This window comes from Carassius auratus, chromosome 38 (assembly GCF_003368295.1).
Source record: "Carassius auratus strain Wakin chromosome 38, ASM336829v1, whole genome shotgun sequence".
Lineage (NCBI taxonomy): Eukaryota > Metazoa > Chordata > Actinopteri > Cypriniformes > Cyprinidae > Carassius > Carassius auratus.
The window spans coordinates 21264088-21503001 of record NC_039280.1 but is presented as its reverse complement, the minus strand read 5'-3'; the positions used below and the strand labels follow the sequence as shown (position 1 = coordinate 21503001).

At 39.1% G+C, this 238914-nt stretch overlaps 5 protein-coding genes across 8 annotated transcripts; 1 reads left to right on the top strand and 4 right to left on the bottom strand.

Annotated features, from left to right (window-relative positions):
* Positions 1-1667: 1667 nt before the first annotated feature.
* hmgcll1 (3-hydroxymethyl-3-methylglutaryl-CoA lyase like 1) lies at positions 1668-21169 on the top strand. Of its 3 annotated transcripts, XM_026224736.1 has the most exons (9): positions 1671-1988; positions 3160-3237; positions 3746-3853; positions 4026-4121; positions 4423-4571; positions 6701-6764; positions 7072-7260; positions 18724-18849; positions 19866-21169. In XM_026224736.1, the coding sequence occupies exons 1-9, from the start codon at positions 1893-1895 to the stop codon at positions 19983-19985; spliced, it is 1026 nt and encodes a 341-aa protein (XP_026080521.1). In that variant the 5' UTR covers positions 1671-1892; the 3' UTR covers positions 19986-21169. The 3 variants fall into 3 exon arrangements, with proteins under 3 accessions (XP_026080522.1, XP_026080521.1, XP_026080523.1); XM_026224737.1 differs by lacking the exons at positions 4423-4571; positions 6701-6764 and having other exon boundaries at positions 1668-1988; XM_026224738.1 differs by lacking the exons at positions 1671-1988; positions 3160-3237 and having other exon boundaries at positions 3780-3860.
* Positions 21170-22361: 1192 nt separating this feature from the next.
* On the bottom strand, positions 22362-30383 carry LOC113057561 (GDNF family receptor alpha-like). Its single transcript, XM_026224981.1, has 10 exons — positions 30318-30383; positions 30136-30238; positions 29313-29450; positions 28066-28218; positions 26877-26933; positions 26447-26774; positions 23854-24101; positions 23551-23745; positions 23396-23480; positions 22362-23064 (listed from the first exon to the last, which is right to left on the bottom strand). The coding sequence occupies exons 1-10, from the start codon at positions 30381-30383 to the stop codon at positions 22983-22985; spliced, it is 1455 nt and encodes a 484-aa protein (XP_026080766.1). The 3' UTR covers positions 22362-22982.
* Positions 30384-32235: 1852 nt separating this feature from the next.
* On the bottom strand, positions 32236-135076 carry hcrtr2 (hypocretin (orexin) receptor 2). Its single transcript, XM_026224735.1, has 7 exons — positions 134614-135076; positions 117972-118150; positions 111360-111603; positions 70137-70252; positions 69650-69870; positions 35017-35138; positions 32236-34032 (listed from the first exon to the last, which is right to left on the bottom strand). The coding sequence occupies exons 1-7, from the start codon at positions 134861-134863 to the stop codon at positions 33863-33865; spliced, it is 1302 nt and encodes a 433-aa protein (XP_026080520.1). The 5' UTR covers positions 134864-135076; the 3' UTR covers positions 32236-33862.
* Positions 135077-140079: 5003 nt separating this feature from the next.
* On the bottom strand, positions 140080-157860 carry fam83b (family with sequence similarity 83 member B). The gene is made up of 5 exons (XM_026224734.1): positions 157212-157860; positions 153775-154268; positions 149116-149280; positions 143599-143723; positions 140080-143162 (listed from the first exon to the last, which is right to left on the bottom strand). Exons 2-5 carry the CDS (start codon positions 154219-154221, stop codon positions 141107-141109), a joined length of 2793 nt encoding a protein of 930 aa, XP_026080519.1. The 5' UTR covers positions 154222-154268; positions 157212-157860; the 3' UTR covers positions 140080-141106.
* Positions 157861-184845: 26985 nt separating this feature from the next.
* On the bottom strand, positions 184846-238630 carry mlip (muscular LMNA-interacting protein). Of its 2 annotated transcripts, XM_026224732.1 has the most exons (11): positions 238492-238630; positions 229589-229705; positions 223885-224016; positions 221383-223110; positions 220678-220749; positions 220110-220190; positions 219687-219821; positions 219147-219197; positions 218137-218178; positions 207162-207281; positions 184846-185623 (listed from the first exon to the last, which is right to left on the bottom strand). In XM_026224732.1, the coding sequence occupies exons 1-11, from the start codon at positions 238579-238581 to the stop codon at positions 185426-185428; spliced, it is 2766 nt and encodes a 921-aa protein (XP_026080517.1). In that variant the 5' UTR covers positions 238582-238630; the 3' UTR covers positions 184846-185425. The 2 variants fall into 2 exon arrangements, with proteins under 2 accessions (XP_026080517.1, XP_026080518.1); XM_026224733.1 differs by lacking the exon at positions 221383-223110.
* Positions 238631-238914: the final 284 nt, after the last annotated feature.

Here is a 238914-nt window from a genome sequence, read left to right as displayed (position 1 = left end):
CTGGGTGTGTGTTCACAGTGTGTGTATGCGTGTGTGTGTGTGTGTGTGTGTGTGTGTGTTCTCTGCTGTGTGTGTGCACTTTGGATGGGTTAAATGCAGAGCACGAATTCTGAGTATGGGTCACTGTATGTCACTTTCACTTCACTTCACTTCACTTTCTCTACATCCCTCATCTTGCGTTTTGTTAATAGCGAGAACTGAACCTTAAAATAAGTGTGGCCCACTTTTAAAATTTGAAGTGCACATTTAATACAAGCTTATGGATTGCTTATTAATACAATAATCACCAGCTAGATGTTGCTTATTATTGCTCTTGTTGAGAATAAAACATTACCCTGCAAACCATGGTCAATCTGTTCTTTAAACTTAACTTTGAACAATGACTTATTATAGTGAAAATATAATTTTATTTTATTTTCACAAGTGCATTTTGTTGGAACCCCGAGCATGCCGTCGAGTAATTCACCATTTCTTTATTTTTATGTATTTCTTTATTTCATTTATTTTCTTGGTAACACTTTCTATGAAGCCCCTATTTATAATACATTATGAGGGTATACATAAGGCATTAAAATGAATGCATAATGCATTATAAAAACCTTATAATATGTTGTATCTTTTATCTTTTTATAATATGTTGTATCCACTTTTACAATTAAGTTGTTTGATATGATCAGTTGATTATTTTGATGGTACCCTCTAGACAGCTGTTGATAAGTAACTCTGGAACTACATGTCAACTAGCAGTCATTAGAGTATTAGTATGTCTGCTACTGTAAATATATGCTAACGCTTTATTTTGATGGTCAACCAACAGATAAACTATCAGTGTCTATACAAGTACATCAACTTAATCTACCATACTAGATTCAACCATTCTTGAGCATACTAATACTCTAATGAGAGTTAGTTGGCATGTAGTTGCAAAGTTGCTTATAGTCAACTGATTAAGGGGACCATCAAAATAAGATTCAACCATATAAAACACTGCATAGTTTTCAGTTGGAGTATTAAGCTCACAATTAACATTAGCTCCACAGGAAATATTTAAATAACACTCAACATCTTACCACTCACAAGCTGTAGTAAGATACTGTGCAAATCTTAAATGAATAATATCAAGATATGATATAGTCTATTTATACTGTAAATGAAGTAGATTTAATATAGTTCATTGTTGGACTTCATAGAAAGTGTTACAATTTTTTTAATACTTCAAATCACCTTATGATTTATCATCTCATGCCATGTGAGAAATGCTGATACCTTATAAATTCAGCCCCTAATACCACCCCCACCCCCACCCCCTGCCCCCCATGAGAGAGAGGTCAGACCCTCTCACGGCACACCAGCATCTTATTGAGGAAGAGCTTCCTTAAACCTCTCTATTGTAAGCACCTGGGCCAGGAAGAATGGCTCTTTCACAAGCAAATTGCGGCCCGGCTTTACAGAGAGATTTTATAACAGAGCACAGTTGACATTGGCAAGAGTGGCACGGCTGGCCATTGAAAAGCATGAGCTGCCTCAGTCACAGGAGATCAATCACGGCAGCGTATTTCCCCAAAGCTGTAGATTTCCGCTGGGGAGGGGAGCCAAGGGCTGTAAAATAAGCAGCTTGTGGTTAGTCTCATTGTAGAGCCGAGAATCCCAGCGGGTCCCGTACTTCACATGGAGCTGTCAGTCTAAAGCTAACAAAACATGTCTAATGTCTTCAGCCTGCGTCCCCCCCCACCCCCCTCACAGGCAGGGATGCTGCTGCCATGGTAACAGCTGAGTCATCCCGCACCCTTCGAAGCGATGCTCTCCTTTCTCTGCTCGGAAGCGCAGATGCACTCTGATCACCACAGGTGCCATCTGGGAACAGCACCGGGCTGGCAGATCGTGCTAGCTGGATGGGTAACGTTTCTACTGCGGTCAAGCACTGCCTGAACTATGAGACTTTCTTGCGGGATTATCCATGGTTTCCACGGCTCCTGTGGGAAGAGAAGGTGGGGGTCTGTTTTTGCATGTGCAAGATTTATACATGGCTCTAGGAAATACAGCAACACAAGAGAAAAGCATTTGTGTAGAGGAATAGCTCACCTTGTAATGAAAGTTTTAATAAATGACCCTCATGTTACCCTCAACCAGTTATTTCTTTTATTCTATGAGACACAGATTTGATGGCATTATATGCAATATATGTGACTGAAAAAAAAAAAAAACAACAACGTGATTTACTCTCCACCTCCACCATAGCTCGCAAATTTTGTTTTACATTTGAATTTATTTTTTGTTGAATGTTTGTTCTTTTTCTTGGTTCTGTGTGTTACTTGCTTTTTAGCCAAAGTGAACAATACAGGCTTAAACTGGAAAAACTGTTTGTTGATTAGACCAATATAGAAATGCACTTTTAATACAGTAAACGACATTTGTTGTTTCACTTCTCATCTTTGGCTTAACCTCTTGAAAATTCCACTCAAAGATATGGGCCAGACATTTTAAAAAATACAGAGACATCAGAAGTGTTTTGGCCTGATTTATTTCATTGATAAGAAAATAATGCTTTAATGGATATTTCAAGTGGGGCCTGTATTTCTGGTTTAAGCAGTGATTTAGAAGAGCGAGTTTGATTTATGAGTGAATTTAATAGGCTGTCTTAAACTGCAGGTCTGGGGTGATAACGGGACAAACCACATCGGTTCTCCTCCACCTACATAGCACACAGTCAGAAATTTCTTAAAAAGAAGTTTGTTATCATTCCTTTCACAAATCCATTTCCTCCCTCAATGACAGCACAATTAAATCAAACTTAGCTCTAAAGAAACTAGTCTGAGCAGTTCCTCACAGCGAGGGTTTCCGTATCAAGATGCTGGGGTTTTATAGCCATCCAAATCTTATATAAACACAGCATTGGCCCTTGGTAATACAACTCCCAAATTCAGTGCTTTAGCTTTGGTTATACCATTGGAAGAGAGGAAATGCTTGTTTCCAAAGCACATTATGTCATAAATGGCCTGGCAAGGATCTAAAGACTAGAGTCAAAACATGAAGTTGTACGCACCATTTGACAGGAAGCACCGGACAGAGGATGTGTCTTAATCCACCTTTCAGATTTTCCGTACAGCTCTGTGAAATTGTTATATGGCCCTTCCTTCCTCATTGTTTTTCAATTTACAGTGCTCTGAACTGCCTAAGCTTCCACGTTGTGTCCAAATTGTTGAGGTCGGACCAAGAGATGGACTGCAGAATGAAAAGGTAGAGATTTCACAATTCTTAAGCTTGAAGTATTGTGGCTTGAAGTGGTTAAGCATGCTTATGAATAGCACTCTGCTTTTAGATTTAAGGAGAAAAATCACAATCATAACAAACTCAAAGACATTAAGGTATGGTTTAGTGTAGTTTTTTTTTCAAATGCAATAGAGTGTTAAACTTTTAGCATCACTCAACAGTCATTTCTTTTGTAATCGGCTGTGATGTGTAGTCAACACCAACTGAGAACATTCAGCATCTGTTACATATAAAACTGAACAATGTTTTAGCGCCACTCACTGAAACATGTATTTTGCAAAAAAGTCGCCACAGGCATATTTTTTCAACCAGCCTTTTAGCAAATACTGTCCTTTTGTATATATTCAAATGAAAACTATTCATTTGGTGATGGTAAATAAATTATTCATCTCAATAGCACAGACTCACAGAATGTACACGCTCTCTGGATGTGTTCATAGAAACCTAGGGCTTTTGCGTCATTGTGTTTCTGCAGGAAATAGTGCCGACAGAGGTCAAAATCCAGCTGATAGACATGCTGTCTCAGACCGGATTGCCCGTCATCGAAGCCACTAGCTTTGTGTCTTCAAAGTGGGTAGCACAGGTAAAAGGTGCGATTGTTATCCTCGAGAGCATGTTGGCTGATATCCTGTGGCTTTTCTGTCAACACAAAACCACTGCGTTTGGTATTCACATCCAAAAACTGCATTTGCGCAAAACCCATTGGGATAAAGCTTGAGTATGAACACTTGTTGGTTTGTTTTCTGGTTTTTCAGATGGCAGACCACACTGCAGTGTTGAGAGGGATTAAAAGGTCTCCTGACATTAGATACCCTGTTCTGACTCCCAATATTCAGGGCTTCCAGGCAGCTGTAAGTAAATATTTGCATCATTTACATTTATTTACTAGTGACATTTGCAATTTACCTTCAACGCCAGGTCAATTATGTTTTTCTTGCATAATAAACCACTTTATTTATGCATGCGCTCTGCCTACGCATTCACTGCCCCCTTGCTTTACATAAGAGCGCAACCTTTTACATCTTGTACCATTTATTTGTAAATGTTTAGCCCATTTCTGCTAATTGCTTTCCCTGCTAATCATGCGAGTTGTGCTCACAAGCCAACATCTACTGTATAAGCACAGACTTGATTAAATGTTTCCGGTTAAAGGTTGCAGCAGGAGCTACTGAAGTGGCAGTGTTTGGTTCCGCTTCAGAGACCTTCAGCAGGAAGAACATCAACTGCTCAATAGAGGAGAGTTTGCAGAGGTTTGAGCAGGTCCTCTCTGCAGCTAAACGCGAAGGCATACCAGTGCGCGGGTGTGTTCCAGCTTTCTTCTATGTATTTTCTTTGAGATTTAGGCCAGTGCTCATTTTGTGCACAAGTATTGAAAGGAAATCAAGTCAGCATCAGGTAATGATGCTGAGTCAGTTTGTTTAAACATAGGGGTGATGAGATGCGTAGTGGATAAAGGACCGGTAGCTGTATGGTTCATTACAGCCTTGCTTGGGATGAACCATAAGAGGCCTAATAAAGAATTGGCTAATTTGGGGGCAATATCTGTGCCAAAATGTGTCAGTCAGAGCATTATAATTGGTAGCTGAAAGCATAATCAAAGTGTCAAGAATGTATTAAATTAAAGTGCAAGGGACGTGTCACACTGCATGGTAGACTTTCCATTTTTGCAGAAATAAAGTTCTCTCCAGATTTCTGCTCAGAAGCTGCCATCTTTGTACCACAGTCCCCTGTGCTGAGTCACTGCTTAACTAGGACAGGAGCAAACATTTATGTTTATACAAGCAAACTCTGGGATCCATCTTTGCTGTGACATTGAGCAGGAAGAATATCAACTTGGAAATGATTGCAGCCTGACGGGAAGCTATGGCTATGTGCCATAGACCCAGTATTCATATCAAGTAATAGGCCAGTGTTCATTATGTGCACTTTCATACTTCAACACTAGTTTTGAGCGAGAATCTAACCAGCAATCTGTCAATGATACAGAAACCTGCTGATTGTGCTGCACACTATAGTTACTCAAAGAGATGTATGGTTTGTTAGTTTGTAAGGATAAGACAATATCTGGCCGAGATACAACAATTAGAACATCTAGAATCTGAGAATGCAAAAAAATCGAAATATTGAGAAAATGGCCTTCATAGTTGTCCAAATGATGTTCTTAGCAATGCATATCAAAACTAAGGTTTTGATACATTTATTGTAGGGAAATTACAAAATGTCTTCATGGAACATAATCTTCACTTAATATCCTAAGATTTCCGGCATAAAAGAAAAAGCAATAACTTGAACCATACAAATATACCTGTGCTACTTATGACTGCTTTTGTCCAGGATCACATATTATTTTCAAAACTGGCAGAGCTTTTAGCTGAATTCTGCAAGTGTGGAATTAGTGTGTCCATAGTTAATCAAAGGGGCATATTGGATCAAGGTCTGAAGTAGATAGGTTTGACCCTTGCTGATGTTTTTAAATGTTCTGCAGTGCTGATTGTTATGAATTCTCTGCAGAATGAGCAAAATTCGTATTGGTAGCAGAATGCTTATTAGAATAGGCTGAAAAACAAAAATAATTAAGAAACAAAAATCAAGGTTTACCTCTGAGCTGGCAACATGACAATACATCTGAGATTGACATTTGATCCAGATGAGCTTGGACTTCAAGACTATAGTTTTCAGAAGCTATTCGTTATATACTGTAAACAAGCTCCAAGACTGATCTTTGGTTTAACCGAAAGGTCAGTGGTTTCTTTTATTGTACTAACACTTTTTTGGACTGTTATCCTTTGAGGTTTTGAGATAGGGCACCAGAGCAGCATAAAATTATTCCAGAATTAATGAGTAAATAAGTCAAGTTCCAGATGTGCATGCATTGTAGTGCTTTGTATCAGTTACAAGTACAAGTCCAGATGTGTCCAGAGTTTTTAGGCTTTGTTCTTTACAGAATAAGAAACAAAAAACGATGGAGAGCAGTCACTTCACTCTGACGAACTCATTTTGGCAAATGTGATTCAAGAAGAGACTCCACGGAAATTCTGGTAGCACACAGCGGTATCGTCTGACCACCACAAGCCCAAGAGAAACATTTTCAACTTTTCACTTGTTTGTTCACTGTTTCTAGCAGAACATGTTTCCTTCACATATGGAAAGCACATATAGCTCGCTAGCACCGTTTCTCATTCCCACTGTCAACACTATTGGTACTATTTGTCACAACCGTTTGACACCGACCATATGTTTTGCCGGCTGCTGAACATTTTGTTTCATTCTGTGATGGATGTAATCCGTTGTAAGAGTGGTTCTGGACTGTTCTGCTTGTGGTTGCAGTAAAACGTGCAGTAGCACTTGGCGTTATTTCACCTATGTTGCATGACTGTTGGTATTATAAGCTCAAAGCTATATATCCTCCAGCTCTTTCACTTAATTTCAGGTATGTTTCCTGTGCTCTTGGCTGTCCATATGAGGGACAAGTAAAACCATCACAAGTCACAAAGGTATTGTAATATAGTTGTTCATTCCGAATAGCATTGTTCAGTGTATAACAGCCCAAAGAAAGATTAAATGGGCCTTCCAGTATGTGATAAATCTCAGAGTGTTGAGCGCTCTGCATATTTTTTCTTCCCACAATTTTCGTAGTCCCACAAGGCCCTTATTACGATGTTTGCTGAAAAACCCGCATGACGCTGTAACACGCCAGTGCTTTGCTAACGCTCAGAATAAGCTCTCTGTGTGCACTCCTTCATCTTGTTTATATTTCCAGGGGGGATAGTGTTTTCATGGCTTTCCTCTGTTCCGGCCCAGGTGGCAAAGCGGTTGTTTGAGCTGGGCTGTTATGAGGTATCCCTGGGGGACACCATTGGCGTAGGCACCGCGGGCTCCATGGCTGAGATGCTGAGCGATGTGTTGACTGAGGTGCCCGTCAACGCACTGGCGGTGCACTGCCACGACACTTACGGTCAGGCTCTGCCCAACATACTCATTGCTCTGCAGGTGAGCAACATTACGGTGGTCACAATCAACAGGTACATGCATGAGGGTTTGGGAGAAGGGGAGAATGTTTGAGAACTTATGTTATAAATCATGCATAAAAATGACATGGCACATGCATAATACTGAGCTAATAACAACGGTTTCCAAAGTGAGTCATCCAAAACTTCAGACATGCACTTTGGATGAATTTAATCCTCTTTAATGGCTACATCTGCAATGTCCTGGAATGTTACAGAAAGCACTATAATCATTCTAGTAACTTGAATATGTTCCCACTTCATAAAAAGTAAAAGATCTTTAAAAACATGCAAAATATACAAAAACGTATCTGTACTAAACCAGTGTTTTAGAATTAATGATAAAAGTTCTAAAATGTACCTGACCTAAATATTTACCAAAACATTGATGCTACATAACAATAAACAGTGCAATAAGAGCAAGCACCAGAAGAACAATTACAGAAGAACAATAAAAAATGTAAGTGAACATTTTTTGTTAATCATGCATCACATTATTAGTAATATGCCAGAGACAATAGTAAAATCGCACAATTTGTATTCTTCTACTGTCAGTTTTCTTTTTCAGGTCAACTATTGTCATGGTGAAGAGACGCTTGAAGAAAATATACAATTAATCATATCAAGTCACATTCATTTTATACTACTTTATAAAGATTGGTTCAAAGCAGCTTTACAATATTAAACAGGAAAGGAACAGAATCAGTGATGCAGAATTCATAAAAGAGGAAAATACAATATTCTGTCTAAAACCTCTAAAACTATTTTGCAAAAATGAGTGTGTAAACTCTATGAATGAAATGAGCACAACATGACTGCAAATCAAATAGTCACGTCTCTCAGAAATGAGGGCTTACCAAGAGAAATATTAACTAAATACTGAATCATACACATTTCATACTATTTGATATGTCTGTTTTAATGTTTAACTGTCACTCACATTTTTGAACAGACTTTATCGTGCACAATCCAAACTTGCATTTTTATAATTCATGAATGAAAACATTTTGTAACATGATATTGATGTACCATTTCATGGTAATGCTATGTCTGATTTTAAAATGGGTTTTAAATGATGAATTTTGAGATTTTAAGTTTTCAGTTGATATATAATTTCTGATCATTTCTAAAATGTGTGAAGAAGTTTTTTTTTTTAACAAAGGTCAGAACTCCATTTATAATGTAAACTTTTGAAGGTGCACTCTTGTCATAAATTAATCTATTACTTTTGCTACATAATAGGAACGTCTTAGACAGTGGCGGCTCCAGACAATTTTGATTGGGGGGGCAATGGGGGGTCCTGGTCTTTTCAAGGGGGGTCTCATGAAAACCAACAAAAAATACAGTGGACATGGCTAATAACTGCATATTTCTGCTACTAAACAACAAAAACACCTTTGCAATGTAAACAAATGACAGGCTACATTTGTTATTCATATCCTTCACACTGCACTTTCATGTCAGGTATATTATGCATTTTTATTGACATTGATATTTTTACATTTATTTCCAGATAGATATTATTGTGTTTACAGGCTAAAGTGCTCTTGCTGTTGTAAACACTGTTTCTATTGTAGAAAAAATATTTGCATCACATTTAAAATATAATTATATTTTAATTCATTTCTGAATTGTTTTTATTTTTATAATGATAATTCAGAGAATGAGAAAATCTGAATAAGCCTTACCAGTGTTGTGATAATTATTTTTAAGTGTTAAAAATAAATAAGTACTTTAATATAATAAAAGTTTATTCAAATAACATAAAAAAGACCAGACCCCTCGATGCCTGTGAAACTTTTCTCCCTCAAACAGCACGCTAGTGTTACTTTTACACTACAGGCTACACACAGCAATATAAACAACATATCTGCATGTTCTCACATCACATCGTTCTTGTAAAATAATAATAAGTAAATAAACACCAAAATCACTTCGCTGAGAATGAAACACCACTTACCAGCTGCCACGATGTTGAAAATATCCTCTAGCAATTAAAAAATGCGCGTGCAGCATGAGGAATCTTCCTGGTTGGATGAGGTTGTTGTCAGGTGAATGGTCATCATGTTGGTCATTTTATTTACGGCTAAATTATTATTAATAAATTGTACTAATATTATGATTGGGCGTGGGCAGGCATTCACAAAAGTTTATGTTATTACAAAAAAAAAAAAAAAATTGAGGAAATTTTGCTTTGACAAAAGGGCACTTAAGGGGCAAAGGAGCAGGTGCTCAAGTGAACCGGTTCTTTCGGACAATTCGATCAAATAAACCAGCTGAAAAAAAATGGTTCACCGGTTCTTTTGCGCTCGATGTAATGCCGTCATTGGCGATGATTGCCCTTCATTCAAGCCTTTGGTTTACCCGCGCTTATAACATTAGCACAGAATCAGTTCAGAATCAATCACCAAAAGAATCAGTTCGGTTCAGATGCGCTCTGTGTCAGTCTGCTTCACGCTGAATCACGCATGCGCAGTTATCATCAGCTCATCGGTTCTCGAATCGGACGCGTCCGACAGAAACGGTTCTCGGTTCAGTGTATGAATAAATGTCGAAATAATTATTATTTATTATTGTTCTGCGTAGTTTGAAGAGAAACATTTTTGGATCTTTATCCCGAATATATATATTTTTTTAATCAGGAAGAGGCTGGGGGGTCAAATGGGGGGTCAAGGCATTTTTTGGCAGGGTCTTGAGACCCCCCAAGACCCCCCCTGGCGCCGCCGGTGGTCTTAGACCTTTCCAACGATATATAGTTTGTCAAGATAAGATTAGATTTAATTGTAATATAGTAAAGTAAATGTAGGCGTCCCGTATACGGGACGGGATGACAGTTAATTAAAACCTGAACAATATGCAACACAATACGTTTCTCTTATCCTCTGGAATCATCTTGAGATCACCACCTTACGTCACATAAACACACAGGCCTCCAGGGAAGGCAACGGAAACTACTGAAACACCCTCCAAAACCCCCTGGAATATCAGCAATTTAACTTTTATTTTTTGTACTTTCACCTAAAAAGTACAGAACAACAGATACCACCCAAAATACGCTTACACAAAACTGTCAGGCGTATTTGAATTTGACGACAAAACACTTTTATGAAACAATGCCTGCCTGTGGTTTAATTTTCACGAACCCTAAACCACAGAGCACGTCGGCAATTCAGGAATAACACTGGCATGGCTTTATCATCTCTCCAGGGCCCTTTGTGAGCTCTTTCTCAGGTTGTCTTCTCTCGCAGAACGCCGCTGCTCTTTGGGGGCTGGGCGGGTCCGCAGATGTGAAGGGCTGGACACAAAGGCTTACCTATTAGATGTCTGTTTCATATGACAGTGGCTTGGTTCTTGACAAAGCAGATGAGATGGAGGCTGGAGCGGGGCCCTCGGGGGCTCCAACTCATCTGTCGCTAGGGCCGTTGAACTCTGTGACAATGCTGCGCTTAAAGGGCAAGGGGGAAATTATCCTTTCATCACTCGCTACTAAACAGAGGGAGACTGGGGAAAAGGAAAACCCCGCGCTCTAGTATATTCCATTCTCGGCTCCCAGCCCTTTTTAGCCCTGTCTGTCTGTTTATCCTTCTCTTTCCAGCTGTAACAGTGTAACTCTAACTGCGGTCGGTGCGCCACAGAAATGGCCATGAATTTCTCAGATTTTTTTCCCCCTGTGAATTGTGTGACATGACAGGGGGTCCTTTTTCAAAAGACAGAAAATGAACAAAGCTACCTCGCTAAATGAAAAGCAAAGCAAAGTTCACATACCTGAAGTACGACGAAACCAACACTTTATAAACTTCAGCATATTCAACTCTATGTGTGATTGTTTGTTTGTTTATTTGTAACTCTTTTTTTTTCAGGCACACTTTATTTTAGGGTCCAATTCTCACTATTAACTAACCATTAACTATGACTTTTGCCTCAATTAACTCCTTATTTGCTGCTTATTAATAGTTTATAAGGTAGTTGTTAAGTTTAAGGTATTGGTATGATTATGAATGTTATGCATTATATGTACTTTATAAGCACTAATAAACAGCCAATATGTTAATAATAGACATGCTGATAAGCAACTAGTTATTAGTGTGAATTGGACCCTAGACTAAAGTGTTACCGAAGAATGAGGAGAATTAATTAACTAATTATACAAACAAATATAAATGGGCAATATCTTTATTAAAATATTGATACATAATGATATACTATAGAGGACAAAGGTAGCGTTGAAGTAGAATTAATTAATATACACTAAATACAATTTAAAAACTGGGAGTAAAACGTGTATTTCTGCACCACTGGTAGAATTGCAATATATTTAAATGTCTTATTATTTATCATTGCCATATTTATTTAGTGTTGCCATTGGCCAGACAAACTGATATATTTGTCATAACTCATATCATTTATTGCAGAGACCCTGACCCATACAATTGCTGCAATATCAGGGTCTCTGCATGTTGAGAAGTATCTTAACATTAATAATAATAATAATAATAATAATAATAATAATAATAATAATAATAATAATAATAATAATAATAATAATAATAATAATAATAATAATGTTTGTAGAAGTAGCTTGTATATCATTGTGATAACATATATTATTGTACAAATTAAGGGTAGTCAACAACTAGAAAGAATACCCAAGAACTGCAAGATAATTTTGTTTATGACTAGACATAATCTTTTTCTGGGAATCTGCAACCTTTCTTTACTGGTCTTTATGGCCTTATTTGCCAAACCTTTATGTTTTTTTTTATGTTTTTTTATTTTTTTGAAAATAATTACAATTGTGTAGGCCACAGCAACCATTTGTATCATCAAAATGTAAAAAAAAATTTACAACAAAAGAGAGGAGACAGAAACAGCTTCAGATTCCAGACGGTGAATCAGCATTGGACTGATATATCACAGACACCCTAGAGCACCGAAAATAATAACTGTCCGTCATTTGTCCTCCTCCACTGACCCTCTAGCAAAACTTGGTGGAAATGAAAGATTTTATCATAGCTTTTCATTAGGGTTCGCCAGTCGTCTCTGCCACCAGCTGAGCCAGAAATGAATTCAGCTAACCCTGTCAGTTCAGAGTCACCTCAGCTTTTGTTCAGGATAAACACATTACAGGCTCTTTGTGTGGCTTTTCTCAGGGACTTGTTGAGGGGGGAAAATGAACTCCCTCAGATAGTACAGCTCAAATAGGTTTGGTCTGGTTATATGTTGGGTTTCAAGAAAAACCTTGATATGAACTGCGAAGTCCTCGTGTTGTGGATAGATCTCTGTGAGCCCAGACTGCTCGGGATAGGCAGATTTGTGCCGTTCTCGCTCCTGTCTGACAGCTTCACTGATGCTGAAAGCCAGGAACTACTGTTCCTTCCTGACACAGTGTGCCATGATATATAAATTCCTATCGTAAATCAAGTCCAAACCTTGGGAATCTGAAATTTATGAAGAAAGAGGTGGTCCTAAAGTGAAATGAATCATTAGGCACTGGAACATACCATCCGTGAAAATGATTAGAGTTCAGTCATTATCGTATTTTCTGAGATTTGATGTTAACGATGCACAGTTGTTTTGCTGGTTGATATGCCACTCATCTTGGCCTTGTTTCAAGCATCTTGGAAATGTTGCCACAGTTCTTCTGTTGCTTCTGTCTCTGAATTGATGATGGTGAAATCTGATCTCTGTGTGGGCCGGACCTGCTGTTCCAGGACTCCATGTTCAAACTAAAATCTCCCTGAATTATTGCAATATTTACAAAAGTTTGTAAATCCCAAGCTGATAATCCTTCTAGCACACTAAAGCACAATACGTAAGTAATCATCGTATGTGTGTGTTTTTGTTCTGAGATTTTGTCCTGATAAAAAGACCCCTGTGTTTCCTCTTTTTCATCTTGGACAAAAACATTTCGCATCAAATACTTTTTTTATATCAAAAAATGTCTCAGTTGTCTATTTCATGAGGAACATCAGAGACAAAGTTGATATTTTAATGAAAAAATAACAACAGGGAACTCAATGCGATTTCCCTCTAGTTCGACTTGATGTATAATGAAATTCAGTGCTGTTCACTGTTTACATGGGTTTTATGTGGCTCAGTGTGATTAGGAGATCTTTGTAATAGACTTTGATGAGTGATTAGCACGGCTCCCATTACTGCCAAAACATGCATGAAAACACGGGGGAGGTTTGACGAACTCTTCGCAAGCTTTGACTCCTGGGGAGACATACATATATCTGAACTGGTAGGGTGCCTGTTCTCTCAGGAAGTGGCTGACCCGAGCGTGAAGCAGTGACCTGTGTTTATGCAGTCATGATCTGAAGAAGTGTGGAAGGTCAGCACAAAGACTTCTCAGTGGTCCTGTGGTTGTGGCTGGGAAACAAACGTATCGTAAAAATACTTACCCCCCTCCTTTGCTCGCAATATGAAAGAGATCATGACACTTAATCACTGACGGATGCTTCAGCCCTCTTCCAAGTTAGAATGATTAATCCGATGTCCTCCAAAAATATCTGAACAAGGGATCTTCTGTTGTCATGTTGTAGACAGGAGTAAATGAAGCATAGTGCCACAGATTGGAAAACTCACCAGTTCTTCATACAGTAATTCAGGGAACAACATCTAGTAGTAAGGTCAAAAATTAACACTCGCAGAATGCATGAACTGTAAAAAAAAAATATATAGTTACTCAACAACTGGCTTCTTGCAGTTTGTGACCCTGGGCTATAAAACCAGTCAAGTCACTGGGGTATATTTGCAGCAATAGCCAAAAATACATTGTAGGGTCAAAATTATTTAATTTTCTTTTATGACAAAAAAAATATTAGAATGTTAAAGATCATGTTCCAGGAAGGTATTTTGTATATTTCTTACTGTGAATGTATGGAAATTAGATTTTTTATTAGAAATATGCATTGCTAAATCCGAACTTCATTTGGATTTTCAAAAAGTTTAAAATATTGTCCATCCTTACAAATCAATGCTTATTTATTCAGCTTTCAGGTGATGTTTAAATTTCAATGTAAAAAAAAAAAAAAAAAAAAAAAAAAATTACGCTTATGACTGGTTTTGTGGTCCAGGGTCACATTTAAAAAATAATTAAAGTAGAAAGATACTTGAAAATTTTAATAAATGCAGCTGCTAATTTAACTCCTTGATGAAGAAGACGAAGAAGAAGAAGAAGAAGAAGAGGAAGAAGAAGAAGTAGAAGAAGAAGAAGAAAAAAGATCATCTGTTGCAACTTTTGCTCTAACTTTAACATTGTTGAAAAAATGTATATTAGAAAATTCCATCAGTACTATGAATCCAAAAGGGATTTTTTAAAATGTAAAACAACAACAAAAAAAATAATTCACATTTAAAAATAAGTATTTGGAAGTATTTGAGGATTTTGAAGAAATTAGAAAACTAATTCACAATGTAAACAAACTCTCCTTAATGCTTGGAGAGTTTGTTCCCCATAGAGAGAGGTCTGTGAAGAGGTCGTTTGCTAGAATTTGAAGTGTTGGTTCTTTCCCCCGAGGCCTGAGGGCAGGTCAGCTCTCCCTTGTACAAGGTCATGTCAGGCCAAACATGCGCTGGGCAGTTAGGGACCACATTTCTATGGACAATTCAAAACAAAATAAGGAAAATGTTAGGTTTAGGAAACCTTTGCAACATTATTACAGCAATAATAATAATAATAATAATAATAATAATAATAATAATAAATATTTTCTTTTTTTTTCTGTAAAGCTGCTTTGAAGCAATTTGCATAGTGAAAAGCCCTACAATATATAAAGAAAAATAACTTAACTACACTCTGAATACAGACAGCTTCAGAAAGTAGAGTTTTAAAGACATAGTATGTTATTTGAATTTGTCTCCTGAATGTATATGCATGTTCAAACCCCACGGACTGAACGCGGCTCACCTACATTATGTGCATACATGCAAGTTTACCCTCATGCGCTAGCATGTCAAACAAAGGAACTATGGTCATGCACACCAATGCCAGGACATCCGTTTGCTAGAGGTGTTTACATGAGTCACATATATATTTAGGTGGTACTCTCTTTATCTTGGCATTGAGACCGTGATCCCGAACCATAGAGGGCATTCATGCTGTAGGGCCCTATGAAATATAATTTCCATCTTTACTTTAAAATAAGTCATTTATTTTCTATTTTGTCTTTCAACATATCACTCAGAAATCTGTTACCAAGGAAAAGCTGCGTTTTGCTTTTGTAGAGACAGCTTTATGTATTTATTGCGTGGAAGCTCTGTTCCCAAATCGGAAAGCTGTCAAAAAGCTGGGTTACCCAAAAACATAATCTCTTGTGGAAATGTCAAAGTTAACTCCGTTTCACAGAAAACAGACCGTTCTGCATTTTGCCTTCAGACGTCAGCTGAGGCAGTCATTGTTCATGTCAAAGTCTAGCTTCCTCCAGAATTCCTCATGTCTTTAGCTGACGAGGAGCTTTCCGCCCACGCCTGCAACTACGCCACAGCCGTAGGCAGGTCTTTGCAGGGCTCCAACACAAAGGCTCTCGGCCCACAACGTGATCTGTGATTTTAACACCACATCTGGTTTTCAAGCCAAGCTAAACTAATTGAGCGGCTTCAATTTGGAGTTCCTGAACACTGTTTGCTGAACATCATGTCCTTGCACAGTATTCAGAGTCAGCGAATCTGGAGCGAGTCCCTGTTCACTTCGGCTTCAGGCCCTCTGCCTTCTCACAGCGGGTGGACGCAGAAAGAGCTGGCGACGTAACAAATTACCACTCTGTGTTTATGCAACAAAGCGTCTGCCCTGCAGAATATCTTGCCCTGATGCAAAAAATCAAAAGCCCATGTCTGGAAATCTGAAGTACAGTGCAAAGCGGCATGGGTCCCTATCCTCTCGCCAACAAAAACAACAATTACAAGCGACTCAGACGGCCCAGCTATGAAATAGGGCCTTGTTCCTGAGAAAAGCTAGCAATTAGGGAGCATTGTTCAGCAAAGGAAAGCAGCTTTTATTATTTTTTTCGTTAGTTTGCCATGCCCCAAAGGTCTGCATGTCCAGAATGCAACTTCTTATTGATATTCACTGATGCTATATCGAGGTCAAAAGCAGGATAGCTGCGTTAATTTCACCTCTCTGTTGGATTCCATCCCCATTTCCCCCCTTCTGACATCTGGCTTTGCCTGGGAAGCTGGAAAACGTCTTTAATATTCTCATGACAGTCAAGACGACATATGGAAAACATTGTAATACCTTAATCTGCAATGCTTCTAAAGGGAGAGACAGAGAGCGAGCGAGAGAGAGAGAGGCCGGCAGATAGATGCTTGGCTTTCTAATTTGTAGCTTTCAGAAGTACTTCTGCGTAGCTAGACGGCATACGAGACCAGAGACTCATCAATATACATCATTCGCTTATTTTACACACTTGCCAATAGCTAGTAAGTTATAACTCCAGCAGGGAATATGCTGTATACTGATTTAAAGTGGTAATTCAGCTCGAAATTTAAATTATGTCATTTAAGCACTCAAGATGTTTCAAACCCATTTGTTTTTTCTTACTTCTAACAAAAAGGGTGAATATTTGAAGAATGCCCTAGCCATGTCCTAGAATATCCATATGACTTCTGCAGTACAGTATATTCTAAATCCTCTGAAGCCATACGGTAGCTTTTCTTTGGGGGGTGGTTATTTATTTTTGTTAATTTCTCTTTGACAGCATTGTTATTTAGTATCTAAAAGTAAATTGTGAGATAAAACCACATTTACTGAAGTCATTTAGCTATTTTATCATGATTTTGTTTGACGGGACTCATACCCGAGCGCTCCACATTAAAAGTGCAATGCTGTACCAGGTGAGCTAACGAGCAATTTTACTATATCACAAAAGCCAGATATATGGAGCTGGTTATCTGATGCATGTGTCAGAAAATATTAGTTAACAAATCATGCACTATGGTGAAAGTGTATCATAGCATTGTGCAAAAAAAAACAGTAACAAAACAACTGATGATCACTATATTAATTAATAACCATAATTTGTTTAAAAAGTAACAAACGTTATTAGTGTATTTTTACCACATTGGTCGAGGCATGTTTTTGCAAAGAGCCAGTGTTGTTATTTCCACATTCACTTTATTCCAAATAATTGACAAATTTTACCATTGCAATGTGTCCGTTATCGTTGGAATATCACAACACTTTTTTTCTTGACTAGAAAAGTGACTTCAGGCTTCTGTCATTTCAGACTTGTTAGATCACAGCAACATTTAAAAGTTGTTAGTTTTTCATTGCCTTAGTCCTATAATGTAACAAAACACTGTGCTCAAATACACTACTACTACTACTACTACTACTACTAATAATAATAATAAATAAAAATAAAAACATCAACACTATAAGAGTAAATAGACAGTGGAGTCCGTGTCACAGTTCAAAGTGAACCCCAATGAGATCTGACTTTCCACTTCCCCGAATGCGATTCCACTTATAGGTCCTGAGTTTGGTTCATTCAAGGAGAACTTCTCTATGTATTATAACTCATCTTTCATGAACTCAGGGAATCATATCAGCAGCTTGACAGAGTTTGTTTAAGTCCATTCGAGTTCGGTAACAGGCCTACGTCTAATCCTTTGCTAAGCAACATCTTCTGGGTGTTTGGTTAAGCGCTCCAACAAAAGCGCAGACGTGCAAGACTGGCCCAAAACGCATCATTAATTCTCATATGGAGGCCAGACACTTGTGGTCCACGGTAAAAAAAGGCCCTTTTTCCACACCCTGTTGAAAATCTACAATTACTCTGATTATGAACATTGTGCAATCCAACCTGCCGCTGTGTGAGTTCAGAGAGACAGTAGGCGCATTTACAGGTGATTATTATTTCATATGTGTGAGCTGTATTTATTCAGGACCACTGAAGACTGAGACATTGTACTCAAGGTTAAACCATAGTGCCTCTGTGTGATTAACATTGAATTATTGTGTCGCCTTGGGTTCAAATGGTTCTCCTGTTTGCCAAAACCAAATATCTTTCACATTAGGAAATCTTGATTTGGAAAAGGGAGTGCTGTCCCACTAGAGGTCATTTACGATTGTTATTTCCCATTTTGTGTTATCCCTTGCTCACATTAAACCTTGAAAGAGCAAATTTAATACATTAAAATAAATCTCCTGATTTACCCTCATGTTTTCCTTAATATGTGATTAATACCCAGAGCAGAATTGCTGTAGCATCATATCCGGCTTTAAATAATGCCTGGTTAAATGGGACTTCCAAGAAAAATGAAGTCTAACAGAAGGTACAGATGCTCCATAGCGTACCAGATGTTCCGTCTGTGCCAGTCTCCCGGAAAAAGAGTAACATGTGAATACCTTGAGATAATGGACGCCATTGTTCTGAGTGTTTAACACCCCCTAGGTGTCGTAGGTTGGTTCTAACCGACCTTTTTCATTTGTTTTTGGCAGATGGGGGTTTCTGTGGTCGACTCTTCGGTTGCAGGCCTCGGAGGATGCCCGTATGCCAAGGGAGCGTCTGGCAATGTTTCTACTGAGGATGTTTTATATATGCTACATGGTCTTGGAATCGAAACCGTAAGTCTCAGTTTTCCAGATTAATCACCAAGAATCTTACATTAATAAGCATTGACACTTATGGGCACTTAAGTTACTCCAAAAATGTCTGAATGTCATTAGATGCAGAAAATCAAAGCAAATAGTGTCTGCAGTTACTTGCTGCACAAAGTTTTCTCAGAACTTTTTTTTTTTAAAATGTCACACAGTTAAAAAATGTTCTGGTAATTTTATTTCAGGACATTAACCATTAATTTGATTAATGTTTCCATGCATTTTAAAACACAATGCAGTGCAAAAATGTAAATACAGACAAAATACCTTTAAAAAAATAAATGCGAAAAAATCTCATATTAATGCAGTACATTGTTCCCTATTTTCACAGATCTGTTTTAGAGTGCAGATCCAATCACATGAGAATTCAGCATGCTAATAACATTTCTACAATCTGAATAATACATTCCGTTTTCATTTTTGGACATTTCAATTCTGGCCATCTCTTTGTGTAACATTTTAGAAAAAAACTGTTTAAAAACTAAATGCCACTTGTTATTTTGTTTCATAATTCGACATGCACACATTTTTATGTTTGACTTTTGCATCCAAATACTTTCTGAGGCCACTGTATATGTTTATATACACACTTTGACTACACTTCCAGTTTTTCCATTACTCAGTTTTTCCCAGTGTCTCAAGAACAATTGAATAAAATGTGGAAAACAGTTTTGTCATAGTATATACAGTATACAACATTTACATAGCTGTGTGAGAGGGTGTCTGAAGGGTATTATTTGGGTAAAAATGTGGATACCAGTCCTGATATACCTGATATTCTGGTGGCAGCATGTTTACAGTAATTATGTTCTACAATTTCTTACACTTTTTTTTTTTTTGTTTGTTTAATCCACACCCTTTAACTGCCTCCTCTTTTTAATCCTCACAGATAACATCATAGGCTTCCAGTTTCTTTTGCTACTGCGCCCCCTGGTGTCTGTGGTGATTGGTAACTGTTGGTGGTGTTTGTGTTTGTGATGCAGGGGGTGGACCTGTTGAAAGTGATGGAAGCGGGAGAATTCATCTGCCAAGCCTTAAATCGAACAACTAACTCCAAGGTCAGCCAAGCTACCAAAAACATCCAGCCTTTTCATTCTAAGTGAAAATAAGTAGCTACAATGTGGTCCAAAAGCCTATATCCCGATGTATGCACTGTAAACCTGCTTTCATACTTCTGGCCTCTGCTAAATGCTTTTACTTTGATTGACATTTAAAGAGCTGCTGATGCAGTATTTAAGTTAATAATGTCTACAACATACTGTATCGTGCCTATAACAGAAAACATGGACATTTTACGCCAAAGAAATGAGCCCATGCCTTTTGTAGTTTCTGTCAAACAGAAAACACTAAAAATAGATAGCCAAGAAAATATGACTTGACATGAGGCTGATGACCCCAATCTGTGAGAGTCATTTTTTGTAATTTTATTTTTCTCCTCATGCATTCATATCCTGCTTAAAATAGTTACAATCAGACTGCAGAGATTGCCGTGGCAGACTTCACAGCAGGTTCAGAGCACTACAGAGAAAGCTTATTATCTTTCATATCATAAACTGTCATTTCAATAGTATTAACAATAAATCTACAAAACTCAAGTATTCAGTACAAATGTTTGATAAAATGAATAACTGAAATAAAGAATCCTTTCGCCAAGTAACGTAGCCTGTTTGAATGCATGCTGCTCTAAGTTACATTAATATATTCAGTGCATATATGTATACACTTTATTTTAATGTCAATTGACTATTAACAGGAACTTTTGCCTCAATAAAGTCTTAAATTGCTGCTTATTGATAACAATAACAAACAGCCAGTATATGTATGCTATATTGAGAATTGGTCCTTGAAATAAGGTTCTAAAACAGTTTTATAAAAAATATATATTTGTAGTGGTCAAATAATTTTAGCATTAACAATGTTGGATGTATAATCTAAGAAAATGATCCTTGTTGCTGTACCTTATTGTCTTTGCACTAAATCGCTTATTTCTGTCTCTGTACTAGCATCACATATCTTTACCAATACCTTTTACTGCTTTTCAACCTGCCTTCATATAGTTGTCTATATACTGGACATGTTTGGATGCTATCATTTCTGGTTAATAAAGGTTTTACGGTTGTATGTAGTAAGATCAATAAAAAAACACTTTTTGGATATTTGTGATTTTTTTTTTTAAAGCATTCATGCTTCCAGCTACGTTTGGCACGAATAGCTCCAGTGTTCGTCTTTATATTTATTTTGATCTAGTTTGAATACAGGTGGGATGTGAACACATTTCCCTTTATCTCTCATGGTCTGGTCTTATTTACCCTCCTCTCCTTGCCTTGTTTATCAAGTGCTCTAATTATTTTGGATGAGTGTAAAAGCAGCACTCTGTTTGCTTGTATTACCTGTATTTGTGAAGGTAATAGATATTCAGACCTTTTCACTCTCAGGTGTATATAAGCAAAAGAAAACAGTTGGACGCAGATGTTTATTACAGCACACTGCCATGACTTGATCCCCAGGTGATTTAACAAGTGAAGGCAAGGCCAAACCTATTATAGAAAACGCAGTATTACATTGACATAGCAAAATGATGTGTAAATTTCATTTCTTTTCTGCTTTATTCCATTGTTCTCCTTGTCTTTTTGTGTTTTACACCTGTCCTCTTTTTCTATCTCAATTTCTTCCCCTCTGTGGCTGTGTATTTCAAGCATTTACAAAGCCAAGGCTACAGTACATTCACAAGTTTGTGTGCCCATATAATCTTAGCATCAGTGGTAAACCGATTTGGCTTGACGTCTGCAATGGAGACCTCAGAGAGATCTATTCCATTCAAGCAAGTAAGTACAAAAAAAAAACAAAAAAACAATGACACTCAGTTTCTGTATTCTGTGTTATACCACATTATTCTCTTAAAAGGTATAACCATGAATAGATACTGTAAGATTACCTTTAAAGATGCATTATAACTATATGAAAAATAGTTATTTAATTTATTTAATAAATATTTAATTCATTAGAAAATGTATAATAATGCAGTGTATATATAGGGCTTGATTTAAACGTTAGGTTAGAATATCCTAATGAAATATATACAGTTAGTTGTTGTAATAAAATAATAATATGAAAACTTCAGTTTGATGTAAACATGAAAATGTTCGTTTTTTCAACACTTTTAAACCCTGTGTGATAAAAGTTTACCACCAGGGGTAAGGTAACTTCTCTGGTGAAATGTCTGGTTAATGTCTGTGGTGAAGTTCCTAATGATGATTTAGTGTGGTCCTGACACTGTGGTTCGGGAAACAGGTCATTAGACATAAAAACATCTGGATTGAGGTGTTGAGCGTCAGTGGGGATGGGGACTGATGAACCATGATGAATATCAGATGTGCTGAAGACAAGAGCATGTCCTCTTATCAGAGGCTTTCCTCGTGCTGGCTGTTCATCTTCCATGACGTATTAAAGATAAATGAGAGAACTGGTATCAGACAGGCTGAATGTTGCTCGATAACAGTTTATTTTTAGTTTATGCCCTGAAACAGAAGCAGATTAGCACATTACATGAGAGTAATCTATTAAAAGCTTTTATTTTGTTAATTTTTTTTCCCATTTACACTGAGGCCTGAAACTCCATCTTTACAACAATGGCTGCCTATATGTCATATGATCGATTAAATTACTTAAATGAATTCTTCATATTTTGACACCTACCAAGTAATAAAGTGTATGAAAATAATACCAAATGACAGCAATTATGAAATAATAATGATAATGATAATAAAACATTTTTTCATCCAGTATAAATAATATATCAGAGCAAAAACAATCCCTTCTTGCAAACCTTCACTGTGGCTTGATAAAAAGCAAATGAATATTTATTATATATATTTAAAATATTAAATATGTTATAAGGATTTTTAAAATTCACAGTGAAAGATATACCTACATTGTGCAAAGCATCATGAATATCACTGCCATTTAACCCCTCCTCAAGTACGCCCCATTTAGGAATGGAGACATAAATGACATACCCGAAAGATCAAGTATAAGTGTGATGTTTGAAAGTGAAACAATAATAGTCTGAGGATGTCTGCGATCATTGTGTTTTTAACAGGTTAAATAATAACAGACGACAACATCAGGGACTTTGACTGATGGGCCTCAAAAGTTGGTTTACCCGCAGCTTGGTGTATTCTCCTAAAAGAAACGGCATTCAGTCATTATCAAAACATTTGTCATACTTTATTTTAAGGTCATACAAACCATTAACTACGACTTTTGTCTCAATAAACTCCTAAAGTGCTGTGTATTGATAGTTAGTAAGGTAGTTGTTACGTTTAGGTACCGTATTTGGTAGGATGATAGATTTAGCAAATGGTCATGCAGAATATGTGCTTTGTAAGCACTAATAAACAGCCACATACAGGTATGTTAATAATAGGCAAGCAACGAATTAATCATGAGAATTGGTCCCTATACTAAAGTGTCGTCACATAATTTGGTATGCATTACAATAATGACAACTTACCAAAGTCTGTGCAAAACTAGACTGATCACAAACAATACCACCAGCATTAATGCAGAGATGTATATCAGTATGTAAAACAGCTGATCTGGTGTAAACAAAGACAATACGTTAGTAATACATCAGCAATAATGTAATGAAAATGTGCATCAACTCACCACTTAACCACTGCTGCTTAACGCTCGATTCATTGGTTGGTCGTTGCCCATTGCTTGAATCATCAAATTGTCCATGTTGGACAATTTCACTACTTAACCACTGCTGTTCAGTGCTTGTTTTACTGTTTGGTTGTTTCCCAGTGTTGAATTCATGGCATTCTTCATGTCGGACATTTTCTTTGGTCCCTGCGAGCGCTATGATTTGAAAGGAAATCAGAATACATCAATCAGAATGAGACTATGCCAGCAGTACTTGCAAATGCATAGTAGATAAATTAGCCAACAACCTCAGAAAGTACTTACTGAAAAGGGACTTGTCCTGGAAAATTAGTTTTAGCTCATTGCATTTATATTGATTATGATGATGTAAACCATCACATGTGCATGGATGATGAAGAACAGAGCCCATTGTTTCCACAAATGCCACCCTGCATTGGAGGTCATGCCCAAGAAAGGAGTCGGGGTCCAGACGACTTAGCCATTCACTGGTCGTTTCATGTGCAGATTCCATTCCCCCAAAACATTTGGAGAGGTAACTGCTAAACTTCTGCCTGTGGATGGTAAAAAAAAAAAAAAAAAAAAAAAAAAAATATATATATATATATATATATATATATATATATATATATATATTATTTTTTAAACGTTTTATTTATTTTTTTATCAGCAGCTGTCTATATACATCCTGTGTGCCAGTATTCCCACAATGCCTCTTAACCTGTTCACTACTTAACTACTAACTTAACTACTAACATGTTACCTACTTAACTAAATATTTTCCAGTCAACTGGGAACACCATGATGGTCAAACAGCTTCATCATCTGGGGAACATCACATCCATACACTCTCACACACTCTCAACCTTTGAGTATTTTGCTAATTTGGCTTTTTTGCTTTAGTAATTTATCTGATTTGTGGCATATCTGTGTGCATTTGTATAAACTCATTCATACATTCTGAACAGTTGACTACTTTTTTGGTAGACTACTTAGTTCAATTTACTAGTGTAGTGCTTATCACAATAGTTACTGTTCTAACGCAGCAGTGAAAGTCAGATACATAGTGACATATTAATATATTCATAATACAGTCATATGAATTCCTTATTCTGTATTAATGCCTTATTTTGTTTTATTTGATCCCTAAACTTACCTAAACAATTACCTTACTGACTATTAATTAACAGCAAATTAAGAATTGATTAAGACATATGTTGTAGTTAATAGTTGAAAATAGGGCTGGTGAAATGCTCATTTTCACTCAATCTCCTGTTAATCTTGAGTACCTATAGAGTAGTACTGCATCCTTCATATCTCCAAAAAGTTTTTAGTTTTATTACATTTATAAGAGAAAAATAGTCTGTGCCGATTTTATTTGGAAAAACACGAGCTGCTGGAGGCGTGACATGTGGGCGGAGCTAAAGAATCACGAGCGTGAGTAGGCTTTTGTATTGAGAGCGTTTGGAAGTTGTGACATTACCCTGAGAAAAAAAAAAAAAAAAACATCATCCAAAACAAACCATGGCTAACAGTCAGTTTCAGCCGTTTATTTATGATCCAGAATCAGATCCCGAGGCTGAAACTGAACGAGAGCAGCAGCAGCAACGACTACAGTGGCTCAACAATGATTTTATGTTATGGACATTTTAAGACTCATAATAAAATATGTTCGCAATGGATACAGGCCTATTTATGAAGTTGACTTTATGTGGTATCAGAACTAATATGGTGGTAATTAGCCTAGGCTACAGTATTTCAAAATGTAATTAAAGCGAATTGGCAATCACTTTTGATAATGAAAATCTGGCAAACAATTTGGATCTAGATGGCTAAGATCCATAAATGGGTAAGCATGGTGGTGTCCAGTAAGTGACCAACTATGGCAGCGATCCAACGTGTCCTTAATTGAATCAAAGACGGAGCCGAACGCGGAGCCGTTTAGTCCATGTCAATTTTTTAATTAGGCAAAACTTAAACCCTTTTGACATTTTTTTTTTGCTACAGAGATCTTCATCGAGGTCGTGGGAGAGGGCTACGGCCTAATCAAGACCTCTGTGTGGAGGTGCGTCCACACTGTCACCAACGCCCTTCTGCACCATGCCGGGGATTATATCCTGGTGGATGGCACACTCATCCCTATCGCCAATTCATCAGTGATTGATCAGGCGTACATATTGTGAAAGGGATACGCGGCCATAAACTTGCAGGTTATAGTGGACCATAGGGGTGTGGTCTCTGACCAGGTGGCAAAGTCCAGCAAAACTTCAAGGGCCTCTGACGTGAAGCTTGATGCCCTTTTTTACGTTGCTTCCCCACCGTATTCTGTATCTAACTCTCTCTCTCTCTCTCTCTCTCTCTCTCTGTGTGTTCATTGTAGATAGGTTGCTTTTTATTGAAAACATTAACCAATGGCAATCAATACCGCATTAAACAAAAGTAAATGCAGTTGCATGCCAATCAATTCTGATTCTAAAGGACCTAACCATTAATATAAAAGTGTATTACATAATTTTTAGAAGTCGTCAAACCCATGTCAAGAAGCGCAGATTAGTGAGGGATACCTGTTCATCTAACCATCACAACATATTTTGTGAACATATTACTGACCATTTGATAATTGAATTTATAGTCTATATTTTACTGATAACTTAAACTGTTAAAATAAATGTTCCTGTAATAATTTGGTGAATGTTTCATTTGCATAGAACATGTTGTCGATGCCAACTAATTCAGCACCTTCACTCGGGACAGTGCTCTTTTAACGTCGGACGTAAGAGTGAGCGTTATCGGGGAACCTGGCCCTGGTCTATAACTGATTGAAAGAAATTACGATCTATAAACATTTTCTGTTGTAAAACATTTTGTCAATGCTTTGCCTTCAGTTTTGAGGGCTAACCTGCACAATTTATCTTCAGAGCAGCTGTCCAGTGCCTCCAGGCAGGTCCAGGGTGTCTGCGACTGGTCACTCGCACAGGATCCAGAGTGTAGAGAGGCTTTCATCTGTTTGCATTCTTGGTCTCCTCTATCACAGTCACAGAACACCAGTTTTTCAGCCACATTGTGAGGAAGAGCCAAGTAGAACTGCCTCAATGCATCTCTGCACTGACTTGGGTTGCATTGGTAGGCATTGCATTCCTGGACAAATGGCACCATTAGGCTGTTACAGGATTTCTCCCCAAGACAAGTCACGATTTCTTCAAGACAGGATTGGTTGGTGTGGTCTACTGGTTGAGGGAATGAGAGTGTGCAATGAGGGAAAAACAGCATGCATGCAGTTATGAATTTCCAAAAGGCTTTGGTGCAAAATGTACATTCCAAGGACTTACCATGTTCTTTGTGATCACTGGCTTGCCGTTCTGCCTTAAGTTGCTTGTTTTTTGGAGCTGAAAAACAATAAAGTGATAGTTATAATATTACATATAATATATAATATTTACATTGCCTTGCGTCTTTGCAAATGTGTATTTAAATCCTAATCTACTGATAATCTTTCCTTTCGTCAAAACTAAAAACTCAGGTGGGGGCAAAAATCTGGATTGTCTCAAAGTCTTGAAAAACATGCAGTCTTGCCCATGACATGCAATCAGTTACTACAGACACAAAATCACTTTAGTAAACACAAGAACCCCCCCCCCCCCCCCCAAAAAAAAGAAAAAAATAGTATACTTAAAGTGGAAGACTATATAATCGAAATTGAATAGCATAACTGCTCAATGTGGACAAAAAGGCATTAAGGAATTATACAAATCAACAAGGAACCAAGGTCCTGTTATCTGCTCAAAATTTTTATGTTAAACTTTGAAACATAAATAACAAATATTTTTTATGAAATCTGCAAGGTTTCTGTCACCCAAATGGCATCCTAAAATGAATATGAATCCAAATAAATCGGCCGGTTTAATCCAAGTATTATGAAGAGATATGATCACTTTATGTGATGAAAAGACTCAACATAGGCTTTCAATTCAATTTCAGGAAAGATCGACAGACACATAGATAAAGCACATCACATCTGGTAAACATGGAAGTTCAAAAACGGTTGTGTGATGCAAAAGAACCAAAGAGGTTTATTCAAGCGTATAGTGCACAAACATCCATGTCTGCCATATGTGATGCCCTGTATGTATGTGTATTAATATGTGAATAAAAGTCTAAATTAAATCTGCCAATCATATAAAGTGATTTTTTTTTTTCTTTTTTTGGATCCTCTGTGTTTTGGTCAAATGCCCTTTCAGTGGAGAGACAGAAACTTCTTTGGTTTCAGTAAAAGGTTCAGTCGAAGATTATCTGAAGTCTTATAGGTTTGGAACATCATTAGAGTGAGTAAATTATGTCAGAATTTTCCTTTTTTGGGGTGGGGGGGAGGGCTAACTATCCCTTTTATTTTTATTTACAAACAAACTGAGGGCCGAATTAAAATTTATAACTGACAGCATGCCATAGATGTAGAACCTAACTTTTTTTTTCTTCATATTTGCATTATTGATACTGCAGTAATAAATGTGTGTGGCATACCCCAGTGATGCTGGCACTGAGAGTACAGCTGCTGAAGACTGCTGCATGGATCCGGTCCAGAACACACACACTGTCCCAATGCAGGTGAGCGGCTGAACATCGTCTGAAGAGTGGCATTACAGACCTTTGTATCAGTCATGTGGCATCCTCCATCTTTTCTCAGAGATGAAAAGAGACAGCAGCAAAGCAGCTTTTACTAGAGGCACTTTCAACGTCATCACTTTGATATGAGCTTACCATCGGCCTTTAATGAGTGAGCTCTATTCATCTGCATGTCATTGTGTGCATGAATTTTTAATAGCTGAGGTTAATGGCTATTGTATGTGATTGTTTTTAAAGCATTTAATCCTTTAATTGGTCCTTAAATTGATCCATAAGGTGCCTAGAATTGTCCTTGAGTTTTAAAGTGTACTAAGGTTTTTCAAAACGTTATTATGGTCACTTGTTAAAATATATCAACATGACAGCCAATATCATATGTGAATATGGACTGATGATCCCATATATTGTTTTCTTGTTTGCTTCCCTGAGGCCAGAGTGTGCTTCTATCTCTCTTTCTCTCTCTCTCCCTCTATCTTTCTTGCAGTCAGGCACTACCAACAAACAACTTCAATGTCCCCTCAAGCAAGACCTTTCTTCTTCCCTGAATGGCCATACGGCCTCAGTTTGAGTCGTGCTGTTTGCTCAAGGCTATTGCACTTAAATACAATTACTGTCAACACAGTGATGAGACATTTCACAAGGCAGTGGAGACAGGTATTGCTGACAGCGTTTTCTTTGTTAAACATCTTTGTCAAAATGAACAGTATAATAACCGGACTCAGCTGAAATGGCAGCATGGTGGATTTAAAGTGGGAAAAGTCATGCACAGTTGAGCTGTTTTGTGTGTTTGTCTGTGTATATAGAGATAATTTGCTATAAATTATTCATTATTCTTATATTACATGCCACGTGGCACCCAAAACCTTTAAACCAGTTTGCAAACCACCCTCACTCACACTCTTTTGTGACAAATTGAAAATTTGTCTTCACCTTGAAAGGTTTAAATTTTTAATGCCTTGACAGAGTCAACTCATCTGGATCAAGAGGGCAAACGTTCACTTTTACAGTTTTTTTTGTGAGAGCAGTTATTAACCCAACACGACCAGGCAGCCTTGGTCCTGATCCCGTTAAGCAAAAAATAATCAGTTGCATTATTGATGGCATCCGATTTGCTTCATAGAAGATTAAATATAAGAATTCTGTACCTTTAAAATTGCAGATATTTCGGAGAACAGCCTGTTCGCTTCTGCAGAAGTGTGGAGAAACACAAGCATCCATGTGCGAAATGCACTCTGTAGTTCTTGATGTGTCAACGTAAACTAGCTGGTACAGCAAATGAAATGCTGGAAGGGAAAGTAACATTCATAATGGGCTCATCCTGACATCGGCTTAATGCAATAAGAAATGACATTCTACCTGTTCAGCATGGATGCACATAATATTTAATACATAGTTTCACACATTTCAAAGACACTAGGGTCCAAAATTGTTAGTTTCTAATTTAATCTACATTTTCCCCATTACAAGTTATAAGAATAAGTGTGAAAACTTTGAATTTTCAGAAAGTCCTGTACTGTACGTGATGTTTCCCATTTTTGCTTTATTGACAGCAGCATTTAAGTAGGTAGGATAAAACCTCATGATCCAAATCAAGCATTGTGATTATAAGACTGTTTTAAAGAGCATCTTTAGCTTTGGTGGAAGAAAGGGAATCTGACCTTTGTACAAAGGAATTACAGTCATACAGTCATTTTACATCATAGTCTCAACATATAATTCCTCAGATTCAAAAACTTTCAGAAGTACATTGTATTGCACGTTATTGCAGTTACACCTTAATAAGAACAGATCAATTTGATTTCATTTTATTTTAGACCACTTCACTCCAAGAACAGTAGAAACACTTGACAAATGTTCAGGCACAAATGAAAAATCTATTTCAATAACTCCATGAGAAGAACCTCCAGGATCAATAAAGCATTGAACTGCTAAAAGCTGACTAATCCTTCAAATAGATCCTCTACTCACCAATGAGAAATGCTGCTCTCATGGCCTTCAAGTGGTATGACGGTGTTGGTGGAGTATCAGTGTTAAGCACCTGTGTGAGTGAACAGCTCCGCTTCAGCGCGCTCTATTCACCCCAGCGTGACGTCACGGTGCTGATCAATTATCCCTCTCAGGTGCGTCACTCCACTGTCAATGTCACTCACCTGCACGGCTCTCTCCTGCACCATATAATTGGGGCCAGTTCTTGGGTCAGTTGATATGCCAGCCATCTGTAGCTGTGTCGTTGATGTAGGTTAATATTAAAGAAATGTGGAATTGTTTTATGATATATAAAATAAATCATTAACTATTGCTGTAGTTAAAAATAAACAGATATCACTAACCTTAGTTACAAGCATAATGCAGGTCAAAAGTCCTGACTGTTGGCCTGCCTAGTAAGATATTTAAAATACATTTAGACTAAGTGCAGTTCAAAATATATATTTAGTGACATATTGCTTGAGACTTAACTGATGTATAAATGATAATCATACTTTACATGGAGTACTACTTGTGCACAATGCACATTATTACTAAGGCTAAAATGTATTTTAATTAGGGCTGGTAAGCGATTAAAATGTTGAATCGATTAATTACATGATGTGGTGATTAATTAATCTAATGATTAATGATTAAGCAGACAACCCTTTGTGCTTTTACTTTGATGTCTTACGCCGGTCGGTCTGTGCAGTGCCACTTCAAAGCCAACGCGACTGTGGCCAATGGCAAATACTTCACCAAATTCGTTCAAAACGTGGATTAAGAAATTAAATGCCGCTGTGGGTTGCTCGGAGATGAACAGTTCTGCTTTGTCTTTATATTTTGGTTGGCAAAATTGAGCAAAACAGACAAAATAACACAATATTAACTTCTTAATGAACTGATGTGCTATAAGATGAGTATCCTTTTTGCACTCCTGTGATATTGCACTTAGTCTAGTGTGATATGTCTATGAGATGTAAATGAGAGACAAAATTTCAAACAGGGGCATTTTGCCCCATATCTTGCATTTTAGGGATATTCTCCATCACGCAGTAAGTTGTTGCCCTGCCTCATTATTCATCAGTCGACTGTATGAAATGGCAGATGATCTACATAGGTCTGGGGCGTGACAAGTCTGTTAAATGCGTTAATAAATTGAACGTGTTATTTTTCTCCATAACTCATTAATCTAATTAACAAGTTTAATTACCCGCCCTAGTTTTAATGCTAATATTGATTAGGATTGGATGATCTTTGAATAATATCAGCCTTAAAATGCAATACATTTTAAGTGTACCTTGCAATGGTTCAACATTAGCACAATTAAATATACTTCAGAATATTTTTATTTAGACCTTATTCCACACAATTAAAGTGCATTAAGCAAAAAATCACAAAATGATCAAAATCAGTCGTTCCAATTTAGTAATACTAAATTTTCATTAAGTGCATTACTTAGCACAAAATAAATCTTTTTCAGCATTTATTTTCTCACTTGACTAGGGTATGTAGTTTAAAATAGTGTTGAATAATAGCTGCACTGCAAATAGCAAAGCTAAAGCAGGATAATGTTGAAACTTACTACAGTGTTTAATTTTTCCTGATATTTCTGCTTCTTATCTCAGCAAATTTACAACCAGAAATAAGAATCAAAAAGTAGATTTGTGTTGAAATTCAGAACAACACCACTCTTGCTCTTGTGATATTGTTTAATTTCAATCTTAACATAACCCATTTATTTTTGCATTTTCAGATTTAAGACATTTGTTTAATAAACTAACTTAGACTGTACTTTATGTAAAAAAAAATAAAAATCAAAAAATCTTCTTTTATTAACTACTTTCACAGTTTTACACATTCATTTAGCGGACACTTATTCAAAGTGACTTATTAATAAGAAAAGTTATTTGACATGCAATAATAATATGTCTGCTGAATAGCTTTTTAGCGCAGATGACAGGACCTTGGTTCCTTGTATGATTTATTATTTTTTTTTGATAGAAGTTAGCAGCTGCTAAAAAAAAGTGCTTCTGAAAAAAAAAGTATATAGTGAAAAAAATGTATAATAATAAGTTACAAAGTAGATTTATATCACTCAATTATTTATAAAAATGGCATGAAAATAAATGAAAATCCTGAAAAGAACAACTCAGAACATTGTATATTTCCACGCTGGTTTAAAATATTTTATGCATATTAGTGCTGGCAAAACATTCAGTTACTTGTGTTGATATTGTTTATTTATATTTAGATTGCACCTACATAGACAAAAGTAATTCACTTTCTTTTCTGTGTTAAAACTGTTTAAAAGTCAGCATGTATGAAAATAATTTACATATTTGCAAACTAAAGCTATTTTTTTTAAGGGAAATTGGAATCCATATACACAAACATAATTTCAAACACATCGACACATTCAGTGTATTTATGTATAAATGTCATAAGTAGCAGCACACGTTTTGAATAAATTACACAAGACCTCAAAGCAAGCACCTGAGAGATAACAAAATCCTAAGTCGTTCAATGCCCTGCTGTTCACCTGTCTGTGCTTGTGATGTGTACCACACTTGAACAAAGATTCATTATTGTGCCATTGTTCTGTTTTATGGCTCTGTAATCATCTGACGGATAATAGTCACGACAGCAAGCGCTCCAGGCTTCCTGACTCAACAAGCAAACACTCAGAGCAAATAATTACTGCTGGACTGTGCAAAATGTCAAAACAACTCCATTAGAAATAAATGCAAACACCACACAACACAGATGCTTTACACTGGAAATAAAACAGACATTTATCTGCAAGCATATATAGAAATTTACACTAAGTGAACAATCAAAATTCTATCCTGAAGTTTTTTTTGTTTGTTTGTTTGTTTTTTATCTATTTTTTTATGTTCTTGAGATCTTGAGACCTGACTGAGACTAAACTAGAGTGAACTGTACCTGAAAAGATGTATTCTTATAGTAGAGAAACATTCCAAATTGTTTAAACATGGAACTACACACACACACACACACACACACACACAGTATCCTTTTTGTTTATAAGTACTTGAAACTGTTGATGCATGCCTTGTGTAAAGTGTAGCCTGTTCTCTGAAGTCTTCAACACTAGGGGCTTAATAATAATAATAATAAAATACTGTTTGATTTTTAAGCAGGCTTCTTAAATGGATCAGTTGCTGGCCCATCAAACAAAGATTACCATCCAAAATTCAGATGACTGGTGAGCCAGTATTACTGAGATCAGCTTGTTAGGATGGACAAACAAACAAAGCAATGTTTCAGCGGTGCTGCAGTCTTTAAACTTCTCAGATAACTCACAGATTACTTACTTATAGTTGTCTCTACATAAAACGTGAAAGGAGAAAGTGTTGAATCCTGAGTTGAATAATGCAGCATTACATCAACAATATGTTTCAGACCCAATATCATATGTGTTATCAGTTATCATCTCTGTGGATTAAGCAGTACATCACCTATACATCTTGGCTCAGAAGGGGAAAAAAATAAATAAATAAAAATCTACTGAAGGTTCATGTGCTCTTGCATTAGACACAATGTAGTTTTCCAAAAGTGTGGATAATTCACAGAGGCTAATAGGTTTGTTCAGTCCTTCCATCTGTAAGTCTGGCATATGGCATGTCTGTGTTTTTCTAGTCAGCGGTGGTGACTTGTGAAGTGGCAGTCCGCAGGATTAAACCAGCAAACCCTCCTCATGATGGAGCTACACAGCCTGGTCAGATATCCTGGAGATGTTGTCAAAGTTGTTTACTTGGGTAGACAGGGACTTGCGGCTATCTGTGCTGGTTCTCGCTCTGACTCTCTCCTGGTGTGTCTCATCTGTTCCGGAACAATGACAGATGAACGCTGCTTTGAACTCCTCTCGAAATTTACCTGCATGGAAATATATTTAGGATTTGATTTAAAATGTCAAATTAACCTTAAGCCTTTCAGAATCCATTTAAATCCATTTCTTCACAGATAAGTGAGCGCAGGCTGTGGATTAAACTGTGTCAAATGGCATTCCCAAATGAACATCAGTTAGAACACCCACACTTGTGTACACAGTGTTAACTAATGCTACTTAATTAACATTATTTTTTTTACATTCACAACTGTGATCACTGACAGGTTCATGTGGCCTGTGGGCATGCCTATATAAGCCAGAACAAAAAAAACAGAACGATAAAGGAAGGAAATAGCAACCTGGAAATGCCTCTAGTCATGTCAGTACATCATCTAATTTTTATTTATTTATTTATTTATTTTTATTTTATGCACTGAACACTGTACTTTTAGGAGTAGAACAGTTTATCATTGGGGCAATATGACAAAAATTATTAATTTGATTAGAAAAAAAGCAAAACAAAAACATCAGCAACTCTTTTCAGACCTTTCAAATTCAAACCTACTTGGTGGGATTAATTCATCTTCAGTAGGCACACTAAATCTGTTTTAAATGATGTCTAAAGCGTCCTTGACCAGGTAATGAAATACTCAGTATTATCAAACCTGTGCACAAAGAGAATACTGCAGTGCTAATGAAGAAATAATTAGCGTGCTGGTTTGGAATGAAAAGGTGTAGGATGTAACTGGAGGGAAAAGGCATTTCAAAGCTTTGAAGTTCTCTGTGTGTTTGCAGGCTGGGTAAGGAATGAAAGATGCGATGCCTTAGTGTGACCAGCAGATGGAGGAAATGACATATAGCGCAGTTGTTCTCAACTCTGGTCATCCATATGTATTTCTTATTTGACACACCCAGATCAATTCACACATTTCTCTGCTAACATGATGATGATTTCCCTCTGGTGTGTGAAGAAGAAAGAATTGGAATTTTGGTGGAACCTATGATGTTGCGGAAAGGTGTCAAATACTCACCACTGAGGAAATTGTAGATAATTGGATTAGCGGCACTGTTGGCGTATATAAGCCAGTGTGAGAAGGTGAACCAGGCATAGACACTCTCTCTGTTGTCCGTGTTCTTAAAAGCGCCAAATACTCTACAGACGGGTGGACAAAAACATAAAAAACACCATCAAAACAAGGCAGTGCAAATAGAGCATTTATTATAGATCTAAGGCTTTCAAATGCATTTGTCCCCTCCTCTGAAGACCTAAAAAGGAGCCGATTTTTATAGGCATGTTATTACAGCCTTCAGTTCATTCAAATACATACCTTCTGCAAACCATCTTAAAGAAGTGTGTCTGGGTATTTCAAAAGCTTTACTAGACCAGAATTCATTGTAGATATAGATACTTGGTTTGAACAGAATTCAGAGTACAAAGGGCTGCACAATTAACAGATGTTATCTGAGCAGCCTTAGAGAACATTTTGCCTCACATCACTAAGAACAATGTATTAAATCACTATAAGAACTACCACTTTTACACTAGTTTTTACATTTCTGTCAACTTTCATTCCATTACATTTCCATTAATAATTGCTCATGTGTAAACAAGTGTTAAACTTGTATTATTTCATTTTCCATTCAAGTCAAGGCTGGGTTGTACGATGAAGTGCAATCTGATATTACAGAGTTTATCACGAAAAATCGTACGCTATGATTTTGTCTATTCAAATGCATTTATAATCAACAAAATTCAAGGCATTCGAAATTGTAAACTGTAAAAAATGTATTTTATGTACATAATTCATATATATTCATGTACATATATATAATTTCATATAATTAATATACTGTATATCACACAGAGAGTGCTGTTTTTTTCTCCAAATGTCAGCAAGATAACAAATGCAATATTGATTTTATACAACTTTAAAGTTAGCATTAAGTGTTTTTTGCATCTCTGAACAACACAAGGGATGGTTGAGATAATTTTTTTAATTTTAAATTTTATTTTTATTCCTGAATGAATCAGCCATTTGAATGAATCGATTGAATCTCAATGACTCACTCATTAACAGTTACTTACTGATAAAACAGTATCTAAAACCTGATGATTACATTATTTTAAATGAGACTACCCCCAAGATTACTTTTATAAACATGAGCCGCATTCAAAAGATAAAGGGGGAGGTGTTGCTACATTTTATAAAATATTTATCATATATCATATATTATATATATATATATATATATATATATATATATATATATATATATATATATATATATATATATATCATTTATATATATATCATTTATATATATATATATATATATATATATATATATCATTTATATATATATCATTTATATATATATATATATATATATATATATATATATATATATATATATATATATATATATATATATATATATATAATTTATATATATATATATATATATATATATATATATATATATATATATATATATATATATATATATATCTATATATATATATATATATATATCAAATGGCCAAAAAGGCACCATATATAATTTATTAAATAATTTGCTGATTTTATATCCGAGTTAGAGCTGGCTACAGTTTTAAAGTTAAATAAAGTTTTAATTCTTGGTGATTTTAATACCCATGTTGTGAATGAAAAAGATGCATTGGGATCAGCATTCATAGAAATTTTGAACTCTGTTGAGGTTAGGCAACACGTCTCGGGTGCTACTCATTGTCAAAATCATACTCTAGATTTAATACTGCCACATGGAATTGTTGATGGTTGATGGTGTTGAAATTATGCAGCCAATCGATGACATCACAGATCATTATCTAGTCTTGTGTAAACTTCATTTAGCTAAAACTGTAAAGTAAATATTTCCTGATTTATCTCAATTCTTTGTTATATCCAAAACCTCAGAACAGCTTAATGATGTAACAGTAACTATGGACTCTCTATTTTTCTAGCATTTTAGATATGGTTGCTCCTTTATCCCTTAAGGAAGATTAAGGAAAACAGTCTGACACCGTGGTATAAAGTACACTATCCTACAGAAACACATAAAAAACTGCTAGATCTGATTATTTTTCATCTCGTTTAGAAGAAAACAAACATAACCCCAGGTATTTATTCAATACAGTGGCTAAATTAACAAAAAATAAAGCAACAACAGGTGTTGACATTTCCCGACAGCACAGCAGTAATGACTTTATGAACTACTTTACTTATAAGACCGATACTATTAGAGATAAAATTGTAACCATGCAGCCGTCAGCTACAGTATCGCATCAGACTATGCACTATAGATCCCCTGAGGAACAGTTCCACTCATGCTCTACTTTAGGAGAGGAAGAATTGTATAAACTTTGTAAATCATCTAAACCAACAACATGTATATTAGACCCTATTACATCTAAGCTCCTAAAAGAGGTGCTTCCAGAAGTCATAGATCATCTTCTGACTATTATGAATTAATTATTGTCATTAGGATATGTCCCCAAAATGTCCCCCGAATAACTAGTTAATTACAAACAGATCTTAAATCTTCCTTTTTTGTCCAAAATACTAGAAAGGGTAGTATCCTCACAATTATATTCCTTCTTAGAGAAAAATGGTATCTGTTTCCTGAGGATTTCCAGTCAGGATTTAAACTATATCATAGTACTGAGACTGCTCTCCTTAGAGTTACAAATTATCTGCTCTTATCATATAATCATGGTTGTATCTCTCTTTTAGTGCTACTGGATCTGCATTCATAAATGCTGCATTCAACACTAATGACCACAACATTCTCTTGAATAGACTAGAAAACTTTGCTGGCATTAATGGAAATGCATTAGCAAGGGTCAAATCATACTTATCTGACCGCCATCATTTCATTGCAGTGAATGAAGAGGTATCATATTGATCACAAGCACAGTATGGGGTACCTCAAGGCTCAGTACTAGGACAGTTACTTTTCACACTTTACATGTTAACCTTGGGAGATATCATCAGGAAGCACAGTGTTAGCTTTCACTGTTATGCTGATAACACTTAGCTCTATATTTCCTCGAGGCCCCGAAAACCATACCAATCTGAAAAATTAACAGAATGCATAGTCAATATAAAAACCTTGATAAGGAGTAATTCTTACTGCTAAATTCTGAAAAAAAAACAGAGGTGTTAATCATAGGACCTAAAAACTCTACAAGTAATAAATTAGAATGCAGGATGGCTGCTCTGTCAATTCTTTGTAATCAGTTAGGAACCTAGGTGTGTTATTTGATAGCAATCTTTCCTTTGAAAGCCACATTTCTAGCATTTGTAAAACAGCATTTTTCCATCTCAAAAATATATCTAAATTATGACCTATGCTCTCAATGTAAAAAAATAGAGAAACCACCACTGTTCAAATCCATCTGACTTTCCTGCAACCTGGAATTTAACTGCTGGTTTTGTCTGGTCAGAGGAGAACTGGCCCTCGACTGAGCCTGGTTTCTCCCAACGTTTTTTTCTCTATTCGGTCAAAGATGGAGTTTTGGTTCCCTTTCAGTCAAGTTGCGCAATTGACTCAAATTCAAGCTTTCACTTTGGAGCCGAGCACATCTCCTGCTGGTTTCACCGGAGTGTGTACAAAGCAAGTCACCTGGTGTTGGTGTGATGGCCTGATTCAGCGGTTTGTCAAGAGTTTCCTGCCTTCTGCTCCCATGTTCCCCTGACACTTCACCACTACTGAAAGAGCTTCAAAAATAGTTTGGTTTGTGTTTGCGTCTTTTTAAAGATGTCATTCCGCCCGTGTGTTTCTGGATGTGGTCGATATATAGCTCCTGTGACGGCCACAATTGCTGTGTCATGTGTCTGGGCTTTCAGCATGCTGAGACTGCGTTCATGGATGACTCATGTTCTCATTGCAGGGACATGACCATTTCGGAGTTAAGATCGAGACTTGATTACCTTAAAAGGTATAGAGTCCCCTCTGCCGCACCCCGTTCTAGCTCCTCTACTCTTAAGAGGGCTATTTGCTGGACCTTCTCAGACTCCTGACATCTCATTCGGGGCTCGAGCCTCGGGAGATGAAGATTCAGCTGCGTTGCCTCCCTCTGGAGTGCCTGCGTTGCCCGAGTCTGATCCTGAGCTGACGGCCGTGCTTTCCTGGACATCTGAGAACATCGGGCTTGAGTGGAATTCTCCACACTGTCCCGAGCACTCGAGGGTGGACTATTTGTTCCTGGGGGCTGCTCGTACTGATGGCCAGCCCCAACACCCCCCCCCCCCATTGACCAGTTCTTGGAATGCACATTTGTCCACCCAAAACCATTCTGGTGCTTCCTCCACCTTTACTGGTCACAATGGCAGAACAGCAAAGGGGTATGCTGGGATTCCCCCAGTGGAGCATTCTGTTGGGATGCAATTTTGTCCACAGAGCACCTCCACATGGCCTGGTGGTCCCAAGGTCTATAAGTTTCTCATCCATGCTTGTGGCCAAGTCTTACAGATCTGCAGGTCAGGCCGCTTTTGCCCTTCACACCATCTGGTCTACCAGGCCAAGGTGCTCAAAGAGGTCCACGGGGCAGTGCTGACCCAGAGGTTTTGCAGGGGGCGCGCATTGCTACCAACCTTCGTGCAACGAAGGTTACTGTGCACACCTTGGGTTAGGTCATGTCTACTTTGGTGGTCCAGGAGCACCACCTATGACTAAACCAGGCAGACATGAGGGAGTCTGATCAGACTCAGCTCCTTAACTCCGCGGTCTTCTAGGCTGGCCTCTTCTGTGACCAGCTGGAGAATTTTACCCAGAAGTTCTCTGCAACCAAGAAGCATATCCTGACCTGGTGGCCCGCTGCTGCCTCCACACTGCTGCCGGCACAGCCACCTCAGCTTGTTCGTTGCTGAGGGCACCTCCCAGTGGTGTCCTCTACTCCCGCTCGGCCACAGCAGCAGCCTTCACCCTGGCCGCAGAGAGGAGATGACCGCAGAAGGTTGGTGCAGCCTGTCTCTTCCCCTAAACCTGCCAAGCATCAGGCCAAGTGGTGTCCCTGAGATGGGCGACCTGGATTTGGGGATGTCAGCTCATCAGGAGATGGTAGCAGGACCACTCCTTCCCCCAGAGGAGAGCAAGGGGAGAATCCTTTTTTTTTCTCATTTTCTTTTTGCCCAAACGTTAATTGAAAGAGCTGTTTCCTCTACCTCTGGGTCCCAAGAGACCACCAGACGATGTGCTTCCTCACCGCTTTAATTCCCCTCTTCTCTTGCCATTTCTCGAGAATGCATTGCCTTCTTATTCCCTCTTTGCCACTCGGAATCAGATGAGTGCTCACACTCAGTCCCCACTAAGGGAGCCTATGCCTCCCATGCCGGGGCTGTCTATTCTGCCTCGTTGCCCCACTGTGGGTATGCCTGTAGTTCTCTTGACTCTGCTGGATCGGTTTCTGGGAGCCTGGCTAGAGCTCTCGGCCTGTACCTCTGGCTCATCCTACGTGATTCAGTTCGCAGTTTCAGGGTGCTCGGGCGACAATAGTGAGCAAGGATGCTCCTGTCATGTGTGCAGAGGATGCAACCCTGCTGGCAAAGGGTGATAGAGCCAATTCATCCAGCCGAGATGAAGTTCCGCTTTTACAGCCCCTACTTCATAGTACCCAAGAAAACAGGTAGGTTATGGCCAATCCTGGACTTGCATGCCTTGAACCAAGCTCTTCAAAGTTTTCCGTTCAAGATGCTAAAGTCCAAGCACATTTTCAAATGCATTCGTCCGTTGGATTGGTTTTCATCAATCAACCTGAAGGATGCCTACTTTCATGTCTCCATTCTTCCTCGACACAGACCTTTTCTTTGGTTTGCTTTCGAGGGGCAGGCATATCAGTACAAGGTTTTCCCATTCGAGTTGGCCCTGTCTCCCCGCGTCTTTACAAAAGTCGCAGAGGGTGCCCTGGCTCCTCTTAGGGAACAAGGTGTCATTATCCTCAACTACCTCGATGACTGGCTGATTCTAGTTCACTCCTGAGCCTTCACAAGCACAGGTATCCTGTGGTCAGACATCTTGCCCGTCTGGATCTTCGGGTCAATTGGGAAAAGAGCAAACTCTGCCCTGTGAAGAGGATCTCTTTTCTTAGTATGGAAATAGACTCGTTCACCATGTTCGCGCAGCTTACGAACGAGAACATGCAGTCACTGCTGAATTGGTCATTCAAGGGTCAAATATTTTAGGGTCATTCAAAAGAGCAGTTCCACTGAAACTGTTTCAGAGGCTCCTGGGGCATATGGCATCCACAGTGGCAGTCATACAGCTCGGGTTGCTTTATATGAGACTGTTCAGCACTGGCTTCACGACCGAGTCTTGAGATAGGCATGGCAACAGGGCACGCTCCGAGTGACCATCACCATGCCTCGGAACCTTCACCCCATGGTTGGACTTCTCATTTCTTTGGGCTGACGTTCCCCTAGAACCAGTGTCCAGACATGTTGTTGTGTCAACAGATCTCTCTGCCACGGGCTGGGGTGCCATGTGTAACGGGCATGCTGCATCAGGTTCCTGGACATGACCCAGACTTCAGTGGCATGTCAATTGCCTCGAGTTGCTAGCAGTAAGACTTGCTCTGCACCGCTTCAGGGCCCTGCTGAAGCACAAGCACATTCTGGTCCGTATAGACAACACTGTGACCTCTTGGGGCATCGCAGTTGTTCTGTCGGCAATGCAGAGGGCTCCCTTCTAGCCCTTGCTCTCAGTAGAGCTAAAGTTTTATCATTGAAAACTGTGCTCCTGATGGCTTTGGCTTTGGTTAAGAGGGTCAGGGACCCGCAGGCATTTTCAGTTGACGAAGCGTGGCTGGAATTCGGGCCGGCCATCTCTCACATTATCTGGAGACCCCGGCCTGTATACATGCCCAAAGTTCAGACAACTCCCTTTAGAGATCATGTGGTGAATTTTCAAGCACTGCCTCTGGAGGAGGCAGACCCAGCCCTGGCGCTACTCGGTCCAGTACATGCGCTCCGCACTTACTCTTTATTTGTTACGGAGGCCAGCAGATAGGGAAAGGTTGTCTCCAATCAGAGGTTATCCCACTGGATAGTGGATGCTATTTTCCTGGCTTATCAGGCTCAAGACCTGCCATGCCCCCTAGGGGTGAGAGCTCACTCAACTAGGAGTGTAGCCTCCTCCTGGGTGCTGGCACATGGCGCCTCACTAACAGACATCTGTAGAGCTGCGGGTTGGGCAACACCTAACACATTTGCAAGATTTTATAATCTTAGTGTAGAGCCTGTGTCCTTTGGACTGGATGCCCTGGGTTCCTCTAGCACTGTTGATGTCCAACACTTGCGTGCATGCACCTTCAGTCAGCCCTGTGTTGGACTAGGTGCCTCCAAGCGTTGTGATTCCCCTTTTTCTGGGCAATCCCATGTTTGTATTTCCACAGTAAGTCTCTTGGTAGCCTGGAATTGAACTGCTGGTTTCGTCTGGTCAGTGGAGATGAAATAAATGCACAGACACTATTTAAACTGAACAGAGATGACATCACTGAATTCAATGATGAACTACCTTTAACTGTCACTTTGAATTATTGACACACTGTTTTCCTAATGAATGTTGTTCAGTTGCTTTGACGCAATTTATTTTGTTTAAAGCGCTATATAAATAAAGGTGACTTGACTCCTGTAAAAGGCAGCTTTAAATCTTTTAAGAAATAATGAAAATAAAACAAATTGCTTTTCTCTTTAACAAATCACAAATTCTCTTAACATTGAACTCATATAAACAAAGACATAATCTCTTCATTAGTGGTGGGTGATACTGCAAAATTTGGTATCGATCCATTACCAAAATACATATAGGGTCAGTATTGCCGATATCGATACCAATATTATACTTTTTACTTAAAAAGGGGAGAGCAGTAGGTCTATGTCATTATTTCTGAGGTGAACGAATGATAAATTATTTAGGCAATACTTAATATTAATGTATTGAAGTCCACAACATTATTAGTTATTAGGCACTGTAGAATGAATTCTTTACAGCCTTTAAAAAAAAAAAAAAAAAAAAAAAAAAAAAAAAGAGTAATAATTTCTCCTTTTTTTCTAGTTTTAAAAGCAAATGAAATAAAGTGCACACAATTATGGTAACACTTTATAAAACTGCATGCGATTAATCATTAGTTAAGCATTAGGAAACAGTTAATTCATCATTTATAAAGCATTAATAGACATTTATAAGCAGTTTATAAATACAGATATAAATGCTTTATACCTGATTTAAAAGCATATCTATAATGTATTTAATAATTGTTTTTTCATACTTTATTAATGATCAATTTATAATTTCTAAATTAAGTATAGCATTATTTACACAACAGTTATTAAGGAGTTGTCAGTGGTTCAAAAGATCACTTAGAAATTGTAAGTAAATGATTAATAAACTATTTAAATGTGCATTCATACATCTTTTTATTCAGACATATAGTAATAGTTACTTATAGCGTTAATAAATGGTTTATTAACATGTATTTCTACTGTAATTCAGGGTTAATTCAGGTAGTTCTAAAACATATGTAGTTGTTAGTTAACTATTTTTGTGAGCTCATCTAAAGTGAGGACTATTTATGCCTTGTAAAGCTTTTACAAATGAGATTTAAAGGCTGTTAATATTTCTATGTTCTGTATCACTGTGTTGTGTTTGTTTCTGTTTTTTTGTTTAGAAGATAACTGAGCCTTTAAATATCCTTTATAAATGCTTTACAAGGCATAAATAGTCCTCACTTTAGATGAGCTCACATAAATAGTTAACTGACCACTACTAAATGCTTTATAACTACCTGAATTTACTACATTTCTTGTGATCTTATGAATCACTGGCAACTCCTAAATAACTGGTTTGTAAATAATGCTATACTTCGAGAAATTATAAATTGATCATGAATAAAGTATGAAATTACACATTATAGATATGCTTTTAAATCAAGAATAAAGCATATATCTGTATTTATGAACTGATTATTACTGTCTATTAATGCTTTATAAATTATGAATTATCTGTTTACTAATGCTTAATTAATGATTAATAGTGTGCAGTTATTATAAAGTGTTACCACAATTATTACTGAAGAACAAACAAAGAACAAATATGCCTGTGCAATTACATTCCCTGAGCCCCCCTTCTGGACTTCAGTGTGCTATCAGCTTCGCTCACTCTGTTCGCTGATCCTCGGCACATTGTGTTAGTGAGTCACGTGACGACACAACAATGAATCACAGCAGAGCAGCAGGAGGGGGAGGAGTAGCAAAGTGGGCCAGGTTGTGAAAGCACTGCAGCGTTTGCTCAGGATTGTAGAGGTAGAAGACACGAGCAAAGTGTAATGAACGTAGATGAGAGATATTTAAATTAAAATATCGATTAAGTTACAATTGTATCAATCCAATACTAATACCAGTGTTGGCATTGATTTAGATCTATCAGCCCACCCCTACTCTTCATAGATTATTGAAGTCAAATGTTTTCCATTCATCCAAGACCATTGACATAAATAACCTAACTGAATATCACAAAAACACCAAATAAGTGCTCCTTGGCTGATCTCACCATAGACCTCAAGATGTCCAGTCAAACCTTCTCTGTGCTTTTCTTCCAAACACAATGAACAACATCAATGTGATGACGAAAGTTACAGTATTTGCAGCCTCCAGTACCATACAGTATGTCAATCACTTGTTGTTTGACATTCTATATCTTTTTTTGGTATCTTTCAGCTTCATTCATTCTTTCTTCTAACTCTGAAATTCTCCTCTGATGTTCTTCTGAATTATCTCCACCGATATTTGCACCAAGTTATTCTGTACATCTGCAAGCTTTGGCTCAGATTTACTTTTCTTTGGACTGGCGTGCATGGCTCTGAATCCGGGACCGGAATTAATGTTAGCTCTGGACTACTGCATCGAGCATAGGAATGCGTCTCCATGACTTCCTTTTTCTTTTTTTTCGGCATTCTGCATGGTCAGCAGAATGATCTCTTCCTAAATCAAATTTTCCTTTGTCTGTTTTGGCCCTTGTCTGTTTTCTGCCATTAGATCATATAGCTGAAGGGGAAGAGATCTTTGAACTATATAGCTTTCAGATGTCAGTATAAACTTTGATTATTTCTAAAGGTTAAAGGTTACTAAATTAGCCATTTGTTGCTCCATTGTTCAATGCCTTACTCAATACATCTTTCAAAAGTCTATAAAGTTGCTCAGTGGGTGTGAAAAATGAATACCAAATCAAAAAACTCTCTGCATCTGACACCATCTTGGCTCGCCCCCTGTGACGAGCCATTCTCATGACACTGGAGCCACATTTAGCCGTGGTACTTGCTAACTAACACATTATTAGAAAAGGCAATTTGCAAAGATTCATAAAAACACTACACAAAAAAAAAAAACCTTTTCTTACTTTTTCTGTAGATGAAGCTGGATCACTACATAGTTCCTCTTCAGGAACTCGAGCTGCGTCGAGAACAAATGGGGAATGCGTCCAGCAAGAAGTCTCTGAATAACGTGTATAATCAGTCCAATGGAAGTGCTCTGTGTGTCAAAGTCAAAGTCACCTTTATATATATAGCGCTTTAAACAAAATACATTGCGTCAAAGCAACCGAACAACATTCATTAGGAAAACAATGTGTCAATAATGCAAAATGATAGTTAAAGGCAGTTCATCATTGAATTCAGTGATGTCATCTGTGTTCAGTTAAATAGTGTCTGTGCATTTATTTGCAATCAAGTCAACAATATCGCTGTAGATGATATTAGTGACCCCAACTAAGCAAGCCAGAGGCGACAGCGGCAAGGAACCGAAACTCCATCGGTGACAGAATGGAGAAAAAACCTTGGGAGAAACCAGGCTCAGTTTGGGGGGCCAGTTCTCCTCTGACCAGACAAAACCAATAGTTCAATTCCAGGCTGCAGCAAAGTCAGATTGTGCAGAATAATCATCTGTTTCCTGTGGTCTTGTCCTGGTGCTCCTCTGAGACAAGGTCTTTACAGGGGATTTGTATATGGGGCTTTAGTTGTCCTGGTCTCCGCTGTCTTTGACACAATGTATTTTGGTTTAAAGCGCTATGTAAATAAAGGTGACTTGACTTGACTTGACATACTTAACCTTAGACGATTTTTGAAATTATAGGGTGGTTGTGTACGCACACTGTCATGACACATTCAGATCAAACTAAAGTTAAAGGGTTAGTTCACCTGTTCCTCATGTACATAATATGTACTTATTATAGTAATTACAATAACTATGTAATAACTAGGTACTAACCCTAAACCTACCCCTAAACCTAACCCTAACAGATGCAGTTATCTTGTGTTACCAGAACTTTCTTAGATAAATACACTGTAAGTACACTATAAGTACATGTTAGTACATGTACTGTAAAATAAAGTGCAACCAAAATTATGCCTGTAATGACTCCCCCTAAAGTTATTTTAGATTTAGTCCAAGAGCTTTCTGTCTCTCCATTGAAACTGTGTGTATGTTATACTGTCCATGTCCAGAAAGGTAATAAAAACATCATCAAAGTAGTCCATGTGACATCAGAGGGTCAGTTAGAATTTGTTGAAGCATTGAAAATACATTTTGGTACAAAAAAAAAATAAAATTATTCAGCATTGTCTTCTCTTCCTGGTCAATTGTGAGCGCATTCACTGCAGTGACGCTGCTGACATATGACACTGCTGACATGTTATCTTTGTTATTGGGCGCACCAGAAAACACGTAAGCAGCATCGTACACTAAGTAGACATCGAAAACATCGGGTACCATGGCGGCGGGGGTGGTATAAAGTGCATTTGCAGATTTTGACCGCTGAGTATCGCTTTAACCACAAGTTATCAAACAAGCGCATCAAAGCACATTTTCGCAAATAGAGGTCAGTTTTTTCTCACTGATGTGTTACATTTGACTGCTTCAGTCAAGGAAAATGAAAGAAAAACACTATAGTTTAAATATTTAATATATTTAGTATTCACAGATGAAAGTTTGGTATTTATGAAGTTACGTGCATTTCTTAGAACGAGAAAGAGATAGAGTCTGTGCTTATATTTTCTAAGCTACATGGTATTAAACCATATTTTAGATTGGACACATTTAAAAGGTGTGCAGTATTATTTATATTATATTGATTATAAGTTGTATTATTCAAAAGAAATTGTGGTTTACTTTGCATCCGAGCATTAAAAGTGGTAGCCTGTTTTAGGGGGGTAGGCTACACGGATTAATATGCAAAATTTCAATATTTTAATATATGCCAACATATATTATGCCTATATTTTAATTTATATTTTAAATATAAATATATTTTTTCCTTTAATAAAACAACATGCATTTTTGTTATTCGTTACCTGTCCTTTATTTTGACATAACCTATTGGGAAAAAGACATTTGTCTGTAAACTGATTAAGACATTGTTGCATGTTTAAATGTGAAGCACTGTATAATTTCATTCCCATTATTTAGGCCTAATTTGCCTAAAACAAGAAACGAGTAAAATTAAACTGGCACGATTAAATATTTGAAACTCTAAAGTTCTCTCATTATAATCAACAACATTCACAGGATGTAAAAAAAAAAGCTTTAGTAATTGACAACTAAAGTAATTTTAAAGGGAACCTTCTTTACTTGCTTTTAAAGTAGGGTAATATCATATGGCCTAAAAAAAATAAAAAAATCACATTTTTTTTTACTTTAGAAAAAAAAAAATCTGATTTAAGATTTAAACCGATTTTTAAATCAACATTCAAATGACGAAGAAATTTTACAACAGTTTTAATATAGTTCTTTATCAGTGTCATGGATGGAGGACCTGTTAATATTTTTTCTAGTTTATATTTCCATCTCGTCATGCTGCTGGTTTAGATATTTATTTATTTTTTCTTATAGAACTTATTTGTAAATAGAGCAGTCACTGTCTGTGTCTACACCGGACGCCAGATTTGTCATCTGAGCCCCACAGCGAAAAGTGTGTCTAAACTTGATGACATCACACTATAATGTCAAATCATCTGAACGCAGTGTCAGAACATTTCATCATAAACAGAACGAGCATCAGTTCACTGATGGGGATCGTGTCCAGTGTATCCATCACTGTGTTCTATTGTCTTTTGCTGGATCGTTCCACTCGTGTCCAGTGTAGACCTGGCATGCGTTTTTGTTGTTTTATTTTACAGCCCTGCTTGTTTTAATGTTTTTATTAAATATCTGTATTGACTGCATGGTCATATTATCGAATTATTTACTGCCATGCAACCTACAAAAGTAACGCTTGGTGAGTCGATGAACGAGCATTGCATCAGGTTGATTTTTGGCGGATGTGCTGTGCTTGTGTTCGCGCGGTCGTTTTCGTCAGGTGAAACATCTCTCTCACTCACAGCAGAATCTATGAGCAGCAACAACTTCCCCTCCACGCGCACTGATGCCAGAAACACGCTCCGCCTTCACTCCGTGAATAAAGTATTTCAGTATGTTTGAAATGTTATGTTCATAACATAGCATATAAAATAATAATAATTAAAAAAAAAATAACAGAAGAGTTTCAAAGTGGCTTAAGCTATGTGTAAACTTTTTCCCTATATCACATGCCAAACTAATAACATTGTAAGCATTACATCTTTAATTGCTGCTTTCTGCTGTGAAAATTTTGTTTGTGATGAAAATAACATCTTTGTCAGTTATTTTATCTAAACAGATCGATTAACTTCTTCAAGATTTCAAAATCAGATAGCATGCTGATATTGTAGCACTGTAAGATTACATTTGTCTGAATGCATTATTGCGAAAGCGATTGAGTGTGAATCTGTTTAAATCATGCTTTAACCCAAAAATAATCAGTAAAAGAAACAGACAAACTCTTAACATCCCGCTTGACTCTTGCAGTCAACCTTCTGAAAAAGCTAAATATGTTGGCTGTTGGCATGAATTTTACTCGTGATAAGAAGCTCATATTCAAGTGTTTGTGCAAAAATTATTAATGTGCATTAATCACAGGGAGGCGCTGTCTCATCACTTGAATTTTTCATGATAACGGATGTATAATTTTTAAATTAATATAATATCGTGCAGTCTCACATAGGTACATTAAAAATATATCTACAGAAAGCTTGAAATGTTTTTAAACGAAAAGGTATAGTGTAATGTGTGAATGTTGCATTTCTCTCGTCGGAGAGAGCCAGCACTGTGAATATAACCAAAACAAAAGTCCTATATTAACCGGTTCAGCAAGTGAAAGCCTCATAAGACATTGTCCATATGAAAGAGCAATTCACACCTTTATCTCGAACCCCACAAGCCATGAATACCTATCCAAAACCCAACCCCCTCCAGCTGAACAGAATAGGGCTTGGGCGTCGTGACGTCATTACTTGGCGTGGCCGCCACGTTGAATGCTTCCTTTACTGCCACTCGGACTACTGCGCAGTGTTTAGACATACTCCCTCTCATCCGTGTGTCTTAATTTGATGAATTAAAAATCTATTTTGATCATTTTCAACCGTTGCTGTATTGTGGGGTGTAATAGCGCAACACATAATAGCCATGGGGAAAATAAAATGAGAATGGATTAACTTTACACCACTTTCCTGCTTGGAGGCGCGACTACGGAGACCATAACATCTGAATATTAATTTATATAGCTTGAGTCAACATTAAAAATAAGGGAAATTTCTCGAGTTACTCATCCAAAATACGGAAAATTTCAACATTCATCTTTTTGTTGCTATCCCTCTGCTGACAGCAAAAAGTCGTACTATAAAACTGCTGCATTAACTAACGTTAAGCGATTTGTGAAGCTAGGTCTCACGTGACTTTAGTTACAGATTGGCGTGAAATCGTGCTCTCACAACAACAACGCTATCTTAAAAAGCCCAACATCATGCTAAGGTTGCTTTCAAGTAATCAAAACGATGCTTGAAAACAGCTGTTTTGCTGGAAGGACAAGCAGTAGCAACAGGACAACAACACTGAGACTTGACAGGTCTGATGGAGGGGCTAACGGGATATTTTACAGGAAAATACTAAAACGGGAAGAGAGCGGGAAAACAGCTCAAATACGTGAGAAGCCCGGAAAAACGTGAGGGTGGACAGCTACTAACTACACTTTTGAAACACATTGTTAAAAGTCCATGTGTGAATGGTTGTTAGCACTAACGGTTACTAAACTAGCAACTAGGTAACGTTAGAGCGCAGCTTACCGGATTACTGTATACTGTTTTGCCGCTGTTCCGTTTCTATGATTTGCAGCTCCTGAACCCATCCATTTGTGAACTGTACATGAGACTTGACTTGTAGCTTCGGAACTATTCTGAAGTGTAGGCGCTCACAAAACAAACAAGGTAGCCGAAGATATCTGTAATGCAAACGTGCGGCAAAAAGTCTCCGTCCGTACTCCACTATTTGTTGGGAATTTCATATGGATCCAAACCGTTAATAGAGCCGATTTTGTCCACATACCGGTCCCTGGCATCCCTATTTAGCGTATCCTTATAAATCCCACAACCTTTTCGCGATTTTGACATCTTTTTTTCTTTCTACCAACTCTGCTCTTCTCGTTCAACTGGCTGTATGTTTACATTCGCGAAGCTGGCAACATGGCCGCCACGTCCCAGAATGCAACTTGGCGTCCAAGCCCTATTCGGTCTGTGTTTTGGCTCTGAGGAACGGTGTGTTACTGGGCTGAAACATGCCTGCACTCAACAGCACTACTCTTTATATTCATAATTTTCTCGCAGCCCATATTATTATTTTCACAAGACCATAATGATAATAACAAATCATCAATTAATAATTAATCATTATTTTATGAAAATCATTGTTATTTGTGATCATGTTTGCGGGAGGCTTTAAGACCAAGCGGAGTCCTCAGTTTTCGCCTCACAGCGCGCGGGTCTTCGAGGCTTCACTGTCTGCGGTTTGACTTTACTGAATCAGATTGAGGTGAACTTATTGATCATGAGCCCAACATTTAGCAAGGCAGGAAAATTCTAATGGAAGGAAGACGTATATCATTGAGCTAATGCTGTTAAAGAGAGAGAGAGAGAAGTCTAGGACTATTCTTAAACTTGGAGCTCATTATATTGAAGTACAAATCCAAACTCCAGAAATGTTATTTTTACATTTATCTGCCGATTTAATCCAAAGCGACTTAAAATTGCTATATATGTTAGAGGTTGCACACCTCTGGAGCAAGTAGGGGTTAAGTGTCTTGCTCAGGGACACATTGGTGTCTCACAGTGGATTTGAACCCAGGTCTTTCACACCAATGGCATGTGTCTTATCCACTGCGCCAACACCACCCCTATGTTATGCATTTTATGAATAATGAAATGTTATGAAAATTATGTATTTTATTTATTCACATGCTGTATGGTTGAAATAATATTTGAATTCACAACTTTAAGTTCCGTTGTTCAAAAAAAATGCTTTATTGGCTAATGTTTCATAAACCTTCAGTTGTTTTGCTCTAAAATCCATGCCATTATTAATTTCACAGTATTTTTACGACACTATAGGCCTTATATTTATTTACTGTTTAATAAAAATAGCATGCATATGATCCGTTGTGTTAAGGTCTTCTTTTAATTTTTGTTTAGTACACTGTAGTCTAAGACTATCCTACATTTTAAAAATTAACAAATTGTAAAAAAAAATATATGTTTTTTTTTAAATGTTACAATGTTATATCATAATGTTATTGTTGTTTTACTTCCTTCTTTTATCTCATTTTACAATTACATTCATTTCGCAATCCATCCCTTTGCGCCACCTGGCGGTAGTTTCGCGTATGATTTTAACACGCGACTGAATTACAGTTACCACCGCGGCAAGCCCCAGATAGGCTGGCCACCTACTGTACGTCAACAGTCAATAATTTTTGTTTTTTTTTGGACCAAAATGTTATTTCTATGCTTCAACAAATTCTGACTGACCCTCCGATGTCACATGGACTACTTTGATGATGTTTTTATTAACTTCTGGACATGGCCAGTATATCATACATGCATTTTCAATGGAGGGACAAGAAGCTCTCTGACTAAATTTCAAATATCTTAAACTGTGTTCCGAAGATGAATGGAGGTCTTACGGGTTTGGAACGACATGAGGGTCATTAATGACAAAATTGTAAGTTTTGGGTGAACTAATCATTTAATTTTGTATCTGATTATGTGCAATTCTTATGCAGTTTTTATACTGATTCGACACTGGATGGATATCCTGCCAGGGATTTCTGTGCCCAAAACACCAGAGTTGGCAGGTGGAGCAGAAAAATCCCCCAAAAGCTTCAGGGAGGATATAAGACATGATGTTCTAGTCTCTCCATCTCTCATCGGAGATGGCATGGCCATGACACCCTACAGCCATGACTGTCAGGCTTGTTTGTTTTGGGCCATCCTCTTGGTAATGATGTTTCCTAAATCAGGCTGATTGCTTGGATGGTTGTGTGTGATTCCTTTCTGAAGACAAAGAAGCAATGACAGATGGCCATGACACCCTACAGCCATGAAATGTAAGGCTTGTTTGTTTTTGGACATCCTCATGGTAATGCTGGTTCTTAAATCGGACTGATGCTTGTGTGTGACTCCTTTCTGAAGACAAAGAAGCTGGGGATTAAGTAGATATTCCACGAAGAGGAATGCCACTGGTTACTTACAGCTATTAACCAGCAGTGATGTGCACAGTGATATTCTGGGTTTCTAACCAAATGGAGCATGTGCAGTACACAAGCTTCCATCTGTGAGGCAGCTGTGGTATAATGGTTAGCGCATCGGACTTGTAATCCGAAGGTTGCAGGTATGAGTCTCAGTGCTGGCAGGGGTTGTAGGTGGGGGGAGTGAATGAACAGTGCTCTTTCACCTTCGATATCCATGGCTGAAGTGCTCTTGAGCAAGGCACTCAACCCCCAAATGCTCCCTGGGCACTGTAGCAAATAATGGTGTGTGTTCCCTACTCACTGCTGTGTGTGTGCACTTGGATGGGTTAAATGCAGAGCAGCAATTCTGAGTATGGTTTACCATACTTGGAAAATTTCACTTTTCATTGCAATGAGTTTGGTTTGTAGCCCAACCTGGAGTCCGCTGACTCTTAAAGGGGCACTCCACCCCAAATTTAAAATTGTGTCATTAAATCACTTACTCCCAGAAATAACGATTTTATTCAACAATTCTTTGTCAACAGTCTCCTCTGTGTGCCTCCATATCACCATATACTGCGTATGCTCAGAGGTACAGAGAGGAGACTGTCGACAAAGGAAATGTTGAATAAAGTCATTATTTTTGTTTTCTTCACTTACAAAAAATATTCTTGTCACTTCATGATATTACAGTTGAACCACTGATGGCAGATGGACTATTCCGAATACGTTTTTCATACTTTTCTGGTCCTTGACAGTGTTATTTACTTGGCAGTCTATGGGGCAGTCTCAAGCCTCCCAGTTTTCATCCAAAATATCTTAAATTGTGCTCAGAAGATGAACGAAGCTTTTACAGGCTTGGAACGATTTGAGGGTAAGTAATTCATGATAACATTTCAGTTTTGGGGTGAAGTGACCCTTAATGTCAAGCTAAGTTAATCTTCTTTCCTTTCTGATTTGTTTGTCAGACAAAATGGCATATACAGCATTATGATTGGTCAGATCGCTTGTCAATCAAATTCCCTTCATAGGGTCAATTGTAGAACCATGTGCAACTCAGCATGTTAGTAAGGTAAGGTAAGGTAAGGTAATGTGTTCATTTTGAGTTACACTCTAAAGGGAACTTATTGAGGACTTCTGGTTTTGCCATGTAGTGGAGAGACATGTAGTGTAGGAGCTCCAACTTAAAATTCACAATTATTTTTCATAACACTATTTTGGGGGCTGGTTCGTTTTCTTTACGCTACTTTTGTTCTTGGTTTCTTGTTCCTAATGAGTAAGGGTACACGAGCTGGCGGTAAAAACAACCATCATAGCAAAGTGCCTCATCCTGGGCAAGAAAGCGACAAGATATCGGACGACGCTACAAACCCGCTAACAACTGACATGCTGGTGAGCGAACTTGACAAACTGAGGAGAAACATGACTGGCGAACTCACCGCGCTTCTGAATTCGTCGCTTGAGTCTATTCACTCGTCCATTGCTTCTATTGGGTCTACCTTGGCGACTCAGGTGACTACCATCACTGATATGGAAACTAGTTTATCCGATCACAGCGACAGGATTACTCATTTCGAGCAGGAGGTCTCTACACTTCAGTCGAAGTTGGTGTTGGCAACGGAGGAGAACGTCGCCTTAAGATCTAACGTGGAAGATCTCGTCTTGCGGTCCAAACGGCAGAATATTCGGGTGGTTGGTCTTCCAGAGGATATCGAGGGAAAGGATGTCAGGCAGTTTATGACAGATTTATTCACCGAGGTTGTCGGTGATGCCCTTCCAGCCCCTCCAGAGCTTGAAAGAGCCCATCGCAGCCTGACAACCAAACCCTGCCAAGGTCAAAATTCCTGTCCGATTATAGTGAGGTTTCAATGTTACATTGAGAAGGAGGCCCTGCTCAAATGGGCGAAATCCTCCAAAGAAATTACATTTAAGGGTCACAGGATCAAATTCTATGAGGACTTCTGTGCTTCAGTGGCTAATAGGAGAGCTTCGTTCAATAATGTCAAGGGCCTGTTGTACAAAGGCGGTGTTCGTTTTGGCATGCTTTACCCAGCCAGACTGAATAAACGCTTTATGCTCTGAACACTTAATTTACAGATGTTCAACATTTAATTTTATTATTGTTATTTTTATATTATATTTTTATTTTTATTTTTATTTTTATTTTTATTTTGTATGTATGTATGTGTATGTATGTATGTATGTGTGTATATATATATATATATATATATATATATATATATATATATATATATGTGTGTGTGTGTGTGTGTGTGTGTGTGTGCGTGTGTATGTGTATGTATGTGAGTATGTACTGTATATATGTACATCTTTTTTTTTCTTTTTTTTGTGTAGTTTAAAAACTATATTCTATTATTTTTTTTATTATTTTTTTGTTTTTTGTGCTTGTAAATCATAGTCTTTTATTATTCACTCAGACTATTTTAGTGTTCAGGTTTTTGCTCGACTCACCTCTTTCTTACCATTCTTATAGTAAATTGCTTCAACTTGTATTCTCGTTGTGCACATTTGCTGATCTGCATCCCATCTATTCTTTATCGGGAGAGCTTTGGCGAAGTTTGTCGGAGTCAATTCCACTACTTAATCGGTTGCGATAATGTTTTTTCTGGCGACTCGCCATGTCTAAGTGGATGAGTATCAGAAGGGTTTTTCTTTTGTTGATTTTGAATATATTTGTGTTTTTGTTCTCTATGTTCTGGGAATGTTCTGGTGTTGTGTTTGATGGAGGATTATTTTGTCTTATTTGGCTTTTAATTTTGTTTTTCACACATGTTAACAGTCTTGATGCTAAAATAGCATTGTTTTTTTATTTTCCCCCCAATTTAGTTCATTATGTTCTCCTTTGCAGTTCTATGAATAAGCCCCCTGTTGACTCAAAGGGTGAAGGGGTTGGGCACAATAGTAGATTCATTACTTGGAATGTACGTGGGTTAGGCAGCCAAATTAAATGTTCCAGAGTTCCCTTTCGAGGGAACTTCGAACTGCGTCCTCTAGGGGGCGCTTTGGGGAACACCTCGTCGTGACCCGTGTCTGAAGCATACAATGAAAAAACACCAACTTGTTGGCCGTCGACAGCCTCCGACGTCACTACCGGCGCGACTATAAATCAGCACCGGGAGAGCACGTCATTATCTTCTTCATCTTCAACTGACTGTTTTGTTTGAAGCGTGCATCTGAAAGAACCGGTAAGGGCGATCTTTCTCTGTTTATCATGGCGACAACTAGCAAGCGTTTAGACGATGTGTGCATCCGTGTCGGCGTTATTTGACACCCGATGACACACGCGATATTTGCGTCATTTGTTTGGGTGAAGAGCACGCACGCGATGTCTTTGAGGAGGCAATCTGCGTGCACTATGAGCGTTTTTTCAATGGAAAAAGCTCCGCTCTCGTTCGTCTCTCTTCTAAAAAAAAAAGGCAAGCCATCTGCTTCCCGCGGTTCAGGATCTGTCCACGCTGAGGCAGGAAAGAAAATGAGCTCGTGAGAATACATATGGATCTGTCTGAATGGTTTAAAGAGGGACTTTCCCTTTCGAGATCGTAAAAAAAAAAAAAAAGGGGCGGCGGACGAGAGAGAGCCTTGGGAGGATGATGTTATATCTTTAACACTTTCTCATACTGAGGTTAGTGCTCTGCTGGGTTTTTACCCAGGAAAAGCAGGAGATATTTGAGGATGGTGAAGAAGCTGAGGCTGAGCCTTCTCAATTCTCCTGCCCTGCGTATGTAGAGCTGTTGGAGGTTATTGAGCGAAAATTACCTTTTGACCATAACCCTCCAGCTCAGGTGAGCCTTTCATTTGTGCATGATCTCCATACAGAGATTAAAAAGAAATGAAAGATGCCGTTTTCTTTTTGCATCCATCGGTTTCGGCATTAAAGTAATCTGCCGACATCGAGGTGATGCGTGAAAGCGGCTAGGAGGGAATGCCCCTGTAGAAAGAGCTAAAAATTTTATAAATAATTTATAAATTTTTATATGTGAAAAATGTTTTCTTTCTGCAGGGGAAACCTCCTCTCTTATTCTCCCTCCTTGCCATCTAAGCCCCTTCAGAAAATCATCTCGCTTAAATGGCAAGGCATACGCAGTAGCAGGTCAGGCTGAGGCTTTATTACACACAATGCTGGTGCTTCAAGCATATCAGACTGATCTGCTAAGAGACCTGGATAGAGGCTGGGGCCTTTTTCCGATCTGGTAGCTGAGCTGCGCCACACCATGGATCTCTCTCCATGCTACCAAGCAGGCCGCCTCCGCCATGGGGCTATGGCGGCCATGGTGGCAGCGGAGAGACATCTGTGGATGAACAGACATCGGGAGGAAAGAAAATGCTTTCTGCCCGATGCTCAGGTTTCGCCTTCTGAACTTTTCGGTATTTCCGTTGAGGCGGCGATTTGAAAAGTTCAGGGAGACGAAGGCACGCTCTGCTGCTTTCAGATCCTTCGTCCCACGAAGGTCCAGGTCTGAGCCCAAACAACATAGGGGTCCTGGCCTGTCTCGATCTGAGGATCAAAGATGGGCACAGAAGGCTAGTGTCGCAACTCGCGCTCCTCCCCCACCTGCGGGCAGGGGTTAGAGGAATCGTGGGTCACGAGGAGGTAAGCAGAACCTAAGAGGTATGATCTAGACGAGGCAGCGTTCTCGTCCAAATCAGAATGATACCGAGGTATCTACTAAAAGAAAAGACAAACGCGTATATGCGTTAATCGACTTCGAAAGGTTAACTTCTGCTTTTATACTCCCCTTCCTAATTCCCCTGTAACCACCAGCTCTCCACCTGATCGAGGTTAGGTGGAAACCTCTCGCATAACAGTCTCCTATGCTGGACCTATAATATTTTTTTTTTATGGTTCTATGTCCATAGCAACCAACCTGAAACTGATGGTCCAGGTTAAAAGGAGGTACCCCTTGAGCGGGGCTCCGGCGTAGGAGGGTGAGTGAGTACATGTAACCCTCTCTGTATATACTTATGTGTATTTAATTGCTGGTGGTTACGTGTCTACTAATAAACTCTGTCTGAGTTTCCTTTGCAGTGCTCTGTTACAGTGTTTACTAAACATTCGTCAGCAGCAGCCATTCGGCTTCATGTTCCGGTATTAGGCGGCTGAGATCACAGGTTTCTGAGGGAGCCTCCTTGATCATCAGGCCTGGCACAGCACTGCAGGGAATTTCATGGATGTCTGGCCAGGTCACCCCGAGGGGTCTCCTGGCCGCTTAGGGGTGCTGTCGTATCTACCGGGAAGTGTAGGTGGCAGTTACAGAAGTCTTCTTGTATATGCTGCCTCAGGTGATGCTCCCCTCACCCGAGGTTTGTAAAATTGAGCTTGCCTCTCCCGTGAGATTCAGCTCCTCTACGATGCTTAGGAACCTTAAAGTACACACGCTAAGCTTTGTGTACTTTCTCAAAACCACATGGTGGTCAGTGTGTATGTGAACACACTTTCTAAAAATCCACAAGTGGTAAGTTTGCATGCAAGACTCTGCAAACTTTCTGAAATCTTGTACGATGAGGGGTAACGCTTCGTTCCCTTTCTTGAGATGATTAGACCTTGGTTCCTTGGGCTCCATTCAGCCAGTGTGTATTTGTTTATACACCTCAAGCATCGCTTTTCTCAACATGAGGGGCTATTGATTCTCGTGGTAATTTAGCAGCGCTCCCCTTTTTCCAAAAAATGGGTCACCTATGAGTGCGCTACTCTGAGCTCGGAGTTCTCCTCTCGTACGAGACGGAGTTCTCTGTTTTTTTCCCAGAGCGCTCCAGTATTGTTTCCATAGATCGAGTTGATGACTCTCAATAATACTGTTTTAAGATGCAACATTCCATCTATGAGCTGCTCTATCAGAGTGCCACGAGAGCCCCTCCTTAGAACAGTATTTGAAAATCCATGCTATGGTAAGTGTGCACGTGTAGTCTTTGCACATTTTCTGAAATCCACACTGTGGTAAGTTTGCACGCTAGTATTCTGCGTTCTTTCTAAAATCCTATATGGTGAGGGCTTCGCGCGGTTGCTTCGTGCCCTTTCTTGAGTTGGTAAAAGCCCCGTTCATCTTGGGCGCCACTCCACCTATGTATCCTCGGATACCTATCTAAACAGGGTGTTGCTACTAGAGAACTGTTGAGACAGCTCTTTCAGCAAGCTTATGCGTAAGCTAGAGGTAGCCCCTGTGTGACAGGCAGGACTTGGTACAAATGCTAGGTTCTTAGCCGTATCCCTTTAAAGGAATCTTTCCTGATTCCAAGCCTTCAGCTCTACCCAGGGCCGAGGCCCTAACAATTAAGTTGGGTATGTAGCTTAGGCCTTTTGGCCATAAGGGGTACTGTCACAGACAGCCGTCTAAACGTCCCAGGGGCAACTCCCATAGTAATGGTAGAGTTGGTACTTAGTGCTCGCCATGATTCTGGCCTGCATTCCCCTCAGCATGGCGGCGTGGGTATACTGTTCCCCAAAGCGCCCCCTAGAGGACGCAGTTCGAAGTTCCCTCGAAAGGGAACGGTCTCAGGTTACGTATGTAACCATAGTTCCCTGAGTAGGGAACGAGACACTGCGTCCTCTAGCTCTCTGCCATGCTTCGGACGCAAGCTTCAGACGAAGAAGATAATGACGTGCTCTCCCGGTGCTGATTTATAGTCGCGCCGGTAGTGACGTCGGAGGCTGTCGACGGCCAACAAGTTGGTGTTTTTTCATTGTATGCTTCAGACACGGGTCACGACGAGGTGTTCCCCAAAGCGCCCCCTAGAGGACGCAGTGTCTCGTTCCCTACTCAGGGAACTATGGTTACATACGTAACCTGAGACCGTTTTTTCACATCTAAAAACACTGTCCTCTGATATTATATTTCTCCAGGAGACGCATTTGCGTACAGGTGATCACATCAGATTGTGTAAACAATGGATTGGTCAAGTGTATCACTCTAGTTTTAATAGCAAATCCAGAGGTACGGCAATTTTGATACATAAAAGAGTTATGTTTCTAGCAAAGCAAGTAATCTCAGATCCTGAAGGAGGCTTTGTAATTGTCAGTGGTGTTCTTTTCCATACCGCTGTAGTTTTAGTAAATGATTATGCCCCCAATTGGGACAACCCTGCTTTTATGCGCTCGCTTTTCTCAAAAATCCAAAATCTTGATACCCATCACCTTATTTTTGGAGGGGACCTTAATTGTGTTATCGATAATAATTTGGATAAATCTGTGTCTGAACATCATCTTCCACTTTGTCCAGGCCTTTAATTTCACTTACAAACCAAGTAGGCTGTGTAGACCCCTGCCGCTTTTTACATCCTTCTGATAAAGTATTTTTGTTTTTCTCTAGTGTACACCAGGTTTACTCACGGATCGATTACTTCTTTCTTGAAAAAGCCCTACTTTCTTCAGTTATTTCTTCAGATTACTCAGCCATCGTTATTTCCAATAATGCCCCACATATGTTACATATTTCCTTTTTACCTGCTGTTAAGAGCCGACTTCTTGCCAGAACTGATTACTGTGAATTTTTATCCAAAAATATTGACTTTTTCATTGAGACTAACAAAACTGAATCAGTCTCTGCTTCTCTTTTATGGGAGACATTTAAAGCATTTATTTGTGGCAGAAAGAAAGTAGCACAGGCAAGTGACTGCCTGCTAAGCATTTCTGCTTGTTGCACCTCCGACGGTGCCATTGCGGGTAGCTGCAGGGTCATCAGCCGGGAGCCACCCTTCATTGATGTTTCGCTCCATTAATCCCGGAACATCTCATGGTGGTGGAGCAACGACAGGGATGTCTCCCTGCCGCCCCCTGCAGCTAGCCCTTGGAACCATGCTTTCCCCACGCCTGGTCCTTCCTTCTTAACCAAAGCCAAAAGCTTCCCTGCTCTGCCTCCTTGGTCAGGTCTTTCAGAGCCTTTCTTAGTTTAGGGCCGGTAACTCCCATTCTTTTCAGGAAGCGCTGGGTAGATGCTCCCACGAAACCCCTGCAGCCGACTTCCACCGGATAGCTGACAGCTGACCACCCTCCCTCTCTGCATTCGGCTATGAGGTCGAGGTACCGATCTTTTTTCCTCTTTTTCTTTTTCTTACTGCCCGGGCTGTGCCAGACCAGAGAATGATGTCAGGACGAAGGTTGGTTGTGGTGATCTCAGTTGGAAACCTGAGCTGCCGGTCGAGGTCCACTCTCAGATTCCACTCGCAACTGCCTGCCAAGACTGATCTCTGTGGCTGCGTCATTTTAGGGGCCCCTCCTCCCTCTCTGACGAAGTGGATCATCCGTCTTGATGTTGGTGGTAGGTGCTCCCTGGCTAATTCCACCCTGCGTACCTCCAGGATCTCCGCTGGCTTCCGCAGGACTTGGTCATGGCACCACCTATACCTACCCTGGGTCAATGCTGTTTTACAGCTTGACAGGATGTGCTGGAGGCTCGGGTTTGGGGTATTGCAAAGTTTGCAGCTCTCCTCTGAGCCATACCACAGATAGAGGTTGTTGGGGCTTGGGAGGGTGTCGTAGGTGGACCCTATGAAGAAACTCAGCCTTGCTTGGGTGTTCTTCCACATGTCGGCCCAACCTATGGTCCTACTTATTACTTCTTCCCAGGTCGTCCAGCGTCCTTGCTGGCGTTGGCTTAAAGCTTTGATCTGACAACTCTCCTCCTCTATCCTGACCACCTCAGAAATCACTAGGTCTTTCTTCTCCTTCCTTGAGGCTTTGGACCACATCTTCGGAGTAGTCCCCCAACCAAGGCCAGTTCTCCCTGATTGTGTCCTGCCAACAATTTCTTGGTGTTTCAGCCTGCTGATTGCCTGGTCGACTGCTAATTCTGCCCTCCACTTGCGACCTGTTCGTACTGAGGCTTTGGTGTTCTGCACAGATGGGTCAGATGAGTCCCTTAGCTCTAAGACAAGCCTCTACTTCTCCTGTCTGTAGCCCAATAGAATCAACCTCAGTGGCAGTTGGAGTGCATTCCTCCCAAATAGGCCAACACTGGAGAGGCTTTGGGGTAAGCCCAGCCACTTCCTGATGTAATTGTTGGCTTTTGAGTCCATCTTCTTCACAGTGCAGGTAGTTATCTCGCACATCTTGAGAGGCCACATTAGCCGCCTATATAAGGTGAATTGGTAGCACCAGATCTTAAATTTGCCCGGAAGATGGCTCTTGTCAATCCGCATCAGACCTTCTGTGAGTTGTAACATTACTGTATTAGCCATGTGCTTGTCTGAAAACTCTGCTGTATAAAGTTTCCCAAGACTCCGGATGGGTTGTTCTGCTAGTATTGGGATCTTCTCACTATTCACTGTGACAGAGATGTGATCATTTCTGACTCCTTTGCGTATGGAGAGACTCCGGGACTTAGCAGGTTTTATCCTCATCCTGGCCCAACTAAGGAGTTCTTCAAACCTCCTCATTACCCGGTTGATACAGGCTGCTGTTTGAAGGAGGATGGTTACATCATCCATGTAACTCTGCAGAGCTGGCAGTCGTTAACCCGATGGTCCTTTCATCCCTCGAACCATCTGTCTCCCACCGATGAGAATGATTTCAAAGGCTGTTGTGAAGAGGATGGGAGAGACTGAGTAACCCATTGCGATGCCTTTCTCTAGGTGGTGCCATCCTGACGTTGCTTCCTGTGTTGATAACAAAACGTGAAGCTGCTGAAGTAATTGGAGATGGTGTTCCAAATGCTGGGTGGTATGTGGAAGAATTTCAGGGCAAAGGTGATTAACTGATGGGGAAAGGAACCATTTGCATTCTCCAGATCCAACTAAACTACGTGCAAATCTTGATTTTCCCGCTTGGCTGTCTGAATCTGCTCCCAGATCATAGTTGAATGTTCTACGCAACCGGGGAACCCTGGGACGCCTGCCTTTTGGCAACTGGTATCAATGTAGCAGTTGCTCAGGAGGTAATTGGTTAAGCACTTGGCCACCACAGAAAAAAATATTTTCTCCTCCACGTTTAGCAGTGCAATGCCTCTAAACTGATTGATGTTGCAGGAATTTTGTTCTTTTGGAATGAAGGTTGTCACTGCACGGCTCCATTCTGAGGGGATGTTCTGGGCCTTCCATGCTACTCTCATCAGGTTCCAGAGTAGCTTCAGCACCATGGGGCAGCTCTTATAAACCCTGTAGGGCACGCCATTGAGACCTGGTGCAGAGGCAGACCTTGCCCTGTCTACCACTAGCTTAATTTCAGCCCATTTGGGTGGTGTCATGTCAAATTCAATCTGGTCCCAGAGCACTTTCAGACCCTCCTTTTTTGTTCTCATCTGCTTTCTGCCAGGACTTCCTAAGCAGCCTCCTCTCCTTCACAAGCTTGTGAATCTCTCGCTCACGCCTTCCCACCTCCCTAGGGATGTTCTTCCTCTGGGTTAACTCCCCAAACCTCTCTTTGCCCTCCCCATAAACAATACTGCCAAAGAGGTTAAGCTTGGTGATTGTGCTGCCTCATAGCGAATTCTCAAGTATGATGTGCAGATCTTGGTCAAAGCTTTCCCAGGCAGTTTTTCTATGGATTTTGGCCATTTGACTTTGGTTGGCCTCTCCCCTGCCTGTCTTGTGGGGTTGCTACTGGGTATCTCTGCATGACGCTCCCACTCTGGGCTTTGGGCCTGCTGCTGGTGTGGCTGCTCCACCTCCCTGTGACTATCCGCAACAGTGAAATCAGTAACGCTGTGGTGCTCAACCCGGCTCTGACTTCTCCTGGTCTGACCTGCTTGCGCAGTGCAAGTTTGCCTTTGGTCCATCCCTCCGAATAACTTATTTTAGTGCTCACTTAGCTAAGGTTAGAAAATCTCATCAGCAAGAGCTTATCCGTTCAATCCTAGAGGTGGATAGCCAGTATTCCAACGATCCCAAACCCAATCTTAAGTTTAAACGTTTGAAGTTGCAAACTGAGTTTGATTTGCTTTCAACAAATAAAGCAGAATATTTACTTAAAAGAACTTAAGCCACTTATTATGAACATGGGGACAGAGCAGGCTGTCTTCTTGCTTCCCAGCTTAAACATCAGTCTGTATCCCGCTTTATTACACAGATTTATGATAAACATAGTGTAACAAGGCTCCAGGGCCTGATGGCTTCCCCTTAGATTTTTATAAGAAATTTTCAGTGCAGTTAGCCCCCTTATTGTTTGATATGTACAAGGAGTCGTTTGAGTACGGTTTTCTCCCTGCCTGTGACGGTTGGGTTTGGGAAAAACACAAGGAGAGGGTAGGATCCAAATGCAAGTATATTTATTGTAACAAAAGGTTAAATACAAAATAAACAGTCATGAGAGACAAACAAAAACCAAAACAAAAGAGGAAACCGGATGAAACGGGAACTCGGAGGAAGCGAGAAGGTAAGGGGAAGTCTCGGGAGACGAGAACAATTCACACATAGGGTAAGGACTCCATACAGACAACAGAGAAGGACAGCTATATATAGGGAGACTAATGACAAAGGATTGTCAGCACCTGTGCGATTTAATTGGAGTGCAATTACTGTGAAGACAAGACCAGACCAGCGGAATTAAAGTGCCTATGGTGAAGTGCCTAAGGAGAAGTGAGCTCACTAGGGAACACCCAGAAAAACAGAGACTGACAGCGTGACATTACCCCCTCCCCTACGGAGCAGCTCCCAGATGCTCCACCTGAAACCCAGGAAAACCCAACAGAAAAAAGAGGTAGGAGGGAGGTGAAGCGGCGGCGGACTAGGGGGAGTGACGGAAGGTCAGAATACAGGGACAGGAGAACCAGAAGCATGGACAGACAGAGACAAACAACCAGGTAGAATGGAAAGACAAAAGACAGGACAACCAGGTAAAATGGAAAAAACAGAGACGGAACAACCAGATGGAATGGAAAGGCAGAGGCAGGAAAGTGTAACACAAAACAAGGAGTCCAGGAGGCTGGTGGACCGGCGGAGGATGAAGGGGAGGGACGGAGGGCCAGGTCCAAAGAAGGAGATAAGAATAACAAATGAAAACAAAAACATGGGTACATGCAGGACATTAGGTGATGCCCACCCGGGGGGAACAGAGGGCCATAACACCCATGTGGTCAAGGCGGAAACCTCCCCAGGGCGGAGCGGAAGACCACCACGTCCTCGTAGTCAAGGCCAGAGTCCCCCAGGGTGGAGCGGAAGACCACCATGTCCTCGCAGTCGAGGTCGGAGTCCCCCAGGGTGGAGCGGAAGACCACCACGTCTTTGTGGTCGGCCCAATAGGAGGACGAAGATCACCAGTGACCAGCCTTGTCTCTGGAGGGTTCACGGGAACCTGACTCGACTCTGGATGGTCAACAAAACTAGCCCTGACTCTGGAAAGTCGACGGTGACTAACCCTGACTCTGGAGGGTCCATGAACACCTGACTCGACTTTGGAGGGTCAACCGGAAACTGATTCAACTCAGGAAAGTCAACGGGCACCTGACTTGACTCGGGAAGATCAATAGGAATCTGACTTGTTTCATGATGAACAACTGAAACATGGCTCGACTCTGGATGGTCAGCAGGAACTAGCACTGACTCTGGAGGGTCAACGGTAACTAACCCTGACATTGGAAGGTCGATGGTGACTAACCCTGACTCTGGAGGGTCCATGAACACCTGACTCGACTCCGAAGGGTCAACAGGAAACTGACTCAACTCTGAACAGTCAATGGGCACCTGACTAGACTTTGGACTGCCTGTGGAAACGTGAGACGACTCTGCTTCGGCCACCGCCTCTGGAACGGCCTCGGGCACCGACTCGGCCTCCGGAACAGCAGTGGGCACCGCCTCGGCCTCCGGAACAGCAGCGGGCACCGCCTCGGCCTCCGGAACGGCCTCGGGCACCGCCTCAGGAACAGCATCGGGCACCGCCTTGGCCTCCGGAACAGCATCGGGCACCGCCTCGGCCTCCGGAACAGCATATGGCACCGCTTTGGCCTCGGGAACGGCCTCTGGCACCACCTCAGGAACAGCAGCGGGCACCGCCTCAGGAACAGCAGCGGACACCACCTCGGCATCCGGAACAGCAGCGGGCACCGCCTTGGGAACGGCCTCGGGCACCGCCTCAGGAACGGCCTTGGGCACCGCCTCAGGAACGGAACGGCCTCGGGCACCGCCTCAGGAACGGAACGGCCTCGGGCACCGCCTCGGCCTCGGGAACGGCCTCTGGCACCGCCTCAGGAACAGCAGCGGGCACCGCCTTGGCCTCCGGAACAGCAGCGGGCACCGCCTCGGCCTCCGGAACAGCAGCGGGCACCGCCTCGGGAACGGCCTCAGGCACCGCCTCAGGAACAGCCTCGGGCACCTCCTCGGCCTCCGGAACGGCCTCGGGCACCGCCTCAGGAACAGCATCGGGCCTCGGGCACCGCCTCCGGAACAGCATCGGGCACCGCCTCGGCCTCCGGAACAGCATAGGGCACCGCCTCGGCCTCGGGAACGGCCTCTGGCACCGCCTCAGGAACAGCAGCGGGCACCGCCTCGGGAACGGAACGGCCTCGGGCACCGCCTCGGCCTCGGGAACGGCCTCTGGCACCGCCTCAGGAACAGCAGCGGGCACCGGCTCAGGAACAGCAGCGGGCACCGCCTCGGCCTCCGGAACAGCAGCGGGCACCGCCTCGGCCTCCGGAACAGCATCGAGCACCACCTCGGGAACGGCCTCGGGCACCGCCTTGGCCTATGGAACGGCCTCCTGGACGTCAGCTGCCCGGTCGGGAACGTCCTCCTGGACGGCAGCAGACCGCTCCGGAACGTTCTCCAGGTCTTGAGGAATGGTAGACGGCTGTCTCCTCCTTCTCCGGCCTCTATGATGGAGAGTCGGTGGCACCTTGACTGGCGACTCAGGCGTTGAGTCGGCCATCTTGTGCTATGGTGCTGGGCTGGTGGCCATCTTGTGCTGTGGCTCTAAGCTGACGACCATCTTGTGCTGTGGTGCTAGGCTGGCGGCCATCTTGGGCTGTGGAGCTAGACTGGCGGCCATCTTGGGCTGTGGCGCTGGGCTGGCGGCCATCTTGGGCTGTGGCGCTGGGCTGGCGGCCATCTTGTGCTGTGGCGCTGGGCTGGCGGCCATCTTGTGCTGTGGCGCTGGGCTGGCGGCCATCTTGTGCTGTGGCGCTGGGCTGGCGGCCATCTTGTGCTGTGGTGCTGGGTTGGCGGCCATGCCACGCAGCGGCGCTGGGTTGGTGGCCATTTTGTGCCGCTGCACAGGACTGGCTGCCTTCTGGTACCACGGTGCTGGCTCGGCTGACCTGCGTCTCCCTTCTCCTCTCGGGACATCCTGGGGAAAATGGCAGCCCCCAACCGAATCCCGGTTCGACGGGAGCCCACAGTGGCGATCGCTGCCGGACCTCCTCTCGACCGCTTGCTCCGGAGCGACCTCCCCTGGTCCCCCGGAACACCACTAGGCGAGAGACCTCAAAACCATTTTTCTCCCGCTTGCTGGCTGGGGAGGAAATGGTAGTAAACATACTGCTGGATCCAATTTTGATGGAGTCCTTCTGTGACGGTTGGGTTTGGGAAAAACACAAGGAGAGGGTAGGATCCAAATGCAAGTATATTTATTGTAACAAAAGGTTAAATACAAAATAAACAGTCATGAGAGACAAACAAAAACCAAAACAAAAGAGGAAACCAGATGAAACGGGAACTCAGAGGAAGCGAGAAGGTAAGGGGAAGTCTCGGGAGACGAGAACAATTCACACATAGGGTAAGGACTCCATACAGACAACAGAGAAGGACAGCTATATATAGGGAGACTAATGACAAAGGATTGGCAGCACCTGTGCGATTTAATTGGAGTGCAATTACTGTGAAGACAAGAACAGACTAGCGGAATTAAAGTGCCTATGGTGAAGTGCCTAAGGAGAAGTGAGCTCACTAGGGAACACCCAGAAAAACAGAGACTGACAGCGTGACACTGCCTCATTGAATCAAGAAACTATCTCCCTTCTATTAAAAAAAATAAAATAAAGACCCAACTTTATGCAGTAGCTATAGACCTATCAGTTTATTGAATGCCGACGTAAAAATTCTAGCAAAGGTGCTGGCAAAGCGCATAGATCCGTGTCTTCCTGATATTATATCTGAGGATCAGACGGGGTTTATTAGGGGACGTCAGATGTCATCTAATATCCGGCGTTTGCTAAACATTCTTTTTAGTCCATCTTTTTCTACTGAGTCTGAAATTATAATTTCCCTTGATGCTGAAAAAGCATTTGATCGTGTCAAATGGAATTATTTGTTCACTGTATTAAAAAAAAAAAAATTTGGCTTTGGGAATAATATAATTTCATGGATCCGCCTCTTATACACTGCTCCCTCTGCAAGTGTTAAAACTAATGCTGATAGTTCATCATTCTTTCCCCTCTTCCACGGGACACGGCAGGGTTGCCCTCTCTCTCCTCTGCTCTTTGCCTTAGCCATTGAACCTCTTTCTATCGCCTTAAAAACATCTCTGTCTATATATGGGATTCATAGGGGTGGCACGGAACATCGGGTTTCTCTATATGCTGATGACTTGCTGTTGTATGTTCAAGACCCAGTTGGCTGTGTGAACGAGATTATGCACTTGCTTGACACCTTTGGCTCTTTTTCAGGCTACTAATTAAACCTTACAAAAAGTGAATGTTTCCCCTTAAATTATATGGCTAAGAAAATTTCTACAAAATTTTTTAGAAAAAAATATCGAAACCCTATAGGGGAGAAATGAAAGGGTAGGGCACCCTTTCATTTCTCCCCTATAGGGTTTCGATATTTAGGCGTAAACATTTCATACCCTTTCAGTTCTCGGTTTAATAATAACTTCACAAATTTGGTTGATCAAATTTAGCTTGATTTAAAACGATGGGACAGCCTGCCCTTTCTCTAGTAGGAAGAGTGGAGACCATTAAAATGAATGTTTTGCCACGACTTTTATTTCTCTTTCAGTCTCTCCCTCTTTTTCTACCTAAATCTTTTTTTAAATGCTTAGATAAAATTCTCTCTTCATTCATTTGGGCAGGTAAGAATCCTAAGGTTAATAGATCTATCCTTCAACGAAACTAATGTTACGGAGGTCTAGCCCTGCCTAATTTAATTTTTTATTACTGGTCCGCTAATATCTGAACCAGATGCTCCTTCTCTCCTGCTGATCACACTCATACGTTCTTTGGCTGCCCAAACTTGACCTCTTTTTGGGCCTCTTTTTTTGACTTCATGTCTAGGGCTCTGCATGTTTCTTTATCTCCATGTCCCATAGTTGCCATCTTCGGCGTTTCTCACTTGTCTTCTATCACAAGGCAGAAAGCAGAGGTTATTGCCTTTGCCTCTGATAGCTAGAAGGTGAATCTTGTTGCATTGGAAGTGTCCAACCCCTCCTTCAAATACCTCTTGGCTAAAGGATCTGATGTCATTCCTTTCACTTTAAAAAATGAAATATTTTACTCAGGGCTCAACTGATACATTTTATAAAATTTGGAACCCTATTCTAAATCTTTATGAAGCTATGTCCTCTCTAGATTCTGACAAATTTTATAAATCATGGGTATGTAAACATTGAACCGATTTTTGATCTAGTATATGTGTGCACTGTTTTGGATGCATATCTGTTTGTATATGTGTGTATTTCTTTATCTTTTTTTATTATGTGCATCTTTAGGATAACTGTATACAAAGACATTTTCTAATCCTCCTGGGGGTTGTGAGGGGTGGCTACATTGTAATATGTAAAAAGGAAAAAGTGCAGACATTGTTTTCTCTTTTATGACTGTTTGTTTTTTATTTTGTCTGTATAATAAAAAAAAACGTGGGAACTTCAAGGGAACTTTCAAGGGAACTTATGTGGATTACAGTTGAGAATATACACAAAACAATCCTAATGAATTGGCATTAGAATGGCATCATAATCCAAAACATGAATGGTCTTAAAAATAGGCTTTGTTGTCTTTATGTAGAATTTCCACCTTTTCTTTACTTTTATTACCCAGCCATGTTTCGGACAGACATTTTGAGGTTTAAACATTTGGACAAAGGAGGTGTAAGCAAAATTGGTACATTATAAACACATGCACTACTTCAGCCAAGTATCATAGTGCTTACCTCTTCATGATGTTGAGAACACTTATGGGCAGATAACAGAGTGCAAACACAAACAGCACCACCATCAGCATGCGTGCTGTCTTCCGTCGAGCTTTAACCTGTTTGATCTCCGCTGAGACGGTGCTGCTTTTCACCTTCACTGATTCTCCCGAGCCTACAGCATGGGCGGAACACTGCAGCGGCTTCCATTTCCTTTGAAGCACTGATGATGTTCCTGGAATCTGTTCAGGGATAAAGCACTGTGTGTTATGGTGCAATTATTCTGAGCCATTAATCTATGTCTATATAGTCACATTTTCAGCTATGTATAAAAAAATAAAAATAAAGACTTTGTGCAGCTGGTAACAAAATCTACCAAATCCATAACATATTCAAGTTAAATTCCACCTCAGATACAATGCTGTATTAGCATGCACATATATTTTCATTCATGAATGCAGTTAAAATGCTGTTAACATTAAGTGTTAAGTCAAAAACACTGACATACCTGTTGACACCAGAGTTTGTGACAGATCTGAATGTATGCCAGGACCATCAAACACAAAGGAGCAAAATAAGTGACAATAAAGAAGCAGGTGTGGTACACTTTAGGGTAGATTTCATCTGCAGAAAAAAAAGAATCAAACAACAACAACATTGTAAAAACAATGTATAATAATGTAAAAAATGTAAAATATAAATATGCTGCACTGACCATTCAGCAACCATTATTTCAACTATTATCTAATCACTCAGTGGAGACTTAGACTTTCTTGAACATTCAAACTGAATGTAACAGTCTTTGGGTCTCATTTATAAACATTGCGTATGATCTAGCCTGAATAAGATAGCAGTGCTGTTGTTAGCTGCAGGCTCATCCACTTGAGGTGCTGCTGTGGTGGTGCTGTTGTTAGGTGCGGGATCGTCCGCCTGAGGCAACATCCCTGCAACATCTTTTCATCCCAACATCCTTTTTTTCCACCCTAACTTCAGCTGTTTACAGGATTATGGCCTTGTGTTTCTAATTATCTTTAACAAATCTGACATCCACCATATCATAATGTTGTTACTTCTGCTCAAATAGCATTATTAAACCGCAGCTAACACCACCACCAGCACTGCGGTACCTCAGGTGGATAACCAACACAGCTAACAACAGCACCACCACTACAGTGCCTCAGCGTTCTAGCCATCAGTTAACAACAGCACCACCACGGCAGTGCCTCAGGTGAAAGATCATACAGCTTCAACAGCACTGCCAGTAGTGCCTCAGGTGAAATGATCATTCAGCTACAACAGCACCGCCAGGAGTACCTCAGGTGAAATGATCATTCAGCTACAACAGCACCGCCACCACCAGCGCCTCAGGTGAAACGATCATACAGCTACAACAGCACTGCCAACAGCGTCTCAGGTGAAACGATCATTCAGCTACAACAGCACCGCCAGTAGTGCCTCAGGTGAAATGATCATACAGCTACAACAGCACCGCCAGCAGCGCCTCGGGTGAAATGATCATTCAGCTACAACAGCACCGCCACCAGCGCCTCAGGTGAAACGATCATACAGCTACAACAGCACTGCCAACATCTCTGCTATCTTATTCAGGCTAGATCAGTCAGAGTGAACGCGCAGTCCTAAGTGAATGTCTAAGACTGCTGACTGTTTCAATAGCAACTGGGAAGCTTCTAAGGGCAGCTGCAGTGGCACGTTGACTTACTGTTTGGCTCTTTCAAGTCAAGTCAAGTCAAGTCACCTTTATTTATATAGCGCTTTAAACAAAATACATTGCGTCAAAGCAACTGAACAACATTCATTAGGAAAACAGTGTGTCAATAATGCAAAATGATAGTTAAAGGCAGTTCATCATTGAATTCAGTGATGTAACTCTGTTCAGTTAAATAGTGTCTGTGCATTTATTTGCCAGTTCTCCTCTGACCAGACGAAACCAGTAGTTTAATTCCAGGCTGCAGCAAAGTCAGATTGTGCAGAAGAATCATCTGTTTCCTGTGGTCTTGTCCTGGTGGTCCTCTGAGACAAGGTCTTTACAGGGGATCTGTATCTGGGGCTCTAGTTGTCCTGGTCTCCGCTGTCTTTCAGGGCAGTAGAGGTCCTTTCTAGGTGCTGATCCACCATCTGGTCTGGATACGTACTGGATCCGGGTGACTGCAGTGACCCTCTGATCTGGATACAGACTGGATCTGGTGGCTACGGTGACCTCGGAATAAGAGAGAAACAGACAAATATTAGCATAGATGCCATTCTTCTAATGATGTAGCAAGTATATAGGGTGTTACCTAATTAATGCAGCCTAAAAATACTTTAACGGATTTGGATATTAAAAGCATATTAGTATGTTATGTGTAAACCAGGTTAAAGAAGTGGGTCTTTAATCTAGATTTAAACAGCAAGAGTGTGTCTGCCTCCCGTACAATGTTAGGTACATTATTCCAGAGTTTAGGCGCCAAATAGGAAAAGGATCTGCTGGCCGCAGTTGATTTTGACATTCTAGGTATTGTCAAGAACGTAGCGGATGTAGAGGATTATAATGTAAAAGGAGCTCATTCAAATACTGAGGTGCTAAACCTTTCAAGGCTTTATAAGTAATAAGCAAAATTTTAAAATCTATACGACGTTTGATAGGGAACCAGTGCAGTGTTGACAGGACCGGGCGAATATGGTTCTAGTAAGAACTCTTGCTGCTGCATTTTGGACTAGCTGTAGTTTGTTTACTAAGTGTGCAGAACAACCACTCAATAAAGCATTACTATAATCTAACCTTGAGGTCATAAATGCATGGATTAGCATTTCTGTATTTGACATTGAGAGCATAGGTCGTAATTTAGATATATTTTTGAGATGGAAAAATGCAGCTTTACAAATGCTAGAAACGTGGCTTTCTAAGGAAAGATTACGATCAAATAGCACACCTAGGTTCCTAACTGATGACGAAGAATTGACAGAGCAGCCATCAAGTCTTAGACAGTGTACTAGGTTATTACATGCAGAGTTTTTAGGTCCTATAATTAACACCTCTGTTTTTTTTTTTTTTCAGAATGTAGCAGTAAGAAATTACTCATCATCCAGTTGTTTAAACCGACTATGCATTCCATTAGTTTGTCAAATTGGTGTGTTTCACCAGGCCACAAAGAAATATTGAGCTGAGTATCATTAGCATAAAATTGAAAGCTAACACCATGTTTCCTGATGATATCTCCCAAGGGTAACATATAAAGCGTGAAGAGTAGCGGCCCTAGTACTGAGCCTTGACGTACTCCATACTGCACTTGTGATCGATAGGATACATCTTCATTCACTACTACGAACTGATGGCGGTCATATAAGTACTATTTAAACCATGCTAATGCACTTCCATTAATGCCAACAAAGTGTTCAAGTCTATGCAAAAAAAAATGTTGTGGTCAATTGTGTCAAATGCAGCACTAAGATCCAATAAAACTAATAGAGAGATACACCAACGATCAGATGATAAAAGCAGATAATTTGTAACTCTAAGTAAAGCAGTCTCAGTACTATGATACGGTCTAAATCCTGACCGGAAATCCACCTTTTCTAGTATCTTGGACAGAAAAGGGAGATTCGAGATTGTTCTATAATTAACTAGTTCTCTGGGGTCAAGTTGTGGTTTTTTGATACAGAGGCTTAATAACAGCTAGTTTGAAGGTTTTGGGTACATATCCTAAGGACAATGAGGAATTAATAATAGTCAGAAGAGGATCTATGACTTCTGAAAGCACCTCTTTTAGGAGCTTAGATGGTATAGGGTCTAACATACATGTTGTTGGTTTAGATGATTTAACAAGTTTATACAATTCTTCCTCTCCTATAGTATAGACTGAGTGTAACTGTTCCTCAGGGGGTCTATAGTGCACTGTAGCTGATGGCTGAATGGTTGCAATTTTATCTCTAATAGTATCAATTTTAGAAGTAAAGTAATTCATAAAGTCATTACTACTGTGGTGTTGGGAAATGTCAACACTTGTTGAGGCTTTATTTTTCATTAATTTAGCCACTGTATTGAATAAATACCTGGGGTTATGCTTGTTTTCTTCTAATAGAGAAGAAAAGTAATAGAATCTAGCAGTTTATAATGCTTTTCTGTAGGATAGGTTACTTTCCTGCCAAGCAATATGAAATACCTCTAGTTTTGTTTTCCTCCAGCTGCGCTCCATTTTTTTGGGCTGCTCTCTTTAGGGTTTGAGTATGCTCATTATACCATGGTGTCAAACTGCTTTCCTTAACCTTCCTTAGGCGTAAAGGAGCAACTGTATTTAAAGTGCTAGAAAAGAGAGAGTCCATAGTTTCTGTTACATCATCAAGTTGTTCTGAGGTTTTGGATATGCTAAGGAATTTGGATAAATCAGGAAGATAACTTAAAAAGCAGGCTTTTGTGGTAGAAGTGATGGTTCTACCATACTTGTAACAAGAAGTAGAATTTACAATTTTGGCTATATGAAGTTTACACAAAACTATATAATGATCTGAGATATCATCACTTGGCTGCATAATTTCCACACTATCAACATCAATTCCATGTGACCAGAGATGTATAAAGTACTAGAGACCAATACTTGAGTAAAAGTACAAGTGCTCTATCAAAAAAGTGACTTGAGTAGAAGTTGAAGTGCTCTTTAAGCACCACACTTAAGTAGAAGTACTAAAGTATTCAACATTTTTTGTACTTAAGTATTGCAAGTAGTCTATTTTAAAATGTACTACTCAAGTACTGAAAGTAAAAGTAGAAGTATTGTGTTATGTAGCTATTAAAGAAAGTAGTCAAAAGTCTGAACATATTGTTTTTACTATTTCAAATGATTAACCTAAAGGACAATCACAATTCCTTTGACTGTAACTTCTTGTAAACAAAAAACGGTTACTAGGGTTAGTTAGCCCAATTTGCAAAATGATGTCATTAATAACTTACCCTCATGTTGTTTCAAACCCGTAAGACATTAGAGGGTCATTTATAATTTTTTGAAGCATCGAAAATACATTTTGGTCCAAAAATAGCAAAAACTACGACTTTATTCAGCATTGTCTTCTCTTCCGTGTCTGTTGTAAGACAGTTAAAAACAAAGCAGTTTGTGATATCTGGTTCGCGAACGAATCATTCGATGTAACCGGGTCTTTTTGAAACAGTCCACCAAATCGAATTGAATCGTTTTAAACAGTTCGCGTCTCCAATACGCATTAATCCACAGATGAATTAAGCTGTTAACTTGTTTAATGTGTCTGACACTCCCTCTGAGTTAAAACAAACCAATATCCCGGAGTAATTCATTGACTCAAACAGTACACTGACTGAACTACTGTGAAGAGAGAACTGAAGATGAACACCGAGCCGAGCCAGATAATGACTCGTTCACGAGTCAAGAACCGTTTCTGTCAGACGCGTCTGATTCGTGAACCGATGAGCTGATGATACTGCGCATGTGTGATTTAGCGTGAAGCAAACCGACACACAGAGCATCTGAACCGAACTGATTCTTTTGGTCATTGATTCTGAACTGATTCTGTGTTAATGTTATGAGCCCAGGTGCAGTAAACGCCAATGACGCCATTGCATCGAGCGCAAAAGAATCGGTGAACTGTTTTCTTCAACTGGTTTATTGAATCAAACTGTCAGAAAGAACTAACGTTACTGGTCATCCGAGAACCGATGCAACCGGTTCTTGACTCGTGAACGAGTCATTATCTGGCTCGGCTCGGTGTTCATTTCTCTCTTCACAGCAGTTCAGTCAGCATGCGCAGTCTTCTTAATCGCTTGTTTCGCTCAATGATGTGCCAGCTTCATCAAATCTGCCATCTACAGTTCTGGCAGTGGTTTGTAATGGAATGATTCGTAACTTTATTATAATTGTAACGAGTAACGATGCAGCACATAAAAAAAAAATAGGAGTAAAAGTATTAAACTCAGCGAAAATATGTACCGAAGTAAAAGTGGAAGTAGGAGAAAAAAATAATACTCCAGTAAAGTACAGATACCGCCTTTTAGTACTTAAGTACAGTAGTGAAGTAGTTCTACTTCGTTACTATACATCTCTGCATGTGACAGTATTAAATCTAGAGTATGATTTTGACAATGAGTAAGTCCTGAAACGTGTTGTCTAACCCCAATAGAGTTCAGAATGTCTATAAATCCTGATCCCAATGCATCTTTTTCATTATCAACATGGATATTAAAATCACCAACTATTAAAACTTTATCTACAGCCAGAACTAACTCAGATCTAAAATCACCAAACTCTTTAATAAAGTCTGTATGGTGCCCTGGTGGCCTGTATACAGTAGCCAGTACAAACATAACAGGGGATTTATCATTAACATTTGTTTCTCTGGATAATGTTATAATTAAGCACCATTACTTCAAACGAGTTATACTTGAAGCCTGCCCACTGAGAAATCCTGAAAACATTATAAATTGAAGCAACACTTCCACCTATGCCTTTTAGACGCAGCTCATGTTTATAACAGTAATCTTGGGGGGTGGACTCATTTAAAATAATCTAATCATCATGTTTTAGCCAGGTTTCTGTCAAACAGAGCACATCTATATTATGATCAGTGATCATATTATTTACAAAAAGTGTTTTCGTAGAAAGGGATCTGATATTCAATAAGCCAAGCTTTATAATTTTTTTATCCATATTTCATCTGTCTTTTATTTGTTGAACCTCAATTAAATTGTTCATCTTAACTTGGTTTGGATGTTTTTTGTATTTCCTAGTTCGGGGAACAGACAGTCTCTATAGTGTGATATCTAGTTGAAAGAGTCTCTATGTGCTGAGAATTAACTGACCTCTGTGACGTGAGACAGCTAGCAGACGGTCGGTTTAGCCAGTTTGTCTGCTTCCTGACCTGGGCCCCAGTTAGTCAAGTATAAACACTAAGACTATTTGCCATATTTCTAGAGAGAATAGTGGCGCCACCCCAGGAGGGATGAAGACCATCTCTTTTCAACAGGTCAGGTCTGCCCCAAAAGCTCGTCCAATTGTCCATGAAACCTATGTTATTCTGTGGGCACCACTTAGAAATCCAGCCAATGAGTGATGACAATCTGCTATGCATCTCGTCACCACGGTAAGCAGGGAGGGGACCAGAGCATATTACAGTGTCTGACATCATGCTTGCAAGTTCATCCTTCATTCAGAAGGTGGGGCTTCCTGCGATTAAGGGACCTATTGAGCATTGCATGCTCTATAGTGTTTGCTCACACAGGCCAGCCGGTCTCCTTCAACCTCCAATTCTATTTCCAAACCTCTTTACGTTCTCCCCCTCCCTCTCTGCATCTTGCAACACACCCCACTCACAAACATCCTTTCATCCCAACATCCCTTCTTCCACCCTTCCTTCAGCCTATTCTACCCTCTCTTTACCTCTCAATCGCACTCTCTCCCTACCTTCCTCTACCTCCTCCCCCTCCTATATTCTCTCATCCTCAAACACCCCCCCACACAAAGACATCCTTTCATCCCAACATCCATTTTTTCACCCTTCCTCTCTCCCTACCTCCTCCCCCTCCTATATTCTCTCATCCTCAAACACCCCCCCCCCCACTCAAAGACATCCTTTCATCCCAACATCCATTTTTTCACCCTTCCTCTCTCCCTACCTCCTCCCCCTCCTATATTCTCTCATCCTCAAACACCCCCCCACTCAAAGACATCCTTTCATCCCATCATCCCTTCTTCCACCCTTCCTCTCTCCCTACCTTCCCTACCTCCTCCCCTTCCTATATTCTCTCATCCTCAAACACCCCCTCCCACTCAAAGACATCCTTTCATCCCATCATCCTTTCTTCCACCCTTCCTTCAGCCACTGTCGGGGCTGCCTCTCGTCTACAGGCGCCTTCACACCTGCCCATTCTGTGATGGAGCCATGCGAGAAACTCCTACTCTCATAACCCTACAACACTAGCAGAATGACTTGCAAAGCACCTCCGCACTCCTATCAAGAACCTGACATAGTCGACAGGCCACTAGCAGAAGAGGCTGAATTAAATGAACTTATCTTCTCTCCATGACACTCTCATTCCAATCATTAACCATATCACAACCACATAATACTCATTCGCTCGACACTGTTGGTGTCGCTGTTGGACAGTGTTTTCTCTACTTCCTGTTGGCCTTCTGTAGCTAATCATAGCTCTGTGTAGCTGTTTTTATTTTGTATTTTTTTCTCTATAATCTTTCTTACTATCACTGTCTGTTTGTTTGTTTTTTATATTGTAAAATATAACTTAATTCACACCATATTTCTGATATTATCGATCAATCTTATCAGATTAACTTTGATCGTTCACTCTTCCGTGACTGCAGTACACCTGCAAAGCGTTAGCACTCGTTAGCTTGTCATTAGCGTTTTCTTTTCTCCTCTCCTCTCCTCTCTCATGCTGCAGTTTTCCACAAGTTTATCAAACAACCGCAGTAAGAATATTTCATCAAGCACGGTGAGTAATGGCTTCTCCTACAATTGTTATTTGCACCTCTTGCCACATGTACAGTTTATCTATCTCTGTCGCTGATGAGGGATTCACATGTGATAAATGCAGGGAAATAGTTAGGCTGACAGAGAAGATTTCAGAATTAGAGACACGCATCCAAACTTTAATTGAGGACAGTAAGAATGTTAGGGCTCTAGATATGGCTTTGGATGCGTCTAGCTCAGGGACTCCTGTACATTGTCCGGTTCCAGCAGAGCCCCTGCAGCAGGGCAACTGGGTGACGGTGAGGCAGCGTAGTTGTGGGTCAAAACACCGCTCTTCTGTTCCGATCAAAACATTAAACAGGTTCTCCCCACTCAGTGATGCACCCACTGAGAAACCTGATGAAAGTGCTCTAGTTATTGGTGATTCTATTGTACGGAACGTGAATATAGAGACACCAGCCACCATAGTCAAATGTTTACCGGGAGCCAGAGCGCCTGACATCTTGGCAAATTTAAAAGTGCTGGCTAATGCTAAGCGTAAATACAGTAAGATTGTTATTCATGCCGGCGCTAATGATGTTCGACTTCGCCAGTCGGAGATCACTAAAAATAACTTTAAAGAGGTGTGTGAACTTGCAAGCACGATGTCAGACACTGTAATGTGCTCTGGTCCCCTCCCTGCTTACCGTGGTGACGAGATGCATAGCAGATTGTCATCACTCAATGGCTGAATGTCTAAGTGGTGCCCCCAGAATAACATTGGTTTCATAGACAATTGGACGAGCTTTTGGGGCAGACCTGACCTGTTTAAAAGAGATGGTCTTCATCCCTCCTGGGGTGGTGCTGCTCTTCTGTCTAGAAATATGGCACATAGTCTTAGTGTTTATACTTGACTAACTGGGGCCCAGGTCAGGAAGCAGACAGACTGGCTAAACCGACCGTCTGCTAGCTGCCTCCCGTCACAGAGGTCAGTTAATTCTCAGCACATAGAGACTCTTTCACCTAGATATCACACTATAGAGACTGTGTCTGTTCCACAAACTAGAAAATACAAAAAACGTCCAAACCAAGTTAAGGTTAACAATTTAATTGAGGTTCAACAAATAAAAAACAAATGCAATATGGATAAACAAATGGTAAAGATTGGCTTGTTGAATATCAGATCCATTTCTACGAAAACACTTTTTGTAAATAATATGATAACTGATCATAATATAGATGTGCTCTGTTTGACAGAAACTTGGCTAAAACCTGATGATTACATTATTTTAAATGAGTCCACCCCCCAAGATTATTGTTATAAACACGAGCCGCGTCTAAAAGGCAAAGGGGGAGGAGTTGCTTCAATTTATAACAACGTTTTCAGGATTTCTCAGAGGGCAGGCTTCAAGTATAACTCGTTTGAAGTAATGGTGCTTCATATAACATTATCCAGAGAAACCAATGTTAATGATAAATCCCCTGTTATGTTTGTACTGGCTACTGAATACAGGCCACTAGGGCACCATACAGACTTTATTAAAGAGTTTGGTGATTTTACATCCGAGTTAGTTCTGGCTGCAGATAAAGTCTTAATAGTTGGTGATTTTAATATCCATGTCGATAATGAAAAAGATGCATTGGGATCAGCATTTATAGACATTCTGAACTCTATTGGTGTTAGACAACATGTTTCAGGACCTACTCATTGTCGAAATCATACTCTAGATTTAATACTGTCACATGGAATTGATGTTGATAGTGTTGAAATTATTCAGCCAAGTGATGAAATCTCAGATCATTATTTAGTTCTGTGTAAACTTCATATAGCCAAAATTGTAAATTCTACTTCTTGTTACAAGTATCGAAGAACCATCACTTCTACCACAAAAGACTGCTTTTTAAGTTATCTTCCTGATGTATCCGAATTCCTTAGCATATCCAAAACCTCAGAACAACTTGATGATGTAACAGAAACTATGGACTCTCTCTTTTCTAGCACTTTAAATACAGTTGCTCCTTTACGCTTAAGGAAGGTTAAGGAAAACAGTTTGACACCATGGTATAATGAGCATACTCGCACCCTAAAGAGAGCAGCCTGAAAAATGGAGCGCAGCTGGAGGAAAACAAAACTAGAGGTATTTCGTATTGCTTGGCGGGAAAGTAGCATATCCTATAGAAAAGCATTAAAAACTGCTAGATCTGATTACTTTTCTTCTCTTTTAGAAGAAAACAAACATAACCCCAGGTATTTATTCAATACAGTGGCTAAATTAACGAAAAATAAAGCCTCAACAAGTGTTGACATTTCCCAACACCACAACAGTAATGACTTCATGAACTACTTTACTTCTAAAATCGATACTATTAGAGATAAAATTCATTTTACAAATTAATTTTTTTAAATTACATTCAGCCGTCAGCTACCGTATCATATCAGACAGTGCACTATAGACCCCCTGAGGAACAGTTCCACTCATTCTGTACTATAGGAGAGGAAGAATTGTATAAACTTGTTAAATCATCTAAACCAACAACATGTATGTTAGACCCTATACCATCTAAGCTCCTAAAAGAGGTGCTTCCAGAAGTCATAGGTCCTCTTCTGACTATTATTAATTCCTCATTGTCATTAGGATATGTGCCCAAAACCTTCAAACTGGCTGTTATTAAGCCTCTCATAAAAAAGCCACAACTTGACCCCAGAGAACTTGTTAATTATAGACCAATCTCGAATCTCCCTTTTCTGTCCAAGATACTAGAAAAGGTGGTATCCTCACAATTATATTCCTTCTTAGAGAATAATGGTATATGTGAGGATTTCCAGTCAGGATTTAGACCGTATCATAGTACTGAGACTGCTCTCCTTAGAGTTACAAATGATCTGCTTTTATCATCTGATCGTGGGTGTATCTCTCTATTAGTTTTATTGGATCTTAGTGCTGCGTTTGACACAATTGACCACAACATTCTTTTGCATAGACTTGAACACTTTGTTGGCATCAGTGGAAGTGCATTAGCATGGTTTAAATCGTACTTATATGACCGCCATCAGTTCGTAGCAGTGAATGAAGATGTATCATATCGATCACAAGTGCAGTATGGAGTACCTCAAGGCTCAGTACTAGGGCCGCTACTCTTCACGCTTTATATGTTACCCTTGGGAGATATCATCAGGAAACATGGTGTTAGTTTTCACTGTTATGCTGATGATACGCAGCTCTATATTTCCTCGCAGCCTGGTGACACACACCAATTTGAAAAACTAATGGAATGCATAGTCGATATAAAAAATTGGATGACGAGTAATTTCTTACTGCTAAATTCAGAAAAAACAGAGGTGTTAATCATAGGGCCTAAAAACTCTGCTTATAATAAACTAGAACACTGTCTAAGACTTGATGGTTGCTCTGTCAATTCTTCGTCATCAGTTAGGAACCTAGGTGTGCTACTTGATGGCAATCTTTCCTTAGAAAGCCACGTTTCTAGCATTTGTAAAACTGCATTTTTCCATCTCAAAAATATATCTAAATTACGGCCTATGCTCTCAATGTCAAATGCAGAAATGTTAATCCATGCATTTATGACTTCAAGGTTAGATTATTGTAATGCTTTATTGGGTGGTTGTTCTGCACGCTTGGTAAACAAACTACAGCTAGTCCAAAATGCAGCAGCAAGAGTTCTTACTAGAACCAGGAAGTATGACCATGTTAGCCCGGTCCTGTCCACACTGCACTGGCTCCCTATCAAACATCGTATAGATTTTAAAATATTCCTTATTACTTATAAAGCCCTGAATGGTTTAGCACCTCAGTATTTGAATGAGCTCCTTTTACATTATACTCCTCTACGTCCGTTACGTTCTCAAAACTCAGGCAATTTGATAATACCTAGAATATCAAAATCAACTGCGGGCGGCAGATCCTTTTCCTATTTGGCGCCTAAACTCTGGAATAACCTACCTAACATTGTTCGGGAGGCAGACACACTATTGCAGTTTAAATCTAGATTAAAGACCCATCTCTTTAACCAGGCATACACATAACATACTAATATGCTTTTAATATCCAAATCCGTTAAAGGATTTTTAGGCTGCATTAATTAGGTAAACCGGAACCGGAAACACTTCACATAACACCGTACTTTCTACATCATTAGAAGAATGGCATCTACGCTAATATTTGTCTGTTTCTCTCTTGTTCCGAGGTCACCGTGGCCATGAGATCCAGTCTGTGTCCAGATCAGAGGGTCACTGCAGTCACCCGGATCCAGTACGTATCCAGACCAGATGGTGGATCAGCACCTAGAAAGGACCTCTACTGCCCTGAAAGACAGCAGAGACCAGGACAACTAGAGCCCCAGATACAGATCCCCTGTAAAGTCCTTGTCTCAGAGGAGCACCAGGACAAGACCACAGGAAACGGATGATTCTTCTGCACAATCTGACTTTGCTGCAGCCTGGAATTGAACTACTGGTTTTCGTCTGGTCAGAGGAGAACTGACCCCCCAACTGAGCCTGGTTTCTCCCAAGGTTTTTTTCTCCATTCTGTCACCGATGGAGTTTCGGTTCCTTGCCGCTGTCGCCTCTGGCTTGCTTAGTTGGGGTCACTTCATCTACAGCGATATCATTGACTTGATTGCAAATAAAAACAGACACTATTTCAAATGAACAGAGATGACATAACTGAATTCAATGATGAACTGCCTTTAACTCTCATTTTGCATTATTGAGACACTGTTTTCCAAATGAATGTTGTTCAGTGCTTTGACGCAATGTATTTTGTTTAAAGCACTATATAAATAAAGGTGATTGATTGATTAGCAAGCCATGGTGCTGGCCGACCAAAGCCGATACCACTAAATGCCAAGCCTTGCCTATACATCATGAATCCGGTGAGGCTTCTGGGATGGTGCCATTAATTCATTATGTCTCATTTGTTTGCAGAAGCAGCCTAGGATGTTGGTCTCTCTCCCGAAGCTACAAAGGATTCTTACTAGCAACCACAGTCTCCTTACATTCTTCACCTCCTCGAAGACTTCATAATGAGGATATCCAAACTAATCTACATCTCTCATCCGGCTGCATCCAACTGTATATGGATGCAACACCCTAAATAGACTTAATATGGTGGCTGCCGGGTCGATTCTGAACAGTCTCCAGAATTCAGTTCCTACAATCCACAGTCAAGAGCAGTCGCCACAGCATTATGAAATGTTTTCCATAGTCATAAAAGCCATCCTTGGGGGTTTGAATAGTCAGAATCTGCTCATCCGCTCAGACGATGCAGTAGAAATTGAAACCATAATCAAGGGGTGATTATGTTTGGCATTATACAATTCATGCGTAGGCCCACTTAATCTACTCCACAACATTTCCTCCTCCGAGCAACTCCTTTACCATGACTCCTTAATCTCGTAAACCAACTCTTTGTCTCCTTTCCCATTTCAGAAGTTAGACTTGGCTCCAGAATTAAAATGTGTCTCTCGTCATTCATACCACAGACCAAACACCAAATAGGCTTATTTGGTTAACCATTTAACACCTGAACTAATCAGCCTCTGCATCCTCTCTGTATGAGCAGGCATTCCGAGCTCACACTTAATTCAGCTCTTCCCAACTTTGGGGGTCCTCATTGTATGGCCTAAATATATGCTAGAGATGGTACCCCCACCCTGAGTCTCTCTGAGCCCTCAATTAAAGATGCCCTGATCAGCCTGACCATCATCCCATTCCCTCGACCCCTTCATCCTCTTTCTACTCTTCCCCAGTTTCATAGCTTGTTTGTGCCATGGTCCTAGCTTGTGAATTGGTTTTTATGTATATGAATAACGTTAATGCAAGAAAAAGTACTGTATATGCTCTAGACCAAAGGCTTTCAAGCTTAAAGTTTACTCCACCCCAAACGTCCGTTCATCTTCGGAATACAAATTAAGATATTTTTGATGCATTCTGAGAGCTCTCTGACCCTCTATATACAGCAATGTACATCCTGGAACAATACAAGCCAACGTCGCCGAACTATTGGTGACATAAACATGCCATGGGGTCAGCTCATGTCTGCAGCATCTGAGTCCGAAGTTGCCCTTACATACCAAGCTGATGCTCGGCACCCAATGGCCAAGTAGCCAATAAGAATGATCAGATGGCCCAACTGACTAATGAGCTCTGACACCAATTCAACATGTTGAATCAGCCGAAAAAAAGCCGACGAGGACAAACTTCAGCTGACGATGCAGAACAACCCATATAGCAAATGGACTTGGCCCATATGTGGCCTCAATCTGGCACTGCTGGCCTCCTGTCGGCAATGTCATGTACTCTTTCAGCAAGAGCTCGGCCATGTGTGGCAATGATGGCATGGCATAGATCACGGCAAACAATTTGATGGCCGATTGTTAGTGGGAGGAGTGTGGCCCAGATCAGCCTAGTGATGCAGTATGTGGCCTAAATCAGGCTATGATCTGGCAGCATATTATGTGACCCATGATAAACAAGATAACTAAAGAAAGGGAGATAGGCAGAGAGAGAGAGAGAGAGAGAGAGAGATAATTTAACCATTACCATGTGATATTTATTTGGTTTACCATGAGACACATAATTTTTATTAGTATGCTGTCATGCACAAGCATTAAATAAAATGATCATGATAGTATTTTATTTTTATTGTTCTGAGGAACAGATCCAAATTCAAACCGCATTCATCAGCGATATGTATCTCCTTCCTCTGTAACTATAGTAACAATTTTTTAAAAATTGCCGTTAAGAAGTTTTACAAGTTTAACAGCGGCGTTATCGAATGCTCATTGGCTCTCGGTGGTTTCGTCATAGATTGTGACATGCCGTGTTTTGAATAAGAAACGGAGTGGATCGGGATAATATTTTTAGTGTTGAACAACTTAAATTATGCCTTGCTCCTCACATTACTATTATATTCTGCCAGAGAGGATTGCAACTGAAATGCATCTTCATTTTGGATTACTGTGGTACTGCTCTTTGACACATCTGCAGTATTCTTATAATTAAGTTACATATTGAGCATCGTGTTAGTTCAGTCAGGCCACGTTAGTCACGCTTGCATCAGCCGACAGTCAGCTGTCCCTAACGTGTATCAATACAGTCTTGACACCTATCACATGCGGTCTATTTAAATTCAGTTAATTGCAAACGCATCGCTGCTTGCAATTAACTGATCGCATTGCTGCTTGCAAAACTGTTGCAGTTTGTTTCAGAACATCTGAAATCCGCATCTAAGATAAGTGAATGCTCTTTTAATCCATATCGCTGTGTATGTTGCCCGATGGTTAACATGATTTTGCATCAGTTGCAGGAATGGATATTATGCATATTTGCAGCAGCATTTATACACCTGGAGCAATAAGCAGCTAGAGTGTGCAATCGCTTTGAGGAAACGCTGAAAAGGCCATGAGAACAGGGTTAAATGAGACAAGCATTCTTGTGTAAGCGTTTCAATGGGGGTTTTCTGTATTTAGCGGCGAAATCTCAATTTACTGGTGTTTATTTCTAAAGTTGATGTCACTTTGGCGTTTCAGATGCAGCAGCTTCAAAAGCACGCAGACAGCACACATATGTTGGCCCGATCCACAAAATTCCATCGACAAGATATCACTCAGGGAGCGTTTGCTAAGGGAAGATGTCGCCACGACGTCAGCCTCTAATCGGAAATGCTCTCTGAACGATTCTGGGGCGATGCATCCTGACCGCTCTGCGTGGACGCAGTTCACTGGCATTTTGCTCATCGTTACGGACCACCTGCGGCAACTGCCACTGGTTTATAATAAAATAATACACACCACTCTCAAGAACAGATGCAAATTTATACATTAACAAATACATTAATACATTTACCAGATGCTTTGATCAAAAGTGGATAATTTGGGATTATTTGTAGTCTTTTGAAAATTAACCATGATTTTACTACAGCTTTTGCAGTAAAACCATAGTAAAAACAAAATCAACCATAGTTTTACTGCAATCACCATGGTTTAACTATGACTGTTGCAGTAAAACCATAGTAACTAAAAAAATAACCATTACTACAGAACTTGCATGGTTAAATGCTGTATGAGTATAGCACTTTTTTTACAATACTTATTTCAAAGAAGGTTTGCAGAAAATGCTTGTTTAAGAAGCCAGAGGTGAAAGACTCACTGGGGAAGACCATCTACTAGTTCATAATAAAAAGTAAGGTGTTCAGTGCTGTCAGCATCACAGGCTAACTTTATGCCAAAAACTTTTTAAAAAGAGTTACATAAACACAAAATAAAACCAGGCAAACAACAATTAAGCAATTAAAACATTTTAAATTGCATGATAAAAATTCAAAAATATTTTCTGATAAAATCCTACTAAACAAGTCTCTAGTCATTAACATTACTTTCAACATTTTTAAAGGGTAAGTTAAAAAATTTTCAATCCATTTTGTATTGTTTTATTGGTAACATTTGTAAAAGAACAATGGGTCTCATTCACTAAATATGGCACAGATTTTTGCGTGAAATGTGCGTACGGACGTTTTCACGAATAAATCATGATTCATCAAAAACTTTCGTACTAAAATTTATTCTAAATGTACGAAAAGATTCAAGAACAACTTATACCACACGTACGCAATAATCATGTACAAACGGGGGCCTTATAAGCATGTGTTAAGAACCCTATATGATTAGATGTTATTGATAAATTATAATTACAGTTCCAATTATATATATATATATATATATATATATATATATATATATATAATATTAGAGGTCCAAACAATAATCACCTGATCTGAACTTAGCTATCGGCGCGTGAGCACATCAAGTAAACAACATACGATGTTGTCATCAAACTGCACTTTCCACATGTACAGCTTAAAAAAAAAAAAAAAAAAAAAAGACGACATAAAGTGGAACTTAGTCATTTTCCAAAACCGCTAAGCAAATATATACAGTTTCAGTACATACCACATAGCATACCGCCTTTGCTGATGCTGCTCTTGGTAAATTTCAGCTTCTGGATCTGTGACACAGCTTCCAAACGCTCTCAACGCGAAAGCCTACTGGCGCTCGTGATTCTTAAGCTCCGCCCACACGTCACGCCTCTAGGCGCTCGTGTTTTTCCGGGTAAAATCGGTACAGACCATCTTTCTCTTATAAATATAATAAAAATAAAGACTTTTTGGAGTTATGAAGGGTGCAGTACTACTCTATAGGTACTCAAGATTAACAGGATATTGAGTGAAACGAGCATTTCACCCCCCCTTTAATGTGTCTCATCTTGTGTTTAGAGGCATGGCACACTTGTGTACTGCTTGAAGACATTGCGGCGCGTGCTCTTAGGAGAGAGCGCGTCTTTAGAGAGCGCACAGATATGTTCGTTGAGAGTGACGAATGGCTGTTCAGTCGCTTTAGGTTGCCCAGAGAAGTCCTCATTGATTTATGCAACTCACTGGAACCACACCTAAGCCACATCACCAACCACTCTCACCACCTTATCTCCAAGCCTGTGTTATAACCCATGCTTCCTTTTTACCTGTGCCCGTTATGCCAGTGGATACACTTTTAAATAACAAATAATTTTTCCTGGCTTCCACCTCCGACAGCAAAACCTCACGTTCATTATCGTTAAAGTTATTTTTCTTTGTCTTTTGTTTCGGTGCCATAATGGTCTTTCTTTGTACAAGTGCCTCGTTGTGGAAAGCCCTTATATGGAGCTGGTTTGGGCGTGAATTATGCTAATTACTGACCTCGTGCACGGGGGCGCTCATTTAGAAGACTCCAAATTCACTAACAGAAGAACAAGTTTAAGAACAAGCTCATGTGCGTTCGCACGTGTTGTGAATTAGGCGGAAAGTTCTCGTGAGAAGTTCAAATGTGCGTATAAATAAGAAAATTGTACACAAAAATTTGTGAATGAGACCCAATGTTTATTCTTTCTCCAAGATACCATTTATTTGCCAGCAAAACAGCATGTTTTCATTTAGATGCTGCTTTGTGTCATTTTGTCAAACTCATCATTTCAGTTTGCATCATTCTGCAGAGTGCTGCTTACAAATAAAATGGGGACATGTAGGTACACATAACTCAGAGAGAGTAAATATTGTTCAATTACAGATATAAGAGATGTTGCAATAAAGCAGGTTGAAAATCATAAAATTTACTCTTATAGGCAAAATAAGGATAATATTTGTGTTGCGTGTTCAATGTTTTGTGTGTTCATGTATAGTTGTCGTCGTCTGTAGTCTTTTCAATGGAGGGACTGAGAGCTCTCGGACTAAATCTTAAATATCTTAAACTGTGTTCCGAAGATAAACAGAGGTCTCACGGGTTTGGAATGACATGAGGGTGAGTTATTAATTACATAATTTTGATTTTTGGGTGAACTATCCCTGTGGGGTGAAGGCCTCAGCCTGATGACTCTCTACAATGAGTGGAGACCTGACTACACTCATTACTAAAGACAGTTATTGAGGCTCAAAAAAGAAGAGGAGCCTACCTACCAATAGTACGGTCCAAGCAAAGCTATGGAGAGTGGAGGCTTAAGCAGAATGACTTTACATGAGAGGAAACATACACACACAATCCTAGTTTGAGCTCTTAAGAGTGGAGGTCTCAACATAACTACTCTCTAAAACGAGAGGAGACCCGACTACTAAACGCCACACACAATAGAGCCTACATACTAATAGTTCTGTCTAAGCAGAGCTATAGGAAGCACTGAGAGAATGAGGAGGCTCAGATGAAGCTCAAACAAGAGCCTAGAAAAAAAAGTGTACCTTTTTTTTAAAAATACCAATTCAAAAGCCTCATTATACACCGTTCCTATTCAGTAAAAACTAGGACAAAAAGGAATTCTGGAAGAAAGGGCATTCCTCAACAGATTCATTCCATGCCCCGCCTACAATCCCTGTGATCGGCCTGGTTAACTGCATCGGCAGCCACAAGACCCGAAACACGGGTGAGAGGCATTAAATTCTCAAAGAGAATAATGCATTCTCAATGCAATCACATACCGCAGCGTGGCTATCTCTCATTCGAGAGCTGTACACACTCTGTTCAAACACTTAATTCCTTCAAGAATCAGGCAAAACAGAAAAACGCAGCGAATGCATCGCATTAAGCTTGTTCCACTCCCTCAACAGGCGAACGCGCTCGTGCAAACTCAATGTTAGATCAAAAAAAAAAAAAAAAAATTAAATCAATGTCCAGAAACATGGCAAGGAGTTCTTTATAATAATACATGTGAATATTCAGAATTTGTGCTCGCACAGCATTGAACACACACACACCATGACCACACACCCAGAGCAGTGGGCAGCCATTTATGCAGTGGCACCCAGGGAGCAGTTGGGGGTTCGGTGCCTTGCTTATGGACACCTCAGTCGTGGTATTGAGGGTGAAGAGAGTGCTGTACATTCACTCCCCTCACCTACAATTCCTGCCGGCCCAACCTTGGGATTACGAGTCTGACTCTCTAACCATTAGGCCATGACTCTCTAATCATTAGGCCATATGCTGTTCTGTGTCAGCCGCACCACATGGATACATTTTCTATGTTTATTTACACTTTGATTGGGACAAACAACTACTAACAATTAAAAACAACAGAACTAACAATTATTGCTAAATGTGTGACTGAATCATATAATAACTTAATAATATTGATAGTTCATCGTCTAGCTGACTACGTCTTGTATTATTATTTTTTCTAAAATCCTGTCAAATGTGCACAAACTACTAGCTACTACTAAATATTGTAGAAACATAATTTTCTGTAAAGTTGCTTTGTAACGATTTATTTTGTAAAAAGCGCTATACAAATAAACTTGAATTGAATTGAAAACTTGAACAAAAACAACATATCTGTGTAGTCCCCTGCTGATTTTGTAAGTTTGGCCACATACAAAGAATGTGATGGCTCGTAAAAGAGGAGGAAGCAAATGCAGGCAATCAGAAGAAGTTTATTGATAACTGAGTCCAGAACGTAGGCAATGGTGAAAGAAGGTCTACGGTGGCGTGAGAAGTGCTGGATGGTGAAGTCGGTGGTGAATGTGAAGACAGTCAATGGATGAAACCAGGAACAGACCGGAACACTCACACGAAGACGACAACACGAACACAATCCAGAACACGAACACGGGAGACGGTAATCCAACTTGGGAAGCTGTGACATGAATGAGGATCTGACAACAGACAGAGAGATGGGTGAGTATTTGTAGCTGAGTGGAGATGAGGATCAGCTGGAGCGAGACAATCAACACAAAGGTGACAACAATCAACCAAACGAGCACATGGAGACTACGAGAGTACAAATACAAACGCAAAACATGACACGGAGAAAACAATGGATTTCCTACCGTGACAGTACCCCCTCCCCTAGGACGTCACCTGACGTTCCCAGCCTGCTTTACCTGTAGATTGTAATCATCAATAAGGCGGTGATCCAGTATGTCCCGAGCAGGAACCCACCTTCTCTCCTCCGGACCGTAACCTTCCCAATCCACCAAGTACTGAAATCCGCGTCCCCTCCGTCTAGAGTCCAGAATACGATTGACCAAATATGTGGTTTCCCCATTAACGATACGAGGCGGGGGGGGGACCGGGGCAGGCGGGTTAAGACGGGAAAAAAATCACCGGTTTAATTTTGGACACATGGAACACGGGATGAACCCTCCTGTACGCCGGGGAAGGCTAAGACGCACTGTTACCGGATTAATGATTTTGGTAACAGAAAACGGGCCAATAAATTTGGGAGCAAGCTTATTCGAAACGGAACGCATAGGAATATTCTGGGTTGAAAGCCACACTCTTTGACCGACGACGTAACGGGGAGGCTTCGACCGGTGGCGATCAGCCTTAGCCTTGGTGCGCGACCTAGCCTGGAGCAGAGCTCTGCGAGCTCTGGTCCAGGTGTGGTGACACCTCTGGACTAGTGCGTGTGCGGAGGGGACCGAAACCTCGGATTCCGTACTGACAAAATTAGGTGGTTGGTACCCTAAACTACACTTAAATGGAGACATGCCCGTAGATGACACTGGCAAAGAATTGTGTGCGTACTCCACAATAGAGAGTTGCTGACACCAGGACGAAGGATTATTGGAAGCCAAACATCGCAAAACCCTTTCGACATCCTGATTGGCTCGCTCGGTTTGACCATTGCTCTGGCATGGAACCCGGAAGAAAGACTAACAGTCGCTCCTAACAATTTACAGAATTCTCGCCAAAATTTGGACACAAATTGGGGACCCCTGTCAGAAACCACGTCTGTCGGAAGGCCATGTATACGGAAGACGTGGTCAATGACAGCTACCGCTGTTTCCTTGGCTGATGGTAATTTGGGCAAGGGAATAAAATGAGTCGCCTTCGAGAACCGGTCCACTACGGTTAAAATCACCATATTGCCCTTAGAGGGCGGGAGGGCGGTAATGAAATCTAGCGAAATGTGGGACCAGGGTCTCGAAGGGACAGACAGCGGTAAGAGTAACCCATCTGGAGGTCGATTGGAAGTCTTACCAATAGCGCAAACTGAACAAGCCAAGACAAAGTCGTGGACGTCACGAGCCATACCAGGCCACCAAAATCGTTGCTTGACTAGAAACCTAGTTCTACTAACCCCTGGGTGACAAGCAACACTGGAACAATGACCCCACTGGAGAACGTCTGACCGTAACCCCTCCGGTACAAACAATCAGTTCGGTGGGCAACGAGCCGGAGGCGTTACCCCTTCTAAGGCAGTCAACACCTTCGATTCGACCTCCCATCTGAGCGCGGAGATAATGATGGTCCCCGGTAAAATGGGCTCGGGAGTAGCAGTAAGATCGTAACGCTCAAAAAGACGGGATAAAGCATCGGGTTTGATGTTTTTGGAACCCGGCCGGTAAGAAAGTGTAAAATCGAAATGACCAAAAAACAATGCCCACCGAGCCTGCCTGGAGTTAAGTCTTTTGGCGGTTCTAATGTATTCGAGATTCTTATGGTCCGTCCATACAATGAAAGGTACACCCGACCCTTCAAGCCAGTGACGCCATTCTTCCAGTGCAAGTTTGACTGCCAACAACTCTCGATTGCCAATGTCATAATTAACTTCCGCAGGAGATAAACGGTGAGAATAATACGCGCAAGGATGCACTTTTCCGTCTGAGGATGCGCGCTGGGACAACACTGCTCCTACCCCCACCTCTGACGCGTCGACCTCCACTATGAATTGACGTGAGCGATCAGGGGTGACGAGAATGGGAGCTGAAACAAAGCAGCTTTTCAGTTTGGCAAACGCCTGAACGTCAAACTAGGGGAGGTCAAGGCGGTCAGAGGAGCGGCTAGTTGGCTGAAATTGCGAATGAAACAGCGGTAAAAATTGACGAACCCCAGAAATCTCTGCAGGGCCTTGCGAGACTCTGGGGATGGCCAATTTACCACAGCCTTAACCTTCTCAGGATCCATGCGAACACCCTCAGTCGAAATGATGTGTCCTAGAAAAGAAACAGACTGCGCATGAAAAACGCATTTCTCCGCCTTGACAAACAATCCATTCTCTAGCAACCGCAGAAGCACTCGTCGTACGTGTTGCACATGTTCCTGGAGAGACGAAGAAAAAATCAATATGTCATCCAGGTAAACATATATGAACAGATCGACCATGTCTCGCAACACGTCATTAACGAGTGCTTGGAAGACTGCCGGTGAGTTTGTTAGCCCGAAAGGCATCACGCAGTACTCAAAATGGCCTCTAGGGGTGTTAAAGGCAGTCTTCCACTCATCCCCCTCCCTGATGCGGACCAAATGATAAGCATTACGTAAGTCCAATTTAGTGAAAACGGACGCTCCCTGCAACCTCTCAAAAGCTGAAGACATAAGCGGCAAAGGATAGGTATTCTTTACCGTTATGTTGTTCAGCCCTCGGTAGTCAATGCAAGGTCGCAAGGATCCGTCCTTCTGTCCCACAAAAAAGAACCCCGCCCCCGCTGGAGAAGAAGGGCGGATGAACCCCGTTGCTAGAGAACTGGATATATATTTCTCCATGGCCGCCGTCTCTGGAATATACAAAGAATATAACTTGCCCTTAGGCGGAGAAGTACCTGGCAATAACTCTATCGCACAGTCATAGGGACGATGAGGAGGAAGAGAATCAGCACGAGACTTACTGAACACCTCCTTCAGGTCGTGGTACTCCGCGGGCACGTTAGCCAAATCCACTGCTTCCCCCTGAAACACAGACTCAGAAACATTAACACCAGCAGACAAAAGACAAGACAAATGACACTCCTCGCTCCAGCTAACCACAGATCCGAGGCGCCAATCGATCCTGGGGTTGTGTTTCTGGAGCCAGGTGTGACCGAGAACAATGGGAGATTGAGGTGAGTCCGTGATGAAAAATGAAATCTCCTCCGTATGGTTGCCGGATGTGATGAGAGAAACAGTTAAAGTGGTCTGTGTGATGACTGGCAGTCTGTGTCCGTTGAGTGCAAAAGGTGCAATGGGGTGTTTGAGGGAGGTGAGAGGAATGTTGAGCTTCCTAGCAAACTTAAAGTCCATGAAACTACCCTCGGCCCCAGAATCCAACAAAGCGTGATGATCGAGTGCGTGGGTGGACCACCGTAGACTCACCGGAAGGAGTGTCGATGTAGATGAGGTCTTCCTGGCAGAGATCCCACCCGATAGTAGCCTCCGTTTTACTATCGGGCTTGGTCTTTTACCGGACAGCGCTGGATGTGATGTTCTTGGCTGCCGCAGTATAAACACAGTCCCAGTGTGAGACGGCGCCTCTTCGTTCCACTTACACTCCGCCGCCAGGGTGTGGAACTCAATAGAATAGTCGGATACGGACCTGTCTTCCTGACGTAGGTCCGTGAGAAGTTTAGCCGCCTCCCTCCCGGCAACGGAGCAGTCGAAAACCCGTCTCATCTCCTCCGAAAGGGCGTGGAACGAGGCACAGCAGCTGTCTTGGTTCTCCCACACCGCCGTGCCCCAGAGGGCAGCCCTCCCCGTCAGTAGTGACAAGACGAATGCCACCTTCATTTCCTCGGTGTTAAACGTGCGGGGCTGCAGGGCGAAGTGCAGAGAACAATGAGACAGAAATGATCGACAAAACTTTGGCTCACCCGCATATTTCTCAGGGATGGGGAGGCGTGGTTCGGACTGGGAAATCCCCCCGGAGACGATCGGCGGTGTGGGTGGCGTGGGAGGTGCAGCGGGTGGCGGTTGTTGTTGTTGTTGTTGTTGAGCCTGGAGAGCGAGCTCGGACACCTTCGTCACCATTGCTTGGAAAGCTCGACTCATCTCATCTATCGCCTTGTCTTGGCGATCCATACGACCAACGGCTGCAGAAACTCCTCCAGATGAGATGGGGAGCGATCGCCTGCTGCTTCCATGATGTTCAGATCCTACTGTGATGGCTCGTAAAAGAGGAGGAAGCAAAGGCAGGCAATCAGAAGAAGTTTATTGATAACTGAGTCCAGAATGTAGGCAATGGTGAAAGAAGGTCTACGGTGGCGTGAGAAGTGCTGGATGGTGAAGTCGGTGGTGAATGTGAAGACGGTCAATGGATGAAACCAGGAACAGACCGGAACACTCACACGAACACGGGAGACGGTAATCCAACTTGGGAAGCTGTGACATGAATGAGGATCTGACAACAGACAGAGAGATGGGTGAGTATTTGTAGCTGAGTGGAGATGAGGATCAGCTGGAGCGAGACAATCAACACACAGGTGACAACAATCAACCAAACGAGCACATGGAGACTACGAGAGTACAAATACAAACGCAAAACATGACACGGAGAAAACAATGGATTTCCTACCGTGACAAAGAAATGAATGGTCTATAATTTTTATGGTACGTTTATTTTAATGGATAGAGACCAACAAACAATCAAGAAATTGTTTCTCCTACCAACCAGCAGGAATCCTACTCCCACAGTCCCCATCAACGTTTAATAGTAAAGACTTCATGAATTTCTTCACTGATAAAATAGATAACATCAGAAATACAATAATAAATGTAGATTCTACAGCGTCTAATACTTCTATTTTATCCATCGCACCCAAAGATAAACTGCAGTGCTTTACACCTATAGGACAGGAAGAGCTAAATAAACTTATCACTGCATCTAAACCAACAACTTGTTTATTAGATCCTGTACCCAATAAATTACTGAAAGAGTTGGTACCTGTAGCCGAAAAAACCGCTTCTCAATATTATTAACTCTTTAGGTCACATCCCAAAACCATTCAAGCTGGTGGTTATTAAGCCTCTTATGAAACCACAACTAGATCCTAGTGAACTGTCAAATTATAGGCCTATTTCAAAACTTCCATTTGTGTCTAATATTTTAGAAAAAGTTGTGTCTGCTCAATTGTGCCCCTTCCTGCAAAAAAAAAAAAAAAAAAAAAAAAAAAAAAAAAAAAAAATATATATATATATATATATATATATATATATATATATATATATATATATATATATATATATATATATATATATATCTTGTGTTGAGACGTGCTGCGTTTGGTCTCGTACTCTATCGCATGCGTTGTCAGTGTTGTGCGCTTGCTCAGACCTTTGTTGTGATAAACAGTAAAGTACGTTCAGCTGAATTCAATTTCCGTTTTGTCGGGTTTAAAAAAAAGATTAGTATACCGCGGCAGCGGTACTGGTCTGCTCATCCCTAATGATTGGAAATTTAATCCTTTACCATCTTTGGGTATCAACAGCTCCTTTGAATCTCATTCAGTTACTGTTACCTACCCTTTTAAAATACATTTTTTAGTTGTCTATCGACCCCCAGGACCACTGGGTAACTTTTTGGATGAATTAGATGTGTTGGTCTCAAACTTTTCTGAGGATGGTACTTCCCTAGTTATGCTTGGAGATTTCAACATTCATCTAGATAAACCTATGTTTGCCGATTTCCACACTCTTCTTGCCTCTTTTGATCTGAACCGAGTGTCAACTACTGCTACCTACAAATCAGGCAACCAACTGGACCTTATTTATACACGAAACTGCTCTACTGATCATGTTGTGGTTACTCCACTGCACACGTTGGATCACTTCCTCCTCATTCTTAACCTCAACATGATCCCTGACACATCACTTACCCCTCCACATGTCATCTTTCGACGTAACCTACTCACACTTTCACCCTCCCGGCTATCTGCAATGGTTTCAACTGTTTGCCCCTTATCTTCCAGGCCAGCCCGTAACACCCCTTCTGTCCCTTGGTTATCTGATGTTCTACGCGAACACCGTTCTAAGCTTAGAGCTTCTGAAAGGGTGTGGCGCAAGTCCAAAAATACTACTGATCTTATTGTGTATCAGTCACTCCTATTTTCTTTCTCTGCTAATGTCTCCTCTGCTAAAAGGACATACTACCATAACAAAATTAACAATTCATCTAACTCTCGCATGCTTTTTAAAACATTTTCCTCACTTCTTTGTCCTCCTCCTCCTCCTCCTGCTTCATCTCTAATAGCTGACGACTTTGCAACGTTTTTCATTAATAAAATTAAACACATTAGTGCACAATTTTCCACACCACAATCAGTCAAGCTCATATCACCAGCAAACTTACACTCATTTACATCCTTCTCTTCACTCTCTGAGGCAGAAGTGTCAAAACTCATCATTTCTAATCACCCTACAACTTGCCCACTTGATCCACTACTTGCCTGCTTGATCCTATTCCATCTCATCTCCTTCAAGCCATTTCTCCTGAAGTTGTACCTGCACTCACTCACATCATCAACACTTCCCTCCACACTGGTGTTTTCCCCTCATCATTTAGACAGGCACGTATAACTCAACTACTTAAGAAACCCAACCTCAACCCATCTCTTTTAGAGAACTACAGACCAGTTTCCCTTCTTCCTTTTATTGCAAAAACACTTGAACGAGCTGTGTTCAAACAAGTCTCTACATTTCTCACACACAACAATCTCCTTGACAGCAACCAATCTGGCTTCAGAAGTGGACATTCAACTGAGACGGCCTTGCTCTCAGTTGTTGAAGCTCTAAGACTGGCAAGAGCAGAATCCAAATCTTCAGTACTTATATTGCTTGATCTGTCCGCTGCTTTTGACACGGTTAACCACCAGATCCTCCTATCAACGCTACTGGCGAAAGGCATCTCAGGAACAACACTTCAATGGTTTGAGTCTTACCTATCAGATAGGTCCTTCAAAGTATCTTGGAGAGGTGAGGTGTCCAAGTCTCAACATCTAACTACTGGGGTGCCTCAGGGCTCAGTTCTTGGACCACTTCTCTTCTCTGTCTACATGGCATCATTAGGTTCTGTCATTCAAAAACATGGCTTTTCATACCACTGCTATGCTGATGACACTCAACTCTACCTCTCATTCCATCCTGATGATCCGACGGTAGGTATTCGCATCTCAGCTTGTCTAACTGACATTTCTTCCTGGATGATGAACCATCACCTTCAACTCAACCTTGCCAAGACAGAACTGCTTGTGATTCCAGCAAACCCATCTTTCCATCACAATTTCACCATCAAGTTAGGCACATCAACCATAACTCCTTCAAAAACAGCTAGAAGCCTTGGAGTTATGATTGATGATCAGCTGACTTTCTCAGACCACATTGATAAAACTGTCCGATCCTGCAGATTTGCTTTATTCAACATCAAAAAGATCAAGCCCTTTCTTTCGGAACATGCTGCACAACTCCTTCCAGCCAATTCTATCAAACCTTTACAATTAATTCAGAACGCGGCAGCAAGATTAATTTTTAATGAGCCAAAAAGAATACACGTCACACCTCTGTTTATCAATTTGCACTGGCTTCCAATAGCTGCTCGCTTAAATTTCAAGGCATTGATGTTTGCCTACAAAACTACCACTGGCTCTTCACCCATTTACCTAAATTCGTTACTTCAGACTTATGTGCCCTCTAGAAGCTTGCGTTCTGCAAGTGAACGTCGCTTAATTGTGCCATCCCAAAGAAGCACAAAGTCACTTTTACGGACTTTTAAATTAAATGTTCCCTTCTGGTGGAATGAACTCCCCAACACAATCCGAGCAGCTGAGTCCTTAGCCATCTTTATTTGATCCTCTAACTTTAACACTCAATATTCTAATTCTATTCTTTAAAAAAATCTAACTACCTTTCTAATCTTTTTGTATTCTATTTTCTTTTCATTTATTATGCAATTGTATATGTATGTGTGTGTGTGTGTGTGTGTGTGTGTGTATGTGTAAAGACCTCTAACTAGCTTGCTCTATTCTTTTATTTTTTTATTCTATCTGTTTTCTTTTTATTTATTATATTAGTTTCAAACCCATCCTACGTGTACTGTGTTAACCTAACTGAGACTTGTTATAGCACTTATATATCATTGCTCTTTTTTTGTTTTTGATTGCTTCTACTGTCTTCATCTGTAAGTCGCTTTGGATAAAAGCGTATGCTAAATGAATACATATAAATGTAAATGTAAATATCTGTATGAAGAATTTCAGTCAGGTTTCAGGTCCCACCATAACACAGAAACTGTACTTGTTAAAATTACAAATGACTTGCTTCAGATCAAGGCTGCATCTCATTGTTAGTTTTAATTGATCTTAGTGCTGCGTTCAACACCATAGATTATGACAAACTCATAGATCAATTACAAAACTATACAGGTATTCAAGGGCAGGCTCTAAGATGGTTTAGATCCTACCTGTCTGATCGCTACCATTTTTGTTTATTTTAATGGGGAGTCATCTCATTTATCACCAATAATTTTATCCTATTAAATTCGAATAAGACAGTACAGAGAATCTAGTAGACAACAATTTGCAACTAGACGGATGTACTGTTACTTCCTCTACAGTCAAAAATCTGGGTGTTATATTAGATAGAAGCTTATATTTTGAAAACTATATTTTCCAAGTTATAAAAACTGCATTCTTCCATCTTAGAAACACTGCCAAGCTACGAAACATGTTACCTGTTTCTGATGCAGAAAAGCTAGTTCATGCATTCATGACCTCTAGATTGGACTATTGTAATGCACTGCTAGGTGGTTGTCCTGCATCTTCAATAAACAAGCTACAGGTAGTCTAAAATGCAGTGGCTAGAGTCCTTACCAGGTCAAGAAAATATGATCATATTACCCCAATTTTACAGTCTCTGCACTGGCTACCTATTAAGTTCTGTATGAGTTAAAAATTATTATTACTTACCTATGAGGCCCTAAATGGTTTGGCTCCTGCGTACCTAACTAGCCTTCTACCACGTTACAACCCATTACGCACCCTAAGGTCACAAAACTCTGGACTTTTGGAGGTTCCTAGGATAGCAAAGTCCACTAAAGAAGGTAGAGCTTTTTCGCATTTGGCTCCCAAACTCTGGAATAGCCTTACTGGAATGTTTGGGGTTCAGACACACTCTCTCTGTTTAAATCTAGATTACATCTCTTTTGCCAAGCATTCGAATAATGCATCTCATAAATTGTGACTGCAGTTGTATCTGATCAAATGCGCATTCTTATTGTTTAGCTTTGGTTAAACTTATTAATTTTACTTGGTTGGAACAGCAGCTACGCTAATTATGTCTCTTATTTGTGCTTCTATTTTGCCACAGGATTTACACAAGCTCCAGTCTGGATCCAGAACACCTAAGAAGAGATGATGCCAACCCCCGAGAGGACCTCAGATGATGCCAACCCTGAAACAACATACAGAACTAACAAATATTGCTACAAGTGTGATTGCATCATATAATAATTGCTGTTAATAGTGTTCATCATCTGGTTGACTACGTCTTGTATTATTTTTTTTCTGAAAATTCCTGTCATATGCACATAAACTGAGAGTCACCACTTATAAGCTACTACTAAATATTGTAGAAACATAATTTTCTGTAAAGTTGCTTTGCAATGATTTGTATCGTAGAAAGCGCTATACAAATAAACTTGAATTGAATTGAAATGAAATGAATTGAATGTGGAACACAGATTAATCGTGTCACTTTAAGAAGTTACTCCTCATCTCATTAGGTGTATAAGACACCGGTCCACACAGTCTGTATCTTCCATTCTAACCTCCCCCACCACCATGGGCAAAATCAAAGAGCTGTCAAAGTATGATTTTAGATCTGCACAAGGCTGGAATGGGCTACAAGACCATCATCAAGAAGCTTGGTGAGAAGGTGACACCTGTTGGTAAGATTATTCAGAAATGGAGGTACATAAATAACCATAAATGGGCCTCGGTCTGGAGCTCCGTGCAAGATCTTATTAATAATAATAATAATTATAATAATAAGTTTTATTTATATAGTTCCTTTCCAGAGCTGAAGGACACTTTACAATAAACAAACAACAATAAAGGCAATTAACAAAGAGAGCAGACAGAACAACAGTAGGCAATTGATAGTCCCTCATGAAGTAAGGATGATCATGAGAAATGTGAGGGATCAGCCCCAAACTATACGGGAGGAACTTTTTAATGATCTTACTGTAAGTTAGTTGGGACCACACAGTCACCAGGCAAAACATTAAAAACGCACTACGCCATAAATGGACTGAAACCTACAGCGACCGCAAGGTCCTTCTGCTGAAGAAGGCACATGTAAATGTCCATTTAATGTTTGCATAAATAAAGGAGCCGCTACTTCAAAACCATATTTAAAATAGCCATTCAGATGTGTGTTTTAGCTATGGTGTTCATCACAGAGCCAAATACTTAAATATTACACTTAATAGGCTATTTATTTCCCTTTTTTTATCTGGACTACAACATGCCCTAGAAATTACTTGAAAGTGTTTTGATTCTTTATTGTTCATTCACTCTTTACATTAGGGCTTCATTAGCTAACATAAACTGGCAATGAAAAGTTCTTCTAAACCAATTTAATTTTAGGTATTCCAATATTTAATAACACATTGTTAAAATTGAAAGTTGCAACTGTGTTATTTAATGAGCTAACAGGGACTAAGACTTGTATTTTTGAACAAAGATTAATAACTTCTATAGCAAATGTAGCTATTGCTCTTTGTGAATAAAATATTAGCCACTTTTAAATCTAGACTCAAAACTCTTCTGTTTAGATTTGCATTTATTGAATGAGCACTATGTGATGTCTGAACTGATTACACTATATTGTATGTATTGTACTGTATTTTATGTAAAATCATTTTCTATTTTTAAACTGTCTCAAATTCATTTTAAGTAATTTTTTTTACCATTTTCAAAGTTCTCAAGTTACTTGTTTTATTTTTGTGATCATTTTTCTTCATGATTTTTTTTTTTTTTTTTTTTTTTTTTTTTTTTTACTTTCTTTTATGTGAAGCACTTTGAATTACCATTGTGTACAAAATGTGCAATATAAATAAACTTGTCATGCCTTGCCTTGCCTTGAATGCATTAACTAAGGTTAACTAATGAGATCTTGTTGTAAAGTGATACCTATTGGCCTTTATAGTTCTTTAGCACTTTATGTTATAAGAAAAAAAGTTATTCAACCTGTTATACTGTGTAATGACCCTTTTTTTATATAAATTTCAATACCGTGATAATACTGTATACCGTGATAAAAGCATTATTAATTAAATTGCAACAGTAAAATTTGATACCGGCATATCCCTATTGAACAGGTGTACCCAATAAAGTGGTCAGTGAGTGTATAAAGGCCCAGGTTTTTAATATTTACAACAAGAACCTTTAGCAAATTTCCTTAAATGCATTGAGATCGAAATCTGCTCTGAGCTCATTTGTTCAAACACCTGTAGCTAAATCCTATAGCTTGTGATTTATAATGGCAGCAGGACATAACAAAGGGCCAAAATTGCACCAGATGTCAAACTGTCAGCTTCACAACAGATTTGATTCGTTACAGCCTACAGAGAACAGTTCCAAAATAGTGACAGAGCATAGAAATCTTTGGAGATTCAGAGAACTGAGAAGACTCTCTTAAGAGATTTTGTAATGTAAGCAGCTCACCAGAGAATGGAAATGTCAACTTCTGAGATCCACTTTTGATTTCACTTTAATCTTATATTTATAGTGCTAAGGTATATACAATGGGGTGACATTAAATTTGGCATCTTTGATCTGGCAAAAATGCTTAGTTCAAAATGGTTTATGCAAAGATTTTAGCTAATAATCTAATTAATATGAAAATGTTTTGTTTAAATATTATGAACTTTAATATGATGTTGCTAAAAAGAAAATTATTTTGTGTATTTGGTGCAATTAAGGTAAAAAAACAACAACAATATTATTTGCCACAAAATGTACATTATTGTTTCTCTCCCATGCAGCACCTTTATGAAATGCATTAATTTTTACAAAGCGCATCGTTCTGAAAAATTAGGTTTACACTGATTGACAGTGCATTATGATTGACCGAATACCTCAAGTGTGTGACGGAAATGTTACACCCCTTTCCATACCGGATGCCATTCCCGGGAGTACCGTGACAAAAGGAGGCATTTGTTGCATCCAGTGGAGACATAATTATGGATTATAATGACTTACCAACTGTCTTAATACCTATACTTTCTTTTTACGCGTAAAAGTTGCATCGCACAACATAAACATAAAACCATGTCTGCATTTGTGATCGGAGAAATGACAAACAAGCGCTACTCTACACTGCTCAAAACCCACATTTGAATCATCAGTGGCAAATTCTTTAAATATGAAAACGTACTTACAGACTGTGAGTCAGAATAGCCGTCATTGTATTCAACTCTCCAAGGATCAGGAAATAAGGTCAAAGTATTTTCGCTTTTGCAACGAAACAAACAAGTCTCCACGACATGGCAGTGGCAGCAACAGTAAAATTATGCCTTCTTTCTTTGCATGAACATTTGGGAGGTGTTAAGCAAATCTTCCCACACAGTTATGCAGACATTTCGGGGGATGTTTAAACAAGGAATTTTAGGAGGGCGTGGAGGAGTCTTTACTTTTATAAAGAAAATCTCTCTGGGTTTGAGACTTTAGTCTTTGCAACTTTAGGGACCTTATCTCTTCACAAACAGCTTATAACACTACAAAGAGAAAGGACAACTTGAAATTGTATCATAAGATTCCTTTAAGATAAAGTTAAAAATAAAAGTATGGAAGGATTTTCTGGACTATTTTCAAATGGAATTGCAAATTGTATTTTCATTTGCCTTTTTTAAAATGTGGAAGCATAAATTGTGACATAATCAAAATGCAACTGAACAATTTTCACTTTCGCGAACGCACAGTGAGTGCCAAATTTCAAATGAAAAAGCAAAGTACATTTGCAAATGCATTTCTCATGTCTTACAAGCTATGAGCCTGTCATATTAAATAGCAACATTGATTAACACATTTACTTTTTCACTCTATCTGCACTGTGCATGTAAACTACCAGAACTCAAATGGAATTGTAATTACTTTTGTATTTGAATTTCCGACATCTACACAGAAACCTGTCAATCAAGTGACAAGGGTGGGGCCATTTTATTGGGCGTGTTTGCATTGGGAAGTGACGTCACTCACAGTCGATGGTAATAATCAATTATTAATAGACGATTTTGCGTAATGTTTTGAAAAATGGAAGTAATCTGAGAAAATGGTGGAGAAAATTTTGACACTCACGCAGCAAGTTGACGACAGTTCATACGGTACAGATTTCCTTTTACTTAGAAGTCATTTGGTTTTGGACAGGTTAAATGAGTATGTGGCCTTGACGAACAGCATCATCAATAATGATGTCTTCGCTCAAAATAGGGCTTTATATATCTGCAAAATAAAACAATGTTTTTCAAACAAAAAAAAAATGTTTTGCAAAAAAAAAAAAATGTTTTGCAAATAAAAATACAGTATTGAGAAAAAAAATGCTTTTTTGCAAGTAAACAAAATAATTTCAAAAGAAAAGTTTACTACTGAGAGAAAAAATTAAGTTTAGCAAAGTAAAACTTCAGCAGCATTGACTTTGCAACACATTTCCCTTTGCGCCGCTCCTTTAAATCCACGTTTCAGTAATCCGTGTCTCTGCGGCGCAAGCTTTCCTTTGCGCTTCATTTTTCTTTAAGCCTCGCTTTGTGTCCCTGATTTGACGTGGGGGAGGGGTCAAGAGGTTGAAGTGTGTACAAGGGACGAAGGTGCGTCCTTCTCGTTACGTCATCAGCGCGAGCCCCAGACCGAGTGGATCGATCGAAATGGCGGAGCAGAGACATGCGGGTGATGGTACAATTGTTCCGGGTAATTTCGGTGGGAACGCAGCATTAGATTGGGGATGACATCATTACTGCTGATGCTGTTCATCAAGGCCACAAACTCATTTAACCGGTCAAAAACCAACTGGCTTCAAAATACACATATAGCCAGGGGTGAGTGGGCTAAACATTACATAAATATATTAAAGGATTTACAAATGGAAACTGTCTTATGGGGCGGTCACACTGCACTTTTCTCTCCACTGACTTCCATTCATACACATGCGAATGCGTCAGACCGGAAATGCAAGCTCATGTGAAAAAATTAGCATTTTGCTGCGTTCCAAAGTTCCAACGCTTTTTTGCACCTGCGAATTTGCATCATGTGAAGATGTGGGACCAGTAGAAGACCTATACATCACTGCGTGACCTCTCTGTACAGAAATTAAAAAATGAAGGAAGTGCTACATAACTTTAGCTTTAACTTTTATATAATGCATATTTAAAAGATTATAAATGGTGCATGGTTTGCAGTGTCAGTGGAAACAGCCACAGATGGTACATTTGAATGAGGAGGTTTTATAATTTTTTATAGCTTAGGGTGTACATATTTATATAGAGAGAGAGAGACACAGTACAAAATAATAAGACACTTTCGACACCGTCGCAAAAGACACAGTACAAGCACATATTAATCCATGTTGTTATAATTGAGGAGAGACCGTTAATCTTACTCCCGCCCATATTAACAGCGGCGTCCGAAATAATTTAGCACTCTAGTCTGACCACCCCTTTAATTGCTTTCTTATTATGTGAATAAAAAATCGTCTTCAAATAAATTCACATTTCTTTTATAAAAACCAAAAATAAAGGATTGGTTTTACGGTCCTTACACTTGTGGATATGAAATTTCACAAAAATGTAAATTACATTTATAGTGTACTTTAATATTATTTGTAATGAACCAGAACTCGATATAGGATCCATAATGCAGGCTTTATTATAAAGGCTTGTAGTCGTACAGGCAGTGGTTAGGCAATATCAACAGCGTGGGCAGAGCAGAGAATCAGTAATCCAGTAACAAGCAAGGGGTCGGTAGGCAGGCAGCAGAGGTACGTAGAGATAACAGGCAGAATCGGTAACAAGAAATCAAACACGGGTAATAATGCTCAGAAATGACAGACACAGTGTCTGAACTGTGATGGAAGTCCAGCTTAAATACCCTTTCTGATGACGATCACCTGTGCAGGTGATCAGAGTCCAAGGACGGGGCTTGTGGGAATGCTGGCATGAGGAGGCACACGACGTCGGGTCTAACACGGGGCTGAGGGGCCGGTTTACCAGGATGTAGATGGTGAAACTCAATGACAATGTTGGGATCTAGGATATCCTCCGAGTTCACCCACGAGCATTCTTCTGGACCGTACCCCTCCCAGTCGACCAGATACTGTAGGATTCTACCCTGACGACTGGAATCGAGCAATTCCTGGACCTGGTACGCCTCCTCGCCCTCTATGATGATGGGTTGAGGGGCCTGTGCACGGGACCTCCCCTCTCCCTCGTCTCTGGTACCAGCAGCAGGCTTGAGCAGGGATACATGAAAGGTAGGAGAGATACGGTATGTGTTAGGCAGTGCTAAGCGGAATGAAACTGGAGTTATTTGTCTGGTGATTTGGAATGGACCCACGTACCTTGGACTCAACTTGCGGCATGGGGGCCGGAGACGGAGATCCCTTGTGGAAAGCTATACCCACTGGCCTGGCTGATAATTGTGACCTGGGCGCCTTCTGTGGTCCGCCTGCTCCTTCTGCCTCCTTACGGCGTGTTGCAGGTGAACATGAGCCTGATTCCATACCTCTTCACTGCAGGTCATCCAATCGTTTACCGCCAGTACATCGGTTGGATCTCCTGACCATGGAAACACCGGTGGTTGGAATCCCAGCACACATTTAAAGGGGGTTAGACCCGTAGATGGTTTAATGAGGGAGTTTTGTGCGTATTCTGCCCAAAGTAGATATTGTGCCCAGTCGTCCTGATTCTGGTTACAATAGGCTCTGAGGAAGCAGTTTAACTCTTGGTTGAGCCTTTCCACCTGTCCATTTGCTTGAGGGTGATACCCAGAGGTAAGGCTAACATTAATGTTTAGGGCTTTGAAGAAGGCTGACGGTCCTCGATCTGACACAATATCCTCGGGCAGACCGTATAGTCTGAATACCCAGTTGCACAATTGTTCTGCAGTCTGAAGAGCGGTAGGCAGTTTGGGTAAAGGGATAAATCTGCAAGCCTTGGAGAACCGGTCTATGATGGTGAGTATGGTGGTGTGACCCTGTGAACTGGGAAGATCCGTAACAAAGTCGATGGCAATGTGTGACCAGGGTCGTTGAGGAATGGGTAATGGTTGTAGGAGGCCAGCGGGAGATTGTTTGGATGCCTTGTTGGTGTTACAATTATTGCATTGTTTGATGTAATTTGTTGTGTCCTTGTGAAGTGTTTCCCACCAGAAGCGGTTCTCCAACTGGTCGATGGTGGCAGTGATACCTGGGTGACCGGATGATGGATGACAGTGGACCTGATTGATAACCTGGTTACGAAGATCCTCAGGAACGAAGGTTTTGTCGGCTGGACAGGCTACTGGGTTTTCATTTTGCTCCCTGTGTTGTTGGAGTAGAGTCATGATATCCCATTGAATGGGAGCAACCACCACCTGGAATGGTAGGATGGGTTCTGTGACAGATGAAATATTCCACTCCTCGAAAGCCGCCTTCATGGCCAGAAGTTCTCGATCCCCTACACTGTAGTTGCGTTCTGCCGAATTGAGTTTTCTGGAATAGAAGGCACAGGGATGAAGTTTAGTGGCAGGATCTGGGCGTTGTGACAGAATGGCACCAATGCCTGTGTTGGATGCGTCTACCTCGACTATGAAGGGCAATGTGGGGTCAGGGTGAGGATGGGCGCGTTACTAAACCGTTCTTTCAGGGTTTGGAATGCATTGTGAGTGGACTCTGACCGTTGTAGTCGATGAGTCCCCTTCTTGACTAGTGAAGTAAGCGGAGCAACCAAAGTACTGAAGTTTCTAATGAACCTTCTATAGAAGTTTGCGAATCCCAGAAATCATTAGAGTTCCTTAAGGGTTGTGGGTTCAGGCCAGTTGAGCATGGCGTTAACCTTCTTCTCGTCCATGGCTACCCCTTCGGGACTGATTATGTATCCTAGGAAGGTGGTGGATGTTGTGTGGAACTCGCACTTTTCAGCCTTGGCGTATAGCTGGTATTGGATGAGGCATTGGAGAACTGCTCGAACGTGTTGTACATGTTCAGGAAGGGTGTTAGAGTAAATCAGGATGTCATCGATGTACACAATCAAAGATATGTTCAACATGTCTCTGAAAACCTTGCTAATGAATGATTGAAACACAGATGGACTGTTGGCTAGTCCGAACGGCATCACAAGATACTCATTGTTTCCAGTGGTTGTGCAGAAGGCGGTCCTCCATTCGTCTCCCTCCCGGATGTGGATGAGGTTGTAGGCGCACCTCAGGTCCAGTTTGGTGTAGTATTGAGCGGTACGAAGTTGTTCGAGGGCTGAAGGAACCAACGGGAGTTGATATCTGAATTTTACTGTCATTTCATTTAGTCCACGATAATCGATGCAGGGATGGAGACCTCCATCCTTTTTCTTTACGAAGAAGAACCCGGATGAAGCAGGGGATGTGGACGGTCTGATGAACCCCTTTCTGAAGCTCCTCCTTGATGTAATCCTTCATAGCGTCGGACTCAGGTTGAGACAATGGGAAGATGCGACCCTTTGGAGAGAATGCCCTGGTAGAAGATCAATTGCACAGTCATACTTGCGGTGAGGTGGTAAGGTGTTGGCCTGTTTCTTACTGAAGGCCTCCGGAAGGTCTGTGTATTCCCCTGGCAGATCGGGAATGCATTCTTGAGCGGAGGTAAGGGACACGGAACAGACAGGGAAGGTTTGACAAAGGAAAGACAGTTCTGTTGACAGAAATTGCTCCATTTCACCACTTGACCCTCTCTCCATGAGATTTGGGGGTTATGTAGACATAGCCAAGGTAATCCAAGAATCACTGGTGTGTGAGATGTGGGGAGGACGTAGAATTGGATCCTCTCCTTGTGCAACAAACCAGCCGCCATTACAACCTTGTGGGTGAGATGAGTGATGGACCCAGAGCCGAGTGGTCGACCATCTATTGTTTCCACTGAGAGAGAGATAGAGCATGGGATAAGTTGAACATTATACCTCTTAGCGAATTCTTCAGGGATAAAGTTACCAGCAGCCCCGGAATCAAGTAAGGCAGAGGTGACAACTTGTCTGTCATTAATCCAAAACTCAACAGGAATGTTTACACTGAGTATCTCACATGGTAGTGAGGGGAGTACTCACCTAGTGCTGAGAGAAGGTTGACGTACGAGTAGGACAGTTATGGCGTTGATGGCCGGGTAGTCCACAATACATGCACAATCTATTGGAAATGTGTCTCCTCCGTAGATAGGTGGTAAATGTTAACCTGCGTGGTTTCAGTAGCTTCCTGAGCAGGCAAGTACACTGGGTGCACAGTGTGATGGGAATTGGATCGCCGGGCACGTTGCAGGTTGTCAATGGATATGGTCAGCTCAATGAAGTGGTTGAGGCCCTCGTCTCGACAGACTAGTCCCGTTTGGAGCTCATAATTTAGTCCTTTGCGGTAGAGTACCTTTAATGTGTCGCTCACCCAGTTAGTTTGTGCCGCCAGAGTGCAAAATCTTAGAGCATAATCCGCCGCCGTCATCCTGCCTTGTGACAACTCCAGTAAGCAATCTCCATCTCCCTTTCCCTCCTTAGGATGATCGAATATGGCCCGGAATTGCTGCAGGAAATCCTGAAAGGAGGTAAATGTGGATCCATCGGACCCCCACTGCCGTAATCCATTCGAGTGCTTTCTCGGTCAACAGAGAACAAACAAAGGCGATTCTCCCAGTATCCATAGTGTACAGTGAGGGTTGTTGTTCCACAAACATAGAGCATTGCAATAGAAATCCCTTACACTTGTTGGCGTCACCGTTGTATTTATCTGGGAAAGCATGACGGGGGTTGGCCTGAGATGGCGTTCCTGTCGCGTGGGCAATGTCGGATGCCTCCGGCGTTGGTGGGATCGCGGGAGCAGTGTGGAGATTCTGAACGGCCTTGACGAGCTCCTCCGTGATCGTGGTTAGACGATTCAGCTGGAACTGATTGGCCGCGATCTGACTGGCTTGGGCCGCCATGGCGGTATGAAGACCTTCAGAAGCCACTGGATCTCGTTGTGGCGAAGTCTTCTGTAATGAACCAGAACTCGATATAGGATCCATAATGCAGGCTTTATTATAAAGGCTCGTAGTCGTACAGGCAGTGGTCAGAACCAGCAATATCAACAGCGTGGGCAGAGCAGAGAATCAGTAATCCAGTAACAAGCAAGGGGTCGGTAGGCAGGCAGCAGAGGTACGTAGAGATAACAGGCAGAATCGGTAACAAGAAATCAGACAAGTATTTTATATTAAGTATTTCATATAGGGGAAGTTCGAGAGAACCTTAACTCTTTTATCACAATCCCATTGAAATATTCCTATTTAGTATAGCGTTGTCAAATAATTAATCATGATTAATAGCATCAAAAATAAAAAAACGGGAACACTTCACATAACACCCGATGTACTTGCTACATCATTAGAAGAATGGCATCTACGCTAATATTAGTCTGTTTCTCTCTTATTCCGAGGTCACCATAGCCACCAAGATCCAGTCTGCATCCAGATCAGAGGGTCATTGCAGTCACCCGGATCCAGTATGTATCCACACCAGATGGTGGATCAGCACTTAGAAAGGACCTCTACTACCCTGAAAGACAGCAGAGACCAGGAAAACTAGAGCCCCAGATACAGATCCCCTGTAAATACCTTGTCTCAGAATACCACCAGGACAAGACCACAGGAAACAGATGATTCTTCTGCACAATCTGACTTTGCTGCAGCCTGGAATTGAACTGCTGGTTTTGTCTGGTCAGAGGAGAACTGGCCCCCCAACTGAGCCAGGGTTTTTTCTCCATTCTGTCACCAATGGAGTTTCGGTTCCTTGCCGCTATCGCCTCTGGCTTGCTTAGTTGGGGTCACTTTATCTACAGCAATATTGTTGACTTGATTGCAAATCGATGTACAGACACTATTTAAACTGAACAGAAATGACATCACTGAATTAAATGATGAATTAACTGTCACTTTGCATTACTGACACACGGTTTTCCTAATGAATGTTGTTCAGTTGCTTTGATGCAATGTATTTTGTTTAAAGCACTATATAAATAAAGGTGACTTGACTTGACTATATTATATATGTACGTGTACTGTGTGTATTTATTATGTATATGTAAATACACACACATACAATATATATTTTGAAAATAAGGTAATTTAAAGTTATTTTCTCGTCCAGCAATTGGCAACCACTTGGTAGATTACAGATTGACCCAAAAATCATCTCAAGGGCCCTCACATCCTCTTTATCCGGACTGCTCTCATTGTGGAATAACTGACTCATTGGGGGTCATTGTGAGAACTCAACGGGGGGACGACCCACGTTTCTCATCAGGGAGCCGCACTTTGCCTTTGATGTCTTTTCATCTGTCATGGTTTCTTTTTGCTCAGCAAGGCAACGATTAATGCAGACAGATTTAATCTATTTAGAGGAATATGTTGCACAGCACTAAAAATGCAAAATCCATATGAGATTTTGATTCATTTTCACTCTAGCAACATGCAGTTTAAGATGGAATGGCAACTGGCTGAAAAAGGTGGAGAAAATTTTCCTTTGGGCTCCATTGATTTGGAGTGCTGCTTCTGACAAATTTCACAGTTTATAAAACTGAATGAAGAATTTACTGAAAAAATATGCACCGTATGAGACATTCATTATTCACAGCAGTTTGTTGACATGAAGTACATTTTGACCAATACACACAAAGATGCATTTGAACAGCTTTGAATGTTTTTTTTTTCACTGTTAGCTATTATATGAAAGTAGAATTTTCACAAGATAAAACACTGTCAATGTTTAATTTGCTTTACTTACTGCAAATAAAGATATACACCGTGTCTCGATAGGAAAGGTTTTAGTATTAAAAGGATCTCTTACCTGCCCACTGCTCATCACACACGGTGAACAGGCTGGTTTTGTTGGTGAGCTCTGGAAGCAGACTGCTGCATTCCATGACAATGGCTTGTGGAATCATGATGACGCAGGAAACCAGCCAGATCAGAATTATACTCTTGCGGGCTCTTTTGGCAGTACTCTTAAACTTCAGGGGGTGGCAGATAGCATACCAGCGATCTTGGGCAATGCAGCTCAGTGTCAGAACCGATACAGACACAGAGATTGTCTGGAAGACAACAGAGAGGGGATGGAATCACAGAAACCACAGTATGGAACAAGATCATGTCCAAACAAAGAACATACACATTTTCAAAATAATGCATTAGGTTTCAGAAAAACTAGAGCTTCCAAATTTTTCCATTTTCTGAATGTTCCTAACTGGACGAACAAATATTGCTAAAATTCTTTAAATGCATGTCATCCCAAATACACATAAAAGAGTCATTCCTGCCATAGAATGCAATGTCATTTTTAAGTTCATATGTTAATATCTAATATACTAGATGATCTACTAGATATACTAGATTTAATCAAAGTATCATGGTTAAAGGGTTAGTTCATCCAAAAATGAAAATTATGTCATTAATAACTCACCCTTATGCTGTTCCAAACATGTAAGACCTCCTTTTATCTTCGGAACACAGTTTAAGATATTTTAGATTTAGTCCGAGAGCTCTCAGTCCCTCCATTGAAACTGTGTCCAGAAAGGTATGAAAAACATCATCAAAGTAGTCCATGTGACATCAGAGGGTCTGTTGGAATTTTTTGAGGAAATCGAAAATACATTTTGGTCCGAGTTATCTGGTTCGGCTCGGTGTTCATCTTCACAGCAGTTCAGTCAGTGTACTGTTTGAGTGCATGCATTACTCCGGGATATTGGTTTGTTTGAACTCAGAGGGAGTGTCAGCCACATTAAAAAAAGTTAATATCTTAAGTCATTTGTGGATTAATGTGTATTAGAGATGCGAACCGTTTAAAGTGATTCAGTTCGATTTGGTGAACTGAATGAATCATTCGCGAACCGGATATCCAGCTGCTTTGATTTGAACTCTCTCTCACAACAGACACGGAAGAGAAGACAATGCTGAATAAAGTCGTCGGTTTTGCTATTTTTGGACCAAAATGTATTTTCGATGCTTCAAAATATTCTAACGGACCCTCTAATGTCACACGGACTACTTTGATGATGTTTTTCTTACCTTTCTGGAAATGGACAGTATACCGTACACACAGTTTCAATGGAGGGACTAAATCTAAAATATCTTAAACTGTGTTCCGAAGATAAAAGGAGGCCTTATATGTTTGGAACAGCATAAGGGTGAGTTATTAATGACATAATTTTCATTTTTGGGCGAACTAACCCTTTAAGTTAAATTATTTTTTAAGTGAACTTTGAGACTTTTTTCACATCAGCATTAAATTTATTTCATGAAAAACCAATCATTTAAATATTTAAATTATGTCTTCCTTCCTTTCTTTAATTGAAATGTTTCAAATTAAATAGGAATGAGGGTTATATACTTAACCGAGACATTCTCTTTTAGTCGGTTACTCTTTCCCTTTCAGTTCGACAGCCTTCGCTCCAACCCTTGCTGGAAAAAGGACAGCACCACATTGACAGGTGTCTTCGGGCATCTTCTTGGTGAGAAGAACACCACTAAACAGGTTCCACTTCAAAATGTCTCATAGATGGCATTCTCACTGAAGTGATTGTGTCTACTACCTCTTGGGGTCACCTAGAACCTCTGCCTCCCACTCCAGGGACCAAACGTGAAGTTTCCAGAGGTCTGGATGCATCAGTAGATCCTTCCTCAGAGGAACCTACCAAGGATGGGCTGTCACAAGGAGCATCAGTTCCAGGAACCAGGTTTGGGTGGGCCAACAGGGTGCCACTAAAAGGACCTTGTCTTCCACAGATCTTCCACAGTGTTTGTGCTAGAAAGCTCACTGGGGGAAACACATAATTGCACAATCCCTGCAGCCAGCTGTGTCCTAGTGCCCACATGCCGAGCGTTTTCCTCAATCAGGGAGTAAAACAATTGACAATGAGAGGTCTCTGGAGAGGCAAACAGGTCTACCTGAGTGGCTCCAAAATGTCTCCAAATCAGCTGGACCATCTGGGGATGGAGTCTCCATTATCCCAGGAGCACAGCTCGTGACAGCTCATCGGCTGTTATGCAGACCAGGAATGTGAATGGCACGAAGCAATCTAAGATGCTTCTGACTCCAGAGGAGGAGGTGGCAGGCTTGATGCAATATGCAACGGGGTTGCAGATAACCTTGTCAGTTGCTGTATGCAACGTTTGCAGTGTTGTCCATGCGGACCAGCACGTGCTTGCCTTATAGACATCACTTGAGATGGTTCAGGGACAGATGTACTGCCAGCAACTCTAGGCAACTAATATGCCAGTGCAGTTGGGGGCCCAGTCAAACCCCCGACACTGCCCAACGAACATTTGGTGGTTGGAAGAGGATGCGTGAGTGAGTAGGACCTTTGATAATGCTCTCGAAACCACCCACTGCTACCTGCTGGCAAGAGAAAATGAGTGTGGTCCGGTGTTGGTTGGTCTGTGACTCTCCATGCCCTCTTGAGACCCAGAGACAGAAAAAAAAAACTCATGTCGACCAGACACAATCAGAGGTGACGCTCCTGGAATACAAGTGTGGTCATCGCATGACCCAGAGAACTTCGTTGCTCAGGGTGCAAGATCAGTTGCAGTTCAGAGCTATTTTAGTATTTCCGGGTGATGTGATGCGGTGTAGGTCTCCACTGGAGAACTAGATTGAGGCAGATGCAACAGAGCTCCACCCCTTTGAGGAAACAGAGATTGGCCCATGACTCTGAGATGATCATCTTCTCGCAATGAGTATATAACTCATCCACAAACGCCACTTCATCATGCTAAATGTTAGGTACATGAGGCAGCGATAGTGACCATCACCCAGTGCCAGGTTATCACCGCATCCAGTAATGTCCAGTTGATACTTTGTCTATAGCATTGTCTTTACAAAGACTTAGAGTTGAGTTTGCCATGCAACGTCATCTTTAAAGAGACGCACCCGTGAATGCTCTTTTAGGGGAAAATAGATTTAAGTATGCTGGAGCACACAAACAGGAGGCAGTGCAGCCTGATGTGTGCAACCCACTCGACACAGGAAAACTACCACCTCTGAATTGCCATACCACCAACACGAAGAGCTTTCAAAGAGCACGTTAAACTTATTCAGTCTTCTTCTCTCAGCAGAGTAGTCAGGAACAGAACGATAGCCCTGGCTCCAAAGCAAAAATCTGAATATGCACTGCACCTTCTGCCTACTTATACTCTCACTATGATCAGCGGCAGCTGGATGCAATAATCACATGCCAATGTGCGTTGGCTCATTTAGGCTGCATTTACACTTGGCATTAACATCAATCTATCAAGCGCAAGGTTGGAGGTTCGATTCCCCGGGAACACATGATATGTAAAAGTTGATAGCCTGAATGCACTGTAAGTCGCTTTGGATAAAAGTGTCTGCTAAATGCATACATTTAATTTAATTTAATTTTTTATTTAACATGCGCTCACCATGATCCGATCAAGCAGATCAGATCATCAGTCAATCAGAACACGGTATGTTTACACGTGGCAACATCAACTGATTTTTCTATCTGAATACCTGAATAAAGCTATCATTCCTGCACAATATTTAAATAAGTCTGCAGAGAATAGCATGGTGCAAAGTCAACCTGAAGTGGCAGGCTGTCTTTTGAAAAGCGGGACATTTTACAAATCAAAGATAAGTGTAGGAGTCTCATTAGTGCTACACACGGTATTCTATTGTCTTTTTTCTGACAGTTTGCTAGAGAGGGGGTGGCATTTTGCGTGATTTTGACCTGAGAATGCAGACACGATGGCTGGATTGCTTTTACATTACACTGAGATCCAATCACAGTGCATCCTTGACTACCTCTGGACCAGGACACATTGATCGGATAACACACTAAGTGAGATCTCAATTCATTGTTCTTCTGACATGATGTCGAGAGTGACGGACTGAAAGGGAACGTTTTCTAAGAAAATTTAGATTGTAAATAATTTATGGTGTTTTCTTATGTATTCCCCAATATCATTTTCCATTCTACTTTTTAATATTCCATTCATTTTCTTGATGATTTTTGGTAACAAATGCATGCATGCATTAACAATGGATTTGATGAGTTCTGTAAAGGTATGTGAACTTACTAAAATTAGTAATATTTGCTCAAATATTACTAGCTCACTGCACTATATATATATATATATATATATATATATATATATATATATATATATATATATATATATATATATATATATATATATATATATATATATATATATTCAGCTGAACTCAAACTGAATGTGCTGCAGGAGAGATGTAGTTCTCAGCATATGTTTCATTAGCCTGAATAGAGTAAATGTTAAAATTAAGTGTTATTTAATGTGTTTTTTGCACAATGGATAGGGAGAAATGCAAAAGCTTAAAACTACTGTATACTGCATGTTGCTTAACTGTGTACATCTAAGTGTAGTTTTATGTTTAAGTATCAGGGTTAAGATGTATAGAACCCTGCACATAAAACAATGTATCATACATGGCCACAATTTAACTGAAACGGAGGGAAAAAATAATAAGTGGTGGTAACATATTCTTAATTTGTTGCCACAATATTAATTTTTTCCACATGTCATGTGTGGGTCTGTGCAAAAGTACTGCAGAGTAGACATGACCCAGTGAATGTTGCTGCAGTTTTTGCCCCCAAAAATTAGGTGATTGTTTTTAATTTATTATTATTTCCTAAAATAACATCTGACCAGCCTAATCTGTGAATCAAAAAAAAATTACAAAAGATTATTGGTCTAAAACAGGGGTGCTGTTTTAACTTTTTTTGCCAGCCAAAACCTTTAGAAATTAAATATTTTCTTGAACTATTTCCTTTGTAATAGTTTAATAGTTTAATAGTTTAATAGTTACGCTTTTAATCATTCAAAAACACATTTGCATGTTCATGCTTCTCTGATGTTGGTAAATGGTCACATAACATGCAATTAGTATTAGTGTTTTATTTTGACTTTGTAGTTGGACTTTAAAGTGAACTTGCTTCTTATTTGTGATAGTGTCTCAGTCCACAGTCAGAAATTTATATTTTACTTTTACTTATTTCTTTTTTTTATTATTCTTTTTGTTTATACATGTCTATGCCTTTTTTTTTTTAGGGATTAATTTCTTTACCTTCAAACATTCAAACCCTTGAGCATTTTATTTTGGTGAAATACTGGTGTAAATTTCTGTCCACAAAATGTTTGTGGAGTTGCTGCATTTACTGAGAACCAAGCTGCTCTGAGACACTAAATACAGTGGATCATATCATGATTATCATGCAGCCCCATTTATTTAAAAAAAGCGCTATACAAATAAATAAACTTGAATTTATTTTTATTTTAAATTCAATGTTATTAATTATTAGTTTTTCATAAACTCACAACCCCCCTGGATTTTCTTCATGACCCCCCTTTAGGAAACACTGCTCTAAAACATCAATAGCAGCAACCAAACGCATAAATGGAAATCCTTAAAATGGCCTTGAAAATGTTGAAATGAAGACCAACATCATGCATGCATGTTCTGTGCTGTAGCTGAAGCAGTCCAGATTGGACTCCTTTGATTTACAGATAAATATATATTTTCAGTTGTGCTATAAGATATAATGTAAATGTGGATTGTTGAAATTCCATTTCTAAAAGAAGAGTACCCTATTTTAAAAGAATAGGACATCAGATGACATGATTATTGCTTGATTTTCATTGCATGTCTTCTGTACAAATTGTTCAATTTCTAGCAGATATGCTTTTGAAGTGGTCCTTACAGCGATTCCATGAACACTTTGACATAGCATCTTTCTTTGAGAAACAAAAGGCACAAATGTGATTAGAAACAAGTGATTTTATTCAGGCATATATCAACACTTATAGCAGCTGCTGTGATGGGACACAGCTGCTTCTTCTATCTTGATAACTTCAAAACTCTCATTAATATTCAGACATCCAACTGGGGTAAATTACCATGCCTATCAGGGATATAGAAGAAACAATGGAACTTGTAGCATTCAAACTGTGAAGGATATGACAACTGGAATATCAAAGTCCATCCAACAGGTACTTCATAGAAAATCTGTTCTAAAAAGTGACTAGAGGAGCATGTTTTCATCTCCAAGAACTCCTCCAGTTCCATTTACTGATGTTGACAAGCGTGTCTTTTATAGCAGTACATCTCTAGCTCCAATAAATAAATAAATTACTTTCAGATAGCTTAAGCTGTTGATGTGATTTATTGACAGGGAAGCAAAGCAATCACTTAAAAAATGCAGAAACAGCCTTTAGCAGTAGAATCTTCTGGTATGTCGACTGATGTGTTAGAAGTAATAGATGTTCAAGATCAAAGGTTTCATAATTCACACATGTACAGATCTCAAAACACTTGAAACTTCATTTTAAAAGGGCTTCCCTATAAAATAAAATAAAATAAAATAAAATATAGTGCCAAAAGTACATGCGTTGTGAGCTTCCTCACCTGTAAGTAAGGTAATATCTTGCACAGGGTCTGTCCGAAGAACCAGGTTTCTGTAATGTCCACCACAAGACTTGCAGGAAGACATGTGATTGTGACCAGAATGTCTGCGAAGGACAGGTTCACGATGAAGTAGTTAGTCACTGTGCGCATGTGATGGTTTTTCCAAACTGCAAAACAGACTGAAAAGAAAGGTACCTTTAGGAACATTTTGTGGCTGTTAAAACTGCAGCCAAAGTAACCTTTAAATAACCAACATCTAAGTTTCTTTCTTTCTTTTTTTCTTTTTTTTTTTAAAGAATGTCTTTTATTATTATTATTTTATTTTTTTCTAGAACAAAACTACTGAGGTCCTCAATTATGGTGTGAATTTAAATATACACTGAACAAAATTATTAACGCAACACTTTTGTTTTTGCCCCCATTTTTCAACCAAGGCAAGGCAAGGCAAGTTTATTTATATAGCACATTTAGTACACAATGGTAATTAAAAGTGCTTTACATAAAAATAATAATGAAGAATAATAACAAATAATAACAAGAATAAAACAAGCAATTTTAAAACTTTTAAAATTATTAAAAAGTTTACTTATTTTAAATGAATTAAAAAAAAACTGTTAGAAAATTATTTTACAAAATAAAATAAACAGTGAAAATATAGTGCAATCAGTTTGGACATTGCACAGTGCTCATTCAATAAATGCACAGCTAAAAAGATGAGATTTAAGTCTAGATTTAAATGTGACTAGTGTTTTAGCACATCTGATCTCTTCTGGAAGCTGATTTCAACTGTGGGCAGCATAGTAACTCAAGGCGGACTCCCCTTGTTTTGTGTGAACCCTTGGTATTTCTAACTGACTCGATCCTAATGATCTGAGTGGTCTTTAAGGCTTATATTCAGTGAGCATATCTGAAATATATTTCGGTCCTAGTTCATTTAGTGACTTGTATACGAGTAAAAGTACTTTAAAATCAATCCTAAATGTAACTGGAAGCCAGTGTGCTTCAGTGTGCAGATATGCTCAGATTTTCTGGTTCTAGTCAGAATCCTGGCAGCAGCGTTCTGGATGAGCTGCAGCTGTCTAATGGTCTTTTTGGGAAGGCCAGTGAGGAGCCCATTACAATAGTCCACCCTGCTGGTGATAAAGGCATGAACAAGTTTCTCCAAGTCTTGGCTGGAAACAAACATCTAATTCTTGCAATGTTTTTTAAATGATAGTATGCTGATTTAGTTACTGCTCTGACATGACTACTGAAACTAAGGTCTGTCTCCAGAATCACACCAAGATTCCTGACTTGATTTTTAGTTGTTTGACCCCTAGAGTCAAGGTATGCATTCACCTTGAACACTTCATCTTTGTTTCCAAATGCAATGACTTCAGTTTTTTTCCTTATTTAACTGAAGATAGTTCTGGCACATCCAACTATTAATTTCATCAATGCATTGGCAGAGGGAGTCAATGGGGCTGTAGTCATTTGGAGATAAGGCTAGGTAAATCAGGGTATCATCAGCATAGCTGTGATAGGCAATTTGGTTCTTTCTCATTATTTGACTTAGTGGGAGTATATACAGGCTAAACAACAGCCGTGCAAGAATTGTCCCTTGTGGGACTCCGCATGTCATGGACGTCTCAACAGTGGCAAAAAGAGTACGAGTGTTATTTAAGTTACTGTTTATAAGGTTTGATAAGAAATTCTGTCTAGCTGTGTAGACTTGTGTAGACTTGTGTAGGCTAGTTTCACATTAAAAGCATGAAGTCTGTCTTTATAGATGCTATAGTGAATTTCAAGTTTTGTCTTCCGCCACATCCGCTCGGCCAGTGTTGTGGGTAAGGAGTTACAAAGTAACGGATTACAGTAATAATTTGTTACTACACTACTTTACTAGACTATAGGAACGCGCTTTCCTGCGTTACACAAATGCGGTGTTTGCCTGTGTGTAAAGTTCTGGGCTGGGTTTCCCGATAATGATTGATCTTAGCGCTTAAGCAGGATATGCTTTAAAGCGCGAGAAATAGAGGTTTCCAAAATAACAGCTGTAAACAAAGCAGCGCTGAGCTCACAAACGCTACTTTATCAGGCATATAACATGCAAGTGTTCCTTCAGAAATACAGTGATATAAAAACACCTGTTTCCTCGTTTTGATATTTAAACATATAAATGTAAGGAATTATTATTATTATTAAATGTGCAAAATCGTTTAGTTTTAAAATCGTGGCGAGTCTACACAAATAAATAAATGTATGGGAACCACTTCCCACATCACAACCACCTGAGCCCAACTTCAGTCTACTCATCACCTTAACTAGAAGGCACCGCAGCCAGACCGATATACACAACACAGTCATTGAAACGCAAATTTAGCTGTAGCCAAGTGACGTCGTGCGACCCACCTTGTTCCATTCTGTGACCCACAAGTGGGTCACGACCCACAGTTTGAAAACCCCTGGTCTATAAGATGACATTTCAGCATTTGAAAAGCAGAGAGCGACTCCTACGTAGCACTTGAAGCACAGCTGTGCGATTGCTTTACGTGCAATGTTGGGAAACGCACGTCAGACAACAACGAACGATCGTAAAATTGCTCGTAAAACACTCTTAACATTTCTTCCATGTTTTATTGTTAATAGTAAATCCCCTTTGTTTACCAAAATATAAAGTTTGCTTAATTTTCAATATTTAAAAGAAAATCTAAATTAATGTTTTATGCCTTCATTTGATAACCAGAACAATGTAAATACACAACAGAATTTCTGAGGGGAAAAAACATTTCATAAGGCTATTTTAAGAAAAATTGAATAAATGAAGTTGTTTATGCATTTAAAATAATTAAGCAAGCTAAAAAAAAAATCAAACATATGGTGAAGAAAAAATAAAACATTAGGGCCCTAAACATGTAATTTTTTAAAAACTTTTAATAAATTACTGTGAAAATGTATAAGTGTTATGATTTAAATTAATTAGACATGCTTTTTGATTGATACAATTCAATTTAACCATTAAAAAGGAGTTGAGAAAAAAAAATAAAACAGAACAAAATGGAATCCAGAAAAATTAAAACAGAATTTGGAAAAAATTCCCTAAAAAATTTAAAAAACTAAATTAAATTAATAAGTAGTGAAGTTACTTTTCAAATGCAGTAACTAGTAAAGTAATCTCATTATAATTTACAGAAGTTACTAGTAACTAATTACATTTTTTGAGTAGCTACCTCAACACTGCACTTTTCTGCATTGTCTTTTCATAGTCTGGACTGCTGTTGATCTTCTCCAAACTGATTTCTGTCTGTTTGTTTTCTTACTGACTATCATTGGAGCAATATCATCAATAACATTCTTAACTTTTGAGTTAAAGGAATCAAGGAGAATATTAACAGAGTCTGCAGAAATGCTTGGTGTTAAAGATATAGCCTCCATAAATAGTACACTTGTGTTCTTGTTTATGCATCTCCTTCTGACAGAGACCGATCTAGATTCAGCTGTAGCAGAGATCAAAATATCAAAGAAAATACAGAAGTGATCAGATAGTGCTACAACCTTAATAACAATGGATGAAATGTTTAGACCCATTCTGATGATTAAGTCTAGAGTGTATTCACCTTTATGTGTGGGTCCTTACATACAGTACGCTGAGTCAAGTCAAGAGTGTTTAGAACCATTTCATTTCTTTTGTAGTTTTGTTTTCTGCATTGTCTATGTGAATATTAAAATCCCCTGCAATAGCAAAACAGTCAAACTCTGAGGAAATCATTGATAACATTTCTGTAACCTCTTCAACAAAGTCTAGAGAGTATTTTGGAGGCCTGTAAATAATAATAAACAGAATGTGTGGAGCACCTTTCAGCACAATCCCTAGATATTCAAAAGACAAATACTGACCAAATGACACTTGCTTGCACTGATAGACATCTTTAAATAGAGCAGCTACACCCCCACCTCTCCTAACAGTCCTGCAGACACTCGTGTAAGTGAAGTTAGGAGGGGCTGCTTCATTTAGGACTGTTGCATTGCAGCTGTCTTTAAGCCATGTTTCGTTTAGAAACATACAATACAGAATGTTTGTGGTTATAAAGTCATTGATTAGAAATGATTTATTTTTTAGTGAGCGAATGTTTAAAGATGCTAAATTTATGGCTGTGCTTTGTGTCTTTACATCAATCTTAGTTAGGCCTATGGCTTGAGATGGCCTTATACTTTCTATCATGTGATAAAACTGAAATAGAGAAAGCTACAGGCACACTGAGATGGAGAGTGGCAGTGTCCCAGGATGACGAGAACTAAACCCTTAATAAACCTGTTGTATGACCTTCTTTTGCAGTGCCTGTGAAACAAAGAACTTTTCGGGAGGACATTCATGCGGTGAGGGTTCTTGTGAATTTGCCTGTTCAAGTTCATTCATGATGTCCCAGGGACAAGCAAGGGTAGGGGCAGGCAGCAGGCAATCGATAGGAGAGAGACAGTCCAAGGTAATGCACAGATATATCAGACACAGAAGGAAACTGCTCAGAAGTGTACACCGGGGCAATACAAGACTTTCCAATGAGGTAGGATCTGTGAGCTGCTTAAATAGTCCACTGATGAGAGTCAGGTGCAGGAGTAATCAGGGCCAGGTATGTGTGTGTTGCTGAGTCCCAGTTCGCATACTATCCGTCCTAAATAGTATGCGAAACTAGAATTAGTACGGCCCAAATCGTAGTATGTTGAAAAGAGTATTCCAAAGATACCCGGATGGTCTACTATTTCCGGTTAGAATTCGAAGTGCAGATCAATGCACACTCTAAGTGCTAATATTGCCAACAACCCATTGTGTGCGGGAGGGAGGAGCTTTGCGGTGATGTAAACATGGCAGCCGGATGCAGCAGCGGAGATGCGCCCTCAGCTTTTAAGTGTAAGAATTCAAATGTTTAACCCTAATTAAAGTTCTATTTTATTTCGTTATACACATTGCACATGAACGTCAGAACCAGCCACCTCACAAACGACCTGCGTTTGGTTCTACGACGACACCGCCCTGCTTCTTCACTCATCAACTTAGTAGAAGAACACATTGTAAAATGTATTGTGAAAAAAAAACGATGAGAAAAAAAGATGGGAATAGTAAATAAAATTTTATTGGACATAAAGAATGAATGAAACATTAACAGTTGTGATGTGCGTAACTAGGCAACCATGTTGTCGTTCACGTTGCATGACATCATCGAAGTATGTCCCAGAACGTGCATATTCTTTTGCTACACACTCAAAAGTATGTACTTTTTCCTCACAAAAAAAGTACATACTTTTAGTTCGCAGTATAAGTAGGCGAATTGGGACTGAGCGTGTGTGTAGATTGTAGTTCAAAACTCAGGTTATAGTTCCCTCTGGTGGTGAGTGGGAGAAACAGACTCGTCTGTGACAACATCGTATAGATTTCACCTGCCCTCAGTGGTTTAGTGCCTCAGAATTTGAACAAGCTCTTGTTGCATTATAGTTCTCCAAGTCTGCTGTGTTCTCAAAATCTGTGTTCGCAATTTGATAATACCTTTTCCTATTTAGTGCCAAAACTTTGGAATAACCTACATAACATTGTTCGGTTGTCAGACAGACTCTGCCAGTTTAAATATTAAGATTAAAGGCCCATCTCTTTACCTAGAGATAACACACTAACACATTTCCAATATTCAAATCCTTTAAAGGATATTTAAGCTGCATTAACTAAGACAACTGGAAATAGGAACACTTCCAATAACACCCGATTTACTTGCTACATTGATAGAAGAAGACACTTAATACCCAGCGATATCATTGACTTGATTGCACAAATGCTATTTAAACTGAACTGAGCTGGTTGATGACATCACTGAATTCAATGATGAACTGCCTTTAACTGAAAATTGAGTTTACTAATGTCATTTTGCATTATTGACTCACTAATTTTTCAATTTAATAATGTAATAAAGTGCTTAGACACAATCTGTATTGTTAAAAGCACTATATAAATAAAGGGAACTTGACTTGACTTTACCAAGGCCAATTGTTTTGTATTTCTTCTATTTCCAAATAATCACACCAACAGTTGTTTTCTTCTCAGCAAGCTTCTTGCTGATGGTCTTGTAGCCCATTAAAGCCTTGTGCAGATCTACAATCTTGTCTCTGACATCCTTTGACAACTCTTTGGTCTTGCCCATGGTCGTGGGAGAGGTTGGAATGGAAGATACAGATTGTGTGAACAGATGACTTATACACATAAACTGACATAAAGAGTAACTTTCTAAAAGGGCAGGACTAATCTGTGTTCCACATGGGCTTTATTTGGTTGATATTCTATCTCTGTTAAAATTGACCTACCATAAAACTTACAGACCATTAATTTATTTGTAAATGGGAAAAATGACAAAATCAGCAGGGGGTTCAATATAAATATTATTCCCCACTGTATCTTTTTCCAAGAAATTTCAAAAAGTTTTCAGCACCACTCACTGGCCATTTTACTTTAAATAGGTGCAAAGACTTGAGCTGATGTGCAACTTTTACTGGACATCTTGATTTCCATTAACTCATTGTCTATATCATCAAAGATCTCTGTTGTTTTGACATACAGTTGTTTTACCTGATAAGTAATTGTTATGACGTTGTATGCACATTCTTGTAAATGGGTTTATTTAGAAGGCATTTTTGCAGAAAATAAATCTAAATGTAAAGATGGGACTGGGGGTTCATGAATTACACATGAAATAGCTGTGGATTACCAACTGTTTAAAGATAGTCACAGATAAGCAGTCAAGTGTCACGACACACTCGCATATATGCACGCACGTGCAGGAATAACAGATACGAAGTGTGTTGTGATGTGTTGATTTTATACAGCATATTTAGTGTTTAAATCAGTAATTCAGAGGGTTCTGTAACAAAATATAAGTGCGCTCTGTTTCATGCAATACTGAACAGCTGAATCAATCAACAAAACAAACAAGATTGCACAACTAAAATTGTATTATAGAATTATTTCGGTTTAAGCTGTAAAATTTTTTCATATTTATTATTGTTTGATGCAAACTCCATACTTGCTGTCATTCAATATGTGTCAACAGAAATATCAGATACAAACCTAATGTGTATTGAATAAGAAATATTAACAAACCCAACATCCGTCTACAATAAAGAATGAACTGTATCAGTCAAAACAAGGTAGTAGGAAAGATTAGGGTGATTGTTTTTCTTTGTGAAATTGTCAAAAGGAAACTGAATCTTCCCTTTAGAAATATTCACTGCAGTAAGTGACAGCTAGCCCTGGTCTCTCTATATTGCACATGTCATAGGTGAAATATGAGAAAGACTTTTAATATCTCATTGCTGGTTACTTATCAGCAATCGATGAATTGAAAATTAGACGTCTTTCATATAACCTAATGTCAAAAAAAAAATTGTCTGCTTTCATTATTAATGCTTTGTATTATGACTTAGTTTTGAATAATTCCTGTACATCAGCCTGTCCTGATCCAGTCATTCTTACCTAATGTATGATATGTGACAAATGTTCCTTTTTTTTTCTTGTTTATCAGAACAATCTGGTCTTTCAAGTCCCTTTTTTTAACACGGTTTCTTTTTTAAATGCATGAAATCACAAAGAGGTTTATGAAGTTATGAGGCACATAGAGGTTTATGAATGTTTTGTCCCAAAACTGGTACTTGTGAAGCAACCTGAGAATGAATGAAGAGACAGCTGTTGAACCAGCAGAAGATTGGCTGATGTAATGACCTGAAGCCCCAGGCAGTATTAGTGTTGGAACATTTCCCAGTTTGCCTGCCAACTTTCCTCATTCCCAAGAGACATGCCTAGCGGTCAGTGAATCCCAGCGTACAGGCGTTATTGACTACACTATAGCGCAGGTTTGTGACCACCACAGAAAATTAGAGAGAGAGAAGTCCTCTCAAATAGTTACAAATGTCCCTAATTTATCAATGTCAAAATGACTGATATGGCCAATCAAATCAACTCTACTGAGACCAAACACCAGCTCCAAAGCAATACTTTAATGAAATAGTGTGAGGTAATATTCAAATAGCAAAACATTTTATATTTTACCAATTTTTTAATTATTATTATTATTCTTTATTCAATTTTTTTATGACATGTGAAATTACAAAACAGTAAAACCTGTGATGCTAATTTGATTTCTTTGCCTAATTTCACCATTCTGAACTGAAAATATAGAATAAACCAGTTTACTGATTCATGTAAAAAAAATTAACTGAATCTCACAGGACAAAAAACATTTTGTCATTTTCAATGCATGTTACACAATTTTATTCAAAAGCCTTTTTGGCATAATCCATTCTGAAATCCATTTAAATAATTTAACTCTTTCCCTGCCAAACATGGATATTTTTTTTTTTCACATTGTCACTGTCATATGCTCGGGGCGCTATTACATATCTCCTAAATGAGTCTAGAATGTGCTGATCAAAAACACAGACCAGGAAGACGCAGAAGCGAGCGATCTCATATGGAAGCATATGCATATGAAAAATAATGCGACCATCCACAATAACCAATTATAAATGGAAACTGCTTAATGTTAGAAAGTGAAATGTCAATCCAGAATGTGGCAAAGGCCTGTGCAAGCTTTGGGCCATCTACTGCATCTTTGCTTTAATCATATTCCTGAATATGACCCAGGTGTGGTATTTGATAAAAATGCAATTTTGTCGTTTTTCTTTTTTTTTTTCAATATGATATATATATTTTTAAATATTTTTTTTTTCACTAAACCTACCTAAAATCTAGTGTTGATAAAAAAAAAATAATGCTTCAAGCTAGAATGTTTTTTTTTTTTTTTATTTTGAATTTAATGAAGTAGAGGGTCTGATGATTATTTTGATGTATTGCATGTTCAGATATTCATACAAAAAAATATTCTGGGGGCCATGAAATTTTAGTAAAAATCAGCAAAATTGCTGACAGTGGATGACATTTTTTTTTTTTTTCAAAAATGCTGGCAGGGAAAGAGTTAATTATTTGATTGCGTTAAATAAATAGCCCATTACATCCCCACAACCAGTGTTCATGATTCTTATCATAGTGCATTCAGGAAAATCTGGACTTGAGGTTTAGGGATTTCCAGTTGGCGCATGAAGACGCTTTGATTTAGCAGCAGAGCAGAGGCATTGTTACTGCACATAGGGCATTTTCAAAGTGTCCTCACTGTGGTACTGCGTCTAGCTTCTATTTCTGTCTTTCCACTTGTTTCATGTGCTCATCACATGAATACCACTGCTCTGGTTGTTTGATGAAACCCCCGAGCACATTGGTGCACTTCAGGGAAAAAACCCCCCTAAAAAATATATATATATATATTGACACTTATCAATGTTCTGCAGTAGTTTTGCAACATTTTTGCAACAGAACTCTCACCTGCCAGAGTATCTCATAATTGCATATAAGATGATATAAGTAACCCTTGAAGAGAGGGCAGAGAACGAGAAGAACTAATGTTTAAAACTCATTTTGCTAACAGCTCCACTTGATAGAATGAAATTACCAGTAGAAGCAATAATAGAACTGGACATAATGCTAACTATTTACAAAGACCTCATGGTTCAAACACATATAATTTTGTATAATTTATTTATTAATTAATTAATTAATTATTTTTTTTATTTTTTTTTAGATGATATGAGGGTCCTGTGTGATTTCTAAAGATTGATAAGAACAACTGTGACAGCACAAACAAAATGTAAAATGATTAATTCATCATTCAGTCAGAGTGTGTGAATGTCAAGTAAATTTGCCATTGGTCTTTTTGAGAATTTTTTTCTAATAATTTGTATTTTAATCATTTTTGTTTGTTAATCCTACATATGGATATTTACAATCCTGTATATGGGAGTATGAAGTGAGTATGTGAGTACTGAATTCCAACCAGCCATCAGAGGAAACATGTACACTTTAGGTATTATTACCTGCTTAATGGTAAACTTTGTTATACTGTTGTAGTGTTTAAATTTAGGCGTGTGTTGGTGTGTGTGTGTCTTGTATACTGTAAAAACTGGCTATGTTCAGAGACTTTCATTGGTGTAACCTGACATATTCATTCAGATTCAGTAACTTCAGTAAAACCATTTCATTTTGAAGTCAGTACTTGAAGTGAATTTGATATGCAATAGAGCATGTGGTATAGAGTAATGTGGTACTTTCAATTTCATTTCATAACTCTGAATATTTCTGACATGACATCATCTTCCACATGCATTTAGCAAAGTAATAACCTGTGGATATGTCTGTATCAGAAATATTGTGTATAGCAGTGTATCCATACTGAGAACACATTTAACTGATTTTTAAATAAATTTAAATTAAATAAAAAAATATATATATTTATGCATTTAGCAGACGCTTTTATCCAAAGCGACTTACAGTGCATTCAGGCTATCAATTTTTTCCTAACATTTTTCATATGACTCATTACATAGTGAATGTAAGGGAATAGCTAATCTCTGAATAAAAATGTTCGTACTGAACTCACACACGTCATTCTGAACATGTATGCCGTTATTTTCTGTATACAATAGAATCTTTATATAGCATTTGTAATGACATATATATATCTATATACAATAATAGTTATACACTTTCCACCTTATTCCTAAATGTGGATGTAAACATGCATTAAACTGTAAAGCTACAAACCAGCATGTTCATAATTAAGATGGATTAATACATTTAATTAATCTGAATGAATACATTTAAATAATAAGGTAAGGCACACCAATTTGCAATATCAAGCAGCAAAGCGAGTTGTTTTATGCAGCTAAAAATAGCTAAAAGTGGATGAGACTTGAAGCCAATCTCATAAAAATTACAAATGACTGCTCCCATTTTTATGGCAAGAATAAAGTGGATCAAAAGTTGTAATCTGCAGTTCCACCTTGAAGAGCTATTTGTGCCTGCTTTATTGCATTTTCTTTTTAGTTGTTGTTTTTGTTTTGTTTTTTGTTTTTTGTTTTTTTTGTTTTGTTTTTTTCGTATGAGTTGATGTAAACATGTTGGGTTCAGTGGAGGTAAATAATATTTTGACTTAAATAAAACCAGTGGTCGCAGCTCTCAAATCAAATATTAGACATATTGCATTAAGTTTCACATCAGTGGTCACAAGACACAAAGAAAACCAACAATATCTGACATCAATGACACATTTGGGGCCAAAAAGAATAACTGTGCAAAGCAAATTTCTATATGTGTTAGACTATAGTAGTATGATTTACATACATGCAACTTCATCCTTGATTAACAAGTGGATTTTGCATATCATGCTTCATAACGCTTTGCAACAAATACCTGCACTGACCACAGTGTTTGAATCTCTAAACAACTGGTTGCTTCTTTTTTTTTTTTTTTTGTCAAGACATTATTAGATAAAGCAGCAACTTACATCCCCAGCCTTTTATCCTTGCTATTATAGCAGTACATCTTTAACCTGATTCACCGAAATGTCTCCTGTGGGCTTGGTAAAACTGTTTCTTTATGCTTCCTGCACATGGAATGAGCTGCAGCATACTATTACCTTACAAACTCCTCTTTGAAAGCCCTTACAAACTGGAAACATTTTGCTGTTTTCCATAATCCCTGACCTGGTGTGAAATGTTTTATGGATATTGCTGATATTATCTGTATTTCGTTCTTCTCTTGCTATTTTTCCTGTGTTGTTTATATGTTTATATTTATGCATAAATTTGTGACATTTTTTATATGAAAACTGTTGCTGCCATCTTCAGTTGGACTCCCTGAAAGAGGTCTTGTATCACAATTAGATTTAAATAAAGGACAAATAAAGATAAAACCAGAGTTTTACGTGCAATATATGATTTGAGGGCTCCGGTGAATGGAAATATTACCACCAAATAATGACTTTCAGAGAAATCACACAGCTTCAGAGGATTTTAGCCATGCATTTCAGCCAGAGTTTAGCCTTGGACTTGTTGTGCCAAATATTCCATTAAAGTGAAGTGTCTTGTTTCAATCCATCCTGTTTGGTGGATAACAGGTCCAAAACTCATTGGCTGAAGTTGACAGCAATTCTGTTTGATGCAACAAAAAACACTCACTACACCTTTAAAGAGAATAGCACATGAAAAATGTGAATAAAAAATTCTAAGTCAAGTAACATTTCGAGGGACCGATGATTAATATGCCAATACCTTGGATATCCAGATCATTGAGACGTTCATCGTATTTCTAAATTCCTTGAGAAAACTTCAAATGTTGAAATTTGCATAGAGAAAAGTGACAGCCAAATATTTTAAAGCACCGTATTCCATTCATATAGTCTTCAATCAAAATTCCACAAATCCATCACATTGCATTTGGTAAAAGAGCAATGCAGCACTTGATGTGATTTGCCAGAGGACTCTGTATAAAAAAAAGATTAAATGATAAGAAAAAAAAGAAAGAAAGAAAGAAAGCTGGAAGCTTGGCATTTTAAGAAAACTGTAAATGCATTTATGGTCCTTAATATGTGCGTGTGAGGATGCAGCAATGCTTAAACTAGCAAAAACTGCAAATAAACCAAATAAACAATTGCAGCCCAATTAAAATTCATTAGTGTTTATGACTTTAAAGATCTGAACTCAATACAGTTGTTCACATAATGAATATGAAGGGTTTTTTAAACAGAGAATATAAATTATTTTCTATGAAATTTTCTGAGTTATAATTTGATCGCAAATCAATGTAGCAAACATAATGGACAGACCTGTACTCTAAAAACGGCTGGGTTATTTTTTAACCCAAAATGCTGGGTTGGGTCTGTTGGGTCATTTTGTTGGGTTATTTTATTTGGGTAGTTTCAATTTACCATGTGTTGGGTTAAACCTGCTGGGTTGCGTCGCTGGGTTGTTTCAGGCCAGCGCTGGGTTATTTAACACGCCTTGAAGATGTTTAAATTGCTCCCCAACTGTCATTTTGGAAGAACAACGGGGCAAAGCCACGGCTTTCAACTGTTTTAAGGTAAGTTTATTTAATGTTTTCATTAATAATTATTTTAAAATGGCAGAATTATAACTTTTTTTGCGGCAACAATACTGTGAAACTTCTACAGGCCAACATTATTTACGTTAAATGATGAACAGTTTACCTCAAACGGGCCGGCCAACCTACGTTACGTGACTCGCATAATCGTGTTAAGGTATCCGAGATGACAGATTAATACAGTTTTATTAAGTTTCAGACAGTGACAGATGGCTGAAACATGCGAATACCTGTGAAAATAGAGGAAAAAGTCGTTTCTGACACTGAAAAGCGAATTTGACATTTAAGTGAGTCAAATTAGTTTAAAAAGTGAATACGACATTCTGCTCTAATGTAAACGCCTGCAGTTTTCCATATCGACATATAACGTAAATCATACAATTACGTACAATATAGTCGCACCGCATGTCTAAAAGAACCGACGATCCGGTTCAAATAAACCAGTTCAGTAGTTCTCAAACAAAGTGATTCCTGGAAAAGAATCGACGTCTCAGGGCATTTCAAACTGCGCGCACGCACAGCGAGTTAGTGAGGTGATTTGATGCTTGTGTGGTTTATAAAGTATTTTTACATACAAATTATAATTCAAAATGTGTTTTTTCCTGTCAGAAAAGCACATGGATACAATTGTGAGAGAAAAACTCGTCGAGTGCAGTCTTATTGAGGCGGCTAAGTTCGTGTTTATCAACTAACGTTAACTAACCTTATATGGACTGTTTTAAAGCTGCGGAGTAACCCAGTACCTACGTGACTTATGAAATGTGTCATAGAAATGTCTGTGTGCACGCACACAGTTTGATCTCCCTTATCTGTGCCAGTGACTGTGTGTTTGATATAGCCAGCATATTAACATAAAACTGTGATTCATAATGACTGGAACATCCCATTGATTTGACAGTTTGAAAGCACACCTTTCAGCAAATCACTATATCATATTCTGCTTCTGTAGACCAACTCATAGGTGAATTTAACAAATAATCATGATTGGTCAATTTCATGATTAACTTCACACAGTTAATTGAACTTTTTTTTTAATTTATTTTAAAGGTTGGAACAAACATGGAATTCCTTAACCGAGCAGAGTCCACAAAACCCCATTCATTGTCATGGCGATTTAAAAATGCCAGCAGATTTCTCGGGAATTGATCATAATCAATGGACAGGTAAGGATATTCTGGACTATTTTCAAAAGGAATTGCAAATTGTATATTTAATTGCATTTTTCCACATGTGTATGCATACATTGTGGCATAGTCCAGACGCAATTAAAAAGCATTTGAATTTCAGATGCTTTACACAGAAAGCTGTCATTTTGTGTAAAGCGTGGGACTATACTATGGGGCGTGTTTTTTATTGGGATATATTCTGTAGTTTTTACCCCAAATCTCTCACTGTTTGCACTCTGATGCACGTCAGCAAAACAACATTGCAGTTCTACTCTTATTTACCTATTTGCATCTTACCCTATGTTTTATTCCTCAGGTGAAAAGCATTTGGTTAATGGTGAATATTGACCAATAGTACCATGTGGCTCTAACTGTTAGCAGGCTATAGTAGCTGCATTTGGGGTAAAAATGACAGAATTATTTATTGTGTGAGGTGCCAAGAATATAGGGAGATACGGGTTGCACTGTCTGTTCTTTAACACGCATCTCTCGGAGCGGCAGCTGCCTTTAGTAGTGCCTTAACCTCTATTGTTCAAAGCATTTGGCACAATTGTCTTTTAGTGACGTCACCTCCCAATACAAACACTCTCCATAGTATGGTCCCACCTCTGACTAAAGTAATTGCGATTTCATTTGAGTTTTGGCAGGTAACATGTGCGACACAGTGAAAAAACAGACATGGTAATTAGTAAAACCTCATGTACTTGTTCTTATGTTGCATCTATGCTAACATTAGTCTGTTTCTCTCTTATTCCGAGGTCACCGTAGCCTCCAGATCCAGTATGTATCCAGACCAGATGGTGGATCAGCACCTAGAAAGGACCTCTACTGCCCTGAAAGACAGCGGAGACCAGAACAACTAGATCCCCAGATACAGATGCCCTGTAAAGACCTTGTATCAGAGGACCACCAGGACAAGACCACAGGAAACAGATGATTCTTCTGCACAATCTGACTTTGCTGCAGCCTGGAATTGAACTACTGGTTTCGTCTGGTCAGAGGAGAACTGGCCCCCCAACTGAGCCTGGTTTCTCCCAAGGTTTTTTTTCTCCATTCTGTCACCGTTGGGGACAATTAATATCAAGCGATATCATCGACTTGATTGCACGGAGGGATGATACATCACTGAAACAATGATGAACTGACTTTAACTGAAAACTGAGTGTTTACTTTTGTCCCTTTGTATTATTACACACTATTTTCCTATTTAATACTGTAAAGCTGCTATGATGCATTATTTGTTCAATATGATGAAATTATTACTCATAATACATGGAAAATACAGCTGCAAATGGACTTTGCTTTGCCATTTGAAATTTGGCAGTCACTGTGCATTCATGAAAACTGAAAATGTAATTTTTGTTCAGTGTTTTTGAAAGTGTTTTTGTTCAAGATTTGCAATTGTGTTTGGATTATGTCACAATTTGTCATGTGGAAAACGCAATTGAAAATATAATTTGCAATTCCTTTTGAAAATTGTACTTCCATAGACAGGCTCTATAGCAGAGTACACTGCTCTCAGGTGTAGATCGTTGCTTCAAAGCTTAAGTGTTTGACAATAGTTCACCCAAAAATGAAAATTGTTAATTATTCACCCTGGTCTGAAAGCTCTCGAATATCATCGAAAATATCTTAACTTGTGTTCTGAAGATGAACGAAGGTCTTACGGGTTTGTAACTAAATGAAGTTGAGTAATAAATGACATAATATTCATTTTTGGGTGAACTATATGTTGAACTACCCTAAGCAGTGCACATCTATCTACATAGGAGTCTTTATATACTTGATATAAATTTAAGGACATATTTAAATTTAAAGAATGTTAATTGTTAATGTCATTTCACTGTGTATTTAAATAACTAAATATGTCAAAATGTAATAGCTAAACAGCTAGACACAGGTCATTCAGAAATAATATTCTTATTTATTGCAACTGTATTTCTGTGATTTTTATTTTATTTATTTATTTTGCATTTGCTGGAAACAAGAAAAGGGAAAATTCCATGTTGTTTGTTATTGGTACAAATTTTTGAATGTCAGATGGCATTAAAAATATTTTTTTAACAGTCGAAATAACCTGTATTCTTCATTATTTATTAATCCATGATTGCTTTGTTAAGCAAAAGTGAAATTATGAGAATAACCCAGCAAGAATAACCCAGAATCATAAAAATGCAAACCCACAAATGGTAAAAATGACTCTATCTTGGGTTTTCTCAATAACCCAGCATGCTGGGTTAAAATGTGTAAACCAGCATGCTGGGTTACTTTAACCCAACACGTGTTCTGTCCAATATTTACCCAGCGCTGGGTTGCCAATTGGGTTATTTTTAACCCAGCCATTTTTAGAGTGAGTAGACCGGTATTCGTCTGACAGTAAAACATTTTAAAGCACAGCAGTAATAATAATAATAATAATAAAAACAAATACAATTTCTAAGTTACTTGCGCGTTTCAAACTTCGTCTACTTACCCAAGGTGTTTCCGACCAGAGAGACAAGGAAAACTATGATATATCCAGCTATGAGCACCCATTCATACTGTTTAGGATGCAGATATTCCCTCCAGATGTACTTGAGAAGTTCATCATCTTCATCAATGTGAGAATGGGAGTGGATTTCCGTGGAGTTCAGATGCTGCGCTGATGTTAGACAGTCATTACAGGCGTCATTAGCGGAGATCCCAGACATGTTTGGCTCTCTCTCTCTCTCTCTCTCCAGCATCGCGGATGACTGACACCGCGCGAGTGAGGGAAGAGAGAGGGAGAGGGGGAGAAGAAGACTGAGAGTTGGAGAGCGTCGTGACGCACTGTGGACCTCTCAGCCTATAACCAATTAGTTAGCAAGACTAAGTCAGAACCTACAGAATGCATCAAGTGATTGCTGCACGGTTCTTTGTATCTCGTGAGGACACTCATGTTTATGCAAGTAGGCTACTGTATAGATATCAGACCTATGTCGCATTATTTATTAAGCAGTCAAACAATCCTATATCTTCTTAGTCGCATTGTTATTTATACCTGTTAAACACTAAAAAGGTGAAACGACAGCTCAATTTAAAGTGCATTTTAACACTCCCCATATAATAATAATGTTAATGCTAATAATAAATGCCGTTTTCCTTCAATTGTATTCTCTCTTGACGCCAGTGTTGGTGTGCAGATGTGTTCGATGTGTTTATTTTTTTTTTATTTTTTTTTTATTTTATTTTTTTAAAGTGCAAGGTCTATTGATGTGTTTTAGAAGCTTAATTTATCTGAATTTGAGCACCGTGTTTTAGAATGGTGTAGGCTATTATGCACGAGAATTAAGCGCGAGAAGCCGCTGAGCACTGATCTATAATAGAGAACATAGGCCTATCAGTGAACGAGAGCGCATTTACATTGAAATAGAACGGAGTTCTGGGTGAATAAGCCTATTAAACGCAAATGCAGATGGCAGAGTAGCCTAGGCCTACTGAATAAAAATGCGATCAGTTTTACCACAAATATAGACAAGAAGTGATACCATAATTAGCTACTTTTAATTGTGTCTGCTTTACAATAAAATACAAGTTCATCGGGATCGATTCTCTGACATATTAATTGCGACCCATTTAACAGACAACTTGAACAGCAAAAAAAAAAAAAAAAAAACTACGATCATCTAGCCCGCTATTAAACATGAAAATATTATTTCATCATAGCTCACGTTGCACATTCTTAGTTGCACCACTTGCGCAGGAATTTGTGTCAGAGTAATAATTTAAATGTGACTTTGTGGAAACGGACTGTTTATTGTTGCTATAGTAGGATCATATTAATGCTAGAAAGCTTATGCATTTGACAACTATATATTTTTAACTATACATATTTTCAAATAAACCATTATATTTCATATTTTAAATCTATTTTCACACTCATCTTTGGCTGAGGGGGAGGGATAGCTCGAGTGAGGGGACCTGTGCAGAACTGATTCTGGCAATAACTTTACTGGCCTTGGTTTATTTCTTTATTAATTTATTTGTTCGTTCATTTATTTATATAGGTATGTATATTTCATTTATGTATTGGCTTGAGAATTATGACGTGAGATTATGGGGGGAGGGGAGTCTAGATGTTCACAGTCCTAAAGATTACACCGTTGTTACAATTAAAAATAAAAATACAAAAATATAAAGCACACACTCAATAAAATAAAGAATTGCAAAGATATAAGCTGTATATGATTGTTTAGCTTTTGTTTATGGTACAATTAAGTTGTAAAAAAAAACTTAGGCATGTCTTTGTGTGTGTGTGTGTGTGTGTGTGTGTTTGTGTGTGTGTACCTGGTATTCCCAACGTTATGGGGTACAAACGTTCCCACCAAGGATAGTAATACCCGCAAATTTGGACCTTTGGGGACTGTTTTTTTTTTTTTTTTTTTTTTTTGCCTTCATGAGGAAAACAGCATATAAATCATACTGAACTATATGTTTTAAACAGGAGGGAGTGTTTGAGAAACTTCATAGAGTGCAAACATTTAAAAATTGGATTCAATGTGCAAATTTCACAAACCAAAATAGCATTATCATAAACTACAAAAACATGAATTTGTGAAAATGATATCATGCACATGTGTATTATGTGTAGTTATGTGTGCAAGCTGTAGGTTTTCTTAACAAAGTAACATTGGCAACTACTGGCCTGGCATGAATAATGCATGTTTTAGTCATTTTAGTCACATGAACAGAGATTTTGACAACGTTATTTGTATGCAAGACATGCAAATGGAATACTTTTACTTTCTTAGCACATAGTTGTTGTGTAAACTTACCCTCAGTATCTGGAACTAAATGCATGTGATCAAGCTAATCAAGGCCTGGATTATCTAAAAACTACTGTACAGGTCTGTTTGTTGCAGCAGGTTGCCCTCTAGGAGTTTGGCACCCCCTTTTCCCCACTTTATCTGAATTGTTTTTTTTTTTTTTTTTTTTTTTTTGACCTTTGGAAAGCAAATCTTTAAATTAATATTTAATTTAAATTGAGATGTAAGATTTAAACCAAATCATAACGTTGTGTGTGTCCAGCCGGTCAAGAGAAAAATAAACTCACCTATTGCACAAAAACCATATAAATATACCAAAATAATAGAGTTATTTTGCTCTGTGCCATGCAGTGTTTTAAGTAGAGCTGTTTTAGAATTCATAAAAATATCAGTTGTGAAAGGAGCTGTACAATTAAGACTGACTTGATGTATCATATAGGTGCGGATATTTGCCTAATTGGTGCCAGGTCCTTAACTGGCCTGCTACCACCTATGTGAATTTAATTCTGTGAATAAAAATTGGGTGTCACAATGAAAAAAAAATGCTTTACATTTACTATGTGTAGCTCTATTAAAACAGGTGTTCCACAGACAGAATTTAATTTTCCTGGAAAAGCATTTTTTTTTTTTTTAAGAAATACTTTTTGTTTAATCATTTTAATAAAGATTTGTAAATTATATAAATAATTTTGGCCTCTGCCAACACATTGTTGCATAAGTCAGTGAATTTGGTTTCATGACATTGAGGGAATACTGTTGTGTTGTCTGTGTGCTATCAGTCTATCAGTGCGCAAGCTGAAATGCAATGGACAAAACACAAGCAGGCGCCACACATCCAACGATGGATAATCAATCAATGCATTCATGACCTCTGTGACACACCAAGGTGGATCTTGTAAGCATGTATGTTTCTACAGTAGTCTGATGCTGGTAGAAACGTGTGATATGGTCATATAGACACGACCATTTTGTAAAATAAATTAAATATAAGGTTGATTTGTCATTGCCTTGATAAGCACAAATTAATACTTTGTTCTTTCAAAGGATTTGCATTTGAATTAATTCAGTTTTACTGTTGAAAGTTGTGAAATAGAAATGTGCAAGAATTCCAGTTCACCATAAAAGCTACTCTGAAATGATGCAGATGCACAAAAGGCTAGTATTCGTAGAACTATTCTGTCTCTGTTTTCAAGAAAATGCAAACGTATCCTGTAGGTTTTTATTCACATGTATGTGTTTTATCCCCTGACTTACACTAACTCCATCAGAAATGACTTTTTCAGTCTCTCACAGTAGATGCACATCACCTAGATTGCGGTAAGGTCAATAGTCTCGTATAAAACACCTGCCTCTTGGTTCCCACCTGGAGCATTAATATTATTTTACAAAGTAAACGTTGTGCAAAGTAAATAGTCTCTTTTTTATTATTGCTTTTTAATTATTATATAATTATCAGATTGAATGAAAACATTTTAATTTTGTAGGCTCATCTGGGATGATAAACTGAGTTATGGTTGCATAATAATGGCAGGTTATAAAGGTTTTTCGCTAAAACGGCACTGGTAAAAGTCTACCTATAAACTTAATCCTCAGAGGAGCATAAACAGGACATATGACTGAGATTTATTAGGAATACATATGGAATACAACATGGTGGTTCATAAATGTAGAACCAACATCTGTTCCATGAGTCACGGCAGCTTTCCAGCATCCCTCCTCCACCCCAGCTCCTCATTCTCATTTTTTCCTTTCCTACTCAAGGATTTGGAGAGTACTTTTGGGTTCAAGTCAAATGTCAAGCTTTGAGCCCTCTCCTCGGATAGTATACCAAATGCATATTCTATACTGTATACGATTAAGTGCAAACTTGCCAACTCTGATGTAAATTAACTGAATGGTATCTTAGTCTTTTTGCGTTTGGTTACATATCTAGAGGCTATTAGAGTTGATCAGATGCGGGCCCATCTTGATGTTGCTGCCCCTACAAACTACACCATGTGCCAAGAAACCACTTGGCATTTCAGTGGATCAACATCTGCATTTCCTGGTCTTACTTTATAAACCACTAGATGAACAAGTTTAGCTGCATCTGCATCTACCTAGACTTTACCATTCATTCCTGGATGGTCCTCAAAGATGTATTTTCACTGTTAACTATGAACAATTAGCTATTAAAGTATTCTAAACATGAACATTTAATGAATATATATTGTTGCATAGCCATGTGTTGCCAAGTATGGTAAGCCATTACAAGGGCAAATATACAGCAGTGAGTAGTGAACATGCACACACACACACACACACACACAAACACACAAAATATTTGCTGCAGTGCCCTGTGAGCAGTTGGGGTTCAGTGCCTTGCTCAAGGGCACCTCATTCATGTGTAATGAGGGTGGAAGAGAGTGCTGTTCATTCACTCCCACACCTACATTTCCTGCTTGTACCAAGAATCGAACCCATGACCTTTCGTATTACAAGTCCACAACTACCCCTACACAACACTTTACATCCCGATCCACCAAGTTTGCAAGAAATCTAAGATTTCTTAAGAATACAAGCAAAATATTTGCATAGCAGTTAAAATCTAAACAAAAACAGTTTATTCAATATCAAACTAATTTTAAAATAAATACTCATGTCATGAGGGTTTGTTGAATAATGCACTAAAGCTAGAACCTGCTAAGGCAGTTCCAGAAACATAACTGAATTACTTTTTTCCCTTCAATTATACCAAAATAAGACAGTAATCCATGGGGAACATAATAGGTGCACTTTTGTCATTAATATAATTTTTTTACCTCCAATTAATTAACAGTAAATTTATCAGATATGCTCAAACTGATGTGCACATGAGTCATTTCGCAAGTCTAATAAAAGCTGTTTGATTTTTGGGATGAATCACCTCAGGAAAGCGGCCATGAAATCCTAAGACCAGCCGATTCTTGTTAACACCACCTTGAAGGACTTTTGCTTTTGCATGATGCTGCATCCTCACCAGTAGGTGTCAGTATGAAGTCCAGGAATACTTACCAAATTAATTAAAGCTGTTAATTATATACACAATATAAGCCGTTATCAAACTTGATGCTAGTAAATACAAACAAATGAGTAAATTGCATGATTATCTTCCTGTTCCTCACATCATAATACTGTTTCAACATCATGACCATTCATTTATTTGGTAAGTAGCCTATTGGGATACAAGCAACAGTGACTGTATTTGTGTGCAAAAACAAACAAACAAACAAACAAAAAACTAAGTAGTAACTGTAGTAAGAGAAACTGCGTTTGACATTGTTTGTGCAGTATACTCTATACTGTGCATGTTCACTGTGAGTGAAATGATACTCATTAATGCACATATTTAATAGAGAACTGTTTTGGATCAATCATGACACAGACCATCTTAACACAAGCAACATCATGAGCTATATATAGTGCAAAAGCAGTGTGGTCACCCTTAAAGATAGCTAAGCACCAATTACCCACAAGCCAACATTATATGTTATATATTATATAGCATTTCTGTTTAGATGTTAAACAATCTGGGATATCTCTGGGAAGCATTTTACCAGGCTGAAGTGCAATTTAAAGTTGTACAGATGGTTTCTACAGCTTGTAAGCAGACATTTTTCTTTCTTTTTTCTCAGTAAATGTTTCAAGTTGCAATTACTCAAGTGACAGATGTAATGAACCCAGTCTGCCCATTATCCCAACACAAAACATTCCTTTTAAATTTACAAATAATATTAATAATAATAAAACAGAAAGCTACTACAAAGTAACAGTGTAACAGTGCTTGCAGCATTTTCCACCAGTTATATTGCAAACCTTCAACACTGGCACTAGCAATAATGCATTCAAGTAAACATCACTGTTCCAAATTTTCAAAGTCAAAATGTGTAATTTTTTGTAATTTTTTCTACTATACCAGTTTAATATGCAATGACAGTTTCATCAAGCCATTAAACTCGAGCATCCCAGCCAGTCTGACACAACAACCTAGACAATAGTTAGGGGCAGGAGTATTGGTTAGTCTGACCATTGGAAGGTGTAGAATAGTGCTTTAGAAACCTGTTTGAAAATACTTATTTGTGCAATTTTTGCAATTCCATTTGGTCAGTAAAAAGTGGTGCAGAAATGACTAGCTTCAGCTCCAACATCATTTCACTAGTTGTTTTAGTACTTATTCTTGTGTATTAAATTTCCTACCCTTTGAATGAAACGACCAATTTTATTGTCATGTCCCTGCGCCTGCTGGTTTGTATAACTGCTATGATCATTCGTGGGCTGTCTTCTTAAAAAGACAGAATTCCTTGTTTTCTCGCTTACATGACTCTGTGGGGGTACATAGGCAGGCTGTCCTGCTGTGGGACGCCTGCTTTCAAATGAGCAAAGTGGCTCAAATCTGCTATACAGCCTGTTTACTGATACTTGCTGCTTTGACACGAGATCTGATCTGGTTAGTGTCAATTCTGTCTTCTCATTCTGAGAAATTGCCGTGGATTGTTCCTGTGTTCTGGAGGTCTCTGCACTTGCAGGGGTGTGAGAGGGATGAAGCTCTTCGGTGCTAAACCGAGGTGTAGATGCCTCTCCTGCCAGGCCAGGAGATTGATTCTCAGCTCCAGGGATCTTCCCATTAGCTCGCTTTAGTCTGATGCTCTCAATGGACTTGGTGGAATTGGCAGTGCTACCCTGGTGTTTCTTGTCTTCCGCGGTGTCATCATAATCGTAGACAATCGTATCTGTGCTGCTTCCCATTTTAAGACTTTCTGAGTTCTTTCCTTTTGGTGAGCTGTCCCCCTTTTGTGGGATGTTAAGAAGGGATTTTATTTTCTTGGTGCTCCTTTTCAAGAAGTGCTGCGATGATGCGCTGTTAGTTTTCGAAGGCTGAATGTCCTCCGTGTCCAGAAGCGTTGCTGACACAGTTCTTGAGGGAGGCTCTTGCCATATGTTTCCTGAGGTAGTTTTCCTCTCATCTGCCTTTTTGAAATCATGATGAGAGATGGACCTCTGGTCCTCTTTGAAATTTTGTGTGTACGCTCCATTTCTGGGATTCACATTTGAAGACACATCGCAGACTTTCTGTTTTCTAGGTAAAGATGCATACATGTAACTGGAGGGCTCATTAAAGTTACTGTTACATGTCTTGGACCTGGGATCGGCCAAGCTGTGTCTTTTGTATCTGTCATCTTGCTGGTAGTCATGCTCCTTGTTTGCTAATCGATTTTTGGCCCTGTTTAAACTTGCGTATATTGCATCCCTTCCAGAGCCATAGGTCATGTTACTTCCTGAGTTTTCTAAAATCTGTATACTGCGCCTCTTCAGCATGTAGTCATCGTGCTGGGCTGTCTGATTCCACTGGGTTGAGGAATACATCTGAGCGTTTGACTGTATTCGTGCTGGATCATGGATGGAGGATGCTGAATTATTGGAGTAGCTATTTGTCTCTGGTTGTTCCGGTATAGTAGACGTGAAAACAACCGATGACCTGATGCGAGAGTGTTGTGGAGGCGCCATTTTATTCTCCTCAAATTGGTCCAGATAATCGTAGTTCTCATCGTAAGGGGCATCGTTGCTGTTGTTAAGGTAAGACTCTATCCTCCATGTCCGAAGGAAGGACTTGGAAGTACTTGCTAAACTGGGCAGGTTTTGCCTCATGTTGAGAATTTGTTTGTCATGGCCATGGTAAGACTGGCGCATGTTTAAGCCTCTGAACTTCGGGTTGATGACGTAACTTTCATACTGGTTGTCCACATTGTTGGAGACACCACCATAATGGTTGCTCTCTGCTGCCACGTTCCAATTACTAGAGCCATGATTGGCCAGTTTTGGTAGATACACAGGCTCCTGCCGTTCTCCTGCGTAACTGTGTCTTTTGTAAAACTCTGATGTGTCTTGAAGGAATCGAGCATGGGGTGTAACAAGTGGTCTTTCTTCAACCTCTCTCAGTGCTGAGAATCCTGATCTTCTTTCACAGGCTTGCCGGTAAACAGCATCAAGCGTATGCCTCAAATGATCTTTTCTTTCAAAGGGCTTGCTGGAATGAATCAGATATCCATTCACTATACCATTGGGCTTCGTCTCACACTGGTTCACACCTGCAATCTGAAACTGAGCTGGGACTGTCGATCGAGCATACAGCGTTCGAAATTCCTCATCGTAAGTCTCCACTAATTGGCCTGTTATAACTTGAACCATGCTGAGGTTGATCTTCTCGTAAGACCACATGAAGCTGTCAAACAAGAAAGGAAGACAAGCATAGTTATTAAATTCATTCCTAGCAACATATGCACATGTGTTAGAAAGCAGTTCATTCTGGGAAAGTTTTAAATGACTGCAATCATTTGAAAAATGCTTCTGAGAGCCAGAAATTTGTGCACTTTTTGTTGACATAGGTTAAATGTTTTTGGAGTCCTTATATAAAGTGTCCCAAAGAAGGATATGGACACTGAAGACAGATTTTGAATGCATTTTTAAGCATAAATGGCTTTAGATTATAATGCAATAGCTATTTATTTTTATTTGAGCAAATCTCTTCACAAAAAGTAATTTGCATTACAAAAATAATAATAGTAACAATAATATAAATGTATATATAATCTTCATCATCATCATCATCATCAAATTAATTAAAAAGTAAAATAATAATAAAACAAATACCACCTCACCTGTATGATCCAAAAAATACCTTTTGGCAGTCTACCAGAATAAATTTCTGCCCCATTCCTCCATGGAACTTTACCCCAGATTTGCAACAATATTCCTGGCCTTTCACTGTGCGTATCCTCATATTCTATAGCAAAGAAAAAAAGAAAAGAAAAAAAAAAAACAGTTATATTTTAGCAAGACAACAAGCAAATAGAAATATGCAAGTATGCCTATATGTATATATGCCAAGCTTTCTGAGGGGAGGGTTCTGGGCTCAGAATGTAGCCCAAAGCTGGAGAACTCCCTCATTATCCCAAGCTGGGATAGGAATAGTTAAGGAAGGAGGAGTTAGGGTGGAGAAGGGATGCCAGAAAAAAGTGAAGTTGGCTGTATACATATTTAGTGTTAGGCTAATTAAGTTGATTATCTGAACGTGCTCTTACTGTGCTCATTCGGTTGATTACCTGAACTGTTCCTTTAAAGGTTGTTCTTATTATAACATCAAGTACTTCGGTACAGTGTAATCGATTATTAAAAAGTCTGATGCAATATAAGTTCCACCTTAATTTTATTTCTTGCTGATGTGAAGATTTTCATCCAGCCACTTTTTATTCATTCTGGTTTTTAAGATGTACTTAAAAATCAATTCCCAATGAACAAAGTCCTGTCCAGCATTTTTTCCCTACCAAATATCCATTTTTACTCAAACATATGTGAGCCTGGATCACAAAACCAGTTTTTAATTTGCTGGGATATATTTAATAGCCAAAATATATCGTATGGGTAAATATTTTACATTTTATGTCAAAAATCATTTGGGATATTAAGTAAAGTTCATGTTCCATGAAAATTATTTTTACATTTTTTGTACATTTTTGAATAGTAAAATTAGATTAGATTAGATTAGATTAGATTAGATTCAAGAATCAAGAAGAAATGTAGTTAGCATCTAACCAGAAATGCAAAAAGCAGTAAGTACAGAATATATAGTCTACAATATGTTACAAATGTACAATAAATATACAGTTAAGGCTATGGACATATCTGCATGATATACAGATACTATGATCATACTATACAGATGGATTATGTAATAAGTGTATTTACACTATAAGCAGAAACTATGAAGATAACTTACACTAGTGCAATGCCCATTAAAAAGGTGAATAGAAAAATATTCCAGTGTGCAAACGGATTATTCCGTATTCTAGATGAACAGATAGTAGTGCAAGTAATAACAAGTTAACTGTTTTTTGTTTGTTTTTCTGTAAACCAGATGTAGTGTTGAGGACATGAATTGGTAAGAACTTAATTTGGACCATTTTAAAAGCAATTTTCTTAGTATTTTGAATTTTTTGCACCCTCAGATTCCAGATTTTTAAATAGTTGTATCTTGGCCAAATATTGTCCTATCCTAACAGACCACACATCATTTGAGCTTATTTAATAATCTTTAAGAGGATGTATGGATCTCAGTTAAAAAAAAAAAAAAATTGACCCTTATAACTGGTTTTGTGGTCCATGGACACATACTGTATGCTGTATTTGGTGTTTCATGCTGATTTGATGAGAAATTACACAGAGACATTGTTAAGTCTGTTTAGCAGAAAGAAAATGAAAGGCAAGCAAACCACATTATTGCTGTGTAAATACAGATAATGTCAGGAAGTCTGTCTGGTGAGGCCAAGGGTCCTTTCTTATCACTGCTGCTAAAGCGACACAGCTGTTAAAATGTATATGTACTAGGGGTGTGACGAGACACTTTCTCATGAGACGAGACGAGATGAGACACGAGACTGGGTACACGAGTACTAGACAAGATTAGATTTTTTTTTTTTTTTTAAGACATCCTCAATGATTAAATATATAGGGAAAAACAGTCTTTATTCAACTGTAAAAACACAAAATGCTAAATAAAAATGTAGGTGCATTTTGAAATCAACTTGTACTTGATGAAATTTAACATCTATTTAAAAAAGAAAATTGAAGCAGTAATAAACAACATATAAACACTGTAGAAGGTTTTGCCACAAACTCAACTGACAGATAAGTAATTACATTACAAAAATTATAAATATTATAATAGTCTATACTTTAAAGTGGAAGTGAAGCAGTCAGTTTAGTAAAGTGATTTGCATTTTAATATTATATATATATATATATATATATATATATATATATATATATATATATATATATATATAAAATGTATCCATTTAAAAGAATGAAGCAAGACTACGGCTTTCTTCTTTCGTCAGGGGGGTTTGGTGACAACATCTGTGTTTTTCAGATGGAATTTTAAAGAATGCGACACACGTCTCCTTGAAAAACAACAACGACAAACGCTGAAATCATGCGAGCATCAGGCTCACTTCTGTGTGTAGAAAATGAAACTGCGAGTAAGCACCATTCATTAACAGACTAATGATGATGGGCATGTCTTGTGCAACTGTAAAATGTAAGTTTATTGTTTCCACTGCAAAGAAAGTCTCTTAAATTTAATTTAAAATAGTAAATCAACCATAACAATTTCAGGATTTATATCAGCTGCTGTTGCTATGTTATGTATTCAAAAAATGTCAGTAGCAGAAAAATACTCCGATGTTGGCACTTAGTGGGGTGTGGTGAGAAAAATATCTTAATTGCAGCTTGTTTTTCATAAAATAATAGTTAGTTAAAACCCTCTAGGAAGAAGTGGGAGGGACGGTGTTTCCATTTCATAGCTTCTTTATATGGCTCATCATGAGAACATGAATATTTCCGTCACATTTGACAATAGAGTTAACTGATTTGCTTACAAAGAGCAAAGAGGATATTTAGTTGAAACTGATCAGGTCAAAAATATTTTCTAATCTTCTTTTGTTGGTTATGTACAGTAGGCTATATGTTTCTCAAAGTTTCTCAAAGAACGGCTCTTTAATTTCAACAACTTTAATTTCCTTTATCACCCTGAACAAAGAACAAACATTTCTGAGAAACGAGACCTCTGAAAAAGAAACAAGAGTAACAGCATGACAGGTTTGCAGATTGCTGTTGACATTTTGTTTTTCTGGTTATGCGTTCTGTCAGTCACATCTTTACATTGACATCAGCCCCATCCATCAGCTTAGAAGAATATAATGCAGATAAATGAGGAAATCTTGTCAAACGCAGGAATCAAATATATGTATCTAATAACAAAAATTGCATTTGTTGGCATCAACATCACAGATATACTGTACAGCTGCTGTCCCTTATTAATAAAATTATTCTTCAGTCATTGCAAGGAATGGGTGTTCATTTTACAGATAAAACTAAACTCCTCCATGTTTATAAAATTGTCAATTATTAAAGGGGTCACTGATTATGATTTCACCTTAACTTTAGTTAGTGTGTAATGTAGCTGTTTGATCATAAAAAAATAATGCTCAAACTTCAATGAAAGGAAGAAATTGTCTTTTACAGAACTCACATCATATGGCCTACAACAAGTGGCTGGTAGGGACTACAACAAGCTACTTCCTGGGTCAGTGATGCAAAAGAGGGGGAGGGGCAATGTTGGTCTGCTTTAAACCTTCTACACACTGCACAATTTTAGCAATCCTAAAAGATCATTATAAATCTCTCTGTGCAATATAGATCTAATAATCTTGTATGACATGCACTCAATACTGTACGATGTTGACACCTTGTAACACATGCAGTAGACCAAGTTACTATTGAAGAATAAAACGTCTAGTGGTAAACAAAAACAGTATGACAAAGCACAGTTTGGCATCTGTAATTTTTATGTTTGCTGAAAAAAAAGAGAAAGTTGTGAAAGAGGGAGTTAAAAAAGAGTTAAAGATGTAAGTATTTACATACAGAACTACCAAATATTGCTACAAGTGTGATTACATCATACAATAATTGCTGTTAATAGTGTTCATCGTCTGGTTGACTGTCTTGTATAAATTTTTCTGAACATTTCTGTCATATGCACATAAACTGACAGTCACCACTGATAAGTTGCTACTAATTATTGTAGAAACTTAATTTTCTGTAAAGCTGCTTTGCAAAGATTTGTTTGAGAGTGTGTGTGTAAAAAGTACTATACAAATAAACTTGAATTGAACTGAATTTAGTTTTAGCGCATTGTTCCATTGAACAACACAAGATTCAGGTTCATTTTTATTGGCTGGGCAGTAAATGTGGGTCATAGCAGTGTGCGATGATCATGCTGCATTTCTGACCCTGTAAAAAATTTCTTTGTACGGAAGACCTTGACAACAGCCGTCTCTGAATGGCTCTACACACCGCATGAGTTTCCATGTTTCCAAGACAAAAGATTGGCATTGTGAATCAATCTTGCCCATTTCTGTGATTGTGGCTTCTAAATGGTGGTCATATATTGTACAGTTAGAGATGTTCAAAGACGGCCATTGTCACAGTCTTAGGACCAAAAGCATCATACACACAAAGTCACAACACCGTTATGGTAAAACACATGACACTGTATTTGTGTGCGCTCATCTTTTAAGTTGGGATAAATTGAGCCAGAATTTTCTGGGACAACATTATGACAGTTTGTATGTCGGTTCATGTCAGGATGTCGGGATACTCCATCCCAAAATTACAATTTTGTCAATAATCACTTAATGACTTTGTTTGTCTTCGGAACAAAATTTAAGATATTTTGGATGAAATCCGGGAGGCTCGTGACTGTCCTATTGACTGGCAAGTAAATTACACTGACAACCGTAACATTTTGTACGCAGAGAAAACAATAATAATGACTTTATTCAACAATTTGTCTCCTCTCTCTTTCTGCATCACCCTAGCGCCATTTTGAAGAATATCTGCTAAATACAAACACCATTCATTCTTCTGTGCCAACCGTGCTGCAAGGATACAAATTGTTGAATAAAGTCATTATTTTTGTTTTCTTCACGTACAAAATTTTCTTATCGCTTCATTACATTATGGTTGAACCAATGATGGCAGATGGGGGTAAGTGATTAATAACAAAATTTAAACTTTGGGGTGAAGTATTCCTGTATGTTTCAGTTCAGAGTGTGTTTTGATCCAGTACACACATTCTTGTCTCCGTTAGCGAGTGCAGTCAATTAAGAAAACCCTTTCAAGCACAGGTTCATACCTTAAGCAGTATGCTTCCCTCTTGTCAATGGTAGAGAGGCAACGTATTTATCTAGAGCTGCACTGTTCTCTTGAGCAGAACAGGATGCTCAGACCCTCTCAGACATGCACTTCACTTCACTGCCTGCTCTGGATTTCAGTGAAACCACACATTGAAATGCAACCAAACACACACTTTCTGATATGCAGTAGCGTTGTTAAAAGGTGTATACAAGGCAAAGCCAGAATCATATCACTGGACCAAAACATGTTTTGGAATATTTTTCCATCTCTACATTTGTTTTATTCTTCTTTTATTTCATTTTTTTGCATGTTTGTTTTCTAAAAAGGTGTTAATATAGTAAAGGATGCTGTTCTGGGATGGAGATTATTTTGATGACACATGATTTGAAGGCAATATACAGTAGAATACGGTCACTTACCCTGAGTTTTTGGATTTGGATGTCTTGTTTTTCTATCATATTGAGAAAGCTTTTGAAGTGATTGTGGTCGAGGAGAACGTAGACAGAAACACCTCTGACTGAGGCATCCACCATTTCTTTAAAGATGTCCACATCGGTGAAAACATCCATTGCAATTGCTATGACCTGTACAGACATAAAAATGAAAACATCAGTCAAAATGTGAGGATTTTGTGGTGTTCGCTTTCAGAGACAGGCCGTCTCTGATATTATCTTAAACCAATGATATCCCTGTCAGTTACACAAAGCAGAGGTGCGAACCAAAGTTGTCAGCCCAGAAGCTGCTTCGGTTTATTAAAACGACACCCTTGTTTTTCTTTGACTCAGAAAAAATGCATATAGACTGATTTTAATAACGTGAAAGGTAGCCTTCATGAAACCGACAGTATGTATTTTCTTGGGCCTTTTGCTTAATATTAAACAGAAAGAAGTCAGGGGAGAAGACTCTTCAGTTTGTATTATTAAAAGGCCTAGTCCGAGCATTTGTCTTTCAGGAAGACCAACATTCCTTGATTCAAGCCTCGACAGGTTTAAGATGTTCCGTTAATGCTGAATGAGTCTTAGAGAAAGTCGTATTTGCCACACCCTTGACAACATGTACTGATTAACAAATGATTAATAAAGAATTTCTACAGAAATTGACGAGATCTTGTCAGTATGAGAAATGTTGCCCAGCATATAATCTTGAGCAACGTTTACAATTTTGTATGTCAAATAAAGCAATGAGAGGCTTTATGAGAGATTTTGCCTTGACTAAGGTTGTAAGGTACCACTCAAAGATGCGCAACAGGGGTAAAAACAGCAATATGAAAAAAAAATGCTTTATAAAATAAAGGTTGAAAATAAGCAAGCCTTCAGTAATGCTTGTTTAGCTCATTCATTCTCCACACGCTCACATTTTTAAACCGAGCATATCTTGTTGACTTGGACAAAATAATAACCCAAGTGCTTAAGGGTTAACAGCATACGCAAAAACATATTGGTAAATACAAGTAAATGGTTATAATGGCAATTAAAAAGCTTTAAAGATTTAGATTTAAAAAGCTTGCAAAAAAAAAAAAAGAAAAAAAAAAGAAGACATTTCTCACACCTGCTTTCATACATTTATGCTAAAAATCTGTCAACACATCAACCAAAAAAAATCTATATATTCCATTGTATAATGCTCTTATGTCTAAATAAATGAAACCATCTTTAGATTAAATGAATCTTGGCTTGGCAGAGGCTAGTATATCAGTCAATATCATTTGGCACCCTAGATGAGAATCCTCCCCCCAAACACACCTGACAAGATACTGTATAGATCGCTCAAGTGTTTCATTGCTGTGAGTCGACTATAGGGAGCACATGTAATCAGATATCCAGAGCCACATGAGGTGCAGTTCATTCAGCACACTGAGATTGGTTTGGCCTCATGAGATACGGTCCTATGTGGTCACCTAATGAGCCTGACTCTGCTCTGCACTTGGGGGGGGGGGGGGTATACTGAAAAGTGATCCATCATGATCAATCAATTAAAAGGCTTCTTGCACTGAATATGGAAACCAAATATTAACATTACTAAATCACACCAACCAATCTAATTTTAATAGTTTACAGCAAGTAGAAACAGGTAACAATTGTGGGTTGCCACATAATGCATTTTAATGTATTAACAAATTAATAATGATTAATAAATTATAGCACTATAAGCATATCCAACCTTAAACATACATACTGTACACTTTAAGTGGTATCTCAACTTCTTGATAATTAACAATTGTAAAACGTAAACAATATTATCCGCCAGCAAAAAGAATGAAAGTTACAGTAGATGTATTGTACATCTAATTGTACTTAAGTACAATATACTCACACAGAGCAATACTATATAGCAAATTTATGCTGCTTGATTAATAATTTTGGTACAAAAGGTTAACTATATTATGACTTAGCTCTATATGTAAAGTTGGATATACAGAATATCTCACTTTATCTGCATAAATACAGTATATGCATGAAGGATGATGTAGAACATAGCAAATCTCAAAAGTGAGATAGCTTGTATCGTTGCAAAATGTAAACTATAGTATTATCGCTCAGCTCTAATTGGCTATATATGATTATGTTAAAATATTATTTTCATTAACGTCACATAATCTGGGAGCATGCAATCCAGGAACTTGTTCAATTGTGCATTGTTATGTAGACTGTAGATAATCATAATAGTAATGACTCACAAGTATGTATTCATTCAAAACCTTTTAAAATTCAATGATATTCCACACCCAAATATGGATTGGGAAGAAACATAAAGTCCATTATATAATGTCTAATCAAATGATAAGATCACATCCTTTTTTTTTTTTTTTTTCACTCATCAAGTCATACAATTTGACCAACAGTGAATTGATGAGAGCAAATTCGGACGATATTGTTCTCAGTCACAAGCATGCATCTCAGTCCATCTTTGTACAGTGATTATTAGACGTGCTTAATCATTATTAAATGAGCCAAGGCTTTAATCATCTCTCATAATCACAACACAAAGAAAACTGCATTACTTAGAAAGGAGGCATTGCTTTCTCACTTATTACTAATAAAGACTGCTCCACACCTCAGAAGCAAAGGCTTTCTTTGCATGACTAAATGTTTTTCTTTTTTTTTTTCCTTTTTTTTTTTTTTAATGTGGTAAAGCTTGCTTCTCATAGGCACACCTACATACTTCTGGCACTCCTGTCTCATCAACTGCAAAGGGAGTGATCATTTCAGCATTGCACATTGCACAACTAGTTCCATTGTTTGCTGTGTGTTTGTTCAGCACAGTTTAGCTGCCACTGTTGCTGGGAAGAGACTTCTGTATTGTGTACATGACTGATGCCTGAGGGAGAAAGAGATGCACCTGGCCTTATTACATCTTTAGCAACAGTTCAAGACGTCACAACTCTGGGCCTGCTTTCAGAAGTCATGATTTAAAGGAAATCAATTTACAGCCTCCTCTGTGATTATCTGGGAATCACGGGGTGAACTTTTCCTGTACTCCTGTAACAATGCAACGGTTCATTGCTCTGACAGACAGCAATGCTGCTCTCATCAGTACCTTGTGCAAAAAATGTATACAAGCGTATGGACACCTAATCATTAATATTATTCAGAAACCGAAAAATAAATAAATAAAGCAAGCATTCATACATTGGAGTCAGTTTAAGGGTTTAACTCTGAAGCCAAATTTCAAAAAGAAACAATTGAACTGTAATGTAAAATAAATACATAAATAATTGGCCTTTTCATTTTTAATCAAAATGTCATAAATGGACCCTCCAGTCACAACAACAGATCCACTCTGGTATCATATGCATGACTTCTTCATTCATTTAGACTATTTAAACCCCGCCCCTTTCTTACGACTGCCTGCAAGCTCACATTCAGTCAATCCAAACAACAGCAGATGAGAGAACATTGTGACTTTAATGAGAAAACAGATGCTATGGCATTTCATTTAGAGAATGTTGCACTATCATGGCAGATTTTTTTTGTACTGCCTCTTGTAAATAAATAGGTGCAAATATACCATTCAATTTTGAGGCAATTCATTTAATGTAGGCATTAACTTCATACTGTAGGGCTTGTCAAACTTTAGCTAAATGTATCAAATTACAGATACACAAAATGAAGTAGCTAAAAATAGATTTAGAATTAGAGTATACTCTGAGAGCCTCTATGATGTTTTTTCTTTATAGTGTGCTAACATAATTTATTTAGAAAGATTTTCTCTGTACTCTAAAGGTAGAAGCTGTCTACAAGGCTTAGCGCTGTAGGAAAGCACGCCTATATGATAGGTGATTCCAGTGAAGATCAAAGACAAACTTTGTATCTCAACATTTAAAAGATCTCTGCTCATATAGCCTTGATCTGTTACTATTCGTCCCTGAAGAAAAACAGCAAGCTATAATAACAACTCACTCTAGAGGATGCCTAGAAAATACCGTTTAACCTTAGAAGCACTGACCTTATTTGAGGAAATAATTTTTCTCATATTATATGGAGAAAAAAAAAAAAGATAATTATAATAACAATTGGCCTTTTTCTTAGCTACCTTCATTTTCTTTTTCTCCATAGACATTTAAAAATTGCAAACATTAATCTTAATTAAAAAAAAGTATTTTTAAATCATAATATCAGACAAAAAGTGCTTCCTTACAGTTTTTGAATGAACAACTCATTCCTCGAAGCATTGGCGGAAAATGATGCATAAGAGAATCAATAACAAACATGTACTATGATTTAAGTCTTTGATTATTTATAGGTACAATATAGACTGACATCCAATATATTTAAATGCATACAAATATGAACAGTGAAACCAAGTGAAACTAATTTTCCCAACCTGACGGGTGCAATGATGCTTGGATCACTCCTTGTGGGTTTTGAAACCACAACCTTCCAATTACTAACCAGATCTGTTACCACTAGTCTACAATATCATTCAAAAGCTCAGTTTTGATTCTAGGGCATTCTTGAGCTTCTTGCATGCATGTTTCTTAAGTCTGAGCACAATTCAAAGCACGTGATCTACAGAAGGACTTGCTTCAAAGAGGCGTTTATTTACACCCTTTCAGCATGCTGTTTTATCAACATTACCTGCCTGGCATCCTGTATTTGTTTGCGGATCACTTCCTTGATAGTGGGGCTGTTTTGCTTTGGCGGGTGGAACAGCAGGTCTATCTTGGTCTCGAGTCTTCTGTGCGGGACGTCTGGCCAGCCTAAATCCAGGTTTGGCGGCTCAGTGTCGGAGTGAGTGGGCCAGTATGTGCCTGTGGAGGTCGTATCATCCTTTGTACAGTCCTCTTCCTCTGAGTGGTTGCTGGTGGAAGGCTGCACAGAGCTCTCTGTAATATGGTTGATTTCCTCTTCAGAGAGGAAACCGCATATGCCTTCCTCTTTGATGAAATTTTGATAAGAAGCTTCTCCCTCTTTAACCAGGCAGTCGATGGCTAACCGATATGCTTCCTTGTAATGTGGCTGTATGTAATCTTCTGCCTTGAACTCTCCCTTTGAGGAGGACAGCAGTGAAAAATCGGATTCCATCACAGGGTCGATTTGGATTCCTCAAAATGCTGTATAGCCGTTGTAACCTAAGAAACAACACACATTATGTTTAACAATTCTGTACATCAACAATATTATGTAACAGCTCACCTAGATACATCCATGATAGCATCTTTTATGGATTTCAAGTTTGGTTATTTTGTTGGTCCCTTTTGAGCATTCTGTTGCACCCACGGGTCAACTGCTGTAACTCTCATTAAAGTGTAAGTGGACTGTCTGATTATTATCCGCTCGTTTCCAAATGTACATTCTACTGACTATAAGTGACTTTGCAAGAACGTCAACTTATGCTAACCTTAACCCCAACAGTCTACTAAAACTCTACTAACACTCTGGTAAGAGGGATCATCATAAAGGGACCATCACAATAAAGTAAAACCAGAGATTCTTCTTTGCTATTAAGGCTGTGTTTTCCAAGCTTTATACATTTCTTGTTTATTATTTTCAGCCACGTATTCAAAATGTCCCCATTAAGACCCTCAAAGAACAGCCATTGCAGGCTTCTAGACAAGATGTCTAAACAAAACCGCCCAGAAAATGTAATAATTGCTGTAGTTTTGAGCTTCAGGTCCTGCCATTTGTCTTAATGCTGTTGCTATCATGGTTTGTGTCATTGCAGGAACTGCTTGTATGAACATGTTACTCCTCCACAATCATTTGGTCTGGAATGATGACTCTCATGCATCAGTACCATTACTCTGAACTTACTTTGCACTTACTTTTTTTTTTTTTTTTTCCATGATGTATCTTTAAATACATCATATCCTGGGACCCATACACATTTTTGTCTAGTAAATCCCACCTCCCCTCAACACCGCCCTACACCAACTAGCTGCAGTAAGTAGAAAATCATGTCTGTGAATATTAGGCATTTAGACTGGGCCCAAATGTTCCCTACCCAAAGTTAATTATTCATTTGGAAATATGTCTACATGATTACTGCACTTGTCAAGTCATTACACCTGGCTTTTAATACTGAATATATATATATTGTTTTGGTTGGTATTATTCTTTTTACTTAGTTATTTTTAATATTAATTATGATCAGATAAGTATTATTATTATTATTAGTAGTAGTAGTAGTAGTAGAAGTAGTAGTATTAGAAACTGATGCATTGCCTACCAGAGCTGATTTTGTCTTCATCTCATGTAAGTCTACACAAATACTGTCTTATATATATATATATATATATATATATATATATATATATATATATATATATATATATATATATATATATATATATATATATATATATATATATATATATATATTTTTTTTTTTTTTTTTTTTTTTTTTTTAATGAGAGCCCATTTAAAACACTGAGCAACAGCAGTGATCAAACTCTCCAGATGTAACATGTTCTGCTGCTGATGAAACTGTGACTCACTGTTCCTATGAAGAAGCTGTCCTGGATTTCTTTTTCTTTTCTTTTTTTCTGAAACTGTGAGAAAATGTTGACATTATTGAATAGTGCTGCTTTGTTACTGAGTTTGGCCACCAGACGCTACCAGAACATTTTATTTCCAACTTAATAATGTTTGCTAGGTGTAGGACAGTTTGTTTAGTTAGCTGACACTTTCTAAATGTTGCCGCTAAGTAAGTCTATAAGCCCCGAAGAAAAATAGTTATCCCAATCATTTCAATAGTTGCAGAACCCTTCAAGCCTGCTAATGGCCACTTAGACACAACTGTCTGAGTCAGTTGTCTAATCTGTAACTGTCACTTTAACAGGTGCTCAATATAGTAACTATAATGTAATGAAACATTCACGATTAATATGATGCTTTCCAATATTAATAATATTTAACTACATTTAATAAATATAAAATAAATACAAATTATGTACTTCACCTTCAACGAAATTCAAAATTAAGACTGAAACAGTGGGCACATTAAGCATTAATAGTCCATCATAATGATGTGTTGTTTGTCTATATTAAGGATTTGATAGTATATTGTCGAGTAAATATTCAAATCAACCAATCAATCAGTCAGTTGTGCATATTAACAGAGTTCTTCAGAAAAAATAAATAATATGGAAAATAATATTCGCTTTTTCTGTTTGCTTATTGCAGGACAGTTAGTTACAGATGGTATATCTATTACCAAGTAACAGTAACTTTCGGGTGAAAACCAAACACTGCAAAACCTTGATGCCATTAAAAAAAAAAATAATAATAATAATAATAAAAAAAGGTTATTTCCCAGAATCCATCAAGGTTCATCCCATTTCAAATTCATCCCATCAGGCATAATTAATTCATTCAACTTGACGTGACTTGATCAGCAGGTGCTGAGATCTCCACAGGCCTAAAGCATTGACAAGGAGTTGGCATGCAACACTTAAAGTTATTCGGAGCCCCACCTGCTCTGACATGCTGATTAATACGCTGACTGAATAGCAAAGGCAGTTTTGGTATACCCAAACTAAATGCTGGGTATTTAACAAATCATTTTGTGGTTCTGTGAGAGAAATTTGTTACTACAATAACACTATTTTTATTGCGTTTGGATTTTACCTTTTATATTGTATATTCAAAAGATCTTAAAAATGTATTTTGCTTGCAAAAGCACAGTTTCACTAAACAAGTAATTCAGAAAGAAAATAAGAGAAAAGCTAATTCTGCGAATTTCCACAAAGTTTTTCAAATATCTGTTCATCTTCTAGATCACAAGACATCAGCACATTCCAAAGATAAATCTAGAACTAAAATCTATTTAAATCGTTTGTGAGAACCCTAATGAGGTCATTGTACACATTCTCAGAACTAGTCCGTCACAATGTCATGCAATAGAATTGTGAAACATATCTTTCAATATGCAAAATCAATACAGGCAGATATATAGCAAAGTAACCTGTCATCTGTACTCTGCAGCTTTTTTTTCACTGGTTCCAAATAATTCAGTATTTCAGTAACATCGAGTTATACATTCAAGCCTTTGCCATTTGTAAAACGTTACTTACTTAAAAGGAAAGCATCATAATGTGTCTCTTAGCATTCTTATCCTGTGTTGTACCAGCAGAGATGAGGTATGTCACAAGCTAAAGGAGGTTTGTTCGTCTCTGAAGAAAAAAAAAACAATGTGTCTGAACAGGTGAAGTGCTGAAAACCTGGTAAAGGGTGGGGACTCAAGTTTTCACATGCAAATGATGAGAGCGTCTCACTCGCCAGAGGCAGTAAACCTGTCTGACATACCGAAGACACGCCTCTTCCCCTCTATCTTTCAGCCTGCGCCTCTATTCTTTCATAGAGTTCATAGTTCACTGAGATAAAGTTGACCATTTCTATTTCTGACAGAGTCTATCGTCTTCTCACTGACAGGGGATATGTTTTGTAAATGTGACACGTACGAAGTTTCAGTGACTTCAGTGGTCTTTTTTAATGAATGAATTCATTTATTTTTGGAGGCATGTTTTGATCTATCAAAACACTCCTCGTGCTATCCATGCACTGTCGTCTTTAAATTTACATACCTCCAAAGATCAAGGAGACTGTCAAAAGGCTTCTGCTACACATGCGCTTGGTATAAACGATGGCATCTTGACTTCAATGGGATATGCTGCTCATTCAACAGTTTGTGTGGAAGGAACAAATGGAGTTTTCATGTGGGTGGTTTTGACTGAATGACTTTCATGAAACTTTTTTTTAATCTGTTCTCGATGTGGACAGAACATATGAGGATAGGACAATATTTGACCAAGATACAACTATTTGGAAATCTGGAATCTGAGGGTGCAAATAAAAATTAAATATTGAGAAAATCATCTTTAAAGTTGTCCAAATAAAATTTTTACTAATCAAAAAGTAGGTTTTGATATATTTATGGTAATAAATTTACTAAATATCTTCATGGAACTTGATCTTTACTTAATATCCTAATGATTTTTGGCACTACTGAATCTCCGGCACAATGGCAAAAGCAATTGTTTTTTGTCTTGAGGGATCAGCTTGCTGTAAGAATCAAATGCCATGCAAGAGAAAGACCAAAATATAAACAACGCAAGACAAAGGCCATTAAGAAGTGACACATTTTAACATGTGCGGTATTTTTTAACAATCTGGTCTCAAACTCATGTATTTTGGTGTCTGTGTAGTTGAGGCTTGTGAATCTTAAATCAGTGTAATTACTGACTGGCTTTTCATGTGACCAGGGTTGAGCACTGTAAAAGCCCAGAATTTGGCAGCAAACAACATCTGTCTTTATTTGACATCCCCGACTGGGAAAAACCCTGTTATTAACCCTCCCCCCCAACTCCCGCCCACTTAGGAAATGCATTCTTTCATTCTCACAGGTACGTCTTGTGTATGTCACAAACACACCAGAGGCCTTTCTCAGTGGAGGGGGCATATCATTTGGCTGTATTGTTTGGCTCAATGTCTTGAGGATTTCAGAAGTAGGTGCAGTCTTTCAGGCCAGATTAGGCACATTAGCACATTCACAACAGGTTTCTGTCCCTTAAGGTAACTGCATCACAGTTGAGTAATGCTATCCGAAAGGGAATCTTAATGCAAGCAGCCCACACTGTTATATACGTCACCTGAACTGTATCACGTTTCATGTGGGCTTGTTCCAGCAAGCATCCCTTCAATAGTGTGGATGATGGAAAATAATCTTACTCATCTGCCTAAATGACATTATTTCAATGTTTGTGGAATGTTTATTTGTGTTCCCAAGGAGAATCATAATTTCCGATCATTAATAACAGGCAGGGTAGCATGTAAAAAAGTTAGATGAGAAAGGATGTATTTGGCTTATGAAAATCTAACTCTCAAATCACAATGTTAAAGGTTAAAAAAGATGTCTTACTGATATTTCACACTGAGGAAACTAATGAGAATTTGGGGTGAAAATGTCATAATGCAAGTGTTGTGAGAAGATTGCACTATATAGTTACTGGGTTGCACAAGGGTTGAACTGTGATTCTGGTTATCTTAAAATATTTAAGTACAGTTCATCTGTGTGATCATTTGTCTATAGAAGCATATGGGTAGCAAAATTATTTTTGAAATGTAATATGCAAAATGGCAATGCAATATGTAAAATACAGAAAATGTATTTCTGTATTTAAATTTACATTTTTCTACACATGTGCACATTTAGTGCACAATGAAAATAAAATTTCAGTTATATAATTTACATTTGACATTTTCTAAACTAGTATTAAGATGTAAATTAAAATTGTAATGCTTTAAAAGTTGCTAAATTAAAAACCCAAATTGATTAGATAGGTTTAACATGTCCAAGCAAAACTGTAGCAAAATTATAATTAAATGCCATTTTTCCTTAATGCATTTAACCTTATAAGACACGTCATGGCATTTTCAACATGATAGTGTGTGATAATTGTAGCTAAAAACAGTGTGAATTTCAGAACGCATTCTGAGCCAAATGTGCAGCAAAATGATATAAAAAAATGGTTGTATTATTTTTCTTAAATGCATTGAGACTTACACTTAAGAGGTTTGAAATACATTTTCATTAAATACCCTGCGATAATGTAGTTTAAACAGATACTCCACCCCAAAATGAAAAATTTGTAATTTATCACACACCCCCATGTTCATCTCCGTCTTTTGTCATTGTCCCATAGACTCCCAAATAAAATATACTGTCAAGATCCAGGAAAGTATGAAAGACATCGTCAGAATAGTCCATCTACCATCAGTGATTCAACCGTAATGTTATGAAGTGACGAAAATACCTAGTATGCAAAGAAAACAAAAATAACGACTTTATTCAATAATTTGAAGCGGACACAGAAGAGTATATGTTGCTTGCGTTCAGCGGATATTTTCAAAAATTTTATGGTGATGCAGAAAGACAAATTGTTGAATAAAGTCGTTATTTTTGTTTTATTTGGAGAGGTGACTGAGTGATTAAGCCAATCAGCAGATATGGGGATTGTTAGGAGGCCACGATGGTCAGAGGCTAATGGGTGAATTTGGCCAGAAAGAAGAGGTAACACGTCTACTCTTTTCGAAAGACATCCTGGGAATTTAAATGACCACAGAGACAGTAGCTAAACCAGGACGTTTCATAGGGGAGGCCAGGGAGGCGCAAGCAACCAGTCTGGGGTGGCACAGAAATCTTCATTATTTCAATATAAAAATGTGTTTGACTATAATGTACTGGACTGTTTTCATTCCAAAAACACAACTAAGAACAATTCATATCTACTAAAGTGTAATTGAGATATTTGTTAATTAGATCAAGTAATACTGAGTGAAAAGACAATTTTTGTATTATTCCTCACCTGCAGGTATTTTATAAAGGAGCTCACTATAGCTTTATTGCTCATTCAACTTCCCAAAACTCCCAAATGCTTGCTCTCCAATATTGCATACTAATGGATGAGACATGCAGAAAGATGTGAAAATGACTGGAAGTCAACAGTAGACATAAATGTGCTTACTGTTGAAGAATATGCGCTGTGAGCAAAGTAAAACAGCAAAAGGGACAGGAAAGTGTGTTTTACTGACATATAGGCTAGTCTAACAACATTTCATCAGACCGAAGTTCACAGTTGTTCTACTTAAGCTGATTTGGCTGCTGTAGCTTTTCTGCGCTCGTTTGACTCACGCCTTACGCTGAGGTGAAGCTGAAGTGCGCTTCTGAAAATTCTCCCATTTGATGTGGTCATAAAGAGAGATACGGTGTTCCGCATCTTAATATATGCATGGTGGCCATGCTTTCGTCAGTGGTGGCCCCTATGAGAATGATGAGCATGCAGATGAGCTTCCCTGAAACGGTTTCTGACAGTTTGAGCAGAAATTCTTTGGTTAATATGCAAACCGACTGTGGCTGCAGATGTCCGGGTGGCTGGTCTCAGATGATGTGGAGATGTGGAGGTCCTGGTCTAGTGTGGTTACACATGGTTTGCAGTTTGCAGGCCGGTTGTATGTACTGTCAAATTCTCTGAAATGCCTTTGGAGACGACTTATGATAGAGAAATGAACATTCAATTCACAGGCAACAGCTCTGGTGGACATTCCTCCAGGCAGCATGCCAATTACAGACTACCTCAAAACTTGTGACATCTGTGGCATTGTGCTGGGTGATAAAACACATTTTAGTGTGGCCTTTTATTGTGACCAGCCTAAGGCACACCTGTGCAATAATCATGCCGTCTAATCAGCATCTTGATATGCCACACCTGTGAGGTGGATGGATTATCTTGGCAAAGGAGAAGTGCTCACTAACACAGATTTAGACAGATTTGTGAACAATATTTGAGAGAAAGAGGATATTTGTGTACATAAAAGAAGTCTTAGATTTTCTTCTAGAAAAGCATGCAAAGATATTGTTGAAGCGTCATGTTAAGGATAGCATGCCCCACTTTGCAACAAGTCGATTGGAAGATCGCGTCATGAGATGGACCAAATCCGCTTGGATAAAACCCCAATGCCTGAACTAATTCATGGCTTGAACTACCTGCTTCAACATGCTGCTAGCATTCTTGACACAAACTTTCCACCAGGTGTAGCCATCAAGCCATCCATCCATCCATCATCTTCCGCTTATCCGGGGCCGGGTCGCGGGGGCAACAGTCTAAGCAAAGACGCCCAGACTTCCCTCTCCCTAGCCGCTTCTTCCAGCTCTTCCGGGGGGACCCCGAGGCGTTCCCAGTCCAGCCGGGAGACATAGTCCCTCCAGCGTGTCCTAGGTCTTCCCCGGGCCTCCTCCCGGTGAGACGTGCCTGGAACACCTCCCTGGGAAGGCGTCCAGGAGGCATCCGAAATAGATGCCCGAGCCACCTCAGCTGGCTCCTCTCGATGTGGAGGAGCAACGGCTCTACTCTGAGCTCCTCCCGAGTGACCGAGCTTCTCACCCTATCTTTAAGGGAGCGCCCAGCCACCCGACGGAGAAAGCTCATTTCGGCAGCCTGTATCCGGGATCTTGTCCATTCGGTCATGACCCACAACTCATGACCATAGGTGAGAGTAGGAACGTAGATTGACAGGTAAATCGAGAGCTTTGCCTTACAGCTCAGCTCCCAGGCTCGATTTTTTGCCTCCACGACTACCCGGGCTGCAGTCCGCTTGGCCTGCCGGTATCTGTCACCTGCCTCCGGAGTCCCACAAGCCATTCAGGCCCAATAGGACTCCTTCTTCAGCTTGACAGCATCCCTTACTTCCGGTGTCCACCACCGGGTTCGGGGATTGCCGCCTCGACAGACACCGGAGACCTTACGGCCACAGCTCCGAGCAGCCGCAGCGACAATGGAGGTGGAGAACATGGTCCACTCGGACTCAATATCTCCAGACTACCTTGGGATCCGGTGGAAGCTCTGCCGGAGGTGGGAGTTGATGATCTCTCTGACAGGGGGCTTGGCCAAACATTCCCAACAGACCCTCACAGTTCATTTGGGTCTGCCGAGTCTGTCCAGCTTCCTTCCCCGCCATCGGATCCAACTCACTCACCGCCATGCCGGGCAACATCTCGGTCCTTTTTGACATGAGGGGTTTGTGAACTGTTCTTAGTCTGGTCCATCACCAAGGATCTGTTTGCCTTGGATATAGCATATAGCCCCAGACAACATAGCTCCCAGGATCATTCGGGGACTCAATCCTCTCCACCACGATAAGGTGACAGTTCAAGGAGAGGAAGGAGAGCCATCAAGCCAAATATTGAATTCATACAAAGAAATCAAAACATTTAAGTATACAAGTTGAGTCATAATAAATAAAGTGAAATGACACAGGGAATAGGTATTGAACACATGAAGATAACAAGGTGCAAAATGGCAAAGAAAGCCAGAAGATCACCTGAAATCTGTCAGTATTGAGAGAGAAACCCTGCCCTCTATCAGTACAAATTTATATCAGCTGCTTGAGTCCTAATTGATGGCCTATAAAGGCTTCTCATTACCCAGGATGCACACAGGAAAGACTTCATGAAGGGTAAAGCAAAGAACTTTCTCAAGATCTTCGTAATCTTATCGTTGAAAAGTATTTTAATGGGAATGGTTACAGGCGTGTTTGCAGAATGCTGAATGTTCCTGTGAGCACTGTGGGGGCCATTATCCGGAAATGGAAAGAGCATCAGTTCACCATAAACCGGCCACAATCAGGTGCTCCACGTAAGATCCCTGTCCAAGGAGTTAAAAGAATAATCAGAAGAGTTCTCCAAGAGCCAATAACCACTCGGGCAGAACTTCAGGAAGACCTTGCATAAGCAGGTACTGTTGCTTCAAAGAAAGCAATGCACTGAACCGCCATGGCATCCATGCGCGCTCAACACGCAAGATTCCATTGCTGAACAAAAAGCATGTTGAGACTCGGTTAAAGTTTGTAAAAGAGCATTTGGAGAAGCCTGTGGATTATTGGGAGACTATAGTATGGTCAAATGAAAGCACAATGGAGCTTCTTGGCAGTCATTCTACACACCATGTTAGGAAAAGAAATGGCACTGCCCACCACCCCAAGAACACCATAACAACAGTTAAGATTGGGGGGTGGAAGCATCATCGTTTGGGGCTGCTTTTCATCAAGGAGTACTGGCAGACTTCATATTATTGAAGGCAGGATGAATTTAGAAATGTACTGGGACATTCTGGATAAAAATCTGCTGCCATCTACCAGAAAACTGAAAATGAAAAGAGGATGGATATTTCAGCAAGACAATGATCCCAATCACAAGGCCAAGGAAACAATGAAGTGGTTTCAAAAAAGAAAATCAAGTTGCTTGTATGGCCCAGTCAATCACCTGACCTAAATCCCATGAAAAATCTATGGAGAGAACTGAAGATCACAGTTCATAAGAGGCCAAAGGAACCTTTAAGATTTAAAGACCATTTGTGTGGAAGAATGGGCCAGAATCACTCCTGAGCAATGCAGACTACTGGTCTCTCCATACAAAGAGGCATCTAGAAACTGTAATCACCAACAAAGGCTTTTCTACAAAGTATTAAAGTGTGTATAATACTTATTTGAGAGCATAGGTTGTAATTTAGATATATTTTTGAGATGGAAAAAATGCAGTTTTACAAATGCTAAAATGTGGCTTTCTAAGGAAAGATTGCAATCAAATAGCGCACCTAGGTTCCTAACTGATGACGAAGAATTGACAGAGCAGCCATCAAGTCTTAGACCATGTTCTAGGTTATTACATGTAGAGTTTTTAGGCCCTATAATTAACACCTCTGTTTTTTTCAGAGCTTAGCATTAAGAAATTACCCGTCATCCAGTTTTTTTTATATCGACTATGCATTCCATTAGTTTTTCAAATTGGTTTGTTACACCGGGCCGTGAAGAAATATAGAGCTGAGTATCATCAGCATAACAGTGAAAGCTAACACCATGTTTCCTGATGATATCTCCCAAGGGTAACATGTAAAGCGTGAAGAGTAGCGGCACTAGTACTGAGCCTTGAGGTACTCCATAGTACACTTGTGATCGATATGATACCTCTTCATTCACTGCTACGAATAGATGGCGGTCATATAAGCACGATTCAAACCATGCTAATGCACTTCCATTAATGCCAACAAAGTGTTCTAGTCTATGCCAAAGTATGTTGTGGTCAATAGTGTCAAATGCAGCACTAAGATCCAATAGCACTAATAGAGAGATACAACCACGATCAGATGATAAGAGCAGGTCATTTGTAACTTTGAGGAGAGCGGTTTCAGTACTATGATACGGTCTAAATCCTGACTGGAAATCCTCACAGAGACCATTTTTCTCTAAGAAGGAATATAATTGTGAAGATACTACCTTTTCTAGTATTTTGGACAGAAAAGGGAGATTCAAGATCGGTCCATAATTAACTAGTTCTTTGGGGACAAGTTGTGGTTTTTTTAATGAGAGGCTTAATAACAGCCAGTTTGAAGGTTTTGGGGACACATGCTAATGGCAATGAGCAATTAATAATAGTCAGAATAGGATCTATGACTTCTGGAAGCACCTCTTTTAGGAGCTTAGATGGAATAAGGTCTTACATACCTGTAGTTTAGATTATTTAACAAGTTTATACAATTCTTCCTCTCCTAAAGTAGAGAATGGGTGGAACTGTTCCTCGGGGGGTCAATAGTGCACTGTCTGATGCGATACTCTATCTGATGGCTGAATGGTTACAATTTCATCTCTAATAATATTGATTTTAGAAGTAAAGTAGTTCATAAAGTCATTACTGCTGTGATGTTGGGAAATGTCAACACTTTGTTGAGGCTTTATTTTTCGTTAATTTAGCCACTATATTGAATAAATTCCTGGGGTTATGTTTGTTTTCTTCTAAAAGAGAAGAAAAGTAATTGGATCTAGCATTTTTTAATGCTTTTCTGTAGGATAGGTTAGTTTCCTGCCAAGCAATACAAAATACCTCTAGTTTTGTTTTCCTCCAGCTGCGCTCCATTTTTCGGACTGCTCTCTTTAAGGTGTGAGTATCCTCATTATACCATGGTGTCAGACTGTTTTCCTTAACCTTCCTTAAGCATAAAGGAGCAACTCTATTTAAACTGCTATAAAAGAGAGAGTCCATAGTTTTTGTTACATAATCAAGTTGTTCTGAGGATTTGTATGTGCTAAGGAATTTGGATACATCAGGAAGATAACTTCCAAAGCAGTCTTTTGTGGTAGAAGTGATGGTTCAAGAAGTAGAATTTTCAATTCTGGCTATGTGAAGTTTGCACAAAACTTAATAATGATCTGAGATATCATTACTTGGCTGCATAATGTCAACACCATCAACATCAATTCCATGTGACAGTATTTAATCTAGAGTATGATTTTGACAATGAGTAGGTCCTGAGATGTGTTGTCTAACGCAATTCAGAATGTCTATAAATGCTGATCCCAATGCATCTTTTACATTATCAAGATGGATATTAAAATTACCAACTATTAAAACTTTATATGCAGCCAGAACTAACTTGGATGTAAAAATCACCAAACTCTTTAATAAAGTCTTCATGGTGCTGTATACAGTAGCCAGTACAAACATCGCAGGGGATTTTTCATTAACATTTGTTTCTCTGGATAATGTTATATGAAGCACCATTACTTCAAACGAGTTATACTTGAAGCCTGCCCTCGGAGAAATCCTAAAAACATTGTTATAAATTCAAGCAACACCTCCCCCTTTGCCTTTTGGACGCGGCTCATGTTTATAAGTGTAATCTTGGGGGGTGGACTCATTTAAAATAATGTAATCATTAGGTTTTAGTCGGGTTTCTGTCAAACAGAGCACATCTAGATTATGATCAGTGATCTTATTATTTACAAATTTTTTTTTTTGTAGAAAGGGATCTGATATTCAATAAGCCAAGCTTTATCATTTGTTTATCTGTATTGCATCTGTTTTTTATATGTTGAACCTCAATTAAATTGTTACTCTTGAATTGGTTTGGACGTTTTTTGTATTTTCTAGTTGGGGGAACAGACACAGTCTCTATAGTGTGATATCTAGGTGAAAGAGTCTCTATGTGCTGAGAATTAACTGACCTCTGTGACGTGAGGCAGCTAGCAGACGGTCGGTTTGTTCCTGAGTCTTTCTGTTTCCTGACCTGGGCCCAGTTAGTCAAGACTAAACTCTAAGACTGTATGCCATATTTCTAGAGAGACAAAAACAAAAAGTCACAAAAAAGAGGAAACATTACATTATTAACTACAATTTGTTCATCACATAATATATAATCAGGACCTGACTAAAAGTGGTAAGTTATCTACCCAGCAGTGTAGTTTCTTAACACAGTGTATGTATTGGTATCACACACACACACACTCAAACACAGATACTGGCTTAAATATTTTATGAAATTTTATTTTATGTCATGGCAAAACACAAAATTGAATCAATGGTTGTGGACTTTGTGTGCAGGATACCTCTAACAGCCAAAGCCATCCCACCCCACAACCACCCACGCAACCCATGTTATTTACTACAAGGGGTTATAGATCTGTCTTTTTATAGATGTTTTTGAAAGATAACTTATAATTTGACTTGACAGCTTGTATTGGGCAAAATAAGTGGAATCTTTAGGTTAATGGCTCTGAAGAAAAAAAAACTGTGCTGAGGTCATGTGAAATCTCAGAGATACAGTCTTCAAGATTTATTTGCACTTACCGTTGTACTGCGGTTTGCCCAATTTCATTCAAAGGTCACCTTTATTTATATAGTGCTTTAAACAAAATACATTGTGTCAAAGCAACTGAACAACATTCTTTAGCAAAACAATGTGTCAATAATGCAAAATGACAGTTAAAGGCAGTTCATCATTGATTTCATTGATGTCATCTCTGTTCAGTTTAAATAGTGTCTGTGCATTTATTTGCAATCAAGTCAACGAAATCACTGTAGATTAGAGCTGTAGATCTTTGCCCGAACTTGATAGGACCTGATGGGACCCGACGGGTTCGAGCTTAATTTATATCATCTTACGCCGGCTCGTGTTGGGCTCGGGCTTGTGCTCCGGTCATGTGATGTGTTTAGGTTAGCGCGAGAAAGATTTGGGAAATCGAGAAAGATGTGAAAATGGATGCTGAGTAGGTGTAACGGAGGCTTGCCTCTGGCGATTATGTCTTGGTTGCACCAGCAACTAAAGCAAAGTCTGAGATGTGGAAAAGTTTTGACCATGTTTATAATGAGAATAATGAGTGAATAATGAAGCACCATCAGTGAGCGCAGGAACGCACTGAAGCCATCTACAGTGGATTTAATAATTTTCCTCCACAAAAACATGTAGGCTTAGCCTAATCTCTGTGAGTAAAGGTTTTTCAAATGATAACTATATATTCATTGAGTCTTAAATGTGTAATGTGGACAGAGTATTTACGCTAATGTTGGCATTATTCTTTTATTAGATGTCAGCTGCTAGTGGCGAAGCAAATCCGATGGCTCCTTTATCTTAATTTCGTTATTGACAAATACCCATCTTAATTAAAAATTGATCTAAATTTAATTAGTAAAAAAAACTCATTTTTATTGTTGCGTTGGTCTATTTATAGGCTAAATGAGCCTATACCTATTTAGAGGGCTGAGATGTTACGATGTTACAGAGGACTTATTTTATTTCTTTATTCCAACTTCCAAGTGGTGTAGTCTACGTTAGTTCTGAATAAATTATGTTAAAGCATCTATAAATGACTCATTCTTGACAAAAGGCAAAAAAGCTGTGTGCGTGCGCACATTTGAATAATGTCGGGTTGTAAACGGGTTCGGGCTTTTAAAAGCTTTCAATCAAAATGTACTTGTTGGGCTTGGGCCGAAACCTGTCGGGCTAGGGTCCTGTCGGGCCTAACTTTCAAGGCCTGATTACAGCTCTACTGTAGATGAAGTGACCCCAACTAAGCAAGCCAGAGGTGACAGCGGCAAGGAAACAAAACTCCATCGGTGAAAGAATGGAGAAAAAACCTTGGGAGAAACCATGCTCAGTTGGGGGGGCAGTTCTCCTCTGACCAGACGAAACCAGTAGTTAAATTCCAGGCTGCAGCAAAGTCAGATTGTGCAGAAGAATCATCTGTTTCCTGTGGTCTTGTCCTGATGGTCATCTGCGACAAGGTCTTTACAGGGGATCTGTATCTGGGGCTCTAGTTATCCTGATCTCCGCTGTCTTTCAGGGATGTAGAGGTCCTTTCTAGGTGCTGATCCACCATCTGGTCTGGATATGTACTGGATCCAGGTGACTGCAGTGACCCTGTGATCTGGATACAGACTGGATCTGGTGGCTACTGTGACCTCCGAATAAGAGAGAAACAGACTAATATTAGCGTAGATGCCATTGGTAAAGGTATATCAAAGGTCCCTTTGAGGCATTACGAACAAATTCAATTCTGGTTAGATTTGCATATGCAACTGTCTCTACTTCAAAGAAGATACACACTTTAAAATAAAGGTGCTTCACAATGCCACAGAAGAGCCTTTTTGTCTAAATTGTTCCATAAAGAACCATTGACATCTGAAAAGCCTTTCTGTTAAACAATGTTCTTCAGATTATAATAAGAAAAGAAAGAGATGGTTCTTTAAAGAAACTTTGACTGAATGGTTCTTGGTTCTTCTGCAGAAGTTGCTGCCACCTCTGGAGTTTCCAAAGCCGTAACAGTCTCCTTGACAGCAGTACAACAGGCTGAGAGAACATTGCTAGGTGAAACAGACAGGCTGTGATGAGGCTCTGAAAGTTCAGCTGAGACATGATCAGGCTCTGGATGATCTGTTGTGGTATGACGAAGCTTTGGAAGATCTACTGAGATGTGATGAAGTTCTGGAAGAACGCTACTGATTTGACTGGGCTCATAAAGACAAACCATGACTTGAACCTGTTCAGGGAGATCAACTGTGACTTGACTTGACTCATGAGGTTTAACTGCGGTTTTACTTGACTCATGGGTGTTAATGGTGACTTGACCTGACTCTGGATTGTCAATGGTGACTTGACCTGACTCTGGATGGTCAATGGTGATCTGACTCGACCATGAAAAGTTGACGGGGACCTGATCAAAGGGGACCTGACTCGACTCTGGAAAGTCGACTGGGACCTGATCAACGGGGACCTGACCCGACTCTGGAAAGTCGACGGGGACCTGATCAATGAGCACCTGACTTTACTCTGGAAAGTCCATCGGGACCTGATCAAAAGGGTCCTGACTCGACTCTGTAAAGTCCACGGGGACCTGATCAACGGGGACCTGACTCAACTCTGGAATGTCGACGGGGACCTGATCAATGCGGACCTGAATCGACTCTGGAAAGTCCACAGGGACCTGACTGGACTCTGGAAGATCAACTGTGGCTGCCATCTTGTGCAGTGGAGTTGGGCTGGCGGCCATCTTGTGCAGTGGCGCTGGACCTGCCGCCATCTTGTGCAGTGGTGCTGGGCTGGCGGCCATCTTGTCTAGTGACACTGGGCTGGCAATCATCTTTTGCAGTGACACTGGGCTGGCGGCCATCTTGTGCAGTGACGTTGGGCTGATGGCCATCTTGCCTGGAGACACAGGCGTAGAGTCGGCCATCGTGTCTGGACAGTCAGGTGTGGCTGGTGTATCCCATTGACTATGATAGTGTAAGTATCTGGTGAAACCCCAAAAGTTTAGGATTCCAAGCCCCTTCAGCTCCCATTGAGGCAAAGGGTCATCAAGGCAGTTGTTAAACAAGTCCTTCAATGTCTCCTCGTTATACCCCAGACCTACTGCCATAGTCCAAAACACTTGAGCCAGACCACCCACCAGACTCCCCCTTTGACGGAGGATGGTTAAATTTAGGAGTCTCCCCCTCCACTCGGATTCGAAATGACACACCGCTGGATCTAGACATGATGGAGTCATGGAACGCACACAAACAGGTAGATCCAATAGCAGTGTTTAATTGGGGTAATCCAGAATCATAAATCAGTCAAGCAAAGGTCAAAATCCAGGTGAGCAGTCTAAAACAAAAACACTAACAAAAACCAGGAAAGACGAAATACCGGGTGACATAAACCAAGGAATCCATAACAATGACAGAAACAAACAGGATATATATAGATAGGTGCAAACAATGTGAGTGGGAACAGCTGTGTGCAATGAACAGTGATTAGTCCAGATAAAGGCTAGTATGAAAACAGTTCCTGAAGTTGGGTGACGATATGGGGAAGTGAGACCTCTAGTGGACACCCAGAGATACTCAGACCAGACACTGTGACACTTTCCTTGTTTTTTTTATAACACAGCAGGCAAAGCCTTTGCCAGGTGAACTGCTCAGGCTTTATTTTATTAACAAAGCTTAACTCAAAGCTAAAATCTTAACACAATGTTTTTTGTCATAAATGTGCAATACAACTATTATCCTTCAACACTGCTTTTTAACTGGAGATGTTCTATTGTATTTCTTAAGTTTGCATCTAGCTCCGCATTCACTGAAATATTTGACAGACTTGATAATGGATTGGTGTTGAACCATCATGGAGCAGGATCAGATTTCTCTTCAGTGTAAATCCATCACAGTTTCACAGTTTCTCAAGAGACATAACCACTGTCCAAAGACCATATTGCCATATTGTGGAAAAAACTTTTATTATTCGTTTGATTGTTTTTATTATTTATATTATCTGTGTACCTTGTGTTAATGCAATAATTAACAACAACAAAAATGATCAGATTAATTGGTGTTAAATATTGAAAGTAGTTAAGGACTGTCATACATGTGGCCTATTACTTTACCATAGAAAAGCCAGTGTTATTTCATATTCATTTATTTAGCTTCCCAGTGAAGAACTACAATGCCCTCAATTCTTAAGACAGAACAACCAATCAATTTAAAGTTGCTTTTGCTATAGTAACAGAACCACACACTCTCATGAATCAATCTAAATTACATACAAAATCAACATACATAATTGCAAAACTAAATATTCTGCAATTCAAACAATATTGAATATACTTGATGCAAAACACACAAATAATATGTTATGTAATCAGTGATTGTAAATCAGTTGTTTTTGCTTCAAATCAAGTTTGTGAGAACTCACTGTTGTGATCTATTACATGCAAAACTATCCTAAATATGGGTGACTTCAGTTTGCACACTGCAATTATTCTCTGTAATTCGCCAGTATTTGTTATTCCATTATATTCCATAATCACATTAACGGCAATTAATCTGAATCATAATGAATTAGTATGCAAGACTTTAATCTAAAATAGCTTGGCTGTCTTTAAATAGCAGAGCTTCTGTTGTTCCTATCTACACAAGTGAAAATGTAAAGACCTGTCTGAGCTCAGACTTAAGCTCTTAATCTGGCTCATCCAGGTTCATCACGCTCTGCATTCTCACTCTTTATCTGTTGACTGGCTTGCACCAATGTTTTTGTCTTAACACATCTATTGACCAGCCTGTGTATTGCATAAAGAAACAGTGGGCTTAAATCTGTGGGCTTAAATTCTACTTAGAGGATAATAAATGAGATGAAGTGAATACAAGCTCATTAAAGTAGGTCTCAACATGACAGACTGTATTTTATTCATTAGAAGGAAAAAAAAAATACTTACATTGAAACATTTTAAGTATCAATGACATTTGTGTTATAGCACTATGGAGACTCAAGCACTTGAGTTGATGACCTGTCTCTGAGTCGAAATGGTTTGTTTATGTTCATGTTTATGAATGCTAATGAGAACTGAGAAGCACTGGAGATTCATGTCCGCTCAATCAACATTTCCAGTAATTAGGTCCAAATTAGATGCAAGGGAAGCTGCTTAAGTGCCATTACATTTTGTACGTTTTGCTTTGAGACCTTTTTCTTTTTTAAATGAAACATTAATTATGTTTGTTGTTGTCAGAATAAATCAGAATAGAATAAAAACTCCCTGTCACACAAAACTTTCTGATGGGATACCATCATGACATGGTAAAATCCATCACACAAATTGTGGATTTAGATATTTTTATTGTTATTTATTTCTTTGCCATAGACAATTTGTATCTTCTGAAAAATCTGTTTTAGTAACAGAAACATTTGTAAGAAAATGGAAAAGCACAAACACATGGTTGAATACCTCTGAACAGATTCATAGAGGATAAGGATTACTTGATACACAAACTTTCTGCAGTCCAATCGACAATCAACAAAACTTAAACTTAGTCTACTATTTATTGCGTATTTGCATTTACTGACTCACAGGTTAGATATGTGAAAACATACTGATATATGCAAATAGCCAGGACATTTCCAAAAAGAAACTGGTTTTGGGACTCTTTTAGCCAACCTGTAATTAGCACAAACCGGTTAGATCTTTTAACATTGGTTAAAACAGCACATCAGTGTGAGTATAGGCTTGGCAGCAGTCCACAGTTTAGTATATAAGACCAAGGTTTTGAAACTCAGCTGCTGTAAATATTGGATGCATCACAGCTCAGTGTGCACTTAAGTGGTGCCAGGAACTATACCTGTCTTTAATTTGGTCAGGCAGGTGTGGGATTTGGTCTCACCTGTCCTTTTATTGCTTGGCTAGGCAATCACCAGTCTGATCAGCTGTGTACCTCACTTGTTTATAAGCTTTATAATGACTGAGAGGTTTATAAAACCTTGTTGTCTGTGTCCTGTCATTGGCTGCAGCTCGTGACCTGGGCAATCAGCACTGATACATCGGCGCTGGTATATGCAGATCACAAGCTGATTGCTCTCATCTGTCGCTTGTTCCCATTTCCCTTATATTCCCTGCTGTGTCTGTTCCTTGTTGTCAGTAGATTTCGTGTTGACTTTGTGACAGAACTGTGTGTCTGTTTCCTTACCTGTTTTCCACTGTGTTGTTCAGGACGTCTAGACGTTGGCCGCGTGCCCGAGATCCTCTGTCTCATTTTTTCATGTCCCGTTGGGCATTGCACAAGTGGTGGTCTCCACAGCCTGTGTCCGCAGGTGACTGTATGGACGGCTCTGGAGTTGTTACACTAGGGTTTTTGTTTGTGTGTGTGTCTTCACACATTGAATTATTTTAGGATTCACGGTTGTACAAATAAACTGTTTCACTTTATCCTCTGCGTTTGAGTCCTCTCTATTCGCGCCTGACATAATCTACTGATCATTTTGGTCTCAGCAGAGGAGATCGATGTCTTCCATAATCCTCAGACAGCAAGGCACGCTGCTGGGTAGACAGCAGGAGGAGATCACTGCTTCACGTCACGCATTTTCGGAGCTGTCACTGCAACTGACCCAGCTCACTGAACTGCTTGATCGGCTTCAGATTATTCCTCCAACGACTCCTGTTGTACAACCTTCGTCCGAACCAGAGGCCGTGGCTTCCCGTCATGCAGAAACTCATCTCAATCCACCTGCTCCTTGCCCCGGTGAGCCCAACTTGTGCTGTTCATTTCTGTCACAATGTTCACTGACTTTTTCACTCCAGCCCTCCTGTTTTCCCACGGAGCGATTTAGAGTGGCATTCACCATCATGCTTTTAATCGGATGAGCGAGAGAATTGGGAATGGCCATGTGGGACAATGAACATCAAAGTTGCAGCTCATTTAAGGAGTTTTCAGGGGAGCTCCACAAGGTGTTCGATCGGGCATTATCTCTGCTGCAACAGGGAGGTTGGTCGGTGTCGGTTTACTCCATCGAGTTCCGCACTCTCACCGCGCCATGCGGTTGGAATGCTAAAGCACAGTGGGATCACTTTGTTTACGGGTTGGCTGACTACATCAAGGACGAGATATATTCTCTCTAACTGCCTCCCAGCCTCGACGGCTTAGTCTACCTTGCCATCCATGTTGACAACCGAATAGCTCTCCGGTCCCTGCATCGGAGGTGTGTGGTCTCTCACGAGCTCTTCTCTGACCTGGTCGCTGGAGCGGTGGGTGATGCTACTTCTCAGCATCTCGTCATGCCTGAGGAGAAGTCTATGCAGATCGGGAGAGCCCTGCTGATGATCACCAAGAGGTTCCACCGTCTCAGTCACAGTCTGTGTCTTTACTGTGGGGGGCGGGACATGTGGCGGCTTCGTGTCCAGTGAAGGGGCGGCGTTTTTCGTCCAAGGAGGGGCATACAGTGAGCTCCACTAATACATTGCTGCCCTCTGGTGGTCGCTCCATCTTCCAGGCTTCATTACAATTTTTAATAAAACTATTAATCAGGTGTCTGCTTTAATTGATTCTGGAGCAGAGAGTGAGTTTATGGACAATGAGCTGGCTGCCCGATTAGGTGTTCCATCTGTTCCACTGGCCGAGCCCATTTCAGCCAGGACTCTGTGTGGCACACATCTCACAAGTATCACACACTCCACCAAGTTTATCACTCTGACCCTCTCGGGTAACCATGCTGAGGAGATTTGTTTTCTTCTCATTCATTCTCCCTCCGCTCCATTAGTGTTAGGACACACATGGTTGGTCAAGCATAACCCTCACATTGACTGGACTCTTAATTCTGTTTTGGCATGGAGCTCTTTTTGTTTATCTCAATGTTTGGGCCCTGCATTTTCTCCTGTTTTGTCTCGTCCTGTGTTACAGGAGGAGCCGGTGAGCCTGGCGAATGTACCAGAGGCTTACCATGAATTGAGAGCGGTTTTTAGTAAGTCCCGAGCTTCATCTCTTCCTAAGCACCACCCATATGTCTGTGCGATAGATCTGTTGCCTGGCACTTCTCCACCTTTACTCTCTTTCCGGGCCTGAGAGGGAGGCCATGGAGAAGTACATCAATGATTCTCAGGCAGCTGGCATCATCCGGCCCTCTTCCTCTCCGGCTGGGGTGGGGTTCTTCTTCGTGGGGAAAGAAGGACGGATCATCTGTCGTTGATGTCATCGGCCTTCGAGCTCTTGCAGGGGGCGACCTTCGCAATGCGTATCACCTAGTTCGGATTAGGGAGGGGGACAAATGGAAGACTGCCTTTAACACCCCCACGGGGCACTTTCAGTATTTGGTCATGCCCTTTGGACTTTCTAACTCCCCGGCGGTCTTCCAGGCGCTCGTCAATGACGTGCTTAGAGACATGGTCGACTGGTTTGTATTTGTTTATCTCGATGACATCCTGATTTTCTCCCAGAACGAGTGCGACCATGTCCAACACATCAGGCGAGTTCTGGGGTTTGCCAATTTTTACAGGCAGTTCATTCTGAATTTTAGCCAGGTCACCTCTACTCTGATGGATCTCATCTCCACTCATAGACGTTTCTGTTGGTCGCCGCAGGCCCAGGCTGCATTCTCTAATTTAAAGAGTCGCTTTATTTCGGCTCCCATTCTTGTAACTCCCGATCTGTCTCGTCAGTTCGTTGTGGAGGTAGATGCGTCAGAGGTGGGAACAGGGGCAATTTTGTCTCAAAGGTCACCTTCAGATGACAGAGTTCATCCTTGTGCATTTTTTTCTCATCATTTAACCCCCTCGGAACGTAATTACGACATCGGTAATAGGGAGTTACTGGCTGTTAAGTTAACGCTGGGGGAGTGGCGTCACTGAGGGCGCAGAGGTCCCTTTTTTAGTTTGGACCGATCATAAGAACCTAGAATATATTAAAACCGCTAAACGACTGAATTCTCGACAGGCTCACTGGGACCTATTCTTTGGTCGGTTAAATTTTAACATCTCCTTCCGTCCGGGGTCCAAGAATGGTAAGCCTGATGCTCTTTCACGGATCATTGAGGCTGAACCAAGATCCATCCTTCCGGTGACCATTCTGCCCCCTGATCGGGTAGTAACAATGGTCACCTGGTGGGTGCAGTCCAGAGTCCGCTCAGCTCTGCGCAACATCACAGTTCCCGCGGGTTGCCCGGAATGCCTGTTGTTCGTGCTAGAATCGGTCTGAACTAACATCCTACAGTGGGGTCACTCGTTTGTACTAGCTTGCCACCCAGGAGTGACTCGTACCTGTAGTTTAATCAAGCAACGCTTCTGGTGGCCTTCCATGGTGCGGGACGCTCGTCAGTTCGTCTCGGCATGTCCTGTTTGTGCTGCGGGGAAGGGTTCCAATCGACCCCCAGCAGGGTTACTCCAGCCACTGCCTGTCTCTTCGAGACCCTGGTCACACATAGCTATGGACTTCGTCACAGGCCTACCTCCGTCTAGCGGTAACACGGTAGTCCTTACTGTGGTGGACAGGTTCTCGAAAGCTGCACATATTTTATACCCCTCCCCAAATTGCCCTCAGCGAGGGAGACAGCGACTATTGTCCTGGATCAAGTTTTCCGTATTCATGGCCTCCCGGCGAACGTGGTTTCTGACAGGGGTCCCCAATTTGTGTCTAAGTTTTGGGCAGGGTTCTGTCGACAGCTGGGAGTGACTGCGATTCTTTCCTTCGGGTATCACCCGCAGACAAACGGTCAGGCTGAGCGTGCTAACCAGGATCTGCAGAGAGTCTTGTGTTGTGTGGTGTCCGCAGAACCATCATCTTGGAGTTCCAGATTAACTATGGTGGAGTATGATCATAACTCCCTCCTGGTCTCATCTACGAGCTTGTCTCCCTTCCAGTGCTGTTTAGGCTACCAGCCACCCTTAACCCCCCCCCCCCCAAGAATCTGATGCCTTTGTTCCATCCACCCATTTGTTTATTCAGAGATGCCTCCCTATGTCATTGGCTGCAGCTCATGACCTGGGCAATCAGCGCTGATACATCGGCGCTGGTGTGTGTAGATCACGAGCTGATTGCTCTCACCTGTCGCTTGTTCCCATTTTCCCTTATATTCCCTGCTGTATCAGTCCCTTGTTGTCAGTAGATTTCGTGTTGACTTAGTGACAGTACTGGGTGTATGTTTCCTTACCTGTTTTCCACTGTGTTGCTCAGGACGTCTAGACGAGGAGTCTTACGTTGGCCACGTGCCCGAGATCCTCTGTCTCATTTTTCCATGACCCGTCGGGCATTGCACAAGTGGTGGTCTCCACAGCCTGTGTTCACAGGTGACTGTACGGACGGCTTTGGAGTTCTTACACTTGGGTTTTTGTTCGTGTGTGTCTTCACACATTGGATTGTTTTTGGATTCAAGATTGTACAAATAAACTGTTTCACTTTATCCTCTGCGTTTGAGTCCTCTCTCTTCGTGCCAGACAGAAAGTAAAATTATTTATTTGTATTAACATATACATAGATGACTTTTAGCTTAATGTCTCATGTGTGTTAATAAAATACCAGTTACCAGTTATCATTAACGTTTAATGTTAGAAAACATGGTCACACTTAATTTTAAGGTCTAATTCCCATTAATAGTAAGATAGATGTTAAGTTTAGGTACTGAATAGTATTAGGGATGCAGATAATACGGTCATGCAAAATATGTTTTATCAGTACTAATAACGCAGTGCTCTGTCCAGTGATAGCCAAAAGAGGAGGGCACAACTCCCTGATCTTTGTCAATTGTTCGTGGACTTCAGTTCCCCTTGCTTTGATAATTGGTCTGTTACCCTCAGCTTTGTGTAGTTCAGCGATACTCAGTTCACCTGTATTTATAGCCTGTGGTTTGTGTCCTTTGTTGCTTTGTTGCATTCTGTTATTTTGTGTTTTCTGTTGCTTTGTTTTTACGGGTTCCAGCGTTCTGTGACAGTGATTTTGTCTGAAGTATTGTCACCAAAGGCACCTATTTCAAAAATGTCAATTTCCCGCTTACATTTGAGCAATGTTGAGCAGATTCTTAAACACAGCTGGCTGGCCACAAGTGTTAACACACTCAACAGATATGACTGTGATTGGCTTCAATGATCATCACTTCATGCTCTTCACCAAGCGCTCACACAGAAGCACATAGGAGCATTTGAAAACTATGTCTATCAGCACAGATCAGTCTATGTGCAGACAGGGATCCACCGATAGACGTGGCTTTCAAACGCAGGTAGGTTCAATGTCATTCTCCACCCTAGACCAGGCTAGGCTGGTTCTAGTTGCACACATTTATTAGGTTTTATATCCTTGATTTATTAGGTTTTATAGCCAACCCAAAACAGCAACTTGTGGAATGTTTTACTGTATGATGTAATAGTACAGGTAAACACCGCTTCTTACCTTCCTTCTGATCCTAACTTTAGGAAGGTGTGGATGAACTTTATTTTTTAGAATATTGAAGATCCAGACTGCATCTGTAAGAACTCAGCCTTTTTATCGCTTCATTTTATTTAAGATTAATTTACAAACAAGGCACAATTTAACGCAGGATTTTCAGAAACGATGAAACCAAAAGTCAAAGCAAAGCATGTTTATTTATATAGCACATTTCATACACAATGGTAATTCAAAGTGCTTTACATAAAAGACAATAAATAATAATAAAAAATAATCACAACAATAGAACAAGGAATTTAACATTTTTGAAAATGATTTAAAAATGTATTTAAAAGATATAAAATATATTTCAAACAGTTAAGAATAGAAAATGAATATACAAAAAATGCATAAAATATAGTGCAATCAGTTCTGCATTGCACAGTGCTCATTCAATAAATGCATAGTTAAACGGATGAGTTTTGAGTCTTCATTTTAATGTGACTCATGTTTTAGCATATCTTATCTCTGGAAGCTGGTTCCAAGTGGGGGTGCCATAATAACTAATAACAGACTCCCCTTGTTTTGTGTGAACCCTTGGTATTTCTAACTGACTTGAAACCAATGATCTAAGTGGTCTGATAGGTTTATATTGAGTGAACACATCTGCTATGTATTTAGGTCCAAGGCCACTGAGTGGTTTATAAACTAATAAAAATACTTTAAAATACTTTAAAACTGGAAGCAGTGTAAGGACCTAAAGACTGGTGTGATATGCTCAGATTTTCTGTTTCTAGTCAGAATTCTGGCAGCAGCGTCCTGGATGAGCTGCAGCTCTCTAATGGTCTTCTTGGGAAGTCCAGTGAGAAGACCATTACAATAGTCCACCCTGCTAGTCATAAAGGCATGAACAAGTTGACTGGAACTTGACTGGAAACAAAACATCAAATTCTTGCAATGTTTTTATATGATAGCATTTGGATTTAGTTACTGCTTTGACATGACTACTGAAATAAAGGTCTCTCTCCAGAATCACTCCAAAATCCCTGACTTGATGTTTAGTTGTTAGATCCCTAGAGTCAAGTTATGCATTCACCTTGAAAACGTAATCTTTGTTTCAAAATGCAATGAATTCAGTTTTTTTTTCCTTGCTTAACTGAAGAAAACACCCAACTGTTAATTTCATCAATGCATTGGCAGAGAGAGTCAATGGAGCTGTAGTCATTTGGCGATGAGGCTAAGTAAATCTGGGTATCATCAACATAGCTGTGATATGCAATTTAGTTTGTTCTTACTATTTGATTTGATGGGAGCATATACAGGATAAACAAGAGCGGTGCAAGAATTGAGCCTTGTGGGACTCAGCATTTCATGGACATCCACTTAGACTCATGCTCTCCTATACTCACATAATAACCTTTCCCTTCTAAGTATGACCTGAACCATTTAATTACCATCTCAAAAAGCCCGACCCAGTTGACTATACTTGAGCAGACAGTAATGTCGCAAGTATGAGTAACTTTGTTGGTTACAGTATGTGATCAATATTGCCCTTTCTGTTATAAACAGATAATTTGATATGAGTATGTATGTGGTTTAACCTTAAATCACAGCAGCATCTATCTGTGAAGGATGTAGACTTTCGAACATACACATCAATTAGCTAATAGATTACTTCATGGGTTCATTTACAATGAGTCTACAATCTGACACACATATTCAATCACGGTACAGTGTTTTTTACATTTCCCATAGCGTCGCCATTAGATGCAGCTTTGAGTCACTTGAAAGGGAATGGCTCATAGTTCCCTTAAAACGGAATGAGATTCTTCATCACCTCGCTATACTTCCTGCATGCCTGTGAGTGGCTTGCTTCAGCCCATCAGAAGCTAACACTGCTGTGTTCTGAGTGTCTTTTATAGCTTCCGCAGCATGTTGAGAATAATGGTCAAACAGCCCAAATCAAGGTTGGAGAAGACATACCTCAGATGCAGCCACATTGAGGTATTCCCCATTGCATCGCCATTGGACACAGCACCTATTTCTATTCTCAGTAACGTTCCTCAAATATATGAGTGATCATTGACAAGACAGTCTGAAGCTCTATGTTACAATTTCTCAAAATACTAACTGGAGTCCAGTAGAGAGATGAGTTTGGAAGTGCGGGTCTCATAGATGCCCTGTCAATTAAATAATAGAACACAAAGACCAGTTATTGACAAATCTGTTCTACTCAAGAAAGACTGTTTAGTCTAAACCATGCATCGATCCCAAAAGCTAAAAAAAAAAACAAAAAAAAACATTAAAGCTAGAAATGCTAAAAGAAAAAAAAAGAAAGAAAAATGAGACATGTCTTATATTTGCCTAAGATGGGCAACCAAGAAGATTCACACTGTTTCTGTGTACAGTTGAGACAATTGTTTAACTTTCTGGCAAAAATGTACAATGTGTATTACAAGAAAAAGGGCACACCAAAATGAAAACCTCTTCCCAGCTGTGCTGCTTTGGCTTACTCAGGGTCTGGATACTTTGCACTCATTGAAGTAGCAAGGAATTATAAAGTGTATCAAGACATTCTATGGGAGAATGTTAGGACAGCAGTTCATGACTTCAGGCTTTACAGAGGTTTGGTGATGCAACAAGAAAATGATTCAAAGCACACAAGTAATACCTACTAAAGAATGGCTGAAAAAAATATAAAGAAAATGCTTTTTTTGAGTCCTGCCCTTAAGCCAACTGTGATGCTGTGGCATGAACTAAAGAAAACTGTGATATTAAGACAACCCAGAAATACTGATAAACTGAAACAGATCTGTGGGTAGGGGTGGTCTAAAATTGGCCAATGTCTTACAAGCAGCCAACAAAAACAGTTAGTGGAGGTTATTGCTGCAATAGGAAGATCTTCAAGTTACTGAATTCAAGGGTTTGCTTTATTCACCCTTAAGTGTGAATACTTACTAAATTTGCAGTTGTTTGTGTTGTACATTATATATGTAGTATTATTAAAACTCAATAACCTTAAAAAATAAATAAATAAAAAACTGCAATAACATAATTGTCTATTTACTTTCAATGTCCATTCATTCCACAAAAGACTCTCCAATAAGTCATGGAAGATTTTCCAGATGAACCAAAATACATGAAGTTTGTGTTTCCAAAAAAATAGGTAATCTTTTCTTGGGCAAAGCATGAGGTCATCCCTTTTATCCATTGAGACATTCCAGGACTTTCTTCTTCTTTTACCAAAACCATATGATTTCAAATTTTGATTCCAGCAAACAAAGAATTAACAACAATCTTTGATGTTTGATCATTTTAAAGTTCAGAAGACAAATATGTAATTGTAATGAATGGAATGGGTTGGAAAGCAAATGCAAGTTTAAGTATAATTGAATGGATAGTGAGACAGATGATAAGAGGATAACCAACAGGACAACTGGATGGAGATAGATAAAGTCACAGGTGGCCAGGGAGTAGAGGTGGAACTGGACAGCAAGAGAGCGTGACGCGAAAACTGAGATGGGCGATACAGTGTAGAGGTGAGTGGATGAGGACTTCCCAGCGGAGATCTCACCCAATAGTAGCCCCAAGTTTACTACCGTGCTTGCTCTTTTTACTGGGCAAAAGAGAAGAAAATGACCAGAGCCACCGTAGTATAAACAGAGGCCACAGGACCTCTGCCTCTCTCTCTCCTCCCAGGACAGCCAAGCTCCTCCCACCTGCATGGGCTAATGATCGATGACGGGCCGACCATGTTCTCCCATTGCCGAGGGTTGCCGAGGATACTTGTAGAACAGGTGCATTGCCCCAGTCGCTAAATTCGGATATCCACCCAAAGAGCCAAGTCAATTAATCCGTTGTGACTAGGTGGTAACTCAAGCATATTTTTTTTCTCATTGAACACGATCGGCCAGCCCATGCAGGAACATATCCCACTGCGCCTCCTCGTTCCATTTATATTCGTATATTCGGCCTTCAACATGCAAAATTCGATGGAGTAGTCAGCAATGGAACAGTCCCCCTGCTTAAGATCCGCAAGTCTTCTGGCAGCCTCTTTGCCGGCTACCGTTCGATCAAACATCCTCATCATCTCAGCAACGAAAGTAAGGAGCCAGGTACAACATGGGTCTCGGTTCTCCCACACCGCCGTTCCCCACAGAGCTGCCCTTCCGGTAAGCAGCGTGAGCATGAAGGCCACCTTAGACTCCTCTGTCTCAAAGGTGCGAGGCTGCAATGAGAAATGCATGGAACATCTGGTAAGGAATGCTCTACAGAAGTTGTGCTCACTGGCATAACTCTCGGAAACATGTATTAAGGGCTCCGGTCGATGGCTTCTCTCAAGGACAGCTTGGGGAACAGACCTGCGGGCAGCTTATCGGGAATGCTTAGCTGTTGGATCTGCTGGATGAGCTCGGACACCTCCTCACATGTGCTTGAACTGGGTGTCCGATGTTGACAATGCTCTCCTGTTGTTTAAACATTCTGGAAACACTGTGGTGAATGAACTCTGATAAAGAAGTTGAACTTGCTGCTTCTATGATTGCTCAGATCGTTCTGTAATGAAAGGAATGGGCGAGGAAGCAAATGCAAGTGTAAGTATAATTTAATGGATAGTGATACAGATGATAAGAAGATAACCAACAGGACAACTGGTTGGATAGAGATAAAGTCACGGGCAGCCATGGAGTAGAGGTGGAACTGGACAGCAGGAGAGCATGATGCAGGAACTGAGATGGATGATCCAGTGAAGAAGTGAGTGGATGGGGTTCCAGGAGTGAAGCTATCCAGTGTTGTGAAGAAACAGGCAGAAACAAGGACGAGAAACCAGGCATGTACACAGGGAGCTTCCAACAATGATCTGACAAACACAAGACGAAAGACAGGGCAATAAATAGGGAGCAGGTAATGAGTGGCAGCTGTAGCTGATGAACAATTAACGAAGACGCCCGCATGAAATGATCAGTGCAGATGAGAGACACACATAACTCCACCCACACAGTGATCAACAGAGACGACGGTTCTACCAACCATGACAGTAATATACACAACCTGGGATCAAGAGGAATTACTTTACCAATGATTTGACTTATAATATTTAATATTTTAAACCAAAAACAGTAAATTTTAGTACATTCACACATACAATGGAATAAAGTTCCCTTCTCTTGTTTAAATTTGTAGCATATATCTGGAAGATTTGGGTTGAAATTATGTAACTTAACTGGAATGATATATTGTATACTCAACCATTTATAAAGCGACATGATGTACAGCCACGTATGGTGACCCATACTCGTGCTCTGCATTTAGCCCATCCAAAGTGCACACACACAGCAGTGAACACACACATGGAGCAGTGGGCAGCCATTTATGCTACGGTGCCCAGGGAGGAGTTGGGGGTTTGGTGCCTTGCTCAAGGGCACTTCAGTCGTGGTATTGCTGGCCTGAGACTCGAACCCACAACCTTAGGGTTAGGAGTCAAACGCTCTAACCTCTAGGACATGACTTCCCCCAAAATACTGAAGCAGTCTCAAATGGGTACTCGTTGTCTGAGTTTGGGCTTTTAAACAGGCTATTTGCCACCATCAGCCTGCAGGTCAGACAGCCATGCTTGAAGTCTGTCATTTCACGAGTTCACGCTTACATATATTTACCTGAGGTATGGTATGCGTATTTGGCGTGCTGTCCGGGGAAGGGATCCGAGCTCGGGAATGGCCCGAACCTAGAGTACTCATCTAATTATAAAGTGAACTCAAAGTAATGAGATGGGGTGGAGGAGGGATGCTGATTAACCGTCGATGGATAGAGGTAAATCAGCGATATTTATACTGTGGGATTGATTACTAGATTATGGTCCACCTGTGTTGATTAGGCTAAGTGTCTGACATGCTCCTCCCGAACCTTGTTAAGGAGAACATCATTAAATGATTCTCTGAAATTGTGAAATTGTGAATGCCTAAACCCTGACACAGAGTATTAAAACAGGACAGACAAGTATTGACTGGGCCAGTATTGATTTTGTTCAGGCAGCTTTTGACAAATCTGTGTATCTGCAGTAAATGGCATAAGTAATCAAATTTCAGACCTATTTATGCTCTAAATGAAAATTGATTGTGAAAAAAAAACAGACACATGAAATATCTTTGAAGGTTTTGCAAGGAAGATTATTTTAGAGTTGAGTGCTTTGAGAAAGAAGCCATGTCAGACAGATGTTAAAACCCACAGAACCTAGACATGAATATTATCATAGACACTGTTTTATTATGAATTAGCATTTTTGTCATTACAGAGAAGTGTCTCAGACATGCCATATGTTTATTATTGAATGAACTGAAAAGGCCACATTACGTCAAAGGCACTGTGATTGTGTAAATGTGATGTGGACATCACTATATGACTGCACGATTGTACATAAAAGTGCACTAATAATTACATCAATTTTAATGCTCTTATTGGGTGAATGGTATAAAACCAGTTATCAGCTGGTCACATTTCACAGCAAAGAAAGAAAGAAAGAAAGAAAGAAAGAAAGAAAGAAAGAAAGAAAGAAAGAAAGAAAGAAAGAAAGAAAGAAAGAAAGAAAGAAAAATGAATAACAGTCTGTTGTATAGAACTATTAATACTTTTGATTTTGGGATGAACCTGACCTTGAGTTTGTAAGCAAACATAATTTTACTATTCATTCATTTAGATTAAAATTACTTTGTGCATCTTCAATTGAGAAATGAATAGCTTTTAAAATGCTTGACGTGAGCTGCCTTTAATAGGCCTTTTAATGTGCCGTCACAATTATGATCAGATCAGGCTCTCTTGTCAGCATCACATGTGTGTCTCCTGGGGTTTGAGGGAGGTGGGAACATTTTGTCTGGAGATCCTGGTCTGCGTGAACAGAGATGCAAGCCTTGTCTTGTAGTCTCCATGTGGTTCTGAAGGAAGCCCCTCTCCACACGCTGGCTGCCCATCTGAAGCTCCTCTACCATCTGCTTGGGTTTCATCACAGTTTGCACTGCTAACAAACTGAAAACACATGCACTGGTTACTAATGAAATGCGAGCCAAATATCAATCCTTTAAACCATAATGGTCTCACAAATCCTTATATCTCTCAGAATCAGAAGTAGTGGAAAAAATATATATTTTGCAAAAAGAAAAGGAGGCCTATTTTAGAGTTTTTAATAACACAGACCCCCAACTCCCAAATTAAGCATGTACAGTAATAATACAATGTCATGAGGATGATGAACACATATTGATCTTAAGTGATTTTACTGACGAGATAATATGTGTAAGTTGGATACAGGATGAGTTGATCAGCTATAACGACAGAATGTGTTACTATGGTGGTACCTTGGTAAAGTGCATTGCACTCTCTACAAAAAATATATAAATAAATAAAACAGAAGTGGGATAATTCTGACAGATTCAAGGATAAAAACAAAAACCTGCAAATACACACAAACACACACACACACACAAAAGAAAATAGATTTGCGTCCTAACCTTTAAAAAGAAAGAAACTTCAGCCAGGGTGGAGAGAAACTCTCTTCATCACTCATACTGGGTCTAACCACAAACACTTAATCAGCTTCAGACAATCTGAGAGAGAAGCTAACCACTCAATATCTCACTCTCTAGTGGCCTTAGAATATCAGCAGCAGCGAAGGACCACCATATTCATCAGAACCCAATATTAAACACTTTTCAGTAATGGATAATTAATAACTGGACATACTATTAATGAAGACATTTTTAACATTATGTGATCTTTTTTTAATTGTTTTATGATGATTTAACCATAAAAAAAAAATAAAAAAATCTCATGGGTCCAGCCTAGGGAATGATTACAGCAAAGCAGACATAAAACCTTATTAGAAAATTTGAACAGAGCTGGAAGACGATGTATTTGCAATTAGACATGATTACGTTTCTCTGTCAAATTAATTTCTCTTATATTACATTCACATGTTATTCATTGAATGTTGTTCAAATACTTCAAATAGTTAGATATTACTGTATCTAAATGAAAACAGTGCTATTGAGCTGTCTCATAGGCTATAAATCACCCTTATCCCTGCCTATCCATCTTATCATTCATTACAGCTACCAATTTACCTGCTGTCTATTAGACTCCCTCTTGTCACATATCATCCAAGCCATCAAAGGTATAATGAAATCACATCTTAACTACAGAATCATTCAGAGAGTTGAGCTCCTCCAGGTCGAATGGGGCTCTGATAGTGACATCTTTTTATGACACAATTACAAGTACATATTGATTTATCAAAAAGAAGAAAAGTAGAAAAAAAAAGAAAAAGAATAGAACAAAGCTAGTGTTATATGTCTTTTTAAAAGAAAACAAGCAGTTAAAAAATGAACTAGTGTTAGAATGTTTTGAATAAAATGCAGGTTTGAGCTGTCTCAACTGAAAATATCTTGCACTGTCAGTGTCATTGTTCTTTGTCAAGATTCACACCTGTAATGTTTTCTTCTAAGGCATTTTTGTAAAAGCTGCTTAAATATCTTAATTTAACTGAGGCCTAGTCCTTTTTGGAACCAATGTACAGTGGCCCCAAAATGTGTCATTTAAAAGGTATAATGTTAAAGTTCATTGCATTAATGACATACTTAGTTAATGCGGTCACTCAATTGAAAATCTAAATGTTCTATATATTGTAATTATTTTATATACAGAAAGCAATTAATCTTGTCATTGATTTGATTTTTGTATTTTCAACAAAACTTCCGTTATACAATGACTTTGTTAATACTGTTCATCAAGTCTTTTATTTACATCGTTTCCAGTGTATTTGTCAAGATGAAAAAAAAGGAGATCATAACTTTATGTGCTGAATAGACGTGACTGTGTCCGGCTTCAGTGATGCAGCCTTTGATGCAACAAGAGTAACTCTGAATATGATGCTACAATCAACACTTTTCACAAAAAAAAAAAAAAAAAAAAAAAAAAAAAATCAGAGAATTCTCCATTGTAGGGCTCACTTCATAAGCAAAATGTTAGCCAACCACAGCAGTTGGTGCTTTGATTGAATTCTTACACAAACTGGACCCTTCCACCAGAGAAAATGACCATTTACATCTTACTTATGAAAGTGTTTAATCAATCAAACAATAAGATTATTTGTGCACCTCAGGAACATGAAAAGTGTCCCAGCTGAATAGCCAGAGGAGTAGTGCTTTACATTAACCATTTCATTTAAAAGTGGTCCATTCAGTCAAAAAAAAAAAAAAAAAAAATATATGATTGTGGTGTATATACAGTATTGTTCAAAATAATAGCAGTACAATGTGACTAACCAGAATAATCAAGGTTTTTAGTATATTTTTTATTGCTACGTGGCAAACAAGTTACCAGTAGGTTCAGTAGATTGTCAGAAAACAAACAAGACCCAGCATTCATGATATGCACGCTCTTAAGGCTGTGCAATTGGGCAATTAGTTGAAAGGGGTGTGTTCAAAAAAATAGCAGTGTCTACCTTTGACTGTACAAACTCAAAACTATTTTGTACAAACATTTTTTTTTTTCTGGGATTTAGCAATCCTGTGAATCACTAAACTAATATTTAGTTGTATGACCACAGTTTTTTAAAACTGCTTGACATCTGTGTGGCATGGAGTCAACCAACTTGTGGCACCTCTCAGCTGTTATTCCACTCCATGATTCTTTAACAACATTCCACAATTCATTCACATTTCTTGGTTTTGCTTCAGAAACAGCATTTTTGATATCACCCCACAAGTTCTCAATTGGATTAAGGTCTGGAGATTGGGCTGGCCACTCCATAACATTAATTTTGTTGGTTTGGAACCAAGACCGTTTACTAGTGTGTTTTGGGTCATTGTCTTGTTGAAACAAACATTTCAAGGGCATGTCCTCTTCAGCATAGGGCAACATGACCTCTTCAAGTATTTTAACATATGCAAACTAATCCATGATCCCTGGTATGCGATAAATAGGCCCAACACCATAGTAGGAGAAACATGCCCATATCATGATGCTTGCACCTCCATGCTTCACTGTCTTCACTGTGTACTGTGGCTTGAATTCAGAGTTTGGGGGTCGTCTCACAAACTGCCTTTGGCCCTTGGACCCAAAAAGAACAATTTTACTCTCATCAGTCCACAAAATGTTCCTCCATTTCTCTTTAGGCCAGTTGATGTGTTCTTTGGCAAATTGTAACCTCTTCTGCATATGCCTTTTTTTTAACAGAGGGACTTTGCGGGGGATTCTTGAAAATAGATTAGCTTCACACAGACGTCTTCTAACTGTCACAGTACTTACAGGTAACTCCAGACTGTCTTTGATCATCCTGGAGGTGATCATTGGCTGAGCCTTTGCCATTCTGGTTATTCTTCTATCCATTTTGATGGTTGTCTTCCGTTTTCTTCCACGTCTCTCTGGTTTTGCTCTCCATTTTAAGGCATTGGAGATCATTTTAGCTGAACAGCCTATCATTTTTTGCACCTCTTTATAGGTTTTCCCCTCTCTAATCAACTTTTTAATCAAAGTACGCTGTTCTTCTGAACAATGTCTTGAACGACCCATTTTCCTCAGCTTTCAAATGCATGTTCAACAAGTGTTGGCTTCATCCTTAAATAGGGGCCACCTGATTCACACCTGTTTCTTCACAAAATTGATGACCTCAGTGATTGAATGCCACACTGCTATTTTTTTGAACACACCCCTTTCAACTAATTCAACTAATTGCCCAATTGCACAGCCTTAAGAGCGTGCATATCATGAATGCTGGGTCTCATTTGTTTTCTGAGAATCTACTGAACCTACTGGTAACTTGTTTGCCACGTAACAATAAAAAAATATACGAAAAACCTTGATTATTCTGGTTAGTCACATTGTACTGCTATTATTTTGAACAATACTGTATATATATACCACAAGGCAACTTTTTAACCATTCAGAGGCATTGCATTTTACACCATGCCCTTACGAAAAATAACCATGGTTTTATTATAGTAAAACTGTAGTAACCCATGGTTTTTCGGCGTATTTACTGCCATTTGTAAAACCACAGATTTACTACAAATACCATGGTTAAACTATGGTTAATATAGCAAAACCATGGTTAATTTGTGGTTACCATGGTTTAACTACAGTAACCATGGTTTTTTGGTTTTATTTGTAGTAAAACCATGGTTAATTTTCGTAAGGGTGGTGCTGACAGTGCTAGAGGTTATAAATTAATGACCGACATCTCTTCTAGATTCATGAAGAGCTGTCTGACAGAAAATCTCCATCCGACCTTACTGTGAATGTGTTAACAGATTGGCTCACTTATATTTGCCAATCATCTAGATTCCCACACCTGTGAATCACTGTATTTTCATGAATCTTCTGTTCCAGTTGATTGTGATTACAGGATGAGGATTTTTTTTTTACAGGCAATTAATTATTGGAGCATAACATAGTATATACAATTGTATACCTACATACATAATGAATAATTAAGAAAAACAAAGGGCAAATTAGCGTGAGAGCGCAATTCCAAAACTGATGCGTGATACTAAGAGATACTAATTATTGGACCAAAAAACACTACACAGAATCTTGTAGATTACAATCTGCAACTAGACGGATGTACTGTTACTTCCTCTACAGTCAGAAATCTGGGTGTTATATTAGACAGCAATTTGTCTTTTGAAAATCATATTTCCAATGTTACAAAAACTGCATTCTTCCATCTTAGAAACATTGCCAAGCTACGAAACATGTTATCTGTTTCTGATGCAGAAAAGCTAGTTCATGCATTCATGACCTCTAGACTGGACTATTGTAATGCACTTCTAGGTGGTTGTCCTGCTTCTTCAATAAACAAGCTACAGGTAGTCTAAAATGCAGCAGCTAGAGTCCTTACGAGGTCAAGAAAATATGATCATATTACCCCAATTTTACAGTCTCTGCACTGGCTACCTATTAAGTTCCGTATCAGTTACAAATTATCATTACTTACCTATAAGGACCTAAATGGTTTAGCTCCAGCGTACCTAACTAGCCTTCTACCACGTTACAACCCATTACGCACCCTAAGGTCACAAAACGCTGGACTTTTGGTCGTTCCTAGGATAGCAAAGTCCACTAAAGGAGGTAGAGCTTTCTCACATCTGGCTCCCAAACTCTGGAATAGCCTTCCTGATAATGTTTGGGGTTCAGACACACTCTCTCTGTTTAAATCTAGATTAAAAACACCTCTTTCGCCAAGCATTCAAATAATGTATCTTTTTAATTGTGTGTGTAGTTGCATCTGATCAAAGGTGCATTTTTATTCATTAGCTTGGGTTAAACTAATTTAACTTTGTTGGATTAGCAGCTATGCTAATGATGTCTGTATTTTGTTTCTATGTTTTGCCACGGGATTTACATCCCGTGGTAACTAGAATTTTACACAAGCTCCAGTCTGGATCCAGAACACCTGAGAAGAGATGATGCTGACCCTCAGAGGACCTCAGATGATGCTAACCCTGAATCATCAAACAGAACTAACAATTATTGCTAAATGTGTGACTGCATCATATAATAACTTAATAATATTGATAGTTCATCGTCTAGCTGACTTCGTCTTGTATTATTATTATTATTATTTTTATTTTTTCTAAAATCCTGTAAAATGTGCACAAACTACTAGCTACTACTAAATATTGTAGAAACATAATTTTCTGTAAAGTTGCTTTGTAACGATTTGTTTTGTAAAAAGCGCTATACAAAAAAAAAATAAACTTGAATTGAATTGAATTGAATTGAATGCGTGTGGGAATTTCTGTGGGTGATTTACTGACAACACGCAAATTAAAGAACAAAGACACAACATCTCATTTACATATCGGTCAATGCAATATTCCAAGTGGAACACAAATTATCGTACTATTTTAAAGCCAAAAGACAGTTTGCAATGACGCATGCTGTTAGAAAATCTGGCCTAGAAAGTCTAGGATGGGGGTGTCTAGGTGTCAGCACCTTCATAAGATTAGGTTAAAGTTATTAAGGGTGGAGGGACACAGTAAAAATTGACCTTTTATCTTTACAATGATTTTAAAAAAAAATTTTTTAATAATTATAAATTATAAATCATCCTAGCTGACAGAAGCACATCTGTTGTGTTTTTCCAACCTTCTCTCTCTCTCTCCTCAGGCAAAACTACATGTGAAATATGTGGGCAACAATAAGAATTCCGCTGAATGAAACATTCACTGGGGCCTTCTGGATTTCACAATAGAAGCATCATTGAGCAAATTTGTCAAAAGGCATACCTATGCCTTTTCAGAGGAAATTAAATGAGCCATGAATGTCAAATATGCCTCACGTTGTTTTTAAATGTCAAGGTCAAGGAGAGCCTAGAGAAGTTTGCATGTCAGAGAGTGAAATAGATGCATCTAATGTTTTTCTGTAGTCTCCTCCAAAGACAATAATTTTGTGACAAATCTTGATGACTTTTACTGCTTGCGATTGTATAAAAAGCCTGTTAAGAAATAAACACAGTGTTTAAGGTGTCAAAACACCCGCATCCTCGACCACAGACGGATTTTAAAAGCTTGCGTTCGGAAAAAGTGACACACACACATTTGTTACTAGAGAGCTCTGATTGTTGTTTTATCATCACTGTTGGAAAATGAAAGGTGAACAATGATAGAAAATTAAGGCACAGTTCATAATGGGATAGTGTTTACAGAGATCAGCAAATGTCAAAGTGCACACAGCCCTTCTGAATGAATGAGCCTTTCATTTTTGGTATAAATTTAAATGTGTATTCGCATTTAGACTTTGTACTGCATTGCATATATATATACAATGTGTGATACTGCCGCACAGTCATCTGAGTGCAAGCTCTATCAAAAGCCCTATTCGGATGGTAATTGTTTCTAACTGGGACATAAATGATTTTCACCATTTACAGGGGGTAGTTGCAGATTTTAATGCCATCCGAATCCAGGATGTCTGTGTTTTTCTTACACCACCCCCATAACAATTCCCTGGCCAAATTACCTATCAAGGTTGTGTGGTGATTTAATTGCCATCTGAATCCACATCTCTGTGTCTATGAGAAGAAATCTATTTAAAATACTGTGTTTAACCCATTTTTGTGCACTCCCGAACATCATAAGGTAATGTTGTACTTCGGTATAATTTTCATACATATTTATTTCTGAAATGTTGGAAAGTATTTAAAAGAACAATACTCCACCACAGCGACTGGGAGCAGAAAGAGAAGAAAAGCACAAACATTTCGAAATGGGTCTTTATTAAGGAGGTAAAATTTTAAAATGTGTATTTTTATAAACATATACATCTGTAAACATATACATATATATCTGGCACATGTGGAATGATGATCTGGCCCACATATAGCGTGGTATGATGGCACTTGGACGGACCACTCCTGTTTGTCAGATCTGGGCCAAAAGCAGACCATAGCAGTGCCACATGTCAGCCAAGAGCAAAGAAATATACCACACTGGACCTCATCTGAGACACAAAATCTTCATATATTGTTTATAAGAGTTTGTCTAGGCTAACAAGCAAAATCAGTGAAGGAAATTAGAGAACAGAATAAAGAGCCAAACAGAAACTCAATAACTATAACTGACTGTGGCTACAGCTTTAGATTAAATCAACTGAATGAAAAAGACTTTAAATCTCTGAAGATCTCAGCAGAGGAGGATTAAACAACTCTACAAACAGCATCACTTATTACTAACCAGACTGACTCTTTTTCTGTTAGAGGTCTACAGAAGTTATTATTGATTATTATTATTATTATTATTTTTTTTTTAATTTAATGTTTCATTTGAAGTCCCCATTATTGTGACGGGTGTTTCCATTAGCTGGTTGGTCTTCATTAGCTCTGATCTTTCATGTATTTTATCTTCAGCTGATTTCATCTAAGGCTGCTGCAGTCAGTAATAGTTCTTGAGTTCCTGTTTGTCTCTTATTCTGATCTCTTCTTTCCTTCAGTGATTTTGCTTGTTAACAAGCTTAGACTCAGAAAATGTCCAGTGTGGTATATTTCTTTGCTCTTGGCTTATATGTGGCCAGTGGTGTAATGTAACAAAGTAAAAAATACTTTGTTACAGTACTTAAGTATTTTTTGGAAATATCTGTACTCTATTTGAGTTTTTATATTTCAGCCAACTTTTACTCCAATACATTTCCTAATTAAAATGTATACTTTAACTCTGATACATCTATATTACACAAAGAGTACCGTTTTTCTGCAGATGCATGAACACATTTAAGAGTTCATATGATGCGATTTAAAGTTTTCCTTTCTCTTTGGAGTGTTACAAGCTCTTGGTGCATAAAGAAGATCTGTAAAGTTGCAAGGACTAAAATCTCAAATCCAAAGATATATTCTTTATAAAAGTTAAGACTTGTCCACGCCCCTAAAATGGCTCGTTTAAACATGCCCTCACATCTCAACGTCACTATGTGGGAAGATTTGCAAAACGCTGCCCAAAGGTTCACACAAATACAGAAGGCGTACCTTTTATTCTCTCTGTTGCCGCTAGTGCAATTTTGTGGAGAAGCTGTGTGTTTCACTGTGAAAGAGAAACTACTTTGTATGGCCTTCCAAAAGAGCACGATATCCACTTTGTCATGCCTAGAGCTGATCCATGCTGGCCGCTGAGGAAATACATCAACTTCGCGCTGTGGATCACAGGATCGGCTTTCACTGTGGACAAAGAGGAGCCAATCCTGGGGTCATCACATGTGAATGCAGCCACCCCCTGCTGTTTCTTCATTGAATACGCCGGCCATTCCTCATTATAGCCGCTGGCTGCTGCTCACTCAAGCCGCGGGCCATTCCTCACTCTTTGCAAGGACAGTCTGGTGCTTCTGACTCATGGTATGTAAGTAGGTTTACATATGTAAAGGATTTGTCACTGATGATTCAAACACGAATTTAGAGCAGTTTAGAGTAGCACTTGTTGTTTGTCATTTCTCAGATCACAATTGCAGACATGGTTTTATGTTTACATGGCGCGATATGCAACGCATCATGCATAAAGACAGTATAATTCAGTATAATCAGTATATATGTTCCCAGTGGATGCAACATCTTCCTCGTTTATAATGTGTGTGTTTTTTTGTTTTTTTTTGGTCCTGTCATGCCGGTGTTCTGGCCGGGACACGCCACAACAGTATATGTTCAAAGTTTTAAAAAATTTAACATTTTATGTTAAAAACAAAACATTAGGCCCATTTATACATCTGTATCTGAAGTTTAAATGCATCTGTTACAACCCATTGTTTTGCATCTTGTCATTTGTCTCCTTTTTTTTGTATTTGAAAGTGTTTGTGTCCAGGTAGGATGCTGATTGGCTCCTACAGGTTAATGACTGGCCTATCTGGAGTGGTGCATTCAAATTTAGGCACACCTTAAAAGCCCTGATGTCACTTCCTTTCTCCAGTGCAGGGCAGAGTAGAGAGAGAGAGAGAGAGAATTGTTGGTTTTTGGCTGTTTGGGTCTCTGTTGAACTTTGATACTATTTTTGTAAGTAGGAACTGATTGGTATTTTGACTCTATTGCTTGTTATGATGTGGATTTGGATTCTCCTTGTAACTCTGTTTGCCTGATCTTGTAAATAATTGTATATTATTGTAAATATAGAGGGTTGGGAGGAAGTAAGGAGTTTGATGCCATTTTGTTTATTGTAACCTTTTGATCTCTGTTTTTGGTTAGGGAGTTAGGTTAAAATATTGTACTTTTATTTTGTTTAGGGTGTAATGAAGTGACGTGGTAAAGATGCATTGTTATGATTGCGTGTGGGCGGGAGGGATTTGAGGGAAAATGGGGTTGAGTAAATAATTGTTGCACCTGACCATTGATTATCGTGAAGGAGAGAGAACAATAAATAGAGAGGCATAGCGAAGCGTGAGTGGTTCTGGGAAGCAGTGTTTTTGCTAAATGCCGAGCTGCACTCAAGGTTGGGGGGTGGGTGCCGTTCGCATGCTGTTTAGGGCTGCTGGCGGTGAAGATAGTTAGCGGGCTAACCTGTAGATAAGGCCGGGTATAGGAGTGCGTTAGGCGACGCGGCTTCTCAGAAAAGGGGGGGCTCCGTTTTCGCTACAGTCGGAGGCCTCGCGAGCGCTGGACTGGTGTCTGCTTTTTCCCCTCTACCAACCAGCGCAAAGCCTAGACCCCGGGGGAGGGTCTCGCATCCCGGGAGAGTTATGTTTTTAACTCTCTTTATGTGTGTGTAATTTTAAATCTAGCAGTATAGCCATTTAATGATTGGGTGGGAGGGTTATGATGAACTAAATTCTTATGTGGCAGTCTGATGGCGTCTTTTGTGTGACGGTGACGTGTTGTGTGAACGTGTGCCGTGTCCTGCGGGGGTGATATGTGTTTCATAGCTTTTGCCTATTTGTTGCATGTGCGCTAGGTTTTTTATGGCCTATTTATTGCGGTTCTCTGTTTAGCAGCTTCCATGGTGGTGTTGTTCGCCCAGATTTGTTTAACATTAGTGCTTGGGACTTTCAGAACCTGACCCCGTCTGACATGTTTGGTAACTGCATGAATTATATAAAATAAAGATTACTGTTTCTAATGTCGAAATTATGGGTAAAATACTTCCCCTGATTGTTCCGGCAGATATTGATACGCCTCGGACCGTGATTTTCTTGGAAGATACTGTAATTCCCCCACGTAGTGAGGCAATCATTGCTGGAAAGGTGGACAGTTCCTTCGTGGCCTGTTGTGAGGGTATGTTGGAACCATCAGACACCTTATCAAATCAATGTGATGTAATGATAGCTCGGGTGGTCTGTAGGGTGGAGAGGGGTAGACTGCTGGTACGAGTGATTAATGTAACTAATTAATGTTTACATTTAAAGGGGGGTATGGGATTGGGAACTTTGCATACCGACATTGAGGTGGGCTGTAAGGCTGAATCTGTAGGCATGGGTGAGGATGAGGATGGCCCAAATGAGCCTTGGTCTGTTGACAAGCTTATTGTTCATTTCGGGTTGCATCAGAAGAATTTTACTTCTGATTTAAGAGATATTCCTGAGCTATTACAAAGAAATATGTCTGTGTTTAGTGAGGGGGAGGGGGATTTGGGGAGAACACACCTGACAATTCACCAGATCGATACAGGGGATGCAAAGCCTGTGAAGTTGCCACCCCATCGTGTTCCCCTCCACTTGCAACATGAGGTAGAGGACCATGTAAAGCAAATGTTGGCCAATAACATAATTCAGCCTTCTCATAGTCCCTGGGCAGCTCCGGTAGTTTTGGTACGCAAGCGTGATGGTGGCCTCCGTTTTTGTGTGGATTATCGGGAGTTAAACGATGTAACCAGGAAGGATGCGTATCCGTTGCCACGGATTGATGATGCCCTTCACAGTCTGAATAAAGCTAGCTGGTTCTCAACTCTTGATTTAGCCAGTGGTTACTGTCAGGTGGATCCTGTGGATAAATACAAGACTGTGTTAATCACTCGCAAGGGTCTGTTTGAATTCAATGTCCTTAGTTTTGGTCTTTGTAATAGTCCAAGTACATTTCAGCGACTGATGGATCTGGTGCTGGCAGATCTTCAGTAGACGACCTGTCTGGTGTACTTGGATGATATTATTATATTTGGATAGACCTTTCAGGAACATATGGGTCGTCTGGATGAAGTTTTGATAAAACTACGCCAGGCTAACCTCAAAGTCAAGCCCACGAAGTGTAACTTGTTTGCCACTCAGGTGCAGTATTTAGGACACATCATCTCCTCAAAGGGGGTGAAAGCAGATCCTGCCAAAGTGGAGGCTGTGCGTCAGTGGCCGGTGCCCAAAAATCAAACAGATTTTAGGAGTTTTGTGGGTTTAGCCTCATACTATCGGAGGTTTGTGAAGGGGTTTGCTGCGATCGCCCGCCCGCTGCACAAGCTAACTGAGAAAGGCAGGCGTTTTAAATGGACGGAGGCATGTCAAACAGCTTTTGAACAGCTCAAAGTGAGTTTAATGTCAGCTCCTGTTCTTGTATACCCTGATCCCTCTAAAACATTCATTTTGGATATGGATACTAGCGATGCTGGTATTAGAGCTGTATTGTCACAAGAAGAAGGGGGGTTTGAACATGTTATAGCATATGCCAGCAGAGCCCTTACTAAGCAGGAAAGAAAATATGCCACAACTAAGAAAGAGCTGTTAAGCATGGTCACGTTCATCAAGCATTTTAAACATTATCTTTTAGGTAAGGAATTTGTTCTGCGAACTGACCATAATTCCTTGAGGTGGCTGCATAATTTCCAGGGCTTAGAGGGACAGTTAGCCAGATGGGTGGAGCAGTTAGCAAGTTTCCAGTATAAAATTGTTCATCGCCCTGGACGAGGGCATGCTAATGCTGATGCCCTTTCTAGGCTGCCTGCTTACCTGTCAACTCCAGTGCCCTTGGAGCCAGCACCACTGACAGGAGGGGTGCCTGTAATAGCTGCAGTACAAAATGTGCCTCCTAATGTAACCCCAGAGGGAGAAGGGGATGAGCTGGCTCGGGCGCAATGGGAAGATGCAGAGTTAAAAAAGATCATTGTTCAAAAAAAAAAAAGAGGGAGGGACTGGGTTGCAACCTCCGGATGATCTACAAAGGTATGCACCAGTATGGTCCCAGTTACAAATGCAGGGCTCCCGGTTGGTGAGGTTTCCTCCATTGAATTCTGATGCCGCAAACCAGGTCCAGGTGGTTATTCCCACTGTAATGGTGTCAGACATCTTAAGACAGTTGCATAATGATGTCACGGGTGGACACTTGGGAATACAGAAATTACAAGCAAAGGTGAAAGATCGGTTTTATTGGCTGGGCTGGTTTGGGGATGTGAAGCGATGGTGTAGGGAGTGTGTGGATTGTGGGTCCAGGAAAGCTGTAGGGAAACAATGGCGGGCCCCACTCCAATCGGTGGTAACCTCGAGGCCCTATGAGTGGGTGGCGGTAGATATTTTGGGACCTCTTCCCGAAACCCCCAAAGAAAACAAATATATTGTAGTTATAGGCGATTGCTTTTCTAAATGGACAGAGGCGTTCCCTCTTCCTAATCAGGAAGCAGAGACTGTGGCTAAATTGCTGGTTGAGCAGTGGGTGTGCCGCTTTGGAGCCCCCAGGATAATCCATACTGATCAGGGCCGAAATTTTGAATCCAGGTTATTTGAAGAAGTGTGCCAGTTGCTGAACATTTATAAGACCAGGACGTCACCGTATCATCCTCAATCAGATGGAATGGTTGAAAGGTTTAACAGAACACTGGCCTCTATGTTGTCTCTGTTTGTAGATGATAACCAAGCTAACTGGGACATCCTGTTGCCATATGTAATGATGGCCTATAGAAGCCGCGTTCACTCTAGTACGGGGTATACACCCTACAAAGTGGTTTTTGGGAGAGAGATCATCCTTCCTGTCGATGTTATGCTTAATGTGGGTGGGGGGGAAATATTCTCTTCCACGTCAGAGTATGTGGCTAGACTGTTGGAGACATTGTCTACAGTGGTAGAGGCGGTAAAGGGCCATCAGTTAAGAGAGGCGGTGAAGCAGAAGAGAGACTATGACTTCAGAGCAACTTTTCCAATATTATTCTGAAGGGGAATTGGTCTGGGTTCAGGGGAAAGCAAGGAAAAGGGGGCTCTGTCCAAAATTACAACGAAGGTTTAAGGGGCCTTATAAAGTCAAGGAGAGGATAACTGAAGTTCTGTACAGACTTGTACCAGTTGAGGGGGGAACAGAAATAGTGGTGCACTTCAACCGACTTAAACCATGTCTTGCTTCTGTGACAGAGGTTACCAGCCAAGAGGGTGTCGAGAGCCCACGGATGGCTGGTGTCCCACCTAAGGAGACCTGCAGACTTCAGATTCTACAGCGGGTCGAGAGAGCGAGGTGGCAGTGCCAGGGGCCAGGTCTGAGGTGCCTTCAGTCACACCTACGAGTGGAGCAAGTGGTGTGCCAGGAAGCAGTGCTGCCTCAGTGGGATCACAAGGGCAAAGGGACCGGCTGGTTTTGACCACACAGGACCAGGGTGGTCAAGGATCTTCACACATGGGGCATATGAAACAATCCATGACCAGCCAAGTTCCAGTGACTGAGGAGGTCCAACAAGGTGCAACGGTATCCAAGGACTTGCATCTAGGACGAGCAAGAAGGGCACCGGTGTGGTCCCGGGACTATGAGATGTTTTGTATTTGACTCGAGGACGTGTCTGCTTTATGGGTGGGGGGAGTGTAATGAAGTGACGTGGTAAAGATGCATTGTTATGATTGCGTGTGAGTGGGAGGGATTTGAGGGAAGATGGGGTTGAGTAAATAATTGTTGCACCTGACCATTGATTAGCGTGAAGGAGAGAAAAAAATAAATAGAGAGGCATAGCGAAGCGTGAGTGGTTCTGGGAAGCAGTGCTTTTGCAAAACACGGGGGTGGACTCAAGGTTGGGGGGTGGGTGCCGTTCGCATGCTGTTTAGGGCTGCCGGTGGTGAAGATAGTTAGCGGGCTAACCTGTAGATAAGGCCGGGTATAGGAGTGCCTTAGGCGACGCGGCTTCTCAGAAAAGGGGGGGCTCCGTTTATGCTACAGTCAGAGGCCTCGCGAGCGCTTGACTGGTGTCTGCTTTTTCCCCTCTACCAACCAGCGCAAAGCCTAGACCCCGGGGGAGGGTCTCGCATCCCGGGAGAGTTAAGTTTTGAACTCTTTGTGTGTGTAATTTTAAATCTAGCAGTATAGCCATTTAATGATTGGGTGGGAGGGTTATGATGAACTAAATTCTTATGTGGCAGTCTCATGGCGTCTTTTGTGTGTGGGGGTGATATGTGTTTCATAGCTTTTGCCTATTTATTGCATGTGTGCTAGGTTTTTTTATGGCCTATTTATTGCGGTTCTCAGTTTAGCAGCTTCCATGGTGGTGTTGTTCGCCCAGATTTGTTTAACATTAGTGCTTGGGACTTTCAGAACCTGACCCCGTCTGACATGTTTGGGAACTGCATGAATTATATAAAATAAAGATTACTGTTTCTACCCCTGTGGTGTTGCTTGGTCTGTAGAGTAGATTCCTCTAGCCACAACATAGTCTCCTGTCTAGGTTTACCTTAACACATCCATGTCCCCTATGCGATATAAAAACTTTGTAAATACATACTATTTCAAATGCATATTCCAAAACTTTTTCTTATGTTGAATTGAAAGTTCAGTTTAAGTGCTTATTATTCTTACCCAAAAATACAAAATGGAAGAAATAGTTAAAACTGAACACAATCTTTCTACAGTCATGGCCAAAAATATAGACACCCTTGGTAAATATGATCAAAGAAGGCTGTGAAAATGAATCTGCATTGTTAATCCTTTTGATCTTTTATCTGAAAAATTCACAAAAATCACACAGTTTATTTCATAATGATATTTCTCCCCATTTAAAATCTTATTATCCAATGAAAGGTTAGATTTTTGTGAATTTTTTTAAATAAAGGATCAACCATTAGTCATGGCCTAATGGTTAGAGGGTTGGACTCCCAATCGAAGGGTTGTGGGTTCTAGTCTCGGGCCGGACGGAATTGTGGGTGGGGGGAGTGCATGTACAGTTCATTCCCCACTTTCAATACCACGACTTAGGTGCCCTTGAGCAAGGCATCGAACCCCCAACTGCTCCCCGGGCGCCGCAGCATAAATGGCTGCCCACTGCTCTGGGTGTGTGCTCACAGTGTGTGTGTGTTCACTGCTCTGTGTGTGTGCATTTCGGATGGGTTAAATGCAGAGCACAAATTCTGAGTATGGGTCACCATACTTGGCTGAATGTCACTTCATTTTTTAAAAGGATTAACAATGCATATTCATATATATATATATATATATATATATATATATATATATATATATATATATATATATATATAAAACACCTGGATGCCTATTTTTGTGGTTTGGATTAATCAGCATTTCTAAACAGTTTGGTACAGGGTGCTATATCAATTTGTGACACCGAATTAGAACCATGTCCATATGAATTAAAGTAAGCAGTGTACTGGTGTCTGTTTCCTCCATAAATAACACACTTGATCTCTGTGAGATTTCTAGAGGCATATGTTGGGTCTATCAGCATCTTATTTTTTCTTATGGGTTTTATATATATGTACTGATGTGGGGAATTTCACATGACATTGGATTCTAGTGATACATGCACTTCCTCAGGGCTGTAGCCGGGGTTTGCGGGGCCCCGGTGCAGGTTGTACAAGAGGGCCCTATTTGAAATTGTTTAATTAGTATGTTCGTTCCGTTTATTTATATGTGCTGTTTACACAATATTTACGTTTTTTTTTTTTTTGTTTTTTTTTTTTAGGTTTGTAGGTGTCCAGGTAAAGAAACCAAATAATTAAATGCAAAATAGCACTGCATAGTCTTTACTGTAAGAATTAAATATACAGTCAAACCAAAATGTATTCAGACAACTTCAACATTTCTGATATTATCACAGTTCATTTGCTATAAGTTTAGAAAACTATTAGTTTAGTTAAACTGTCAGAAAAAAAATATAATCTTGATAAAATCAGATAACTTTGATAGAAAGGTGTGTAATGAATTACAATCAACCAAAAATTCAGATAACTTTTAGTATGACAATATTTACACAACTATCAATACTTTGTCGACCAATTACCAAGCAATGCTTAATTTTGTTCAGTCTGTGGTGCGAAAAGGTAGCATATGCAATAAAGAAATTTTTGGGTATAGTATGTCAGTTTATTTTATTTTGCTGTACTCCCTTACATAAGTGAACAATAGTGCCCTGCACCCACTAGTAAAAAATATATATATTTATATAAAAAATATCTGGTTTCTGAATAATTTTTCGATTGACTGTGGATTAATTCTTGTTAAAACTGCAAAGTAACTCAGTCAAGAGCAGTGAGTGGTTTCCTTTCTTTCATTTGGATTAACATTAAGGAAACCGACAGCAGCTAGCAAATTAAGCACAGGCACTTTCAGAGACAACACATGCATGATAGACATCTCTTTCTCCACTGTTCACTTTAGACATAACCGACAGTTTTTTTGAGGATACTCTCCAAGACGGGTATTTTGACATAATTGTGTATGTATTTATCATTACAAGAGGAAGAAGAGGCAAATACTTGCACTAGTGGAGTAACTGGTTACATGTAACAGCGTTAAATAATTTAATTGCAAAATAAATGTAACTGTAATCAGTTACAGTTACTAAGATTTTTTTTATATATATATAAATTACAGTTACTTATGAAAATGTTAACAATTACAAAGGGAATTACATTTGAATATTTACACACATCCACATACAGATTTAACTGATTTCTTTTCCTAATTGCACTGAGACATACGGCCCTATAATTTCTGCGATGCGGAAAACAAAGTCTGGTTCGTAGAATCCAGACATAAAAACAGAATTCCTAGCCTAACGTGGACGGAATATGCCACATTTTGGATGAATAAATCAAAAGTAGGTCAGTACACTTGAATCAAAACATGATATGGTGTCTGTGAATTTTAAGCGCAAAAACTTAAGACAATACATGAGTCCTGCATATTCTGCGTGTCTGTGGAAATCAGAGGTGGACTGGACATCGGGGATAACTGGGACAATTCCGGTGGCCTGGTAGCCGATTTGGCCCGCTATGTCAGTATTATTTATTGTATAATTTCATGCAGAGTTCGATTAATTAAATCTCTAATAAATCATGGATTGGTTAATAGTAACTAGCAATGATTCTGCTTGCGTGCTCTTCGGGTCTTCGCAAAACGGTTTGGATCAGAGTTTGATAAAAGAGAGAGACTGGAGTGGACTGTGGAAGCGCACAGGTGGAGCAGAGAAGCAAAACTATACTGTTTGGAGTTTCAAGGTCAGTTTCATCTGTAAAGATGCTATTGTAGTTTTGTCTTTGTTTACTTTGTCAAGCAGCAGCACATTGCTCACCATCACTCAAAATAGTGTATAAAGGACATCATTATCATCTATTGTAATGTTACAGTAATAATTTAGCTGAAAAATAATAGTATTTTATAATAGGTTTAGGGTGAGCTAGGGCAGACAACAACATAACCCTCGCAAAAATGAATGTATGCTATGCCATAATTACCAAGAATTAACCATGGTTTTGATACACTAACCGTAGTTTAACCATGGAATTTGTAGTCAAAATAAATACAAATGATAATTAATTTGCCAAATAAAAAATAAAAACGTTTTTGTAAGGTAAAAGCATGACATCATGTTCATTATTAGGATTTGTCCAGTGGGGCTCTAGACAAATTTTACTAGGGGGGCCAAGGAGGGGCCAGTGTTTAACCAGAGGGGCACATTAAAAATGGCAACATATTTTATTTCAATGTAATGCAAATAAATACAAAAAGTAATTCTTGAAAAAATCTACACAGTAATTTTACACAATCTAAACATGTTAATAAAAACAAACTACTATAAGTACTCTTATAAAATTCAATCAGGCAATCATACATTTCACAATTTAATATTTATATATGAATGTCAAGAATTCAGAAGTGTATATATTTATAATGCTTACACTACACTACACTACACTACACAGAAATAATATATAATTGAATTACGCTTATTTAAATGTATTGTGCAGGCTAAAAACATAATAAGCTTTTAATAATCTTTCAGTGCGCAAAACCATGATAATATGAAACGCTTCAAAACTGAGCTCACAAAGTGATTTTAAAAGTTTACAGCTTTTAAAACGTGTGTGATCTAACAGGCACAAGCGAGTCTTTTAAAAACAGCAACAAACATAAAATACAAATACACAAAATCAAGTCAGTTTATGCAAAATCCACAGCCTTTTTATCTACAGATCAAGCATTATAATGTGAGTATATAATATTGGAGAGAGTGTTACCATGCATCCTGCTGTAAATGGACGAGGTGCGCGCTATTTGAATACTGAATGGAGAATGATTGACAGCTGCAGAGGAGGGAAAACAAGGTTTCCGTAAACTTTAATTTAATGATGTAAACAGTCTTTTGTCCATAACATTAAGCTATGGAATTGCTTCAGATGACTTTGAGAAATTATAATCAGACCCAAGTCACCCAAACAATGTGAAAAAAAACGGGAGGTGCCGAAAAGCTTTGGTGCGCTGCACTAATTGACCCATGTAGAACGTTTCCGCTTTTGGCGCTCGCGTGTAAAATCATATTCATATACTTTTTTATACTTTTTTTTTTCAGCACGGGGGTGGCCACAGGGGTGGCCAGGGACATGTCTAAAGAGGCACGGGCCTCCCTAGGCCTCCCTGTAAAACCGCCACTGTATTTGTCTATGAAGATATTGTAGTGATGAAAGTACAGTTTTGTTAAATCTTGAGAATTAAAGTCATGAGAGAAATAGATATCAGGGCAAAATATATAGAATGAAAAGAAAAATGGAAGTGAAGGTGCAGTTCAGGAGATAACTTTTAATTATTTTGCATGGCCCCAACCTAAGGATTTAAAAAAATAAAAAATAAAATATGTGAGGTCCATACAAAAAATAGGGTTGTACATGTTTCAGAATTTGTTGTGGATGTGTGAGTGAGATTTCCAAGTCTGAAATTTTATTCCCAGTCCGCACCTCGTAGAATTGAATGGTGCAGACATGCGGTTTCATTTATTACACATAGGCCTACTGAAGCTAGCAGTGATTTCAGCCTCTGTCCATGAACACATAAACATAATCTCTAGAACTCTAGTCATTTCATGAGCATTTTTATTTTTTATTTAGAGAAAACTATCATCATACAAAGAGACAGCAGTGTTTTAAAAAGACACCAGTGTTTCAGGAGTTTAGCACACAGAATAGGACACATGCTTATTATTTGAGTTGATGTATATGCTTTTATTTATTATTATTTATACATCATTTTCTGTTAAGTTGCTTTTTAAAGATTTGTATTGTAAAAAGTGCTATACAAATAAACTTGAATTGAATTGAATTGAATTGAATTTATTAATCAGCTATTTTTTTTTTTCTTTTTTATTAGATGCAGTGTTTCCTGTATTTATGCAAAGATTTGGTTTCAAAAACAGTATCAGTAAACATTTTCTTATGATTTTAAATCTGCACTGAACTTCAGAGCAATCTAATTAATGTAAAAGGCAGTACTAAATTGTGATTCTGTGGTGGATGTGTTCAAATGTGATCATCTTAATTCAGTTGATCAAGGATTGTGAAAGTGTTGAGCACTACTGTAAGGTTAACCCTGCATTGTGTGAATGTTTGAAAATGATTAACAGTTGAAGATAAACATTCATTACAAATTTAGAAAAGTAATCAAAAAGTAATCAGTTACATTATTTTACTAAAGTAATTGAGAATGTTACACTACTATTGATTTTTAAATAGGGTAACTTGTAATCTGTAACCTATTACATTTCCAAGGTAACCTTCCCAAAACTGCTCTTTCAAGTCTTTTTCTGTTTGCTTGTTTAAACTGCAAATTGTATTTGTTAATTCAAGTGAAGGAGAGCTCAGTTCATTGTTGCGGTCTGTGAGACGTGGCTCTCTGCATGCACATCAAACGCGTTTTTCCACGTTTTGTGTTTGAATGCTTTAAACTCTTTTAAATGTTTAAATGGGCAAGGCTAAAAAACATGTGTAAATTATAAGATTTTGTGATGATGCGCAGCCTATTAACTGTACCACACCCCTCAGCCATGGGCTCCTATTATCATCACCGCCTTTCAACCCGCGACGGCCCTGCACTTCCTTAACCCACTGGGAATAGATCCAACCCAGCAGCTACTATGAAAAATCACTTCCAGTTGCTCTTTAAATTTCTTCTGAAGTACATATGGAATGTTGCCCCACTGATTTCCCTTTTCCTTGCTATATGCCCCCAACAGATAATGGAAGAACTGGACTTTGCATTATTCATATACAGATTGTAATTTAATTATTAACAAACAAAAATTACCATAAAGTTTATGTATGTCAAACTATAGGGACTTTCCTGTGCTGGCCATACCGGTTCCACAGCATGTGCCTGCATATTACAACAGATCGTGACCTCTGCTGCTGCCTACAATATCTGCCATTTTGCATATTGTGATCAGCACACCTTTTGTGGTTTATGCTGTTACCTAATTTGCATAAGTCCTTTAGTAAGTATGTTGCCAAAACAGCATAGGAAGCGTATTTAAATAAACACAAATGTAACAAATAGTTCAGTTTGGTTTTGCATATTTTTTAAAGAATGGTTGCTGCAACAGATAGAATTGCCTTTCTCTTTAATGCTAAATTAATAGCAAAAGGAGATGCATACGAACCCATTAAAATGTTTAAAATTGCACTTATCTGTCTACAATCTACAATCTTCTATAATGACCGCCTTAATGTGGCATGCCTATGCATTGCATACAGTATGTCCCATATAAACCCCTTTTCATGCATCGTCTAACTGCTCAAGTTATAGATTTTACAGCATAATTATATGCAACATCAAGGTTTTTTTCACATTCATTCTTTATTTGATAACATGAGCATATGCTAAAAGGCAGATGTTGAGTTTTTGTTCTTTGCAGTATTTATAGAAACGCACCTTGTATTGGTAACGACTGGATTTGTCCACTTGATGGCTTTTGAAAGGATTTGGGTGGAATTCTTCGTCATCTGTAAATCTGGATGTTGCAATAGCTGGTCTAATAACTCCAGGCTTTGTCTAAGACAAACAAGAAATATTTCACAAAATCAGTTCACCATTTCAAACACATAGTAACCCTGCATGTGAAAACCCAGCTAAAGACTTTTCTTTCTTTTTTTTTTCTTTTTTTTTAAGTTACTGTTTTCTACATAAAATCATCCCTCATAAAGATGTAGAACATTCTGTGAAAATATAACCTTTATATCTATAATATTGATTGAGTAAAGCCATGTCATAGATTGAAATCATAGTGAAATTAATGTTTGAAATCAAACTTTGATGCTTGCTATCTCATAAGTAGATTTTGAGACTTTGCATGAATTTCACAGATGGGGTTACATATGTCTAGAACTTTGTGCTCTGCCCTCTGTTTCTGCTTCAACAGTTATCAGCAATTCAAAATATGCATTAAATAAAAGGGTATTTTAACATCTTTCAATTGCATGAACCCTGGGATTTCCTCAAAGGCTCTAATCTTACATCACATTTCCATTTAATTAAACATTTAATCATTTCTGAACTGAGGAGATTAATTGCTGCAGTTTTTCAAGTGGATTTTTTGCCTAGTCTCTCTCTATACAAGATTGCAGCTTCAACAGTTCAAGGTAACAAAGGAAATAGATCTGGAATGCAGACAGGTCAGTCAAGCACATTCACGCTGTGTCTATGAACCATACTGTCGATGTACGTGCAGAATGAAGCATAGCAGTTTCTCACTCTAATGGTCACAAATTTCCCGGGAAAATATGTAATTTTCATGGCAGCAAATGCCACTGTACAATCCAAATAAATGCTTCAGCCTCAATGGTACTTTCACACATATGCAAGTCACCCATCCTGTGGGAACAGACAGAAGTGTGTATGGCCCCCTTTGTCTTTGGCAAGGACAAATCAGTGAATAATGTCTGTATTTTTCCTCCCTAAAACAAACTGCAACAAGCTGACTCATCTGACCACAGCACGCATTTCCACTGTTTGTCGGATCATCTCAGAGGAGCTCAGATCCAGAGAACTCGGCAGCATCTCTCCATAGGATTGACGTAATGATTTCTCCTTACATAACAAAGATTCAAGTTGAATTTCTTGATGCAGTGGCAGACTGGTAAGTGACAATGATTTTCCAAAGTACTCCTGAGCATATATGACTATATTTAACACAGTAGCATGATGGTCCTCATGTAATTATCTGAGGGTTCGCAGGTTACACACATTCAGCAGAGGTTTCCTGCCTTTCCCTGTACCGACTGATATTTCTCCAGATTCCCTGAATCTTTACACAATATTATCATAAATCCTTTACAAACTCACTAATTAGTAACAATGTAGGCACAAAGTTATAAGCCACAACTGTCACAACCTAGGACTTATTGTTGTTATTGTTCATACCCCTTGTGCTCTGTTTGACCCATTTTTCTGTCTATACCTGATTGTCATTTGGTTCAGGTATGTCTTGCTAATTATCTTCGTTATCCAACCTATTTAAGTGGTTTTCAGTCAACTGCTTGCAGTCTGGTCTGCTACATCCCTGCCTGCCTGTTCTGTCTTGGATTTATTGTAGACTATTTGCTAGTGATGGGAAAAAAAATATATTTTAGGTTACGCGTGTAACCATGATTCCTCGAGGGAACGAGACGCTGCATTGGAGGAATAAGTCTAATGGATGGGCGAGACATCATATGTGGATGATGTCAGAGACTAGGAAGCATAAAAGCATGTGCAGCGAAGCCGGCATTTAGCTTCTAGGAATGAAGCAAGCGCTGGCAGGGACGTGGGAAGTATGGCCCAGAGACGCAGCTTCTTGTTTACTCAAGGAACCATGGTTACATGCGTAACCTGAGACATTCCTCTTCAGGAACTCGAGCTGCATCGGAGGACACTCTGGGAATGAGAATGCCCACACCGGCAGATTTTCAAATCTCTGCCTAGGGTGGAAGAGCACAGCTAAAGCGAGAGAAGCCATGAGCCTGACAAGTAATCGGGGAAATCCGGCCCAATGGCCAAACTTCAGAAGGAGTGAGTCTTGATCCCCAAGAGAGGGGAGATCAGAGGACTTTTGGATAGCATCCTGATCTACCACTTAGCATAAGCTTCTTCTGGCCGGAGGTAGAGGAAACCTGTAGCCAGAGGGTGTCTGCCCACTGACTGGCCACCGAGAGGGGCACAGTAGGCTGCATTGGCCACCACATAGACCTTAAGGGTGAAGTGGGTCAAGCCTGTGGAGAGAAGGGAACTACCGATCTGTGCCAACCGGGCAGTTAACTGACAGGTTTCCGCCTCAAAGCGTACAGTTTCCTCGTGGAGGGAGCTCTGGTTTGGAGGATGGTCTCAGCAACCTCAGTTGAGTGACTGGAAGCTATGAGTTGTGCCTCCTCAGAGGCCACACCTAAAGCTTATAAGCCCTGTGTGGGGGCATGCCTTCCACCTCAGAGAGGAGATCTCTCCTGACAGGAACATCCAATGGTCAGGTTCGAGAACCATACTTGAAATCAGGTCTGAGAACCATACTCAGCCTGGCCAGAACGGTGCTACTAACAGCAGAAGGACCCCATCCCAGCGCACTCTCTCCAGAACTCCCGAGAGCAGAGCAATCAGGGGAAAGGCGTACAGATGAAGCCTCGGCCATGAGAACTGCTCTCCGTAATAGAGGAGTTTTTTCTGTGACCACACAAGGATCTGGTATGCTAGTTAGTAGAAACGGTGTGAGCACAAACCCCCTTGGTGGTTGATATAAGAGACCACCGCTCTGTTGTTATTGCGCACCAACACATGGTGACCTCTTCAACACATGGAGCCACTCCACAGACCGCAGACAGGGTGGCCACTCATGACCGCACCCCAACCAGTGAGGAACGCATCTGCCACTAGCATTATGCGGTGACAAGGAGCTCCCACCACCGGACCCTGAGACAAGAACCAAGGTCTCTTCCACATGTTGAACGCACATATGATCTCCGCATTACCATTAGCATGTGAAGCGGGTTTCCCCTCGGAGAGAACCCCTTGGTCTTGAGCCACCACTGAAGGGGTCTCACGTACAGCAGGGCAAGAGTGGACACACTGGACACAGCTGCCATCAGACCCAGCAGTCTGGAACTGTTTGTTAGTGAGTGACCTTGCCTGACTCTCGTGTCTGTGGTAAGGATTGACTTGTTCCAAACAAGAGACATACGTGCCTGCTTCATGGTCAAATCCCATACCACACCCAGATAAGTGGTTCTCTGTACTGGAGAAAGCACACTTTTCTGGGCAGTAAGTCTTAACTCCAGCTCATGTGAGCAAGAATGACATCTCGATGCTGAACCACCATCCGCTCTGATTGAGCTAATATCAACCAATCATCGATGTGTTTGAGCCGTGAAAGTGTGAGGTAAATGCAAGGACAGGGCAAGAAGGCTTTTGCCCTCAAAAGCAAACCTCAAGAACTTCCTATGACGAGGAATGGTGAAGTACCGGCTGTAGGACCTGGACCCTGCAATGCAAGGAGGGACCAACTCGAAGGCCTCCATCCTCAGAGATTGTCTAGTTCTGTTCCATTACCAGAGCCTGCTCACGGCCCACCTGTTGAGTTGAGGCAGAGGAGAACCAAACTGGATTGTGTGGCCTCTCACTACAGTGTGCAGGACCCATTGAGGCACGTTTGGCAGGAGTTATCACGCTGCCAAATAGTGTACTAAGGGAATCAGCCTCTCAAGACTGATCTCTGGTGTCATCAGAGCAGTTAGCTTGGTGCCCTAAAGTGGCGCACTGGCAGGAGATGGCAAAACTATCTACTCTGGATACCTCTGTGGAGGTTGTGAGCCTCTTAGCACCGCTAAGTTTCTGGGCAGTAACTGCGAGAAGTGCTCGCCGGAGACCACTGCACCCTTTGCAGGGTTGGCAGATCAATCTCCTGAGGGCACTGGGGACAGATTGCTACCATGTAATGTGGTGTACAGCCCTCTTCCCCAGAGAGGCCTGCCCTCCGAGGTCCTGAGCCACAGTGTCAGGACTCTCAAGGCTGAAGTCTCCTATAAAAAATTACAGTCCTCAGACCCATGTCGTCCTATTAGGAAGACTAGACCAGATCCTGCTCGGGGCAGGACCAATGCAGTACATGACAGGAGCTCCCACACCGCCATGTGACCTCCAAAGAGAACCAGTCTCGCAAGACTGGCCTCTGGTGCACCTAGAGCAGCTAGATCTGAGCCCTGAAGTGGTGAGCCGGTAGGGGATAACCGTACTAGCTGCTCTAGAGAACTCCATAGAAGTAGCGAGCCTCTTAGTACTGCTATGTGTCCGGGCAGTAACTGAAAGAAGTGCTCGCTGGAGACCGCTGTGACCTGGATCACCGGCAGGGTTGGCAGATTGATCTCCTGGGTGCAGACAGGACAGACAGGCACTGTGTAATGCAGTGTATACCACTCTTTTATCCGAGCTGGCCCTCAAAAAGTCCTAGGCCTTAGGCATCAGGACATTTACGATGAAAACTATCCAGTGAGAATGACATGCCGCAGATCCGCCTTCCGCTAGAAACCTTCGGCTTGGGAGCGCCACTCTGATTCTAGACTCTGCGGAGTGTGAGAAGTGACACCCCCAGCACGAGGGGCTGGAATACTTTAGGGTAGGGACAGCTAACCTCCTCAGAGGAAGAGAGGTAAGCACGTTCTCACTCGTGAAATTTTATATTGTATATCTTGTATATCTGACTTCTCATAGTCAGATAAATATTTAATTTTTATTCCTCAGAATAAATGTAGTGAAACAACCAGACCACTAAACATGGTCTGGTGTAGAAAGTGTGGCATATCAGACCTGAACCAGACAAATTAAAGAGTAGATCAGGAGCATTGAAACACGAGCCAAATTCCTCAGAAAAGCAACAGGATGTTGTAAATCATTCATAGTGCCACAAATGAGAAGCAAAACATCCAACCAACCAACTCTTTCACAGAACAGCTTTCGACATTAACACCATTAGAACAATTATTGACAATTTCAATTCAGAGAAGAGATTGTCAAATATGGGGCAAGTAATTGAGATGCAATGCCAGCCATCACATGTAAACCCATGAGAGTAATAAACAACATCCTTAGATTGACTTCCCTCCACCAAGCAGAATCAGACTGAAATTCGTAAGGGGGCCTTTTAACCTCTGGTCTCCACAGAACATCCTTATGTCAGAGAATTGCACAGGACCTGTCTTTTATAGATATAAATGGACCAAAATGAACTCAAAAGGACTTATAAATGAATATCAGCCCATCACTTAACTCCATATTCATTTATATGTAACCCACACCTTTGACCCACACCTTTGATCATGTTTATAATCACTTATTGTGTATGTATTTTAATAACTATTGGATATTAAGTATTCATATTCATGTTTAGAATGTATGTGTTTGATTCTGCTTGCTTGAAATCTTTCTGGTCATCAGTTATTTGTCAAATGTATCATATTCTTGTTATAGGAATCATGTCCAAAATGATATTATGCAGGTGCGGGAAAATTTGGACCACGTGCTTGATAAGATAACATATGATTTGTCATACCCTGAGCAAAGACAATATCTAATTGGCCAAAACAACATTTGAGGTGTGGCCAAAAGCCCCGTTTAAAAACACAGGACACCATCAAATTCTGCTTTTAGCATTTGCTTTTCAGCTGCTGCTTTTAGTCATGACTTTTAGCATTCTTTGAGTGCGGTTCCAGTGGCTCTCGGCCTGCACGCCTGCTGCTACTTTCACACTATGAGAAGAAACACCACCTAGTCTCATCAAACTTTACTTCTATTCTTTTAGGTTAGTTTCTTTTCTTTTCCATTTGAGAGTTTTGTGTCCTGAATTAAGTTTTGTATTGCCGTGTCTCCAAGTCTGACCCAAGTGCCTTTCAACTTCAACCAGCCCAGGAAACCCCCTTTTCAACGACAACAAAGGGAACCCCCTTACAAAGGCAACGCTAGTACCTCCAGACTCTGATCTGTACTGGTGTATCTAATATCAATGCGAGGGTTAATTAAGTGATTGATGGCTATTCATGTCTATGCAATTTCACGTATTGCTGTAAACTTGGGATTCCACATTTTCATTCTCTTAAACTCATTTCCTAACTTTCTCTCTTCCTGCAACTAGTGTGAATGTGTGGGTGTGTGTGCTTATGTGTTAGATTAGCTCATATGTCTTAGATTTATCTAACAAGGCCTTATTCATATTGAAAAGAGAAGTATCTTGTGTTTTCTGCTTACAAATTAATGTCTTAAACTGCCGCTCTTGTGTCTGTGCTAATTAATAGTGTTTTCACTATACTTTGGATATTAATATAGAGTGCAGATTTGATGTTAAACAGCTCGTTCAGTGAATCGCAGGGCGTCTCAGTGATCAGCCGTGAAACTTTGATTCTGTTCAAATTCCCTTTAAAATCTGATTCCCTTTGGGCTAAATTGACTTGTTTCTCTTACAAAAGATTCACATCAAAAACAGAAATCATGTAATGTAAGAATTGCCTCGGCACTTTGCAATCCGCTCAGTAACACAAATAACATCAATCTCCTCAGAGAAAACTGTAGCGAGCTCTCACTCAGAGGGGGAACAAACCACAGGGCGGGCAACCAAGCCTTAAGAACGACCTCTAGATCTAGGGAACACGTGTGAAGATAGGAAGATCCGTCTCCAACCCATCTGCCAGATCATGTGCGATCCCTGCAATCTCAGATGCTACCATTCTTCAGGGCCATCAACTCCCTTTGAGATTCTGCCTGCTGCACTCTCAATATTTTTCTTATTTTTCTTCCGTGGGCAGGGAAAAAAACACACAGCCTGAACAGTCTGCTCTCGCCTGAAAACTTCTCTTGACTGAAGCTTGACTAAATGACTAACATCCCAAAGAAGCACAAAGTCTCTTTTACGGACTTTTAAATTAAATGTTCCCTCCTGGTGGAATGACCTTCCCAAAATATTCAGAGCAGCTGATTCCTTAGCCATACAATCGGCTTAAAACACATCTCTTCCATTTTTATGTGACCCTCTAACTTTATTTCTCAATATTCTAATTATATCCTTAAAAAATCGAACTACCTTTCTAATCTTTTTGTATTCTATTATTCTTTTCATTTATTATGCAATTATATATGTGTGTGTATGTGTAAAGACCTCTAACAAGCTTGCTCTATTCTTTTTTTTTATTCTATCTGTTTTCTTTTTATTTATTATATTAGTTCAAATCCCATGCTACGTGTACTGTGTTAACCTAACTGAGACTTGTTATAACACTTATATATCATTGCTCTTTTTGTTGTTTTTGATTGCTTCCACTGTCTTCATCTGTTAGTCGCTTTGGATAAAAGTGTCTGCTAAATGAATACATGTAAATGTAAATGGAGCTTATCAGTGGACCAACAACACTAAATTAGATTCACAAACATATAGCAACTGACAATCTAATGAAACATCATGGAACAGAAGATGGTTTGAAAATTTGTGCCATTCGTTTTTAATTTGTGCCAACTCATGTCATGCATAGTCCAGTCAATGGATTAACATATTGATCAATAATATAAAATACAAGTGTGTGATTTTTTAATAAATTGACGTGAGTAGTAGCAAAAATATTTTGGGGGAACTGTTTAGGGTCTCTGAGACACCAGCTATAGAACATGATAAAATGCAATAGAGCTGTGACGTATTCACTCTCTGTCTGGTATTAAAGTTATTCTTAACTATTCTACTGAGTACTGAATAAGTGTACACACACGCAACCAAGTCAATGTAAAGTCAAACAGAAGTGTCATGCAAAGCGCAAGTTTTTCAAACCAGCTGTCCTCCTGACCTTCCAACACTGCATGATGTTCAAAGCTTCAAACATCATCAATCACGTGGTATTGTCAGAGTGTATGATACAATAGTACTTTGAAAACTGCATCGGAGTATCAGAGCCATGGTATCAATCGTTCCATCACTACTATTTGAATTTGTCTTCATCTTCTTTGTGTGTTTATCTCATCTTTACCTCACCTACTACTAGTTTGTCTGCTTATTGTGGAATGCTTCTTTTCAACTTAGATATTCTATAGACGGTTTCATCAGACACACGCGCCTGGCCTGAAGTTAACTTTTGGTCTGTGTTTATCAGTCTGGCTATGAAGCTGACTACAAATGCAGTTAAAGTTAAGGTGATGAGTAGATTGAAGTTTGGCTCAGGTGGTTGTGCTGTGGGATGTGTTTCCCGTACATGTATTTGTGGCCCTCGCCACAATATCAGAACTGACTGATTTCCCAAAAGGCTTTGTTTAATAAACATGAGCACGTACTGCATGTTTTAAAATCAAAATGAGACGGGGGTGTTTTTATATCACTGTATTTCTGAAAGAAGACTGTCTTTGGAAAATTAATTTTCATTTAATCTTGCATGTTATATGCCTGATAAAGCAGGGTTTGTGAGCTCAGCTCTGCTTTGTGTACAGCTACTAATGGGGAAACCTGTTTCTCCCGCTTTAATGCACCTCCTGCTGGCAGGGAATGAATTTGCATTTTCAGTAAGTCTGTCTGATTTACACAGTAAACATATTTTGCTTGTTATATAAAAATAATCTACTTTAGGGGGACTGCTTGGCTGTTGTTTTTTGATGCTACTTGTAAGTCTTTTAAGTTAAGGACACAAAAGTGTGCAATTGCAGTAACATGTGTTTATGTTGTTGCAGTTAAAAAGAATAGAAAAATCTATCTATATTCACTTTTAGGTTAGGTTGATTAGAGAAAGCATTGGAAATCTTTTCTTGCAGTTTTGTCAGCTGATTAAATATTAGGCAGAATCAACAAATTACAGATTGCATTTGACATAATTTCCCAACATTTTTAGAAGTTGTATTTATTTAGTTTTTTTATCATTCATCAGTCAAGACTAAAACTCTATTTTTTATTAGTTTTACACAAAATCCATGAACCCCTTTGTCTTTAAATCACTTGTAAAACCCTGTACTCTATATTTGCTGCACATATTTAATGTAAGCATACTGCTTTAAAAAAAAAAAAAAAAAAAAAAAAAAAATGAATGATAATGATTTCTGAGACTTGGAATGTTTGCTGGTGTTATGCTTGAACAGACTTATATATGGAGTGTTTTGGTAGTTTGAGCAAGATTTGGAATCAAATTAACTGTGGCAAAGATTTATATTTGTAATGCAGACTGTATAGAGATACTGTATAGAAAAAGTGGCTTCAGTATTGACAACTGAAAAGAATTGTAATCATAGTTTGAGATATATATTTATATAAATATATTTCTTTCTGAAAATGAATATATAATGCAAAAGGCAGACATGTACAGATTTATAGTAGTGTTTTGTGTTGAGCACATCAGTGTTTTAGCTGTTGAACCGAGCTCGTCATTCAGTTTTATTTAGGGGACAGAAAATATAATTTGGTCAGTTTAAAACAGAAGTCACTATATAAATGCATCATTCATTCATTCATTTAGCCGGCAGCCATATCACCCTGCAGCCCAAGACCAGTTGCCCGCTGAAGCTAAGCAGGGCTGTGCCTGGTCAGTACCTGGACGGGAGACCTCCTGGGAAAACTACATTGCTGCTGGAAGAGGTGTTAGAGAGGCCAGCAGGGGGTGCTCACCCTGTGGTCTGTGTGGGTCCTAGCACCCCAGTGTAGTGATGGGGACACTATACTGTCAACAAGCAACGTCCTTCAGATGAAATGTTAAACCGAGGTTCTGACTCCATGTACATCCAAATTTGTGAGGTATGTAAATATCTTGTCTGCTTTACAGTTTCAGTAAAGAAGTAGCTTTCTAAAGCAATATATTTATTTAAACAATATTACAAGCCCTCACCATAGTGCTGCCATTATAGCATTCTAGAGAGCTGTGGTAGACAGAGACATTAAACAACTACACAAAGTGTTGAAATTATAAAACCATTTATTTACCTATCCTTACGGATATGGATGCACCTCTATCTGAAAATGGATAGTTTTTTAATTAAATGTTTGTTTGTTTTTTCAAAGGTTTTTCTCTATTTACATCCACTGATGAAGAACAGGTGGTGACTGGGATGAATGCTGGTCAGAGAAGAGAATGTCCTTTAATCTTAAATGATGCAGCGGTGGTTTTAAAGGAGGACGCTGCCCTGGATGATTTAAAAGATGTCACATGCTGTACTGATGGGGCTTCTTCACGACTACATAAATTACCCTAAACAGATCATGAAAATTGACAGTGATGCATGATCTGTATTCATGGACTATTAAACAAACTGTAAGTGTATAATCCGTAAAAACAAAATGTTAAATGTATGTTCTGTGTTGTTTAGTAGAAACAGAGTTTACACTCTGTCATTCATACACATGCTCACATTCTTTCACACATACTGTATGTTTCTGATAAATGTTATAATATCGTTGTTTATTTTGTGGTTTATTTACTGTCATGCCAGAATAGTTAGCAAAGAACTGAACTATTAATTCATTGTACAGTTATTGTATAAGAGTGTTTTTGTATAATATTTGTATACAATATATAAAATAATAATAAAAAAGTCTAATTTGATTTTAAAAATTATATTCAACAAATGTTTTTTTTATTATTATTATTATTATTATTAGTATTTATAAACTCTGTAGCGGTTAATGCCATACTTTTCTGCATTTGTTCTTACATGTATTTTACTTTTGACTATTTCTTTCTTGTATTTTAATAAATATTTACCTTCTGATAGTCATTCTGTGTGTGTAAAACAACCAAAACAAAACAACCCAGCCCTCGGTTGCCAAAATAAGTTGTTTTTCAATTTGCAATTTTTAGAGTGCAATGTAGCAAAAACTGAGGCTTATTTTCAATGAAAAGAAATATGAAGCTCAAATTCATTTACATCAAGATCAACTGCTTACCAGTGCTTTTTCTGTAGTTACAGAGGGTTGAGAAGAGCTTGCCTAGAGGGGGGGATTTAAGAAAATGGTGAATATATGACATTTCACATGCTACCAGGATATATTTTTTACATGAGTGCTTTCCACAATGTCCGCTTAATTTTATTTTTTTCGAAGTGATTCATATTATAGATTTTATATCATATTATTCAGCTATGGATCCCTCTATGTGTGTAATATTTTCAGAGTTTGTAATTTTCCCTTGAAATTATCCTGTTGCCAAAACCTGTGGTACAGGAACAAACTAACTCTTCAAAGCCTGTCAAGAAAATCTGCTACAACTGTCCAGGCGAAGTTAAATTCTTGTCTCAGAATGTAAACATGGGTCTAAAATGCCATTATTATAAAGTGAATACCACAGGAAATGTTAGGAAGCCTGCAACCTCAAACAATACACCTTATTTCTAGCTTTACTGCAAAACAAAGGAAGAATTAAACATGGCTGGAAGTTTATAGTTGAATTGTAATTTGTTCACTTCTATAATTCTAGTGTGGTGTCATGTGCTGTAGGCTGGATAATGGAATTGCATCTGAATGAATACTCTCCAGGCTACAGAAATGTTTGAGCCTTATAGTGAAATTTTTAAACTGGTGGGTTGAAACCCCAAAATGTTTTTTGTGAACAACAGGGGAAAATCAGACTGTGCATTCGATCAGTTTCTATACTTTTGTCTAAAATCTAGGAGTAAAAAATATTAAATCTGGGCTCTAGACTGGTTTGCATATTTAGATTCACTGGCATACAAAAATAGTTTGACTAATAGAAGTGGCTCTGAAAATGGGCAATGTTTTCAAAGTGTTAGCAATCTTTATTTTCTGAATATTTTTTTGCATTTACGGCAAAATAAGAATATTTCCAGAACTAATACTCAGAGAGTTTTTATAATGAATGATTTCTCAGATTTGCCGCCTTCGTATGAAGTCTGTGCATAAATTATGTACAGAGATGAAAAACTAATGGAAAAACTTACATATCTCGTTTCCCGTCCCAATAGTTTTGGAGATGGTGATGACGTCTGTGGCTTCAGTAGTTGAGAATAAAAGAAAAAAAATGAGTTAAGAAAGCTGTCAGCAGTTGAAAAGTGGCACATGTTTCAAAGCAAGCACAGTGCGCTTAATCAAAATGGCAAGCTGGGTTTGAACAGCAGGGGCTAAAAGGCTAAAGACCTGGCTGAAGATTGATTAGAGTGGAGGACTAAAATCTTAATTTTGCTAACATAGGTCTAAATTGAAAATCATCAGCAATTGCAGCACAAAGAATGTTTGACATTCTATTCCATTGTTTGATTTATTTATCTTTTATATCTTCTCCTGGGTGAGAAAATACATTTTATAACTCAGTCATTGTGATGCTTTAGTCTGGGTGAAGGCTGTTATACTGTATACACAATCAAGAATTTGTTTTTATTCCTAGAAAGCACTTTCATTTATGTTCTGGCTGAATGTGATGCCATTGTGACTAATCAAAATGAAGATGAGAAAATTCCCAGTGTTCATTTTTAATTACATACCCTTGATGCCACCGCTGTCAAAGACTTCACATTGGCTTTGTTCACTTGAGATTGTTGGATTGAGTCCTCAAGGACTTCATCAATGGTTGCGTACAGTTCTGCGGTCTGCTGACGCAGCTGCGCAGGAGAGCACATCTGCAAAGAGAGAAGAACAGTTCACAGTAATGCCTAGTTTGGGATAATCCAGGACATGAAATACTTCACAATGGTACTTCATTTAATTTCATTACTAAATCTGTTAAATTAAACATGCATGGCCCTCCATGGTAGAGCAGCGGTAGCATAGCTACTTCATTTTTTTTGTTTTAATTGGATTTAAAACGAAAACCAAAATATAACATATAATATAGCATATTCTCTACAGATTCTAGGAGTCAGTGCACTGTATTCTGTCATATCACCCAATCATTGAGCTCATTCTACCTCTGCATGTGGGTCCTCCCAAGAATACTTGTCCGCAGGGTTAAATGAAGTCTCTTTCTTGTTGACCTCTTCATCTATAGCCTTCAGAAAGGAGAAATGTAAGAGTTGTAGACTACAAATGATTCTTCTAATGACAGTCCTGACCTTAACAATGGGTATGTAGAAAGGGGTTGTTAAAGCTGCTAAATCCCAAAGATGAGCATGTTCTCTTCATTTTTCTGATTATCTCACTGTACATATGACCCTGTCCAGCACATTTTATCCTCTACTATAATGTTTAATGAGGTGTGCAATGTGGATGAGTCATTCTGCTCACTCTGTTAAGATTCCTTTTGACCACTTATGAACAATTTAATTCGGCTGTCCATCAACAGAAAAAAATAAATAAAAAAATAAAACCAATGATTTAGTTTCACCCTCTTCCATTAGCATCCAATGACCCCCTTTAAGGAATATATAATTGCATGGAATCCAGAAAAACAGCAGCAGTATAATTGCTTATACTGACAGTGAATGATAGACGACAGTGAATAGCTGTCATTTAGAGCAGTTAGATAAATCAGCTCACCTGCTGTTCCAAGAGCAGAGTATTTGTGGGAATAGCAGCGAGTGCCTTGTAGGTGGATTTGATCTTGTATGTCTATAGTAGGAAAGAATGATTTAGAAATCGAAGAAAGTCAAAAGCAGAATTAAAACAACACAGCTGTGCTATGCCCTAAGGATGGGCGCCATGATTAATCAATTTTATTTTAAATGGCCAATTTATTTTACTGGAAAAAAATGAATGTATGGATATAAAAACAAAAACACCTTAAAATAAACCTGTAATTTGTTACAACCAATATTAATAAATTCCACAGTAATTTCTGTTTAAAAACCAAGATAAATGACATGGATTTGTTTCACTTTTTCAGTGCATGCCTGTGACTGCCATTAACTGACACACCGTCAGTTCACCATTATCTCAGTCTGTATGTTATGTGGAACTTTCTGCTGTTCTGCCAACAGAGAGATGTGCAAATATATCTTCTGCATTAAATCATGCAAATATTGCATAACCCAAGATCACAAGCAAACACAAAACATGCAAAATGCAAAACATGCCCTTTTCCAAAGATGTACTGTTCTTGCACGAGTATGATGCATATCATGTTTCCCAGCAATGTGGAAGGCTGCGATTGAGAATGCATGTCACTCATTGAATGAATGTCAATGCTCAGCAGTAGAGCATGCAAGCTGCATGCAGGTAACGGCGAAAGGGCATGCACTGTACCTTTCTATTTTTACAGTCCCCATCTGTGCAGTCTGGTGTGCTGCACCATAGGGATGGAGAGGGTGATGAACAGAAGGAGTATGAGGGTGAGGGGGAGAGTTGACGGCTTGGGATGGCTGGGGAGGGCGAGAGGGTGTAGCGGTCTGGGGTGGAAGAGCGGGAGCTCAGGTGGACTGGGGTATAAGCAGGAGAGGCTGGTGGTGTGTAGGACAGGCCGGTGAGACCCACTTGTCTGGGAGTGGGAGATGATAGGTGCACTCCTTCGACATCTCTTTTGCCACAATTTTGGAAAATAATATTTTGTTTACTCTCCTTGTGACTCAAAACAGGAGATATGGAATTATTATGCAATTCAATTGTGTGTTTCAGAGTAGGAAAGGAGGAAGATTTACATGAATTTTGTGCGGGTTTTGATACCGAGGAGTCTAAATTGTCAGATGAACTTGCTGTATCTTTCTGAAATGGTGCACTGGAGAGCTCAGATGATTTCGGACCCTGTTTTAGTGCTAGTGAATATTTTTCTGACCTATCAGGAGATTTTGTTTCTTCGTTCAGCATTAAGGATGCTAAAGGTTTGTTTGGTTCTATAGATGCAGGGCGATCCACTGACACTGATGGATTTTTCTGGTTTTCAGGGCTGAAGCAAGACAGAGAGGTGGGTTTAGGAGATGAGGAGTTCATCCTGGATAGGGAGCTGCACAAAAGAGAGCTAGGAACTGTCGGCAAACGATTTCCTTTGTGACCTGATTTCAACAAGTGAGAATTGGTTGGCTGGAGTCCAGGTAAGCTTGGTGAAGGGATGTTTTTTGTAGGCGAGACGATGCCACTTGTACTAGTGAAATGTTGACATGAGTCTAGTCTTTCTGGTGGTTTCATTAGTGGGATTTCATAAGGTGTCTTGACAACTGATGATACTGAAAGAGAACTATGGTCTGGTTTCCGTAGTTGTGTCTTTGAAACCTGGCAATGCTCAGTATGGGGTCTATCTATAGAGGTACAAGACTTTGCTTTAGAGATGGTCATGGGTGCAACAGAAGAGGCAGCTGAGCATGCTGAACAGGAGGACACATTAATTGGACTGATGGGCCAGCAGGGTGTGTAAGGTCTTTGAAAAGCAGAGGACAGGACAGGCAGCCGACCTTTCCTGAGGATGGCCGTTAACAGGGAGAGCTGGGTTGGAGGCAGTCTGTGCCGGGCACGGGGCGTAAGAGGACAGGGTGAGCTTACCCGACTGTCACAGCAGGGTGTTTCACAAGCAGATGACATCTGCAGCAGACTAGAGCCTGGAGCCAAGGAGTGTCGTTTGATTCTCACCACAGAGGGTGTGAAGGTCCCTGATCTTATGGAAGAACATGGGGAAACCGTGCCACTAAAGGGGCCAGGAGAACCATCCCGTGAGAACATGTGGAGTGCTGACCAGCTCCTCTCCTTGTCCCAGCCCTCAGAGAGAATAGACTCCTTAGAAGAAGCAGGGGAAGTCAAAAAATCCATGGAGCTGGCAGGGCTAAGGGCCTCCTCTCTCTGAGATGAGCTATTTAAAAACAGACCTGAGCTGACCTCAGCAGCCTGTGAAGTGTTGTGAAAGCCTAGCCGAGAAATGCCTGGGTGTTTGTTATCACTGGTTTCCATGGTGGCTAGGCTAGGCTCGGGGGTCATGCTACCAGATTCTGTGTGAGGACCAGCTAGCGTGGTGAGTGATTTAAGGGTTAAATTGTCAGTTGACAGAATCTGAGAAAGAAAGAAAAAATTAAAGAACCATAAACAGACTTCATTTGAGCAATGATTGCAATGATGTATGATTATTGTTTACTACAAATTGTACAAAACACAGAGACCACATGGGGTTTATTATTGAACCTGCATCAGAAGCATTTCCCAGCTTAAAGTGACACTTAGCCATGCAACCAATGATTGTAACGTTTGTTGCAATACACTGTGATGTAGGCACCTGTTGACCAATGCAAAGTGGAAATCTATTCTTAAATATCAAGTTTAAAAATTGCAACCCAATTTTTCATGCCGTTGGCCGAAGGAGTCTTTAAAACCTGTTTAGAAAAACAGTCATTATCTTTAAGCATCTGTTAGACATTAGTGGCACGGATTAATTAGACTCAATAAACATTCGTATCCATCAGTTGCTCTCGCAGAACTTGATCTACTGTGTAGGTGCACTAATGTGTGTTTTTAATTAACAGGGGATTGCAAGTACCTCTGATCAGCACAGGAAACAGCCGTGTGTGACCAGCATATTTAATATCATGATGTATCCCATTAAAAGATATTAAGAAATCATCCCAAAGCAACTCAAATAATTAAGATGTCCTCTACAAACAGTAATTCATCTCTAAATTACTGTCCTTCCTTCAATAACTTATTTCCTGGTCAGTCATTTTGTAATTACATATTTATAATATGCAATTTTTACGAAGGTACAGCAGGGAGTAAAACAGTTTCATCAGGAGGTTGTGTTTGCCCTGGAACAGAATGTACTAAAACACTCACCTCTTTTTGAGTGGTGTTTTGGAGCATTTCTTCAAGCTGGGCCTCTTCAGGATCTTGGACATAAACAGCCTCTGCTTTGTAGACACCCTCTTCCGCCATGCTTGTCTCAGTGTCCCCTGGCTCCTGTGAAGTCTAACATTGGAACAGGAAAAGAAACTATGTGCTACCAAATCTGAAACGGCAGCTGTCCCAAAGCAAGCCTCTGCTACAGATGGCTATTTCTAGCTCCCGAGCATCTTGACAATATAAGAATGCTTTTATATGTGCGTGTGTTTCCCCTTCCAGCTTGAACATCTTTTTACCAGAAGTCAATGTCCCTCGTGTATTGCTCACATACAAGTACACATGACCCACTCTGATTGTATAAGCCCTTCAAAAAATAACTTTCACATTTTCACTTTCATACACACACATAGGTCATCCTCTGCTAAGGGACTCTGGGTAGAATTTGACCTGTAATAACTAAACACCACTCCCTCTATATTTGTGTAGTATTTGCACCATAAAGTAATAAATATAAAATATTTAATAAATATATAAAAATATAAACATTCTGGTATTTCCTACTCACCATTTTTTTTAAACCCAGATGCTGTTAAAGTGTCATGTGAAAGTATTTACACCCCTTCATTTTCTCACATTTTGTTATGTTGCTGCCTTATATTAAACTGCTTTAAACAACTTTTTTTCCCCCACATCAATCTACATTACATACACCATAATTACAATGCAAAAAAAAATAAAAAATATAGATGTGACAACTAAGCACATTTAAAAATGAAAAAGGAAAAAGTGGAATAAGTACATTGCATAATTCATTCCTGAGCTCTATATGCAGTTCTTTTGACCTCAGGACTGGGTTTTTGCACAAATATGCATTTTTAGCTGTTTGAACTTTTATTAAGGGGTGTGTGCCTTTCCGAATCATACACATTCAATTGAATTTATCACAGGTTAAGGCAAATCAAAGAGTAGTAAAATCTACATGTGATTAGAATGCAGAGATGTATAGTAACGAAGTAGAACTACTTCACTACTGTACTTAAGTACTAAAAGGCGGTATCTGTACTTTACTAGAGTATTATTTTTTTCTCCTACTTCCACTTTTACTTCGGTACATATTTTCGCTGAGTTTAATACTTTTACTCCGATATTTTTTTTATGTGCTGCATCGTTACTCGTTACAATTATAATAATGTTACGAATCATTCCATTACAAACCACTGCCAGAACTGTAGATGGCAGGTTTGATGAAGCTGGCACATCATTGAGCGAATCAAGCGATTAAGAAGACTGCGCGTGCTGACTGAACTGCTGTGAAGAGAGAGATGAACACCGAGCCGAGCCAGATAATGACTCGTTCACGAGTCAAGAACCGGTTGCATCGGTTTTCGGATGACCAGTAACGTTAGTTCTTTCTGACAGTTCGATTCAATAAACCAGTTGAAGAAAACAGTTCACCGATTCTTTTGCGCTCGATGCAATGGCGTCATTGGCGTTTACTGCACCTGGGCTCATAACATTAACACAGAATCAGAATCAATCACCAAAAGAATCAGTTCGGTTCAGACGCTCTGTGTCTGTCTGGTTCACGCTAAGTCACACATGCGCAGTATCATCAGCTCCTCGGTTCACGAATCGGACGCGTCTGACAGAAACTATGGACAGAAACGGTTCTTGACTCGTGAACGAGTCATTATCTGGCTCGGCTCGGTGTTCATCTTCAGTTCTCTCTTCACATCAGTTCAGTCAGTGTACTGTTTGAGTCAATGAATTACTCCGGGATATTGGTTTGTTTTAACTCAGAGGGAGTGTCAGACACATTAAACAAGTTAACTGCTTAATTCATCTGTGGATTAATGCGTATTGGAGAAGCGAACTGTTTAAAACGATTCAGTTCGATTTGGTGAACTGGTTCAAAAAGATCCGGTTACATCTAATGATTCGTTCGCGAACCAGATATCACAAACTGCTTTGTTTTTAACTGTCTAATAACAACAGACACGGAAGAGAAGACAATGTTGAATAAAGTCTAGTTTTTGCTATTTTTGGACCAAAATGTATTTTCGATGCTTCAAAAAATTCTAAATGACCCTCTGATGTCTTACAGGTTTGAAACAACATGAGGGTAAGTTATTAATGACATCATTTTGCAAATTGGGCTAACTAACCCTAGTAACCGTTTTTTGTTTACAAGAAGTCACAGTCAAAGGAATTGTGATTGTCCTTTAGGTTAATCATTTGAAATAGTAAAAACAATATGTTCAAACTTTTGACTACTTTCTTTAATAGCTACATAACACAATACTTCTACTTTTACTTTCAGTACTTGAGAAGTAAATTTTAAAATAGACTACTTGCAATACTTAAGTACAAAAAATGTTGAATACTTTAGTACTTCTACTTAAGTGTGGTGCTTAAAGAGCACTTCTACTTCTACTCAAGTCACTTTTTTGATAGAGCACTTGTACTTTTACTCAAGTATGGTTCTCTAGTACTTTATACATCTCTGTTAGAATGTGAGAGAATTATGGCACTTCTATAGTGGTATTTGTAAGCTTGTTCACATGAACTGTCATTAAATGGCAAGAGATGCATAAAGATTCTTTACAAGTTTTCAAAACATTCATGTCCATAAAAAAAAAAAAAAACAGCATATGGGATTTGAAAAGCACAAAGTCAATATTTAACCTGTTCCCTGGGTAAGACCACTGCTTATTCTCATGTTCCTCAAAAAGGGCAGATTTATCGATACTCGAAACCACAATCAGCAATGCAGCGATTGGCTGGAGGCAATACAGCAATGTAATAAAATCATATAATTAAAAAAGACACCTGACGAAAACTTGACAAATTTCTGGACCTGTATAAGGAAACAACCAAGTGAACGAAACTACATAAATATTATAATAGATAAATTAAATGTGCAGTATTTTTAATTTATTTGTATCTTTTGCATGATTCCCAATTATTCATATACACGATTTCTAGTGTTTGTACAGGTTTTACATTGGTATTTAATGTTGTAATTAGCAATTATTTTAATGTTGTCTTTGAAGCGGATTTGTTACGTGACAGCAATAAACAACATTATTATATTATTTTAATTTAATTTGTAAATTAGCATTGTTTAAATTATTGTACAAATTATTGTTTAAATATTATTCTTTTTTAATTAGTATTTGATTGAGTTTTAGAACATCACTGATACATTGTAATCAAAAAATGTATTTAACTTACAATTGACATCTTAACATGTATCCCATAGTGATGATTTTGAATGAACAAAATAAAATAATATGATTAAGCAAAAAGGTCATTTTCAACAAGCACCAAGCTCTTATCTGGTTGCAATATATTGTACATATTTTCCCCATTTCGCCACATACTTTTCCACCCTGTCATTGATGTTGAAATAGATTTTTTTCATATGATGCCACTTTTGCCAATTCTGTGCTCCACTCCTGGAAGGAAGGCTCACCTTAGTTCTTCTAGTTGCTCATTATCATTTGTTTTCCTTCCATTATTGGTAGGAAAACAAGTAATTTGGGGAAGCCGTGGCCTAGTGGTTAGAGAGTTTGACTCCTAGCCCTAGAGTTGTGGGTTCGAATCTCGGGCTGACAATACCACGACTTAGGTGCCCTTGAGGAAGGTATTGATCCCCCAACGGCACCGCAGCATAAATGATGCTCACTGCTACGGGTGTGTGTTCACTGCTCTGTGTGTGTGCACTTTGGATGGGGTAAATGCAGAGCACAAATTCTGAGTATGGGTCACCATACTTGGCTGAATTTCATGTCACTTTCACTTATACTGGTCTGAATAAAGTCCGCTGCTCTAGAGTTCTATGTTATTTGTGGATCATTCAAAACATTGTTTATTGTTTAAATTATTAAATAATTGACCGATTTTAAGTATCGATTCTGCTTAAAAGGATGCAATCTAATTATGTTTACATTTAATAATCAGGGGCGTGTCTAGAGCATTTTCAGTGGGGGGGGGGGCATGCTGGGGCACTGCCTCCTAATGGGGTGGCCGCCAGTTGCCAAAAAAAAAAAAGTTCTAGAGTGTATTACGTATATCCTATTGATTTTATTATTATTATTAACTTGAATAAGTTACTTGTAAACAAATGCAGTAATAAACCACATTTTTGATTAATTTAGATTTTGTCATCCCATATATTTATTAATTTTTTTCATTGAAAGAAACTCCCTATATCTTTACTTCTTTTCATGGCTTGCCACTGCTCTCTTCCCTGCCTTCAAAAGAAACACTTATGTGTGTCTGTTTTTCTCAATCTCAAAAAAAAAAAAAAAAAACATTCAAATTGTAAATGAAATGCACAGAATGCATCCACAACATTTCATGTGTAAATGGCTAAGTTAGGCCTGACAATTTAACTGACTCTCTAACTGACTTACTCTCATGCATTAACAAGTAACGTGTCACCAGACAATTATTATTATGGAACATTCTGTGCATATTGTCATTTGGTGCAATCTTGCTATATGTGGTCACTGTCACAAAATAAACTGATACAAAATATGCAAATCAACATGACTGTTTATTGTTTGATAGCCCCCAGCGTATTTTACTTTTATTGTGTTTTATTAAACGTTGACTGAACGTTCGATTGAAATCAACCACGACCAACGCGAGCAGAGCCTGACGGGGTAAAAACATTGATCTGAGAAAACCATACAAACATTTTAAACCATACATAAAGGTTACCTACCAGCTCGTTTGGTGTCTTGTGATGTGTCGTTCTTGAACGACGAATCTTTAATGTGACTAGGGAAGAACGAGTCGTCTCTATGACTGCGACATCACTGATTGTTTTTTTTTTTTTTTTTTTACAGTGGATTCTAATCTTCAAAAATGACCGTGTTGTATGATTTATGTCTTTTGAGTTCACCCTTCAGAGTAGACTATAGAACTGTAGTGTTACTCGTTTAGGATTCAAAATGTTGTTTGCTTTTAATTTATGTCATTATGTCCTTTTTGAGCAAGCATCTTATACATATATTATTAAAAATGGATTAAAAATTAAACTAGGCTATAAATACTTGGATTATTATATTATTATATAGCCTAGTGTTTATTTACAGATAGACAGTCAAAAAGACAAATTAATCAATATTTTATTTATAAAAAGGTTTTATTTATTTATAAAATAATAACACCACAGATCCTCAAGAAACAGTAACAAAAACACAGTGACAGAAATGTCAGAAATAGCGCATGGGTCTAAGGAATGATTTGAACCCGAAGACTTGTCAGACATGAGGTGAGTTAATCACAGACTGAAGACCCAGGTCAAGAATTAATTAATTAAGTCCAAGATCGCGACGAGCGTTGTTTCTCTGAAGACGCTGCACTTCTTTGAATCGCGAACTTCACCAATCACAAGACATCTTATAAGGGGGGCACCTGGGGTGGCCAATCGACCCGCCCCTGTTAATAAGCCTACTCCTGACCTTATGGACCTGTTGCTATGACAGCAACTCCGGGACGAGCTTCGAAGAACCAAATCATCCAAGATCAAGCGAAATCGTAAACAATCAAATCCAGCTAATCGAGTTAGCAATGTATGAAGAATGGGCTCCAGTAGTGTGATGTTTTTTCCTCTCATGCTTTTGAGTGACACAGTAGGGCACACATAACAGGAACCATACTGAGATGTCTCAAGAATAGTTCTTACCTTGTTTGGTCTGCTTGTCTGAAGTACCTTTTTCCAAGCCCTGTTCTCAACGGGCAGTCTTTTTAGAAGTGGCACAAAGGTGAAAGACTTCAGCTTAGTTGCAAATACGGTGGTGACCTGTAAAATAGACATACTATTAAAGTGATTTCTGTGGACACAGAGGAACAGCATGAAGCAAACGAAAATAACAAAGAGCCATCAAGCTTCTGTCTGCGCCAACAAATGATAGAATCAAAACGAGTGCTGTGTACAGATTAGCAGAAATGTTGCATCCTCACACTGTCTGATTGGAGCATTCAGTGTAACATAAACTGCGGTGTCATGAATCAAGAGCAGTGATTACAAAATCATGCAGCTGCAATTCACACCACTTCATTTTGCAATCACGCCTTATCTGGATTCCAGTTTAATATATTTAGTAAACAGAGCTCCTAAACATGAAATATGTGCCTGTCTTGCTAATAGTAATAACATTTCAGAATTGTTTCCCACCTTAAAAATAATGACATAGGAGACCTTGACACTTCAATTCCTACAACATTTGAGGAATTAAAGAATGCTTGCGTAGCATACATGTTCTGTGCATCCAAATTCTAAAATGGCAGAATAGAGTATAACTTTAAAATAAATGTTTTACCTTCTGCTGACTTTAGATCTGCTGTTGACATGAAACGGTTTGAGAATGAAAATATCTGCTCTGCCAGATTGCTTTCAAGCTGTTGTATATTCATTGGAATGTGCTAGAAACAGAGGGTCCATTCAGTGTATAAATGTAGGAGTTAGGGACAGCCCTTTCCTGCTCACATTTTTGAAGCTGACAATTAACAATTGTTAGCTTGCTCTCTTGATAGAGAAGTGTTATGTTTGTGATTACTAGCAGATGTCATACCTACCTGATTTGAGCAAATTAAGATACACTTGCTAAACCAATAAGCCCCAAGAAGCCGTGGTTTACATTGAATTTATAACAGCTAAGGGGCATTGTTAGGTACGATGCGAAGCAGAGTGCCTAAAACCCCCTTAGCTGTTTTAAATTCACTGTAAACCAAATAATATTGAAATCACCAAAACTAAGTAAAACCACAAATGGAAGTATGGATAGCTGTTGTCTGCTATTCCTTCACCATCCATTATAACATATCAAAGTCTAAGTCAAAGTCACAGTCTGCTTTATTGTCTATTCTTTCACATGTGCAGCACATATATACAGAAAATGTAAATTGTGTTACTATCAGACCCTGGGTGCATACAGATAAAACTAACAGTAGAGCATAAAATACAGATAATGACAGTTAAATATAAAATATGAAGATATGAAAATAAACCAGCACATGACACATAGAGTGCAAACCAGTGAAATAAACAAATAGTGCAGAAATATAAGTTCTTTATTTAAACTGTCAGAAGAGGTAGTTTAAGGATGTCAGTTCAATGTTCAGTTGCTAATGAGACCCACAGTCGTGTCATCCTCAAACTTAATGAAGAGGTTGGAGTTGTGTGATGTTGTGCAGTCTTGGGTCAGCAGGACCCAATACGTTTTGGTGCATTTTTGTGAAGCGCTCCTGTTCAAAGACCAAAACGGCAAGTGCATCCTATCTGTTTTCTTTATTTTATAAAGACACAACATTTTCTTGATATTGTAAGTGCACACAAATAAAAATAGACCCTTTACAGTTCCAAACAATGCATTATTCTTACCTGTATGAGCAAAAATGACGTTGTATTTAATTTGTTTCCAACAGTAGTAGTTGTGCACAAACTACTTGCTACTACTAAATATTGTAGAAACATAATTTTCTGTAAAGTTGCTTTGTAACGATTTGTATTGTAAAAAGCGCTATACAAATAAACTTGAATTGAATTGAATTGAATTCCACTGATGTCCTGAAGCATCAACTCTTCAGCTTCAACTCTTCACACAAACAATTGAATATGTGTCTAATAGCACACATTTATCTAGATTAAATGTTAAAACTAGCATTGTGATAGCTTTAAGTATCTATAGATTTTATTTCTGGCAATTCATAATTACAACATCTTATGACATTGTCTCATATGATGCTCATAAAATTCTTCATAATGTGTTATTATCTAATAACACCAAATCAGTAAAAGAATAAAAATTGCATTATGAAAGATCTCCATGATTAGCCTGTTTTTGCACTTCCTGTTTTTTCCTGCTTGAGAATTTCTATCCAATGAAGGGATGATTTTGGCACACGTGCGGTTTTGTTTACTATTTCCAACAGTTTCACTTGTAAAAAAAAAAAAAAAAAAGTCAGTGTGAAATCAAACTACACCAAAAAAAAAAAAAAAAAAAAAGTCAACATTGGTCCGGACCAAAGCAAGTGAACTAGCAGACTTTCCTGGTGTGAATACAGCCTTAACCTCATAGTCTATAGACCACCCAAAATCCATTCACTGACTGTCGTATGCATATTGCGCAGATAACTGCAAATCATTTTCTTGATCTGGCAAGGTCTAATTTGTTGGCTTGCTTGTAATGACTCAACATGACAGACTCCAAAATGCTCCCTTTATAATCATTGCCTATAATGACACAGAGTGGGGTCCTTTGAGCAATTTCACATGGCATTTTGAGCCTGTAGTTCTCCTCTGAGTTTCTGCATAGTGATCTGCACTCCCACAAACCCTCCAATTATAATCAAAGTAGCTGTCACCTTCCCCGCTTGTGTAGATGGAATGTTCAAATACAGCCTTTGGATATGAAATGTAATATCATTGCATTTAAAATGACTGTTGTTCAAAAAAAATAAAATAATAATAATATATAATAATAAATATATATATATATATATATAGAGTGGTAGAAAATAAAACCTGAGGCTTCTCCTGCTTGGAAACAAACAAAGTATTTTACTAACTACTGGCTGCAATTTCAGAAACACATCATCCTCTATTGCTGCTATAATGAATAAAGTATGACAGGATAAATATTTACATAATAAATAAATATATATATATATATATATATATATATATATATATATATATATATATATATATATATATATATATATATATACTATTGTTCATGATAACTCTCTCTCTTCTTTTGCCTTGCTCCCTTTGTTATCAGGGGTTGCCACAGCAGAGTGTTCCACACAACATGTTTTAAGCCAGATTCCCTATTGTTCATCATAACAAAAGTGATTTTTCTTTTTTTTCTTCTTTTTTTTTGTGCTTTATTCATATCTTCTGTCGCGCAGTCAATGGCACTCATCTTTTTTATTTATTTTTTAAACCAAAACAAAAGAACGAGGTCAAAAAGGTACTCCTATTAAAAAACAGCCATTAATTATCACTTTAAATGCATGGTACATCATATTGCGAACATACCGAGATAATGGAATTAACTCTTAAATTAGCATATAATATTTGCAATACAAGCTGAAGGCTTAAAAAGAGCTATGAATGCAAAGTGATGCAGCCGTGGGTTGCCTGGCAGTGCCTCTCGTCGATTTAAAGGCAATAGGCCTGTGTATCTTCATAACGAAGATCGCTAATTAAGCTTAATTGGAGATTTTCAACCCTCCAGTCAGGAATTAGTCAGAGTGGATCAACTAAATAACAGGAATCAACATGATGCAATATAGAACTTTTGATCATTGTGGGTCATCTCATGCTTAAACAATTAATGATGTTACAAATCAGGACGGCATTTTTACTGAGTTCCTGTGCCTTACTGATAATAAATTGCTGCCTTCTCACACTGCCGTTTTTTCAATTTACCGATGATGATAAATTAGGAGCATATGCTCATGACACTGGTGATAAGAACAAATAAGCACTCTCTATTCCGAATGTATGTAGTGTTAAGCCTCAGGTGAGCAGCTTTGATTTTAACTTTGACATTCTTCTGCCGGATAAAAATAGACTTTAAAGACCAGCCATGGGCTTCTTGTCAAAGTGTTTTGCGTTCAAACAGAGAGAGAAAGTGGCACCAAAAATGGATTCAGGCTGCTTCTCTTGTTATTTTGAAATTTGAGTTTAGAATTGATTTAATATTTCTTTGTATGCAAATCAGCAGCTATGCTCACAATGTAATAAAATATTCTCATTTATGACTTTTAGCAGCTGGCTTAATATTTCAGATAACATGACATCATACAGATACATACATGACGAAAAGGGGATATGACCAACACATCTGCTGCCTATTTCCATCTCTAACTTCCAACAAAAATCCATTACAATGAGTAAGTATCACATATATGATACAGCACAACAATATGATGTATATAACTTTGAAAGCACGAAAGAAATTCTAAATTATTAAAATGTAGTCCAATCAAATGATCATTAAAATGAAAGTATTTTAATACCACCTGCACATTAATAGCACATAGCAAGTCATGGTTTTGTCCAAAAGAGTCAATGTTTCGCCAGTAGGTGCACTGAAACCATTCTTTTGCCAAAAACACTTTTCTCCATTAATAGTCTGACAAAAGTAGCCATGTTTGTTAGTTTTTTTTTTTTTTTTTTTTTTTTTGTGAGCAATACATAGTGAAGATTTTAATTTACCCCTTTATGTTACATTTAGTAATTTAGCAGACACTTTTATCCAAAGCGACTTACAAGTGAGGACAATGGAAGCAATCAAAATCAACAAAAAAGCAACGATGCACAAGTGCTATAACAAGTCTCAGTTAGCCTAAAGAAGCTATATATAGCAAATGAAAAGAAAACGGATAGAATAGAAAAATAATAGAGAAACTTGTTAGTCCTTTTTTTTCTCTTTGTTAATTGCATAATAAATGAAAAGAAAACAAATAGTAAGAATACAAAAGGAACAGAAAGCTAGTGTCAGTTTAGTTAGTAAGTTGTTTTTTATTTTTAACTTTTTTTTAGAAAACAAGTTAGTAAATGAATAAGTGCAAGTCTAAAAGGGGCAAGTATTTTTTTTTAAGAATAGAATAAGAATATAAAGTGCTAAAGTTAGAGATAGAAGAGATGTGTTTTTAGCAGATTCTTGAAGATGAAAGTATTTTATTATTATTTTACCATTTTACTAGTTTTGACTGTTTACTGTTCTCTTAAAAGTCCATGTTTCTCCTATACCTCCTACAAATGCAAAAAAAATCCATATGCCTCCCATGTATATCACCCTAACTGCGTTTGCCTCATTTCATGAGATCATTAAATAAAGATTTATATTGATATATATTTGTTATAACCACTATATATAACCTTTTACACATTCACCCTTAGCACACATACACTGTAGTGTAACCACAGTGACAGTGAGAGCCACAAACAAACACAAGCAGTCAAATGGCTCAGAAAGCATTTCCTACTCACCTATAAAATCTCACTTGCTCTCTTTTGCTCTCAGTAGTCCACAGTGTTATGCGGATCATACCGTTCCTTACGGCTCAAATTTCCAGTCCGTACCCACGCAAGGGGTGTGTTTGTCCCAGGCTGTTTCCTAGCATAGTGTTCCAGAACACAGAACTCAAATCCAGCATCTCCTTGATTAGCAGTGCAACAAAACATGAAGACCATTGCACTGAATACTGGGCAACTTTCACTGCTTAAACTTAAAGTTTTCTAATAATAATAATAATAATAATCAAAAGGGATAAAACCTGTTCTGAGCTCAGTGGCTTTAGAGCTGTACAGCTGTGAACAGTTGCATCAGGTGTTTAGACTAGTTTTAAAATTTAGTCATCTATTTTTATTTTTGTATTTGGTCACACTTTAGTTTGGGATCCAATTTTCACTATTAACTCACTCTTAACTATCGCCTTTGTCTCAATAAACTCCTAATTTGCTGCTTATAAGTTAGTTTTTCTAATTTGGTGCTTGTAAGGTAGTTGTTGAGTTTAGGTATTGGATGGATGAAGGAATCTAAAATATTGTCATGCAGAATAACACAGTAATATGTGCTTTATAAGCACTAAAGAACATGCAATATGCTAGTAATATGCATGCTAATAAGTGACTAGTTAATAGTGAGAACTAGTTCCTAAACTAAAGTGTTAACTTTTCATTTGTTCTTCAAGACTGGTCTTTTTGATGTCCGTAAAAAGTAAGAGTGTTTACCACTTGTTTAACTGCTGTTTGTTGGTCAAATGAGTTCTTAAGTCACAGGCCTAATATAGTGGTCATGTTTATGCAACTTGCACTGTGTTTACAGCCCAGTTTTAGTTTAGCAAGTAACAATTTGGCCGTCACAACAATAATGCTGAATTGACCTTCAGTTGTATTTCCACAGTAATCCTGTAAACTTAAACATGCAGGCCAGTTCTTTTTCCAAGACATTTGACATCTGAGTATAAAACGCAGCTGACGCTTCAGTCAGAGTTGTTTACAGCAAAACGAGACTTAGCTTAACTTCACTGAGAAACATGAATCAGTATATTAAGCTTTATCTTTCAATGGTTTCCTTCACAAGCTATACACAGATTCAACTTTACAGCAAACAAATGGAGGTTGTCTTGTGCTGTCTAATCCCTCTTTTACAGCCAACCTTCATTATCAGTGTATTTTTGGTGTTTATATTAGCAATTCAGGCATATTGCCTGGTATCAGACTTAGTTTTTGTGAATTTGACTTGATTTGTTGAAGTTTGGCAGTGGTTACAGCCATACAGGAAAACATATGTGCACTGTATGATGGTAAAGCACCCATGGCCATTCACTGTTTTTGTTGCATAGGAACATTCTGTCTTGTCTACTTGTTAGAAGTTACTTATTAGAAGTATGGCAATGGATTTTGCACTTAATTCACTATGTATTGTAACTAACAATGCACTTTAGAGCATTTTGAGTTGGTGCTGTCTCCCAGATATTAGTGAGGTTTAGGGGGGTCTTTTTCAAACATCATTCAGAGTGGTGCAAGTAGGGCCAGTTACATATACTGTAAACACAATATCCCAGAAAGTTATTTCAGTTACACTTTATTTTGATAATCCACTTTAGACTTTCTACTAAAAGTACGTAACTTTGCAACAGCATGTCAACTAGCAGTTATAAGAGTAGCAGTGTACTGTCTGCTTATTATCTTCAAAATTTAGTTGTTGTTTTTTTGCACAAAGTCTTGAAGTAGAGGATGTTTTTACAATGAAAAGTCTGGCAAGAATCCAGTCCAGTAATTATTTTATTTTCTTGTTACATAAAATAACATAAAGGAGCCTCAGGTAGGTTGGCACTGGGTTCATTATTGGCTTATTTCCTAATATGTTGTATTCACAACATACTTGGCTGTATGTCACATCACTTTCACTTTCTAAAACCTGTGAATGCTTAAAAGACTAAAATCTGTTGAGCTCAGGGCAGGTTTTACAAGTCACCCTACTAGTCACATTCATATGTTAACAGGACACTACATGTTCTAAATATAAAAATGTGTGCAGCAGAGAGTTAACGTCTTATTTTAACTATTTATTGTGATTACACTGACCTTTTGAAGCTAATAACTCGTCTTGTTATCAGTTTTCACTGTAAATAACTATCTATTTTCATTCCCTGCGGTCTGAATTTCACTTTGGAATTACCATAGGCAGTAGGTACTTATCCAATGTCTGATTCAGATGTTGCTGTCTTGAGAGGAGCTTTGCAGTCAGTGCAGGATAAACAAAAACAGAATGCCTTTGGCAGAAGACTCAAGCCATGTTTTGAATGCCAGTGAGTTAAGTTTGCATAAATGCTAGTGTGTCAGCTGGGGTTTAAAATCCACATGTGGGTGTGCCATTTGGTTTTAGAAGAAACCCCATATCCCTCCCACTTTAGCAAGTACACCCCTGTCACTTCCAGCTCGCCTTTGCCCGCAGCTCAAAAAGTCCAAAGGCTGTCAAGGGCCTGTGGGTTTTGCCATATGATAAGAGACTGCATCAAAGCTGGGAAACATTAGCAGGATTCTATTTCCAATGCTCAGAGAGGCGGTTCTGCATCGTCCCTGACATTCTACTGCTGTAACCCTTTCAAATGCATCCCTTTGCAACGAGAAATTGGCTGAAAACTCAGCTGCCATTACACTAACACATAATTGATTGTGTATGGATGTAAACTTGTTTTACTGCAACATGTCTTGTTATTTGTTACTAATTAAAATTGGCTGAAAACTCAGCTGCCATTACACTAACACATAACTGATTGTGTATGGTTGTAAACTTGTTTCACTGCAACCTGTCCTGTTATTTGTTACTAATTAAAATTGGCACTAAACATACAGTAAAAGGCATCCCGCATAATGCCTTATAGATAAATATAGCTTATGCAACACCACACACGCGAGGCAGAGCCAACACAAGGCGTTAGGTACACAACACTCACGTAACACTCCCTGGCCCTGGGAGTATTGCTAATAAGACTCAGTCAAGCAAATTATTATTTATACAGTTAAATTATTTTGTGATAAATATTATACGTCCCATTGGGAAGACATACAGACACTGCCCTTATTAATTTAAATATTCAAAAAATACAGTATATGTGTTATATATTAGATTGTATTAAGCATAATCTTAAATAAGATTAAGATCCCCAAACTCAAATAAATGGTTTGGTTAGTGCTGAGAAATTAGTAATGACTAATTTCACATATTTACATATAGCCATGACACACTCATTGTGTTGAAATATTGTTTCATTCCTATAAACCTGTTGTCTTGCTAACCATGAACTTTTAAGCGGCAAATATTTCAACATTTGTTTTTTTCCATCTTCATTGACAATGACACTGTTCTTCCCCCAAACATAATTTGAAATTAAAGTCTAATTCAACTCAGCTACAAACTTTATACAGCAAAAGAAAAACTTTCAGGTTAAATGAAGTCACTATCAGGGCCGAAGGAGGAAACCCACACACTAATTCCCTTGCTGTAGCCAATCGTGTTTCCATTCTATAGCCTGGGGCTTTTCGGCCATTTGGTTACTTACCTTTCCCAAGGTCCTGTGTGGTTTTTCCAAAGCCATGTGTGTGCTTGTGCTGAAAGCTTCAAGCTTGAATGGATGTATAGAGACTGGCATTCACATGCCCTCCGTGTTCAGCTTGACATGAGTGAGAGTGTGTAGTGTCGTGATAACTCTTGAATGCTGTAAGCTTCCATATATAGAGCCAAGAAAAGCCTCAAATAGACTGCAGACAGGAGGGAGCACATGACAACAATTACAGCCAAAACATTGCTGTTCATAATGACTGGACAGTCTTACTAGAGGTGCCATAGATGGGACCATTTACCTCTGATGCTTTTTCACTATAGTTAATAAAATGTTAATGTGTGCAGCTAGTTGTAAGTATGTGTAACTGAGGTTTTGTCAAAGTGTTTTTTTAAAACTAGTATTATAATTATTATAATATTT

Excerpts from the sequence above, each read along its gene's own strand:
- mlip (XM_026224732.1), bottom strand. The coding sequence starts at position 238,581 with ATGCCAGTCTCTATACATCCATTCAAGCTTGAAGCTTTCAGCACAAGC. Across the intron at positions 224,017-229,588 it reads AGACAAGCAGACCAAACAAG|ACTTCACAGGAGCCAGGGGA; the intron begins GTAAGAACTATT and ends TTCCAATGTTAG. Across the intron at positions 219,822-220,109 it reads GGGAGGACCCACATGCAGAG|ATGTGCTCTCCTGCGCAGCT; the intron begins GTAGAATGAGCT and ends CTCTCTTTGCAG.
- hmgcll1 (XM_026224736.1), top strand. The coding sequence starts at position 1,893 with ATGGGTAACGTTTCTACTGCGGTCAAGCACTGCCTGAACTATGAGACT. Across the intron at positions 4,122-4,422 it reads TTCAGGGCTTCCAGGCAGCT|GTTGCAGCAGGAGCTACTGA; the intron begins GTAAGTAAATAT and ends TTCCGGTTAAAG. Across the intron at positions 7,261-18,723 it reads ACATACTCATTGCTCTGCAG|ATGGGGGTTTCTGTGGTCGA; the intron begins GTGAGCAACATT and ends TGTTTTTGGCAG.
- hcrtr2 (XM_026224735.1), bottom strand. The coding sequence starts at position 134,863 with ATGCTGGAGAGAGAGAGAGAGAGAGAGCCAAACATGTCTGGGATCTCC. Across the intron at positions 118,151-134,613 it reads TCTGGTCGGAAACACCTTGG|TCTGTTTTGCAGTTTGGAAA; the intron begins GTAAGTAGACGA and ends CTTTCTTTTCAG. Across the intron at positions 35,139-69,649 it reads GTTCTCAACATCATGAAGAG|AGTATTTGGCGCTTTTAAGA; the intron begins GTAAGCACTATG and ends ACCCGTCTGTAG.
- LOC113057561 (XM_026224981.1), bottom strand. The coding sequence starts at position 30,383 with ATGGCTGGCATATCAACTGACCCAAGAACTGGCCCCAATTATATGGTG. Across the intron at positions 28,219-29,312 it reads AAATATCTGCAATTTTAAAG|ATGGAGGATGCCACATGACT; the intron begins GTACAGAATTCT and ends CTCTGAGAAAAG. Across the intron at positions 26,934-28,065 it reads TCAGTGCCAGCATCACTGGG|CTCCAAAAAACAAGCAACTT; the intron begins GTATGCCACACA and ends ATTGTTTTTCAG.
- fam83b (XM_026224734.1), bottom strand. The coding sequence starts at position 154,221 with ATGGAATCCGATTTTTCACTGCTGTCCTCCTCAAAGGGAGAGTTCAAG. Across the intron at positions 143,724-149,115 it reads TCCAAATCCAAAAACTCAGG|AATATGAGGATACGCACAGT; the intron begins GTAAGTGACCGT and ends TCTTTGCTATAG. Across the intron at positions 143,163-143,598 it reads GTATTTTTTGGATCATACAG|CTTCATGTGGTCTTACGAGA; the intron begins GTGAGGTGGTAT and ends CTTGTTTGACAG.